This window comes from Pseudorca crassidens, chromosome 16 (assembly GCF_039906515.1).
Source record: "Pseudorca crassidens isolate mPseCra1 chromosome 16, mPseCra1.hap1, whole genome shotgun sequence".
In the NCBI taxonomy this organism is placed as follows: Eukaryota; Metazoa; Chordata; class Mammalia; order Artiodactyla; family Delphinidae; genus Pseudorca; species Pseudorca crassidens.
Window position 1 is genome coordinate 33306944 of NC_090311.1, and position 288358 is coordinate 33595301.

At 43.5% G+C, this 288358-nt stretch overlaps 3 protein-coding genes, 1 long non-coding RNA gene and 1 other non-coding gene across 11 annotated transcripts; 3 read left to right on the plus strand and 2 right to left on the minus strand.

Annotated features, from left to right (window-relative positions):
* Window positions 1-10094: 10094 nt before the first annotated feature.
* On the minus strand, window positions 10095-28641 carry CEP55 (centrosomal protein 55). Of its 4 annotated transcripts, none has more exons than XM_067709975.1 (9): window positions 28571-28641; window positions 26591-26785; window positions 23910-24185; window positions 21656-21724; window positions 17076-17226; window positions 15369-15682; window positions 13437-13508; window positions 12661-12786; window positions 10095-11262 (listed from the first exon to the last, which is right to left on the minus strand). In XM_067709975.1, the coding sequence occupies exons 2-9, from the start codon at window positions 26771-26773 to the stop codon at window positions 11062-11064; spliced, it is 1392 nt and encodes a 463-aa protein (XP_067566076.1). In that variant the 5' UTR covers window positions 26774-26785; window positions 28571-28641; the 3' UTR covers window positions 10095-11061. The 4 variants fall into 4 exon arrangements, with proteins under 4 accessions (XP_067566076.1, XP_067566075.1, XP_067566077.1 ...); XM_067709974.1 differs by lacking the exon at window positions 28571-28641 and adding an exon at window positions 28213-28564; XM_067709976.1 differs by lacking the exon at window positions 28571-28641 and adding an exon at window positions 28201-28564.
* A 14616-nt stretch (window positions 28642-43257) lies between these two features.
* MYOF (myoferlin) lies at window positions 43258-198385 on the plus strand. 4 transcript variants are annotated; one of them, XM_067709978.1, is made up of 55 exons: window positions 43258-43515; window positions 62563-62618; window positions 65183-65274; window positions 81392-81500; window positions 84365-84452; window positions 97747-97913; window positions 98557-98685; window positions 101607-101669; window positions 101755-101805; window positions 103290-103320; window positions 103794-103909; window positions 104560-104686; window positions 106608-106711; window positions 108627-108695; window positions 108797-108840; window positions 111579-111661; window positions 113785-113823; window positions 115890-116014; window positions 117100-117216; window positions 130156-130333; window positions 131542-131666; window positions 133828-133934; window positions 136507-136699; window positions 137868-138023; window positions 141367-141498; window positions 144339-144502; window positions 146854-146968; window positions 148661-148766; window positions 150298-150443; window positions 152371-152544; window positions 153628-153736; window positions 154819-154896; window positions 157184-157365; window positions 157458-157616; window positions 157742-157840; window positions 158778-158939; window positions 161116-161281; window positions 164456-164532; window positions 166429-166485; window positions 167889-167900; window positions 169303-169401; window positions 170820-170945; window positions 172894-173049; window positions 173483-173574; window positions 177301-177471; window positions 178196-178344; window positions 180873-181012; window positions 183062-183150; window positions 183239-183334; window positions 188105-188246; window positions 190558-190657; window positions 194018-194208; window positions 196303-196412; window positions 196779-196926; window positions 197832-198385. In XM_067709978.1, exons 1-55 carry the CDS (start codon window positions 43428-43430, stop codon window positions 197868-197870), a joined length of 6243 nt encoding a protein of 2080 aa, XP_067566079.1. In that variant the 5' UTR covers window positions 43258-43427; the 3' UTR covers window positions 197871-198385. The 4 variants fall into 4 exon arrangements, with proteins under 4 accessions (XP_067566079.1, XP_067566081.1, XP_067566080.1 ...); XM_067709980.1 differs by lacking the exon at window positions 166429-166485; XM_067709979.1 differs by lacking the exon at window positions 113785-113823.
* Window positions 72475-72896, minus strand: LOC137208985 (large ribosomal subunit protein eL42-like). The gene has a single exon (XM_067709982.1). It carries the CDS (start codon window positions 72843-72845, stop codon window positions 72525-72527), a length of 321 nt encoding a protein of 106 aa, XP_067566083.1. The 5' UTR covers window positions 72846-72896; the 3' UTR covers window positions 72475-72524.
* On the plus strand, window positions 135238-135310 carry TRNAW-CCA (transfer RNA tryptophan (anticodon CCA)). Its single transcript has one exon. It is a non-coding gene; the product is annotated as a tRNA-Trp (tRNA).
* A 51207-nt stretch (window positions 198386-249592) lies between the features above and the next one.
* Window positions 249593-266004, plus strand: LOC137208627 (uncharacterized). Its single transcript, XR_010935696.1, has 3 exons — window positions 249593-249695; window positions 252701-252776; window positions 265864-266004. It is a non-coding gene; the product is annotated as an uncharacterized lncRNA (long non-coding RNA).
* The last annotated feature ends 22354 nt before the right edge of the window (window positions 266005-288358 follow it).

Consider the following 288358-nt stretch of genomic DNA (forward strand, 5'->3'; position numbering starts at 1 on the left):
CAAAAGTAATACATACTATAACCTATTTTAAAATATAAGGAAGAAAAAAATAAAATAAAGGAAAAATAACATATAATCCCCCCCATCCTTAAATAACTATTATTAACATTTTGGTATTATTCCTTTCTTGTCTCTTTTTCTGTGTGTATGGATACATGTATGGTTTTCTGTAATATAGATGGCATATATAATACAGTTTTAAAATCTGCTTTTTCCTATAAATCATGTTGTGAACATTTTACATGACATTAAATAGTTTTCTATAACATCAATTTAATGGCAGAATGGTCTTTCATAGTTTAACAAAACACCTCTTGTTAGACATTTGGATTGTCTCCAATCTTTCCCTGTTAGCAAAAATACTACAGGACACACCCTAATAACTATTTCCCCACATTCATGACTATGTCCTTAGGAAATTTTCTAGATATGGAATTTCTGGGTCAAATACTTTGCAAAATTCTAGGGCTTCCCTGGTGGCGCAGTGGTTGAGAGTCCGCCTGCTGATGCAGGGGACACGGGTTCGTGCCCCGGTCCGGGAAGATCCCACATGCTGCGGAGCGGCTGGGCCCGTGAGCCATGGCTGCTGAGCCTGCACGTCCGGAGCCTGTGCTCCGCAACGGGAGAGGCCACAACAGTGAGAGGCCCGCGTACCGCAAAAAAAAAAAAAAAAACTCTAAAGTTTTCGGCATCTATTGCATACCCAGAAATTTTGCACCAAATTATACTCCCATAAGCGGTAGATACATGCCCATTCCTGCATCAGCTATTTCAGTTGGTGTTTTTAAAACTCTAACAGGGACTTTCCTGGTGGTGCAGTGGTTAAGAAGCCGCCTGCCAATGCAGGGGACACGGGTTTGAGCCCTGGTCTGGGAAGAACCCACATGCTGCACAGCAGCTAAGCCCCAGTTCCACAACTACTGAGTCTGCACTCTAGAGCCCACAAGCCACAACTACTGAGCCCGCATGCCGCAACTACTGAGCCCATGTGCCTAGAGCCCGTGCTCCGCAACAAGAGGAGCCATTGCACTAAGAAGCCCACGCACTGCAACAAAGAGTAGCCCCCACTCGCCACAACTAGAGAAAGCCCGCGCGCAGCAACAAAGACCCAATGCAGCCAAAAATAAATTAATTAATTAATTAATTAAAAGACCAAAAAAAAACCTCTAACAACTTTGATATCCTTTTTCCTTTTAAATTTAGACCCATGATTCTTTCCTCCTGATTACTTTCTCCTGGTGGAGCCTCTGTCTTCTCTTTCCTGCCTCGAAGTGCCAAAGAGTTCTGAGCATCAGCAGTTTAGGAAAAATCTATAAAGTGTGCAAGGCTAGGAGTCAGAAGACCGAAGTCCACACTCCACGCCCACATTTAGAAGCTGTGTGACTTTTGGTAAGTCACTTAATTTCACTGAGTGACAGTGTCCATGTCTGTTAAATAGAGATCTAGTCCTGCCCCGGTCTGCCTGCCTGCCAGGCTACGAAAAAGCACATGGAGGTGGATGTGAAAATCCTTTCTAAGAGATTAGCACCCACACACACGCCAGGGATGCTTTGCATTTGCTCACTTAGCTTTGTCCACCGTGATAATCCGTCTCCCAAATGGCCCCAAGGAAGGATGCTTCCTGGTATTCATTCCCTTGCATGAATGCACCTTGCATGCAGTCCCCTCTCCTTGAATCTATGCTGGTCCTGTGTCCCATTTTTAACTAGCAGAATGCAAAGGAAGTGACACTGTGTGACTTCCAAAGCTGGACCATCTGACTGAAGCTGTAGGAGAGACTCCAACAGAGAACAACCTTACCGTCCCATCAATCCACAAAACCATGATAGGTAGTAATATGTTTTTGTTTTAAGGCACTAGGTTTGGGGCTGTATTGTTACACTGTAATGGATGAGCAAACATCTGCCGAATTTTCTTCTAGTACCCTGAATCCGGGAGCAGGTCTGAAGCTTAATGGTTAGGACTTCCCTGGTGGCGCAGTGGTTGAGAGTCCTCCTGCCAATGCAGGGGACACGGGTTTGATCTCTGGTGCTGGAAGATCCCACATGCCGTGGAGCAACTAAGCCCATGTGCCACAACTACTGAGCCTGCGCTCTAGGGCCCAAGAGCCACAACTACTGAGCTTGCGTGCTGCAACTACTGAAGCCCCTGTGCCTAGAGTCCATGCTCCACAACAAGAGAAGCCACCGCAATGAGAAGCATGTGCACCGCCACGAAGGGTAACCCCCGCGTGCCGCAACTAGAGAAAGCAACGAAGACCCAACACAGCCAAAAAATAAATAAAATTTTAAAAAATTAAATTTAAAAAAATAAAGCTTAATGGTTGAAAGTTGTCATCTTGGGAACCATACAATTTTTTGCCACCACCCTCTATGATATTAGGTAAATTATTAAACTCTCTGAGCCTTACTATACCAATCGGTAAAATGGGCATGGTAATAGTACCTGCCTCATGGCACTGCTGAGAGGACCAAATTAGACAATGCACATAAAGCCCTTAGCATGTAGTCCTCAATACATTTCAACTATAATGGTGGTGATAATCCCTGCTGATGAAGTGCCTCATTTATTTGGCTCCTTTAATTAAATTTCTTAAAGAGTGTATATCAAACTACCCTAAATTTTTTACCCCCTGCCTCGGCCACCATCACTGTGACACCTCCTCTGGGCATGCAAGAGACTCTCAACACTTCCAGCCTTGGAGATGGAGTACTGGTTAAAATTCCAAGGCCAGACTTAAGATATGATAAGTGGGTTTTCAAAAGTGCGTTTCCTTAAAGAAATGTTTTACATACGTTGATGCCACTGATCAAATATTTACTTGATTTATGGCCACATTCTTGAAGTTTTCTGTACGGTCTCTCTTGCACCTATGTTTAGTTAAAGGTTGAACCATACTTCTTACTCCTCAATGTCTCTATACTAAAAATTCTGAAGGTAAGAGCCAGGTATTTCTTAAAGACAGTCATATGGCTGAAATCATTGTTTCTAACAGACGCTCATTCACTTGCTCTAAAAACATCTATTGAGCACCTACTATGTAACAGACCCTGGCTAGGCATGAGAGATGGAAAGGGAAGACAACCTCTGGTCTTCAGAATCTTACAGTCTGTTGCAGGTGGCATGGATTGGGGGAAGAGAGTGACAGGCAAGGGAAAAATTATTATCCTACTGAGAGAAAAAGGCTGTGGAAGAGGGAGGTGTAAGAAATCATGGAATCTCACAGAAGAACATTCCCTGCCGTATCTTTAACCAGGCTTCCTGGCCTGGTGAGGGAGCAGATGGGAGTGGTAGACTCCCACCCAGGAGCCATTCCCAAGCCCCTTCTTCTCCGACATCTAGGGGTGGCCATTGAGACAGGAGGGAAAGGGGCAGGGCACAACCTTTAAAAAAAATGACACAGCCAATGAGGACACGAATAAACTGGTTAGAACCGATTAGACCCAAGAGGGTGGAAGACTCGACTTCCAGTAGCCCTTGAGCCTCATTATACGCTCACTGTAATACATTAGCATACTAAATGACACACCCACGGGTGCCTCTACAGGTCCGACAGGTCCCATGCCAACCGGAAAAGGCCAAAAAGTGGGCAGTGGCCCAATTCCTGGAAATTCCTGCCCCTTCTCCAAGACAGTTGGAATAATCCTGCTTCTTGTTAGCCTGTGAAATTACCCAGCCCATAAAAACGAACCAACCCGTGCCCCTGGCTGCTCTCACCTCCCGAGACAGTCCACACTCTCTCTGTGGAGTGTGTTCCTCCCAGGGCCACTCTCCCCTCCTGAGACAGACCGCACTCTGCCTGTGGGAATGTGTATCTCTCTCAATAATCCTGCTTTCCCTTTGCTACGGCTCACTCGTGAATTCTTTCCTGCGTCAAGCCAAGGACCCTCACTCGGTGCCCGTCCCAGGAACTCACCCGAGACCTGAGACATGACCATCCTCTCGCTCCCCATTTTCCTGCAACCTCTTCACAGAGGATATTAATAAATCTACTTCTTACCTATCACTTCGCCTCAGCTGAATTCCTTCTGCGCCGAGACATAAAGAATCTGAGCTTTGGTAAGTCCTGAGACGAGTTGTGCAGTTTCGGTTAGAAGACTGTGGGCTCAGGTCGCATGTGAGGTGTTTGGTTTCACCATGAACGGCACACAATTCTAAGCGTTCTTCACGCTGTTTGTTTTGCTGGGACGATTGCCCTTCCCAGCCGCCTTGCAGGAAGTGCAGCAACGGAACCAAGATCTGACCAATAGGAATGTGAGCAGAATACGTCACTTCCGGTCTGGGCAGCTATTAGATGGTGACGCCGCTTTTCTCTCTTGCCCTGCTGTCTTGACCTTGGAGGCCTCGTGTTCCAGGTGGTGTAACTATAAAATGAAGGAGTGGGAGTTCCCTGGAGGTCCAGTGGTTAGGACTCGGCGCTTTCACTGCCGTGGCCCGGGTTCAATCCTGGTTGGGGAATTAAGATACCACATGCGAAACGGCCAAAAAAGGAGGGCCCCCAGATCCCCAAAATTGTGAGATGAGCAAGAAAGAAACCAATATTGTGTTAAGCCACTGAGATTTCAGGGCTACTTGGTACCAGAGCCTAGCCTGGCTCATTTTAATGCACTGTAATCCAGTTCTAGTCAATGAAATCCAAGGCAAGTATACTGTGGAGTTTCTGAATGGATACTTCCACTTCCAATAAATTTCCTTTTATTGGATACAAGGAGAGAGACATATAAGTAGTGCTCATTCATTACCCTGGCTAGCTGTCGGCTTCTTGGTTTTGAAAAAAAAGTCTCATTAGATTGTGATACTGAGAACCGCAGCAGCCATTATGTGAGCAGGAGTAGGGACCAAGAGAATTATAGAGATAACAGCCCAGAGCCTAAACATTGTGAAATTGCTGATCTAAACTAGGATTGTTTGATTCCAGACTTTTAAAATTTATTTATTTATTTATTTATTTATTTATTTGGCTGTGTTGGGTCTTCGTTGCTGCACACAGGCTTTCTCTAGTTGTGGTGAGCACAAGGGCAGCTACTCTTCGTTGCACTGCACGGGCTTCTCATTGTGGTGGCTTCTTTTGTTGCGGAGCACCGGCTTTAGGCACGTGGGCTTCAGTAGTTGCGGCGCACAGGCTCTAGAGCACAGGGTCAGTAGTTGTGGTACACGGGCTAGTTGCTCCGCGGCATGTGGGATCTTCCCAGACCAGGGGTTGAACCGTGACCCTCCTCATTGGCAGGCAGATTCCCAACCACTGCACCACCAGGAAAGCCCCCTGATTCCAAACTTCTTTTGTAACAAACAATAAATGCCCTGATGGTGTCAGCCTTTTCTATTAATTGCATCTGAATGCACCTGCACTGATACTAGCTGCAAAGAGAATGAGGAGTGTGGTTATAATAGATGAGTAAAATGAACAGCTGTCCTTTGAGGGAGGTGATGTCATTGTCATCTCTTGTCTTCATCCTCATCCACACTATAATCATTGCTGAAAAATAAAAATAACCCTGGGCAGTATTTCCCCGTCTGCAGTGTGCTTTCACGTATATTTTCTGGCTCTAAGGTGATAGGCAAGTGGCAGCATAATGTAGGAGGTATCAGCTCTGTCGCTAGAGGCAGACACACACAGTTTCATACACTAGCTCTGTCACTCTCTTTGCTGTGTGACCTTGGACAAGTGACTTAAACCCTCTAAACCATAGTTTCCTCATCTATATAATGGAACAGTTATAGAAACTCCCATTAGCATCTCTGTGAGGATAAAATGACATGTCACATAGGGAGTTTTTACCCATATTGTGCGGGACACTAAAAACACTTAATATACAGTATTCCCTAAAATAAGTTGGATTTTGATTTTCATGACAGCCTGGGAAAATCGCTGGGGCAGGCATGAACATTCCTATTTTAGAGTGGAGGAAGCTGCGTCTTAGGGAGTTGAGGTGACTTGCTCAAGGTCAGAAACAGATTTTCATCCCAGGTCCAGTGGTTCCCATTTCAAGGCTCTTTCCACAGTAATATGCTTCCTTAAAATTCCCAAAGAAGCGATACAAAATAAAATTTAAGTTCTGAGATGCTTCCTTTTTTTTTTTTTTTTTTTGTGGTACGTGGGCCTCTCACTGTTGTGGCCTCTCCTGTTGCGGAGCACAGGCTCTGGACGCGCAGACTCAGCGGCCATGGCTCACGGGCCCAGCCGCTCCGCAGCATGTGGGATCTTCCCGGACCGGGGCACGAACCCATGTCCCCTGCATCAGCAGGCGGACTCTCAACCACTGCGTCACCAGGGAAGCCCGAGATGCTTCCTTTTTGATCTCCAATAAATAGAATCATTTCCTTTAGAAGGGAATTATTACTGTAGCATATGTGCATATGTGAGAGATTGTTAAATTTGTACTGAAAATAATATACTCTGGAAGTTTTTCTTAATCCTCTAGTATCTGCTCCATCCCATCATCACCACCTCTTACTTCGACCTTATAAAAATCAAGTGAAAATACACGTCTTCCTAATCTATGCAAGGTGGCATAGGTGCCATTCTACAAAATCTATAAATCAAACAGCAAAGCTGACCTTTTTCTCTTTTCTTTTCTCCTTCATATAAAACCTGTATTATCCAGTCTGATATTTAACATTCAAAACAGTTTACTTTCTGTCTTTGTGGCGACATGCATCTCAACATCAAGTTAATAGGATATGACTTGTACCACAATCTGGATCTACACCTCTGCCCTTCCTCTACACCCACATCCTTTGTCATCAGACAGTAACTGATATAACACAGGCCATATTTTTCTTTAAGCAATGTTTAATGATTCACTTGCAGCGTAAGTCCAGGAACAAACACTGATAAAACTTGAATATTTTTTGTTTCCTTAAACTTAGCTTAGTCATCACCTCCTTCATAAAGCCTCCCCGTGGGGTGACCTCTAATGAGGCACTTAACCTCACTGTGTTGTCATTGGTCTGCCTTGATGTCCACCTTGCCTTGGCTCTGCTGAAGGTGGTCTCTGCTGTACCCTCCTCTCCACCACTAGTGCCTTGCACCGCACCTTGCCCGTTGCAGATGGGTTAAATATTTGCTGAATCAAGTGAGGAGATCAGTGCTTGGTGCATCCCCTAAAATGTGTGGGATTCCTTCAGGAGATTTCCCTGTAATACTTGTTGCACCATTGTAGTGGAAGATGTGCTGGTCCTGGGGTTAAATCAATAGAGTGAGTCTGGCAGGCAAGAAGGTGAAGGTTATTATCAGATGCTAACACATTCTCCCACAGGAGCATGCCATTCCTTCTTTCTTTGGTTGCTTGGTTTGGGAGACACAACTTTAATCTGATTCTGAGTTCTCCTCTCTACTCGTGGACCACAAGATGCGCTCCAGGGATCAGCCTTCTCTGCCCCTTTCTCCATTACCTCTCCAGATTCTGGGCAAAACCCTAGCTTGATCTTGCCTTTCTCCTTTGTTTGGGTGTCACTACTAGACTGGACTCTTTGGTATCTTACTCATGTTTCCCACTCAACCATCCAAAGCTAAAAATATCATTAGATTCAAAGCAGAGAGCGCAACACAGACGATAAGGAAAAATAAAGAGAACCAGACCAACAAACACTGGATTTGCCCTAGACGACAGAGCACTGGGGATCTTGGAAAGAGTAATTTTGCAGGAATCATGTCACACAAGCCAAAATGGTAGGGGCTCTAACAACCACTGCCATTGGGAGTCTGGGCCTCCCTCATTTTCCTGCAAACTTGCTAAGTGATCTGGGATAAGTCACGCCTGTCTCTGGGACTGTTTCACCAGGGAGTCAAGTTTGGACTAGCTCAGTCGTTCTGTCTTCAGTGATACACCTGAATGCCCTAGAGAACTCGTTAATAATGCATATTCCATGCTTCCCACCCCCAGACACCCTGATTTAGGAGATTTGGGGAAGGCCAAGGAATCAACATTTTCAACACACTCCAAGGCTGAGGTGATTTCCTGGACCAAAAACAGTGAAGTAGATGACCTCATAGTTCCCTTCCAGCCCTGACATTCCCTCAATTGTCAGATTTGGGGACCAGGGGGTAGTGAGAAAATGTTGGCAGCCAAAAAGTTCTGTTTGGGAAATGTAGCCACAAAAGAATATCACATGGCAGGTGGAAGGGACTGGTCAGGGAGGGCCATGTTCACTGTGCCCCTCAGGGCCTCTTGGATTGAACTGGACTTGGGGACACCTCAGTCCTCACACAGGAGGCCAAACTGAGAGCCTCCCTTAGCTTCCTGCCCATCTCAGGCTGAGCTAGTCACTCTTCCTTTTGCCCCATTCAGATGCTCTAAACAAATGTTACATACTGAAAATACGTCTGACCCAGTGCTAAATTAAAAACATTTCCAACATTTAAAAATTGGAAGATTACACACTTAAAAATACGAGATTTCGGGACTTCCCTGGTGGCACAGTGGTTAAGAATCCGCCTGCCAATGCAGGGGACACGGGTTTGAGCCCTGTTCCGTGAAGTTCCCACATGCCACAGAGCAATTAAACCCGTACGCCACAGCTACTGAGCCTGCGCTCTAGAACCCACGAGCCACAACTACTGAGGCCGCGCGCCGCAACTACTGAAGCCCATGCGCCTAGAGCCCGTGCTCCGTAGCAAGAGAAGCCACCGCAAAGAGAAGCCTGAGCACCGCAACAAAGACCCAGCTCACGGCAACTAGAGAAAGCCCATGCGCAGCAACGAAGACCCAATGCAGCCAAGAATAAACAACTAAAAAAAAATAATAATAAATTTATTTAAAAAAAGAAATAGGAGACTTTTCTTGGTAAATCTGAAAGATCAGCCACACTGGGCTTGCATTCACATACGACGTTGGCTGGAGCTGGGCAGTTGCGCCCCCTTTGGGTGAAGACAGGCATTTTCCAGCCTCCACGGTCCGGCTGGCGGGCTGGCTCATCGGAGTTCCCATCTGGCCCATCAAAGGGGATTTTGAGTTGGCTCCTCTGACTAAAATTTACTCTGGGATAAGCCAGAGCAGCAGAGAGCTACACACTGGGAGAGGATAGTACTGCCTGCCGCTGCTGGTTATGGAATTGCCTCTGGACACAACGTTTTTCACCCCTATCATTAAGAAATCAGCGGAGTGGAATTCACTGCTGTTTAAGGCGAGGGTGTTGAGGCCATGGACCTCTAGTTACATGTTTTCTTCTCTGCAAAGGCACACTGGAGGCATCTCTTTACAATCTCAGTACCAGGATCACTACAGTGGTGTTTCTCTTGAAGATCAGCTGTGAATGGGGTACTGGATTGCTTCTCTGTGCTCAAACGCAGGGCTCACCTCTCAGAAGCGCTCCATGGCCTGCATTGGGGCTACCCTTGTGAGTGGCTCCATTTCACTTCTTAGTCTTGTTTTACTATTGCTTTTTCCTACTTCTTTTAAATTTTATCTTAGTATAAGACATATCTTTGAAGAGTCAGACCTCCAATCTTTATTAGAATAAAGCAGGGTTTAAATAAATGAATTCCTCTACTCAACATATACCTTGATTATAGCACTTCCCACAACATATTATACTTATATGTTTAGCTCTTGGTCTCTTCTACCAGACTGTGAAGATGGAGCTGCATTTTACTATCACTGTGTCACTAACACCTAGCGCAGAGCTTTGCGTGTAGTTGCCATTTAATAAACGTTTGGAGAATGAACGTAAAGATGTTTGCCGAATTGGCACGGCACGGATCCATGGAACAGGTGGAGGGGTTTGACAAGGCAGAACTTCCCAGACCAGAGGGATGAAAGAGACCAGGTGTGTTCTGCCATTTCTGTAACTCAAGGAACATCCCATTACTCCAGTTAAGGATACTGAGTTTGGAGAATTCGTAAGGGTTTTCTGGTGGAGAGAAGACGGGCTTTGGAATCGACCTGGAGTCTGAAATCCAAGAATGTCTTTTTTTTATGATTATGGGCATTTTGCTTAAACTTTCCGAGCTTCATGCAGCTTTTGGTTCCAAGGTGTCCTTAACCACCTTATTTATCATCTTACACTGTATGTTTTATCTGTAACTCGCTGGCACCCCTCTCAGGGCAGAAATCTCACAATACCTGTCTACATACATATACACTCCTCAGAGCAAAACTTATTATATCATTTTATTCTTTTCTCCTCTACATTACTAACAGTAGCCCAGTGTTAAGCATTTTAGAAAACCTGAAGAAATAAAGAATTTCTTGGGTTACACACGCATGTATAAAAATATATATTCAGATAAGCAAATATCTGCTCATTACATCGCCCAGCTTTTAAGAGTGCCAAAAATAAATAAATAAAACACCTGCAAATCAAAAGAGAGGGCTAGGTGGTTTTATCAAAATTCCTTTTAACAATTTTAGCTAACCAACATGTGCTAATGAAATTCAAGTTAAAGTTATAGCCAGTTAACATTACAGAAAACATTGTGTGTGGCTACTAAGGAGTATTCCTTAAACAGAATCTGCTTTGTGCTTAGAACACAGGTAGGTTTACAGTTTCAACAGTAAGCAGCAATAAAGATCAGGAAAATCCCCAACTTTTCTAATAACCGCTCTAACATAGAAAGGGAAAAAAAAAATGGAAAAAGTATCACCATCTTTTCACAATGGACATGAAAATCAGAACTGTAGGCTTAATAAGTGCTTGGATTAAAAAATACTAACACAATAAGATCCCTGGTTAATTACTTCTGATTTTTAAAAATCCACGAAACATAAAATAGTTGCTTGTTGGTGTAACAAATTTGATGCACAAGCAACAACCTGAACTATCTTTTCTCCAGCAAGTACTTTAACAGTGCAAAATGTTAGTCATCTCAGCATTCAATACTCTGCACATTCTGTCACTAAAGCCTCAAGATGAACCACTGCAGGGAGGTATCACTGCCAAGGAAATGCAAATCAGGCAAAAAAAATAATAATAATACAACGATTCACTCCTATACCAGAGTCTGAAAAGTATATAGGCACTTTCTGATCTGAGGTGAAATAAGTAATTCAAAATGTCCATAAGCTAACGTAAAATACAGTACTGAATCTTTTGACACAAAAACAAAGAATAATTATATTGTTACTCAGAACAGTATTCAACATGGACGAGTAGATCTCGATGTTCGGTGGCTGGATACTGGATATTGCACTTGGGACATTCTACCAGGCTTTCATTTAGTGCAGCAGTAGGACTTTTTGGTGAGGCAACTTTTCCTCTGTTTTCAGTCTCTCCTTGCAAAGTGACTAATGGCTCTGTGAAGGCAAACTCTTGAAGCTGCTTCTGAAAAATAAACGTCAAACGAACACGGTTTGTATAGATGGCCTACCATCCAGTAACTGCTCCACAGGTACTCCAGTTGCTTCAGCCCTGTAGACAGATTTTCTTCTGAATCTCTCTGGTCACTGGTATTATGGTGGCAACATACAAGGCGGTTATAAATCACCCAAATTACCCAGGAAGTTCTAGGGTTGGGTGTTTACATAGATAGGTTTTATTAAAATGCTTAGAGCCAAATGTAAAGGTGGGCGGGTGGACAGTGCTGACAAAGTTTGCTAGGTTTGTAAAAGAGGGGTAACTTCAATAATAAAGAACTACATGGAATTAAGAGCAGCAAAGAATTTTAGGTCAAACAGGTTACACACAGAAATGACTAAGATGTTGTATAATTCCTTTGTGACTTCCCTATTTCATGATTTTTTCCCTGAGGAATTTAGAATAGTCAGTAAAGCTTAAAAATGAGTACTTTACAACATAATATGAAGATGATGGATGGTAGGAACACAAAGAAAAATACAGGAAAATTATGGATTCTTTTGTATACCTTTGGCTTCCTATACTTTGAAAAACAGTCATCAACAGGAATGAATTATACATTTCAATTTCAAATATTATAAATGGTCAATATCAATGACATAAATAGAGCCAAAAAGTTATTTTCTGTCTTTTATTCATAAAGAAATTACAAATGATTTTAACAACTGCTATTTTCTCTTTTGAAAACCGAGGAATTCTGTTCGTAACATTTCACCATCTGCAAATATTCTGCAGTACTAGGATGATATATGAAATGTGTGGGGACATAACACACACAGACCCTAACAGATTTGGTCCAAAGCTTATTAATAGGATGAAAATAGGTAGATCAAAAACCATTTCCTCATAGAAGCATGTTATTTAAAAGGTTAATGTTTAAAAAGATTATGTGTTCAGGGTAACCCCCAGAAAGTACTCAACTCAATATGCCTAAAAGAGAGTATTAACAGTAATAGTCCATTAGCCCTAAAACCAGCATTTTTTTCTTTCTTTCTTTTTAAATAGAAAAGAATAATTTCAATTCAGGATCTACAACTGCCCTGCCTTGCCCCCTGTATCCCCCAGGCCAGGCACTGTTTAGTGCCTTTAGAATCACAGAGCCCAGCGTGGGTGGGGAATGATCCCAGGCACCGGTAATGTTATCATTACCAAGAGGCCCATAATGTCCCTCTGTCTAGTCCTCTGAACTGATGCTCAAAGGGCAGTTGCTTCAAAAGAGGCAGGGGATTTGATCTGATTGATTTGAGAAACAGCCATTATTTAAGCTGTATCCTCCTACTTCAGGAAATGGTTTTACATGTAAATAGAAAGATGGCAGAAAGAGAAAGATGAAAACAAGTTTTAGTTTAACCATTCCGATCTCACCAAGGATTCCAACTGTGTTATTTGATTTCTTGCTTTTCGGAGCTCCTTAAGAATTACATGCAATTGATGCTGCATATTTTGACGGTCAAGTTTTTCATTTTCAAAGTCTACAGTACATGCCTGCATCTAGAAAAAATGCCCAAGACAAGACAATGACAGCTAGTATATACTGTCTAGTTTTCTTGACTGGATGCTTGCATTTTTTTTTTATTAGCACAAGAAGCAAACATGTATTGTACCATTAGAGCAAGAATTCCTCTGAACACACTGAGATGTTGATAAATGAAAAAGCTTTGTCCAAGGAGCAAAACCAAAGCTTGAGGTGTAAGTGAGTGGTTAGAATCTGTCCTCCCCATCCTCCTTTTTGTGGGGAAGGGAAAGAGATGGCTGTTCCCTGGTTTGGAATATACTAAAAATCTCTGGTGTCTATTCTGAGAATAACTGGTGTCTCTTTGAGTTCTACTTGAAGTTATCAAGCAGCCCTATTAGGGACATCCGGTCAGACTAGCAGCCATTTAGGGAAGAATAAAATTTGCGAAGACAAACATCTACCTGTCAAGAAAATTGCCATGTCACCTTAGAGAATCTGGTTTAGCCTAAAGATAGTAATGGGAACATATGGCTGGCACAGATAGTCACTTTAAATATTTTGTTAAAGTTTTTAAAAAACATTTTCTACAACTTTCAACTGTTTCTTCACAGAATAGTGTAAACATGAGGAAAAATTCCATTTTCTAAAGGGTTAAATTGAATTTAGAAGCAACCCCAATGAATACCTGTTGTTCCAACAGAGCTACCCTTTTCTGTTCCTCTTTCTGCTTCGACAGAGTCGTGTAAAGAAACTGGACCTGTAGGATGTAAATAGAACCAACACTGTCACATTGACATTTTATGGTTTGACCTTGACCTGGGATGCATGACAGGCTCACATTTCTAAACAGGGCAACACCTGCTCTTCTGGGTGAGTCCTTCCAGTTGTGGTTGGGCAACCTATCTATATAAGCAGCTGAGCAGTACTGCCCAGGCCAAGAGTTCCCTGAGGCACAGACTGAACGTTGATTAAAAAAAAAAAAGCACTAAACCGGGGCTTCCCCGCTGGCACAGTGGTTGGGGGTCCGTCTGCCGATGCAGGGGACGCGGGATCGTGCCCCGGCCTGGGAGGATCCCACAAGCCGCGGAGCGGCTGGGCCCGTGAGCCATGGCCGTGGAGCCTGCGCGTCCAGAGCCTGTGCTCCGCAACGGGAGAGGCCACAACAGTGAGAGGCCCGCGTACAGCAAAAAAAATAAAAAATAAAAGCACTAAACCGCAGTGGACACACCCACTTTCCTTTAGGTCCTGACATCCACTAATATTTCTGAGTAGGATAACAAAGCTGGAAGAGCCTGGCCACCTCAGCCAGAGTAGGAGCAAACTTCTCAGTCACTTCTGCATAATCTTTCATAAATATCACTGCTTGCACCTGCAGGCAGAAGTAAGGGTGGTAAAGACTAAGAAGGCAAATGTTACAGACTATTTTTTTCCCTCTCTCTCAACTTTTGGAGGATTTTAAAAATTACTATTCTTTTTTTTTTCTTAAATTAATTTATTTAATTTTTGATTGCGTTGGGTCTTCATTGCTGCACGTGGGCTTTTTCTAATTGCGGTGAGCGGGGGCTGCTCTTCATTGCGGTGTGCAGGCTTCTCATTGCAGTGGCTTCTCTTATTGCAGAGCACAGGCTCTAGGCACACGGGCTTCAGTAGTTGTGGCTCACAAGCTCAGCTGCTCCACGGCATGTGGGATCTTCCCAGACCAGGGCTTGAACCCGTGTCTCCTTCATTGGCAGACGGATTCTTAACCACTGTGCCACCATGGAAGTCCCCCAAATTACTATTCTAATAGTAGCAATAACTAACATTTACCTAGCCCTTTAATTTACAAAGCACTTTTACATTCTCTCAGTTGACCTTCATAAAAGTCCTCTGAGGCGAGAAGAAGTTGTTAGATTTACTATTATTAATTTGACACAAATAACCTGCAAGTCAGAGAAGTTAGCTGATTTTCCTGAGGCCACACAATTAGAGACCTGGTATGGACCTCAAATTATGTTTTTTCCATTATTTCATGCTGCCAGGCAAAATTTAAATTAATGAGTTTCTGTTGAAGTAGTATTCAATTCTAATAATCCTCAGTAATGCCAACATTACTGAGACGGACATCCTGGATCCGGCTGTGAGCATAGTGAGAACATGGAGGGCATCTGGTAATTAACTTGAGCCAGTGTCATCACAATCTCAGTGCCAGCCTAGCAATCAGCCTTGATCCCCCCTTAACTTCCCCTCTTTCAGCTTCTCACACATACCTAACTCCTCCTCACTCAGCTTTTGTGTCTGTGATTTCCTCCCACTAGGAGGGAATTCCCACAGTCACCCACCTCGCCGGTTCCTTCTCACCATCAGCTTTGTCCAAATACCATCTCCTCAGCGACGCTTCCGCTGGCCCCCGATTTCTCTTGGTCATATTACCCTGTTTTATTTTCTTTAGTTTACTTGTTTATTTAGGTACTTGTTTATGGTCTGTCTCCCTTCTAAGTATGAACTCCTAGGAGGGGGCAGGAACTTGCGTTGCTCCTTGCTGGTTCCCAAGTTGTTAAAATAGTCCCTGACACTTAGTAAGTACCATGAGAATTCTGAATTATAAACTGTGGAAAACCTTGCTAGTTAGACTCACCTGAGATAAGAGCTCTTCAGATCTCTTCTTCTCTTCTTCAAGTTTTTCCCTGGCAAGATCATTCTCTTCCTTGAGCCTTTGTATTTTCTCTGTTTTATGCCTATCGTATTCCAGATGTTGTACATCTGCCTTTCTTTGTGAACACAACAGCTGATTTAAATCTTGCACTTCTTTTTGGGTTTCTTCATATTTTCTTCTAAATTCACTAAGTTCAAAATTCAACTGAGTTATTGTTTGTCGTTCTACCTCAAGATCGTTTTTTGCATTTGCCAAGAGATGGTTGTAATATTTTTGCTTTTCTTCTTGAAGACAACCTAGGACAAACACATCAGGGCACAACTCACTTTATAAAAGAGAGAATTTTCCTGAAGAAATAAATGTAAATATGTTTCTATAAACAAGATCACATTTATTTCCTCACCTTCAAAAACGAAGAGTCAAGAGAGAGGGAACATGGCTGATATTTGACAGAACAAGAAACAGAAGTTCAGGTATACTACTTGAAGTCACAAAATGAATAAATAGAAGAACTAGAAACAGTAATATAATTATTCTGAGGGAGGGAAAGTCACTAATGTCTAAAGAAAACAAATCAACATATAGGGCCATTAAGTCATTATTTATAGATATGGCGGTAATTACCAAAACCAAAACCAGAAATGTTTAAAAGCAGCTGCCCTGATGGGAGGAAGAAATAGGCATTAGGATGGGATGGGAAAGGTAGAACAGGGTCTTCTGTACTATTATTAAATTATTTTAACAAGTGTTTATATTGCTTTGATAAAACACAGAGAGAGAGCGAGGGAGAGAGAAAAGGAAAACTATATTACCCGAGAAAAAGACTAGACTTCACCCATAATTAAAATCCTTTTATGTGTAGTAAACTTATAAAGGCATTACAGTAGTAACTTTGTCCCCTTAGGAATAAAAAGCTTTAAATTATCTCTAGAGACATTCCTTTTATACTTTTTTAGCATTAGTTTCATTTTAAATATTCACATGTGAAGCTCTAAGATTATGAGCCTTGCTGGCCTTTCATTAGCTTTCTCTTTCTATAATTCAAGGCTCCAGTCCCACTAAGGCTGTCAGTCATTCTAAATGAGTGCTTTGCACAGGGGTTTTTCTTTTCCTGGCTCATCACCTGGAACTGCTGAATCTATTTGTAAAATGAGAATAATGATCCTTCCTGCCCCACCTCTTAGGCTTCTTGCGAAACACAATGGAGATCAGTGTCAGAGAAGCTGCAGACCACTTGGCAAAAAAGACAGCATCAATCAGAAGAAACTTCACCTCAATTCTAGGGTGAGATTCAAATGATTGAAGAATAATGTATAAAAATGTAATCTTTCTCCTGGGATTGATATGAATAACTGCTTAAGGGAAGCTGAGTAAAAAGATAAGGTCAGCACTGGGGGAAATAAAGTTGGAGAAGGGCTTTGAAGGAGGGGAAGGATATGTAAGGTGGAGAAAACTTAATGTGCCTTCAGGGCTGCAAGATCCCTTTACCCTGTGACTTATGCCCTTTGGTGTCAGAAAACAATGGGAAATGAAACAGACTGGCTAAAATGGTATTTCTTATTTCAGGGCTTGCAGACCTGCTCTTACTTTACTTTATAACACATGTCTATAAGAATCTAAATTTGATGAATCTCTCCTTTTGAAAAATATCAGGCAGGACAACCCTAAAGAACATTTTTATACCAGTACCTTCTGATTCAGCCTTTTTTGTCTCCTGTGGGAATGCATGAACAGCTGTTTCCAATTTCTGTTCCAACTCAAAGATCTTCGCTAAAAGTCCTTTTACGTAGACCTCTCGCTGCTCATCATACACAAGCCATTGCTGATTTTTCTCCAGAGCCTCAAAGTGAAAATGAAAGCAAATCAATAATAAAAACTCAAACTCTTAAAATGGACAAGGGAGCCCAAGGGATGCAGTCTTTTCCAGCACACAAAAACTCTACAGCTCACATCATAGAATGATTCTAGGCAACCACTGTAAAGCTCCTGACACAGAGACACATTCTAAGGCCACACACCTTTGGAATACCTAATAACATGGCAAAGTCACATCTACATGGGGTTAAGTTCATTTGTCTGCTATTTCCTATACACAATTTGCTTTGTGTCTGTGTCCATGTCATTCTCTGTAAACAGAATGTCTTTGTGGTAGAGGTGGAGAGGCACTGCTCAGATACTCTTTTAAGAAAGAGCTGTTTCAAAAAAAAAAAAAAAAAGAAAGAGCTGTTTCTTGGGGCTTCCCTTTGGCGCAGTGGTTAAGAATCTGCCTGCCAATGCAGGGGACATGGGTTCAAGCCCTGGTCCGGGAAGATCCCACATGCTGCAGAGCAACTAAGCCCGTGAGCCACAACTACTGAGCCCACGTGCCTAGAGTTCATGTTCTGCAACAAGAGAAGCCACCGCAATGAGAAGCCCGGGCACTGCAACAAAGAGTAGGTCCCCCTCGCCACAACTAGAGAAAGCCCGCGTGCAGCAACAAAGACCCAACACAGCCAAAAATAAATTAATTAAATAAATAAATTTTTTAAAAAAGAAAATGAGCTGTTTCCACCCAACACAGGGCTCTGCCTGGGAGCTCTCCACAGGGTGGACGGAGGCTCTGTCAGGTTTGCATCCTGGCCTGACGGTGCCCCTGTCCAGTCCTGCTGCCTTCCTTTTCCTCTCACAGATGTCGCTCCCCAATAAACTGTTTGCACTGCTAACTCCATCTCAAACTTAAATACCACCCTCTCTCCTTATCACTAATTTTCATCTTTTACATCTTTTAGAACTCAAAAATTCCAAAGTGGGATCATTCATCTGGTTTGTATAGGGGCTTATGAACTCAGTTGTTATATATACATATGTCTACATATTTTAAAAAATTATTTTACCAACCATCTTCAGCTTTTTTCTGTGTTTGCTGTTTCTCTCAAATAGATAGTAAGCTCCTTGAAGTGGCAGACCATGCTTTTCCACGAGGATTTACAGCTTTTGCATACAATGTGTAGTCAAGAAATTATTTGAATGATGGGATAATATTAATAAAATAAGCAGTGTCTGTTTAAGTTAGCTGGTAAGAGGGAAAGTGATTCACTTTACTGTTACTGCTAATATTAGTTTTTCATTTCAGTTACATCTTTCCTGCAAGAAACTAGATGATGCCTTACCAGCCACCTAGCACAAGCTGGAAAATTTTATAAAATCACATCTACATTTTCTGTGGATCATACCACCTGATCTGTGGCAAGACATTAGCAAAATATTCACATAAGAAGCTACATTAAGGGCTTCCCTGGTGGTGCAGTGGTTAAGAATCCGCCTGCCAATGCAGGGGACACGGGTTTGAGCCCTGGTCTGGGAAGATTCCACATGCCGTGGAGCAACTAAGCCCATGTGCCACAACTACTGAGCCTGCGCTCTAGAGCCCTCGAACCACAACTACTGAGCCCGCGTGACACAACTACTGAAGCCCATGCGCCTAGAGCCCGTGCTCCACAGCAGGAGAAGCCACCGCAGTGAGAAACCGCGCACCACATCAAAGAGTAGCCCCCACTCTCCACAACTAGAGAAAAGCCCACGCGTAACAACGAGGACCCAATGCAGCCAAATTAAAAAAAAAAAAATTATAACTGTGTGTGTATGGGGGTGGGGATTGAAAGAGAAAGTATCAAATGGGGTAAAATGTTAACAATAGTTCAATTTTTTTAAAAATTGATTTTATATATTTATTTTTGCCTACGTTGGGTCTATGTTGCTGCGCACGGGCTTTTTCCAGTTGCGGCGAGCGGGGGCTACTCTTCACTGCAGTGCGCGGGCCTCTCATTGCAGTGCCTTCTCTTGTTGCCGAGCACGGGCTCTAGGCTCGTGGGCTTCAGTAGTTGCCGCACATAGGCTCAGCAGGTGTGGCTCGCGGGCTCCAGAGAGCAGGCTCAGTACCTGTGGTGCACGGGCTTAGCTGCTCCACGGCATGTGGGATCTTCCCAGACCAGGGAATGAACCCGTGTCCCCTGCATTAGCAGGCAGATTCTTAACCACTTCGCCACCAGGGGAGTCCCTAAAATAGTTCAGTTTTGGTAAAGAGTATGTGGGGTTCTATGTACCATTTTCCATTCTTGTAACTTTTCTGTAAATTTGAATTTTTTCGAAATAAAAAATTTAAAATAATTATTATTTATCTTCCATAATTCTATGTTTAAAAATCAGATTTTCCGGGCTTCCCTGGTGGCGCAGTGGTTGAGAGTCCGCCTGCCGATGCAGGGGACATGGGTTCGTGCCCCGGTCCGGGAAGATCCCACATGCCGCGGAGCAGCTGGGCCCATGAGCCATGGCCGCTGATCCTGCGCGTCTGGAGCCTGTGCTCCACAACAAGAGAGGCCACGACAGTGAAAGGCCCGCGCACCGCGATGAAGAGTGGACCCCACTCGCCGCAACTAGAGAAAGCCCTCGAACAGAAACGAAGACTCAATGCAGCCAAAAATAAATAAATAAAGAAGCTTTCATTAAAAAAAAAAGCAAAAAAAATCAGATTTTCCTTTTTTTTTTGGCCTCACTGCACAGCTTTTGGGATCTTAGCTCTCCAACCAGGGATTGAACCTGTGTCCCCTGCAGTGGAAGCTGACAGTCCTAACCACTGGACCACCAGGGAATTCCCTAAAAATCAGATTTTTAAAATCAAGAGCAAGAAATGCCTATTAAAACTGACTTTTAGCTATTCGGTGTCAAAGTTACTGACACTGGAGAATGTTTACAGCATTAACTCCGTGTAATTATTTCAAAATATCAGCCAGACCTAAATGGTAGATGAGGAATGATACAGCTTGGTCTTAAGATTATTTTAGCATAACAAATACTGATTCTTAAAATAGGTGAGCAAACTTCTAAAGGAAGTTTTATGGGAGCTTTGCAGAGGGTGTAGGATTAACATTGCTGAGCTCCCCAAAGCCAATATTGTGACACTGCAGACTCTGAAGAGTGAGATTTCTCTCTCCCTGCTCCTAAACCCTCCAACTATAATTCTCCTCCTGCTCTAAAAGATCTGCTGAGACTCCAAAGGGGTAACCAGAGCTAAACCACCTCTTGCTCCCCACATGTAATTTAATGGTTCTTAAAGGGTGGTCTTCAGACCACTAACAGTAGCAGCAGCACCTGAAGCTTACTGGAAATGGAGAATCTCAGGTTCTACCCCAGACCAATCGTCATTACATAAAAATAACTTTAGTTGCTCTTTGAAGCAGTTAGCACTGAGAAGCCTAAAAATTACCCGAGTTTAAGAAAATAGCATCTATTTTCAGGTACTTTGCTAAACGAGACACTAGTGAAATTCAAGAAACTTCACAAGATTCCCTTTAGTCATTCTTTCCAATTTTGTAGATGCTGGGGATAGTATATGACATACAAAAAACTTATTTTGATAGTATTTTAAGAATTATGTTTCTTCTGTATTTCTGTTACCTCTAGGTAAATTACTTTGATAAGGGTATGTGGTACCCAGTTATATAGACACTCAACAGATTTAAATTCTTCTTTTGAAGATTAAAAAGACCTCAAGGTACACCTGCTAGATAAGATAAAACAGGAATCTTAAGAGCATACCTAGATCAGGGTAGACATGCTAGTAATATTTCTGGAATCACAATATCTACCTACTGACCCAATAATTAAATCAAGAATTTCATACTTTGCATATCTAATCTTAAAACTTGAAAAAGTACAATGTGAATAGTAGTCCTGTGTCCCCAATTTATTTAATTTCCAATGAAACTCACCAATCCCTTTAAGACATAAGTTTGTAATACAGCTTTACCATATATCTAAAATAACCTCATATCAAATTCTAGGAAAAAGAAACATTGAATACACAAAGAATGTGTTTCCTTTTCAAACTATGAAAGCAAACCCTGGTTCCAAGGGAATAATTTCAAACTAAAGAGTACATCTTGCATGGATAAACAAAAAGAAAAAAAAACTACAAGTTAAATTACATTATAATAATAAAATAGTTGAGCAAATTAGATTTAGGTGAAGAAGGGATACTGTTGAGGTATTTGGTAAAAATGGGTGATTTCTAGGGCTTTCTATCCTAAAGAGTCCATACTTAGAGGAACTGGCCCTCTTGAATGCCTGGAAAGAGACTTAAAGGTAGTAGTAACCTAGAGAGATGATCTCAAACCATTCATTTCTCCATTTCCTCAAAAGATTTTTTTCAAACCACAGCATTACTGCTGTCAATTTCCATGAAATTTGATAATAAATGAAGTCATAACTTAGTAAAAGAAAAATGAACTTACATCTTTCAGCTGTATTTCCATTTCATGAATATTACTCATTGATGAATTGAAGCAACTTGTAGCCACAGTCTACAAGTAAATCAATATTAGTTAACATCATAAATTTAACAACAGAAGTTTCCTCATTATATTTAGTTTCATAATAATACAGTATACTTCACAGGGGCATCCCAAAATCCAGATCTGGTATATGCCAGCTGATGGGTAGCAGAGCAGAATTTAGATGTCCTGGAAGCTTTCTAAGCAGATTGGAAACCCTGAGATTTCATACCTAATTTGACCTCTGAGGTCACCTGGACCCCAGTATAGCCCTCAATGCATATGAACAGCCCACTGATTTTCACCAGAAGGAGACAAAACAGCTGGGCTATTTAGATGAAATCTGGAAAATATTAAATTGGCAAATAAAAGACGAAAGTTGTTTTCTAGAACTATATTTGTATTAGCAATAGTATTAATTAGTATTCATTCATATAGAACTCAAAACATAATTTGTCCCCTCTTTTTTCTTCATTTTCTCATAGAGAAAAAAAAGAGGGGAAGTAGGTGGTAAGGTAGCCAGGCTAGTCAACAAAACTCATAAAAAGCTGTATTTCAGTCTTTTAACAGCTATAAGGAAAGAGATGTATGTGAAGGATGGCAAAGAAGCTCAAAATATTTTTTTCTCCAAAGATGCTCTAGCCACCCTAGTATGTAGCCCTTTCTCCCTCTCAATTTAGTCCTTTAGGTAGAAACTATGATAGAGATAGTTCATCAAATCCCTTTCCTTTCTCCCTGGGCACATTGTGGACTACATTTCCCAGACTTCCCTATGGTTAGTGAGGTCATGAGACTGAATTCTGTCCAATGGAACGTAAGCAAAAGTGAGATATGCCATTCCCAGGCCTAGACCTTACCGGCTCCCCCAATTCTCCACATGCTGTCTAGCCCACAGCTGTGTATAGCGGATCTGGTGGAGGACTGCACCTTGAGGGATGGGGGAGCCACTAGAAGGAAGGAACGTGGATCTCTGAATGCCTATGTGGAGCAAAGCCTCCTCCACTCCAACCTGCACTAGGCTGTGACATGAGGGAAAAATACTCATTTTTCATATAAGACTCTGAGATTTGGAGGTCGGTTGTTAGGCAATTAGACATGCTGACTAATACAGAAATGAGTAGTGGGTATTCAACAATTATTATAAGAATACATTTTTTAAATTATCATTTCTGCCAAGATTTACATTTCCACCTTCAAAAGAAACTAATTCTTGAGCTTTAAGTAAAGGTTTAGTCAACCACGTAGGACCTGACTATAATGTTTCATGAGTTTCAGTTCTATGGAAATTCTCTAGAAAAGCTTAACCTCTTTGAACTCATCTGTAGAAATACTCAATTGCCCATCTATGAGAGTACACATAAATTATAGGTGCTCTAAAGGGGAGATAAAGTAGAAAGACCCTTAACATCGTTGACATATTGTATCTGAAAGCCATAGATTTTCTTCTGTAGGTGGTATTAATAGTTGTAGTATTAGTATTATTCAAATGTCCAAATTTCGAAAAGAATCAAAGGTCTGATCAATAAGAAACCATTTATTTAGCACTTACTACATGCCAGGCACTCTGCTAGGCTATTTATATATATTGTAACATTTAATCTCCAGTATTCTTACCCTGATTTTACTGATGTGGAAATTGAGGTTTAGGAGAGGGGTCTGGTGAATTCTAGCATTGTCTCCAAGGCTAGAGAGGTTAAGGAATTTGTTCAGAGTCACACAGCTAGCAAGTGGAAGAACAAAGATCTGAACTCGGATCTGCCTACCCACAAATCCTTGCTCTTTTTGCTACACTAGTGATGCTAAAACAAAAGAGAGGGAGAAAAAGCATGTACAGTTAGGAAAAAAGCATACTTGATATTTTAACTGGGTATCTCAAATAAGAAAAACAACCAAAAAATGAAGCCTATTGTTTTCACAATACAAACTATATAAAAAAGAACTCAACAAAATCTTCCCGGCTGTTGTAGATACACAGTGGATTCTGTATTCTGAATAATCCCTTGCATAAAACAATGGTGTGGGGAGTGGAGGGAGCCATATTACCTATTTTTGCTTATGGAGAAGTACCAGGCTATAAAAAAAAAAGGAACCTGTTTGTTAGTATACTATACTGTCTCACCATTTGCCAAGCATGTTTTAACAAACTCATTCTCCATAAGAATTACAAACTGTATCAGAAAAGATTTTAAAAATCTGGGTTTAAAGAAATTAGTACCTGTGATAAACGAAGTGTATCAGCTTTGCCTTCAAATTCAGCAAGTCTTGCAGTTGTAGCAGACAAGTGTTTTTTTAATATATCTGTCTCTTCAGACAAGGATTTCAACAGCTGTTCCCTCCTTTCACCTTCCTTTGTTTTCTCTTCCAGCTGTTCAAGCAATGCAGTAGTGCTGTGTTTGGCTTTCAGCTCGTCTCTGAGTTGCTGTATTTCTTTGTCCTTCTCTGTGAGGCGATAAGCATTCTTCTCTCTCTCAGCTTCAAGGACTCGAATTTTCTAGATATAAACCAAGAAGAATCTTAGAAAAAGGCCAGGTCAAACACAAAAATAAACAGTACATTACAACAAGCATTTGTGAAGTGTTTATTATATATCAAGTCAGCATTATACCAGATACAGGGCAAAAAAGAAGATGACGCCTGGGAGGGGAGTCTGGGAGAGAATGGATACAGGTATATGCATGGCTGAGTCGCTTTGCTGTGCACCTGAAACTATCACAGCATTGTTAATCAGCTATACTCCAATATAAAATAAAAAGTTAAAAAAAAAAAAGATGAAGGCAAGGTCTTACGCTCAGAGAAATCAGAGAGGTAAGCCAATATATTAATGCAATATGGTAAGTGCTGTGGTTAAGATATATAGAAAATGAATGGGACATGGACACAGAAAGGAAAGATCAACTCTGTCAACAGTGGTTAGAGAAAGCTGAAGAAAAGCTGGCTCTCACCTGAGCATCTGCTAGTCATTCCCCCACCATGCCAGATCTAATAATCTTAAAGGCTAAAAGTGAGTCACACAAAGAGATACATGCTCACTGATGAACTTGAAGCAACAGAATTTAAAAATAACAAAATGTTCTACCCGGATAAAAGTGCATTCATAAACTTGCTTTTTGTTAATAAATGATTTGGTGTCAAATCTAGAAGGTGATCTTCAAAGGAGTGTTCAACATTTTCAAGGATTTGAAAGATAAAGAAGACGTGTTTGTTAAACTCCTGCTGGCATAAGGGAGAACGCATCAATAGAGAGATGATAGAAAAAGTTAGCAGAGTGGCTTTACATGCTAACAAAGGAAAAACAACATAAAACTAAAAACTTGCATTTGAGGGTGGGGGAGAGAAGCAGTTGTTCAAATAAAGATGGAGAAATTGGGCTTCCCTGGTGGCGCAGTGGTTGAGAGTCCGCCTGCCGATGCAGGGGACACAGGTTCGTGCCCCGGTCCGGGAAGATCCCACATGCTGCGGAGCGGCTGGGCCCGTGAGCCATGGCCGCTGAGCCTGCGCGTCCAGAGCCTGTGCTCCGCAACGGGAGAGGCCACAACAGAGAGAGGCCCGCGTACGGCAAAAAAAAAAAAAAAAAAAAATGGGGAAATTGAGTGGGACAGTTGTATGAAAACGATGAGGGAATTTTCAGTTGCCTACAAGCTTAAGACAAGACAGTAGTATGATACAGTTACCAAAAATTCAATTCAATTTTTTTTTTTTTTGATGGTACGCGGGCCTCTCACTGTTGTGGCCTCTCCCGCTGCGGAGCACAGGCTCCGGACGCGCAGGCTCAGAGGCCATGGCTCACGGGCCCAGCCGCTCCGCGGCATGTGAGATCTTCCCGCACCAGGGCACGAACCCGTGTCCCCTGCATTAGCAGCCGGTCTCTCAACCACTGCGCTACCAGGGAAGCCTAAACCGAATTCAATTTTAAGCTTTCATAGAGTATATCATCCAGATTACGGGAAATAATAGTACTGCTTCAACCTGTGTTTGCCGCTGTATGCAATACTAGGTACATAATTCAAGAGGGACATGAACACACCACAGAGTGTTCAGGAAAGTGACCAGGAGGAGAAAAAGCCAGTAAAGCTGAAGAATATGGGGCTGGTCTACAGAAAAGTAAGAGGAAGCAAGATTTCCTTGGATATCTGAAAAATTGTCAATTGGATAAAAAAAAAATAGACTTGTTCTGTGTAGCTTTAATTGACATAACTAGAACAAACGGGTAGAAGTTACAGGAAGTTAATTTCAATTGATTATAAAGGGGTTTTGATAGCCAGTGCTCGTCAGAAGTGGAATGAACTGGAAAGAGGTCTCCCAGGAAAGCTATTAGATTCCTTCACCAGATTACAAAATAATCTTTATGTCTAAGAATTGGTGATATGTGTTAAAATATGTTAACACATATTATGTATTAAAAAATAATAATAAATATGTGTTAAAAAATAATAAATCAGTTGGTTTTACGATGTGCCTATAAAGTAAAATTTAAAGAAATCCAATGATATTATTTAGTACAGATCATTTATTTTCTATGAACAATAAAAGTACTTTTGCAAAATAAATTACAATCAAGTTAACGATTAAATTTTAAATCCTTCCAGTTCTAGCAAATTCCTAACTGCTTTACAGACTATATCATACCAAATTGTAAATGAGGGATATATAGTTTAACAGAACACAAAATGCTAATATCTGTAATGATTTTACCTTAAAAAAGACTGTAAACAAAGATTACTTGTAAAGCAGCCAATATACATGATTAAATGGGTTTTTAAGCATTCACATTAAAAACTAAATCCCAAAGTTGACATTAGATTTGTTTTTTACATTTAGTGAACATAAAAACTACATTATATCATTATACTTTCTCATCTACTACAGCAAAGCTTACTACAGTTTAAAGGATCTTACCTCCAAAAGTCTGTGTCTGTCTTTATCATTCAGCTTTCCTTTTCCGCTTGCCATTTCATCCACCGATGTTTTTAAGGCTGCAATTTCTCCCCTAAATTTTTCTAATGCAGCTTCTGATTTGGAGTTACTAGGCTTTGGTCCCCATTTACTTTTAATTAAATCTTTGGGACTTCTGGAAGACATCTCTGAAAATGTCTGTAAAAATAAAAATACAGTAATAAGTCTGAGTTTACAAGGTCAAATCTCAGGTTTGAAAAGGTCTAATAACTAATTTGCTAAACAGAAGAACCTTTCTATCTAAATAGAAGTGATATAGCCAAACCAGTAGGGTATGGAACAGGGACTGGGGAAGGCTTCTAGCGTGCTAGTAACACTATATATTTTTAAAGTCTGGGTGGTAGATACATGGGGAGTATTCAATATGTCAACTTGTACTCTTGTGTTTGTGCAGGATTCTGTATGTGTGTCATACTTCAGTAGAAAAATTTCATTTAAAAAAAATGGAGGGATAACCAATGATTAAACCATTAAATGAAGTCTGAAAGAAGTAGATCACAATCAAAGACAAATTTTACCCAAGAATAAAAAGCTAATGATAAATAATGTAATTCTGAATATCTGGACATTGAAACGTCATTACCTGACATAATGGTGCGTACTCTGTTTTATAAGCTAAGCCTAGTTCAGATCTATCTTTTTTTTTTTTTTTTCAGATCTATCTTAATAATAATGGTCAGCTGAGAGAGCACAGTGGGCAGAAGTGAGAAGAAACCAATATGAGGCATTTATAGGAAAAAGAGACAATATTCACAGAATTCAGGAATGACAGGAATTAAGAATAACGCGTAAGGAGAAGTTTAGCGTATTTGCTAATAGTATTAGATGACATTTAAGAAGCAAGGGTATAATATAAACTCTAGGAGCAAAATACATAGCAAAAATTACTGTGTATATAATAAAAGTAGTTTTAATTAGGGAGGTTAAAAAGCATTTTTCCACCTATGGATCCCAAGATAAAATAATGGTAATGTGACTAGGGAATCCAGGGGAATATGATACTATTCATGCATTCAAAAATATTGGAGAATTTAATTTACCAGACAGCATATTAGGTGCTGGGTATACACCGGCAAAAAAAAGAAAAAAGAAAGAAAGAAATGAAAGAGAGACATGTCCCTTACATAACGGAACTTTCGATCTAGCAGACGCGGCAGGCAGTAACAAGGAAACAAATATAGATTCTCAAGTTGTAAAATAAATGTTATCCAGGAAATGAAAAGTACAATGATACCAGTAACAGTTGAGGAGACCTACTTAGACACCTCGGTGGAGAAGGTTTTTCTACGGAAGGGACCTTAAGGGTCATCCTGTGTGGACTCAGAGAGCCTGAAAATACCAGAAGTGGGTAAACTGAGTTGAAGAGACCATCTATCACAAGGATAGCCCTGGAGTTTTGTCCATTCTGAGGTGCAAGACTAAGATAACCAGCAAAGGGCACGACGCCTCTATTACAGACCACGTCGTCTGCAAGTGGAGGCAAATCTTACGAAAACCCTCACAGAAGATCTCACGTGGGAAGACAGGCAAAGAAAAACTGCAAAAACGGGCACCTTTTTTCTCACCCCCACTTTGAAGATGTTTGTAGAACAGACATGAAAGTGCCTGCTAATCCGCAAAAGGCTGTACTAACGAAAGACCTTGGCCAAGTCACTCGAACTCCCAGCGCTCGTCTGAAAGAGGAGGATAATATCCGCCGCAGGGCTGAAAGGAGGGATCGAATCTGCAACCGCCGTGAGGCACCCAGCCAGGGCCAGGAACCATGTGAGAGCCAGGGAAACGCGACGGGCACCCGAGAGGGCAGAGATTGAGCCCCAGCTAACGCGATCTCCCACTGCCCACGCCTCCCTGGCCGTCTCGCCCGGCCCCGGGGCTGCGGGCCCTGGCCGCCCCCGCCACACTCCGCGGTCGGCCCAGTCTCACCCTCCGGCGCGGGAGCCGCTTCCGGGAGTTTGAATCCCGCGGCTGTGGGGTGGGGCACGTCACTGCCGGCAGGGGTGAGGCGCGCGCGACGGTATCGCGGCTCTCCGATTGGCTGCGGCCTCCGAGGGGCGGGGCCTGGAACCCGAGGGCCGACGGAGTGCGGGCTGGAGACCCGCAGAGCCGGGGTCGAAGGGTGGGGCTGAGGCCGAGAGGCGGGGCCGAAGGCGGGAAGGCTTTCGCCGGACCCGCTACCGAGTTCTGGGAGTTTCCTCAACGGTCTTCTGAGGTTTCAGACCTCAAGCTCGGTGTTTCTTTGTAAGGAACTGATTTGTGTTTATCTGCTTTGGGGGCTGAAGCAAATTACTATGCTGAGCGAGATAACTCCAGTGACTGCGAGCGGGGACTAACCAGATCCGCGTCCTTGAGCATGATTCGCCCTTCTGAGTACCAGTTTCGCCCTTTATAAAATGGGAGAATTGGATTCCACAAGGGGGCACAGCCTCCCTGTTTTCCTCTTTGGGTGAGCCTTCCTCCTCCCAAAAATCAGGGTGGAGCAATGGGGAGTGTAGCCTGTGGGAGGATTGATAGGCACGCTCAGATTGAACGCTGAGATTATGAGCCCTAGATGAAGCAAGCTAGGCAGGCGTTTGCTCCAGATTGCCCTCCGGCTCGGTGTCTATTGGTTAGATACGGGTCCTGGCTACCTGCTTTGAGGACTTTCTCTTGCTAAAACCGAGAGGCACAGAAAGCGTTTGGCAGGGCCTGCCCTTCTCGGGCAGAGCATAGACTCACCAGAGGCTTAACACAATAAAAAGGATACAGTAGCAAAACATCCTAGGAAAGCAGCGTCACACAGGGGTTAAACTCTGGATTAGGAATGACTTTAGCTCCTCACTGCCTCTTACTAGCTGTGTGTTCTTGAATAAGTTATTTACCCTCTCTGAGCCTCAATTTCCTGATCTGTAAAATGATACAGGTAATAATATCTACCTCATAGGGTGATTATGAGCATTAAATGAGAGAACCCATGTAAAGTGCATAGTGTTTAGTAAATGCTCAACTGATGTTAGCCCTTATTACATAAAAAGCAACAAAAGCCCTTTGTTTCTAAATGGAATGGATGAGAAACCATGTAGAGAATTTCAAAGAATAAAAGAAAAGGCAAGAAGATAACGTTTGGTCCTTGCTGCCAAGTAACTCACATTTCTGATGGAAAAGTGAGGAGAACTGGGCTGTTTCCTACCTGTTGTATTAACCTATCAGGTGGGATTAGGGTGGGAGGAAGTCGAGGCAAAAGATTAGTGAAGGTGTGAATGCTATTCATTGCCCAGAGTTGAGAGCAAGGGCAAAATTAGTCTCCATAGAAATCTACAGAGATCCTTGGATGAGAGAGAGAAAGAGAGATTTCTCTGCTCAGCTTTGAGCCACATGGGGAGAGAAAAGACAGGAAATGGGAGGAACGGTGTGAAGAGGGACGGCACCTGGTAGACAGAGGACCTGGTACCTAGGCCTGCTGGGCCAGCTGCCCAATTACACATCTGCTCCCCAGGTCCATCTCTTCTGGCAGGAGCTCCCCCTGTGACTGGGGACCCCTGAGGAAAAGGAGTAGGCAGGAGGCTCATTGGCCTGGTGGCTCATTTAATTTTGTAATTTTCATTGTTAGACCCGAAAATCAATGTTTGCTCTTCGCAGGTAGGTGGGGCTAGGTGTGAAGTGTGAGAAGCTAGTAGTTTGCAAAAGGCCTGAAGAAGTGATAGTAATTTGATGCTGACAGTTCACTAGGAGAAATCCTAGGACAGGGATTCAAAATTCATCTTTATTCATTAACAAAGAGAAATATAATGGCCAAGTGGACTGGATATTTATCTCAATAAATATTAGGTTATTTTCTTCCCAGTAGGAAAATCTTGGGAAACCAAAACAGTACCAAAAAGAGGCTGAATGGATTTAGGCTTTATAAAAAGAAATAGTGAGGCTGTTGTAGATGAATGTGCTCTTCACCCATGAAAGGTTATGTCTTCCAAAGGAAAGCTAATGACTACCCAGGCCTTCTCCAGCAGATACATTTGTGCTTTCTTATACAACTTCCTGCAATCATGGAAAGGTTCTTTCTACTCAATCCATTATGGTAGCACTGGCCACATATGGTTGTTGAGCGCTTGAAATGTGGCTACAGTGATTGAGGAACTGAATTTTTAATTTTACTTAATTTAAGTTTAAAAACTGATGGTTGATTCAGTTATCAAAAAAACTTTTATGTTTGGAACAACTTAGGTATGTAAGCCTATTTTTTTTCTTCTTTTTGAAATTTTGGGTTTTTTAATTTTTTGTTTTATATTGGAGTATAATTGATTCACAATGTTGTGCTAGTTTCAGGCGTACAACAAAATGATTTAGCCATACATATTCATACATCCATTCCCTTTCAGATTCTTTTCCTATACAGGTTATTACGGAGTATCGAGCATAGTTCCCTGTGCTACATAGTACATCCCTGGTGATTATCCACTTTACATATAGTAGTGTACATATGACAATCCCAACCTCCCAATTCATCCCTCCCCTCCTCCTTACCCCCTTGGCAACCACAAGCCCGCCCTCCAAGTCTGTGAGTCTGTTTCTGTTCTGTAAACAAGTTCACCTGCATTACTTTTTTAGATTCCACATATAAGTGATATCATATGATATTTATCTTTCTTTGTCTGACTTACTTCACTTAGTATGATAATCTCTAGGTCCATCCATGTTGCTACAAATGGCATAATTTCATTCTTTTTCATGGCTAAGTAATATTCCATTGTATACGTATACCACATCTTCTTTGATGGACGTTTAGGTTGCTTCCATTTCTTGGCTGCTGTAAACAGTGCTGCAGTGAACATCAGGGTGCAAGCCTATTTTATCAACTGTAAATTTTATGAAAGCTAAATACAGATGAAGTATTTCTGATGAATGTTTTGTGTCCCAATTGAGATGTATGAAATACACAGCAGATTTCAATGACTAAGCTTTTTAATATTATTACATGTTAAGACAATAATATTTTAGATATATTAAGTAAAATATATTAAAATCAATCTTACTATTGTTTTTTACTTTCTTTACTGTGACTATTAGAAAATTCAAAATATAAATGCAGCTGCTGTTATGTTTTTATTGAACAGCACTGGTATGCACACAATAAATGTTCTCTAAATGCAGGCTAAGAAGAACCTGGTAAACTCTTGCCTCCTTCCAATCCACTCCGCAGGGATTTTTTGAAATAATGCAGATCTGATCATCTAACCAAATCCCCATTGTGTCCTCTCAGGCCCAGCAGGCCTAGACTGACCTCCCCAACCTGGTGTCAAAGCCCCACATTAGACACCCTTCATTCCTTGACCAGGAAGGTTCCTTCCTGCCTCAGGGCCTTTTCACAGGAGGTCCCCCCTGTCTGGAATGCTCTAGCTGTTTGCCTCCTTTCCTATCTCCCAGACCTCAGCTTCATCCTCCCTGCCTAAGGGAAGGCTTCCCTGCCTCCTGAGTAAAGGATTTCCTCTCTTTACCACAGATTTCTTCAAAGGCTTCATTCCAGCTAAAATTGCACATTGACTCATGAGTGATTCTTTGATGGTGTCCCTTTCCCTCATTCCACTGTAAATTGCTTGAGGAGTCTGTCTGATTTTGCTCACCCCCATATCCACAGTACCTACCATCACAGTGCTTGAACAAATTAGGTAATTAATAAATATTTGTTCAGGGAATTCCCTGGTGGTCCAGTGGTTGGGACTCAGCGCGTACACTGCCGGGGGCACGGGTTCAATCCCTGGTGGGGGAACTAAGATCCCGCAAGCCGTGCAGTGCAGCCAAAAAATAATAATAATTTTTAAAATGATAAATAAATATTTGTTCAATGAATGAATGAATTGATGGGGGTCTCTTCTGCCCTAGACTACTGTGGAGAAACGATTTGTTTACTCTCCTCCTTTCTGTTATCGATATTCCTTAACAGGCACCCAAAGCATCGGTTTACAGCCCAGCTCCTTCTCGGGGTAGACCCACTGCTCTTTCCTGGGTTAGAGTTCCTCTCCAACCAGGAAGGGCTGCGTTTTAAATTGGTAAATAGGGAGACCCCCTCAATATCTAACTGAGATTATAGCAGCCCTATTAGTGACATATTTGAAAGCCATTTCAGGGGCAGGTTGAGCAGATTTTCTCTAACTGGCTAATGTCATATAGGAGAATTCTCATTAGCCAGTCAGTGATGCTTCCTGACTTGGTTCTCCATTCAAGGTATATCCTATTTGGAAAGGGCAGCTCTCCAGACATTGACTGCTCTGCCTGTTTTAGCTTCTTTTAAAATTTAATGTTAAGTCTATGGGGTTATTAAAATGTTTCATTTGTATTCAGAGAATTGGTATGCAATTCAGTCATTTTGCTCCCCTGCTGGAAAATGCATCTCTAATAAGTCCCCACTGCCAGTGAGGCCTGGCTTAAGGAGTTAAGAGCAGAGGTTCTAGGGACTTCCCTGGCAGTGGTCCAGTGTTTAGGACTCCACACTTCCACTGCAGGGGGAGATGAGTTCAATCCCTGGTCGGGAAACTAAGATCCCACAAGCTGTGAGGCCTGGCCAAAAAAAAGAGCATGAACTCTAGAGGAAGACTACCTGTGTTCAGATCCCAGCTCCGCTTGCTGTGAGAACTGGGCAAACTACTTAACCAGATTAGGCCTCAGTTTCCTCATCTGTAAAATGGGGATGGTGAAATAGTGCTTACTTCACAGCACAGGGAAGTGGAAGGATTAAATGAGACAAAATAAAATGCTTAGAATAGCATCTGACGTGTAGTAAGCACGTGGTAGATGTTAGTTGTTATTAACAGAGCAGATGAGGCTCTCTGAGCTGGGGCCTGAGCTGGGGCCTGCCTGCCTGCCTAGGCTCACTGCTTTACTGTTTACCCTCGCACATGATCTCCCACCCACATCAAATGGCTTGAGGTTCCCATTGCTCACCATGATTATTCATCTGTGTTTCAGATCTCTCTCTCTCTCTCTCTCTCTCTCACACACACACACACACACACACACACACACACACACACACACACAGACATCAGTCCAACCACTAATTCTCAGTCCAGCTGTCACCTCCTCCAGGAGCCTACCCTGCTTGCCCACCCTGCCCTGTTAACACCTACTCCTCTAGCATGGTGCTCACTCCATTGTGCTGCGATTTCCTGTGAGCTTCTTGCAGAGAGGAAATGTGTCTTATTCGTCTTTGTAGTTAGCATCATACCTGGCACCACGTAGACTTTCAGTAAGTGTTTGCTGAATAGATGCACGTGAGCCTGAATGAATCAAGATTCTTACAGAAGAATGACGGGGAAACATTTGTTTATCAAACATTTTGATAGGAATTGTTGTTTCCATAAAAGTGAATACCAGGCTTAAGAGGATCCCACTTTTCTCCATTCCATTTTTTCTAGGTTTATTTTAGAAAATATGCTCAAGTAAGTTAACACTTACTTGGAGAAGGTCAGATTCATTCCTGTCTTATATTTAGCTCCTCCAATGGCCTTGAATAATGATAATATAATTATGCCAAATGTTATGAAATATTTTATCCCCTCCTTCCCCCCCTGTAGACTTAGTCACTGTCAGGCACTTTTTAAAAGCATGAAATTTAAATATACTATATATTAAGTTATTTAAAAATAGCATCCACCATTATGCAAAACCCTATAATTAAACTACTAAAAAATAGTATTTTAGCTCTAAAAAGCACTTTAGTTATCAACTGAAATAATTCTTAAAGAAGTGTTTCAGCAAAAAGATCTTAACAATAGACCCTCTGTGTGTGCCAATTTGAAAATTGCTGTTAGGTAATATCTAGGATTCTGTGAAACTGGAATTGGAATAAGATATTATGAATCTGTCTTCATTTCTCTTCCACTAAATCCTCTTGGCCACCCCTCTTACTTTGTTCCTCATGTCTAGATTTTTTGCTAAGTCTCTCCTCTCCCTTAAATATTCCTCTGTCTCTATCCCTTTTGCCTCAGTGTAGGCACAAGGCCACTCACCTAGATCAATGTATGAGTTTACTTGATGAAAAAGGTGAGGATAATGAAAGAGCAGAATGTGTGCTCTCATCTGAGGACCAGTTGGAAAAGGAGTAGGGCTCAGAAGACATTGGGTTTGAATCTTGGCTCAAGTCTTTAACTCTTCTGAGCCTCAATTTCATCAGCTGTAAAATGAGTCCAGGAGTCCTAGCTCCCAGAGTTGTGGAAAGCAGTGGACGATAGACATGTGAGACCCGGCATGTGGTCTCCACCAGCTGGGAGCTCCATCAGGTCTGAACTTTGGCTTATTCTTGGCTGAAGCCCCAACAGCTGATACATGGTACTTGTAGACTCTCAAATATTTGTTGAACAAATGGACATATTATTAATGAATAAATGTTTGATCATCCTGTGTGAATTTACTCTTAACTCTAACTCTTACTCTTCCTTGATTTTTCCAGGAGGAAATATTTTTCCTTAAGTGTTTTTCTTACAGTGTTGATTGGAATCTTACACATTTATATCTAAAAGCTGATTGTATGAGGAAAACAGGCCCTGTTAGCTTTTTATATTTGAACAAAGCTGAAGGGAGATCTCCCATCCTTTTCTTCTCCTTCCCTGTCTTCAACTATAATACTAGTGAGTGTGTATCCAGGAAAAAAATAAGGACTGTCCAAAGAGAGGCCACCAGGGACTTCCCTGGAGGTCCAGTGGTTAAGACCCCACTCTTCCACTGCAGGGGGCACGGGTTTGATCCCTCATTGGGGAACTAAGACCCTGCATGCTGCGCCGGTGCAACCAAAAAAAAAAAGAAAAAGAAAAAGAAACAGAGGCCACTGGCATGGAGAAACTGAGGGGTTAGCCCCTTTCCAGGCTCACAGGGCATAGAGATAACTCCAGTAGCCACCAGAGACTGACACTGTTACATTCTTGGCACAGGAAGCTGGAGAGCTCAAAGTCCTTGAGACAGATAGTAACCAGGGCTCTGGTTATGATGCACCCAGGCTGGTGTTTTTGTCTCCAGGGTGTGTGGAGGCTGCAAAGCATGTTGTAAGGGATACATTCCAATAGAGTGTAGCAGGAAAATTCACAACCAAACTACCTGGTTTGGATCCCAGCTCTTCCATTTATTAGCTATAACCTGAACAATTTACCTAATCTTTTTGTGTCTCAGTTTCCTACGCTCATGAAGTGGAGGTTATTATAGGGCCTATATCATAGGGTTGTTGTTAGGGCCAATGCAGTTGATAAAAATAAAGCCCTTGAGACAGAAGCAGGCTGCTGAACTGGGCTCCAGGGCTCTGTTGTTGCACCAGAGGTGGCAGGAAGAGAGTAAGGCTGGATGGTGCAGGTGCTGGTTGTGATGGTGTGTGAGCATACATGCATTGCCTTTGTGTGCAGCTCTGCAGTCTCTGAAGAACAAGTTCATGTTCCCACCACTGAATCTTCTCCACCCAACTCCCAACACACACACACACACACACACACACACACACACACACACACACACGTGCATGCACACACGCTCTACAGACAGGTTGATGTAAAGTCAGTCTGACTGGCAGCCTCTGAGCACCTCCTCCCTTCTCCAAACACCAGCCACCTTACTTCTGCCACTGTCTCCCACTGGGCTCAGGTCTTAAAGCTCCTCCTTCCCTCTTACTACCCAGTGAAACACAGCTCCTGGCTCTCCCTGGAATCTGAGCCTCAACGCTCATGACCTTGCTCTGCAGCATTTCCTGATGTCAGGAGAGAAGCTCTGAGGCTAAGCCACGCCCCTTGGCCACCAACTTTTCTACCCCTTAACTTTAAGTTACTACTTTCCAAGTATCCTAACCTCCTTCTCCTCAAATATTTATTTCTGAAGATGAGGATAATAGTGTTTCCTTCCAGAGCTTCCCTGGTGGTCCAGAGGCTAAGGCTCCGCGCTCCCAATGCAGGGGGCCCAGGTTCGGTCCCTGGTCAGGGAACTAGATCCCACATGCCCCAACTAAGAGTTCACATGCCGCAACTAAAGATCCCACGTGCCATAACTAAGAAAAGACCCTGCATGCCACAACTAAAGATTCCGCATGCTGCGACTAAAAGGTCCCGCATGCCGCAACTAAGACTCGGTGCAGCCAAATAAATAAATAAATAAATAAAATAGTGTTTCCTTCCACAGCAAAGCCATTGCAAGCTTGTTAAGAGGAGGACTGGTCCTTTTACCAGGTTCTACTTTTACTGGTTAGCTCATTCTCTCCTGCCTGTGTTTATTCAAAGTTATATAAATCAGTGCCAAATAGAAGACTCCAAGAAATGCTAGGAATTGGAAAGTTAATCTGTTTCAGGGCTTACTTAACAATTTAACAGAATCCTGCTTTTGGATATATTACATCAAAATACTCAAAGGTACCTTATGCTGCATTAAAAAAAAAAACTATATATATATATATTGCTGTAAGAACCTTGAAAGGATTTTTCATAATCACATTGTTGAAAATTTGGGGTTATGATTAATGAACTTATGATAGGTTGTGATTTCTTGGTGGTTATTATGCATCCTCAGAAATTCTTTTATAGTGTGAAAATCTAACTACAAGTTCTTTTCAACTGAGATGAAAATTTTATGAATACTAAAAACTTACCAATTAATGAAACAGGCATTTTGTTTTGCCCATACACTTTTTAAAAAATTATTTATTTATTTTTTATTTATTTCTGGCCGCGTTGGGTCTTTGTTGCTGTGCTCAGGCTTTCTCTAGTTGCGGCGAGCGGGGGCTACTCTCTGTTGCGGTGCACGGGCTTCTCACTGTGGTGGCTTCTCTTGTTGTGGAGCACAGGCTCTCAGTGTGCAGGCTTCAGTAGTTGTAGCATGCGAGCTCAGTAGTTGTGGCTCACAGGCTCTAGAGCGCAGGCTTAGTAGTTGTGGCGCATGGGCTTAGTTGCTCTGCGGCATGTGGGATTTTCCCGGACCAGGGCTCAAACCCATGTCCCCTGAATTGGCAGGCAGATTCTTGACCACTGCGCCACCAGGGAAGCCCTGTCCATACACTTTTAATGAAATAATTATTGTTTCAATTTTGAAGTCTTCTTTTTTATACTTCTAAGCCAGTATTTACAAATTTATTTAATTTTATTTCTTAACATTTTATTTTGAAATAATTTTAAATTTACAGAAAAGTTGCAAAGCATACAGAGTTCCCTTGTGCCCTTCATTCAGGTTCCCCTCATATTAACATCTTACATACTCATGGTACATCTATCAAAACTAAGAAATTAATATAGGCACAATATTATTAACTAAAGCGCAGACTTTGGTATTTTTCCACTTTTTCCACTAACGTCCTTTCTTTGTTCCAGCAGCTGATCCAGGATACAATCTTGCATTTAGTTTCCATGTCTCCTTTGTCTCTTTCAATCTGTGACAGTTTCTCAATCTTTCCTTATTTTTTTTTTTTTTAAGGAATTCCTTTATTTTTATTTATTTATTTTTGGCTGTGTTGGGTCTTCGTTTCTGTGCGAGGGCTTTCTCTAGTTGCGGCAAGTGGGGGCCACTCTTCATCGCGGTGCGCGGGCCTCTCACTATCACGGCCTCTCTTGTTGCGGAGCACAGGTTCTAGAGTGCAGGCTCAGTAGTTGTGGCACACAGGCTTAGCCGCTCCACGGCATGTGGGATCTTCCCAGACCAGGGCTCGAACCCGTGTCCCCTGCATTGGCAGGCGGATTCTCAACAACTGCACCACCAGGGAAGCCCAATCTTTCCTTATTTTTATGACCTTGACACTTTTGAAGAGTACTTATCAGGTATTTTGTAGAATGTCTCTCAACCTGGTTTTGTCTACTTTCTCATTTTTTTTTTTCCAGCCACACTGCATGGCTTGTGAGATCTTAGTTCCTCAACCAGGGATCGAACCCAGGCCCCCGAACTGAAAGCACCGAGCCCTAACCACTGGACCACCAGGGAATTCCCTGTTTTTGCATTTGTAGACTGGGGTTATGGATGTTTGGGAAGAATACCATAGAAATGATATGGTATCACTTCTCAGTGCATTAATTTCATTATATTTTGTATCAGTTTATTGTATTTTTGGCTTCCTATATTTTATTGGGCCTCTGAAAACCTGTAGAACCTGGGAACTGTAAGTCAGTTACCTTATTGGTCAGATTTCTCCAGCTAAATGCACAGAGGCAATGCATGAATCTTGATTGGGTCCTAATTTTAAAATATACAAAAAATGAAAAATGATATTTAGTATAATTTGTTATTAACATAATTAGATAATCTGAATACACACAGATGTGGTCATGTGATTGTAATATTGTAGGCGAATGTCACTCTTACAAGGTGCAGTCTTTAGCATTTAAGGGTGAAATTTCATGATGTCTATAATTACTTTAAAATAATTTTATTTTAAAAATCTAGATAGATAGATAACATGATCATGGCAAAATGTTAATAGTTGTCAAATCTAGATAATGGACGTAGAGGTGTTAATTGTACTATTTTTTTCGTTTTTTATATATTTGAAAGCTGAAAGAAATAAGTTCCAACATATCTAAAAAAAATGTTCAAGGCCTTTATAAATTATAAAATTTTAATGAGAGATGTTTAGAAAGTCTAAGTAGATTAAGTGATATAGTCTATTATTGAATTGAAATACTTACAATGACATCAGTTCCCCCCAAAATTGATCTATAAATTTAATGCAATTTAAGACAGAATTCCAACAGATTTTTAAAATATTTGAAACTTGATAAGCTGATCCTAATATGTCTATTAAAATGCAAGAAGAGGGCTTCCCTGGTGGCGCAGTGGTTGAGAGTCCACCTGCCGATGCAGGTGTGCCCGGGTCCGGGAAGATCTCACATGCCGCGGAGCGGCTGGGCCTGTGAGCCATGGCCGCTGACCCTGCGCGTCCGGAGCCTGTTGCTCCGCAACGGGAGAGGCCACCACAGTGAGAGTCCCGCGTACTGAAAAAAAAAAAAAAAAAAAAATGCAAGAAGAGCCAAGACATTTGAAGAAAAAGAACAAGATGGGAGGATAAAATCTTATTATGAAATTTTTATAAGGCTATATTAAGACACAGTGGTCTTGGTGCAGAGACTGGCAAATAGAACAATGAAACAGAAGAGAGAGCACAGAAACAGACCCACACATATCTACAACCCTGATACATGACCTAGGTTTGGGAAAAGGACAAACTTTTCAATAAATGGTACTGGGTCAATTGAATATCCATGTGGGAAAAAATGAAACGTGACCTCTAACCACACATGACACATAATCAATTACAGGTGGAGTATAAATCTTAGTGTGCAAGATGAAACAAAATGCTTCTGGAAGATAATACTGAAGAGTATCTTCACATCTCAGAGTAGAAAGCATTTCTTAATGTGAAAAATGTACTGGGAGTTCCCTGGTTGTCCAGTGATTAGGACTCAGTGCTTTCACTGCCATGGCCCAAGGTTGGTTCAATCCCTAGTTGGGGAACTAAGATCCTGCAAGCCTTGTGGTGCAGCCAAAAAAGAAAGAAAGAAAGAAAAATATACTAACCATAAAGGAAATATTGTTTTTAATTAATTTATTTATTTATTTTTGGCTGCATTGGGTCTTTGTTGCTGCTCGCGGGCTTTCTCTAGTTGCGGTGAGCGGGGGCTACTCTTCGTTGTGATGTGCGGGCTTCTCATTGCAGTGGCTTCTCTTGTTGCGGAGCACAGGCTCTAGGCATGTGGGCTTCAGTAGTTGTGGCTCGTGGGATCAGTAGTTGTGGCTTGCGGGCTCTAGAGCACAGGCTCAGTAGTTGTGGCGCACGGGGTTAGTTGCTTCGCAGCACGTGGAATCTTCCCGGACCAGAGCTCGAACCCATGTCCCCTGCGTTGGCAGGAGAATTCTTAACCACTGCGCCACCAGGGAAGTCCAATAAAGGAAATATTGATAAATTCAATAATATTAAAATTACAAGCCACAAAGCACCAGTATTCAGAACACATAAACAGCTCCTGCAAATGAGTAAGAAAAACACGGAGTACCCAATAGAAAAATCTACAAAATATTTGAATAGGCATGTCATAAATTAGGAAATGTAAATATGAAAAGGTATGAAACCTCATTCGTAATCTGAAAAATGCAAATTAAAGCTCCAATGAAATATTACATACTCACCATATGGGTTGCCAAATGTATGGACGGGAAGTCTCATACACTGTTGGTGGGAGTGTAAACGGTACAATCACCGTGGAAAACAATTTTGAGTTACCTAGTAATTTTGAAAATATGCATATACCCTTTGATCCAGCAATTGCAGTCACAGGTTAGACCCAAAATGCGCTCATGCACATTTGTACCAGGAAACATGTACAAGCATGTTCAGAGTAGCCCTTTTTGTAATAGCCCCAAACTCTGAATAATCCAAATGTGTATCAACAGTGGAGTAATTAGTAAAATGTGGTACACTCATACAACGGAATGCCATAGAGAAATGAGAGGAAACAAAGTTATATGGATGAATCTCACAATATAATGTTGAAAAAAAAAGAAGCCAAACACAAAAGAATTCACACTTATAGTCCATGTCTATAAAGGTCATAATATGACAAAGAATTCATACTATGTGAATATGTGTATACACATAGGTACAAATACATGTAGATAATGTTCATAATGTATAAAATAATTCATATGATCATAATCAAGCAAATCAAACTATTTGGGGGATTAAAAACTATAAAAAAAAGCACAGAAAATATTACTATAAAAATCAGGAAAATGGTTACCTATGGGGGGAAGGAGGTGGCTGTGATGGGACATGTGAGGGACTTCTGGAGTGCTGGCAATGGTCTCTGCCTTGACCTTGATGTTTGCTCATTAAACTGTCACATTTATGTTGTATGCATTTTTCTGTAAATATATTTAACAATGAAAGGGAGAAATAAAAACCAGCTCCAAAATACAAACAAACATAATGTTGTCTATATTCCACTAAAATATATACTGTATTTAGTCTACATGTCCACTAAATACAATAATGTATATGACATTGGGTTTATTGGTTCTTTATATAAGCCATTGAGAAATTCACTGAGACAGAAGAATTCCTGCAGGTGGGTCTTTTTCAGTGCACTTGAAGTGTTTGCTTACAGGTGGGTCTTCTCGGTTGGTTGTGTGTTCAGAAGCAAAAGGAAGTCCTACGTTTTTTCATTCTTAGTTTCAGCCTTTTCTTCTGAAACACAATGAGATCCTAATGTAAACCCAATTTGCATTAACGGAAATGCTATGAAATGCCGTGAATAAGGATGAACTTCTGGTTGTAGATGTGTGGAATTTACTATGTGCTTTTTGCCAGGCCCCTGCACTTAGACCTTGACCTTATGACAATCTTCACCTTCATTTTACGGATGAGATAACTGCAGAAGAGAGGGATTTACCAACTTGTAAGGTGACATAGCTCAAGAGTGACGAATCAGGGACCCACACGCAGGTCTGGCTGACTACTATCCCCAGGCCTCTTCTAGTGATCTTAATCACCAGGCTATACCACCTAACACACCCTCTAGGCCATAAAGACCTTTTCCTTGGCCAAACTTTAGTCAAGCTCCTGAACTTTCTCCTAGGCCCATCTGTGTATTTCCTTGTAAAATTTAGTTTTAGCGAGAACCTTGCTGAGTCAGTTTAACCAGAACTCCCCTCCCTCCATATCTGATCACTCTGTATCTTGTGGGGTGCCTCGTTCTCCACCATCACCCAGGTAATGTCTCGTCACCCTGACCTATGTTCAGTAAGAATCCTGTTAGGTCGGTTGAGCCAGAATCCCCTTTTCCCCCCTGATACTTTCTTCTGGTAATTTCCATTCACTGACCCCCAACCTGCTCCCTGGCTATAAATTCCCCCTTGTCCATGCCCTATTCAGAGTTGAGTCCAAATTCCCTCCTACACTGAAAGATTCCTTCCCCTTGAATAAAGTCTTCCTTACCCACTTCAACAAGTGTCATCGAATACCTTTTTCTTTAACAAAGGAAAGGAAGACACTGCTGGGGTCTAGATCCTGAAAGAGTGGAGAACTCCATTTTCACTAAAGACGGCTAGCAGCGTTTGATGGACCAGGAAAACTTCGGTCACCAGCTCTCACCTCGTAAGGATTTTTAAAGAAGTCCTATGGCGAATCCTTTTGTGACTGAAAACGATCAGCTCCCAGGACACTGATTTTGTAAACCGCGATCACCACCTCCGGATTGGGCTTGCTTGAAATAAACTCAGTTATTTCTCTGCCATACAATAGGGGGCACCCTTTAACTGATTAAAAACAAATTGTTCTCTAACTTGTTGCTGCGTGGGTGAGTTCAACAGCAGGAGAGAAGAAATGGCAAAAGTAAAAAGAAAATTTTAAATGACGCAGTAAAGTTTTAAAACTCCACGAAGCTCAGCAAAGAATGGAAGGGGTAACAGAAATCCAATTAATTGGGCTTCACAAATTTGTTGCTCTTAGCTGCAGCGTCTTAGTGGTCTCTTGACGTGTCCACATTTATTAGCTACAAATCCTTTTCAGTTTCATTTGTTGCCCATAATTATTTTTAGCTGAGGTTTTGTCCTTTTCACTCCCACATTTCCCGAATTCTTAAGTGGGTGCCTGCGGCGCTGCGGAGGCTCGGGCATTTGGGTATCAGTTTACACGTAACCTTCAGTAAATACAGTAATCCGTCAGGGACCCACCCATCGCCTCTCCTCCTTCCCTCTTCGCTGGAGTCTTCCCCCGCCTTCTCTCCCGGGCGGCGCGGCCGCGAGCTCCAGAGCCCGTGTCTTCTTAACTTCGTTGCTGAAATTTGGTTTCTGCCCATTGAGAGCCATGCTTCGAGTGATTGTTGAATCTGCCAGCAATATCCCTAAAACGAAATTTGGGAAACCGGATCCTATTGTTTCTGTTATTTTTAAGGGTAAGGACAAGTTTTCTTCTTTTTCTCCAGTCCTGTTTTGGAATGTTAGTTTCTTGGGTCCCATTCTTTGAAAGTCTGCGAATGATCAAATCCTCTGCGGCTTTAGCTGGAGTTTGTTGCCTGTGCAGGTCAGGGGAGAGGATGGATTTCTGTGGAAGGCATTTTCCCCAGGGCTTTGAGACCCATTGAATGACCTGATGTTTTAACTCTAATAATGTGATTTCTATAGGCCCCTGGAGGGAAAGATGTACCAAATTTCAAGTATCAAACAGGTCTATGTTGGTTCAGATTAAGAGTTTCAGCAGTCTTGTATGCACTTTTTATTTCCTCTGCCTGTGAGAAATGGGTAAAGGAGGAAAAAGCACAATTAAGTTGTTCCAGGTATCATTACTCCGTAAAACAGACCCCTGCTGCTTTTATCGTCACTGGGCTTCTGGGAGGTGGAGTAAAGTTATTAGTTTGGTTTGTTTTCATGTTAATTTGTGCCTTTTTGTAATTGTTCTTCATCTCTCCAAAGTTGGGATGTTTTGTTTTTTTGTTTGTTCGTTGCATGTTTGGCAGCTTTTAAATTGCTTTAAATGAGCTCGGAACAATGCAAGTCTGAAGTTTTGGGCATCTAGTTTGGACTTGCTCAATGACTTTGGGCATGTGACCTCATTTCTCTGGATGTCAGTTTTCTTTTGTGCAAAACAGGTGAGGGCGTTTAGACTAGACCATCTTTACAAGGCGTATTGTAATTCCAACAGGTTATTTTTCGGGACATTTGATTGCAGTGGAGGGAACAGGAGCGGTTGGAGTGATGGCACACTCCCAGCCATTGTAGGTGTTTCTAGTTTTGGCTGGAGTGGTGTGGCTAAAGCTGAATTTAGGAGCGTTATCATTTTCTGTTTGTCCAAGGTCATTGGTAAGATTGCCAGCTCACTCCTTGGCAGGAGGAATGAGAGGGAGTGAGAGGGGAGGGCAGAAAAAGTGGGAGCCTTGATGGGTATGTGGTTCCTGACCACACCTCAGCACACTCTCTCTTCCTCCAGGAACCTGACTACTTCTCCCTTACGGTTTCTGAGTAATCTGTGCCTTTCTCCTTTCTTTTGTCAATTTTATCTGTTTCTTTCCTTAAACCTCTCCCTCTGAGATGAGCAGGAAAATGCCAGAAATGAAACCCAAAGCTACCAAATGATTGTTTAGTTAAAAAAAAAAAAAAAGATCTGGAAGTTGGATTCTTAAAGGACAATGTAGTTTGAGAATCTGGTTAGTGAATATCATGTAGTCATGTTATGTCAGAGTTCATTTGCATGTATTCTTTTAAAAATATTTTTCTCTTTTTAATTTTATTTTTAAATTTATTTTTTTATTGCAGTAACATTGGTTTATAACATTTTATAAGTTGCATGTGTACAACATTATATTTCGACTTCTGTATACACTACAACATGCTCATCACCAAAAACTTAGTTTCCATTCTTCACCACACAGTCGATCCCCTTTACACATTTTGCCTTCCTCCCCATTCTTTCCCATCTGGTTACCACTATCCTGTTCTCTGTACCTGCAGGTTTGTTTTTGTTTCGTTTTGGTTTGTTCATTTGTTTTTTGTTTGTTTGTTCTTTATATTCCACATATGAGAGAAATCATATGGCATTTGTCTTCCTCTATCTGACTTATTTCATTTAGCATAATAACCTCAAGGTCTGTCCATGTTGTTGCAATGGCAAGATTTCCCCTTTTTTTATTTCGGAGTAGTATTTCCATTGCATATATATACCGTATCTTCTTTATCTATTCATCCATTGATGGGCACTTAGGTTATTTCCATACCTTGGCTATTGTAAATAATGCTGCAATGAACATAGGGGTGCACATATCTTTTCAAATTAGTGTTTTTGTGTTCTTTAGATAAATGCCAGAAGTGGGATAGCTGAATCATATGGTAGTTCTATTCTTAATTTTTTGAGGAATCTCTATACTGTTTTTCATAGTGGCTGCATTTATTCACATCCCCACCAACAATGTATGAGGGTTCCCTTTTCTTTACATCCTCACCAACACTTGTTATTTCTTGCCTTTTTGATAATAACCATAGTGACAGGTGTGAGGTGATATCTCACTGTGGTTTTATAATTTTTTTTTCTTGAAGCAGCTACATAATAGAGACATAACATGAAAAGTTTGTTTCCTTCACCATTGACATGTAAAGACACGTTCAATCTGGTGATGTCATGGGGCAAGTCATATAGATTATAATGAAATTAAAATTTAACACTATATTGAAATCTGACTTGTTATTTGTCTGGAGTGTATATGCATTGGTCAGACTTAAATGACTAAAAGTATGTCTGCCTTAGCTATGGACATAAACACTCAACTGAAAGTGAAAAACTTCAGTTAAGGTGGGCAAATATAGGCTATCTAAACCATTACTTTTGCTAGGTTATTTAACTTCAGTCTGTTTTCCAGTCTCCTTTCATAGTATCAGTTGAGCAGTAAAGTCATTCATTCATTCATTCATCTGATAAGCAACCCGATGGAAGAAACAACTCAATTTAAAGTAGGAACATCTGGACTCTGGCTAACGTTGACAAAGTAGCCGATGACCCAGATTTAATCACCCAAGTCTCAAATTTCTCAGCTGTGGAATCATGGGAACTGATCTTGAGGTTTCTTCCAGCTTTAAGGTTTTATAATTTTACAGTTCCATGTACTGAATAACTGCTCTCAGCAAGGTATGGAAGGCATTGCCTTAGGCACTAAAGCAGATATAGTAATGAATATAGCATTTTTCTTGCTTTCAATCTATTCCAATGGTTTAAAACACTGGTGATGGCAAACCCTTTCCGGGAGTGCCTTCCAATTTTGAGCACTGGGTAAGATTAAGTAACATTGTTCTTTTTTCTTTTCTTTTACTGTTTTTTTATTTTTGGCTGCATTGTGTCTTTGTTGTTGCATGTGGGCTTTTCTCTAGTTGTGGTGAGCAGGGGCTACTCTTCATTGCGCGCGGGCTTCTCACTGCAGTGGCTTCTCTTTGTTGCGGAGCATGGGCTCTAGGCGCGCTGGCTTCAGTAGTTGTGGCTCGCGGGCTCAGTAGTTGTGGTGCATGGGCTTAGTTGCTCCACGGCATGTGGGATCTTCCCGGACCAGGGCTCAAACCCCTGCACCCTGCATTGGCAGGCAGATTCTTAACCACTGCTCCACCAGGGAATTCGCTAACATTAAGTTCTGACAGAACTGAGGATACTGATGCCGCCATATATCCATCAGTGGGAATGGAGCAAAGCTGGATGCACTTCACAGGGTGGCGTGGGGGAGAGTGGGGAGAGTAGGATGTAAAAAGCCCTAACAGAGGATCAAGGCAGCACCGAAGAAAGCCCCTGAATTTACTGAAATGTGTACAATTTTGCCTCTTGAGTACATAAAACAGCAAGGTCAGGCAGTAAGCAACACTTCTCAAGCGGTAGGATGGTGGGAAGAATGGCCAAGTGATGGGAGTGTTAATGGTGATACCTGTATAGACAGTGAGGCCCCCTGTTAGACTGTAGTTGGGAATGTGCTGTACTGACAACCAACTGGTTTAGAGTTGACCTCAGTCTCTCGTGTACAGTCCCCTTCTGAGACTGAACTTCTTAGGACCTAGTGTGAACCAGGAGGATTTGGGGGTTACTGGAGGCCCTGTGGTGTGGATGTCATGGATACTTAGCAGTGCAGAAGGAGATTATGGAAACCACAAAACCCACTTGATTTTTCATGTTCTTTGGGTTCACCAGGTTCCGAGAGCCAGCTCTGAATCTTAAGATCAGAGTGCCTGCCAGCCAGAGGTGGCCATTTTCCCTTGAGTTTCACGCAGACAGCCAGGTTGTGAGACTGAATCTAGCTGAGATTAGATTAGACAGACTTCTGAGGCCTCTCTCAACGTGAAGACTTTGTTTTGTTTTGTTTTAATTAATTAATTTATTTATCTTGGGCTGCGTTGGGTCTTCGTTGCTGCGTGCAGGCTTTCTCTAGTTGCGGCGAGCGGGGTCTACTCTTCGTTGTGGTACGTGGGCTTCTCATTGCGGTGGCTTCTCTTCTTGCGGAGCACGGGCTCTAGGCGCGCAGGCTTCAGTAGTTGTGGCACATGGGCTCAGTAGTTGTGGCTCGCGGCCTCTAGAGCACAGGCTCAGTAGTTGTGGCACATGGGCTTAGCAGCTCCGCGGCATGTGGGATCTTCCTGGACCAGGGCTTGAACCTGTGTCCCCTGCATTGGCAGGCGGATTCTTAACCACTGCTCCACCAGGGAAGTCCCACAGTTGCCTTTTAAAAGTCAATCAGTGTGACTTGTTTTCCTCCTCCACGACAGATCTTAACTGCATGCCCTCAAGGCATGTTCAGGGGCTCTGGCCTTTGTCTGGTTTGGGTTTACTGGTGAGTCTCTGGCTCGGCCAAGAAGGCATGGGGTTTTTATATCCTCCGCCGCATCTAACATGTCACTGATGTTGAATATACCTTTTAAAGGTTGACCCTAGAAACAATGCCCTGGCAAGAGATTTGAGACCTCTTAGCGCAATAAAGTCATTGATTCTTGGTCCTGAAAGGGACCATCAGAAGTCCGCCATTCTCCCTTCTTTCAGGAAGAATTACGCTTAATATTCTCTCAGGTGCTTTGTGGATGAGGCTTGGCAAAGGGCCACTTCACACATTTCTAACGCTGAGTGCCTAACACCTGCTACCCAGGGGCAAACCGGTGTCGTGCTACTTTTTGCTTTCTTGATCCTGACAAGAAAGATGTGAAGCTGCCAGTTTTATGTTGAAAATTCATACATGAAACGTGCAGTGGTCTGTAAGGCATAATGCATCTGCTGTGATACGGCAGCCGTGACCTTACCTACTTTGTAATTTCTATTGAACAGCTGTTCTGTTGAATAGGGGTGTGCTTCAAGTGGGTCTGAGCAGAGTTTTCACGCAGAAACAGCTGCTTAGACATCTGACACCTTAAGCCTTATCAGCTAACTTGGCCTTAGGCATTAGGATGCAAAGCCTATCGAGCCCTGGGCTTTGGAGCCAGGGAGCCCTAGGAATGAGGAGCCCTAGGAATGAGGATCCCAGTTCTCACCTCTTAACTTCCTAAGTGCTCATGAGCTAATGAATTAAAACCTTCAGCTTCAGAGTTCTTAATAACACCTCTTACCTCGCAGAGGTGTTTGAGGATTAAATGAATACACATGTGAAATTGCACATGGGAATTCCTAAACTTCCTTCCCTATTCGATAACGTTTCCTTTTATGGAGCCCTAAAATGTGCCAGACAGTATATCAGAAATCAAGTCTAGAAAAATACGTATAACATGGGTTGGTCTTCTAGGGAAGCAACTGGTTGGAACACAAGAATGAGTTACAAACCAGAATAGACATGCAAAAATTATAATGCAAAAGCAGATGGAAGCGTGAAAAGCTCCATGGACAAAGTGTCCTTGAGTTGGTCTTAAAGGATGAGTGGAAATTTGACAGAAGTAATGAAAACAAAGACATTCTAGGTTTGGAACAGCACCAAAAAAGGCCAGGGAGCCACGGGCCTGTGGGGTGAGGTTGACAGAGTAATCTGGTGTGATTGGGATTCCGCTTTACTCACAAATCACTGGGGGGCCACTAGGCTGCATTGTGGACAGATTAGTTCTAGTCAGGTAGACTAATTAGGTGGTTTACTAGTTGAGGCAAATGCTTTCCACAGCAGAGGGAGCTCATTCCAGGGCTAGAATGAGAAGGCAGGAGCTAATGTGAAAGATACTAAGGAAGCAGCCCAATCGAATTAAATGAATAAGAAAACCTTGCTGGGCAGGCCAGTTGGGCCATCCTTCCTCACTCTCGTCTGTAAAATAGGACATGAGGGTTAGGGTTAGGGAGTGTTTAGCTTGTGCATACCTGCAGGGCTGGGTGGGGTGTCTCTGCCAGAGGCCAGCCTGAGGGCATTAGCTACCTGAGACTGGAGAGGGAGGCCCCCGAAGATGTAGAAGAGAGGCACAGAAACAGAAAGTGATACCAAAGACACATTTTGCTATTCTCCCAAAAGTCAAATGGGGAGCATTTCCTCAACCAAGCTGAGCTGTGATCTCACTCACATAAGGTCCTTCTCTCCCAACCCAGTTGTCCCACCTGAGGGATAAAGCGTCATGTCAGCAGTTGTTGAATTGCAAGGAACTCAGGTTTGCTCAAGTTTTTCCCCTAAAGTCAGAGAGAAATTTCCCAGAATACAATCATGGGTCTCACCTGTCGGGCAGGGAAGCCTTTGCTCTGGCTACCCAGGGGACTGTGTGTCTCAGGCCTCCGCCCTTCCCTGCACTGCATCCGTCTCCTCTCTGCATATTGGCTGCCTTAGTGGGGACTCTTAACGCTGCTCCCTTGCAGTTAGCAGCTTGCATGGGGCTCTGGGTTACCACGGAGATGGCTTGGTCCTGACTCCACATCTGCTACAGCATCTGTGTCTCTTAATTGAGATGCTTGAGACCAAGACTCCAATTGGTTCAGTTTTGGTCTCACCCCTGGTCCAATCAGCTGTGACAAGGAATACAGAATCCCGGGACAGACAAGGTGGATCCTACACAAGGTAAGCTTCGGAGGGCCGAGAACATGAACCATCCAGTTTATCTCCCTCCAGTTTGGGGATTAGACCTGCTTCTTCCCATCTTTAAGCTGTAATCTGACCCCACCCCTACCCCTCCTTTAAGGAACCCCCTTTCTTTGTAATCAACACATTACGTGAAAGGGGATGAACTTTGGACTGAGCAGAGTTTCACTTCTGACTTTATCACTAGGAGCTAAATCTTTGGGGCACCTATGTTCCTGAGCTTTTCTTTCCTTGCCTATAAAATGGGGAGAATTACATGTACCTCACAAGGGTACTCTTAAGGATCAACGGTGATAAAACACTATCACAGTGCCTGGCACGTAGGAGTTATGTGGCAAATGCTCAGTTCCTCCCCCTTTTATGCCTGACTCCTTCCCCGCTGCTGGGGGTACATACAGAACCCTGGGGGACCTCTGACGGGTGGCCCAGGCTTACATGAATAAATGGGATGCCCTTCAGCTGTGGCACGCAGGCGGCTTGAAGGCAGAGCCCACGTTTGATTCATCTGTGAGAGCACATGATAGCCTCTCAGCTAGGCCTATAGCAGGGTTTTTTTTTTAATGGTGCTGTAATGTACATAGCATAAAATTTACCTTTTAAATCATTTTTAAATGTACAGTTCTACTTTCTGTCTCTCTGTTTGATGACTCTTAAGTACCTGGTACAAGTGGAATCATGCAATATTGGTTCTTTTGTGACAGGCTTATTTCACTTGGCAGACTGTCTTCAAGTTTTATCCATGTTGTGGCATGTGTCAGAACTCCCTTCCTTTTTTAAGGCTAAATAATGTTCCATAGTATGTCTATACCACATTTTGTTTATACATTCGTCCACTGATGGACCTGAGTTGCTTCCACCTTTTAGCTATTGTGAATCATGCTGTGAACATGGGCGTACAAATATCGTTTGAGTCCCAGCTTTCAGTTCTTTGAGGTTTATACCTAGACGTAGAATTGTTGGATCATTTGGTAAATCTATGTTTAATTTTTTGAGATACCACCATACTGTTTTCCATCGTTGACTGCACTATTTTACATTCCCACCAACAGTGCAAAAGGGTTCCAATTTCTTTACCACCACTTGTTTTTTTCTGTGGTTTTTGTTTGTTTGTTTGGGGATAATAGTCATCCTAAGGGATATAAACGGTAGATTCTTAGCAGCTCTCTGTTGACTTGGATTTTCGGCTCACATTTGCCTCATTAACTCAAAGTGAGAATCCCTGCAGTGTTTCTGCAGCCTCAGTGGCCAGCAATGAAGCAGCCCTCCTGGGACCGGAAGCCTGCCTGTCAGGGGCTCAGCAGCAGGCTTGAGAGCCTGGTGGCCTCTTGACCAGTGGGGCCCTGGCCTTGTGAGGTCTGTGCAGCCAAGGTTGTGCTGAGAGTCATAGCAGAGCAGAAGGCAAGTGGGAAATAGCCTTGGTTCCCTGCAGTACCAGGTCTTCCGGTTGGTCTGGGCTCCCCAGGCCAAGGCTGGAACCAGAGGTCACCCTGCTTCTCCCAGCAGCACATCCTGGGAGATCAGAGTAGCCCTAGATCAGGTGCCCTGTAGTTCTGTCCCCTAACATCCTATACTCCTTTGTGGCGTCTATTGGAACATGTAGTTATGTATTTGCTGGCTTATTTGATTTCTGTGTGCCTCTTCAATCATACTGGAAGCTTCATGAGGGCAGGGACCATGTCTCTTTCTCCAGCACCTAGCTCAGTGCCTGGCAAATAGTAGATGACCAATAAATAATGTTGAATGAATGATTCTGGCTCCTCCCTTCAGTCATTCAGTTTAGGATCTCAGAGGCCAGGGGGACCACGTAGGACCAAATGAGACCAGATCCCTGTGACCACAAACTACAAAACTGATCTTGAGTATTTAGGACTTCAGGGTTTCCACATGCTGTTTGGGATCCATTAAGCTGCATCTCAAAGGAAGCTGGAAGGCAGGGGAGCCCTAGCCTACCTCTGACCTTGACATTAGGGCTTTGGTCTAATTAACGACAAGAAACCTCTCTGAATCTCAGTTTTCCTAGCTGTGAAGTGGGTATAAGGCCTACCCATGAAGATTGTAAAAGTCAAATGAGATGATGTCTTTAAGGTACCTGGACTAAAAATAGATGTTTATTCCCACCTCACCTCTCGAAGTCTGGCTTTACGCATGAGGAAACTGAGACAGAGACAGGTGAGGATTCATCTCTGGACTCTTGATTCCAGAGCCTCCGTGTGTCTTCCTGGAGGTCATCATGGTTACAGAGAAAAAAAAAAATGTGCCTAAAACAACCAAGTCAAATTATGATCCCTTCCTCCCCGCTCTGAACGGATTGAATTGTTCCGTGTGCTAGGGGCATCTGGACCCAGTCTGAAAGAGGAAGACTGTGTACCAAGAACAAAAGAACTTTAAAAAAAGAAGAAGAAAAAACAAAACCCAGCCCTCCTGGGGTGAGTTTCCCCAGGGTATGAAAGCCTTTAGGACGCACTGTGACTCAGAAGCTCAGAGCTGACATAGCTTAGCAGTGAATCAGTTCCTGGAGAGTCAAGTGGGAGCCATTTTATTAGTGGCGACTACAACTCTTTACTTATTACATGTAAAGTATTAACATCCTAATATTTGAATGGCAGGGTGAGTTTCCACTTCCCCTTACCTTAGTTTTCTGGTTTATTACTTTCATCATCTTTTCATCCCAATAGCATAACTTATCAATTATAAAAAAAATCCCTTCCCTTATCCCTCTTTCATTATTTAAAAAAAGACAGGAAAAAAAAAAACCATTCTTTTTGCTTATCTCTCCTCATTGTTGGAATTCACTGCTTGGGCAGTCCCTGTCTCTTTCCATCCTCTTTTTTGCTGCTGTTTCTTCCTACTGCTCCTCTCAGGCATAAACTCATTTAACAAATCTTGGCCGAGAGTGTACTTTGCCAGGCCTTGGGCTCAGCACCGCAAGCTGGATGGGAAACAAGCCAGACGTGGCCGCTGCCTGCACGCAGCTTGTAGTCTAGCTGTAGATCCAGCGAGAGTTCAGTGAATGCAGAGTTCAATGAGTTTAAACTCCTGGAAAGGAGGCATAAATTTTGCAGGTTATATTGATGACGAGCACTTTCTAGCTATGAAGCGTTGCACTAAAGCTTCACATGTATGCATTCATTTATTTCTCACCAAAAAAATGAAGTCCCTCACTTTACAGCTGAAGAGACCACGTCTTGGGGAGAGTGAGTTGCTTTGTTCAAGACCCCACACTAGGTCCCAGGTGGAGCTGGGATACACAGGCCCACCCTGAGGCTGTAACACCCACCCCTGTGTGGCGAGGCTGCATTTGACCCACCCTGGGGTAATTAGTGCACCTGGGCTCGGGGCTTAGCTCCCTAAGCCTGACAATCCAGGCTCTGTTTCCCTGGCCAAATTCAGCCCTGAAGGCATCTGATCAGACCAGTGCCAGGGCCTGGGGCTCTGGTGCCTTGAAGCCAGATACCTCTGGCTTCAGGGGTCTTGTCTGGGGCTCCAAATGCCCTTCAGTTTGTCCCAGTGTGCTGGACACATTACGGTGGCCTCCCATGTGTGACAGACATGGCCTGAGGAAGGAGCTTCTTCCCAGGGCGCTTACAGTGCAGAAAGCCCTTTCCTGGGCTTGGTCATGTTTGTTCTTCAGAACAACTATAGCAGGTGTCCAGGACATGTATTGTTCATACTCATTTCACACATGAGCACCTTGAGTCTCAGAGAGGACAAGAGTGACCAAAGCTGGGTGACCAGGAAGAGGCAAGGACTCGAACCCCAGACCAAGACTCTTTGTCTCATGCACTTTCCCACTGCGTCGTGCGTGTCTGGCTTTCCCAGTGCTTGGCATCTCTCTTGCATTAAGTCTACCCTCCATCCTCTCCCACTAACAAGCCGCCATCCACAGACACTATTTGATCTCCAGTTTTCCCTCATACCTGCAGCAACTGACCAGCCCAGCTCTGCTCAAGAGCCCCAAGGCCAAAGCTCTTCTCAGCATAGGAAGGAGGGCTGAGGGTAGTGGATCAAAACTGCTGGCAAGGGCAAAAATCCCATTAAAAGAGAGGATTAATTATGGGATATCAGGATCTGAGGCTGAGTCGTCACTCAGCTAAGCTTGTTGCCTAGGAGGGTTAGGATGGAGTTATCAAGCTTTTGACTCAGTGCTTTGTGCTTATTTTCAAAGTTCTTTTCTGTGACTGTTTCCTCTTGATACAATCTCTTGGAGTCAGGGAGGGCAGAGGAACTGGATCCTCTTCATGTTGGCTAATGGAGGCCGTTTATGATTCTGATGTGAATCCTGCACAGAGGCATGTCCCTTGTGTCCTGGCACTCTCACGCTCTCTCCTTTGATCCTCAATGCAACCCTACGAGGTGACCTTTTTCATCCCCTTTTCCAGAACACTGAGGCCTTGAGGGGCTCTCTTGAAACAACAGGAAGTCATCTCCTCAAGCAGGGCCCGAAGTGAATCTGCAGAGCACCAGTCTTAATTCAGTCTCTGGCAGATTATGTCTCAGAAACGTGTTAGCCAGAGTCACCAGAGATTAAGTCTTGGGAGCCAGAACACCTGCATCGAGATTATGGCTTTGTTTCTTACCAGCAGGTGAGCCTGGACAAACTACTTAATTTTATTGTGCTATTGGGCTTAAATAAGGATAATAACAGCAACAGGTAACATACAAAGCCCTGTGAAGAGTGCCTGGCATGAGCCCCAAATGTGGTACCTATTACTCCTGGGCATTAGGTTGCCATGTTTATTAATGACGAAATCTAGGTATGGAGAGTTGGAGTCAGTGCCCAAGGCCACCCAGCTGGTAAGTGGTGAAAATGTGGCAGGTTGCCTGGCACCCTCAGCCTGCACAGGTTTGGAAATGAGGCAGGCATGGGGCTGAAGCTCAGCTCTGCCAATTAGTAGCTTTGTGATCTTGGGCAAGTCAGTTAACACCCCTGAACCTCAGTTTCCTCATCTGCAAAATGGGGATATTAGTACCTCCCTGTTGGGCTGCACCCTGCAGGCCTAAAAGGACTCTGCTTGCCCAGCTTCAAGACCAAAGAAGGAGCCCAGGGTCAGCAACAGAGACATCCATGGTTTAATGGAGGGGGGAGCTTACATGTCTGAAGCAAGGTCCTGGAGCGACACCCCACCACGTGTAGTGGACGGTGGGCAGGACATGGTGGCAGTCTTCACTGGGGTGGGGGGCAGGGGGTGGATAGTACCAATTATAGGGGAAATGATGTCAGGTGGGCTTATTAGTCACCAGGCAAACCAGCAGAGGGGCACGCCCCTCACGGACCTTTTGATAAGAACAATCACCAGCTGGGGCCTGGGGCAAGTACTTAGGAAGGTGAGTCAGGTGAGTAAGATATAGGAGAAGCAGGCACTGGTCGGGCAGGGGATGTACAGAGAACAAGAGAACAGCCTTCTTGAGTTACCTGACCGTGTACTTCACCCCTACATACCCTGTATAACCCTTACAATCTTGGTCCCCCTGTCTTCCGAGATATCCCTGGGGTCAGGTACGTAGAGGGGCACTGCAACCAGATACCACAGATACAATACAGACAGGCCACCCCTGGTTTTCGCAAACCCAGAGCCACCCCCAAGTGTGTGGTCAGGCCCCTCAAGATGGCTGTTCTCTTGCTCTCTGTACATCCCCTGCCCGACCAATGCCTGCTTCTCCTGTATCTTACTCACCTGACTCACCTTCCTAGGTACTTGCCCCAGGCCCCAGCTGGTGACTGTTCTCATCAAAGGGGCATGAAGGACGCGCCCCTCTGCTGGTTTCCCTGGTAACTAATGAGCCCACCTGATGTCAATTCCCTATAACTGGTAATCTCTCCTCCACCACACGGGGCCCCCTCCCCGGGAGCGAAGACTGCCGCCGCGTCCTACCCATCGTTCGCTGCACATGGTGGGGTGTCGCTCCAGGATCTTGCTTCAGACGTGTAAGCTCCCCCCTCCATTAAATCATTGATGTCTCTGTTGCTGACCCTGGGCTCTTTCTTTGGTCTTGAAGCTGGGCAAGCACAGGCCTTGGAGGCCTGCGGGGTGCAGCCCAACACTCCCGCATAAGGATTTGACGTGAATGTGTTTAAAGTGTCCGGCACAGAACGGATTCTCGTGTTCAGTTCTCCACCGAGAGAGCCGATCCAGGTGCCTGCCCGACCTGGGCTCCTTTCATCTGCAGCCCAGGCAGTTGGCAGGGCTGGAACGTGACCACACCCCAGGGTCAGCTTTTAGGAAGTAGATGCTGTATGGGTTGTTCAGATTGACTGGGCTTCACCGCAGCTCCCCTGAGGATTTGGTTTTGATTCAAGAGTGTGTGTGCCTGAAGGGGCGGCTCCAGAGGCCACTGGGGCACTGGGAACAGAACGCTGAGCGGTAACCCAGCCTGCCTTTTTGTCTGGGCGTTCCTTTAATCAGCAACGTCAGTGACTGTTGCAGAAATTTACAAAACAGCCTCGCTTTGTGTCCCAGTTGCCATTTGGCCAAAATGCCTTTCTCTTAGAACCGGTTTGGCAACATCTCCTGGAGCATTACTGCAGCCGGTTGGGAAGCAAATAGAGATACTCCTTCAGCCAGGTTGACCTGGATGGGCCACCTGTCTTCATGAGTCCCTCTAAAACCTGAGGGCGGAGTAGTGTCCTGCTGGCCCTTCCTGGAGCCTTTCCTGCTTCCTGGTTCTTGTGGACGTTCTTCTAGATGCTGGTAGCTGCCAGGCTCGCTGCCAGGGAGGAGCAGGCACTACCCACATGCCAGCTGCCTCTGGCGAGCCTCAGAGGCCTGGAATGGAGCCACGTGGCAGAATTGCTCCACCAGGGCTGTGCCCAGGCCCCTGGGCACTTCCTTTAGTCACTGGGGCCCTGCTCTCCAGAGAGGGCTCCACAGCCTGGGAAACCTCCTGGAGTCCACACTGGGTGCTGCTCAGGTGCCGTAAGAAGAAATAATATTGATGTACTAGCTCCTGCTGGTTTAGTGCTTACGACATGCTGGGCCCTATGCTGAGCACTTTGTATTCATTTTCTTAATCATTGAAGCAACTTTAGTCATAATACTTATGAGCTTATCAAGTCCATTTCATTCAAATCATGGAGAAATGACTCTGAGGGGGATAACAATGTTAATAATGCAGTCCCAGCCTTTAAGAAGTCACTCTCTGGTCTTAATCCTCCAATTTTGGAAATTGCTCTGTGTCTGTATCTTCTAGAGTTTCAATCCTTGCTCTACCACTCACTTGCTGTGTGACTCCTGATAAGTTGCTTACCCTCTCTGTGTCTTGGGTTCTTCCTCTGTAACTGGAGATGATCATAATAGAATTTACCTCTTAGGGTTGGTGTGAAGATTAAGTGAGACAGTCATGGGAAGCGCTGGGAACAGTGACTAGGTCAGAGCACTTAATAACTGTTAGCCATGTGTGGAAGGGCTTCAGGGGGCTCTGTGAAATTTTAAGCCAGATAGTGGATGCCTTTGTATATGTCTGTGAATGTTTCTCAAAACAAAGGGGGCATAATCCAGGACCCAGAGAAGATGCAGAAGTATTTCTGAGTGGGAGGTCAAGTTTAGATGCATGGCTGATCTACCTTGCGTACCAAAGAGCTGAGTTACTTAAGAAAGCTTTGTAAGTAGCACCCCCGTTTCTCCTGGGGCCATTTCAGTAAGACGCAGCAATCTAACCGGTCAGGACTTGGGGACACTTCGTATTGGACCTGGAGGAGAACTTAGAGATCATCTAGTCTAAATTCACCAGTTCACACAAGAGGGACTCTGAGCTTGGTGGTTGAGCCTTATGTCTCCCTGAGGTAACAGCTCAGGGAAATGGAGAGTTCCCTGATTTGCAAGTCCAGTGAGAAGAGCTGGACCAATACCTGTCTTCTCCTTGCAGGATTCTTAGGATCAGTGAGATGGTGTGTATGTATTTGGGAGTATGTAAAACGTGTTACCCTCGTAGATGTTCTTACTTCCATGGGCACCTGGTATTACCAGTTGGTTCCGTTTCTCTGGAACCAGTAGTATATATGTACATATAAATGGAGAGAAACAGAGACAGAGAGGGGGAGAGGGCTCATGCAATTGTAGGGGCTGGCAAGACTGAAATTTCTGGGGCAGGTATATGGTCAGGCCACTCAAGATGGCTGTTCTCTTGCTCTCTACATCCCCTGCCCGACCAGTGCCTGCTTTACCTGTATCTTACTCACCTGACTCACCTTCCTACTTACTTGCCCCAAGCCCCAGCTGGTGATTGTTCTTATCAAAGGGGCCGTGAAGGACATGCCCCTCTGCTGGTTTCCCTGGTAACTAATGAGCACATCTGACATCAATTCCTTTATAAGTGGTAACCTCCCCTTCTTCCCGGGACTGAAGACTGCTGCTACGTCCTGCCTGCCGTCTGCAGCACGTGGTGGGGGTGTCGCTCCAGGACCTTGCTTCAGAGGTGTAAGCTCCCCCTCTCTATTAAACCATTGATGTCTCTGTTGCTTACTCCGGGCTCTTTCTTTGGTTTTGAAGCTGGGCAAGTACAGGCCTTGTAGGCCTGCAGGGTGCAGCCCAACAGCAGACAAGTAGGCTGGAAATTCAGGTAAGAGTTGATGTAGTCTTGAGACTGAAATCTAAAGGGCAGGCAAGCAGGCTGGAAACTTGGGCAGGATCTTCTGATACAGTCTTGAGGCAGAATTCTTTCTTCTCTAGGAAACCTGTTATTCCTCTTAAGGCCTTCAGCTGTTTGGATGAGGCCCACCCACCTTATAGAGAGTAATCTGCTTTACTTAAAGACGGTTGATTGCAAATGTTAGTCACATCTATAAAATACCTTCGCAGCAACATCTAGGCTACTGTTGGACCAAACAACTGGCACCATAGACTAGCCAAGTTGACGTAGGATTAACATTCACCCTGGTCCTCTCAGCACAGATGTACCAATCCGGTCTTAGGAGTCATGGTGTTTCTCTCACTATTTCAATAAGAGTTCACACTGTAGGTGAACAGCAAAGGAAATGGTTCTGTGCACGAGGGCATGGTGGCTTGGCGAGGAGTGCTTGTTCAGTTCTTAGGAAATGTTATTGGGAGGTTGGCAAGCGAGTTAATTACTGCCATGGTGACCTTCACAGAACTGAGAGGGAAGCCAGTGTAGCTAATCAAAAAACAGGAAATGTCTCAAAGAATGCCTTGAATCATGGTCCAGAGTGTATTCTGCATTTGAATCAATTGTTATGTTCTGGGTTGAAACTATTTAATTCCTTACTGTAGACAGAAACAGTTCTCTTCATAACTTCAGAGGTGGGAGCTGGGGGAGGTGGAGAAGGGGAAAGAGTTTCCTGTAGTTTAATCTGACGTTTAGTGCCTGCAACTGAGGCCTTTTTTAAAAAAAGATGTGGAATAATTGAATAAATGTGTGACATTGTGGCTGCTGATAAGACAAGAATTTATGTACTTTTTTTTGGCTGACATGTGAGAAAAGGCAATAAAATGTAATGTGTGCACATTTTTAAAAAATTCATTTATTTTTGGCTGCGTTGGGTCTTCCTTGCTGCACGCCGGCTTTCTCTAGTTGCATTGAGTAGGGGCTACTCTTTGTTGCGGTGCTAGGGCTTCTCATTGTGGTGGCTTCTCTTGGGGAACACGGGCTCTAGGCGTGCGGGCTTCAGTAGTTGTGGCACACGGGCTCAGTAGTTGTGGTGCACAGGCTTAGTTGCTCCGCGGCATCTGGGGTCTTCCCGGACCAGGGCTCGAACCCCCATCCCATGCATTGGCAGGTGGATTCTTAACCACTGCACCACCAGGGAAGTCCCTATGCATCTTCTTTATTCAACATTTCTGACAGCTTCTAGTGAGGCATTGGTGTGGTAGCAAACACACACTCAGGTTGTGGAGCCAGGGAGACGTAGGTACAGATTCTGGCTCTGTTTCTTTATTAGCTGTGTGACCTTAGACAAGTTAACCAGCTTTTCTCAGTTAACCACCTTGTCTATAAAATGAGGATGAGAATGTTTACCTTGTGGGTTTATTGTAAGGATTTATAGTCACTGCAGTAGAATGCACAACCTGACACCTGTAGATCATTATTTAGAGGGAGCAGCTACAGCTGTGGATAGAAGCCATTTTGACCAGTTCCATCGATTTCAACATCCTTTGCAGGGCTTCTCTTTTTCTCCCACACTTTCTGGTGCTGTACCAGAGAGGAAGATTGAGAGGTTTCTGTCAGACGAGGGGAAGAGTGAGTGGGGTCAATACGGAAGTGTGAGAGGGGAAATGAGGACCACCTCTAGGTGACATCAGAATCTGATCCAGTGAGGGGCTCTGGAGGCTGCATAGAAAGACTACAGTCAGAGTCAGGATAGGTCCAGGCATGAGCTGATGAGTCAAGTCCTTCCGAAGTTTAAAAAGGGAAGCCAGTTGGGCGATGGGAGCCCACTCAAGTGGAGGAGTTAATGCCTAGCAGAGTGAGGGTGGTGACTCATAGCTTTGCTATGCTGAGGTCGTGGAAGAATGAGGTGGCTAGTCCCACAGCTGGCCGTGTGCTGGGAGCCTTAGCAACGTGACATTCAGCTGAACGAAACCCACTACCTCCTCCGTTCCACAGCAGTAGAGGGGAAGCTGAGGAGTGGTTCAAAGCTTGGCCATCAACGTGAGACTGCCTGGGTCCAAAACCTAGCTCTGCCCCACTTACTAACTCGGTGATGTTGAATTCGTTACTTGACTTCTCAGTTTCCTTAGCTGTGAAAGGGGGATGAAAATGATTATACATACCTCCTAGGGTTTGAAGGAGATTAGGTGATGTGAGATAATAGAAAAAATATATGTTGGTCTGTGTCTTCCCCCCAACCCCACGCCCTCGCTCATTTTTCCTGGCACAGAGCTCCTAAAACCCTTGTAACTTCCTAAGGGATAAGAGTACTAGGAGTATTTTTTGTTCAATGAAGACACTCTGGGTGGGCCCCTGGATGGGGGCTGGTCACCAGAAAGACGAAGCCATGATTAGAAGCTGGGGATTTTCAGCCCCAGCTCCACTTCTCTAGAGTGGGGAGAAGGGCTGGAAATGGAGTTAATAATTAATCATGGCTACGTGATGAAGCCTCCATAAAAATCCCAGAAGTATGGGGTTCAGAGACCTTCCAGGTGGGTGAACACATCCATGTACCAGGAGGGCAACGCACCCCCACCTCCATGGTGACAGAACCATGGTGCTGGGGACCCTCTCAGACCTCACCCCATGTATCTGTTCAGCTGGCTGTTCATCTATATCGTTTATCAGTCCTATAATAAACTGGTAAATGTAAGTAACAGTTTTCCTGAGTTCTGTGAGCTGCTCTAGCAAATTAATTGAACCCAAGGATGGGGTCATAGGAACCTCAGATTTATTGCCAATTGGTTAGAAGCCCAGGTGACAACCTGGACTTGCTGTTGGTGTCTGGGGGTGGGGGCAGTCTTGTGGGACCGAGCCCTTAACCCCTGGGATCTGATGCTAACTCCAGGTAGACAGTGTCAGGATTGAGTTAAATTGTAGAACACCCAGGTGATGTTGCAGAAAATTGCTTGGTTGGGGGAACATGCCCCGCCCAATACATCTGGTGTCAGAGTGTTGTGAGTATTCTGTGTGATAGTAGAAGAGACACACAGGAAGAAAAACTTTTTTTTCCCCCTGAAAACAGGTGAGCTAAGGTTTACAAAGCCTTTTGTACTGAAACTTAGCTTTTATTTTGTTAAGTGTCTGGGGACTCAGGGATTCAGTAGAAGCCCCTGCTCTTTGGACTTTGCTCCAAGGAAGCTTTAAGCACTAGCTAGATAAACATTTACTCATCTGGGTAGGTGTACTGTCCAGTCTCAGATGCAGAGAAAGAAGACCTTGTGTCTTCAGAAACAATGAGCCAGGAGTAAAGGAAATGCCCAATGCTCTGCTGGTCCTAGAAAGTGTTCATCCACGAATTACCTTGTATTAGGGCTGTGAGAGGGAATCCAGCATAATCTTTAAGCTGTGTTGGGGTCTTATCACGTGCAAAGGCAGCATGGGCTTCAGAGCTGAAATTCCAGGTTTATGTCAGGGCACCACTGCTGCATATGAGGTCAGACACATTCCTCAACTCCTTTGAGTCTCAGTATCCTCATTTATAAAATGGGATACCTGTGGGTCAAAGGTTACCTTTGTTGGCTTCTTTCTGCAGCAAGCTGGGGAGATGCACAGGCCCTGGGTGACTTTGGTCTGCAGGATTTGCTGAGGGAGAGACAGGGGATCACAGCATTTCTGTGATTTTGAGTCTCCCATCCCTCAGCTCTTTGTCGGTCTGGGGATGGGGAAAAATGTTTTTAGGCCAAAAATGCTGTTCAGTTTGGAAAACTCGTTCGGGTAGCCCTCACCCTAGTCAGATGAAGGTAAAATGTGGGCACACCGTTTGCCCTCAGGGAAAGGTTCTTTGAATGAACAGATGAATGGTACAGGCTCTGTAGATATTTCTAATTGATATCTCTTATTTTTAATTTGCAGATGAGAAAAAGAAAACAAAGAAAGTCGATAATGAACTCAACCCAGTGTGGAATGAGGTAACTTCGTTATTTTTCAATTTTGTTTCACTGGATAAGCTACCTCTGATTGTCCCATCTTTGGTCAGAGGTTTAACTCTTACATTTGGAAGGAGAATCTCTGCATTGCACCCCTACCCCCTCCACCTCCCTCTGTGGCCACAGAGACAGCAGAGCAGCTTAAGGACACTACTGCACAGTGACATCTCCTGTGCAGTATTGGTGTGGCAAGTGGAGCCTGGATGGGTTAAGGAGGGTGGGGTTCTAGCCTGGTGCAGCCATGCGCTTGTTGTGTAACCTTGTCCAGTTATGCTGCAAATTGGGGCACATCTGTAGAGCGAGGGGTGGGCTTAGATCACCTCTGGAGTCCCAGAGAGCAAGCTCTGTAATTAAAAAACATATCTGCATGTGACTAATCGAAATGGTAAGACATGATACTTTGTGTATCTGGAAGAGTGTCATTTATTGTTTTCTATGTTGATAAAAGTAATATATACTTAATGTAGAAATTTTGAAAACTTCAGATTAGCTTACAAAAATTACTTTTGGTCCTACTATCCAGAAGCAACTACTGTTAACATCTTGGAGGTATCAACAAATATTTATTGAATGAATACATTTAATAAAATAGGATATCTTAGAATTAGCCAGTTAGTATCATACAGTGAATACAGTTTCCTATCCTATTTTTTCCTACTATTATATTCCTGAACATATACCCCTATAATTCCATTAAAAAATATTTTTATTGACTATGTAATATTGTATTGAATTGATATATAGACCTCCCCCTCCACTAATGACTTTGTATCTATTTTATAAATTGTTTCAGTGTTTAATAGATTTACAGATATGTGAAATTTTTAATTCTTTCCACTGAGTAGGATTTTCCTACGCTGACTAATTTTTGAAAAGTTGATCATCTGCCCTATTGTTTTTCTAAAAACCAGGTCAAACCGTTCTGGATAAGTGCAGTGATAAATGTCTTTGTTATTTTGCTAAGTCACCAGGTTGTGACGGCTTACTTCCACCAACTGCAAATCCCTTCTCCCCTTCCCCTCCCAACGAGTTTCAGTATCCCTATAAAATAAAGACTACTCGTTCTCACTGGATGAGGCCAAGACTAAAAGCTTCTTAATGCCTATCTGAAATGCCCTGCTGGTTTCATGCAGGTTGAGAGGGAATTCCACTTCTCTGCAATTTCACTGGAACCCAGAGCACAGCCAGCTGGACTGCCAGCTCCATGAGAGCCAGAGGCTGTCTGGTTGGTCCCTCTGGAAACTGGGTTCCTAGCACCTCACACAGAGCTCCAAGACTAAAATAAATAAAAAGTACATGTATGTGTGCATTTAGTGATAACATGCCTCTTTATTTTTTAAATTAGTTTATTTATTTATTCTTGGCTGTGTTGGGTCTTCGTTGCTGCACGTGGGCTTTCTCTAATTGTGGCGGGGGTGGAGGGCTACTCATCCTTGCGGTGCGCAGCCTTCTCTTGTTGCTGGAGCACGGGCTATAGGCGTGTGGGCTCAGTAGTTGTGGCTCTCGGGCTGTAGAACGCAGGCTCAGTAGTTGAGGCGCATGGGCTTAGTTGCTCCGTGGCATGTGGGATCTTCCCGGACCAGGGCTTGAACCCGTGTCCCCTGCATTGGCAGGCGCATTCTTAACCACTGTGTCACCAGGGAAGTCCCAACACGCTTCTTTATATTTGAGCTCAATCCATGTGGCTGATGGCAGAGAGGTATATGGTCACATGAGTAGGCGTGTTTTCCCGAGGGCGTCATCCATCTTACCCCATTTTGTTTCCAATGCATTTTTTTTCTCATAGTGCATATGTATTTATCAAGTAAACTTCCCAACTGCAGCTTTATAACTGAAACCAAACCTAAATGAAATGCCAACCCAAACCCATGTGGATTTGTGGGTATGTTTTAATATGAGCTGTGAGACTCCTTCTCCATCCATTCCAAACCCATTATAAGGAGCATCAGACCATCATCATGCACTGCTTTATTTAATTAATTTATTACATAATCAAAGACATCAGTGATACTAAGTTAATCTTTTTTTTTTTTTTAACATTTGCCATTAGAAAGCAATTTACTGCCTTAAGATGAGAGACTCAGCTGACTACAGCACTGACCATGGTGGGACTTAAAATAAGGGGCTGATGCATTTCAGAAAATGTTTTCTTAGATTATTTACCACTTTCTTCGAAAATATGATTAAGAAAAGCAAATAATTTAAAAATAACCATTGAAGAAAGCGTTTTCACATGCATATTTTATTCTATTTGTGCTACAGTTGTGGTAGGCATTAAGTCTAGTTCTCTGCCTATGAGACGGATTTGGTGACTTGTCCAAAGCCACAGAGTCTAGAAAACGGGAAGCTAGGAGTCTGGTTTGCTTTCCCAGGAGCCTCAGCAGCCTCCAGGTTCAGAATTTGAGCGCTTTTGTCTAACTATAGAACTGAGTACTTCAAAAGATTGTCATTGGTGGAGATGACCTGCTATTTAGTATCGGTGCATCTTATTATATTCCTGGATCCTTTTAACAGCCTCTTTGTTTTCATAACCTACCTGTGGACAGATTTTGGAGTTCGACTTGAGGGGTATACCACTGGACTTCTCATCGTCCCTTGGGATTGTTGTGAAAGATTTTGAGACAATTGGACAAAATAAGTAAGTTGATTTCAATTGTTTTTCTCATATTACATATTGTCTTACTATTGTCTGTTTTGTTGAAGGAACATATCTTTAATAACATATTATAATATTTCCAATAGAGTTGTGCTTTAATTCTGTGCCCTCCTCCACCCCTTATGAGCCAATATCAGACGTGGCTAGTCAATCACAGTGCACTTTCCCAATGACTGCTGTATTCATAAGAGGTTGCAAATGCTAAGCCACCACTAGTCTAGCCAATTTGGCACTTAACAGTGAAACCTTTTTATGCTCCTGCAGTTTCTTTGTTAACTAGGTACAGGCACTGATGATTTATCCAAACTGTAGCTTTATTGGACACAAACAAAATCATTTCTTCTTCTGATTATGTATAACCCATGTATGTCTCATTCAAGTTCTCTTTCCAGCCCTGCTTCCATTTTAACATCTCGCTGGTTTTTTAGACCCAACAGATCCAAACCAGATTCCTACTCTTACTGCCCCTGCCAGTTTCAGATGGGGAAGAGTCACGGTGGTGCCCAACGGTGGCACACAGAGTTGTCCCCTGGGTAAAGCTGAGGTTCCCATGGGACAGAATGACCTCAGTAAATTCACCCCAGTCTTTGATCTAGACTTTGGCCTTAGACTTGGAACGCAGTCTTAGGTTATCAATTCAAACTAACTAAACTCACAAGAGAACAATTCTCAAAACCATAATACTTCTTATTTTCCAATGGCAATAAATTGTCTGGTTGGGGAGGGCATTCCTACTCTCTGATTAATTCTTTTTAAAATGAATTTAAAAAAATTTTTTATTTTATATTGGAGTATAGTTGATTTACAGTATTGTGTTAGGTTCAGGTGTACAGCAAAATGATTTAGTTATACATATACATGTATCTATTCTTTTTCAGATTCTTTTCACATATAGTTTATTACAGAGTACTGAGTAGAGTTCCCTGTGCTATACAGTAGGTCCTTGTTGATTATTTTATATATAGTAGTGTGTATATGTTAATCCCAACCTCCTAATTTATCCCTCCCCCCCCACCTTTCCCCTTTGGTAACCATAAGTTTTCTATCAAGTCTGTGAGTCTGTTTCTGTTTTGTGAATAAGTTCATTTGTATTATTTTTTTAGATGCCACATAGAAGTGATATCATATGATATTTGTCTTTCTCTGTCCGACTTCATTTAGTATGATAATCTCTAGGTGCGTCCATGTTGCTGCAAATGGCATTATTTCGTTCTTTTTAATGGCTGAGTAATATTCCATTGTGTATATGCACCACATCTCCTTTATCTACTCCTCTGTCGATGGCCGTTTAGGTTGCTTCCATGTCTTGGCTATTGTAAATAGTGCTGCAGTGAACATTGGGGTGTATGTACCTTTTCGAATTATGGTTTTCTCTGGGTATATGCCCAAGAGTGGGATTGCTGGATCATACGGTAGCTCCATTTTTAGTTTTCTGAGGAACCTCCATACTGGTTTCCACAGTGGCTGCACCAATTTATTGTACATTCCCACCAACAGTGTAGGAGGGTTCCCTTTTCTCCACACCCTCTCCAGCATTTATTGTTTGTAGACTCTTTGATGATGGCCATTCAGACTGGTATGAGGTGGTACCTCATTGTAGTTTTGACTTGCATTTGTCTCATAATTAGCGACGTTGAACATCTTTTCATGTGCTTTTTAGCCATCTGTATGTCTTCTTTGGAGAAATGTCTGTTTTCCTTCATGTCATTTCACATGGGAAGCCAAATTACTCTCTATCTTTGATTGTAAGATGTCATTGACTGTAAGATGTACTATTAAATTAGTAACATGTTTGGGGCGGGCGGTGGGGCGGGGGAGAAGCCTGATATTAAATGCCCACATCAATTGTAAGAAGCATCTCAGGTTTTACTAATGTGAATTTATTTTAAAATGTATGTCTTAGTCTCAGGTACATTTGGTGTGATCAGAAGGCTGCAATGAGAGCAGTAAATTAGAATGAATTAGTTGAGATACGGTGGCCATATGCTCTGATTTGCTTTGGGTGGTTCCGGTTTGTTGTCCCAGCACAATGATTTATGATGTCGCTTTTGCTGTCAACAGTGGCTTGATTTGGACAGTAAATTAGATGGTCATCTCGGGCCTTGGGGTCTTCTGCTTAATGGCGTCAGACTAAGAGCCTGCACAGGCTTTGATAGCTGCTGCCCATGTCACCTTTCATGAGATCCTTTCTTCCATGTTTCATTGCTGACCAATGCCCCTTGTGACCGATGCATTTTTTTCCTTAAGCTATATACATACATTCTGGTAGGTTCTGGCCCTACTCTCTTGCATCGAAAAACCATTCTAGCTTTTTAAGGTTATGCTGTACATCTCAGCTTTGAAGCAATTATGATTTTCTATGCCCCACCCCAACTTCCAGAGGGCAGTTTTATTTACCAGATTTCAAAGTTCTGGGGAAGCGGGTGATTAAGCCTCACTGTAGCCTTCTATCTGTTACTAATAATAGTTCTTTCTCTTCTTTCCTCTCCTCTTTCTGCAAGTGGTACCACTGTTTATATTGTAGACTAGCCCTCTCCGAAAGAAATATAGTGCAGGCTGCATATGTAATTAAAAATTTTCTAGTAGCCATGTTATAAAACAAAAAGAAACAGATGAAATGAATTTTAATAATATGTTTTATTTACACATAGAAATGATAATATTATACTATGTTAATCAATATTTTAAGAATCACTGAGAGATTTTACATGCATTTTTTTCTTACACACCGGATTTCAAAGACTTAGTATTTCATATTAACAGCACATCTCTGTCTAGACCAGCCATATTTCAAGTGCTCCCTCACCACGTGTGGCCGGTGGCCATCACAATGGAGAGCACAGCTCCAGACCACTGAGCTCAAAACCTCAGGTCTCTGTGGATCTTCTCCCTTTTACATCCTCTCCAATCTGTTGCCAAATCTTACTTCTCTTTCTTTCCACTGTTTGTGCCATGTGCTTCTTACTTGTGGCCACAGCCAGCAGCCTGGTTCAGGCCTCATCACTTTGTGCCTCATCTATTTGAACATGGCAGTAAAGCCTGGCAGGCTGGCCTGGGAGCTCTCATCTATGTTTCAAACAAAGTTGTTGTTTTCTTGAATGTTACATCCTCGAGAGAGAGTCAAAACAAACAAATACATGAAGAAATATGTAATAGATCAGGTACTCTGAAGTGCTGTAATCTAAGGAGGAAACTGTCATAGCCCATGAAGAAAACTAAAGCAGAGTAAGAGGATGGTTACTGAGGGTGGGGGAACGTTTGAGGTGATGATAAGGTGACAATTGAGCAGAGACCTAAATAAAGTGAAAGAATGAGCCATGCAGCTTTCTGGGGGGAAAGAATATTCTTGGCAGAGAGAACAGCAAGTGCAAAGGCCCTGAAGCAGGAGTACACCTCGGTGTTGGAGAAAGATCGGTATTGGAGGAAGATCGAAGAGGCCAGAGGGCTGGGGTGGGGGATGGAGATGAGACTAGCAAAGCCACAACATGCATGGCTTTGTGAGCCACGATGCAAGCTTTGGATTTCATTCCTAGTAGGATGGAGGTTTGCTGAAGGGTAATGAGTATGATCTTATTTACATTTTCAACGTATCGCTTGGGCTTTCTGTGTGGAGTTTGGATGTAGGAACCAGTTAGGAAGCAGGGGAAACTACTGGGAGAACATTACATATTTATTTTATAACTGTTGAAAACACAGTGGGGCCCTTGGATGACAGCAGGGGAATATTTTAGGTATGTTTGTCCAAAATATTTGTGTATTTTGGTCTCGTATTTTCTTCTTGGCTTTTCTATTAAAGATTTGGCCTTGGGCTTCCCTGGTGGCGCAGTGGTTGAGAGTCCGCCTGCCGATGCAGGGGACACGGGTTCGTGCCCCGGTCCGGGAAGATCCCACATGCTGCGGAGCGGCTGGGCCCGTGAGCCGTGGCCGCTGAGCCTGCGCGTCCGGAGCCTGTGCTCCGCAACGGGAGAGGCCACAACAGTGAGAGGCCTGTGTACTGCCAAAAAAAAAAAAAAAAAAAAAAAAAAATTTGTGCCCGGCTTAAGGAATGTCTTGCCTCTGAACTTTGCTGTTGCCATGGAGACTGGCTGTGTAAATAGGGACCTCACTCCAGAGTCTGCAGCCCCAGGGCATGTAAGCAAACAGTACCAGGCTGCCTGGGTTTGCCTGAGCATGGTGCCCACACCCATAGGGACTGGACCGGGCAGTCTGAGCACGCACAGTGCTAGTGCATCAGCAACGTCCCTCCCTAGGTGCCGCGAGCTGGTGGGGCCGTTCTGCGCAGACTCTGTTCTTCCTCATTTTACAGTCATCCAACCAGCCATGTGCACTGAAAGAGGGAAGAGCTAGAGGAGCCTCTTGGTCACATGATGAACATGAAATGGTATTTTTAGCTGAAATGTCAGAGTGGAAGGATTTTCCCAGTGGCTGAAGAATAAGAGTTCCCTTTCCAGACAGGCAATGTGGCCGTCCCTTAATGAGCCCTTTGAATGCATTATCCCACCTAATCCTCACAGATACCCAGTTTTTTTCTCAGAGAGGTTTAGTCACCTGCTCAGGGTCACACAGCAGGTATGTATCAGAGTCAGCATTTATATTCAGACCTGTGCTCTTGACTTTTCCATTACACTGAAAACCTCTGACCACCTATAGGGACCAAAATGTAGGTGGAATGATTATCTTTTAGCTTAATTTTTTTTTTTTTTTTTTTTTTTTTGCCATGCCGCACTGCTTGTGGGAGGATCTCAGTTCTCCGAGCAGGGATTGAACCCGGGCCACTCCAGTGAAAGCACTGAATCCCAACCACTAGACCACCAGGGAGCTCCCTAGCTTAAAATTTTTTTTCTAATTTTGCCAGAAAACAAACAAACAACCGCCCCCCCCCATTGTCAGAGTATTGGTTCCTCCTTCTTAGGTAAAAGTTTTAAGTAGGCATTTTATGCTATTAAGTAATAAGTCATTTAAGCTCATTCCCTGCAATGAACAAGGTGAGTTCAGAGAATATATCTCATCTCATGTGATCTTCACAATGACCTTGAGAAGTGGAGATGAGACTTGAGGCTCAGAGGGGTTGAGGCTGAGACCCTGATCTCTTGGCATCCTGGCCCTGCTGTCACTCTGCTTGAGTTCCTAAAGAAGAAGCATCTTCAGGAGCCTGGAAATATAGGAATGAAAGATTCTTACAAGTTTTCAGATTTCTGGGTGTGTGTATGTGTTCTGCTCATGCTAAGGTGATGTCACAGGGACCAGATTTACCCTCTCACCTGACACAACCAAAAAAGTAGATGAAATACATGCCCCAGTGGTTTCAGATACTGGGCACTAGCAGCACAGGACACTGATCCCCAGGAGAGGGGGATAAATGAGCTGAGCCCTCTGAGTGCCCAGCTTCACGCCTAGAGAGCATTTCCAGGCTGCATTGCAGGACAGGCAGATCTTGGTTGTCTCCCAGAGTTGGGGAGGTGCAGGTGGGAGCCTAGAGCTAGGCGCGCGCGCGCACACACACACACACACACACACACACACCACCCACGCAGAGTGCTCCAGAGATTTGCAGAGGGTTCCGCTTGACTCCTCGGGTGTGGACTGGTCAGTGAGGAAACTACCTGAGGGCTGAGAATAGTTAATGCTCTCCCCATCCAGAGTGGGAAAACCTTCAAATTCATGAGCATCAGGTAGAGTACTCAGGAGGATTTTACCTCAGTATTGTGAAGAAAAAACTAGATACATCATTATTAAACAGATACACTATTAGGTGATATTATGAGTAGGTATGGACAATGAAACAGGTGTTATAATCGTATTCCACAGGTTAAGGAAGGTAGAGGAGGAAAGCTTGAGCAAGTGAAGTAGAGGCGTGGAAGGTATTTAAAAAGATCCAAATTGAACATGTAGGAATGCACATTACAATGTCTGATATAAAATGACTGTAACTGTCTAAGAGTTCGCCTTCCTAGTACTCTTATTTTTCCCCTCCATGTGTGTGTACTTGTGCATTTGAAACCATCACATATACCCCACACAAATGCACGGCAAAGTTAGAGACATCCTCTGAAGGTGAATTGTCCGCTTGGCTGTAATGTAAGAAGAAGATAACCGAAGACCTCACAATATACCCAGGAGGAAATTTACCCGAGTTCTTGCATAAGGGGTGGTGTGGGCAAGCGGTCAGCTGCATGATCAGGAGATTAGCTTGGGTTTTGGCTCTGCTACTTACTGGTTGGGTGGCTTTTGGCAAGTTTCTTCATCTTCATGGTGGTGGCTGGAATACTTCCTCAGTAAGTGATAGACATAAGGGCAAATTTAATATAATTAAGGAAAAAAATCACTTAAATTTCCTGATGAACAACATAATCGCTAATATCTATTTTGGGCTTACCACGGGCCAGGAATTGTGCTAAAACTGCTCCACACGCAATCGGTTTTCATCTTTATAATGTCTTTGAGTCAGACAGGCTTATTGACGTCTTAGAGAAAAATGTGGCTCAGAGAGGTTCACCAAATTGCTTAAAGTCACCCAGCTCTTTGATTGGAAGCACATGGATTTAACTTCGTAAATCCAGAGTTTAACCTCAGACCTTCCAATGTTTATTTCCTGTGTGTGTGTGTGTTTGTGTGTGAGTGTGTGAGTGTGGGTTGAGGGCCAGAGTGCCAGGATGTGAAAGTGAGAGCACAGCATAACTAACACACACACTTACACACAGGATGGTACTGGGGACTGTAGAATTAGAAAAAGCAGAAGGACAAGCCTGGGTTATGGAATATACTAACTCCCTGGGCAAGGGTTTTTTGTTTTTGTTTTGTTTTTGCTTAGAGAAAACAGAAAGACTGTGGTTTGGAATGAAATTAATTTGATGGGACGGTGTGGTATTGCTTATGAGAAATTTTTGTTTACTGGTGTACAAAAGACCTTGTGTTCAAGCTTTTAATACTTTTATTTCCCCTAGTGGTGAGACTCACCTCTGCCACTGCCATGTGTAAACATAGCAGTGGGATTAATTGAGGCGGTCCCCATGACCTCTCCTTTTCCCCAGTGTGGTTGGTGAGAAGGGTTGAGGCAGGTTTTCTACCTGGAGTAGCTTCTCGGGCTGTGAGAAAATCTAAGCCAGAGGCAGATGGTACTGGGAACAAAACTCCCAGTTCTGATTTCTTTCTTTCTTTCTTTCTTTTTTTTTTTTTTTGAAGTAAACAATCTCAAATGTTTATTATCTTCATAACAAAACAAAATATGAAGCTCAGAACTGGATCACTTGGCCCTTTCTCTTCTTATTTCCTCCCAGCTCAAAAGGCTTGCATCTCTTAATAGCCAGCATTCTCTTAGATCTGCAGTTCGGCTCAACACATCCAAGCCTCAGCACAATCTTCTTTGTAGTTTTAGCCTTTTTCCGGAAAGTCGGCTTGGTCTGCCCACCGTAGCCACTCTGCTTCCTGTCATACCGCCGCTTTCCCTGGGCATACGGAGAATCCTTGTCCTTCTTGTACCGTGTCACTTTGTGGGGTCGGTGCTTGCCACACTTCTTACAGAAAGTCCGGCGGGTTTTAGGAACGTTCACCATGTTTGCGAGAGCGCTATCGGCACGGAAAAGCTGATTTCTTTTTAGTTCCGCTTTTTCAACAGAGCAGCAAAGCTATGCAAAGATCAAAGCTGGTTTGGGCTGGTTGGCTCTGGGTGCTGGAGAGGCTGAACCCCGCTGTTTGAGGAGATCACAGCCCTGGTGAGAAACACCCAGAGAGACTGAAAGAGAAAGACACTTCATAATAAGAGCTGTAATTATCTCCTGATTTTACTTGGAGGAACATCTCTTAGGAGAGGATGCTTCATAACCTATAAGTCATTTGCAAGGTCATTGGACTATCTTCAGTGATGTATCAATTAATTTATTCTTTCAGCAGATATTTGCTTGTGGCTGCTGTGTGTCGGACACTGCTCTAGGCGCTGGGGGTACTCCATGCCTTTCATGGGGCTCACATCTGAGTGGAGGCAGTAGACAATAAACAAGTAAATCCACATATAGTTTATCAGATGGTGATAAATATGAAGAATGAAGCAGGGGAAAAGGGGAGAAAAAGACAGGGTAAAGGGTGTGTGTGTGTGTGTGCGTGCGTGCATGGACGTACACGTGCGCTGGTTTAGAAAGGTTTTTCATATAAGGATTTGCTCTGGGGTCTCTTTTATAATGAAACGTTTTATGAGACCTATGGCTTTAAAAGTGCATTCAGATTCGACTAATTAGATTTTATGAGAATTCAGCTACAGCTGAAGTTTACTTCTGGTCTAATCCTGAAAATAAAAATTGTTTTCCAAACAGAATATTTTATTATTCAACAAAATAAAAATCTGTTTTCCAAACAGATTCTGTTTTCCAAAACAGATTCAATCTCTTTTCCAAACAGATTGATGGTGGGGAGGGAGCTATTTGATGTACATAAGAGAAAGGATTGGTTTTAAGAACTCTGCACAGTGATTGTATAGAAATGGCTGTGGGTAGTTACAAAGGGTTCTTATCTGTTCATTCATGCCCACCTGCCCACACTCCGCATAGATAAACCCACCTTCCTGTGATTTAGGCTGTGCATGAGTTCAGACCAGCTTTCCCTGCAAGTACTGACTTGGAGTCATATTGTTTTTAGGATCCCTTTTTCCAGAATAGTGTCTGAAATAATAATGAAAAGTGATGTTAAGCACTTACCAGATCATCCTTTTAATCCTTACAACAATACTGTTAGGTAGGAGCTGTCATTATCCCCACTTTGCAGATGAGGACACTGAGGCTCAGAGAAGTTACACGATCTGTGGTACAAGGATAAGTCTGAATCAGTCAGCGCTGTCTAGCGCCAAGTTCTTAGCCACTATGTTATGCTGTCCCCCTTACTTTATAAGGTCCAAGTGCTTGATGAATGAATGAGTGAATACTACTGCCTTGAGTCTAAAGGATGAGGGCATTAGACAGAGACGGAGCCTGGGAGTTCTGTTGAACTGTCCAGAACGGGCAAGCGTAGAGCCAGAAGTTTGAGGACTGAATGAACAGGAGAATTGGTCAAGAGCGAATAGAAAAATAGCAGGTTACAGTCATTTATTCAAGAAATTAACTCTTAAGACATCTTCTACGTGCCAGGCATTAGGCTAGTTAACCCACCCCTGGCCTTGTAGCCTTGCTGCCCAGGAGGGCTTTGGGGAAGAGACCTGGGCTTCCATTCATCTCCTTCCCCTGTTAAAGTGATGCCGTCTGCAGCAAAGCCTGGCCCTGAATCCTGCAGATACTGCCACAGCCTCCAGGCTAGTTCAGTGATTCCAAAATCTGGGCATGGCGTTTGTTACACCTCCACCTCAGGGGGCTTGTGCACTGCTAGGTTGGGGAACCACTGTGCGGACTAGGAGTTTCTAGGTTTTCTAAAACCCCTGCTCCCTTGTGATGAAGGGGACAAAGGCCTCAAGGTCCTCTGACAATCCTGGTGTGGAGTAAGGAGGGGAAGCCACGGGAGGGCGCAGGTAACTAGGCCTGCCGAGTAGACTTTGATGGAGTTTTGCTTTCTCCTTTGTTCTATTAAATAATTGATTGCTACGTCCATTTCTCAAATGTGAACCTCTATCATCACATCGAATGTACTTTTAGAAAACTGCACGTGTTCCCTGTTCCCCAGGACTGGCTTTGCCAGCTGCCTTCCCTACCCCCCTTCCTCCATCCACCCCTCCACCTGTTCTAGACCATTGTTTCTCCAACTTCCTGGGTATAAGAATTAACTAAAGAAAAAGTCTGACTCAGGGTCCTGGGAATCTGTACCCGCCCTGCTGATTTTGCTGCAGGGCAGTCTGGGGAACCACATTCTGAGAAACAGTTTTAGCAGCTAATCCAGAGCACAAGGGTGGGCAGGTTGGGAGACTCGGAGGGTTCCCCACAGGTGAGGTGGATGGGAGACCCGGGGAGGTGCTTTCCGGGGTTCCCTGTGATAGGATTCACTGCCATGGCTGCCCCTGCCTCTCCCCCCATCTGGTAGAAAGCAAGGTGCGGGGCTTGGTGCTCCCTCCTTTTGGGGAGGAGCTCCACTGATACTGGCCTGGAGGAGGGAGAAGTCTGCGGAGGGGATGGGACCCAGCCGAGCATCCCCACTGGCCTTCTGGGCCTGGCGCAGACGACAAGGCCCAGCTGGCTGAGAGCCCAGTGCTTCAAAGGGTGGGCGAATCATGGTCCTGCAGGAGACCTGGGAGCCACTCAGAAGAGCATTTGTTCCCCAGCCCTGTTGGGGATTGTTATTGCCCCTCGGAGGATGGGAAGTTGGTAGTTCTGCAGTCCTTGGGAGCAGAAACAGAGCAACGTGTGATTTACTTTCCAGCCTCCAGCTTATTTTTCCTTTCCTTCATGAGGGAATTTCCAGTAAACCCTTCCCCAGTAACCCATGTGGGCTGTGTCCCTGCTGCACAGAAGAACAACTCGCTAGATGTGAGTTCCCCTGATTAAGAACTCAGCCAGCAAAGCCCTTACTCACCACAGTGGCATGCGACTGTTAACATTTGCGTCCAGGCCAACGGGGAAAACATTTTGCATTTCTCTTTTAATCACACTGGACTCTGTTTTAACAAGAAAGAAACAAAAGTTCTTAACCAACACTTGCATGACCGAGTTGACTAGTTTACAGTTAAACTCTTTAGTTCCCCCAAACCTAACATTTAATTTTCAAGTAGTTGCTTCCATTGCTTAGAATTAGTTTGATGTCACAGAGAGAGCCCACAACAAACTATATGGGTGTTCGTGGACTGAAAGGAATAGGAGAAGGACTGGCTCTTTCTTCATTTCAGAATACATCTGCTGTTTATTATTCTTGCACTATAAGTTTCTTTTTGAGGTGTGGTCCATCCATTTTAGTGTTGGGTGGAGCCCATGGGGAGACACTTATTTTTCCATGAAAACACAGGGCAAAACTTTCCCCATTACTTTCATACCATAATATTTTAACATATTTATAGCATTAGTAACATGAAAGAAAAAGGGTCTTGGTTTAGTATCACCTTCTTTAAAGGAAATTGGCTTGTGGTCCGACTGAACTCTTCTTATTCCCTGTGTAGGAGGCCAAGTCATCATTTCCCAGTCTCTCACTGTATTTTGTATCCAAGCAACATCATAGAAAATAGGCCAGGCCAGGCTTGCCTTCAAAGCTGTATAGAGTTCAGACACCCATAGGGGATGTTTTCTTCAACTTACAGTGAAAGATCTTAGAAGCTGTAACTGTTTATATTTTTCTTCAACTCACTGAGCCGTTAAAAATATTTTGTGGATTAAAGTCTTTCTAGGCTTTCATCTAAACAAGCACTAGCTTCAGAAAAAAGAAATTTAAGTTTTCTTTGACGTCTCCCTCCCCTCCCCCACCCCACCCCACCCCCACAAGCATAAGAATTTTATGATGAAAAAGCAAATCTTAAGAAATGGGACTAAAGGTTTCTGAAAGAAGGAATTGAGATCAGACTTCACGATTGGCTTCTTTTATTTCACTCCATTCCTGGTCTGTTATTTGTTACATCCTCTCACACCCTCTCATGGGGAGGGGAAGGCAGCGGATACTGGATGAGTCAGAATGGAGGTTGTAAAACCCATTCAGGGCCATAAAGGGCCAGCAGATGGGTTTTGTGTTTTAGGCAAAGCTGTTCTCCCCAGTTAGCCACAAGTCCCACCACTCCCTATTGTCTCACCTAATACTGTATTCCACATATCTGTTATTGGCCTAAACTTTCCTCCTGACACCCTGTGGGAATTTGTTTGACTCCTGATGTTATAAGAAGCCAATACCTTTGAAGGCAGAAAACTTGCCTAGTATTCTGGATTGTTCATTATGGACATTTTCTAGGATATTTTTTTTCCCCCTAAATCAATGAACAAAGCCTTTAAGAGAAAAGAAATGTATAACATGAGAGAGTTTTCTGAATAGACATACATAGGAACATCACATATATAAGCCAGTAGCAGACTTTCAGGGCTAAAAAGGGTCTGAGGAATTCTTTCAATCTACTCATTTGCAGATAATGAAGGGGCTCAGAGATTAGGGTGACTTAGCCAAGTCCTCAAAGGAAGTTGGGACACAGAGTTAGGGGTAGAACAGGAATTGTCTAACCCAGTGGTTCTCAGCCTGTGCTGATTTTGCCTATGGGGACAACTGGCAATGTGTAGAGATGCTCTAGTGGGTAGAGGCCAGGGAAGCTGCTGAGCATCTGACAAGGCACAGGACAGCCCCCTAAAACAAATAATTACCCAGTTCAAAGTATCAGTAGTGCCGCTGTTGATAGATGCTGGTCCAACGCAGGTCAGCCCTCTTTCCACTTCAGTATCATCCCTGCATGCTGTAGTTTTCATTTTGTTCCAGGGATTATTTATTGTTGATAGAGATTCAGGTCATCTTGGCTTTAGCAAAAGCAAATCAGTACATGTTCAAGTGTACAATGTTATGATTTTAATCATAAAGTTAGGTTATGAATCATGGAACTGTGAAGAGTAAAATCCAGTGTGTTTCCATGTCTTTCCAAGGTGAGTACCAGTCAGATAACTTTTAAACCTTTTCAGATTTTGTTCTTATTGAAAAAACCAAATTAACCAACCCTGTGGCCGGCTGTCTTAAAACATGGAGAGAAGTCCATGGAGAGAAGCTCACACCCTGTGGGGCTGAGAGAGACGTGGAAGAGATTTTGCCAGGGGTTCTCAGCTTGTGTGGGAGGTTTCTCTGTTTCATCAGGTGGAGATGGAGTCATGGGTAGTCTCTTGTCCTCAATATAGCAGGAGAATAAAAACCCAAGTGGGAAGAAAACATACGGATGTTAAAAAAACAAACAAGATACTAACATACGGAGTGAACATACTCATCTGAAAAATTACTCTGTAAAGGTCCCATCAATTCTCAGCATTGACAGAGAGACCTAATTTCTATATTGACCTAAAAGGGCTGAAAAGTGCACTCTTAATCCTCTGGAGGCAAAATTTTTCTTTTCTGACTTGTGATATTAGAAGAGAGCAGAATCCATCATGGTTGTTGAATGTCTTGGGTGTGTTCGTTTCAAGTCAGTGCACTCTTCCAAGAAGCCCTGTGCCAGTGGCTCACATCGTGGGGTGAGTTGTGTGAAACGGGGTGCCATAGCGCTGTTTGGTCGTGTGTGATATAATATATACCTATTCTCAGAAAGTGAAGTCACTTATTCTGAGTCACTGGACGTATGTGGTTGGATGACAGACGCTGAATCTACAATCTGGTCCTATTTCTGAGGTCCGAGTGGGGGATGAGAATACAGATATATGTCAGTTTAAAAATAATGTGTCTATGTTGACATCAACTGTCACTTCCTGATTTTAAAACAAAATGGACAACATTTTTAAATGAAATGAATACTTCTCCACAGGGGGATCTTTCCTGATTATTGTTTTTGCCTGAAAGCCCAGAGCTATTTTTATTCTCAACTACGGTTTCTTCACCGTGGGGTTTTTGGTATAAGGAATCTCTCCTGTCATTTTGAGGACTTGATATTTAGTTTTCTAACTTTATGCTAACGATAATCCAGGCTATCATATCTGCTATTGTTAGTATAAGTCGCTGCAAATATAGACAAGATATAAGTAAATAGCATTTAAAAATTCTTACTATTTCTCTTTTCCTTTTTCAGTATCTATACTGAGAGCACACCCCTGGACTCTCTTTGCTTTTTTATTGCATTTCACAAAGGGAACTCTTTCAGTTCACCCACTCTCATACCATGTTGTGTGTTATAACCCCAATTCACAGACTATATTCCACAGGTTACACTCTTATATTGACCAACTCCCTGGGGATGTGTGTTCTATAAATTTTTTGATCATGTGCCCTAACTACAAAAATCTTTCTTTCCTTCATTCAGTAAATATCTATTAATAAGCAAACTATGTTCCAAGCACTGGGGTTAGAGGAATGAACAGAACAGGAAACAACCTCTGCCTTTCAGGAGCTTTACTTTAGTAAGGAGGGACACAGGTGTACTTCTGTACCAGTATGTTATGTGCACTAAGAGGTAGACGGTCAAAACTACAATAAGATATCACATCACACCTGTCAGCATGGCTGTCATCAAAAAGACCACAAGCAACGAATGTTGGCAAGGATGTGGAGAAAAGGGAACCCTCTTACACTGTTCATGGGAATGTGAATTGGTGCAGCCACTGTAAAAACAAAACAAAACAAAACAGTATGGAGGTTCCTCAAAAAACTAAAAATAGAGTTACCATAGGACCCAGCAATTCCACTTGGGTATATATTCAAAGAAAATGAAAACACGATTTCAAAAAGATATCTGCACCTCAATGTTCATAGCAGCATTATTTACAATAGCCAAGATATGGAAGCAAGCTAAGTGTCCATTGACAGATGAATGGATAAAAAAGATGTGGCACATATACAGAATGGAATATTACTCAGCCATAAAAAAGAATGAAATTTTCTTGTTTGCAACAACGTGGATGGACCTGGAGGGTATTATGCTTAGTGACTGAAGTAAGACAGAGAAAGAAAATTCTGTATGTTATCACTTATATGTGGAATCTAAAAAATAAAGCAAATGAAAGAATATAACAACAACAAAAAAAGAAGTGGATGGGTAAGCGGCAGAGGCTGAATATAATCCCTTGGGGTCCAGGAAGAGGAAGAAGTGCATACATCCAACTTCTGAATGATGCTCCACAGCATGTGAGTTGCCAAGTTACCCCATCAGTAAACTAGCAACCTATTTACACTGCAAGAAGGTTTACTTGGGGGGATGTTTTTACAGTGGACAATGTTGTTTTTTTTTTTTATTGCTCAAATGTTCCCAGGTGGCCTTTATTTCACAAAACTATTTCCATTAAAATTATTTCCTATACCACTTTTACTATATAATACTATTCAAATGAAAAGCAATCGGCAAATTTACAAATTATGCACTTTTAAGTCATTTCTTCTTCGTTGAGGCTGTACACATCAGACAGCATCAGTGGCCAGACCTGAGTCAGTGAATTCCTAACGCTCTTCCATTAACCTGGACTCGGACTTTCACATTCGGTCAGGTATCTGTTACACCAAAGCAGCTTCTGAACCATGTGTTACCTGGCCCAGGTGGAAGCTTAGATTTTCTATGTTCTTGTGTGGTTTCCTCAGGCCATTACTAAATCAATTAGCCAGTCTCTGAAGACCATGGCCTACGTGAGATGAAGTTTACTACTGCTACTACCTACATGAAGGATGATGGAAACAAAACAAAGAAACAAACAAAAATCAAAAAATTTTAGGAAATAAGGTGAAAGTGAGAAAAACTTCTGCATGAGACCTGTATTAATTTTCTGTTGCTGCTTTAAATTACTACAAACTTAGTGGCTTAAAATGTCACAATTTTTCCACCTTACAGCTCTACTGGTCTGAAGTCCAGTGGGCTTACCTACAAAATGAAGGTGTCAGCTGGGCTGTATTCCTTCTGGAGGCTCTAGGGGAGAATCCATTTTCTTGCCTTTTCCAGCTTCTAGAGTCCGCCTGCATTCCTTGGCTTGTGGGCCCTTCAAACTAGTGACAGCTTGTTGAGTGTTTCTTGCAAGTCTCTTGCCTCTTCCGTCACCCTCTTCTACTTTCAATCCTGGATTATCTGGGTAGGCCCAGTCTAATCATATTAAGGTCAGCTGATTAGCAACCTTAATTCCCTCTGCTATCTTAAACTCCCTTTTGTTTTGTATCACAACACATTAACAGGTTACAGTGGACAATGTTTTACGAATCCTTTTAAATGTCCATTACAGAAGAATGCCTAAGCTTTGTCCTACTTTTCTCTCTTCCTGTATTCTTCGAGGTTATATTCAGTCTTTGTCTCTCACCCATCGATCTCATTTGTGATGTGAAATTTCACAGGCACCATAGTTTGACTCTTGAAATGACTGCTTGTTATGGAGACATGGTGGCTGCTGTGTGATGGTTACCGCCAAAATACCCTGCTAGGGAGAGCACAAAATGGCCCACGCTTCATTATGAGTGGTTTTCATGCTCGCAGATGAATAGGAAGAGGATTGGGAGGTCCAGTGTGGAAACGGAAACATGCCTCTTATGTGGGTAACTGTGTGCTTTTTCCTTTCCCCTGCAGGTTAATTGGCACGGCCACCGTAGCCCTGAAAGACCTGATTGGCGACCAGAGCCGATCGCTGCCCTACAAACTGATCTCCCTGCTAAACGAAAGGGGGCAAGAGACTGGGGTGAGCATTTCCCTCTTGTTGAATGGCTTTGAAGGGAGATGGCTTTGCAAAGGTTCATTGAGACAAGAGTGTGAAATTATAAGTAGCTCACTACACACACACACACACTCTCCCTACTGGTTTTGAGGTAAATAGGTGCATTTACAAATGATATGGCCTCATCCTGTACTCATACTGACAGAACTACAAAGTAGATAAACTTGATTTTCTATATCAGAATACTATAGCGTGAGTGGGACCCTCTCTTGGTACAGCTCTAGGCATATTCACTTGGTTGTTAACATTTGTATGGTGAGTGTAGCTCTGTGTATCAGATACTCTTTGAAGCATTCTATAGAAGGTAATTCATTAATATTAGACCAGAATACCAAGATGTTAATATCATGATTTTTAAAAAATTAAATTTATTTATTTATTTATTTATTTTTGGCTGCGTTGGGTCTTCATTGCTGTGCACGGGCCTTCTCTAGTTGCGGAGAGCAGGGGCTACTCTTCGTTGTGGTGCACAGGCTTCTCATTGCAGTGGCTTCTCTTGTTGCGGAGCACAGGCTTTAGGTTCCTGGGCTTCAGTAGTTGCAGCGTGTGGGCTCAGTAGTTGTGTCTCGCGGGCTCTAGAGTGCAGGCTCGGTAGTTGTGGCTCACGGGCTTAGCTGTTCCGCAGCATGTGGGATCTTCCCAGACCAGGGCTCGAACCCGTGTTCCCTGCATTGGCAGGAGGATTCTTAACCACTGAGCCACCAAGGAGGTCCCCATGGTCTTTATTATTCCATTGGCAGCTGAACGTTTTCTGATCACAGCCTGTCTAAACAAGTACACACTGATATTGTCTGATATGAGACCAGAAGAGAGAGACTCTTTTTCAAGTGCACTTTAAAAAAATTGACTCTAGCATCACCGCTCTCAGATTTCTTAAGATTGCTAACAAGCACTCATAAAGCTAATATGCTTGCCCTGTTAACCTCTGACCCCTTCGTTTTCCAAACAATTTGTCAATATTTTGCTTAGGAGCCTGGGCAAAGGGAGAAAATTTAAAAGAGGCCATCCCTGAAGGCAAGAATGCATTAATGCCCATTAGGAATGTCAGTTTTGCTGGTCTAGTCTCCAAAACTTATAGGTTTGCTGTGAATTAGCATTCTGATCATAAAATGTAAATTCAGAATGTCAGCTATCCTCTGTCTACCCAAAACTGGCTGAGAGAAATGATACTAAGGGAAGATGGTACAAGTCAGTGATTTTTCTGGCTGTTTTTTTCCTCTTTAAAGCAGAGAAGAAAGCATATGTAGAACCCTGAAATGGCAGAATTATAGTCATTGAATGGAGTAAGGAAGAGTGAGGGCCTCAGGCCTGGCCCCCTGGTATCCCCTTACCCCTGTTAGAGGGCCTGGAGCACCTCGGAGGATCCTGAAGTTGTTGGGAAGCCATTGATACAGAGGTTGAGCCATTCATGGACTCTTCTGGGTTTGAAAGGTGGATTCTTCAAGTTTGGCAATTGAGCCCCTCATTGCATTCAGTGTTCCTATTGTGGCCTGGTTGTAGCCATGAGACGCTGCTCTTATGATTCTATATTTGCCAAGAAACTGCTGTCAGAGGCATCATTTATTATCCTGTTCAGTGTCTCCCAGGTCATAGTTCTTAAGTTGGCAAAGAATGTGCTGATCCATGAGGGAGTATTTACTAATGAGCAGACAGATGGGAAGAAAACAGGGCAATTGTGTGTGTGTGTGTGTGTGAGTGAGAGACAGAGTTTACCAGGTGTAGCAAAAGTAGCAAATGGAAGTGTGGGATGCCCATTTAAATTTGAATTTCAGATAAACAATGAACAATTTTGTACTATAAATATGTCCCAAATTTTATGTCCTGTATTTTATCTGATAATGTGTGTGCGTGCGCGCGCGCCATTCTTATTTTCAAAGGACTTCTTTTATTTTGAGGTTTATCCTTCCTCACTTTTGCTGTTAAAAGTCCATTATTTTGTGAAATGATTATAGTAGTAGATGGTAGTTGAGGGAACGTGTTTGGCAAAATAAAAATTAGCGACCCTATGTTGAGTCCCCTCGCAAACTTTTTTGAAATTTTATCGGTTCACAAAATATGAAAGTATAGGAAACTCTGCCCTAAAATAATGCCCCACATGAGAAATTTAACTCAGATTTTTAAAATAGGAATAATTTTATCTCCTGTAACGAGTTAGTATGTTTCTTCCTTTCTGATGATGAAAGGTTATGTATAACATTTTATGTTCTCCTTCTTGCCTTGGCTTCTAGCCAACTTGGGGTCATATTTAATGCAAGAGGGATGGCACTTATCTTCATCTTCACGTTTTGCATCTTTGTTTCCTCTTTAATCAGACTTGTTTCCCTTTTTCTTGAACCTCATTTTATGAATCACATCGCTTTATAACTTTTTGTTAGTCACTTAAAATTCTTTTTGGAGAGAAGTGTGAAAATAAATTTCAGCAATTAACAAAGACGTCAATGAGCAAACAAAAAAACTTAAACACTTAGAATGATCCTCTGTGACTGTAATTCTGTGATTGGAGGCCATCTCCACCCTAGGAAGGAGGTTTGTTACGAGTTCAAGCTTCCTTGTCGCAAAACTTTCCTCCAGTTATGAGGCTGCCCCTTAGCAATGATACACTTGGCAACCTGTACCAGGTAACTGCTTTCCCAGGTGCGCCCACTCCACCTGGGCCCACACGGTGGGAAGATATGAACAGTGGAGGGTATGTCGTCCTTCCCTCTTTCTCTTCTCACTTTCCCATCCCCCTGCTAGAACTTTTACTCCTGCTGAATTGCTTTGTGTTGAGTCTATAGCATTCTGATGCCCTGCACTGATTCTGTCTGCCACGAATTTTTTCTACCCAGGCCACCATTGACCTGGTGATCGGCTATGATCCACCTTCAGCTCCACATCCGGATGACCCCAGTGGGACCAGCGTGCCAGGCTTGGGAGGTAAGCTGACCCTCCTGAAGGCCCAGCCTACACCAGGGGGGATCTACTAATGGCATACAAGGACTCTCCAAGGAAGCTCTCCTTGTCACTATACTCTCTGTAGCTCCCTGCCCACCTAGACAGGGCCCCATGAGGCAGGTGGAGCTGCCCTGAACTGGACATTACAAGAGTTTACCAAATGCCCTTCAAAGGAGAGGGGAGAGCAAGGCAGTCCTTTACTGTTGCCAAAATTCGGTGACAGAATACCGGTGCCAGATTAAATCTTGGAGACAGAGTTTTGGGTGAAGTAGAAAGAAATAGCTTTATTGCTTTGCCAGGTAAACGGGGCCACAGGGGGCTGATGCACTCAAGATTGTGTGTCCCACCCTGGAGGGGGTAGTGAGGAATCTTATAATGTTCAAGGAGCAGGGCGTGATCAGCTCGTGGGCGTTCTTCTGATGGGTTGATGGTGAGGTAATTGGGAGTCAGCATCATCAACCTCCTGTTTCCAACGGGTCTGGGGTCTGCATGCTTGTGGACAGCATACAGTTAACTTCTTCCACCTGGTGGGGGGTTTCAGTATCTGCAAAGCAGCTCAAAGGACACGGCTCAGAATAGTATCTGTAGTCCTTGAGGAAGAACTAAAGGTCCCTGACTTTGTTTAACAGCTGAAGTATTATTATTTTGTCTTGCTTGACTGTTGTTCTTTCTTTCTGCATTTTCTCACTTCTCTGATTAAATTTGTTCTGTGACTAAAGTTTTTCTACAGACAAAAGGCAGGCGGAAGACATGGGCGGGGTCTGTTCTGGGAAGGCCTCATAGGGTCCTGCTTGGTTACATGACTGAGCAGCCTCACGTGAGCCCATCCAGCAGAAGGTCCCAGGCAGGGCTTTGCTTTGGGTTTGTAGCTTGCACCCCATGCACTGTTGCCTGGTTGTGAGTCTCAGGAGTGGCCTGTGTGTCTTCACAGTGTCTTCACGTGTCACTGTGGCCCTTCACGTGTCTTCACCTCCTAAATGTGCCATCGCCAGGCTGCGCTCTCAGCCGCCAGTCTCGTGGTCGGAGCCCCTGGATTGGAGCCTCTCTCTCCCTTGGCCCTGACCCCCTCCCGCCTCCGAACAGCCCCTCGGTCCTTTAACCAACCAAGTGCTTCCTGCCGCACAACCCACCTCGTGCTCCTTGTTCACGGACGTGGGTTGTGGGTCATTCAGGGCCACCAGATGCTGCCTTGGATGGGGTTGGAGCGTGGGACTCGGGGTGGGTTTTGGGCCGCAGGTGGAGGGCAGTCTACAAGACAGTCAGGCCTTTCACGCAGCTGAGTCCGACCTCCTCTTAGCGTCTTCCCAGGGTGACGGGATGCTAGACGTGTCTCTGTAGCTTCCTCTGCGCAGAGGGGTCTCACCAGACGCCCCCGTCTTCCCAGCCTTGGCGTGCACCCCAGGGAGGGAGGGCCCACTCGCCCCGCCTTGAAATCCCTCATCCTGGGTGGGCACCCTGGCCCTGGTTCCTGCCAGGCCTGGTTCTTCCGTTCCTGGCTTCTCTGAGTTTTTCTTGGTTCTGAACTCAGCTCTCTGGTCACCTGAGGGGTCTCCTTGGCACCTGTGGCAGCACCTCCCTTTCTGCCCTGTGATGTCTCTGCCCCCTTCCTGTGTGACGTCTTGTCTGCCTCAGCCCCATCCCAGCCATTGCCCCTGCTCGCCCAGCCCACAGATGGCCCGATATTAAGGTTTGGGCCCATTAATTGACCACGTAGTTGTGTGTCCAGCATGGGTCACCTGGCCCCTTCTTCCCTGGGGACATTTGGGCCTGACGTAGCCCCTTACCTCTCATAAGGGTACCAGCACATCAGCAATGCGCTCTGCCTCCACCCTCTGCCCACCGGCGCCACGGGCACGCTGCTCTGTCCTTGGACACTCTCGGCCCTGCAAGGGCCCTGTGGTGGCTTAAGAACATCTGTGGCTCCCTTTGCTGCCAGAGCAATGATGACAGATACACCACAGAGGAAACAGCGCGGTCCTGAGCGGCACGCCAGCAGGGGCTGAACCAGGTGGTCCGACCAATTTCTTTCTCCTCCGCCGATGCCCGCCGTCACCAGCGTTTGCTTCGGCCTCGGAAGGACAGTAGGAACTTACAGGCCCAAAGAGGCAGCCCCAGCTGGTGGGCTCTCTGGTGTAGCCGCTGAATTGGGAGGACCAGGGTGCCTTTTCTCACACTGATATTTTTCCTAAGCCAGATCCTATTTATTAGTTTCCTAAGGCTGCTGTAATAAAGGACCACAAACTGGGTGGCTCAAACTATAGAAATGTATCTCTCGCAGGTCTGGGTTCTAGAGGTCTGAAATCAAGGACTCTAAGGGAAATTCTGTTCCATGCCTGTGTCCCAGCTTCTGGTGGTTGCTGCCAATCCTTGGTGTCCCTCGGCTTGTAGACCCATCACTCCAGTCCCTGCCTCTGTCATCACACCGTGTTCTCCCTGTGTGTCTCTGTCTTCACATGGTGCTCTGTGTGTCCATGTCCAAATTTCTCATGTCTTATAGGGATACCAGTCATTGGATTCGGCCCACCCTAATCCAGTGTCCTCTCAGGTTAACTTGATTACATCTACAAAGACCCTATTTCCAAGTAAGATCACATTCTGAGGTTACAGATGGGCAAGACTTTTGGGAGGACACTATTCAGCCCTGTATACTGGTAGATAAAAGACAGTTCCATTATGTTTATTCCATTTCAAGAGCCAAAATGTTAAATGGGCCCTTTTGAGGTACCCCTTGAGCCGGGCCTTTAGGAAAAAAATAGCACTGAGGTTCATTCAAGTAGAAAGAGTAAACTTATAGTTCACAGTGAACTGGCATCACACAACTTCTTAGTATTTATGGGGTACAGAAATTGGTTGCTGGGTTTCCTTACCCATTGCTCAGTGCTGCAGTGAGGGTGGTAATTCTTTAAAATACAGCTCCTCCCCTCCAGGAACTTGCAGTCCAGGTTTGGAGACAAGACTTTTTTTTTTTCTGAAGGTGTAACGTTATGGATAAGAGCAAGGGCTTTGGGGTCACACTAGCCTAGGTTAGATGCTATGTCTATTGTTAATTAGCTGTGTGACCTTGGGTAAGTCACTAAACTTGTCTGAATCTCAGTTACTCTACTGTAAGGTGGGGGAGAACAGTAGCACATCATGAAGTGGTTGCAAGGATTAAATGAGATAATGCATAGAAAGCACTTAGCCCAGTGCCTGGCATAGAGTACGTTCTACCTTAATGTGGTCTTTATTATTATTATTATCACAAAAACAATTCTGGGTAGCTGTAGTTATGAGCTCAGTTGAGTGCCACAGTCTGTATGAACATTCAGATTGTTTCCTCTAAAAAGCAGAGTTATTAGAAAAGAATGGTCTGCTTTGGCTCAGAGTCATGTTGAGATGACTAAATGCTTTTTTGTTAAATATCTTAAAAAAGGGGGGTGGGTTGTGTCCTAATGGACCAGGAAGACTTTGAGAATAAGCAGTTTATCAAGCTGTTGGGAGTATAGGGGGAGGTCCCATCTCCTGAGAAGGACCCTTGTAAGCCCAAGCTCAGAAAACACGCCATTTCCCCAGAGCAACGACTGCTTCCTTAGAAATGAGAAAAGCACTAACTCTTGAAATTTTAAACCCACTGGGGAGAAAACCCTTGCCATCCAGGCTCCCTTTGCCCAAGGCTCCTCTCCTCACCTCTTGGGTTGTCTGGGCAGCACAAGTCAAGCTCCAGCAGTGCTTGTGGACTGAGTCCCCCATCCTCTTAGGAAGCTAGCTGGTTTCCAGCGGGTTCCAATGGCAGGTGGCCAAGGTCTGCCTCAGAAGTTCTTTTTAATACCTGATACTGCTGGACGGAGATAGGAAATGAGCCAGAACTTGGGTTCCTTTTATTTGGATTTCAAAGAACATTAGCAAGTGCTGGCCTGCAAATGAGCTGTGTCCGCAGGGCAATTTTATGTTTAAGTGTGAAATGACAGAGTGAAATTTATTTATTTGAAAAAGGAACAGGTTTCTTTGATCTGGAGGTGCCATCTTTGTTCTATGAGATTAACATTCACCACAGCTGGTGGTGAATAATTTCATAATCTGGCTAAAAGAAACTTAAAAAAATCTTTTAATGTCGTAGATTATCTGGATTTTTTTTTTAACTTTTTTTTATTTGGCCGCGTAGGGTCTTAGTTACAGCACGTGAGATCTTTCGTTGCAGTGCGTGGGCTCCAGAGCTCACGGGCTGAGTAGTTGTGGCATGCGGACTCTCTAGCTGTCCTGCAGCAAGTGGGATCTTAGTTCCCCGACCAGGGATCTAACCTGCGTCCCCTGCATTGGAAGGTGGATTCTTAACCACTGGACCACCAGGGAAGTCCCTATCTGGATGTTTTAAGATAAAACTTTTTTTGTCTTAATGTGAAATTCAACTAAGCAAAGCTATCTTTGAGTACTTAGTACAACTCCATGTTAGGGAAGACACTAAGGAAAACAACCCAACAGCTTACAGTCTTGGGGGAAATAAGAGCAATAAACATGAGACAGAAATAACAACAAGGCAGCCACACCTCCTGCTATCACAGACCTTAACATGAACGGAACATCTGGCCAAGAAACTGGTTTTTTTCACTTTCCTTAAATTGACTCTTTAAAAATCTTTACCATTTTGTATAAAAGTAACGAGTCCACTCCCTCTAATTTAAATATCAATAGATCTTTTCAAATTTTAAAACATGAACTCATTGGGGGTGTTTTTTGAGTTCAAAAGCATATCTGCTTATAAAAATATAAACATCACAGGGGATATAAGACACAGGAACATACAAATCTCTCGTAGTCCCAACCTACGATAACCGCTATTCACCACGACTGATATTGATTTTAAAGGTTACCATCCACATAGTGGGATCTGCAAAGAAGAAATTTGAAATGTTAATGATAGAACACAAAAGTGAAGATTTTCAGGAAAATTCACCTCTGCAAGTTGAAGAAACTAATTATGACCATAGACCACGGGAATTGAATACTTCAGAGGTTCGTGGGTTTTTGCTTTTTGGTTTTTTAAGACTCTTTTTTAAGAGAAGTTTTAGATTTACCACAGAATTGAGAAGAATATACAGAGATTTCCCGAATGCCCTCTGCCCCCACGTATGCATAGCCTTCCCCATTATCAATGTCTCTCACCAGAATGGTGCATTTTTTTTTTTTTTTTTTTAACAAAGGATGAACCTGAATGGACGCATCGTAATCACCCAAAGTCCATCGTTTACCTTAGAGTTCACGTTTGGTGTTTTACGTTCTACAGGTGTGGACAAATGTATAATGGTCTATATCTATCATCATAATATCATACAGAATATTTTAACTGCCCTAAAAATCATCTGTGCTCTGCATATTCATCGTCTTCCCGCACACACCCCCAACCTTTGGTAACCACTGATCTTTTTATTGTCTCCATAGTTTTGCCTTTTCCAGAGTATCACAGAATTGGAATTATACAGCATGCAGTCTTTTCAGATTGGCTTCTTTCACTTAGTAATGTGCATTTAAGTTTCCTCCATGTCTTTTCATGACTTGATAGCTCTTTTTCAGTGCTGTATAATACTCCATTGTCTGGATGTACCGCAGTTTAGTTATCCATTCACCTACTGAAGGATATCTTGGTTGCTTCCAAGTTTGGCAATTATGAGTAAAGCTGCTATAAGTTTCCATGTGCAGGTTATCCATGTGCAGGTTTTTGTATGGACCTAAGTTTTCAACTCCTTTGGATAAATGCCAGGGAGCATGATTGCTGGGTGATAGGGTAAGAGTATGTGTAGTTTGTAAGAAACCACCAAACTGCCTTCTGAAGTGGCTGTACCAGTTTACATTCCCACCAGCCATGGATGAGAGTTCCTGTTGCACCAGCATTTGGTGTTGACCGTTCTAATAGCTGTGTAGTGGTATCTCATTGTTTTAATTTGCATTTTCATGATGACATATGATGTGGAACATCTTTTCCTATGCTTATTTGCTAACTGCATATCTTTGGTGAGGTTTCTGTTAAGGTCTTTGGCCCATTTTTTACAGGTTGTTTGTTTTCTTATTGTTGATTTTTTTAAAAATTAACTTATTTTTTGGCTACGTTGGGTCTTGGTTGCTGCGTGCGGGCTTTCTCTAGTTGTGGCGAGCGGGGGCTACTCTTCATTGCGGTGTGCAGGCTTCTCATTTGCGGTGGCTTCTCTTGTTGCGGAGCATGGGCTCTAGGCGCATGGGCTTCAGTAGTTGTGGTACGCAGGCTCAGTAGTTGTGGCTCATGGGCTCTAGAGTGCAGGCTCGGTAGTTGTGGCACATGGGCTTAGTTGCTCTGCGGCATGTGGGATCTTCCCAGACCAGGGCTCGAACCTGTATCCCCTGCATTGGAAGGTGGATTCCTAACCACTGCACCTCCAGGGAAGTCCCTATTGCTGAGTTTTAAGATTAAGAGTTGTTTGTATATTTTGGATAACAGTCCTTTATCACATGTGTCTTTTGCAAATGTTTCCTCCACTTCTTGGCTCGTTTTCTAATTCTCTTGATATTGTATTTCACAGAGCAGAAGTTTTTAGTTTTAATGAAGGCCAGCTTATCAATGATTGCTTTCATGGATCAGGTCTTTGGTTTGTATCTAAAGGGTTCCCTTTTAAGGAATGCTTTCCTGAAGCTCTTATTTCGAAATGACAAAGGTTGAAGAGCCTGGGGCATAGGTGGCTTAACTGAAAGTGTGTGGTGTCAGAAGGTCTGCTTTTCATTGCCTGCCTCTGAGACTTTCCCCATGACAGAGGGGTGGACTGACTCAGGCCACTGGCTTGACCTTCTGAAAACCTGTTACTTTGCCAACTTGATTTGCCAGATGTCATTTAACTTGACTGGAGCCTACATCCCCATGACCAGAATAAACTACTTTTAAAATCTCACATCTATTTTTGAAGAACAATCTGTTAAAAGTATACATTGTTCAATGCTAGAAGTGCAAAAAAAAAAAAAAAAAAAAACGAAAAACATTCATAGCCAGAGTTGGCCACTTCAAATTCATTTCATTCCATGAACACCAGAGTCACTTTGCTTGAAGTTAAATTCAATCTGGTTCAGAAAACATTTACTGATACCTGTCTGTAGAGCATACAGAGGTGAGAAAGGTATTGTTTGCCACCAGGAGCTTGTGTTTCAGTAGAAAGGTAAGATATAAACATGAATAACTATAGGTCAGAGCTGAATCTAATAAATTCCTCAAGGGAAGACTAAGCTAATTATTATGTGGGAAACAATTTCTTAGAGAAAGTGCTTTTTCAGCTGTGTATTTCAGCTGTGTATCCTTACTGCCTAGTACAGCACTTGGAAAACCACAATGTCCAATAAATGCATGGTTGATTGAATGATGGATGAGCAATAGATACGGTTTAAATTTTTGTTCAAGAGGGGCATTTTGGTGAACACTAGTGTATAGGCCAAAGTGACTGATTCATTCAGACGAGTAATAAAAGGGAAGCATGTTCCTGAGGGCCGGAAGTGCCAGACTGAGACATTTGTCCTTGATGAGCAGACCTTGAGGATCCATGGGAAGTTTTCTGAACAAGGCACTGTCTTGTTCAGAGCTGCCCTGGAATGTGATCAGTGTGTTAGAACATCATTGCAGGCACTGTTTCCACGATTAGGTCTCTAATTGGCTTTGTCCAGCAAACTGATTGTATTAGGCCATTCCCCCCCCCCGACCCCAGGATATTTAGGAAAGTCAAAGTGATGATAATAAACAAATGGTTCTTAAATTTTAGAGACATAGTAAAATCATCGGGGGAAATCTTTAAATGTGCAGATTTCCAGCACCTATCTCCAGAGGGTCTAATTTAGCTGATCTGAAGGGGAACCCCCCAATCTGTATGGTTAACAGGAGCTTCCAGGAGATCCTGATGAAGGCTGATTATGGAGCTCACTTTGAGAAGCCATGGAGCTGAGCATTTTACCTGGTTAACATTATCTTGTCCTGATCCAGGCAGAGCTCTTTGGGCAGCATTTCCTAGCTTGGCTCACAGCCTCCATCAGTCAAAGGTAGATGCTGCCAGAATTTCCCTGCCAGCCTGTGTTTGCATCACTGTTTGGTTACAGGCACTTTTACGGTACCTTTGCTTTGGTCAATGTATTGGAACTGTTCCAGAAGATTCTCAGGGCCCATATAGTGCCATTTACCCAAAAATCAGAGTGAAAGGTCATGAATTGCTTATGGTTGAATGCAGACACTTATTTATATAACTTTTAGCATGTTAGAAACCCAGCAAAGTTATTATTCAACATTCCAGCTAAATCAGCATATTATCTCCAAAATGTCTTCATGCTTAGAAACTTACTCTCTCGTGTTCTGCTTTGTACTTTTTAACTTCCACTGATGATACCATACCAGCCTTCTCCTGACTTTGCAATGACCTTTGGCCCAAGGTAATTAAATTCTGCCTTAACCAGTACGACCATTTAACAAGACCTCGTCATGAGAAGCAAAATTAATATCACAGGCAGAGACTGGCATTCTAGGACTCTGGAAAAACAGAGTTGCTGTGGGGAAATAGTAAATATTGACCAAAAAAAAGCAAAAATATTCATAAAGAAAGGGGTCTCCATGGAAGAGGATTAGGTGGGATCGTGGCCCAGTTAGTGTTTAGGTGGAAAAGACGAGAGGCTTGGGAAGTGTTTGGATACAGAAGCCTGCTGGCTAGGGTAGTCCTGGCCACCCTGATTGCCTATTTTCTCTGTGAAATAAGAAGGAAGGTCGGTAGCTGATGGTGAGAAGGATAGAGAGAATGTTGGAAGCTTTCAAGGTGCAAAACAGGTGGGAGTTCAGAAAGGTGAAGGGATTTGACCTTGTTGGCTAATCAATGGCCATTTCAAACCAGGATTTAGGAGAACTTGGACATAGGTACTTTGGAAACATGGTAGGATAGCTGGGCAATCCTGTTGGTCCACTGAAGGTTTGAGATCATGAAATTAAAGTGACACTAGTCAGTAAGGTGTGTGTTCAAGTTCAGTTACCTTTGTGAATGAGTGTAGTAAGTGGAGAGTCAAATGAACCAGGTGAGTATGATGAAGTGAGGGGAAGGGAGGGATTGAGGGGCACTTAGAGGAGCGATTGCAGTGTTAGATCCCAGAATCTAACCGCTTAGGAGAAAAGGACATGAAGTGGGGGGCAGGGGATGTGATGTGGTCCATAGATTGGGGCAGCCTATGTGACTGCACACTGTGGACTGGAGTCATAGAAAGAACAAACTGGAAAGATACAAAAGATGGCCACTGGAGTCCTGTCTACACAGAAACTTGGAATGTGAACTTTTTTGAGAATAGGGTCTTTGCAGATGTAATCTGTTAAATGAGGTCATACTGGATTAGGGCAGGCCCTAAATCCAATGACCGGTGTCCTTATGAGAATAGGTGAGAACCCACAGACACACAGGGGAGGAGGCCATGTGACAACAGAGACAGAGGTTAGAGTGATGCAGCCATGAGCCAAGGCACACCAAGGATTGCCAGGAGCCACCAGCTACTAAGAGGCAAGGAAGTCATTTTCTCTAGAGGCTTCCAAGGGAGCATGGCCCTGCCAACATCTTGATTTTGGAATTCTGGGTTTTGGAACTGTCAGAGAAGAAATTTTTTTTTTTTTTTTTTGGTGGTACGCGGGCCTCTCACTGCTGTGGCCTCTCCTGTTGCGGAGCACAGGCTCCGGACGCGCAGGCTCAGCGGCCACGACTCACGGGCCCAGCCGCTCCATGGCATGTGGGATCCTCCCGGACCGGAGTTCGAACCCGCGTCCCCTGCATCGGCAGGCGGACTCTCAACCACTGCGCCACCAGGGAAGCCCAAATTTTGGTTGTTTTAAGTCACCCAGCTTGTGCTACTTTGTTACAACAGCCCTAGGAAGCAAATACAACCCGCAACTTCCCATTCAGTCAGCAGTTCCTAACTTACTGTTGCCTTTTGTGGTCATGAAACACTCATACTTTGTAGATCCTCTTGGCTGTGTTCCAGGGCATGCCTGGGTCTCAATATGGGGCGGGGCACGCCAGTTCAGTGGCTAATGTTGGGTAATTTCACAACTTGTGCAGTAGGGTGTGTTCGGCAGTGCCCTGAGGGCCCTGGTCATTCTTTGTGGAACACTTAGGGTGTTAGCATTGTTTAATTCTGTGTGGCTTCCTGCCACACAAAGGGGCGATTTCCTGCTCAGACAGCCTTTTGCTGCTACGTAGAGATGCAGGTGGTAGACAGGACTTGGTGTGGTTTCCCTCTGATCCATCCCTTCAGCCTGAAGTCTGACAGTAGAAGGTTTCCAGAAGAAATTGGCTCTTTGTTACCTGCAGTCTGTTTCTGGAACATCCATCAGGAGCTTAAAGAGGATTTGTTCAGAGTCCAGCACCACAAAGGGCTACGATTTACCCCTTCTTTTGCCATAAACAACCACCAACCCCAAGTGGAACAGTCCACAGCAGGGAGGAAATCTCACTTGGGCCCAAGGTGGTCCAAGAAAGTTCATGTTAGTTGTTGGAAGAGCCTTAAAGTCATGTGGCCCAGCCATTGCCCAGTCTGGAACAGGTTTGCACAGGGGAGCCTGACTGTCCGTGCTTCCCTGAGGCTGGTGCCAGGGTTGGGAAGAGTGCCCCCGCCCCCCGGCATCTGGGTGCCCTCTCCCGCGAGCCTTGCGGGAGCTTTGCCAAACTGCTGGAGAACTCTAGAAGGCTCAGGCAGGGGTCAGGATGTCCTCGTTCGTTTGTTTCCTCGATCCACATTCATCAAGCCCCTGCTATGTACTAGAAGGGTGCGTGTCAGGCACAGGGCAGGTACAAAGAAGAAAAGGGCAAGCCCCCAGCTTCTGAAGAGTAGATGGTAGTGGGGAGGCGCACAGGTTAATAACAGGTACAAGACTGGTGAGGACTGGACAGAACAATGTGTGGTAGACACGAGAGGCGGGACTCACTCTATCCGGTGGGGGTGGTGGGGACAGACCAAGACAGTATTTCATCTGGAACTTGAGGGAGGTGAGGAAGCTGCCTGGTAGAGAAGAGGAAGGACATTCTGAGAGCTTGGATCCGGGCCCCAGGCAAACGCTTCTTTTGAAGCCTCTTAAAGAATAGGGAAGAGGAGGCCCGGGTTATCACGCAGAGGTAGCTATTCTCCGCTTGTGGCTTCTGTGGGGTTTCCTGGTGTCATGACAAAGATGTTGAGGAACTAGGAGCACAGCATCACCTTCACCTGCAGCCTGGTTCTAGATCCAGTCTTAAACCAGTGAGGGAGGGCAGGGATGTGGTCTTGGTTTTAGCTCAGCTCCTAATAACCTAACAAGTTGCTTCAGCTTTCTGGACCTCAGTTTTCCTACCTATAAAATGGGGTGAGGGGCAGGCTAGATGAGGATCTTTAAGGTCCCTTCTAGTCTAAATTCTGTAGGTCTGTGACTCCTTGAAAGACTGAAGTGTGGCTCCAGAGAATGTTGGGTCAAGAGAACCAGAGGGCTGAGGAACAGAGCGGGAACGCACACTTGATGAATTGGAGACAAAGGGGGGGGCCTCGAAACACCCTGAAAGTATTTAGTCAGAGCGCCAGCAGGAGAGCTGCACAGTTCAGAGAAGTATGCGTGGACCCTAGTGTCCAATGCCGTGGAAGGTGAAGCATGAGGATTCAGAAAAGGGCCCTGAGCTTGGCAAGAAGAGGTTCGCGGTTGCCCTTTGCAGAACAAGTGCCGGGCTTAGATGGGATGAGAATGAATGGAGGGGTGGTGAGGGGGAAGTTTCCTCCTGGACTAAACTCTGAGGCAGTACACTGGGGGGACCTTTTACTTCCTTGTGGTTGCCCCTTTCTTACTCTAGGCCCTGTCCCCCGTGCTGCTCACTTGCTGCCCCCCACCCCCTCCCCTTAACTGCTCGCTAGGAAGTGAAACTTCCTGACTTCTCAACAAAACAAAAAAAAAAAGAAAAAGGAAGAAAAGATTAATTTGCTGGGTTGTGCTGTGCCAGGCACAGTATTAAAGGCCTTGCATATAGATTAATTTTATTTTTACAATAATCTAGTGGTAAATACTATTATTTCCCCCTTTTTACAAATGAGGAAACTGAAACAGAAATTAAGAGACTTACTCAGACTCACATAGCTCAAAACTGGGATTCCAACCCCAACAGCACGACTCCAAAGCCCAAGCTTTAAGAGCCGAGCTACACGGCGATTTGATGGAACTAATTCATACTGTGATGTGAGTGACTGGCCGATGCCTCCATATTGAAATTGTCTCCTACGTGATTTTGTGTTGTAAAGGAGGAGATTCAAGATCCAAAGGTAGGGAGTGCAAATGCTGGTATTTTTTAGACAAGGTAGTTAGTTGGTCTTTTAGTCTCTCTTAAATTATATTGTACAGATTACCAGGAGTTCAAACTTTTTGTCTATTAAGAAAAAAATAACTGAAGTTTGTCATTGAGTTTTAAAGAGTTTGTGAATAATAAAAAGGGGAGATATAGAAGGCAGAGTTGATTTTTGTTATTTTAGGAGAGAAAGATCTGTGTATATCTGAAGGCAGAGGGGTGGTCCCTATGGGGAAGGAGCCACTGGAGGTACTTGAAAGGGGGGACATTTAAGGGGTCCCCAAAGAATCAGCAGGGAGTGGGATCTCAGGCATGGGGAGGGGGTTCACTTGAAACACATTTTCCCCCTGAGGGTGAAGAGAAGCTAGGGGACAGATGTGTATGGAAGTGACAGACCAGGAGGGTGAAGAGAGTGCGTGATGACCAGCTTGGTCTCCATGGCAAGAAGCTGGGGGTGAGTTTCTCATCTGCCATGAGGGTGGAGAGGGCATTTGCGAATCAGGAGGCTCAGGCAGAAAGGAGACCGTACAAAACCTCATGAGTAAAGATCTAGAGGAAAGATCTGTAGCGGGAAGGGTGGAGTTGAAGTATTCCCTGCAAGGCTTCAATGTTCCCCGGCATTTGCCCACCTTGCCGTCCTACTGCAGGAAGGCCCCTGACCTCAGGCAGGGTTCCCAGGTTAGAAGTGAGTGATTCCTGGCTGGGTCCATTCGCACCATCTCCTCGCTCTCCCCATGGCCTCTGACGTTCCCCTGTCACCTTGAAGACAGCCTGAATGAGTGCTCTGATGCACGTGGACACATTTTCCTAAAGAAGCAGTATCTGAGTCACAACTCCTCCCAAGTCAGTGTCACCAAGAGGTGTCTCCTTCACCTGCTGCCTCAGGAACACGGAAAACCCTCTTGGGTCCAGGAAGCCAGAGTGTTCACATGCATGCAGGGTGAGGGCCATCTCTGACTGATCCCTTTTTGGTGTTTTAGGAGAAGAAGAGGAGGGTGGCGGTGATGAGGACGGGTTGGACAGTACGGTCAGGGGCCCAGGGCCCAGGGGGCCGGGACGGATGGTGTCGGAAGCTCACCTTGCCCGGAGGCTCACGAAAGGGAAGAACAGCCGGTGGATGCTGTCCAACAAGCCACAGGACTTCCAGGTAGGAACAGCCCAAGGGGCCGTATTCCTGTTGTACCAACACTGTTGTCCAGCTTCTGGCAATTGTGGTGTTGCCGGAAGAGCTTCTGCCTGTGGGCAGTGGCTCAACTAATAAAAAGAGATGTCAGGGCACAAACCCAATAAGAAGAGCTCCCCGTCTTGCTTCTGCAAGCAGCAGTAGATGTAGTCGATCCACATGAGGCTCTTCAGAGAAATAAAATCCCCTTCGGTGGTAGGAAAGAGCTAATCAAAGAATAGAGTCACAGGTATTGTGTTTTTCACAGCTCTGGCGACTTCCTTGGGAGACAGCCATGGATTGAGTTGGTACCTCTCAGGGCTCAGGAAGACCAAGTAGGAGGCTGGGGTCTGAGCAGCAGCCTCCGTCGTGTCCTGTGCTTTCCTGGGCCAGCTCTGGACTATTGCGACCCCACTACTGATCTTGGTTTTTGCAGCCCAACCCCAGTTCCCATCATGAGAATGAGCGCAGGTGGCTGCCCCCAGTCTGCAAGCACAGGACATTGCAAGGCTGCGCTGGCCTGGTTTCAGCGGTCCTGACAGTTGAATGAGCTGAGGCCACACCTGAGGATTCTCTTACATGCCGTGCTGGGAAAGGCTCAGTGACGACTCCTCTCCTGTGCTTGTAGATCCGTGTCTGGGTGATCGAGGGCCGGCAGTTAAGTGGCAACAACATCAAGCCTGTGGTCAAAGTCCACATCTGTGGCCAGACCCACCGAACAAGAATCAAGAGAGGGAACAATCCGTTTTTTGATGAGGTAAACAGGTGAATGCATGTCCTGCTCTGTGAGTCTGTTTTATTTATATGCACCTTCCCGGCTTCCACCCACCTCTCCCCAGTTCCCTGTGGGAGGGGAACACCTGTGCACGCACAGTACAAAGTTCCGGTGTTAAACGTTCTGCTCTAAGAACCACTGGGTCTTGAAATCAAGTGGCCTGCTTTGCCGCTGGTTCTCAGAGCTGCCAGTGTCTTTCCGCTGGTTTTGCAACAACTTCTGGAGGGAGACCTTTCTAATGGGTCCTCGCAACCCTTACGATGGAGCACACAAAGCACTTACACCTGCCTTTGCTCTTTTTAATTAGCAGATGTCTCTGAGGGGTGACTCCATGTAACTAAGTAACCCGATTTTCAAAGGTGTCAAAACCTACTTGACTATAAAAATAATATAGGTTAAAAAAAGCAATTATGAGCAAAAAGGGTTTTTTCCTCCATACTGAGGTTGTAGCCTGTTCTGTTGACCTCTTCTGCAACACTCCTCAAAAATACTGAATACCTTGACAGTTGTCTTCAATGCCACAAAACTCCACGTTTAGGACTCTGAAGAGAAATGATAAGTTTGGGGAATTTTTTGGAGTCCAGCCTTACTCTGCTGAGGAGATGCATTTCTGAGGTTCCTTGGGTCTCATGCTCTGGTCTCTGAGGTCAGGCCCTTGGTACCACAGGTCCTCTTAGTTCCCTACAGCTTGTAATCCCAGCTCTGGCTCTGGTGTTGGTTTTTTTCTGACCTCTATTCACAAAAGGAACCGGTTTCTTCCATGTGGTGCTCCTGTTTCTTTCTCTTTGTTCAACCTGGACCCCAGCTTTTCAAAGGCCCGTCTTATTCTCACCTCTAACTTCTTAGATGAATTGCAGGCAACAGCAGGCAGCTAGGTAGTGTCAAAGCTAACACAGAGGTGGGTGCATATGGAGATGGGGCACTGGAAGTGGACTTCGGGAAAGGCTGGGAGAGAGTCACGTTGGAGGACAAGACAAGATTGCAGGGAGGATGAGATATGGGACGACTTGATGCCTAGAGCGTAGGACCCATCCAAGTGTTTATAATGCAGGACAAATATTTACTCAACCTCATTCTGCAGGAATCTCCAGCTCAGAATTTTCCATTTTAATGAATTCTTTTGAGAGTAGATCTCTTGGTAAAAGGGAAGAATCAAATAACTGATTCTCAGACCAACTCATAAATCAATAAAAGAATTTTACTAAAAAATCCCTAGTTTACACACATATTCTTAACCAAGTGATTAAACTTGGTATCACCAATAATGGGACAAATGGACATGTGTGTCCTGATGTGATATAATGTAAGTAATCAGCGTCATCTGTGTCATTTCTTGTCCAATGGTCAACTTGAACCTAACAATGAGGAAAAATTGACAGAAATCCAGATTGTGAGATATTCTGCAAAGCAACTGGTCTTGATAGAAATAAACAACAAAAATAAGCCAGGAGTATTGTTCTAGATAAAAGGAAACTAAAAAGATACAACAACCACATACAATGTAAGACCCTTGAGTGAATCCTAGATTTATTTATTTACTTATTTATTTTATTCTAGATTTTAAAAAAGCTAAAAAGAACTTTTTTCAGGAAAATTGTAGAAATTTGAAAATTGACCATGTTACATGTTAAATTTCTTGGGTGTGATAATTATATTATGGTTTTATGAAAAGATATCCTTGCTCTTAGGAGATGTATGCAAATGTATTTTTAAGGAGTGAAGTGTTATGTTATCTAGAACCTCCTTCCAGATAGTTCAGTTAATAAAAAAAAGTGACAAAGCCAAAAGCTAGTGTCCCGAAACGATGACAATTGGTGAACATAGGTGAAAGATGGTGTTTATTTACAATTTTCATTTTTTTCTGTGAATTTGAAATATTTCTGAGTAAAAAGTAGAAACAAGTCTCAGTTTAAGTAAATGCTCAGTCTTTCTCTCTTAGGACGAAAGTTTATTGGCACATAAACTTTGGCTTTATGGTACAACTTTTTTATACCCAATTTTCATTTCCCAGGAATCAACCTTAAACTTAACTGTAACAATGAGTTAAAATGTGGTCTCTACCGACTCTACTGAGGCCCTAACATTATCTAATGGGCAGAGTTGGCTTTAAAGGTGTTCTGTTAGAAAGAACAAAATTAGAGTCACTGGATAGAAACAATAGCGCTAAAAATGGAAGAGAATTAACCTCAACTTTCCAGACATGCAAGCCTTAAGCACATGAAATAACCTTAGATCTCTTTTTTTTTCCCCTTAATTAATTAATTTTTTGGCTGCGTTGGGTCTTTGTTGCTGCTCAGGCTTTCTCTAGTTGCAGCGAGCGGGGGCTACTCTTCATTGCAGTGGCTTCTCGTTGTGGGACACAGGCTCGCGGGGCACGGACTCTAGGCACGTGGGCTTCAATAGTTGTGGCACGTGGGCTTCAATAGTTGTGGCACGTGGGCTCAGTAGTTGTGGCTCGTGGGCTATACAGCACAGGTTCAGTAGTTGTGGCGCTCGGGCTTAGCTGCTCCATGGCATGTGGGATCTTCCTGGACCAGGGCTCGAACCCGTGTCCCCTACATTGGCAGGCGGATTCTTAACCACTGTGCCACCAGGAAGTCCCTGCCTTAGATCTTTAGTTACCTACTAGATATCTGGTCCCAAATGAACAATTTTATTTAGTTAAAAAAAACTACAGTTGTTACTTAACTTTTTTTCCTTTTTCTGACATGCAGAGTTTAAGGTGAAGCTCATGACACTTAACCTGAGGGCCTTTTCCAAGGTCCTTCAGTGGGTTCACGTGGTTTGGGGTTGTGTCTTGTAGTTTTTTAGGAAGGCCTCCCCTTCCAAATTGTAGCATCAGATCCCACTAAACCTTAGACTACCCCTGCTGACATTCAAACATTTTTCTCTCGTTTCGACAGTTATTTTTCTACAATGTCCACCTGACTCCTTCTGAATTGATGGATGAGGTCATCAGCATTCGGGTAAGGGGGCCACGGAGTAGGAGGGTAGTGCTCACTAACTGCTGGATGAAGCCGATAATCTTTCCACTGGTCTCCTTTCTTCCAGGTTTATAATTCCCATTCTCTGCGGGCAGATTGTCTGATGGGGGAATTTAAGGTGGGTGTCAACTGTCTGTTTCATTCAACTTACATCAGAGATGGGCACTTTCATAATGAGGAATCTGATTCCCGGCCAGGTCTCAGGATGCCCATCTTGGTGACATCTTAAGGTTATGTGTAAGGCATTGATGCTATGATTGTTGTTGAAGGCTGGACATGAATGCCTTGGGCGCTAGAAGCCAGTTGAGTGTCCCCTGACCTGGGTCTAGTCAACTTCCAAAGTACAGCACTTACCAGTGTCCTAAAGCAAGATGCCCAGAAACTGGCACACCAGGGCCCTTCACAGAGTTCCTGCTGTGGATGGAAGCCAGTGAACCTGCTACAAAGGGAAGGGTGCTTGACTGTGGCAAGAAGCCCATTACCCAGCTCCAGTTGCCAGTGGCCCAGAGCTCTATCTACAAAGCCAGTTACTGTAAACCTGGAGTATGAAAGGCAAGCCAAACCAGGGAGGAGAATCAAGATGCTTTTCCAAGTAACTCACACTGCAGTTAACGACAAAGACTTGGTTGGTGCCTTCTCAGCAATTCTACGTGGAATGGGCTGCTTTTTTAAAAAAATTTATTTAATTAATTTATTTTTGGCTGCATTGGGTCTTCGTTGCTGTGCGCAGGCTTTCTCTAGTTGTGACAAGCGGGGGCTACTCTTCATTGCGGTACACGGTCTTATTGTGACCTCTCTTGTTGCAGAGGACAGGCTCTAAGTGCATGGGCTCAGTAGTTGTGGCGCACAGGCTTAGTTGCTCCGCAGCATGTAGGATCTTCCTGGACCAGGGCTTGAACCCGTGTCCCCTGCATTGGCAGGCGGATTCTTAACCACTGTGCCACCAGGGAAGCCCTGGGCTGCTTCTTGAAGGAAGGAGCTCCCGGTCATTAGAAGTCCTAGAAGATGATCTGGGTCTGGCAGACCTGTGTTCATACACTGTCTGCCACCAACTAGCCACATGTCAACCTGTGTGATCCTTAGTTTCTTCATCTGTAAAATGGGATCATTGTGAAGACTATGTGAGATAGGATATATAAAGCACCTAGCACAGCACTTGGCATACTGAAGTGCCCAATCAGTGGGTATATTAGTATTAGCAATAGCATTAATCATTGGAGAAAAAGGAGGAGGAATACTGGATAGGTGACTTCCCATAGGGTCACCAAAGTCCAGGTTTGCCTGAGACTGAGAGGTTCCACAGAATGTGAGACTTTCTGTGCTACTGGAAAAGTCTCAAGCAAACCAGGACACGTTGGCCACCATGTCTGTTCCAGCTGTAAGACTAGCTCATTCATTCAAAATGATGGATTGAGAGCCTTCTGTGTGTCACACATCAGGCCAGGCATTGGGTATACAGAGAGGGTAAGATGGAAATGTTGGATCTCAAAGAAGTTTGTCTAGTCAAAAGCCTTATTTTTAAGTGTAATAACGATGGTTTCTAGAAGTGACAAAACTGATTTTAAAATCTGTTTGAACTACTTTACATTATTTTTTCCCCAGATTGATGTCGGATTCATTTATGATGAACCTGGTAAGTAATGTTCTCCCATGAACTTGAAGACTCTGAGAATCTAGAAAATTTGAGGGATCAAGGAGAATCAAAAAAATGTTTTTCTTGATTGAGAAGAGGAAAGGATACTTAGTGGGAATTATGGTAGTAGCAGTTTAGCACGGATGGCTTTTGTTTATTTTTAGTGGTAATCATCCAAATAGTAACGAATAGATAATTTCTCTCTTTTGTTGAGGGTATTTTAACCTTTTCAAAATCAACTTATAAAACCAGTGAATAGAGCTTAGAGTCTTGTTTAAGTCACACCAGGGCAGGACGTGGGTGGGGAGTTAGGGCAAAGCAGAGGACATTAATACAGAGTCTCAGCTGGGGAATTTGGCATATAATGAAGACACATTGGAGGACATGCTTGTTTATCTTACCACAGATGAAATCACAGACCTGTCAGCTTCTCTTTAGAGTATCCCAGTCCTTTTACGCCTTCTTTATTTTAGGTCATGCTGTCATGAGAAAATGGCTTCTCCTCAGTGACCCTGAAGATACCAGCTCGGGTGCTAAAGGCTACATGAAAGTCAGCATGTTGGTCCTGGGAACCGGAGATGAGCCTCCTGTGAGCCCCAAATTCTCTACCCTCTACATTTTTTTCACTAAAAAAGAGGGCTAGGAGTTAAGCCAGTGGGCACCAGTAGTTGTGAAATGGAGCCCAGCTTTCAATCAGTAACTCCAACCCTCCAGTTCCTACAATTTTCCAGTAGTTGTTCTTTTCTTCATGACAGAATTGTTATTCCAGCTCACTTAGGCTCCTTCCTGGTGTCTGAGTGGGTTTTTCATTCAGTAAAGATACGTGTGTTTTTAAGACTTCCCCGAAGCACTGCATCTACAGAGCATGGCTCCCTTGCACAATCAGGCATCGCTACCTAAGGGGACAGTTGTTATTCTAGAAAATTGGGCAGCAAGCCAGTGGCCAGAAAGAAATGAGAAGAACTTCAGGAGCTATATCTCTTTCTCTCTTTCTCTACTATTTAGTGCTCAGAAGATTACAAAAGGACATTATTTCCTTGTAGTGTATTGATCAAAGAAACATGAGCATTGATTTTGTAGAGCAGTTTTGAGGTTGAATTGGTGCTGAACTCTTAAGCCCAAAACACAGGAAATCCTAACGAAAACAGTTCTGATTGGTTTTATTTTATAAGCACCAATTTGGCTTCTTCAAGTTCTGCTTTCCTCTGTCTATAATTTGTCATCTTGTGTCCCCAATAGCCTGAGATACAAGATCGTGGTAATGACAGTGACGACGTGGAGAGTAACTTGTTACTCCCTGCTGGCATCGCCCTCCGATGGGTGACCTTCCTGCTGAAGATCTACAGAGCAGAGGACATCCCCCAGAGTACGTATCGATTTAATTCTGCCCCAGGATTGTCAGTTATCTGCGTGATTAGATGTGTTAAAATCATACTTTGAATAGTGATCGGTGTTCCCGCTGTATGGCTTTCTTCTTCTTCTTATATTTTTAAAGATTTTTTTGAAGGAGACATTAACTGAAGCATATGCTAATTGCCTTTCTTAGCGGTAGTTTAGGGTAATAAATTCCTGACTACAGTAGGCCTCCGTTCTTTTTTTTTTTTTTTAATTTTATATATTTTTGGCTGTGTTGGGTCTTCGTTGCTGCGCGTGGGCTTTCTCCAGTTGTGGCGAGCGGGGGCTACTCTTCGTTGTGGTGCGCAGGCTTCTCATTGTGGTGGCTTCTTTTGTCGCGGAGCACGGGCTCTAGGTGCGTGGGCTCCGTAGTTGCAGTGCGTGGGCTCAGTAGTTGTGGCTCACGGGCTCTAGAGTGCAGGCTCAGTAGTTGTGGTGCACGGGCTTAGTTGCTCCGCAGCATGTGGGATCTTCCTGGACCAGGGCTCAAACCTGTGTCTCCTGCATTAGCAGGTGGATTCTTTTTTTTTTTTTTTTAACATCTTTATTGGAGTATAATTGCTTTACAATGGTGTGTTAGTTTCTGCTTTATAACAAAGTGAATCAGCTATACATATACATATATCCCCATATCTCCTCCCTCTTGCGTCTCCCTCCCTATCCCACCCCTCTAAGTGGTCACAAAGCACCTGAGCAGGCGGATTCTTAACCACTGTGCCACCAGGGAAGTCCCTGTCTTTCTTTTAAAAGGCCTTCATGGAGTTGTTTTCGTTCATTTTGGTCCCACTGAAAGCTACCCAAACAGGTTCATGGGGCAGCCTGTTGGTCATGACCCATGGTCATTCTGGAGCTTCTAGCCCGTTCATCTCCATCCCTTTTCAGCGTTCCCCATCTTCCCCTTATTCTAGAGAATTCCAAACAGAGGTCAGTAGTCAGCACTGCCAACTCCTTTCATCCCAAGTGAAACTGAAATTTTATAAACAAATAAATGTGTTTGCTATCTGATTATTAAAAATGGCTGAGCAAAAGGTGGTTAAGTGCCAATAATTAGAAGTCTGTCACTATTATATTAAGAGATTGGATGCATTTAAGAGAATTGCTTAGAGTGATTCTATTCACAGAGGCTAGTCCGATTACTCCTTTGTCCTTGCTGAGGACCAAGCATCCTCTCTGCCTAACCTGGCCTGTCTGCTTCCTGCTGGGCCCTGGGACGTAGGACCCCTCTCCCAGTCCCCAGGAGGCAGCACCCACTGTACAGGCCATGGAGCGCTTCAGGTTTTGCTACTTTCCTGGGGAACCCACCCCACCTTGTTTAACACCCTGTACTGCCTCCCTAGACCATCTTTCCCTCAGAAATATCTTAAATGAAGTGACTAAATTAAACCTCACATTATATGGCCTACTTGGACCTATTCAGCTGGACTCTGTTCACTTTTAAGTTTGTTAAAACAGAGGCCTGCTGTTTGTAGTTGATTAAACATAATATTTATGATTATGCCAAATTTCCTTGAATTTCTCAGAAAAAGTCAGATGAGGCCTATATGCTGACCTAAGGAACCTTTTCCAAATTGAACCTAGGCCTGAGTTTTTGAATTGCCTCTTATCCCACTTGGATGGACTTTCTTTATTTTACTGTTTTCCTCAGTAAATGATTGATTCTCAACATAATAATTTATTGATTTCTTTTTCAAGGTGCTCCTGTTGAGTTTCTCTTTCAGCTAAGACAAAAAGGATTTCTGCAATCCAGTAACACTGGTACTTGCTACTTTTGAGAATGATTCTTGTTGCAACTGTTTTTCTGTACAGGAGAAAATTTTTAATTTTGCTGAGTGATTTCTGTTCTTTTAAGAGAATCACATTTAATTTCTGCTGTGTGACATGTTGCTTTCCAGTGGATGACGCCTTCTCACAGACAGTAAAGGAAATATTTGGAGGCAGTGCAGATAAGAAGAACCTAGTGGATCCTTTTGTAGAAGTTTCTTTTGCTGGAAAAAAGGTTTGTATGTGATCTAAATACAGATGCCTCTAGAAACACATTTTTAAAATGCCGTGCTTTCCTTGGAGTGATTTCTTGCTTATTCTTTGTTAAATTAGCCCCCTGATGAGCTGGGCACTGTGCAGAAACACAGATTATCTGAGTCTGAACATGCCAGACTTCTCCAGAGGTTTATTTTGGAGTGGGAAGTATACAGGACTCCAAGTATTCAGTCTTGTAAGGTTAGAATAGTGGAAGTGATTTCCCAGGTCTAAGCATTATCTTACCACTAGGCAAAGTCCCTAGCCAACCATAATGATCCCTGGTAAGTGTGGTAGAGGACAGCCCCCAGTACCCAGCTGCCCACTCCTGTCATGTTTCTCACCACCCGTGTTCCACTGAGCTGCAGAAACTAGACAGGCAGGGGAACCCCATCCTAGTCCTCTGAAAAAACTGGGGGACTCTTGGTGTAGGAACACCTGTAACTACACTTTTACCTACAGAGATGGTCTAAGATTGGAGAGTGGGATTCCATAGTATTTAGAATAATGACGTACCGTGGATAGTTCTGGGCATGAGGAAGTAGCATCTTCTAATTTGAGCCATGTGAAAGTGAGATTTGGCAAACTACACACACAGACTGGCTTATGTCCTAGGAGAGTCGGTGGGAGATGGCAGAAACGTTCTCAGTTCTGGAGCTAAATGAGGCCAGATTTAAATTCAGCCTTGACCCCTGTCCATAGGGAGTGAAGGCAAATTCCTTAACCTCTGAGTCTCAGTTTCCTGAGCTATATGTGAGGATGATGATCATCTCATAGGATCATTGAGTTAATTAATTCGGGAATTAAACAGTGTAAGCCTACTAAGTATCAGATGCTGTCCCACGAGCTGGGGAGAAAGAAGTGAGCGAGACAGTGGAGCGAGACAGTCTTTGCACTCCTGGAGCTTACGTTGTAACAGAAGGGACAACAGTAAACAAGCAAATAAGAAGTTGCGTAATTTCAGTTAGTGCTAAGTACTCCGCAGAAAATAAAGCAGCGGACAAGAAGTGATGGGTGGGGTGTTGGAGGCGCATCCAGCTAGGTTATCAAGTGGGACACCTTGGAGGAAGTGACATTTGAGCAGAGGCCTGGATAATGCAGACATATGGGGGGGGGGGGCTTCCAGGCAGAAGGAAGAGCAGATGTAAAGGCCCCAAGGAGGATACACATTTGCAGCAAAAGAATGCCAACATGACTGGAGTGGAGCGAGCAAGGGACGAAACTGAGATGAGCTCAAAGAGGTGGGGTGAGGGGGGCAGGCAGAATATGGATCAGGACTGCAAGTATACCTGGGGAGCTGATGGAAGATGCTACAGAGGAGTGACGTGAAAGTGAGGAGGCAGGAGAGGAAGTGCGGATCCAGATGGGGACCAGCCGCAGGCATCCAGGGGAAGATGGGATGACAATAGGCGTGTCAGCATTTACTAATGGATTGGATGAGGCACGTGAAGGGAAGAGAGGGGTTGTGGCTGACTCTGGTTCAAGCCTGAACACCCTTGTGAACAGCAGTGGAAAGAGCAGCCAGTTTGGGGAGCAGGGAGAAGGGCTGGTGGGCAGGATCAGAAGATCTGTTCGGACGTGTTAGTGTAGAGATGCTTATTAGACAGCATGTAACAAGTGCTCACTAAATGTTAACTCTTGCATCATTACACGAATCCAATGTTAGTAATCTGGCAATTGAAAATTAGCTTTTTGTGCATAAAAGAAGCAAAGATCAATGTTAAACCCGTGTCATAATTTACCAAATTTTTATCAAGAAAAATAAACTTTAACGAGGATACCAAGTCTATAACTTATAAGTAAACTGCTAGAGTCATAATCCAGTATGCATATATTGTAAACTTTTCGAAATTAGAAACTTGAATACCTACTGTTTTGTTTTGATAATTTTACAGGTTTGCACAAATATAATTGAGAAAAATGCAAACCCTGAGTGGAATCAAGTCGTCAATCTTCAGATCAAGGTTTGACTTTCTTTTCTTTTAGAAAAAAGTAAGAATACTTTAATTGTTACTGAATAAGTTGAGAAATAACTACTTTTTTTTTTTCTGTTTCTCTTTAACAGTTTCCTTCAGTGTGTGAAAAAATAAAACTAACAATATATGACTGGTGAGTTAAAAAGGACTTGTTGTCTAATTCAAAATTAAAGAATTAAATATTTGGATATTGAGAAATTTACTTCAGATGGTCTAACTCTTATTTTTAGGGACATTTGCTTTTTCTTTCAGAGGGAAGGGGTACACTGCTCCTGGAATTGGGTGTTTTCTTTAAAAATAATAATAGTGGCTGTTACAGAAAAGCTTTGGATATCTTGGTTCAACTGCTCACAAACAAAAGGAAGGAAAAATGATCTGAATATAAGACAAGAAATCGAGATAAGAAATGAAGGCTTTACATACCATTAGGCTGTCCAAAATAGACTTCAGAAATGGAGTAAACTATTTCTTGGGAAGAATCACCAAAACATTCTGAGAGCTATTCTTTGTTATTGTTAGAAAGGAAAGTAGACAGAGCTCCCTGTTTGAATGCAAAGAAAATTCATTGAACTTTTTTGATGGACTTTGTACTAGACCAGCATCCTAGCAATTATTGGCCATAATGAGGCCATTCTTGGGTATGTTCTAGTTGGATGAGGCATTCAATCGACAGCCCTTAGCTCCCTGAGAGTAGAAATGGTAAATAGCATCATCATTGGCACCGGCATCATTATCACCACCACCACCACCACCACCATCATCATCATCATTATCATCATCATCATCATCATCATCATCATCATCAATGTTTATTATGATGTTAGCTGCTGTGTTTTGAGCACCGCTAAGTGCCAGGTGCTGTGCCTCTTGCCTTCCCTACATTATTCCATTTAGTCTTTAGAGTAACCCTATGGAATAGAGACTATGATTAATTCATTTTACAGACAAAGACTCTGAGGCTCAGAGAAGTCAGGTGACTTACCCACAGTCACACAGATAGTTAGAGACCCAGTTGGGTCCCTATCCTGTCTGGCCCTAGTTTTTCCTTTGGCTAAATGTATTTGACTTTCATGTTCGTACCCTCTTGGCACTATGGCAACAAGGCACTTTGGGAAGAGGGGAGAAGGCTTTCTTTATTCAGTAACTACATCACAGTTCGTTGAGGGTTGTGAAGAGGCCTGAGGCCAAAATGCCCCTTCCGATGAGCGTGAGCTCATTTTAAGTTACTTGGGACCCCTAGTCGACACTCTGAAGGTGCTCCAGGGGCCTCAGGAACTGTCAGGAGTGTGGGCTTGGACCCTACATAGATCAGGTAACCACTCTGGCCTATAGACTCTGCAGTGGGCTGATTGCTAGCTGAGCCATCCCAGAGTGGCCCATGGTCACAACAAATGGTGGGGTTTTTCCCTGACCTAGTCTGCCCTCTCCAAAGCAATCGTAGACTAGGGTGTGCAGAGAGACCCTGTTTATCTGGGGGAATCCTTGGATCCAGACCTTCGGTTACATACCCTGTAGGGTATTTGCACAACTGAGGGAAAGCTAAGGATTCTTTAAATGTAGTCCAGACTCTTCTGGACAGACAGACAGGATGCAAGGCCCACGCAGGTGGCTTACTACCTAAAAATAATTTTTTCTCCTGTATACTGTGTTTAATTAGTCGCTTTCTATAACCTAATATTATACTCTATAATGTATAATATTTTATATAACATATAATATACATAATAATATAGTATAAGCTTTCCTCAAAATACTGAATGCAACTTTCTTCCCCCCCATGGGGTCCTAAACTTTAGAGTGGGTGTGACACTAGATGGAATAAAGAAGAGAAGGAATTAAACAGAGGATGTTATCAATATAAACCTTGTGTGTTACATGTACTGTGTGCCCAGCTATAGACCATTTCATGTTAGGCTCACAGGCTCTCTAAGATACTCACAGAAATATACACAGTTGTAGGTACTTGTAGTGGGCAAACTTATCCCAACCATATAGATAAGATTTAGGTTATAGGCAAGCAAATAAAGTTAGAAAAATAGCATCTATCACACAGTAGATGTTCAAGAAATGTTTGAATTGAAAGGGAATTTTTTTCCCTATGAAGCACCCTTAGAAATAGCCCACTGTCGTTGTTCAACCGTCATAGTAGCCAGTATGAACATGATAAAATAAGGTACATGCACTTATTCTATGTAATGAGATTTTTTTTGGGGGGGGGGGTTGGTTCGCCGGCCTCTCACTGTTGCGGCCTCTCCCGCTGCGGAGCACAGGCTCCGGACGCGCAGGCCCAGCGGCCATGGCTCACGGGCCCAGCCGCTCCGCGGCACGTGGGATCCTCCCAGACCGGGGCACAAACCCGTGTCCCCTGCATCGGCAGGCGGACCCCCAGCCACTGCACCACCAGGGAAGCCCCTGTAATGAGATTTTTATTACCCTCATCATGTTACGTGCCTGCAGCTGATCCATTCACTTTATGACGATGGTACTGAGTGTGGCCATAGGCAAATCCCTTGACCTCTGTACAAATCTCAGTTTCCATAACTGAAATGAGTTGTCCGACTAGATCAATCTTTCTCAGAGGGTGCTTGGGGGACCATTTGCATCAGAATGGTCTCAAAAGTAAGAATCAATAAAGCCTCACTTTACTGAGTAAAGTGAGAGAATTTGAGACAAGGAGATGAGAGGTGGTATGGGATGCAGGGGTGGGGAGTGGTGGTGGTTTCCAAGTGGTTTTAAAGTACGGTAAAGCTTGAGGCCCACTGGACAGGAAGATTTCTGAGGTCTAGCGTCTTTTCCAGCTCTCTCTCATTATTGTTGAAACGAAGATACGTCTTCATAGGTGGAGGTCTTAACCTGTTCTTTTATACACAGGGACCGTATTACCAAAAATGATGTCATTGGGACAACATATCTGCACCTCTCTAAAATTGCTGCCTCTGGTGGGGAAGTGGAAGGTGAGTCACACAGCAGAGCAGGAACGAGACAGGGCGGAGAACTTCTGGAGAAGGAATGAACTGGGGTAGCCACCTGGCAATGGACTTGGTTTCTGAGAAGCCAAATGTGATGAGCCTAGTGAACCATTTCAGTGATGTTTTGATGGTGGCCAGCAAAACAATTGATTAGTAATTAATAATTGAGGTAACTCTCAATTATCTGAGTTAAAAAAATTTTTGCTTTCATGCTTCAATCCAAAAACTCTTTCCCAGTACCTGCTTTACAAATTTTTGAGCGTCAATACGGAGGGTACCTTTTGTTTTTAAGAGTGGCATTGACACCAGTCCACCCAAATATAAAATAATGTTCCCTTCTTTACTGACTTCCTTGGCAGGAACAAGGTCAAATGGCACTGAACCATGTACTGTCCACTCCGGATAATGTGCATTTTGTTTTTATGCCTTTTATGCTAACAAGCATTGATAACCAATATACCTTTTGTTGTTTTTCATACTGAGAACTAATTGCCTATACTTGGCATTATGGTCTGAAATTGTAATAGGGAATGAAGGAGATAAATTAAGACGGTAAGAAAAAATTTAGTGTTAACACATTAATAATACGAGCAGCTTATTGTCTGTTACCAAAATAAAATTCTTGTAAATACCAGTAGATTAAACACATTGAGTAAAGTGAGAGAATTTGAGACAGAATTTTGTTTTAGGAAACCTAAGGGTCCTCTCATCCTTATCTTGTTTAAGAGAGGACTTTATATGTTTTTAAAAAGATTCTGTAAGCCAAGCAATAGATAGTATGACCAAGAATCTGGAACATCATAGAGATTTGATGAAGAAGATATAGATTTCCTCTCTCAAGAAGAAGGAAAAAAAAAAGGCATTAGAAATTCCAAGAAAAATAAAGAGCTGAACCAAGAAGATAATAGTCCAAATATAAAGTCAGGTGTAGCATTATTTTAAGCAAATGATAGAAGGTGAGAAAGAGATTCCATCTAAACATTCTCTGCTAAGTGGCATAGGGGACCATGCTGCTGGACCTGTACAAAGGAATGGAATTACAACTCTCCTTTTCTCTGCAGAGAACAATACTTAATATAATGTGTTGTTATAATGTGAACACTATTAATTGTTTAAAAAATTTTTTGTTAAACCTGTAGTCAAGGCTCTAAACAGAACGTGAATGTCATCACCTCTTACAATGTAAAAGTACAGAAGATAGAGCTTAGAAGTGAAAAAAGGAAGGGGAGAGGTAGGGAAGGGTAGGCATGCTATTAGCCTCTTTTTATCAAGTGAGGGATGCAGATATAAAGGTTAGATTAAATCATTGGTTAGATAAAAAATTGGTTAAAGACTAGATTAAATTTATTGGTTAAAGGCAACCAATGGAGTAATTAAAATCATGCTATAACTATATGGGAGGGAGGGTAAAAATTACTTAAATTCATTTAATTTAGCAGAAAGTCATTAAATAATTACCTAAAAATAATTATTCAAGAAATAGTGGAATAAGCATTTTTCTTAGTGACATGGTGGTTAACATCCAGCACAAGTGAAGATGAATAGTTACGAAGAGTGTCAGCCCCTGTCTCTGATGCCTTCTCTCATGCAGGCCCTGCGGACAGTCCGTAACAGGGTCTCAAAATAACAATGGGCAGCCGCCAACCTCCCCACCCTGGAAGAAACAGAGAATGTACCTTAAACTATAAACCTTTGCTCACACAGCCTTAGGCTAAATTAACTTGGATTATCTGGTCTTAGTCCCAACTAAATTAGACACAGGACAAGTAAGTGTTTTATTAAAATCATGAAATGTTGGTAAGTTCCCCAGGCGTCCTTTGATGGTGGGAAGCTACTTCTCTGATGCTTCACTGCCTTGGGGCTGACGAGATTGGGTTATTTCATGCGTGATGGTGCTGCCAGGTGCCACAGAAGTCTTGAGCCATTTTGTTTTTAACCAGTGACATTTGTGTACGTTACAAAAGGGTGATGTGATTTGAGTCTGGATTTGGGATTTTTCTGGTGTTGCTAAACCACTTACCTAGCATTGGATTTGATTAACTTTTTCACTGTCTCTTTTATAAAGTCCGTGTTTCTCTTGTTTAACGAACCATATTTTTACTACGTAGATTTCTCATCTTCGGGATCTGGGGCTGCATCATATACAGGTTTATGCTTTGTAATTTTGCTATCTTCTAGATCTTTCTGTTTACTATTATCTTATTAAGAACTTATCAATTGATTGCCTTTAGCTTTTAGCTTTTTTTTTTTTTTTTTTTTTTACGTTTTGCTGTCTTAAAAGTAGTTTTGCTACAGTAACAATTTTTGTATTAGTATTGTATGGTTGTCCTGCAAAGCTAAGTTTAAACAAATGTGCTAACCAGGCTTTGCTACATGCCTGTGTTTTCACCTAGATGCATACCATCCTGGCTTCATTGTAAATAATTGTATAACACTTTTTTGTTATTGTTGTTTACGGTCTTCATCTTCCAACTATTCAGGATCATAACATGTCCTTGGGTTTGCACAGCACTCGCCATTCTTTGCAAGTTTGCTCAGTGCTCTCACACTTGACCTTACAACCCTGTCAGGGCAGATGTTGTTACCCTAATAGATGAAGACTTTGTGATTTAGAGACATTTGTTTTCTTTCAAATAAACATGATAATCCCTGCCATGCTAACCGCCCAAGGTTGTAGTGAGAGGGAAAAGAGATACTGCATGTAAGAAAGTTTGCAAACTGTGCAAAATTAAGGTTTTATCATGTGCCTTTATGTTATTGGCACAATGACTCATTTGTTTTTAAAAATCAATCTCATTATCTTATAATCAGACTTTATGTGAATACTAAGTAGTCCTTAGGTTTGTAACAAACTTGGCAGATTTGGTCACACTTCACTCCTTCATTCATTTGTTTAACCAATCAAAAAATGTTTATGTTGTAGTACTCCAAGACAGAACAAGGACTGGGTGCTTAGGGAGTCAGAATAAAACATGCTTGAATCTTACCCCACCTACCAAAGGAATTTATAGTGTAGTCACAGAGATGAGCAGCTATTTAAGGGTCAAAAATTAAAATATAAAATGATAATAGAAGTTCAAAATGCAAAGGAGCCTCAGAAAGGTGGAAAAGATTGCAAACTACACGTGTATATGGTTTGCTCAACTGTTTATTAATCGGCATTCTGCTCACCTGCTACTTCACATTTATCTTTCCTCCTTAGTTTTAAGCACAGAGCTGGAAAAGGGCCATAGACGTCATCTGGTCAACTTCTCATCCATAAAGGAATCGTTTTGACCATATCCTGAAAGATAGGCTGAAGTCTTGGCCTTAACATTTCCTCTGTCCCCAGTGCAGTCTGTCCCATTGTTTGACACCACTAATTCATAGAAAGATCTTCCTTACTTTGAGTGAACCAAAGCTGGCTTCCTTGTAGCTCCCAACAGCGGTCCTTCCCCTGCTTTTGGAAGCAAGTCCATCCCTCCTCCATATGGGAGCCACTCAGATGGCTGGTGGCAGCTCCTATTATACATCCCCATCTTCACCTGCAGTCTCCCTTTGACAACGCTATTTGCTTACATTGCCTGCAGTGCCCCTTCTTGGGTTGGGGAGTAGCTCTTGCTAAGACCAGGTAGCAGAAATACGGAGCATATTGGACCCTCATCAGAGATAGAATGTCATGAATGGAGACTTCACATTGCTTATGAATATCATACGGTCATAACCGTAGGCAGACAGTTCATTGTTATATGTAAAAATTTTAAATGTCTTGTATTTTAAAAATCATCTGCCAGATTTATACTAACTACTTGAGACTAAATGATGTTTTTGGAGAACAAATAAAATTAATCTGATATACATCATTTAAATGACTTCCCAAAACAATTATAATCGTTACCCCAGTTGCCAATGACATGTTTACTACAGTGCCAATTATAAACTTGCAAAAAATGTGAAGATCAACTTCTTATTCTTTCATTTGAATAGCATCATCTTTTTGTAAGAATAACATAAGTTTACCTGAACTCCCCCCGAAAATGTTTTTTATTTAATGTTTTATAGCAATAAGATAAGGGAAATATGGCAGTTCTCACAAGTGTTTACAATTTGCACTAATACAACTAACTCACAAAATGGAGGAAAACAGTCTCACCCAGCTAACTAATAACTAATATTTATTTCAACCGATTGAGTGTTAAAAGCCTAAAATACTAATGATGATGTTATCTCTCAGCAAATACAGGAGAAACAGAGGTGGGCTTTGTTCCAACGTTTGGACCTTGTTATCTGAACCTTTATGGAAGCCCCAGAGAGTACACGGGATTCCCAGATCCCTATGATGAGCTAAATACTGGAAAGGTTAGTTCTTCAATTAAGGTTTGTTATTAATGAGCACCGATTAATGCGATTCCTTCTTCTAATGGTTATTAATCAAGTCTCATTTAGGGGACACCCCCCCACCCCCAGAGACCCACCAGATGACTGATCAAGTGTTGAAGGATGGAAGTCTCATGCCCCTCAAGTCCTAGAATGCAAGAATAGGAAAGGATCCTGGAGATCATCTAATGTGGCAATTGCAGATGCATAGCATGGCCATTCCCCCAGCCTAGACTTAAGGCAGATGTCGGTAATCAATGTTGGCTCTTTCCAAAAAGCAAATGTGCTACCTCAGAATTCCATTCAATGCCATATTCTAGGAATTTGCCAAAAGACTGGAGGTGACATGCTTGACATTGCTATCCCTGATCCGATCCAACCTCTTCATTTTATAGACAAGGACATGGAGGCCCAGGGATGGGAAGTGGTCGTTCCACCACATTAGAAGCCCAAGTACTGTCAGTTAGTTAGCTCCCAAAGCCCACGAAAAGAGTGAGGGTAGAGAGAAAGCCCTGGGGGTGGGGGTGGGGGTGGAGGTGGAGGTGGAAGCTTTCACTTCCTCTCCAGAGTGTTCTGTTGCCAACACTGCTTGGTATATTGGGAGGAGTAGCCACAATTAATGCACTCAGCCGCACCCAGAACATCTTCCTCTTTTATTTCCTGGCTACTCTGAGACTTGCCCTGGTTGCCAATGGCAACCTCCCTTTTCTGAGGAAAGGAGCAAAGTTAATGCAGATAAATGCAGAGCTGAAGTTGGGTGAGGGAGACTTCGAGCCCCTTCCACTCCCACCCCAGCATCTGGGAACCCTTTGTGGATCCGAGCATGACTCGAAAGCCCCTGACACCAGCCGTGACTAAGATCCCTTTCGGCCCCGGCTCTCTTTGGGATCCTTCCTGAAGTCGTTGGCTCTTCTTTCAGATACCAAAGACCAGCTGAGAGAGTCGCTGACTGATTCATTTTGGGAAGGAGAAACTTAAAGTTGTAGCTGGATGAGCCCAAATAGAGGGACAGATCTTTTCACTGTTGTTCGTGCCTAGAAGAATAATCCTGTGCTGTTGCCTTTCAGGGGGAAGGAGTAGCCTACAGAGGCAGAATCTTGGTTGAATTAAGCACTTTACTTGAAAAGACACCCCCAGATAAAAAACTTGAGCCCATTTCAAATGATGACCTGCTGGTTGTTGAGGTAAATGTTGGAGTGTGGACTGTGTGTGGTATGGAAAGGGTGTTACAGAGGGTTGGAGGTGGGATGGTTAGTGCTGGCCTGCCTGAGCCAGCAGGCCTGAAGGGGGCATCGAAGGACTGAAGGGTCGGCTGTGGCAGAGGTGGAGAGACGGGAGTCATAGCAAGTGCCACTCCACACCCTCTTGGTCTATCTACCACAGGCCTATGGGGGTGATGAGACTTGCTTTATCTTTGAGATGTTACTACCCTACTGAAAACCAGCAAGAGCAGTGATACCCCCAAATTGAATGGCCTGTTTGCTAACTGGGCTTGGGTGTGTCGTGGGGAGGAGGCCACAAGAGCCGTTCCAAATGATATAGCAGCCACCACTAGTCACTTCCATTTTCAGAAGTAATTGCCTTGTCTCAGGCTTCCCAGCATGTGAGGACGTGTTTATATTAATGCCCACGTTACAGCAGCTCTGAGACGCCACTCCTCCTCGAAGACAGGAAGTCTTCCGAGTTCACCTTACCAACTATTTCTTGTTCTTTATTTATTTTTTTAAATTTTTATTGAAGTATGGTTGATTTACAATGTCATGCTAGTTTTCAGGTGTACAGCACAGTTATTCAGTTATATATATATACATACACATATATATATATTCTTTTTTGGATTCTTTTCCCTCATAGGTTATTACAAAATACTGAGTATAGTTCCCTGTGCTATACAGTGGGTCCTTGTTTCTTTTTCTTTTTTTAAAATCAGCTCTTTCCCCACTATGGAGACAACTTATGCATAACATCCATGATTCTTATGGCAAAGAGCCACAGATGTAGTGTTTTCCTAGTAAATTCAAATGTCAGTATAATTAATTCAAGGCAATAAATACAAAAAAAAGAATATTCTTATCATGAAACAGTTAAGTGCTTAATTTTTTCCCTTGTCAGTTAATTGACATCTGCAGTAGATTCGTTAGCGTGTGTTGTGTGTGATGGATAGCCCGACATTAAATTAACCTCGTCTCTGCTGCTCACTGAATTGTTTCTGGCACATCCTATACCATTATTATGACTGTTGTTTTTTCTTTTTGATAAATCATGCTAGTTTACTTTTGAACTTTAAAAAAATTGACATGTGACATATAACATTGTGTAAATTTAAGGTGTACAGTGTGTGGATCTGGTGCATTTATATATTGCAGTATGAGTACCACCCTACTGTTAGCTAACACTTCTGTCATGTCACAGAACTATCACGTTGCGTGGTGAGAACTTTTAAGATCTAGTCTCTTAGCAACTTTAAAGTATTGATATATGATACAGTATTATGGACTGTGACCACAGTGATGTGCATTAGATTTCCAGAACTTACTCATCTTCTAACTGCAAGTCTGTACCCTTTGACCAGCATCTCCTCAATTCCCCCAACCCCTAGTAATGACCATTCTACTTTCTGCTTCTATGAATTCAGCTTTTTTAGATTCCACATGTATGTGATATAACACAGTATTTATCTTTCTCAGTCTGACTTATCTCACTTAGCATAATGCCCTTCAGGTCCATCCGTGTTGTCGGGCAAATAGAGGATTTCCTTCTTTCTTGTGGCTGAATAATACTCCCTTATTTTATATATAGACACATACATACCACCTCTTCTCCAGCTATTTCTAAGAATCCTGGGTTGGTCCTTACATGTTCCAGAAATCTGAATTGTTTGCCAGCTAACTGATGCCCCCCTGCCTATGGCCTCTCCTTGCAGGTTCCCCCACCCCATCCTACCCCTCTCCCCTGCCCAAAAGGCTTCCTCAGGCTGCTGCCCTCCCCTTACTTACCCTGCATTCCAAGAAGGGTTCATGTTGTGGGATCATGTAGTGTAAATGAATATTGGTTTGTTTTTTACTTGTTAAAGAGACACTGAGTCAAAAGCAACAGGTTCGTCCAGTCAGCAGGGTCCTGGCCTGAGTCTATCCACTCCACAGCACCATCACCTCTGAAGTCCAGGAATCATAATAGATCTTAAGGACAAGTTAAGAAAAAGGGAAAAGAGGAGCAGGTAGGGGGAGAGGTGGAGTAGCTTATGTACTATTTACTGCCAGGATCATGCCAGAGAAGGGCTAGAAACCACCCAAAGGCCTCCATGGAAACGCATGGGTCGTTCTGGCCTTGAGTAGTTACTGATGGCTCTTGAAGATTCAGTTGGAATTGCGGTTAGGCAGAAATGTTGTGGTTTCTCAGCAATCGCATTGCCTCCTTGTTCCATCACCAGAACACAATTTAAGTCCACGACCCTTCTCTTTGCTCTAAACATTAATAATAGAGTGGAGAAGGGGAAGGGAAAGGAAGAAGCCCAGCAAAGTGTAAAGGAAAAGCTCTTTAGCTACTAGAATGCAAAACCAAATTAGTTTTCTTTACTCCAAATAATTAAACACATACAGGTAAAGAAGCTTATGTCGTAAAGTTAATTAAAATAAAAGCAAGATACAGAAACAAAGAACCAATGATATTTACTGCCCACGGTATATGTCAACAATATGAAAGAATAGCTTTTTAAAACTGAAATACAAAACTGAATTAGTTTTCTTTGCTCCAAATAATTAAACCCAGAATGGTTTGTGTCACAAATGTAATAAAAACAGAAATGAATTATATAAACCAAAACCCCAACAAAATTAAAAAGCAGGAAAGGAGCTGAGATGCCGAGGGTAAACCCACAGTTCAAGCAACCAGGAGTCCAGGAAGAGAGTGAGATGAGCGGATTTGTGCAGCTGCTGAGAGGATTTCGTGAGAGTGGCCAGTCTAGAAGGTGATCATGACCCTTGCCCAACTTAAAAAGATCCCGTGACCCGGTCATATGCAAGTAATGAAACTTTCTGGTAAAGTTGAAGAGGCTTCGACAAAAGGGCAACTTGGTCCTTGTGAAATAATAAAATATATATTTCTGTCTCTGGTTCCTGGCACAGAGCTCCTAAAACCCCTGTAATTTCCTAAGTGATAAGAGCACTTATGAGCGTCTTTTGTTCTAATATTTGGTCTTTGACCCTGGTTCCTGACACAGAGCTCCTAAGTCCCTTAGCTTTCCTGGGTGATAAGAAAGTCTTTTGTTCTAATGAGGTAACTTGGTGGACTCCGGGATGGGGGCAGGTCACCAAGCCATGGTTAGAAGCTAGAACTTTCAGCCCAAACCCCCATTGTTCTTCAGAGAGGGGCTGGAAATTGGGTTAATGGTTGATCATGCCTACATGATAAAAGCCTCATAGAATCCCCAAGGTATGGGTTTCAGGGAGCTTCCGGGTTGGTGAACTCATGGAAGTACTGGGAGAGTGGTGTGTGTGGAGAGAGCGTGGAAGCTCTGCGCCTCTTCCCACAAACCTTGCCCTATGCATCTCTTCCATCTGGATGTTCATCTGCATCCTTTATCATATCCTTTTATATTAACCCATAAACAGTAAGTAAACTGTTTTCCTGAGTTTTATGAGCTGCTCTAGCAAATTAATCTAACCTGAAGAGGGGATTGTGGGAACCTCCAATTTATGGCTAATGGGTCAAAAGGGCAGGTGAAGTGGGTAGGGCAGTTTTGTGGGACTGAGCCCTTAACCTGTGGGATCTGATATTATCTCCAGGTGGACAGTGTCAACATTGAGTTAAATTGTAGGATACCTAGCTGGTGTGGCAGAATTGCTCAGTGTGGGAATATCCTCCCCACATCTGGCGTCAGAAGTATTGACAGTGTGATCGTAGTGTGAGAGTAAAGGAGACACACAGGAGGAAGAGTGAGTTTTTCCTACTCAGTTGCCAAAGAGCCCAAAGCTCCCCCATGTCCCTAGAGCAGAAGTCAACCTGGTGCTCCAGATGGGCTTGGTTAAGAGACCCCCGTGAGAGATACAGCAGGGTTCAGCCTGGGTGCTTTGCTAAGGAATCAGGCAGGTAGAAGAAGATCAGCTGTTGCAACCCCAGGCTTAGAGCTCCCATTGGTCTGGCCCACGTTAAGTGTCAATAAATATTGCTTGAAACAACACATTGAGCTTCATCCATCAGCTCCTTTAGACCAAAGGTGGCAAGTTGGGCAGTTTTCCTTGGCACAGTTTCCTTGTCATTGACCCTTAATGTCCCTGCCTCCTGGGCCCACGGCCACTTTTATAAGCTTTTACTTGCTACCTCTTATCAGTATTCTGCTTGACAAAACTCACCCCTTCCCCAAATTTATCGATACTTCTGAAACTCTCCCTTATACCACCTACACCTACACCTTGCACTGGTCACTGAGGATCAGAAAGAGAGCCCCAAGGCCCTGCAAAGTTAAAGAAACATCCATCAGTGGATGGGTTGAATTATAGTTCAGTAGACTATAATTTATATTCTTCAACTTTCCCTGTTGTAGGCGGTTTTGCCCCAAGGCTACTAAGTTGGGGGTGGGGGGTGGGAGCTGAGGCTGCAGAGTGCTCTAAACAGTGTTGCTAAGTTACTTCTCGCCACCTCTTTGTGCTTGAGGGCACAGGGGAAGTAGGAAAGGGCTGGGGAAGGGCAGAATTCTCAGCTTCACTGTTACGCCAGGCTCATGGGGCTCTGGGGCAGGTGAGCAGATGGTAGGGGCGCCCCATGGATTTTGACCTACAAAGTGGTCCAGGGAGCTGCTCCATCTTGGGTGGCTTGCCCACAGTGTGAGCCCACTCTGTTAGGAGTTGTGCTGGCCAGAAACACCACTTATTATCTTAGAGCTCAGACCCTCCAGGGTGAGGGTCCTGTCAGGGCTTCTGCGGGTGACTGTGAGTTCTGCGTGGGGAAATCCAGGGAGATCTAATGGAACCCTGGCCGTGTGGAGGTGTGCAGGGCAGAGCCAGCCCGGCCAGAGGCAGTATCCCCGCCTTTCTGCAGCACCTCTTGACGTGCCTTCGTTCTTTTCTGCAGTAACAGGCAGCTCTGGCTTAAATACTGTTCGTATTTTCTGGGCCCTGACTTAGGCCCCAAATTACGTTTCATATTTTTGCTCCTTCCCTTCTCTGATATCATCCTAGATGGTTTACAAAGAAGTTACGCTGTATATATAAGGTCTGATTAATACAAATAACTTCCTACTTTGTAATTTTCATGCAGTAATTTAAACCAAACCTCAAATTTCCACAGCATTTCTGAACCATGGATAGTTCAGGGGGCTTAGTTGTGGGTAGTTAAGGGGACTCCTGACAAGTGACAAAAGTCACTCAAGCCCCTCTCTACCAAAGTGACAGCAGACTAAGGTAGGGAAGTTTTTCAAATTGAAATGCCCAGGCAGAATCTCCGGAAGATGGGGCCCAGATATAAATATAAATATATATAAATATATATATATATATAAAAGCTCTTTGGGTGATCCAATTTGCAGCTAAGGTTGCAAATCAGTATTTTAGAAAGTCTTTCAAAAAAAGATTGACACTTAGGTGTTTCTAATGAAATCCTATGGGAGGTTTCAATTGTACTATGTCAAAAATTTCTTTAACTAAAATGGAGATTTTGTAATAGTGGGATATCCCAAGGTATTTTTTTTTATTGAAGTATAGTTGATTTACAGTGTTGTGTTAATTTTTGCTGTACAGCAAAGTGATTCAGTTATGTATATATATATTCATTTTAATATTCTTTTCCATTATGGTTTATCATAGGATACTGAATATAGTTCTCTGTGCTATACAGTAGGACATATATTTATGTCATTTATCCATTCCATACATAATAGTTTATATCTGCTAAACCCAATCTCCCACTCCTTCATCTCCCAACCCCCTACCCCTTGGCAACCACGTCTGTTCTCTATGTCCATGAGTCTGTTTCTGTTTCGTAGATAGGTTCATTTGTGTCATATTTTACATTCCGCATATAAGTGATATCATATCGTATTTGTCTTTCTTTTTCTGACTTCACTTAGTATGATAATCTCTAGTTGCATCCATGTTGTTGCAAATGGCATTATTTCGTTCTTTTTTATGGCTGAGTAGTATTCCTTTGTATATACGTACCACATCTTCTTTATCCATTCATTTGTTGATGGACATTTAGGTTGTTTCCATGTCTTGGCTATTGTGATTAGTGCTGCTATGAACATAGGGGAGCATGTATCTTTTTGGATTAGAGTTTTGTCTGAATATATGCCCAGCAGTGGGATTGCTGGATCATATGGCAATTCTATTTTTAGTTTTCTGAGGAACCTCTATACTGTTTTCCATAGTGCCTCTACCAACTTACTTTCTCACCAACAGTGTAGGAGGGTTCCCTTTTCTCCACATCCTCTCCAGCATTTATTATTTGTAGAGTTTTTTTTTTTTTTTTTTTTGCGGTACGCGGGCCTCTCACTGCTTTGGCCTCTCCTGTTGTGGAGCACAGGCTCCGGACGCGCAGGCTCAGTGGCCATGGCTCACGGGCCTATCCGCTCCGCGGCATGTGGGATCTTCCCGGACCGGGGCACGAACCCGTGTCCCCTGCATCGGCAGGCGGATTCTCAACCACTGTGCCACCAGGGAAGCCCTATTTGTAGAGTTTTTAATGATGGCCATTCTGACCAGTGTGAGGTGGTACTTCATTGTAGTTTTGATTTGCATTTCTCTGATAATTAGCAAATTTGAGCATCTTTTCATGTGCCTATTGGCCATTTGTATTTCTTCTTTGGAAATGTCTATTTGGGTCTTCTGCCCATTTTTTGATTGGGTTGTTTGCTTTTTTGTTGAGTTGTATGAGCTGTTTGTATATTTTGTAAATTAGGCCCTTGTCAATTGCATCATTTACAGATATTTTTCTCCCATTCTGTAGGTTGTCTTTTCTTTTTTCTTTCTTTCTTTTTTTCTTTTTTTTTTATGGTTTCCTTTGGTGTGCAAAAGCTAGTAAAGCTTTGATTAGGTCCCATTTGTTTATTTTCATTTTTATTTCTATTGCCTTGGGAGACTGACCTAAGAAAACATTGGTATGATTTATGTCAGAGAATGTTTTGTCTAGGATCTGCTCTTTTTCTTTTGCCCATGCTGTGTGGCTTGCAGGATCTTAGTTCCCTGACCAGGGATCAAACCCATGCCCCTTGCAATGGAAGCGTGCAGTACTAACCACGCTTCTGGGCTCTCTATTCTGTTCCATTGATCCATGTCTGTTTTTGTGCCAATACCATGCTGTTTTGATTACTGTAGCTTTGTAGTATTGTCTGAAGTCTGGGAGGGTTATGCCTCCTGCTTTGTTCTTTTTCTTCAGGATTGCTTTGGCAATTCTGAGTCTTCTATGGTTCCATATAAATTTTATGATTATTCTAGTTCTGTGAAAAGTGTCCTGGGTAATTTGATAGGGATTGCGTTAAATCTGTAGGTTGCTTTGCATAGTATGGACACTTTAACAATATTAATTCTTCCAACCCAACAGCATGGGATATCTTTCCATTTCTTTGCATCATCTTCAATTTCCTTTATTAATGTTGGGTTTTTTTAAATAAATTATTTTTTATTTATTTTTGGCTGTGTTGGGTCTTCGTTGATGCATGCGGGCTTTCTCTAGTTGCAACAAGCAGGGGCTACTCTTCGTGTGGTGCACGAGCTTCTCATTGCGGTGGCTTCTCTTGTTGTGGAGCACAGGCTCTAGGAGTGTGGGCTTCAGTAGTTGTGGCATGTGTGCTCAGTAGCTGTGGCTCACAGGCTCTAGAGTGCAGGCTCAGTAGTTGTGGCACACGGGCTTAATTGTTCCGCGGCATGTGAGATCTTCCTGGACCCGGGCTTGAACCCATGTCCCCTGAGTTGGCAGGTGGATTCTTAACCACTGCACCACCAGGGAAGTCCCTATTAATGTTTAATAGTTCTCAGCATATAAGTCTTTCATCTCCTTGGTCAGGTTTATTCTTAAGCATTTTATTTTGGGGGGTGCGATTTTGAAAAGTATTGTTTTTTACATTCCCTTTCTGAGATGTCATTATCAGTGTAAAAAAATGCAACCGATTTCTGTATGTTAATCTTATATCCTGCTACCTTGCTGAATTTGTTTGTCAGTTCTGTTAGTTTTTGTGTGGAGTCCTTAGGGTTGTCTATATATAGAATAATGTCATCTGCATATAATAACAATTTTACCTCTTCCCTTCCAATTTGGATACCTTTTATTTCTTTTTCTTATCTGATTGCTATGGCTAGGACTTCAAATACTATGTTGAATAGAAGAGGTGAGAGTGGGCATCCTTGTCTTGTTCCAGATTTTAGTGGGAAGGCTTTCAGCATTTCACTGTTGAGTATTATATTGGCTGTGGGTTTGTCATAAATAGCTTTTATTATGGTGAGAGATGTTCCCTCTATACCCACTTTGGCAAGAGTTTTTTTTGTCGTGAATGGATGTTGAATTTTGTCAAATGCTTTTTCTGCATCTATTGAGATGATCATGTGGTTTTCGTCTTTTCTTTTGTTTATGTGGTATATCACATTGATTGATTTGCATATGTTGAACCATCCATGTGAACTTGGGATGAATCCCACTTGGTTGTGGTGTTTGATCTTTTTTATGTGTTGTTGGATTTGGTTTGCTAATACATTGTTGAGAATTTTTGCATCTATATGCATCAAAGATATTGGCCTGTAATTTTCTTTTTTGGTGGTATCTTTGTCTGGTTTTGGTGTCAGGGTGGTGTTGGCTTCATAGAATGTCTTTGGGGGTATCCTCTCCTCTTCAGTTTTTTGGAAGAGTTTGAGAAGGATTGGTATAAGTTCTTCTTTGTATGTTTGGTAGAATTCACCTGTGAAGCCCTCTTGGACTTCACAGGGACTTCACACTTTGTAGGGAGTTATTTTTAAATTACAGATTCTATTTCACCTCTAGTGATCTGTTCAAATTATCTATTTCTTCTTGATACAGTTTTGGTGGGCTGTATGTTTCTAGAAACTTGTCCATTTCTTCTGGGTTGTTGAATTTGTTGGCATATAATTGTTCATAGTATTCCCTTACGGTTTTTTGTATTTCTGCAGTATTGGTTGTTATGTCTCCTTTTCCATTTCTTATTTTGAGTTCTCTCTCTTTTCTTCTTGGTGAGCCTGGCCGGAGGTGTATCAATCTTGTTTACCCTTTCAAAGAATCAGCTCTTGGTTTTATTGATTTTTTTCTATTGTTATTTTAATCTCTGTTTTAGGGATCTTAGGCTAGGGAGTGCAGAGTGATGGCACTGACCGCCTGTGCAGGTCTCTCTCCATTCTAGCTGCTGCAAACCAGTTGCTGCATTCCCCTCTGAGGCTCCAAAGCTCCTCCTCTGTCCCAGCTGATCTCTTCACTGGTGAGGGGACTTCCCAGGGTGCAGGAACATTGCCTCTTTCACAGCTCCCTGCCAAGGGTGCAGGTCCCATCCCAATTCCTTTCTCACTTTCATTTTTTTTCTTTTTTTTTTTGGTCCTACCTGGTTACATGGAGATTTTCTTGCCCTTTCAGAGGTCTAAGGTCTTCTGCCAGCATTCAGTAGATATTCTGTTAAAATTGTTCCATATGTAGATGTATTTCTGATGCATTTGTGGGAGGCAGTGAGCTTCATGTCCTACTCCTCCACCATCTTGATCTCTCTCCCCAAGGTTCTTTGAGACAGGGGTCCCCAACCCCCGGGCCACGGACCAGTACCGGGCCGCACAGCAGGAGGTGAGCAGCAGGTGAGCAAAGCTTCATCTGCTGCTCCCCATTGCTCACATTACCACCTGAACCATCCGTGTCCCCCTCCCGCCCCGTCCATGGAAAAATTGTCTTCCACAAAACCGATCCCTGGTACCAAAAAGGTTGGGGACCGCTGCTTTAAGACAGCAAACTGCAGTCACTGTCAGATGTTCTTAAAATGGTCCTCAGGAAGTTTAAAATAGAACTACCATATGATCCAGCAATTCACTGCTGGGTATATACCCAAAAGAATTTAAAGCAGGGACTCAAATGGATATCTGTACAGTCACGATCATAGCAGCACCATTCACAGTAGCCAAAATGTGGAAGCAACCATGAATCCACTGATTTTTTGAATGGATGAACAAAAATGTAGTGTATACACACTGTTAATTAAACAAGGAGACCATTAGATGGTGGTGGCTCTAAAGTCTTGGCAGCCTACGTAAGCAACCAAAACCTAGGCCTGGCAATATCTCAAGATTAAGAAATCAAAAGCAAAGGACAACAAATCACAAATAGCCAAGTGAACTTTCCCAAATAATGCCACCACTTAAGCTGCAGCCAGTCAAATAATCTCCTTGTCTTCCTTCTGGCTGTACTCTATAAAAAGAGCACTTCCACTTACATGTAGAATCTAAAAAACAAAACAAGTGAACAAACATAACAAAACAGAAACAGACTCACAGATACAGAGAACAAACTGGTGGTTGCCAGAGGGGAGGGGTGTGGGGGGATGGGTGAAAAGGTGAAGGAGATTAAGAGCTACAAATTTCCAGTTATAAAATAAATGTCACAGGGATGTAATGGACAGCATAGGGAATACAGTCAATAATATTGTAATAACTTTATGGTAATTAGATCATTTTGTAAGGTATAAAAATATCAAATCACTAGGTTGTACACTGGAAACTACTAAAATATTGTAAGTTAATTATACGTCAATAAAAAACTTTAAAAATACAAAATAAATTTTAAAAAGAAAGGAACAATGTTTGATCTCTATTTCAGAAAAATAAGTGTACCTAATTTCATTTATTTTTAAATCTGACAGTAAAAGTCTTTTTTTTCTTTTTCCAATTGAAATATAGTTCATTTACAGTGTTGTGTTAGTTTCTGGTGAACAGCAAAGTGATTCAGTTATACATACACATATTTTTTTCTTATTCTTTTCCATTATGGTTTATTATAGGATATTGAATATAGTTCCCTGTGCTATACAGTAGGACCTTGTTGTTTATCTATTTTGTATATAGTAGTTTGTATATGCTTATCTTAAACTCCTAACTTATCCCCCCTCCCCTTTCCCCTTTGGTAACCATAAGTTTGTTTTCTATGTCTGTGAGTCTGTTTCTGCTTTGTAAATAAGTTCATTTGTATCATATTTTAGATGCCACATATAAGTGTTATATGATATTTGTCTTTCTCTTTTTGACTTGCTTCACTTAGTATGCTAATCTCTAGTTGCATCCATGTTGCTGCAAATGGCGTTATTTCATTCTTTTTTATGGCTGAGTAGTAGTATTTTATGGCTATGGTGTATATATGTACCACATCTTTATCCATTCATCCGTTGATGGACACTTAGGTTGCTCACGTCTTGGCTGTTGTAAACGGTGCTGCTGTGAACATTGGTGTGCGTGTATCGTTTTGAATTAGAGTTTTCTCCGGATATATGACAGAGTGGGATTGCTGGATCATATGGCAACTCTTTTTTTTAGTTTTTTGAGGAATCTCCATACTGTTTTCCATAATGGGCGTACCAATTTACATTCCCTCCAACAGTGTAGGAGGGTTCCCTTTTCTCTATACCCTCTTTGGCATTTACTATTTGTAGAGTTTTTAATGATAGCCATTTTGACCAGTGTGAGGTGATATGTCATGGTAGTTTTGATTTGCATTTCTCTGATAATTAGCAATTTGAGCATCTTTTCATGTGCCTATTGGCCATCTGTATGTCTTCTTTGGAGAAATGTCTATTTAGGTCTTCTGCCCATTTTTTGATTGGGTTGTTCGCTTTTTTTTTGTTATTGAGTTGTATGAACTGTTTGTATAGTTTGGAAATTAAGCCCTTGTCAGTTGCATTACTTGCAGATATTTTCTCCCAGTCTATAGGTTGTCTTTTTGTTTTGTTTATGGTTTCCTTTGCTGTAAGCTTGTAAGTTTAATTAGTTCTCATTTGTTTATTTTTGCTTTTATTTCTATTGCCTTGGGAGACTGACCTAAGAAAATGTTGCTAGGATTTATGTCAGAGGATGTTTTGCATATGTTCTTTTCTAGAAGTGTTATGGTGTCATTTCTTATATTTAAGTCTTTAAGCCATTTTGAGTTTATTTTTGTGTATGGTGTGAGGATGTGTTCTAACTTCATTGATTTACATGTGGCTGTCCAGCTTTCCCAACACCACTTGCTGAAGAGACTCCGACAGTAAAAGTCATTTTTTTCCTTAATAAATTTATTTATTTTTGGCTGCGTTGGGTCTTCGTTGCTGCGCGTGGGCTCTTCGCTAGTTGTGGCAAGCAGGGGCTACTCTTCGTTGCGGTGCACGGGCTTCTCTTTGTGGTGGCTTCTCTTGTTGCGGAGCACGGGCTCTAGGCGCATGGGCTTCAGTAGTTGTGGCGCGTGGGCTCGGTAGTTGTGGCTCACAGGCTCTAGAGTGCAGGCTCAGTAGTTGTGGCACTCAGGCTTAGTTGCTCCACGGCATATGGGATCTTCTCTGACCAGGGCTCGAACCCGTGTCCCCTACACTGGCAGGCGGGTTCTTAACCACTGCACCACCAGGGAAGTCCTAAAAGTCTTAATTGTTTCTGATTAGAAAATTAATACTTAAAACAATTCAAACTGCTAGAAATGTATAAGTTAGACAGTAAAGTTAGCCATAATCTCTCTACCTTCCCCAACATAACTTCTGTTAACAATTTGATTTATATTCTTCCAGACTTTCTTTGTGCATATGCCAGTATTAAAATATATATTTAATGGGTTCAGTTACAAATATACCTTTTTTCCATGTTTGTACATATGAATCTACCTAAGCCTTTTTATGAACTTTCATTCCGTTTTATGGATGTAAAATAATTTGCTTAACCAGTGGCCTGTTGTTAAACATTTGTATTGTTTTCATTTTTTTCTCTATTTCAATCAACTCTGCAATGAACATCCTGGTACTTCTGTCTTTGCCCACTTGTTTGAGTACAGGGGGAACTGCTAGATCCAAGAACATTCTCCACTGGCATTTAACTCAACACTAATTATTACGGTTAGAATTACAACTACTAGAATTCCACATGTAAACAAGAGCAAAAGGAGTTTCTCTGAGCCTTATGTCTGCTCATACTTTGTAGAAATATCAGCGAAGGCGGAAGTACAGCCTGTCTGCTGTGTTCCATTCGGCCACCATGTTGCAAGACGTTGGCGAGGCCATTCAGTTTGAAGTCAGCATTGGGAACTATGGCAACAAGTTTGACACGACCTGTAAGCCTTTGGCATCAAGCACTCAATACAGCCGTGCCGTGTTTGATGGTAAGACTGACACTGGCCGTTCTCTCCTGTACACATTTACAGCGGGTACACCACAGGACGAGAAGCATGCAGTGTATTCTCCCTCTGGCAGCCATTATCCCCAGCATATGCTTAGTGGAACGGGAAAGGCTGAATGGGGAGGAGAGGTGGCTGGAGTTCAGGCACCTTCAAGAATGGTCAGACCCTAGAAGCTGCAGACCCTTGGCTGTACTCCAATGCCCCCTCCCATGCCCAACTTTAACACTTGCTGTGTTTGTAAAGTCACAAGAGGGCAACTAGCTGAACACTGAGCCTTCCCCCAAGCAGCTTCTGCCCTGCCAGGCCCCAAATCACTTAGATTGAGTAGTTGGAGTGGATGGAAAATCAAGCTTCTGGTCTTGGCTCAGTTACTTCCCAGCACTATGACCGTAGCCATATCACTTCATTCTAACCCTCAGTTTCTTCATCTTCTCCAGAGTTGCCATGAGGATTAAATAGCTGTATTTGAACAAAGATAAATGAGAAACAGTCCCTGCTTTTAAGGAGCTTACATTGTAGTGTATAAAATAAATCATAATAGAAGGCAGAGTATGAGAGTGCCCTTATAAAGGTATCGACAGATGGTTGGAGAGTATAGAGAAGAGAGAGAGAAATTCTGATCAAATGCCCCAACGGTTGTCACCATAGTTTTTACCTAATTTTTGTACAAGTAGTGTTAAAATATAAAATGTGCTAGAAAATGTTGGCTAATAATTCTTAATTACTGTAAGGCTCTTAGTAATATCAAATTCCATGTATCTAGCTAAGGCTTTTAAAAAACTAGAAAATTCTTTTTTCTTGTCCCACTTCCAACAACAACATTTATTTAGAATAACAGTTTTCAGGGACAACACGTATAGTCTAATCTCCTATGCTCTATTTTCTTCTGCTGTGTTATGTAATTATCAGTGATGCTCAGACACATGGTCCTGAATTACCAAAAGATCCTGAGATCATTGTGCTAGGTTCACTAGGGTCTTGTAGAGATTTTCAAAGCAGGCTAAATGAATAAGAACTTCCTATTTATTCCTCAGTTGCTTAATTAAATAAAATGAAAGAACCAGACCACCCCAAACCACACACCCCCAGGCCTATGATTACCCAAGCAGTCCAGTTTGCACATCTTTTCAGTAAACGTGTTGTTGATTTTAAGTGTCCAGTGTTCACTGACCCTCAATGTTCTACACCAGGGAACTACTATTATTACTTGCCTTGGGCCCACACAAAGCCAGTTGTCACACTGACTTCATACTGGGAGGATATTAGTCATCGCCTGGATGCAGTGAACATGCTACTAGTCATGGCAGAACGGCTGGTGAGTTTATCTTTTCTGCCTTTCCTTTTCATCGAACAGAGTGAATTATGTGTTACTTAGAATGCAGGTTAGGCCACTGTACCACAAGACCTCAATAATGGTAAGGAAGATGAAAGCTATTTCTTTAGTAACAGTTGAGGTAGGTAATCCAAGGCTGGTATGGAAGTTCAGTGGTGTTAGGCACCCAGGCTTTTTCCCCCTTGTTGCTCTGCTATCGCTAAGGAGTTGTCATAGTCTGCATGGGAGAGGCAGCTCACCACTACCCCGACCCTTCAGCCTGAAGGAAGGGGAAAAGAGGGGGAGAAGATGACACAGGCCTTTTCCTTCAAGGGAAACACTCAGAAGTCACAGGCTTGATTTCTACTCATTTTCCACTGGCCAGAATCCAGTCATACAACCGCCTCTTACTACAAGGGAGTTGGGAAATACAGTCTTATGCCTGGGCAGGCATATGTCCAGGTGCAAGTTGTCTCACTGTGGAAAAGAGAGGATGGATGTTGAAGTAGGGGGACAACTCACAGTTTCTGCCACAATTTGTATGTGAAGTATGGTGTGGAGAGTGGTTCATTACAGTAGAAACATGCAACCCTTAGAGCTTTGCTATCAAAGCAGTAAGAATCTCTACTGTGGGAAGAAGTGGGCTCAGTGGACTTCCTTGTTTGGAGGTTGGGGGGGTTCCCTCTGGTGGGAACTTGCATAGATGTGATATCTTTGATTATCCTTCTAGTTGACATTGATGAGAAGAAGAACGTGGTTGGGATATTTCTAATTAAGTCAAAGATACTAAGTTATTTCTATCAGGTACTGATAAAATCCATCTGGTATTAGTGTTTTGATTTCCACATTACATGAATATTAATTTTTCTGAGATCCAACCTGTCAGGGTTGGACCGTGACATTTGGGGTTCCTGGAATATACTTGTTCTAAGACCCCATGGCAAAATCTGAAAATATTGTTTTATGTTTTAAAGACAATATTGAAGGAGAGTTATACATTTAACTTAAGCACAATTGTTTACATAACAGAGCTACAATTGATATGCATTGTGGTTGTGGCATTAATTTCCAATCTCCATCTCAAGGGACTTGGTAGAGAATTGGTCACACCTCTATTCTAATTATGTTTTGGGTATTCTTCAGCATTTTTCATCTTTGTTCTTCTCATTAGCTCTCTTCATTGACCAAGCTGTCCTAATTCCATACTAATCTGGATAGGACAGTGGATTTCCATGATCAGACTTTTGGGGATCATGGTGGGCTCTCCGTCAGCCTCTCTGAATAATCTGTCCTGAGCTTATCTTGTACTTTCTGTATCCCAACCCTGGAATCACCATTTCTCCAAGGAGCCCTGGTTCCTTTTAGTAGGAATGGAATGTGAAGAACAAAGTCTGGGTATTGGAGTGCTCACCACTACTGAGATGTCGTTGCTTCTAGGCCTTCTCAGCAGACAAACTTGCATGAGAACACACATGTATATACATATGTATGTTTATTTCTATATCTCTCAACATACTGAATGCAATGAGTTTATAAGGATAACCCCAATTCCATTCTAACATCATGGGGTTTATTCTGGTCTTCACTCTTTCTGTATTTACAACTCCCTTCTCCAACAGTGAGAAACCTGGCTTCCTTTTTCCTCGATATATTTACTCATTAATTTAATCCTAAAATCCATAGGTGAAGTACCGCAAAAAACAAAGCTATTTAGAGTTTGATATGTTTATGGTTCTTTCCTTCAAACTAAGGGAATATAGTAAAAACATTGTGCTCAAAAGTTACTTGGGTTACTCAGTGTAGTTATGTTATTCATGTGAAATATAGTTAGGTTCACTTTTTTCTGTTTTACATTCCATTTTAGAGTTCCTTCCCCCATCCTTGTTGGTTTTTCTTTTATTTGCTTTTTGAATACTTAAAATTTCCATGGTTTCAAAGGTCAAAGCTATATGAAAATCTTTCTTATTACTTAAATATATGTATCAGTGTTGATTGCATTTTGAAGAAAAATAGTGTTGAGCTATGGTGAGCGTTATTAAATGTAAAAAAAAAAAGCTTTTCATTTTTCTGTTAAGTCCTCTTGTGTATTTTTTCTTGAAAATGAAAGTTTTACCAGGTATAATGCACAATTACCAATTATTTCCTCCCTTTCCAAATTCTTTAGCAATCAAAAATAGAGGCTCTAAAATCAGGGATACAAGGTAAAATTCCCGCAAACCAGTTGGCAGAAATGTGGTTGAAGCTGATCGATGAAGTAATAGAAGACACAAGGTATAGTGATCTTGTTCGTACTTTAGAATTCCCAGCCGTGCTCACCTCCCTTAAACTATAAGGCCTGAAGAGTCTCTAGAATTTTCTAGTGTTTGCCTGAAAAATGAATTTGAATCAGTCAAGCTTCTCAAAAGGCTGTCACTGGAAGAGTCTCTGAATCACCAGCAGGAAAAGCTCCACTTTCCGATCTGGTGCCAGTTCTAAAGCAGCTGAGGGAGGCTGAGGTCCCACTCCAGGAAATAGTCCCAGTGCAGCCTCCTGCAGGGGGTGGGGAAGCGGGGAGGGAGCTGATCTGCCTCCCAGCGGTCCTTGTGTGCCCACCGCCCCAAGAAAGGTGACTCCTGGCTCCCATAGAAAATGGGATCTGGGGGTGGGGCATTGATATTACCATTTAGAACAGTGTTGCGAATTCATAAACACAATTTTAGCAACAGCCTTTTTACTCGCTCTTTTACTGGATGCCTAATGAGTACTCTGGCCAAGCCTCCCTTAGGTGAAGCCAAAAACTTCGACCCAAGCCAGAGAACCTTTCCTAACTGTGACTTAGGGTAACTGCTCAGATCTCAGGGTATTTGTAAATCAAAGGGGGAAGCGATAATTCTAAACTCATTTTAAATGTTGGCCAATAGAGCAGTGGTCAGGGAAGTTCCAAAAGAAAACCATATTCAATACTTCTAACCAGCAGCAGGAACCAGGGCTGTCCAGCACCCCGTACCCCCCACCCCAAGCTCCTAACCCAAAGTCTCCCAGTCTTCTTGTGCCCTCTAGTGGTTTAGCTAGGTAACTGTCATGCAGCTGAGATCAAAGTATTGCTGGGTGCTTGTTTAAATTCAGAGAATTTATATCTGGGTCCCAAGAGGTCATCTCTTCCAGTCCCCTTATTTTATAGATGAGAAAACAGAGGCCCAAGGAGGTGAAATGACCCATCTGAGGCCCAAAGTTGGGTTTATTAGCATAACTTCTTTTCCCGCTACATGTTTCCCACCATCAGCATCTATTTGTTGAAGGTCTTATGTGTGACCTCTGAGCTAGCAGCTTCTGTCTATATTTTTGCCTCAAAGAATCATTTCAGGGACTTAACCCTTCCAATGCATTGCCATAATTACCAATGCAACCAAACAAAGACATTTGGTAATACTTTTCATGTAGAAAATGCCTGTTAATTTTAAGAGATATCTATTTATACTGTTTTTGAATAATCGGTTTTTGAAGAATCCAATTGGGCACTTTTTAATTTTAGGAAATTTGTGTTTAAGGGAAGTCATTTAGGATTTCCTTCATTTAAGAAGCTGGGTAAGGTTCTTCCCTGGTGGTCCAGTGGGTAAGACTCCTTGCTCCCAATGCAAGGGGCCCAGGTTCGATCCCTGGTCAGGGAACTAGATCCCACATGCATGCCGCAACTGAGAAGTCCACATGCTGCAACTAAAAAGATACTGCATGCTGCAGCGAAGATCCCAAGTGCCACAACTATGACCTGGTGTGGCCAAATAAGTTAATAAATAAATATTAAAAAAAAAAAAAAAGCCGGGTAAAATTCTAACCAATGAAAATTCTAGGTAGAAACAATGTGAGCAGAATTTGCTGGAATAGGTGACATCCTCACCGTGTGACCCCATCAGCAGCCCTTGTGAGAGGGGGGCCCTGGCAGAAAAAGTCTAATCCTGGCTCCAGCTCAGCTGTTCTAGTGGGAGCTTGACCTACACAAGTGGTTCTTAACGTTTTGGGGAGGTAGTGGACCCCTCTGAGTACCTGATCAGATGATGACAATGATGATGGCAACATCATTGAGACTTTACTATGCGATAGGCATTGCTCTAAAGGCTCCCCATATATTAATTCATTTACTTCTCACCACACCCCTAAAAGGTAGTTATTATTTTCCCACATTTGAAGATAGGAAAACAAGAGATTAAGTAATTGGTCAAGATCACAGAACTAGTAAATGGTGGAGCCAGGATTTTTACCCAGATAGTCAGCTCCAAAGCCTGTGTTCTTCATCATGATGTCATCTTCATCATGATGTCACACTGCATGTCAACACAGACCCTTTTCTTTATAAGTTCCAGGGATTCACAGACCTCCAGAGGCCCACCTGCAGACTGCCTAGGGGTGCATGGGCCCTAGGTTAAGAAGCCTTCCGCTAAATGATCTCTAAGCACCCTAGGTTAAGAAGCCTTCCGCTAAATGATCTCTAATGTCCATTCTTCTCCTTCATTTTGTGGGTCTGTACAGTGATCATAGGAAGCAAAAGAAGGGAAGGCCAGTTCCTCCCAACTGCTGCTACTGTTTCCATCTTCTTCCCAGTGACTCCATGGGCCTTGGGTCCAACCCAAGGAATTGCTTTGGAATTTCCATCCCCCTGCATTCCCCATGAGAGTTAGGAGAGTCTGTCTGGCAGGTCTGCTCTTAAAGCTACATACACTCACCCTCAGCTTAAACCTGGTCACACTTTGTGAAGTCTATTAGGAAATGGATGTGGTTTGTGCGATGGAAACCAACCGTAAATGAACTTGACCGTCCTGAAGCCTAGCAAGCTCTTCTGCATATTCTCTGGTTCTTTTTCCTTTTTTAGATACACGTTGCCTCTCATGGAAGGAAAACCTAATGTCACAGTTCTTGATAATCACATCCAAAAGCTGCGATCCAGAGCTCTCTCCCAGATACATGAGGCGGCTGTGAGGATGAGGTCTGAGGCCACAGAGGTGAAGCCCACATTGGCAGAAATCGAGGACTGGCTCGATAAATTAATGCAGCTGACTGAAGAGGTAAGGCTTTTAAGCTACACTTGACATGGAGGAGGGATTCTGTAGAAGGGCACCAGGGATAGAGATGGTAGTAGGAAAATCTAGCGCGTTATCTTGCATATTGAGCAGATCTAAAGCATGGTGAACTCAAGGCATTACTGGGCTGAGGTGCTAATGGATGCATCATTGAGGTCAGGGCAGAAGAATTTTGAGTTGGTTGTCCTAGAAAAGTCTTCATAGTGGACAAATCATTACCAGTGTCATGGTACAATCAGAATATTTCAGTGAGAGTGATATAGTAGCAGATCTGTGTAGTACTTTTGTTTGGGATTGGGAAGACCTGGCTTTGATTCCCAGATCTACCATGTTTAACCTTGGGCAAGGTACTCAACCTTTCTAAGCCCCAGTTCCCCATATATTAAATGGAGATAAAACACAGCATTGCTTTATGAAGATTAAAGAAGGTGAAGAGTGTAAAGGCCTTAGCACAGCGTGGGGCACACAGCGAGGGGCTCACAGTGAGTGCTGGATAAATGTTGGCTGCCATTGACCTCTGTGGGTTGGAAGAACAAGGGAGTAGAAGACCCTTCCTACTGACCTTCAAAGGTGGGGGGTGGAGGGTGGGTAGTAATATATTTGTGGATAGCAATACATTTGAAAAACACACATGTGATTACAGGAAATTTTTATTTTTTACTTTCTGCTTTGGTACTTTCGAAGTTTTTTTTATAGTAAAATTATATCACCTTTATAATCAGAATAAAAGAGGTTTAGAAACACTAAGTTAATATTTCATATTTGGAAAATATCAAATTGTGAGGTAGAGATGCTCTATGTCCTATGAAATACATGAAGCCTGTAACCCCTTGACTGCTGTCTATGGCTTTCTTCAAATGATGGGAGAGATAAAAGGGGGTATTTTCCAAAATTCCTCTCAGAGCTCTGTAGATAGGGCCTTTGGCAGGTGAAGCTCCCCTTCCTCTTTTCCCTTTGGCCAGCCACGGGCTGCCTCCCAGCCCTGCAAGCTGTGGTCCTGGAAGGTGTGAGAGTCAGGAATTTGGGCAGAGCCCCAACCACAGTGTTTCTTTGCTAAATGGAGCCCTGAGGGTCCAGCCTGCAGGGTCTGTGGTGTCTCTGCATTTAGACTAACTATAGCTTTGCTTCCTTTTCCATCCACTCACATGAGCAGCCTCAGAACAGCATGCCTGACATCATCATCTGGATGATCCGGGGGGAGAAAAGACTGGCCTACGCACGCATTCCCGCGCATCAGGTGTTATACTCCACCAGTGGTGACAACGCATCTGGGAAATACTGTGGGAAAACCCAAACCATCTTTCTGAAGGTATGGCTTCGTCACTGTGTAACGTGAAATACTTAAGTGCAAAACCCATATTCCCAAGAAGGGCTGATTTATATTATTTGCCAGTCATCGAATGGCTATAGGGCAGTTGTGATCCATTTCAGCCTTTTCTGGCCCTTCCTCTAGGGTGGTCATTCCCAAAGTAGCCTAAGGTCTGCTGGCTTCAAACAAGGACACTTCCATAGAAGTCTCTGTGACACTAATATTAATATGGCATTGTGAACGCTTTGCTTTCTGGAATGATTTTCCACTTCTAATGTCTAATGTGAAGCAATGCCTCTCTTCCTTTCTAGTGAGTGTTTGGGAAGCAGAAAAAAAAGGGAAGGTAATATAGATAGTCTGTGGAATCTATTCCCTAACCAAATGGGTCCTCAAATTGAAAAAATTTGAGAATTACTATCTTAGGGCCGGGGTTCTGGACATTTTATGGAGTCCTAGACTCCTTTAAGAGCCTGATGAAAGCTACTGGCCCTCTCTTCCAAAAGAATGCACATCTCCGATGCATCCAGTATTTTGCATCCAATTCAGGGCCTTTGTAGAATCCATAAATCCATCCCAGGACCCTGGATTAAGAACTTCTCTTATGCGCCTAAGGAGAACCAGAGGAGGGCCTGGGGATGGAAACAAAGAGATCCAAATAGTTGCCAGATGCAGGTTTTTCATCCCTCTCCCTGCCAGACTCCAGCCGAGTTCCTTGGAATTTCAGGGAGAGGAAAAAAATTCAAAAGGAGAAAAAGCAGTCAGGGGAGAGTGTTCTCTTAAAACAGGGAGATATTTTGCTCTTTAATCAAGAGGGTGAAAATAGAACCAGAATGATTATCTTCTTTCAAGTGTCTCTTGGTGGAATAAATTTTACTTAAGATAGAACCACAATTATAATTGACCTCAGCAGTGCGTGGAAGCAAACTGATTAATAAATAAAACTTCACAGGGGGTGGGAGAGCTCTGTAGAGAGGGCCTTTGGCAGGTGAAGCTCCCCTTCTGCTTCCCTCTTTTCCCTTTGGCCAGTCACAGGCTGCCTCCCAGCCCTGCAAGCTGTGGTCCTAGAAGATGTGAGTGTCAGGAATTTGGGTGGAGCCCTAACCACAGTGTTTCTTTGCTAAATGCAGCTCTGAGGGTCCAGCCTGCAGTGGTATTCTCTGCATTAGGTTTCCGAACTCAGTGGATAAAACAGCAAAATGCTTTTAAGAGAATGTTGTATGTATTTATTGATTTTGTTAATACTCATTATCCAGTTTAGGGAGTTATTTAATTCAGTGGGTTTTTTGTTGGTCTTAGGGCCCCTTTCACTCTTAAAAAAGCCATTGGAGACCCCAGAAAGCATTTGTGTATGTGGGTTACATCTATCAATATTTACTGTAATAGAAATTAAAACTGACATTAAAAAGTATTTATTAATATATTTTAAAATAAACAATAAATCCATTATAGGTTAACATAAACTATATATTTTTATAAAATATAACGATTTCCTTTTAAAAATCAGAGAGCAGAGTGATACTGTTTTGCATTTTTGCAAACGGCTTCACAGAAATATAACTGGATTCTCAAAACTGCTTCTACATTTCGTCCGATGGACTAGGTTGCTTGGTTGAAGTACATGAAGAGAATCTGGCCTCACACAGATATGTATTTGGAAAAGGGAGGAGTATTTTAATAACGTTTTCAGATAATTATGGGTACTCATCTTTGATACAATACCAAACTCAAGTGGTAGCTTTTAAAAGGTTAATTGCAGTGTGGAATCTGACGTGTATCAGTGAACTTTTCATTCTCTGCTACCTTAAAATCCATTGGTCTATCTTGTACTTTGAATGGCTCTTTTAGCCATGCATGATTTTGTAACATTAAGCATTCATTTGGAAAATATTGATTCACTGAGTTATGCAAATCTTCCTAATGTTGACACATTTCATCATACAATATTTTCAAAAATCACATTCATTGGGACTTCCTTGGTGGCACAGTGGTTAAGAATCCGCCTGCCAATGCAGGGGACATGGGTTCAAGCCCTGGTCCGGGAAGATCCCACATACCACAGAGCAACTAAGCCCTTGAGCCACAACTACTGAGCCTGCATGCCACAACTACTGAAGCCCGCACGCCTAGAGCCTGTGCTCTGCAACAAGAGAAGCCACCGCAATGAGAAGCCCACGCACCACGACAGAGTAGCCCCCACTCACTGCAACTAGAGAAAAACCCGTGCACAGCAATGAAGACCCGAAGCAGCCAAAAATAAATAAATAAATAAAAATCACATTCACTGATATCACTTATAAGAAAAGCCCTTATGTATTGGGATGTTATCAAGCTCACCCACCGAGACAGAAACAAATTTTCCAAAATTCTAATTTTAACTTGAAACCTTGAATTTTATCATTGCAACAAAATACAGTCACCTATTATCCTTGAAATGACAGGCTCACTTTGTTTATTTTCAAGAAAATGTCTGCCTCATATATCCAAGTATGAATAACCATATTTGTCAGCCAATCACTGTTTCAGGAAGAAAAGGTATTCTATTAAAAAAAAAGGGCTTCCCTGGTGGCGCAGTGGTTGAGAGTCCACCTGCCGATGCAGGGGACACAGGTTCGTGCCATGGTCCGGGAGGATCCCACATGCCGCGGAGCGGCTGGGCCCGTGAGCCATGGCCGCGGGGCCTGCGCGTCCGGAGCCTGTGCTCCGCAACGGGAGAGGCCACAACAGTGAGACGCCCGCGTACCGCAAAAAAAAAAAAAAAAAAAAAAAATGCTAGTTGAGTTCACAGCTCAATTGCATAAGTTTTTTTCTCAGAATACACACTAATATGCAGCAGAATTTCATCACACAAAATATTAAAAAGACATGTGTTCAGGGATCACGATTTAGGATTAGCCGTTTTTACTGCTTTATCAAAGTAATTAATAAGTAAAACTGGCATTTTGTTTTCTTCACTGAGAGTGATGAAGAAAACTGTTACTACCAGTGCAGTTCGGTGTTACTGTCTTGATTCCTGCTACAGTGCTTGGAGTTTTATCCACCATTGCTTTTGCACCATCAGTGCAAATGTCAATACAGTGAAAAAAGCAAGTAACATCCTAGTATGATTAGGAAAATAGTTTGACCTTGTGAGCCTCCTGAAAAGGTCTCAGGGACACCCAGGGGTTCCTGCTTTACTTGTTATTTTAATCTTTGCAGAAGGGTCATTTGGAAATATTTTAACTGCACAAACAAAGTCAGACTGCTGAAAACAATGATTAGATGTTCGGTCTACTTTTGTTTTGAGCTTAATGCACAGCCTGTACTGTGCCCAGCATAACGGGTCATGTTATTGTGCATCTCACAGTACCCACAGGAAAAAAACAATGGACCAAAGGTGCCTGTGGAGTTGCGTGTGAACATCTGGCTGGGCTTAAGTGCTGTTGAGAAGAAGTTCAATAGCTTCGCAGAAGGAACATTCACCGTCTTTGCTGAAATGGTAACATTTAATGACATCACTCTTTTCCTCTTTGTGTGGGAGTACTTTACTTTTCATCCTAAGGGAAAATATTCAGATGTCAAACCAGCCACCACCATAATCGCTACCTAAAACCCCACATTCAAGGGCCCTTAACGAAGTGGGTAGGGAAAGATTGACTGGAGGTCTACATTGGGACACCCCAGAGTGGTTCACACACAAGCAACCCAGGAGTGAGGATGCTTGAGAGGTGCCGACCTTGAGAAGCGTGCTTGGGGTCTGGAGTATTTTTTTTTTTTAATTGAAAATATAGTTGATTTACAATATTGTGTTAATTTCTACTCTACAGCAAAGTGTCTGGAGTCTTTAAACCACAGAAGACTCAATCCTCAGTTGGGGAAGCCTCAGAAGGGTTTGCCCAAGGGCAAAGAAAATGCTGCCTGGATACTTGAAAAACAATAGAGATAATTTGTAAATCCTTCACTGAGTTAAAAATCCATTTGGCTAATTAGAAATCTCATTAGAGTTAAACCAATGAAAATAATTTTCACAAACTTTTACAGCTAAAAGTGGCGTTAGTTGGATTTTTTTCACTGAAAGTACTTATTGTTGTAAATTTATTAGATATATTCAGTGGGTCTCTTCTGACAATTTTCAGATGAGCTCCATTCTTTTACAGATAGGCCTTCATGCTCAAATAATTGCGGAGAAGACTGTCTTCATTCTAGCTAATTTGTAATTGTGTTTCTGCTGCCCACCACGATGCCTGACCACTGGTTTAGGACTGTGGTTCTGATGTGCTTACTGGGCAAGAAAACCCATGGCCATCTTTTAGTTTTGCTTTTTTTAATTTAACAGTGCCTGGCACATAGTAGGCTCCTATAAATATTTGTTAAATAAATAAATGGTGACAGAATTCATCCATCCACCCATCCACCCATCCAAGCTTTTAGGGAGCGATGGCTTTATGGCGGGCACAGAGGCAGAGGCTGAAGATGATGAAGCAGCCAAGCCTGGTCCTCAAGGATCTCAAAATCTATCACAATAATAAAACTGGGTGTCTTGTTAAAAAGAATCCCACCCGGAGGACTGTGATTCTGTAGCTGAGTTAGGGATTAGCACCTGCAATGTGGGTGGGTACGGGGCATTGCGGTCCACTTTGAGAAGCAGTGAAACCCATGGGAAACACACACAAAGTCCTTAGGATGCAAGCTTTGAAGTGCAACTGGAGAGAAATAGAGGGTGGGCTGGAGGCCTCAGGGGAGGCCCTGAGTCACAGATGTTGATGGTCAGTCATCTGGGTGCTGTGGAGGGGGCATCAGAGCACATGTGGGAGGGGCTTGCTCCTGCCCTCCTGTGGGATTTCTTGGCATCCACCTGCCCTACAGCTCTGTGGCTGGGGCCCAGAGAAGCTAGCACTGAGCAAGGAACAACCCTTCCTCTGTTTCCCACTTCCAGATCCTTCCTTGCACAGAGTAAACTCTAGTTTCAACAGGTGTAGAAATGATCCACCCATTTTAGTTGTTTTGCGTGACTCTAGTTTCTCCAAATTCTAACAGCCTCTGAGTACCAGAAGGGGCACGTTAATGACAGTAATGGAAATTTCACTGGTTCTTGCCTTCCTGGGCTAATACCAGACCTCAGTTCTCTGCAAAAATTCCCCCCCCCCACCAAATTTCTGGAGGTCTCACTAGTGCTGTCTTAGATATTGCTCTGAGCTTTAGGCACAAGGGGCTGTGAGACTTGGGGGCACATGCATGGCTTCTTTGGTTTCCAAGTGACAAGGACACAGAGTGGAGGAGCAGTTCCTGCCACTTCTACTCGGAAGCCAGCATGGCCGTAGTATTATCCAGGTGAGGACCTTGGCATGGACAAGAGGGCAGCAGCAGCAGTGGAGATGGGAGCCTCGTGTGGCTTTGAGGCCTTTAACTAGCAGCTGTGGGGCGGGACCATTAGCACACGTGAAGCACCTCAGACACCTCCAGTTTCCTCATCAGGCCCCTGCCCAAACTTCTTCCATCATCCTTCAGCCAAAAACTCCCCTGCTGCTTATGCAAATCGTCTTCTCAGTGAGCTCATCAGCAGACAAACAAAGATATCAGCTTGGACCCAAACAGAGACTGTCACCACTGGCAAACCTCAACCCTCTTTATGGTTGACATAGTGAAAAACAGACCATTGTAGATTTTATAAATTCTGTCTTAGAAAGGAATGCCCTGTAAACCTGGGTCTGCCATTGCCACAAAACCTGCTTCCAGAAAGGTCTTGGTCTACTCACCATACTCCAGAGGGGATGAAGGTTCAGAATTTTTAGGCCACATAAAAGCTGGGTGCTAAAGGACCTTCATGTTTCAGATGGGTCCTTTGTGCTGCCCAGGAAATGTACCATTAATTATAATATTGTTTCTGTGGGGAAATGTGCCCAAGTTCTCGGCAGCAGACTTATAAATAAAGTTTTAGAAGACTACATGTTCATAAATTGAGGACTTTTGTAGGTATCTAAAAGATTAGGTTCGGAGCACTATTTGGAGCCATTGAAAAAAATGGTAGAAACAACTAGCATGATATATCAGTGTTGACAAAGCACTTTCACAATCATTTGTACATTTGAACTTCAGAACAACCCTATGAGAAAGGTAGTATTATCCTCAGTTTACAGATGAGAACACTGAGTCTCAGAAAGGTGAATGATTTACTGAAGTTGCATAATCAGCAACAGGGCAACTTAGGCCCATACCTTCTGAATATAAAGCTTTTCCATTTCCTCATTGTTTAGCCTAGGTCCTAGATGGACTTGAAAATTTATGTGTTGGCTTTATTTCTTGCTCCCTGATGATGTTTCTCCAATTTCTTTTTCATAGTATGAAAATCAAGCTCTTATGTTTGGAAAATGGGGCACTTCTGGATTAGTGGGTCGTCATAAATTTTCTGATGTCACGGGAAAAATAAAACTCAAGAGGGAATTCTTTTTGCCTCCAAAAGGCTGGGAATGGGAAGGAGACTGGATAGTTGATCCTGAAAAAAGGTAAGTTTTTCGTTTTCTGAGAAAAAAGGATGGTAATGAAGTCTTTCCTTAGCAATTGCTAAGTGAATCTTCTCCATCCTCATTCTTGATCATGTTTACGTCACACCCACTGAGCAGAAGTGAGTCCACAGAAACTCACAGAAACTTGAGACATGTCGTCAATGTCCCATAATAAAACAAAAAAGTATAAAAAGCACCTGGTACTAACACTATTGAGAACTCATTACATGGGAATGTGTGAAGCAGTGGGCTAAACATATGCATTATCTTACTGAATCTGGATTGCAGTCCTGCAAGATAGGTAGTGTCAAAAATCATGAAGAGTCTGAGATTTTCATCCTACTTGCAAGCTAGCAAGGTCACCTGCCACAGTTTCGTGGATGTTGGCAGGAGACACAAGACTCCTAAAGCAGAGACAAAGGACTCTACTGCCCACAGCAAATAGTAGTACCAGAGTATCAACATTTGCTCCTGTTCTCCAAGCCCCAGTTCCCACAGGGCGACACAAAGAGGGCCAGGTGACACTTGCACGTGAAGTGGATTGTATAATAGGAAAGGAACCCTGAGCTTGGGGCTCCTGAATCCTTTATAATGGGTAGGTAGTGAGCATGCTGGCCCTTTGCTCTGGAGAGAAACACTATGTCTTCTATGTTGTTCCTCATATAAACATCCTTGAGAAGATAGTCTGTAACAAAGGTCATGGAGCCTGTGTTTAGACTCACAAAGAATTATCTCCCAACAAAAAACAGTATCTCCACCTTACAGATGAAACTGAGACCTTAGAGGGATTAAGTCACTTGTCCAAAGGCACACAGACTGTGGGTGAGTGGTGTAGACAGGGCTAGAACCCAAATCTAGCCTGGGCACCAAAACCAGCTCTCAACTGTTAGGCTGCAATGTCTGCAGGAAACAGTAGAGGGCATAATTTAAGTGGATGAATTGTATGGTATGTGAATTATATGTCAAAGGCTATTATTAAACAGGAAGAAAGAAACAGTACAGGGGGCAAGCACGTGTCCCCTGGAGTCTGGAGGAAACCAAAGCCTGGTTTCTATGTGTTGCCAAAAGCACTAGAACCAGAATGCCTTCTTTTCTCCAGCTCGGGACAGTGTACTTGTGTTTGGAGGAAACAAGCTTGTGAAATTGGATTTTAAGACCTTAAACTGGAGTTTGCTCTCTCTGTCCACATTTGTTTCCCATAATGACACAGGATTAGGGAAGGAGGGAAAGAAGTGTGCTGGGTCTGGTCTGTTAAGACCCAGTGTCTGAACATGATTGCTTTTAACCCATGACAGCTTGCTTTGGTTGGAGTTGGGGTTGCTGGTGAGGGGAAGGGAAATGGGATTTGAATTGGAAAGAAGGAAGGAAGGTTAGTGAGGACAGGGAAAGGCCAGGGGAATTGGCACTGGAAAAGCAGGTCAAGCCTGTCTGAGCTGGATGGGACCCCAGAGGTGGCAGCCAGTTCTGTTCTCCTTCTCTGGGGCCCAGAGAAGTGATGGACAAGCCCAATTGATACAAAGGGTGGGAACTTTCTGTTTTTTGATTTCTTTCCAGTGCTTGATTCTAGGGGAGGATACAGCAGGGGAAAGATGTAGAGACAGTAAAAGGAAAAAAGAAACCTCACTTGAGTGGATACCTGGCAGAAGACTTAAGTCAAAGTTGGACCCTCTGTACTTTCTTCTCTGGGTTGTCAAAATAGTTCCAAATCCAAGAGGAAAATTGGCATGGCAGGGAGTCAGTATGGATTTCTCAAGTGCCCAAATGGACTTTGGAGTCTTAAATGACCTGGTTTGGCTGTCATCCCTACCTAGGAACTACCCAGAAAATGTAAACTCCTCCCTTCAGTTTGTGTTACGTAGACCAAGCAAGCCATGAGTAAAAGTTTCCACACTAGGCCCCAGGAGACCGTCTCCATTCCATTTTTTAAAATAGGTGGAAAGAGGGAAGATGACTCTTTATCCTTTTGAACTGTTAGCCAAGAGTCTTGCTGAGAAAATGCTGAATGGCCCTGACCTGACACAGAAACAGAAGCGTGGTCCCTAGAAGAAGCTGCCCACAATGCTGTTTACCCAGTCCCCACCCTAATTACTGGGCAGGAGCAACTCTGCTGATTTGAGAAGTTCTCTGTAATTTAGGGCTCATTGTTTCAGCGGCCCCTCTTCAAAGGAATGTCAAAAGCTGTTAGTGCAAAGAAGAGTTTGGAGTGGAGAACCCAAAGGGGTAGGGTGAGGAGGGAACCGGGGCCACCCCCAGGGTATAGATGTCTCCCCACCATTGGAAATAGATGGGGTGGTCGGTGACCACCTTTGGTAATGTTTCTCCTTTGGTAACGTGAGCCTCCTGTCCCTCAGCTTGCTGACCGAGGCGGATGCGGGTCACACAGAGTTCACAGATGAATTGTATCAGAACGAGAGTCGCTACCCCCGGGGCGAGTGGAAGCCAGCAGAGGACACCTACACAGATGCGGTGAGTGCAGCTCCAGCTCCGGGGGATAAGCCCTCCTGCGTGAGCTCGGAGAAACCATCGCTGGATCACCAACCACAAGACGGGGCTGCCCGGTCTCTTCTGCTCCATCTCATGTCCTAAAGCCTTCCCTTTATAACTGGAGCCTCCAAAGCGCATCTGTAATTAATTCCTATAGGAAAGACATGGGGCCTATTTAACTAGATGTTGGTACATGGTAAAGTCTGGGTTGTGAAATTTTTTTTACTATATTATGGAACTAGTTTTTAAAATCATAACAAATTGAAAGCTCATGTCTTTAGAATAGTCAAACAGCATAAAAGGAAATTAAAAGTAATTCTTCTCCCTGATCCATGTCCCACCCCCACTCCCAGAGATAACCACTGAACCACTGATAGCAGTTTTCTGTTCCTATACAAATATATAGCTTCTTTTTTCCCCCACCTGAATAGAATTGTGTTGTATGAACAGTTCTGTATTTTTCACGTAATATATCTTGGACATCTTTTGATATCAATACATATAGATCTATGAGCCATTTAAAAAATTCCTCAGAGTGTTTTATTATATGTACCCCTCTATAATTTATTTAACTAATCCTCTCCTTTTGGATATTTAGGGGTTTTCCCCCCAGTCTTTGTTTTTTATAAACAATGTGACAATGAACATCCTTATACATACATTCTTTTTTTTTTTTTTTTTGCGGTACCCGGGCCTCTCACTGTTGTGGCCTCTCCCGTTGCGGAGCACAGGCTCCGGACACGCAGGCTCAGCGGCCATGGCTCATGGGCCCAGCCGCTCCGCGGCATGTGGGATCTTCCCGGACCGGGGCACGAACCCGTGTCCCCTGCATCGGCAGGCGGACTCTCAACCACTGCGCCACCAGGGAAGCCCTATACATACATTCTTATTCACTTATGAAACTTTGTAGGAGAGGCATCTGTTGGCTTGGTCAAGGTTTCAATGCATATGAAATTTTGACAAATATTGGCAAACTACTTTCAAAGAGGTTGTACAAATTTATATTTCTAGCAATAGCATAGGGGGCTGTTTTTCTAGACACTCACCCTCCCACTTGTTAATCTTTGTCAGTACATGAATAGATGGTATCCTGTTGTTATTTCAGTTTTCACACTCTTAAAGTGAAGCTGACTATTTTTCTATGTTTACGGACCTCGTTTATTTCCTTTACTATGAACTTTTTTCATAACTCTATCAGTTTTAATGCAGAACTTAAGTCAATATTTCAAGTAAACTTTGCTTAGTCTTACATGATTAGCATCTACAACCTCCTATAGCATTACCCCATTCTTGAAGACATGTGTTTTTCATGCTTTATCCATCTCTGATGGGTTCTCTGCAGTGTAACCCCTCATAAAGAGTTGCGTCATTTCATAATATTAAGTTGAACCATATGAAATAGCTTACATTTGATCATTTTTGACCTACAAAAACAATTTCCCGTGGTTTAACATAACATATTCCCTAATAGTGGAAGCAGAAAGTATTCTTTAAAAATCTAGTTATTGTTTAGCAATTGTGTATAAATAAAGATTACGGCTTTTTCTGAGAAAGATTGATGTGTATGATGGTATTGAAATGAGTGAGTCTATAGTTAAGTGTGAGGAATTCTATCTCACCTTTGCATCTTATTTAACACACTATGGCTTCTTTCTCTTCTTTTTTTTTTTTAAGAACGGTGATAAAACAGCATCACCCAGCGAGCTCACTTGCCCTCCAGGTTGGGAATGGGAAGATGATGCATGGGTCTATGACATTAATCGTGCAGTGGATGAGAGAGGTAACATTTCAGACCTATTACCTGACCAGGGGCTCTCCAGCAATGCCTTGATTAAAGTCAAGTTTCCTTGGGAGGGAGGAGTCTCACGCCCCTTCGCCTAAGATGACCAGGTCAGGTGGTGTTTCCTGTGACTATTCAGACGCAAAATCTGAAGGACAAGCAAGTACTTGGACAGGTGCAGGGTGGGGGGCTGTCAAGAATGAAAGATACAAAGTAACGGGATGCCAGGTGGCTGGACTTTGAGATGTCGGGGATCCAATGAGAATTTGGGAGGGGACTGGAGTTTGGAGCTTCTCTAGTCTAACCATGACATACCCTCCCTGGGAACATCACACTCAGGGGCCCCCTAGCTCAGAAAGAAGAACTGCAAAATGCCTTAAAAGTCACCCTACTCAGCAGTAATGCAGATTATTGACATAGCTTCTGGTAATGATATTTATCCTTTTCTTTTTAAACTTTATTTATTTATTTTGGCTGTGTTGGGTCTTCATTGCTGCGCGTGGGCTTTCTCTAGTTGCTGTGAGCGGGGGCTACTCTTTGTTGCCGTGCGCGGGCTTCTCATTGCCATGGCTTCTCTTGTTGTGGAGCACGGGCTCCAGGCTCACGAGCTTCAGTAGTTGTGGCATGCGGGCTCAGTAGTTGTGGCTCGCAGGCTCTAGAGCACAGGCTCAGTCAGTAGTTGTGGCGCACGGACTTAGTTGCTCTGCAGCATGTGGGATCTTCCCAGACCGGGGCTCGAACCCGTGTCCCCTGCATTGGCAGGCAGATTCTTAACCACTGCGCCACCAGGGAAGTCCGATATTTATCCTTTTCTACAAATAGTAATCTGAAGTTAAACGAACTAGAACATTTAGAATTATCAAGAGAGAAAATTTGACTTTTAAATTTCTTACAAGAGGGAATAGTACACACGAAAGAGCTAACATTGATAAGGAAGGTTTCAAATAGATTATAAGTTTCTTGATGATCTTGATGCACACACCAGGCCTTTTAATAATAGTTAATGTTTTTTGAGTGCAAACTATATGCTAATCATGGTCCTAGTGCTTTGCATGCATTATTTTGATTAATTCTTTTGAAAAAGGTATATTTTACCTTTCTGCTGGGGAAACTGGACCATCAGCAGGTTTACTAACTTGCAAGAAACTTTAAAAGTAAACGGCCCCCATGTGGTGATGCAGGGATTTGAAGCCAGGCTGTTGACTACACAGGCCACGCCCTTCATCACTGTCCCCAAATGCCTCTTGCATTGTGCTTTACTCTTAGATGCACTCAATTACCGTGAGTGACTGGAAGTAGAAACATGGAGGAGAACCCCAGGGCCACAAAGGAAGCTTCTCGAAGAGGGATCCAGGGGAATAGGGCTGTATTCAGTTTGGCTGATGGCAGCAAAGTGATAGGAGCAGTGGCGTTCAGTCATGACAGTGGAGAATGTTGGGGAGCAGACAGTGACCGAATGACTCCTGGAACTTTATTTGGCAATCTGGCAAGTGCATCTCTTTTGGATAACCATTCACAAACTCTGTTCCAGGCTGGGAGTATGGAATCATCATTCCTCCTGATAATAAGCCCAAATCCTGGGTTGCAGCAGAAAAAATGTATCATACTCATAGACGCCGAAGGCTGGTCCGAAAACGCAAGAGAGATTTAACACAAACCACTTCAAGTACTGCAAAGGTAAGAGGAGCAATGGGAGGGAGCTGGGGGCTCCGCCTTCCAGACCACGCAGAACCACGGTTAACTCTGCGACTTCTACAGGAACCATTTGCCTGTCAAGGGCCTGATGCCCTGCTCAAGGGTTATAAAAGTGTATCCCCGCCCCAGACCTGCTGATTTAGGAACTCTGGGGGTGGAGCCCAGCATTCCGTGTTTCAGTAAGTCTTCCAGGTGATTCTGAAGCAGGCTAAATAACGAGAACCACTCGAGAGGTAGTAGTAGAAACGAATTATTTTGGTAGCATAATGTAGTAGTGGCAATAGCTCAGGACTTGGAACAAGACACCTGAGGCTTCAAATCCTGGCTTCATTTCCTTTCTCATCTGCAAAATGGATATAATATGCATCTAATTAGGGTATTATAGGCTTAAATGGAATAATAATAAATTGAGCAGAAAAAGTACACTCATAACAACCATAAGTGGTATGTTCTGTGTGCTTTTTGTGATGGTAGGTCCTGAATATACATCATCTCCAATCCACAAAATCTGCATTTTTATCGTCATCTTACAGATAATGTTCACAGAGGTTAAATGGATTTGCTTTAGGCCATGTGTCTAGTAAGTGATAGAGTGTTTGAACCCAGGCTGAGGTCATTCCAAATACGACCTCTTTCTATTCCAAAAAGTGCCTGACTCGTAGTAGATGTCATGAAGTGTCTTTTTATTAGATAGTGAGCTTTTTGGTACTTCTAAGGTTCCAAAGCTCCGGACCTTGTTCCTAATAAATAATGGAGTAGAATGAATGAGCTAATGAATATTTGTTTTGGAATCATCCTTATCCGGATAGGGTGAGAAGTTGCTAGAGGCACTTGACTCCCTCCTTCCCCATGAGAGCACCGAGGTGAAGTGGAAAGAACACTGAGCCACCAGTCAGAAGACCAGAAACATGGCCCAGTTCTATTCTACCAAAGAGTATTGTTGAGACTTAGATCATGCTCCCTAACCTGCCTCACTCCTGGCTGCATAAAATACTTTGGTCACTAGTAATACTGCCAGAAGGTCAATTATAAGATTGTCCTTGACCTGGGTTTTCTGTTTATTTAAAGTTGAAAAAAATAACCCCTACGTGGAACTCTTATTTCTGAGATCATAAATATTATTCAGTATTATTTTACATCTACTAAATCTAGTCATACTTTTAAGATATTTACGTAAAATTTCCACCACTGAAATGTCAGCTACAGGAGGGCAAGGACTCTGTCTTTTTCTTCACTGCTTCCTCAGCTCTTAACCCAATACCACACTTAAGAGTTCCTGAATGAATTGAAAAGAAACACTGAAAACTGAGATAATTATATATAGTTTTTAAGATTAAAAGTGCTATCGTCGTTAGATAGTAGTTATTACAGAAGTAATATACCCTGATTTACTTATTAGCTATAGAAGCTATTACCTTAGACAAGACATTTAGACCCTGGGGAGGGTGGTATCGTTTTTTTTCCCTCTCTATATAAAATGGACATCATAATATTTTCCAAACTATATCATAATGGCAATGTTCTTATGAGCTAATGAAGTGAGAAAATAGAAAGCAATTTGGAAAAGAATCCATTTGCTTTTACCCATTCCCTCATGCCGCCCCCAACCCCTGCTACCAAGTCTGAATAAGGTGCCCCTCCTGATGGTACAGCCACCACTCATTTCATTTCATCTCATTTCACTTTACTTGCCTGCTTATCTCTCTCTACCCCCCCAGTCCATCAGCTCTGCAACGGCAGAGAGCCTGTCTGTTTTGTTCTTTGTTGTATCCCTGGCTCCTAGCCCAGTACTTTGGCACAGAGTAGATTTTCAGTACGTATTTGTTGATGGACCACATAATCTGCTTTATCAATATAAGGAATATTGTTATTATGATTATTATCATTAAATGTTTTACTTCTATTTTAGGCCATGGAAGAATTTAAAGACCAGGAGGGCTGGGAATACGCTTCTTTAATTGGCTGGAAATTTCACTGGAAACAGCGTAGTTCAGATACCTTTCGCCGCAGATGCTGGAGGAGAAAAATGGCTCCTTCGGAGACGCATGGCGCAGCTGCCATCTTTAAACTTGAAGGTGCCCTTGTAAGTAATAAATAGCCAAAATTCAAATCATATTCGCAGAGGGAAAATACATGAGTGTTGGATATAATACCATCGACGCCAATACTGTAAGACTGCACATAATTTGGGAGAAAGCTGCACATCCTAGGTGCTCAATAATTTTTGTAGAATGAATTAGACCATTTACATATGAAAGGTTCTAAGAAGCATGTTTAATATTGTTTCATCTAGCCTTTTCCGAGTATATCTGTTCCAAAACCTTTGCTTCAGGTGACATCTGTTAACATCCCTTTGGATCATACTTTGGAAACTACAACTGTTCAACAAACAAAGAAAGTTAAATAGGCAGATGTGAGGGGAAGGAAAACAGAAGGATGCTTACAAAATTGGAGAACAGTTCATGTGGAAGCACAATAAAAAGGCAGAGAAGAAAAAAGCACAAAGGTGGAAGGAATGAATAAGAAAGTGGTCATGGTTGATTTAAAACAATGTGGTAGTCAGGGACCATTTTTAGAAATTTGTGTTTGGACACAAGCTACTTTTATATTTCTACACAGTGACCCTTCTCTGTTCTTCTTCCACTGCTCTTTTTCCTCCTCCCTTCCTCTTAATCCACTTATGTATCCTTTATGCTCCTCCTTTTTTTTTTTTTTTTTTTTCTTTCACGGGCAGGGTTTGGTAAACCTGGCCTTGGTGGGTAGAAAGGCTGGCTTCGACTTCCTGCTCTGTCGCTGTCCTGGGCTTTATTCATCGTTTAAAAATGGAGTGATTGGGGCTTCCCTGGTGGTGCAGTGGTTGAGAGTCTGCCTGCCGATGCAGGGGACACGGGTTCGTGCCCTGGTCCGGGAAGATCCCACATACCGCGGAGCGGCTGGGCCCGTGAGCCATGGCCGCTGAGCCTGCGCGTCCGGAGCCTGTGCTCCGCAACAGGAGAGGCCACAACAGTGAGAGGCCCACGTACCGCAAAAAAAAAAAAAAAAAAAAAAATGGAGTGATTGGATGAAGAAAATCTCTTTTAAAAGCGACCATTCCATTTGTTTGTAGTTCTTACCTCTTCATTTGTTTTTAGGCATTGTTAATTGGTTTTCCTGACTCTTATTTTAGGGTGCAGATACTACCGAGGATGGAGATGAAAAGAGTGTAGAAAAACAGAAACACAGCGCCACTGCTGTGTTTGGAGCAAACACTCCCATTGTTTCCTGTAATTTTGACAGTAAGTTTTAAACATGTATTTGTGTTTTTCACTTCTATGACGTTCATCTCAAGGAAACTCTTTGAATTCACCAAATGTGATAGATAAAAATCCCTTTATGCAAATGTGACTTTTATTTACATCATTTGATGGAGATGATTTTTTAAAATATAGTTTTCAAAATTATATTTGGGGTAGAGGGTGGTCAAATCATTGATTTCAACATAATCTGTCTGATATGTACTCATGCTACCTATTAAGCTCCCGCAAAAGATTATTCTAATTGGAAAAAATGTTCAAAAAGTTAAGGTTGGTTTCAATGATAACCTTCAGGAATTTTGGAAGCAGGCCTACTCTGTAATAATAATAGCAAATACTCATGTAAGTCTTAGCATGTGCCAGGCACTCTACATATATTAACTCATTTAATTCTTATAGCTACCCTAGAAGGTAAGTACTATTACTGGCCCCAGTTTTACAGGAGGAAACCAAGTGCAGAAAGATTAAATAACTTGACCAAGATCTTATAGCTTGTAAGCACTACAGACAAGATTTGAACTCAAGTAGTCTGGTTCCCAGAATCTGTATAATGAATCAAAATGCTCCCCTGCCTCTCAAATTATGTGTGTTTGCAGGGGCAGGGAGGGGTGGCAGCATAGTGGGGAGGGTCGTATATGCATTAATATAATAATGATAAGGAGTATAAAGTCTTTGAAATATCAAAGAAACGTTTAGCAGATAACCGTTTCCTAGATCTGGTGCTGAACTGGTCTGGAAAGCCCTATTTCTATAACTCCTAGAGACCAAGTGTCATTTTAAAGGTCGGCGATGCCAAGCAGTACCCTAAATCCAGGTAGTTTGCACCAGGAGTATGTTCTCGTGATTGACACACTTGCATTGAGCTTCCTGTAGTACTTTTTAAATAAGTTTCATTTTGCAGGAGACAGAATTAATTTGGGAAGACATGTCATCACCACTGTATATGTGTTCTTTACCGTGGGGAAATAGATTTGGGTAACCCATTTATCTGAAACATATATTATCTCCCAATAGAAATACAGTGTTCTGTTTCTTGTAAGTAACCTCCGTCCTGTTGTTTTTAGGAGTCTACATTTACCATCTGCGTTGCTATATCTATCAAGCCAGAAACCTCATGGCTCTAGACAAGGATAGCTTTTCAGGTAAAGGGAAAACGTCTCCGTCTCACATGTTATTACACAGCAGGCTAGCTTGATTCTACTTTTCATCAAGTGGATGCTTTGAGTTATTTCTCACAACAACAAAAAGCCTTTCTGTATTGAGGGTAGTTTGATATGCATGAAGTCAGTTGCTCAGTCATTAGATACTCGCTGAGTATGCCAAGCATGGTTGCTGAGTGCTGGAGAAGATTCATGGTCTTTTAATACTACTAATCATTAATTGATTAAGTGATTAAAAAACACCTTAAGAAAAGCAGTTTCTGCTTTCTGTTTATAGCTGTGTTTTTACCCCTGGGCTCTTGGGTTAATTGGTAAGTCCTCACCTTTTTATATATATATATATATATATATATATATTTTTTTTTTTAGATGTTGCGGGTAGGAGTTTATTAATTAATTAATTAATTTTTGCTATGTTGCGTCTTCGTTTCTGTGCGAGGGCTTTCTCTAGTTGTGGCAAGCGGGGGCCACTCTTCATCGCAATGCGCGGGCCTCTCACTGTGGCAACCTCTCTTGTTGTGGAGCACAGGCTCCAGACGCACAGGCTCAGTAGTTGTGGCACACGGGCCCAGTTGCTCCGCGGCATGTGGGATCCTCCCAGACCAGGGCTCGAACCCGTGTCCCCTGCATTAGCAGGCAGATTCTCAACCACTGCGCCACCAGGGAAGCCCAATATATATATATTTTTTGTAGCTCTCTTAAGTTGACAAAAAGATCACCAGATCACCCATTCCCCTACTTTGGAGTCTATCTTGACCTCCTCTGCTGCCTGCTCCCCAATTCCCAGCACCATCAAACCATGAGGCTTCATCACCCCTCACACTGACACCCCAGCTGCTTTTGTTGCCTTTGGACTGGTTCTAAGAGGAAGGTTCTGGGCCCCTGCTGCTGGGGGATTTGTGCTGTTGCTAGTGGGACCATGAACAGTTCCTGGGCTATAGGGGGAGCATTCTACTTCAGGACCTGAAGGCCATCAGAGCTTCCCTGGGGCTTCTATGGAAACAGCTCTAAGAGCAGTTACCTGATACTCCAGCATGCTTACATCAATTGTGAGGTATGTTCCGAGCACTAATATTAACCAACATATGTGAATGGTTTCCTTTTCTCACAAATTAAAGCAGATTCAAGGTTATCTCTGTAATACACATCTCCAAAATGGTTTTTGAAGACATTTTTGAATATTCACCACCAGGGGGCACTCAATCATTGAAAGTCAAAGTTAATTTCTCGACCAAAGTTGCATAAAACTCTAAGCACATTCCTTGCAGTTTGAGATAAAAGATACATCATCAGGACAAAAGCAAGGAATCCCATTCATAAGATGCTGCAATGCTAAAAGCCAAGCACCCTTTTAGCTTATGCAAAAGCTTCAAGTTAGACAGCAGGGTATTGCTCAGACAGGACAGCTCCCAAGCAATTGCAAAAAGGTTTGGTGAAATTATTTAGCACGGAGGAGAAATGGATTACTTCTTTTTTTTTTCTTATCTTTTTTCAGCTTTATTGAGATACAGTTGACAATATAGTTGTAATATATTTAAAGTGTACAACGTGGTGATTTGATACATGTACACATTGTCGAAGGATTTCCACAACATTCATCGTCTCTCATACTTACCTGTTTTGTGAGTGTGTGAGAACACTTAAGTTCTACTTTCTTAGCAAATTTCAATTATACAATACAGTGTTAGCTGCAGTCACCATGTTATACATTAGATCCTCAGACCATCTTGTAGGTGAAATTTACACCCTTTCACTAACTTCTCTCCATTTCCCCTGCCCCCAGGCACCCTGAGGGCACCATTCTACTGCCTGTTTCTATGAGTTCCACTTTTTTTGTTTGTTTCACATATAAGTGATACCATATAGTATTTGTGTTTCTCTGTCTGGCTTATTTCACTTAGCATAATGCCCTCTAGGTTCATCCATGTTGTCACAAATGGCAACATTTCCTTCTTTTTTAAAGCTGAATTATATTTCATAGTGTGTATCTATATTTTTTTCTTTATTCATCTATAGGTTGGCTTTCATTTCTTCGGTGGTTTACCTTGCTGCACAGAACCTTTTTTAGTTTGATGTTGTCCCCCTTGTTTATTTTTGCTTTTGCTGCCTTTGCTTTTGGTGTCAAATTCAAAAAACCGTAGCCAAGCCAGCGTCAAGGAGCCTACCCCTATATTTTCTTCCAGGAGTTTTACCATTTCAGAATTCAGCCATGGCCATGGTTTTACCGTGTCAGACTTCAGCCGTGGTTATTCTTTTTTTTCTGTTTTAGATCCATATGCTCATGTCTCCTTCCTTCATCGAAGTAAAACCACCGAGATCATCCACTCAACCCTGAATCCTACCTGGGACCAAACGATTATATTTGATGAAATTGAAATCTATGGGGAACCCCAAACAGTCCTACAGAACCCACCCAAGGTTGTCATTGAACTTTTTGACAATGACCAAGTGGTAGGTAATGGAGAATTTCTGAGATGGCTGGGGAATGATGGAGGTTTATAGGGATGTTTGTCGGGGAATTTAAGGATTGCTTGTTTCTCTAGGGCAAAGATGAGTTTTTAGGACGAAGCATGTGCTCTCCTCTGGTGAAACTAAACTCAGAAATGGACATCACACCCAAACTTCTCTGGTACCCAGTAATGAATGGAGACAAAACCTGTGGGGATGTCCTTGTCACTGCAGAGCTGATCCTGAGGCACAAGGTACTTACTGAGTTCTCACTCATCTGTTTTTTTCAGAGTAGCCAATCAAAACACTTGTTAACAACTCCAGGCACTAGTTACTTGAACTAAAGGGAGGCATTGACATTTCCATGTTTGTTTCACAGGATGGCTCCAACCTTCCCATTCTTCCCTCGCAAAGGGCACCAAGTCTGTACATGGTCCCCCAGGGCATCAGGCCTGTGGTTCAGCTCACTGCTGTTGAGGTATGCTGCTCACTTTGTTTTACTGATCGACTCAAATGGATGTGGCTATAGAAATGGAATCTTTCGTCTAGGAATGGAATCTTGCTGCATCTTCTCTTGCTGTCTCCAATTTCCTATAGAATTTGTCTAAAAAATTGAAATATTCTTGGAAATAGAATGCTTGTCAAAGCAATAAAAACAAGTCAATCCCAACATTCCTGAGGGAATCTAGAATTCCCATTTACTGGGAGCCAGTGGATTTCTAAGTTTCCTGTGTCAACTGGAGAACTGGGAGAGAGGAGACGGACTCAGAGCAGTGTGTCTTTATGTGCAGAGAAAAGGGCACCTCAGAGGGAGGTATAGGGAGGGAAGGGAGGAATGAGAAATGCTGACATGTCAGACAGAGCAGATATAGACGGAAGGAGCCTGATGGACAGCGTCCTGCTTACTATTGAGGACTCTCCCTCTGTCCAGTCAAGCACCTGTTACCTGGAGATTTCTGTTCTTGGGGTCTTGCTAAGACTGAGGCAGATGACTTTAAACAACAGCTCTTATTTTTTTACTTAGTGCCTGCATGTCAGTCACTGTGTTAAGAAGTTTACACTTGATCCTCAGAATAGCCCATGATAGGTAATGCTCTCAGCCCCGTCTGCAGATGAGACAGAGAGGTTACTAACTGGCCAGAGTCCTCAGAGCTGTGATACGGCGCAGCCGGGATTGGATCCCTGCACTCTTATCCCTCTGCTTTTCAGCAGCTCAGGTAGGAGAGGTAAATGGGCAAAATCGCTTTCTCTGTATGACCTCCAGGTTTTCTAGAGTGACATTCTCAGAGATTTGAGGCAAATCTGTACAAGTCAATCTTAAAGAATTTACCAGTTATTAAGACAGGATTTTTCCTTTTGAATATTATTTTTGATATGTTGGGTTTCTTTCCCTTCTCTTTACATTGTTTTCTTAGATTCTAGCTTGGGGCTTAAGAAATATGAAAAACTACCAGATGGCTTCTGTCACCTCCCCCAGTCTCATTGTGGAGTGCGGAGGGGAAAGGGTAGAATCAGTGGTGATCAAAAACCTGAAGAAGACGCCCAACTTCCCAAGTTCTGTTCTCTTCATGAAAGTGGTACTGTATCGAGGCTCCGTAATAGTTCATGTCTGTTGAATAGCTGATTTGTACTTGAAAATGAATATATACAAATCACACACATATTTTATATATATATATTTCCAAAGTCTGTAGTTTATATATTTCCAGTCTGACAACAAATAGAAAAACCCTGCCTTGCAGACAGCATGTCAGTGACTTTTCCCTCTTAGATTCTCACACTGTAGTGATGGTTTCTTAAAGCTTCAAACAACCCCAGTGACACAGAAGTACCTACGAGCAATACTAATATATTTCTCCAGTAAACTTTCCATCTAGTCAGCTCTCTGTAACAGGCTCTTGGTCAATCCCCCAAGAGCGGAATATTAACCCCCAGGCCCTGCGGGTGTACGTGGACCAGAACCCTCTGGATAGCGACTGGCTGGCTGGGGAAGGGCAGCTGCGGGGTGATGGGGCCATGTCCTAAGAGCCCATGACTGTGCCCTGCCTCCACGTGTCCCTGGGTTGGTGCCACTTTGTTCCATCAAAGTTACCCTCTGGTTATTAGAAAGGCAGCAGCCTCAGATCTGGTTCACAGGCCTCCATCATAGACCCTATAATACTTTGGAGCAAGAAGAGGTTACTCCGTCTTTCCGTTTTTTTTTTTGTGGTTTTTTTTTTGCGGTACGCGGTCCTCTCACCGCCGGGGCCCCTCCCGTTGCGGAGCACAGGCTCCGGACGCGCAGGCTCAGCGGCCATGGCTCATGGACCCAGCCGCTCCGTGGCATGTGGGATCTTCCCGGACCGGGGCACGAACCCGTGTCCCCTGCATCAGCAGGCGGACTCTCAACCACTGTGCCACCAGGGAAGCCCTGTCTTTCCGTTTTGAAAGCAGTTAAATCCTTAGCTTTTTAAAAAGAAAAATCTTTATTTTTTACTCTACTATACAAAGCATTAAGAAACAAAGGCATTTCTTCAGTTTAACGGGATGGAAGGTCCAGAACCTTCCCATTTCTTTCCCTACCCCAGTCATTTTTCTGCCCTTGGGGTCTCCAGCACACCACTCTTGAACTGTAGGGTCTTGGAGCTTAACTTCTCCAATTACAGATGAGGCAGCTGAGGCCTGGAGCGGGGAGCCACCTTATGCAAGTTCTGTCGTGAGTGCCAGGCCCCGTGTGCTGTGCTGCAGTGACTGTCAAGATTGCAGCAGTAGCTACACAGAGCTCGGTGCTGGCTGCATTCACACTCCCTGCATTAAGTCTTCAACCCTGCAGGGCAGGCGTTTTCACCCCTCTTATGTGTGCTTTGGAGGAAACTGAGATGTTAAGTGATTTACACAAGGGGACACAGCTAGCAAGTGGGTGGCCAGAGTTTGGACTTAAGGTCCCTCCAACTTCAAAGCCAGTACTTTTCCCCTCGCGCTGCTACAGATGAGCGCCACCTGGAAGCTCCGAGCCAGAATCCCAGAGTGATCCCCTGGGTCACTCTACCCATCGTTGTTCCGTCCCCAGCCCCTTCCCCACCTCCCAGGCTCTAGCCTGGAATCTAGCCTCAGTCAGCAGAGGTGAGGAAAACCACTCAGTTGATCCCAGCTTCTATTCCTGTGTGAAGACGAAGGTGGAAATCAGCTGAACCACGCACCAGGCAGACCCGAGACCAGCCCGTGATTCCCCAATCAGACAATGTCACCAAGGCTACCAAATTCCATATAGGGGAACCAGGAGGCATGGAGGAAAAATGAGCATCCCATTTTGGCATTGAACTTCCAGGGCTGAAAGACTCTCAAGCCACAGTTATCTCCCGTGAAGGTTCAGTTTTATCTCGATCTAAATTTTAACTAATTCTAGCTAAATGCTGATTTCACATCCTGTTACAGAGCAGAGCCAGGTGCTAAGGTACAGTGCCAAGCACTTCACCTATATTAATCCAGCACCCCTACTCTTATTAAGGAGATCACTGGGACAACGAAGAGTTCCCTAAGATCCTGCAGCTGTCAGTGGCAGAGCCAGGGTTTGATCCTGGCTCGGAGCTCAGGCCCTTCAGCTCCAGGCTGCTTGCTTGGCATGTACATTACTGAACTGCTTGCTGTGGGTCCCAGGGGCTACACCAAATGGGCAGAAAGAGCCTGGGTTGGTCCCTTTGGGGGAGTTAATTGGCAAAGCTGCCCTTGTCAGGTCTTAAACAGAAAAGTGACACCTACCTCTGTGACCCCCAGTTTTTGCCTAAGGAGGAACTGTACATGCCTCCGCTGGTGATCAAGGTCATCGACCACCGGCAGTTTGGGCGCAAGCCCGTTGTGGGCCAGTGCACCATTGACCGCCTGGACCGCTTTCGCTGCGACCCTTATGCAGGAAAGGAGGACATCGTGCCACAGCTTAAAGGTAAATGCAAGTCTCTAAATAGCATCTTGGGACTTTTCATGTTGAGTTGATTTAATCTTTACAAACTCTCAAAGTAACTACTCATTGTCCAGATTTTGCAGATGAGGAAACACTTTGATTTACAGCACGCTATGTAACTTTCCCAAGGTAATATAGTTAGTAAGTGGCAGAGCTACCCTTGAATCCTGGCCTTGTTTGAGGGGACCCAATGCTCAAGCTATTACTTTCTGAATTATCCTGCTCCTGGATGAACATGATTTTTTGTATCATCCAGCAGAGAAGGCAAGACAATGGGTGATTGCAGTTTGCTGTGATAAGTTTTTTTAAAAATAAATTTATTTATTTTTGGCTGCGTTGGGCCTTCATTGCTGCGCGCGGGCTTTCTGTAGTTGCAGCGAGTGGGGGCTACTCTTCGTTGCGGTGCGCGGGCTTCTCATTGCAGTGGCTTCTCTTGTTGCAGAGCACGGGCTCTAGGCGTGTGCAGGCTTCAGTAGTTGTGGCACGCAGGCTCAGTAGTTGTGGCTTGCGGGCTCTAGAGTGCAGGCTCAATAGTTGTGCACCCGGGCTTAGTTGCTCTGCGGCATGTGGGATCTTCCCGGACCAGGGATCGAACTCGTGTCCCCTGCATTGGCAGGCTGATCCTTAACCACTGCGCCACTAGGGAAGTCCTGTGATAAATATTTTGATGGGGAAATACAGCGGCCCCTCCGTAAGCACTGAAGGAGTGGGGGATTTTTATTTTAAATTGCTTTCCATCTATTGTCCTGCCTCATTAATGCATCACAACATTGTTGTGATATAATTTGAAAAATATGATTTCATTGTTATCTATCGACGACAAAATGACACCTGCTGGAGTTTAAATTGCTGGCCTTGGGTCACATAATTAATAAGTGATAGAGCAGAGTATAATACTTTTGGGTTCTATACTAAATAATAACTAATGAATAGTATTTTGCTCTTGTTTATTCAAGAATTACTTGTTTTTTAATTTACCCTGTGGCAGAGACTGTTAGGGGCTGGGGACTGGGTCCCATCCGTGAACAAGATCCCAGAGCCCCTAGGCTCATACGATTAAGCCCAGTGGAGAATTGACACCCATTCATCTGATCGTTGTAGCCTCCAAACCGAAACAGATGTCTTCTATTTGAGAGCCGTTCTGCTAACCAGTTCTATTTAATCTTCCATACGGTTTGGTATTGATTTTACAGAGCCTCTGAAGCTCATCTGCTATGTGGGTTTGAGCATCCTGTATCCCTGATTCAGAGAAGAGAGAAAAAAATTCACAGTCACACTTGAGCAAAACCCTACATGTGTTTATCCATACATTTCCCATGGAAAGCATTTTTGTGCTGAGTTGATGGTGCCTAAAACAGCAACATTTTTATAACATCAAGGATTAATGTAACTGCAGGCATTCTTTTAGCTGGGCTTACTTAATGGAGAGAAACTGTTTTCCTCGTGTTTTTCCTATTGCTTTCATGAGAGAAAGTTCTTGGACGCAAATATGTGAAATCATGAGGAAGGTACAAATGCTGCAGATTTTCTCTGGCCCCAGAATCGCTTGTGTAGACCTACTCGTGTCTATGGGTCAGGGTTAGGCAGAGGTCTCCTGGTTCATGATTCTTTGTAGTTAGTGTGAAGTGAGGTCAAGGCTTCAGAAAGCCCCTGAAGAGGAAACTCCTTAAGGTGTATGGGGAGCACAGTGTTCCCAAGGCCAGAACCTGTTATTTTAGATCAATCTGATAGTTTCTTAAAACCCAACTGAGGTAAGAGTTGAGGAATGGACTTGGTTGGCCTAATGTTGGAAGCGCACAGAATAACTTTCCTCCTGTCCCCGAGGCTTTGTGTACGTGAGGATTGTAAAGTGGAGAAATGATAATATAGGAAGGAACTTGCATGCAGTTGTGTTCCAGCATGCCTTCCCACCTGGCTGTCCTGTTCTGTGTTGCTGCAGTTGTTGGGAGTTGGAGGGGAGCTATCTTGGAAGCCTAGAGACTTCTGATAGATCTGGGGGTGCCACCTAGCAACAGCATAGCAACTGGCGTATCATAGATGCTCAATAAATGTCAGTCTCCTCTGCTTCCCCGGTGTTCCGCTGATCATTTCTCTGACATTTACTAAGGGCCTGCTTTGCTCTGGGCTCTGGTATGATGGTTAAAACACAAGCTTTGGGGTCAGACAGACCTAGATTACTTACTTTCACTTGTGATTGTTTAACCGGAAGCAAGTGACTTGCTTTCTCTTAGCCTCAGTTTGTTTGTTTTTTAACCTCTATAATGGGTATAATGCCACACATATCTACAGGATTTTTGAGGGGTTAAATGAGATCATGTATGTAAACAGGTTAGCCCACTGCCTGGCACATGGTAGGCACCTAAAAAATGTGTTTTCCCTCCTTTATGTCCTATACAGCAAATGCTGGGTTAAACACAAAGTTCTTTTGGCTTGGCAGAGTTTGTTCTGTCTGAGTTCTGCCCTCCTGTTGAATGTCTGGCTGCCTGATGCCTTCTTCCATAAAGGGTAGCCGTACCTCTCATCCCACCCAGCCCCAGGCTGAGGCTTCAGCACCCCCTTCAGCTGAACTGAACCTGGTGAGCCCAGGGGCTGCTCCTGAGCCCTTGCTCTAACCTCACCATCCAGAGCCACAAATATTCGGGGAATTATTTAAAGCCAGGATGTGTGCCTTTTCCCTCTGTGTACACTGTGAGAGCCACGCCGAATGAGCCACTGCAACTTCAGCCCTGAAACGTGCAACTCTTCACCCTGATTTGCTTTTCTGTGTCTTAGAACAGATTCCATGAAAAGGAAGCTCCTTTGGTGTAGCTCCCTCCAGCCCCCATTGCCCGACCTCACTCCTACATCCTCTAAAGACATGTGTTGACACAATTTTTTTTCAGCATTTCCTGTGTACAGGATTGGGCTAATTGTCTAAGATAAAAGAAAAAAATGGGCCATAAAGTCCCCTTTAAAATGTCTAAAACTGTATCATATTTTGGGAAAAGCAATGAATTGGGTTATTTTTCTACATTCAGACGTGGTCTTCTCCATTTAGTAAGTCTCATCCAGGAGCAAACTCTGCCTTCCACTGTGTGGCTGTTGAACTTGAACTTGGAGTAGAATGTTCACCACTATATTTTTGTAAGCATCTTAGATTATGAAATTGTCTTGCAGCCTCCTTTTTGTCTACCCCACCCTGCCGGGACGTCGTTATTGAAATAGAAGACACCAAACCATTACTGGCATCAAAGGTAGGCTTCAGAACTGATCATTGGATGATGTCAGTTTTATCTTCCAGGCATCTAAGCATTAGGTGAATTCAGTCAAACAACCATTCAGTGCAACTAAAATAAAATAACAAACCAGCTTATCACGGTAAAAAACCTGAATCTTACACTGTGTGGACTCATGTCCTCTACGGTGACATTGTGTGGACTCATGTCCTCTACCCTCAGTCACCCAGGATACTTAAAATATACTCAGACCTGTGCTCCACTCTCCACGAGGGAGAGGGATCTAGACAACAGTAAATTTTAAAATCTCCCCAAGTGATTCTAATGTGCAGGCAGGTCTGAGGACCTTTAGTGTGGACAGTCTGAATGATATCATTTGCAAGAAAGAGAAATTTCCGGAGCAAATACACAGCACCACAACGTTCAGAAGACGGATACATGTAGCACACTAGCTTTTTCCCCCACATGAAACAGAAGTGTCATGGGTTTTTAATGACCCTATTTGTCAGTGTATGGGATATCCCCAACTTTTATATTCACTGTGGTTTTCCAAATCAAGAAATTGGTGGAAATGCTCATTCAGGACCCTATGTTAAAACCATTCTGGCCAGCTCGACAAGAAGGAGAGGGAAAAAAAAAGTTCCCAGCCCAGAAAAAAGAAAACATCAGATATCTCCCCGTTTCTGTTGGCATTCACGATGGACTTTCACAGCATGTTTTAATGTGCAAACTGGCCGAAAAGTGCACATGATTGCACTTTAATGTGTTATGTCCATAAACAGTGCCTTTAAAGAATCCACTTTCTTCCCACTGCATTAAACTCACTAACAATTGGACCATACTAAATGTGGGCTCTGCAGCCAGCACTGCATAGCAGTGTTTGATTCTATTCCCTGAGAATCCTCCACAGTCAGAAATGACAATAGCAAATATGCAAAACCACTGTGTTCACTTTATAAACAACGCCAAATAGTCCCCATAAAGCAGTAGTAGCCTAGGACGAAGCTAAGTGTAATATACGTAAGATCTTTTACGTATATTTTCACAACAACTCTGGAAAAAGCCAGTTTAAGATCCTGCTCTGTAATCAGCCTCCAGCTTTCCTGCCTCCCGTTGTGAATCAGCTCTTCTTTGGGCTTTCTGTATACTCAGTAGCCCCAGGTATGGAGGCTCAAGAAGAAGAATAAAGCCAGTCCATGCCCCAATCTCATTCATTTCTTAACAGTAGTTAACAGATGAGGCTACTGTAGCGACACGTTGTGAAAGTTGAGTTTACATCATATTTTAAGTTGCAGCTTAGCAGGGCTGAGGAAGGTAGTATCGGTCATTCTCATGTACTATAAATAACTTTCACTCAGCTGCTCTCCTAACAGCTACTGGAGGTGTACTGTGTTGATAAGAAAGGCTATTTGGAATTGCCTCTAAAAATCTGATACCACCTCTTCATTGGGGAATATAGCACTCATCTGTGCAAAGTCAAATGAGCAAAGTTGAGCTGTGGAAGAGCCAATGACAAGCTTGCTGATGTCCCAGATTACACATACATGTAATACACGTGCATGCATGTAATATATATGCATGCAGGTGATATGCATGTGTTACGTGTACGTGTGATGTGTGTGTAATGAATACCTATTACCACTAACTCAAGTCAAGCCTTCTATTGGTAAATTGAGGGAATGGGTCAACACCGTGCTGTTGATGGGAGCTGTAGAATATGGCTCCAGGTGACAGTTTTGGGCTCACAGAAACTCACACCACTACCCTGTGGTGACCCTGGGAGCTCTTAACAGATGGGCTCAGCACCGCCACAAGTAAAGCAGGAAATAAGCACTGGGGACAAATTGCTAAGTGCCAGCCAGATAACACAGACATTCCTACGTGGCCATTTCAACAATTACCTTCCAATTCCAGTGCTTAAGCAGTATGTCAACAGCACTCAGCAAAATGGCTTCTCCAACGACAGTGCATGTATGTATGATAAGAAAATGCATGATGCTGCCTGGGGCTGCGGGGACCTCGGTCTAAAGACTTGAACTCTCCTTTCACATTCTTTCTAGATTTTGGAGTGAAAGATGATCTTTAAACAAATGTGATTATTTTAAGCTTCAGGGGAGAATCTTCTGTGCCATTTGGATATAATGAAGCAAGTTACTCTAGCTGCTTCAGCTACTTTGCCACGTGAACTAATGAGCAAGCGGACATGAATAAATTCTCCCATATTAATCCTAGATCTTAACATCAGCCATCTGTTCTGAATAACGCTTTTTAAATCATGAACTATTCATTTCTTTGAAATGATTTCCAATAGCTGAGAGTAGATGTGAATAAACAGACTCTAAAACTATGAATTCAGGAACGATTCAGAATGTGAAAACACTTTTGGCATAAAGTCCCTCTCTCCAAAATCTCAATTCAGCTGTGATGATTTAACTTTTAATCTCGCTTTGACATGAATCTAATAGAAAGAATTGTTATATCTATCTGTCTCGCTGCCTCTCTTGGCATTTCCGTGTGCTGAACAAAAGTCGATGTGGAAAATGCCGAGGGGCACTTGCAGAAGAAGCCCCGTGGCCGCCCAGCACTCCCTGCAGGAAGTGCCTGTAGTGACGAGTCGCTGTCCCCTCACAGTGGAAATGAACTTGAAGTTAGGAGGTAGCAGTTCTTCAAACTGCCCCTAAGGGTGAGCTTGGCTTATGTTCCAGCAGGTACCAAGAGAAAAGTCAAGCCCCAGCATCCTAGCTGTCCATTCTCTCATCTCCTGGTGGATTCTCCACGCAGAAACGCAAATGGGAGGATTTGGCCAATGAGAGACTTGACATCCATTTATGGGTGGATATGTATATAGGTGCTTTATCGTCGGCATGGGGAAAAATCAAGAAAAGATACTTACATGATGGTGCTGCAGTCATGTTGGACATAAACATCTTGGGACAGGAGTTTTTGAAGGAATGAGAATTAGGCCAAGTTGGGGATATACTTTAGAAGCTAAATGGAATAAGAGGTTTGGGGCAGGAAGATGAGTAACTGTATTCATCCCCACCTCCACCCCACCTTCTCTGTGATCACTATGCTGGTGGACAGATTGTCCAACTCTATTAAGACATGGGACATGGGTGGCTACCTCCAAGCCTTTTATTTTAATACTGTTTGTAACTCTTTTGCACATTTCAGAGAAGAAGCCAATAAGGTGTGTTCAATTATGAGATCATCTTGAATAAATAATCCATCAAAATGTTGATAACATAAGGCATGGATGAACAGTAACATCTCCTTTTCTCTTTCTCATTGAATCTAATGCTCATGGGGTCTCCATCTCTGTGTGACCTGTACGTGGTTCGTCCTCTTCCTGCCCATATATATGCGATGGGCAGCTAACAGAAAAGGTAACTATTATACACATTTTGCTAGACTTAAGATTCATGTATTTTCTGCCTGTAGCTGATACATAAATAAATAAATAAATCTTTAAATCCAGGGTTGGGTTACTGATCTATAAAGGGGAAATAACTGTAGGTGTGTGTATAAACATATATATATACAAATATACAAATAAGAAATAGCTTTTCTTGAGTGTTCCTTCTTCCTTCCCCCCAGATGGAAGAAGAGGCTGTGTTGCTGGTGACACACTCTTTTGGGCAAGCTCACTCTTCCTAGGTAGATTAAGCCACGGGTGGGTCTGATGGGATCTATTCTTATTATAAATCTGAGTGGAATTTATAGTAGCCTTCGATAAACTACAGCCTTCTACAGTTTGAGAATGTTGCACGAGGGATTCTAAATGCTGTCCCTCCTGCCCAATCAAAGAACCACCGGATTCTGAACTCTGGCTGCACGTTACCTGGGGAACTTTTGAAAGCATCCTGTATGCCAGGTCTCACCCCAGGCTGATTGAATTAGAATCTCCAAGAATAGGTTGGGAGCCACTGGTCTAAACAAACCATGATGCCTCCCTGCTCTTGCTTCACGTTTTATAATTTTCAAAGCTCCTTCTCCTAATGATGTTATTTGATGTCCAAAACAACTCTATGAGAGACTTCCCTGGTGGTCCACTGGTAAGACTCTGTGCTCCCAGTGCAGGGGGCATGGGTTCAATCCCTGGTCGGGGATCTTAGATCATCCCACGTGCCACACAGCGTGGTCAAAGAACAAAACAAAACAATCCTGTGAGATGGATGGGGACAGGTAGTGTTATTATCCTATTCGGTGGATGAAGAAAATGATGCTCAGAGATGTTAAACAACGTACCTGATGTGGTATGGCTTGTAACATAAGGGTATGGCTTGTAACGTAAAGGATGGAACTTGAATTAGAACCAGTGTTACCCACTCTTAGCTTAGTGAGCTCTGTTTTGCAACGCATTGCTGGCTAAAAGGGCTAAGGAAATGAAACAGTGGAAAACACATACTGGAGGATGAAATAGTAAACACATACTGAAGGTTTTCTTTTAATTTATCTGCATATGTAAATATCAAGTCAACAGGGTAAAGGAGTAAAAACAGACAAATGAATAGATGGTATCCATAGAATGTAAGAAAGTCATCTAGTGTAGCTGTGGCCATTAAAGCCAAACACATTTCATTGGCCAAGGATCATCATTTCACCTCCAGCTTCTGGGTAGAAGAATCCTGAATGCTTTGGTGCATGTAAACAAGAGTCATATAATCTCGCCTCTTTTAGGTTCAGAAGTACCTGTTTCTCTTGTCTATTACCTATGAGTTTTCTTGCAATGATTGGAAATCCAGGGCATCACTAAAGATTTTTCCATTTTCATGTGTCTTTCTTTAGGAGGAAGAAATTATTGACTGGTGGAGTAAATATTATGCTTCCACAGGGGAACATGAAAAATGTGGACAATATATTCAGAAAGGCTATCCCAAACTCCAGGTACCTGGGCCTATGCTACTGTGGGTGGGGGATTGACATGCGATAAAACTGGCCACAGGCAGAGCTGAGTGAAAGACTGAAAGGTCCAACGGTGGGTGCTGAGGCTGAGGGGCCAGGAGCACCTCTGGCCTCCTGGGGAGCCCCCTTGTGATGGATTTTGCCTTTGCCAAGATTCCCGGGGCTTGAGGACAGCTGTTGATTTATGGTTGTGTGACTGCCACTTTAGGGCTTGGGGACATCTGGCCGAGGGTTGGGAATGGGTTGGCACTGCACTAATTAGGCCAACAATTGTCCAGTTTGACCAAGGGAGACCTTCAAAGTCATGGTGCTCTTGCAAAAAAGCATGAAATGTCAACATGCTTTATTCTGTCCTCTAAACGAGCATCAGTTTCACTAGCTGAGAAGTTGATTCTTTTACATGCATGCAGTGTACAGTCACAACTGTGTGTCCAGGAGGAAGACAAGCTATTGGACTAGGCCAGTCTGGCTATGAACGATCTTCCTGTTAATGGTTTGGGTTTTCCAGTTCTTTATTCATTTTTTCAGAATGTGGAAAAATCTACTTTCTTTCATGTGATTGTCATAACATCTCAGTGCAGCTTGAGAAACACCAGTGTGTAAAGAACTGCTTATTTAGAGAAATAAACTAGGCTGGCAGATCAGCCCCGCTGTTCATCCTCCATCCCTCCCTCTTTCCTTCCTTTTTTCCTCCTTCTCCTCTTCTAGCTTTTTTTCGAGGTATAATTTACGTACAATAAAGTAATCCATTCAGTGAGTTGTGATAATTGTATATACACCTACATAAACCACTACCAAAACAAGGCAAGGAACATTTCCATCACCCCAGAAAACTCCTCTGTACCCCTTGCCCTTCAATTTCTCACAACCTTCCAACCCTCTTAGAGACAACTGATCTGATTTCATCATCGTAGATCGGTTTTGCCTTTTTTTATACTTCAAATAAGTGGACTCATACACTACGTATTTGTGTGTGTGTGGCTTCTTTAGCCCAACACAGTAGTTTTGAGAGCCGTCATATTGTCTTGTGCATCAGTAGTTTGCCCCTTTTAATTGCTGAGTCATATTCCATTGTATGGATATACCACAACTTGTTTATCCATTCTCCCGATGATGAAGCTGCTATGGACATTCTAATACCATGTGGACATGTTTTCATGTCTCTCGGATGAATACCTAGGAATAAAACTTCTGCATCATAGAGTAGCTGGATGTTTGACTTCATAAGAAATTGCCAGACACTTTTCCAAAGTGGTCGTATCATCCTGCACTGCAGCCAGCAACGTGAGAGTTCTGGGGCTCCGTCCACATCTCGTGCCCATTTGGTATCGTCAGTCTTTTTGATTTTAGATTCCACCTGTATTTTAATGAGAAATTAAGAATCTGTTGATGGTTTGCAGATATATGACTGTGAACTGGAGGATGTAATGGAATTCGAGGGCCTGACAGACTTCTCAGATACTTTCAAGCTGTATCGAGGCAAATCAGATGAGAATGAAGATCCTTCTGTGGTAGGAGAGTTTAAGGTGAGTAAAATGTGTGTGTGTGTCCTGTTTAAGATCCATCTTTATTTTCTTTATAGACCTAGGATAAAGGACAACCAAGCTCTGGGTCAGGGACATATCCCCTGACATCTGAAGGATGCTAGAAAATGCTAACAAGGACGAGGACAGTGGGGTTGGGGGCAGAACACTCAAAGCCATCCTCCGTTATCTTTCTCCCTGCTGATGCCAGCCAGCCTCGAATCCTGTAGAGTCATCCTCTCTAAGCTCTAGTGCGTGTGTGCACATGCACACACACACGCACGCACACACACACACGCACGCACGCGCACACACACACACACACACACACACACACACACACACACCCCGCCCCCTCCCAGGCTTTCAGCAGGACCAGTGCAGCACTTTCCCAATCCATTGTCCTTGCCACCCTTCTCATCCACACTCTAGTCCATCTTCCACGCAAACAAATCTGATCGTGTTTCTCAACCGCTTAAAGACATCGCTTGAGTTTCCACCGGCTCAAGTCTCAACTCCTTCCAAGGGTTGGGCTGGCCTTTCACAAGCTTCTTGTCTCACCTGCCACTGCATCCTCTCCAAGCCCCCAAACACACCCTGTCCTCTCACAACTTGGAGCTTTGGGACAACTTCTTCTTCATTCCCTCTCTGTGGTCTGACAAACTCCTACTCATTCTTTTAAGCGCCAGCTCCGATGTCACATTCTTTGTGAAGTGTTCCCTGGTTGCTCGTGGCAGGGTGACTCACTCCTACCCCAGGCTCCCTGGGTCCCTGCTGCTACTAAAGTACCATTCACACTGTAAGTGTCTGCTTTCACAACTGCCCCTCCCTCCAACCACAGTTGGCAAATCCGTGGCAGATGTGCTGTTACTTCGTAATCCTTTCGAGTAGCAGACATTGCTCATCTATCAGACCCTTTTACCCTACACGTGGTTTCAAAATCCTTCTCATTATAGCTTTCCACCAAGCCATCAAAGATAGCATGAGAGTCAAACCTACTTAGCACCCCTGTGCCAGACTGGATTCCTAGAGTTCGTTTTTTGGCCTCCAGTACCTGGCACATGGTAGGTGCTTACATCATGCTGCTTTACTGAGTGAAAGTAGCTGGAACTAAGACCTACGTGTTCCGAATCCAACTTCAGTGCTTTCTCTTGTACGTAAGCTGGTTTCAAGAGAAAATGTAAGGCCTCTCAAGCTGGCCTGATGGCTCACTCATTCAGAAACTGCTTACTGTGTCCCTGTTCATGCCCAGCCCGGTGTTAGGTCCTGGAGATAGAGTGATAAACAAGAAATATTTCCCTCCCTCAGGAAGCTCCCAGTCTAGGGAAGAATATAGACAATAAATAGACAGTGACGACGCAGAGGTCAGTGCTGCAATAGGGGTGAGTGTGGGGTTAGAAGAGAGTGTTAGGAAACCTATCCAACCCAGGGGCAATCAGGGAGGTTTTCCTGGAAGAAGTGACACTTTTCAGCTGAGACCTGAGGGATGAATGGGAGTTTGCCTGGGAGTGGATGGAAGGGGGTTTATAGGGGTGATGCAGAAAAAAAGGGAAATCACCCTTTATACTTTATTGGGTTTAAAAAATAATCATTTTTATTCCTATCTTCAAAAAATGTGCAGAATTTCACTTCTAATCACCTCCTTTGCCATCATACTGGTCCAGGCCACCTCCATGTCTTGCCTAGGTTTTTGCCGGGCCTCCCTACCTCTGCCCTGCCCTTTCTTCTCCCCTGTGATCTATTATGTAATTACTTTATCATTACTCACTTTCCCCACTGGAAACATGCAAAGCACACCATAGCTATTTCTTTCACAAAAGGCAGCCCTTCATCCCCCAATCCCACAGCCCCTGTGGCTGCCCCCAGTGTCCTGGGGGAAAGGACACTGCCCCAAGCCCTCTGCCCTGATCGCCCAAGGTCCTGCGAGTACATCTGTGTGTCTCTCTCCTAGGGTTCCTTCAGAATCTACCCACTGTCGGATGACCCCAGCGTGCCGGCCCCTCCCCGGCAGTTTCGGGAACTACCTGACAGTGTCCCACAGGAATGCACGGTTAGGATTTACATTGTTCGAGGCTTAGAGCTCCAGCCCCAGGACAACAATGGCCTGGTAAGAGTTTGGGTGTGGAGCCTTCTCCTATAGCAACGTAATTACAGTCATCCGCCACAGTAATTGTCATGTTCTTTCTTTCTGGGCTCTGTTATCTCACAAGGGGAAAGATACTCTATCAAAACAATCTGTTCAGGAGGATTGTCCCAGTGGGGATTTATCTCAGAGCTTGAAGGGGCTTTGGAGCCTCTGGTTCACCCTTCTCGTTTTACAGACGTGACCTCAGAGGAGAATTGCTTTGTCACTGCTCCCCGCCACTGCCTCTCCTCCAAAGGTGCGCTGGCTGCGTGGCGCCAAGAGGAAGCATTGCCCAGACCCGGTCTGAGGCTACCCCTTCTCATCAGGGTGGGAGCGGGTGTGGAGTCTGTCCCAGAAACTGCCTTGAACTGGCACCCCGTGGTGACATAACCTGCTGTCTGTTTTGTCCCCACAGTGTGACCCTTATATAAAAATAACGCTGGGCAAAAAAGTAATGGAAGACCGAGACCACTACATCCCCAACACTCTCAACCCGGTGTTCGGCAGGTAACGGGCATTTCCTAGCGCTTTTCTGTGGGTCTTTTCTTCTTGGCCTCTGTGCTAAGGATGCAATGGGTGCTAGGCTCTGCTCTAGGCTCGGAAGCTGTGAAACTATGTCTGTGAACTATTCAAATATCCAAGTCGGTGGGGCAGGTAATAAATACGTAAATGCACAAATACAAGAAATTTGTGGAAGTGAAAAGTACCATGAAGGAAACTAAACCAAGTCTGAGAGATCTGCTGTGAGACCTGGAGGGGCGGGGGGCGGGTAATGAGGCCCAGGAGTCCGGAGGGTTTGTGGCTTCTAGACAAGAAGGATAGGCAGTGACTTACATGTAGTGAAAGGTGGTTCTCACTCCCCGATCCTGCTGAGCTCTCTTTTCTGGGATGCTTTGACTCCACCACTTTGAGCCAGTATATGTGTTATTGACTCTGTTACCAAAACTGAGAAGGCAGCAGAAAGTGATGGGGTCAGATGTCCTGCTCCCTGTCTTCTGTTCCCGAAGATTTTATTTATTGCTGTGTTGGGTCTTCGTTGCTATGCGTGGCTTTCTCTAGTTGCGGCGAGTGGGGGCTACTCTTCCTTGTGGTGGGTGGGCTTCTCATTGCAGTGGCTTCTCATTGCGAAGCACAGGCTCTAGGCACGCAGGCTTCAGTAGTTGTGGCTCATGGGCTCTAGAGTGCAGGCTCAGTAGTTGTGGCTCGCGGGCTCTAGAGTGCAGGCTCCATAGTTGCGGTGCGTGCGCTTCAGTAGTTGTGGCTTGTGGGCTCAGTAGTTGTAGCTCGCGGGCTCTAGGGCGCAGGCTCAGTAGTTGTGGCGCACGGGCTTAGTTGCTCCATGGCATGTGGGATCTTCCTGGACCAAGGCTCGAACCCGTGTCCCCTGCATTGGCAGGCGGATTCTTAACCACTGTGCCACCAGGGAAGTACCCCAAAGGTTCCTGAAATAGCATTACCGTCTTCATCATTGCCATTTTACATCTGTTCTGGACTGTTACACTGAGCTCATCAGAACCTTCTGAAGGGTAAGGCGCCCCCAAGTGACCTCTAAGAGGACCGGCTTTTTTCAGCTATAAACTGCTTCCACATTTAATAATAGCTACTATTTGCTGAGCTCTTACTGTGGATGTGCACTATACTGAGCCCTTCATAGAAAACATCTCAAAAATCTCACAACTCTGAGGGGCTACCCTCACCTGACAACACAAGAAACGGAGGCGCGGAGGGAGTCAGCGCCACCTCACTCCACTGCTGAGCGGCAGAGCCGGGACTCACGCCCAGGCCACCTGAATGCAGCGTCTGCAAGGCCACCACCATCTGATTTTCACCTCAGTGTCAAACCCGGCAGCTGACAGGGCAGGCAGAAACGGCCCCGCTTTACAGGTGACAGAAACAGGGCACCAGAGCTGTGTCCACAGAGCTGGTGCACCGGGCAGCCAAGACTTAGGTAGAAATTCCTGACCAAGCCCCAGGCTTTTCCAACACCCTTGGTAATGTTTCATATTCCGGGCCAAGCCATCACCTGTAGAAAAATGTTCTTTGCACAAAACATTTGTAAAAACAATGCTATTTTTCCCCAGAACCCTGCTGAGAAGGAGAACACTTGTTCTTTTGACGTGTGACTGTATTTTAATTTCCGGCTCTATTATCCTGCCCATCCGCTTCTTCTCTACTCGCGTTTGTTGTTGGGTGCCCTTATGCAATCCTTCCCTCTCGTGTGTGTACATGCGTGTGCACGCGCGCACATGCACACCCTCTGTGCTGTACACCCCGGGGCTGCATGCTAGAGCCAGGCAGTGGAAGTAATCCTCTGGCAGTGCAATATGATTGTTTTCCTTTTCTTCCCCTGATCCAGCCCTGAGGTCTAGACAGGAAAAGGCACACAGGGCAGGAAGGAGGGCTCCATGCGAGGGACACAGGGAAGCAGGGAAAGCCAGCTTTTACGGGAGAAAGGCGGCCCTGTCTGAATCGCTCATCTCGGAGCCAAGCACAAGCTTAATTAAGTGGCAGGAAAAGTCTAGCTTGGAGCCACCCCGGAAGGAAGTGATGCCGTCAGGCTCCGCACGGCCAATCGCCATCTGGTGAACGTGCAGACATCACCCCGCCCAGCAGGGTGGAGCAAGGGAGACGCGGTTCTGCAACCCCGCCCACGGCTGCGGTCCCTGGCCTCACTCTTCTCCAGGGCGACGTTCTTCTCAGCGGAGACCCTCAGGGATTCCATGAAAGGAATTCGCGAAGGAGCAGCCTTTCCTACGTGCTCGGCCACTGTTCAGAAGATGTTAATTGTGTTCTGAAGAACGACGTATTCCTTCATCAGACCAAGATGCTTGGGTTAAAAAGATAACTGCAGGACTTCTCAGAACCTTCAGTTTGCCCAGAGGAACAGAAGTGGTTCTCAAACTTATTTGAGCAAAGAATTCTTTTTCTCAAGGGACACATGTTACCTGTCCCTTGGAATCCAGTAATGGAATTTGGGGGCTCGTGTGGATATGGTGCTTCAGGTGTGGCCATGACTCCAGCACCTTCTATCCTGGGCCGCCTTCCTCCTGCAGGCCCCCACCTGGCTGCAGCAGTCTGGAGAAGTCACTGAGATGTATCTAGGAGGCACCCGAGAAGCTTGTCTCCAGAGCCCCACTGACACATACCCTTCTGCTCAAGAGATTAATACTCCTGGCTCTTTGGGCAAGAACCAGTCCACACACCAGAGTGACAGGAGAAGTGGAGGCACAGTGAGAGAGGAGAGATGCAAGAGGCCTCTCACGGTTTTCTGTCCACAAAGTTTATTGAGCACCTACTATGGGACTCAGCCCTCTGTGTGCAGATACAGAACCGAACCCCACCCATCTGGAGCTTATGCTGTACAGCTATCACCATCTCAGAACTGGCACCATATTGCTCACCTACCACAGAAATTACTGTTTGATCGTTTATCGTTCTCTCAGAAGTGTTTGCATTTTAATACAGATACTATAGAAAAGCCTTCACAAATCAGTGGCAGAGCCAGAGAGCCTGGGAGGAGGGAGGAAGCCTTCTTGGCAGCCTTCTACTTCCCCCCTCCAGACCCTCATGCTCCTGTGGGGTGAGTCCAGGGTGTTCCATGGGGTGGTGGTCTCTGTTGAGGCAGAGAAGGTAACATAGTAGGGGCACAGATATGGGGGCTATAAATCAGGGTGCTTGTGCCTTACTAATCTCCCAGCTGGGTAGAGATGACTGGGTGCCCAGATAATAGGCATATATGCTAATAATATTATAATTATTAATAATTATTATATAACTTATAATAATTTATTGCTATTACTATTATAGCTATTGGGTTTTGAGTAATGCACTCATACCAAGTGCTTTCTAAACATTTCTTCCCTTGACCCTTGTAACGACATGGGATGGTAGGGAATATTATCATCGTTTTACAGATGAGAAAACTGAGCACAGAGAGGTTGAGTAGCTGGCCTAGGGTCCCGCAGCTAGTAAGCAGCAAAGCTGGGGTTCTCGTTAGGCATTTAAAGCCCCGGATCTTCTCCTGAGCAAGTGTACAATCTGTTGCTCTCATTACTAACGGGCACTACTTAATCAAGCATCCCTGCCCGCCGCCACCCACCTGGTTATCCCGGCCATCATGTCCTCCTCCTGCAGCCCCGGCCCCGGCCCGGGGAGTCTTTGTGCAGAACCCTGGTTTGTGTGAGACGCCCGGGTGGGATCATGGAGATTCTAACCTTGCATTTGTTTATTCAGAATGTATGAACTGAGCTGCTACTTACCTCAAGAAAAAGACCTGAAAATTTCTGTCTATGATTACGACACCTTTACCCGTGATGAAAAAGTAGGAGAAACGATTATTGACCTGGAAAACCGATTCCTTTCCCGGTTTGGGTCCCACTGCGGCATTCCTGAGCAGTACTGTGTGTAAGTGTTTGTTGACAGTTTGCTCCATCTAACGTTAATACCTGGGGAAGCTCAGGTGCTCCACTTCAGGGCCTGTCTTAACTGAGCCCCTGCTCGTTTGAGTCAGGTAGATACTGTTGTTGATAATAGAATCATCTTAGAGAGAATCAGGACCATAGCATTGCCCATTCACATTGGCGTCTGTGTACAACGCTGGCCTCTGGAGCAGTGCAGTGCTCTGTGGGGATGGTGCAGGTAGCAGCCCCTGGAGAACCAGTCTCCACTCTCCCATTCTTTGAGTCCCCTCCCTCCTTGATGCCCAGGACCAAGAGCTGGCAATGTTTGATGGCAGGAATTCCCTGCCCCTCCCTCCAAACTGATCAATTCTGTGATGTCCCTCTTTCCCTGAGTGCTAAACAGTGCCCTTCTGTAGTATTGAATGAGATGCAGCTTGTGATTTCTAATTTATAAGTTTCCCGATTGTGATTACAGGGATCTCAGTCAAACTCATTTTTTACAGAGGAGGAAACTGAGGGGCGGGGGGGAGTACCAATTGGCTGAGGCCAAAATTATTGTGGATTTTAGGTCTCTAAATCCTAAATAGATTTCTGGGCAAAAGCCAACGTGTAGAGCACATTCCCTGCTCCCCCGTTAACATGAGAGCACCTATAAGTATGTGTGTGTATGAATCCAAGAAGAACTTGTGTGCCCTGCGGTAACTCGGGGTGTGGGATATTATTCACAGTTCTGGAGTCAACACCTGGCGAGATCAACTGAAACCAACACAGTTGCTTCAAAATGTAGCCAGATTCAAAGGCTTCCCGCCACCTGTCCTTTCTGAAGACGGAAGTAGAATCAGATATGGAGGACAAGACTACAGCCTAGATGAATTTGGTAAGCACATTGCCATGGATGGCAAGCTGGTTACAAGTTTGCGTTGGGGGGGGGGTGGACAGAGCAGTGCCCTAATACCATAGGGAATTCCGTACACATGACTGTCTAACAAAAGCCCCATCATAGTAGAGTTTTGCTGTCATGTCAGGTGTCAAAGTGGACACGTTTTCTTGTCTGTCTTATGTTTCATTTGACCTTTTTAGGTCATAGCCATTTGAGCTTTGAACACGAAGTTCTAATAATTAACTTATTTCCATGTAATGCATAATTAGCTCAAAAGTGCTCAGATGGTAGTGGAAGAATTTCTCCTCCAGTTTTATTCCATCATTCTCCCAGTCCTTCTCTGAGAAGGCTCAGGGATGCTGGGGGCTGGTTTGAAGACTCTGCTGAGTTCACATCTGGCTCACATCCGAGCTTGGGGTCTTGCTCTTTCCTCAGCGGTAATTTATAATGCAACCTGTCCTGACACGTAAACAGCTAACTGCATCATGACAGAGACTGAAATAAGCTTAATAGAGCATAAGAGCTGTGGCATGATTCAGTGTTTCGTAGGGAGGAGGGCTTCCTGGAGGGGCTGGCAGTGGGCTGTGGCTTTGAGGGCACATGGGAGAGCCAGAGAAAGCTGAGCCCAGGGCACACGGGAGTGAACGTGCTTCCTGATCATCAGCTGTTTTTTCTTGACATTGTAAGAAACTATATTTGCCTGGCTCTCTTAAGAGGACTTGGTTGATATCAGGGATGATAAGATGTTTAACAAATGTTGATGCTGCTGTTAACAGGAGAACTTGCAAAAGGGACTGGGAATAAACTGGCAAGCAGCATGGCCCCATGGAGAAGATTACCCCCAACAATTAAGCAGTACCCCCAGAAAGCTGTATCAGTCAGGATTGTTCCAGTTACTTTTGTCACGTAACAAATCACCCCAAAAGTTAGCCGCTGAAAACAACCATATTGTTTTACTTTTTAAAATTTTTATTGGAGTATAGTTGATTTACAGTGTTGTGTTAGTTTCTGCTGTACAGCAAAGTGAATCAGTGATACATATATCTACTCTTTTTTAGATTCTTTTCCCATATGACAACCATTTTGTTTTGCTTATAGTTTTGCGGGTTAGCTGTTCAGGAAGGGCTCACCTGGGCAGTTCTCACTTGAGTTGCTCACGCAGTCGACTGCTGTCAGATGTTGGCCAGGGCTGCAGCCATCCGAAGGCTCAGCTGAGCTGGGTGTCCAGGGTGGCTCACGCACATGGCTGGCATCTGCTGCTGGCTCTTGGATGGGGGCTTACGTGGAACTGATGACCAGAGCACCTACCCAGGCCTTTCCCCTATGGTGATCTCTGGGCACCCAGACTCCCTACACGGCTGGCAGCTTCCGCCAGAGCGAGCACCCCAAGAAGACCAGCCTGGCCTTTCATGGTTAGCCTCGGAAGTCACACAGCATCCTTTCTTTAGTGGTCAAATATGTCTGCAGATTCAAAGGGAGGGGACATAGACCCCACCTCCCCATGGGAGGAGTGACAGAGAATTCGGGGACTATGTTTTTTAAATGCCACAGTGATGCTACCTAGCTACTGTAATAGTTAAACTTACAAATTTCAGTGGCTTAACACAATAGAAGTTTATTTCTCATAAATTCACAACAGGTACTCCTACAGGTGGGTGGCCCTCTTCCAAACAATGCTTCATGGACTAGGCTCTTCCATCTTATAGCTCTGCCCTTCTTCAGCTCAGGTGTCTAAGGTCACTGTTTTCTTCTGCGTCCAGAAGAGAAAGTACACACAGAGGATCCTACCTGAGAGGGTTTTATGGGCTAGGTCTTGAAGTGACACACATGTCACTTCCACCTACGTTATATTCTAGCCTACCTTGTTTGCACAGCCACACCTAACTGTAAGGGAGTCTGGGAGACGGAGTGAGGCCCTGACACCAACGTAAATAGGGGCTGCTCTCACTTACACATTCTGGAGCGTTCTGGTCTCTTCACTATTGGCAGCCCACAAGTCAGAAATGAGCCTGGTTGGGGCAGGGCTCTTGGTCAGGAGCTTTTTTTTTTAATTAATTAATTAATTAATTTTTGGCCCTGTTGGGTCTTCGATGCTGTGTGCAGGCTTTCTCTAGTTGTTGCGAGCAGGGACTGCTCTTCCTTGTGGTGCACGGGCTTCTCATTGTGGTGGCTTCTCTTGTTGCGGAGCACGGGCTTTATGCGCCCAGGCTTCAGTAGTTGTGGCACGTGGGCTCAGTAGTTGTGGCGCACGGGCTTAGTTGCTCCACGGCACGTGGGATCTTCCCGGACCAGGGCTTGAACCCATGTCCCCTGCATTGGCAGGTGGATTCTTAACCACTGCGCCACCAGGGAAGCCCAGTCAGGAGCTATTTCTATCAACAACTCTTTCACAAGCTGGTTTGCACACTGGCACTGCCTGACCATTTTTGCAGAGTCTGGGGTGAAGTACTGCAAATCCCTCAAGGCGATCTGGCTGAACTGTTCCCAGATGCCCATCCCTGTTTCACTGTCCTTCTTTATTGCAGAAGCCAACAAAACCCTGCACCAACACCTCGGGGCCCCTGAGGAGCGCCTTGCCCTTCACATCCTTAGGACTCAGGGGCTGGTCCCTGAACACGTGGAAACAAGGACTTTGCATAGCACCTTTCAGCCTAACATCTCCCAGGTAAAGGGCTCTCTGAACCCCTCATCCACACTCCAAAGGCACTGGTGATAGCTGACACAGACTCGCCTCTTTTATCTTTTTTGGATACTTTTAGATATACACGAAATAGAAATGAAACTCAGGTTAGCTTCATCCCCAAGGGGAATTTATTGTAAGAATTTTCAGGTAACTCACTAAATCCAGACAGGAGAGTGACACTGACTCAGAACAACCTTGGACCAGAATTCCTCCCTGTCTCTTGTCTGTTTCTCTCAGAGTCTCCTTTACCCTGCACTTTTCCTTCCTGTGATCACCTTCCCACGTGTCAGAATATTGTGGACGGTTTCTGAGTTTATGTTATAATGTAGCCCCATCTACTTCCACACGTGGAAAGGATTGGTTGCCCCAGCTTGGCCCATTTGTCCACCACTGGACCACTCAGCTCTAGCCAGGAGGACAGGGATACAGTACACAGGGTGGCTCATCACAGGGACCATGTTGATAGTGATGGGGGAAGGTCAGTTCCCAGAGAAGCAAGGAGAGACATGGAAAATGACAAAATAGTCCATGTAGAAGCTTGTCAGAATGAAGATTTCCAGGCCATGCCTGCAGAGATTCAGATTCAATAAGTCTGGGGTGGGGCAGGGAATCTGAATTTGTAACAAGTATCTGGAGAGGTTCTGATGCAGATGGTTAGGAAGTCGCGCCTTAAGAAATATTTATCTAATGGATGCAAATATCGTTGACACTGATAGCCGAACCGTGGTCTCTTAAAAAGTGACCACAAGGAGCCTGGGCTTACTAGCTGATTTTGTCACTCACTCTTATTTTGTTCCATATTTTGATTTCTTCCTTCTCTAATTCTTCTTCTTTCCCCACAAAGAACCCATTTCTCCTCTCTCCACTCCTACTCCTCAATTGAATAAAGTCTTAAGACATTACAAAGCGAGGAAGATTGCTCCCTGGGCTACCAATACTTCCATCACCTCTGCCTACTGCATTGGACAGACTCCGGGTAGGTCTTAGGAGACACCTGGATGCCTAATTTCTGCAGTGTGCTTGATGTATAATAGACCCTTGAGCCCTGGAGATTAGTGGGAAGAGAGTCAGGATCACAGTAACATATATCCCTTTTCAAGAGCTTCAGCTAATTCATTTTGATCACAGTGCATTAGGAAACCAGCCTAGTGGTTTCCTTGGCAACCTTCTTAAAGACCAGTCTGTTTTAGTCATGAACGCAGTCTACAGAACATCCAAACACAGTTTGGGGGATTTACATTGGTTTGTATCGTTGATACAGTGTGTGAGTGGCATTCCTAGCCTGTCTGGAAGAATACTCCAGTCAGATATATGGGCCTGGTCTGTAGCCGTCGAAGACTTGAGTGGGGCCTCACCAAGATGGCGCCACAGGTGTCAGTCCAGGCTCTCACTCTCCCCCTTCCTGCAGGCTCCCTCTCAGGCGGTAGACACTAGCAAGCCAACGCAGGGGGTCCTCAATTTGGGGGGAACAGTCATGTTCTTGTCATTGTTTGAGTCTCTCCTTCGAAAGTGCCATGCTGTAAGTTTTTCTTTTACAAAATTAAATACAGTTTTAAATTATTTTTATTTTCTCTCTTAAGGTAAGTGGAGAAACCCTTGGGTGTCACAAAACTGGGACTGATATCAAGTAGGCAATGTGAAGATGGATAGAGTGACAGCGGGAAATCTGTTCTGAGTGTGAAGGGCCCAGCTTTTAGTCATTGTAAGAGGGGGTGTGTGTGTGTTGGGGGTTGTGTTAGCATTGGGAAGCCCCTCATTTTATTAACCAGGGAAGACTCAGACTGATACAGGTAGGTACATGCAGCCATCAGAGACTCCTGGGAGAGAATGGGGGGCGGATGGCCTAAGTGACACTGAAGGTATAGGATTCATCTTGGTTTGTTCTTTTACTCCATTTTTGTTTGCCTTCCATATGGACTAATAAATTAGGAGGCCTGAAGAACTAGTTTCACCTAAGACGTATGAAAGAAATTGTAGTCTCTGCCACCCATAATATAATTTCATTTCTCTTTTCATTTTTGAATGGCTTAGGGAAAACTTCAGATGTGGGTGGATGTTTTCCCCAGGAGTTTGGGGCCACCAGGCCCTCCTTTCAATATCACACCCCGGAAGGCCAAGAAGTAAGTAATCTTGAGACCCTGCTGTATCTTACTGGGGTCTTGGTTCAGGACCAGAAAAAAAAGCACGTTCAAAATGTGCTCCTTTCAGATACTACCTGCGTGTGATCATCTGGAACACCAAGGACGTTATCCTGGATGAGAAAAGCATCACAGGAGAGGAAATGAGCGACATCTACGTTAAAGGGTAAGAAAGACTGGCATGGAAGAGCATGCCAAACTCGGTGAACAAAGCAGACTCTCTCCTTCATGAGTGTTCAGTATTGAAAGTGTCCACTAGAGGATCCTTGATTATTTGAAGCTATTATATTTCATTAATGCAATCTGCTTAGGAAGCTCTAGGGAGACAAAGGGAGAGAGAACAGAAAGAAGAGAGAAACCTGTGTGCATGTTGTTTATGAACAGAGGCATCTGATGCCTGTAAGAACTGATAAGTGTTTCTTTTCTAAGAAAGTGGGTTTTGTTCAGTTTATTAAGCAGATTTGTTATGAGACTTTTTAGTCATGCAGTTCATTTTTACTCATTTTTAATACCTTGAGTAACTAGCCTTAGAAACAGAAGTAGAGCTTCCAAAGTTTCTTTTTTAATATATTTTATTACCAGAAGTTAATTTTATTACCAGAAGTTAACGTCCATGGAAGAGAGGAAACATTAGCATAACTTTTTTTTAACCACAAAACCTTACTATGCTTTATTTCTTGTATTAACCCTTGATCAAAACCAAGAGCATAATATTGAAACAGAACTTGGTAAAGATATGCCTTTGGCACCAAAACGTTAAATTATTATAAAATCCTGAAAAAGTATTTGTTTCCTATCTTGATCAGTCTGCAGATAAAATTATACTTGTCATTTATTGCTTTTTTTTCTAAAAAGAATGAACTTTCCAAAAATTGAGCCAGTAAATTAGCTGTGCTTCTGTATCTCTGACGCTTTTTTTTTTTTTTGCGGTACGCGGGCCTCTCACTGTTGTGGCCTCTCCCGTTGAGGAGCACAGGCTCCGGACGCACAGGCTCAGCCGCTGTGGCTCACGGGCCCAGCCGCTCCACGGCATGTGGGATCTTCCCGAACCGGGGCACGAACCTGTGTCCCCTGCATCGGCAGGCGGACTCTCAACCACTGCGCCACCAGGGAAGCCCTCTGACGCTTTCTTTTCCTCCTCCTCCTCCTTTTTATTCCACAGTTTTAATTAAATTCATACACATCTGGTTGTTTGCTCTTCCAATTTCTTTATTAAAGGTTACCATTAGTCAAGATAACCTTTAGTAATTAGCTGCTACAATTGTTAGATTTATTTCTCCCCATTAAACTGTTGGATTCATATAGAAGATTTTATAGATCTTCTCCCAAACTGTTGTTTAGGTTTTCAATCTGTTTCCTTGTCCTTGATTTACTTTACATTTTTTAATACAGCAGGCTCTTATATACACTAATATGTATAAAATAGATAACTAACATGTCAATCCCAATCTCCCAATTCATCCCACCACCATCACTCCCATTAGCATAATTTTAAAAAAATCATTCATTCCACCAACATTTACTGAGTGCCTGCATCCAATGTGCAAAGCGTCATCATAGGTGTTCATTATTCTGTTACTTGCATAGTTCAATTCCAAATAATTCATGTTGATGTCAGTTTTGTGTTTTATATATATATATATATTTTTTTTTTTTTTTTAATATTTATTTTGTTGTTGTGCTGGATCTTAGTTGTGGCAGCCAGGCTCCTTAGTTGCACATGTTGTGTTATACGTTGATAGTGAGTACAGAACCCAGTGATTAAGAAGCCAGACTCTGGAATCAAACTACCTGGGTTGAAATCCGGTACTTTCCCTACTAGCTGGACAAGTTAGTAAGCTTACTGATCCTCATCTGTAAATTGGAGATAATGATAGTATCCACCACTCTGGAATATTCAGAAGACTGAGTTACTCAAAGCACTTAAGATAGCACCTGGCAGATAGTAAACACTATGTGCATTAGTCAGGGTTCTCCAGGAAACAGAACAGGTAGGATGTGCATATGTGTAGAAAGAGAGAGATTATGAGGAATTGGCTCACATGATAACGGAGGCTAAGAAGTCCCACGATTGGCCATCTGCAGGCTGGAGACCCAGGAGAGCTGGGGGTATCATTCAGCCTGAGTTCGAAGTGGTGTAAATGCCAGTCTGAGGTCAGGAGAAGATGACATGAGATGTCCTGGTTCAATCAATGAGGCAGAAAAAGGGGGTGAATTCCTCCTTCCTCTGCCTTTTGTTCTGTTCCAGGCCTTCAATAGACTAGCTAATGCCACCCACGTTGGGGAGGTCCATCTGCTGAGTCCATCAGTTCAAATTCTAGTCTCATCCGGAAACATTCTCATAGACACACCCAGAAATAATGTTTAATCTGGGCACCCCACGGCCAGTCACGTTGACACATAAAATTAACCATCATACTATTATTATTACTAGTCCACAGGGATTGAGTTTGGTTCCTTGATATGTAAAAGATAAGACTTGTTGAAATTTAATATATTCATAAAGTGAGAACAAAGTTTCACTTATGATCCCAAGTGGCCTTCAATCAAACCTTTGTTAAAGACGTAATTACTGTCATTTAGGTTCACTATAAACAGGGAAGGTTTCATCGAGTTCTTCATTATTCTTTCTCATTTCAGGATCTTATTACCATTCCCCAAGGAAAACTAATTCCAGCTAATTATATATATGCAAATTTATTTGACTATCATAGGCATTTTTTTCCCAATCAGGGAAACAAACTCAATACTGGACTGAGAGATAACTCCAGTAATCCAAGAATAAAGCAAGATCTAAAGTACCACGTCATATTTGGAATGGAAATCTAATTACTCTATGTGAAAAGATGGATAACGTACAAATAACATCCTTAGCACTACAAGCATATGGGTATTACATACAAAGTTATACGTACAAGTACACAAATGCATACACTTAGAGTAGTTGTTTAACTTGTTTTCAAATTAAAATGTGAAAGATTCATGAAAAAGAGGGAAAAGCTACAGTGGGTGAGCAGTCTAGGGGAGGATGATGGTGCTGTTTAGGGATGGGTTAGAAGCTGAAGCTACCAAGGTCACAGCCAGAGTGTGGACTCTCTTCAGTGAGTTAGTTCAAAAGCTTAAAAGTTAACTGTCAAAAGGAATCTTTCAACTCAGCTTACCTGGTTAGTCAATTGACTAGAAAAAGTAAAACTAGTATAGTTGATTGCTATCAATACCACTATTAGAGGCTTCCCTGGTGGCGCAGTGGTGGAGAGTCCGCCTGCCGATGCAAGGGACACGGGTTCGTGCCCTGGTCCTGGAGGATCCCACATGCTGTGGAGCGGCTGGGCCCACGAGCCATGGCCGCTGAGCCTGCGCGTCTGGAGGCCTGTGCTCCGCGATGGGAGAGGCCACGACAGTGAGAGGCCCGCATACCCAAAAAAATAAAAAAATACTACTACTAATAATAGGACCTAATATTAGCTTGTGAATTTCTAGTCTCCATGGTCCTTTGAAGCAGAGTAATAGTCCTGGACTTTGGAGTCAGACAGGCCTGGGAGTTATACTTATTTCTGTCCATTACTGGATGTATGAGATGTACATCCCCTCTGAACCTCAGCTTCCTCACCTGTGAGATGGAGCTTGTTATACAGTTGGAAAGAATAAAATAAGGCATCTACATACCTGGTTCATAGTAGTTGATCCTTAACATGAGTTAAGGATTTCCCCTTCCCACTCTGGCTCTTCTCATTCTGTCCTCAGGTTGACCATGTGAAGGGAGCACATATCATTAACCTCATTTTACAGATGGGAGATGAAGCTCAGAGGGTTAATGGCAGAGCAAGTTCACAGCCAGGCCTGTCTCCTACTGACAGTCTTTATTTGGAGGAGGCTGCATTGGGTCTTCATTGCTGCGTGCGGCCTTCTCATTGTGGTGGCTTCTCTCGTCGCAGAGCACAGGCTCTAGGCACATGGGCTTCGGTAGCTGTGGCACATGGGCTTAGTTGCTCTGTGGCATGTGGCATCTTCCCGGACCAGAGCTCGAACCCGTGTCCCCTGCATTGGCGGGCGGATTCTTAACCATTAGCACCACCACGGAAGCCCTGGCATCAGTATTTTTAAAAGCTCCCCAGTTGATTCCAATGGGTAGTGGGTGTTGAGATCCATGCATTCCACTCCTTTTTCAGTCTAAAATCTCATGTTCCTCTGGTTCCAAACCAGGAGTCTTCCCCCATAGCTGGCAGAGGTGATAACACTTCCTCCCAGACATGTTCATTCATTCCTCCCTCCAACTGGTCTGCTGGTGTGTCAGGCACAGGCCAAAGGGAACTTTCCAAATGTCAAAAGTTAAGATGTCCAGTTGTTGATGGAAATGAATTTTCATAGATAGGAGTATGGATATAGCAGCCTACATCTCCCTTGCTAGTCTCATTAATGTGATCATAGTAAATTTAAGAATAATTTACAAATGAAGTGGTAAGATTACTTGAGTCGTGCCTGTTTTGTTTGCTTAAGTAAAATATGGAAAAGAAGATGCTAAAATTTTGAACTGACCCATATTCATTGAGCCTATCAGCAGTGATGACAGACACTGATGAGTTATAGTTATAGGGAGACTAAAAACATAGCCAGCAAGCTTCACCAGTCTCAAAATAGAAGCTAAATTGTTGATATTTTCCAGAAAATTTCACCTTATCCCTGTTAACTGAAGTCTAAAGGGTTTCCTGCTTTGGTTTGAGAGGAATTATATTTTATTTGGCTACCACGTGTGTTGGATGCAACAGAGTGCCTCCCCTTCATAAATCACCCCCCCAGCTCCATAGATAACTGGAACCTGCCCAAGGAAAGTGCATTAATTCTCCTGCCCTTCACTCTCTCCTAATCACTGCGCAATTTTGCGGCTAGATTACTTGTCAATCACATGTAGCTAAGTCTGTTTGCTTCTGCTTTTCAGTTGGATTCCTGGCAGTGAAGAAAACAAACAGAAAACAGATGTCCACTACAGGTCCTTGGATGGTGAAGGGAATTTTAACTGGAGATTTGTCTTCCCTTTTGACTACCTTCCAGCTGAACAGCTCTGTCTCGTTGCTAAAAAAGTGAGTTCTGAAATAGGCCATGGGGAGTGGATGTCGTGGGTCTTCCTTAATGCAGATGCTCAGAAAAGGCTGGGGCTGTTCAGAGTCCGGGAGGTCATGGGTCCGGCTCCTCTTTACAGATGGGGACTTTGAGACCCCAGTGGGGTAGATACTTGCCCAGGGTCACACAGCTGTGGCGGTTATTTGTGTAGTTATAACAGAAGTATAAGGAGCACAACTCTGCTTCCCCTAACATGTTGGCAGCAGGGGGAAGGATCTGGTAAGTGGGGGTCTTATGTCAATACATACAACAACCTAAGTATATGTTTATGTCACAGGGAGACTGATTTCTTCCCCTGATAAGCAGAACTGTTGCACTAATTAACCAGAGGCAAAATATTAATGTAGGTGAAATATCGCTCTTACCTTCCTTATTAAACTAAAGCGTCTGCCTGCCCTCCTTCGGGAGCACTTCCGTGAGGGTTCAGGGCCCTCCTGGTGGTAATTTATAAGACTCTCAGAGAACTCAACTCAGACTGGCTTAAACCAAGAAAAGTGATTTACTGGTTCACATTACTAAAAAGTCCAGGGTTGGCTGGCTTAAGGAACGCCTGGAGCCTGGGTTGAGCTGATGTCTTTAGAAACTGCTCTCACCTTCTCCACCCCTCTGCCCTGCCTTCTTCCATGGGCCTCACTCCCTGGTGAGCGCAAGGTGGCTGCCAGCAGCCCCAGCTTGTATCTTGCCCTCTCGGCAACCTCAGCAGAGAGAGGGGAATGAATCCCCAAAGGCACCAACCAGAGTTCTGGAATTGGGCCCCAGCATCTGCCTGTTTGAGGCCACGTGTCCATCTCTGAACCAGGGTTGCCGCGCTCTGATTGGCGAGACTGTGGAGTTAGGGATAAAGTCACTTCTCCCCACATTGCATGGACTAGGGGAAGGAACCTCTAAGGAAAATCTGGTGCTTTCATCCAAAAAGGGGGGGCCTAAAACCTGGGTAGGTAATAACAACAGATGTCTATTACAGGCCCTTGTCCCATTTCTCCCTTCCCCACCCCCTCCTGCCATATTCTATAAACTTTTCCTGGCTCTGCCTGGTCACCTCCTCACCCTACACCTGATCAGAATATACCTGCCTCATGTCCCATCTGGCCAGGCCCCACCCCCTGCTGGCCCTACTCAGTGCTGATGCTCTAGTGAGCACTCTCCCTGTCCAGGTGAGATGAATGCCTTCAGAGGGCACTTTCTAGAGACATACAGGCTCATCCTGATGTTGAACCGTGCACACTTTCAGATAATGAGACAGACCGGGGGGAAAGCGAGGGATTTGGGGTCGGGTAGGCCTTTAGGTAATAAAGTTACCTTTCCTATTTACTCACATCGAGGGCTGGACCTCTCAGCATCCTGAGTAGTCCTTGGAGCATGACCCCACACAGGACAGCCGAGTAGGGCCAGACAGCAGCAGAGTGGGCTTCTCAGAGCCAGGCCCTCTGAGCCCTGCAAAAGGGACCATTCCTGGAATGTCATCTGAAAAACAATCCAACAACCTTCCTTCAAATTCATGAAGCACTGGGGGATGTCCCTTTCTTTTGGGGCCAGAGGAACTTAGGTGTAATCAGGCTGTGGGGACGTCATTATTATCCTGGGCTAATACTGTCTGGGCAGAAGCAGCAACACCAGGTGAGAACCTAGAGGACACTTATCCCATCCTCTCCCCACCTGAGTCTAGGCTGAGGGATCTGAGGGTCTTAGATGACCACGGTATATAAAACCCAGCAATATTTTTCAAAAGCCAGAAATGCCAGGACATTTTAAATCTGCACGAACAAAAGAGTGAAACCTGGGCCCCGTCTCCTCACCCCCGTGTGAAATGAGTGTGCTCGGACATCCTTGGGGGGTCGGGGAGGTCGCTGAGCAGAAGTAACTCCTCCGCCAGGGATATTTCGGTCTGGCCTGGGATGGCTTGGCTTTGGGAGGATCAACTAGGCAGGCTACAGTCTTTAGGGCACGAGACATCGTCACTCTCCAAACCGCAGGAGTGGCAGCAGGAAGTCACACTGATAGGAACATGGCAGGGAACGTTCTGTTTGGGAATTGCCTGGGACAACCTTTTTGTCACCCAGCTGGTAGTCCTGAGATTTCCTGGGGAGCCCGATTGCCTTATGTCCACCTGGGGTAGAGGGGTAGGCCAAAGGGCGGGGTTTCGGGTGGGGATGCAAAGGAGAGAAGAGGCCCCATGCCTTGATGCTGGGTTTTCAAGAGGCCCAAGGGGAGGGTGTTAAGAATCCAGTAATCAGTGTCATTTTGGTTTGTCTGTTCCTGTTGGCATTTTAGGAGCATTTCTGGAGTAAGGACCAAACTGAATTTCGGGTCCCACCCAAACTGATCATTCAGATATGGGATAATGACAAGTTTTCTCTGGATGACTACCTGGGTAAGGCTTAACCTTTGGATACTTTTTTCTAAGAAATTGTGCTTGAAATTAGTAAAAGCAATTAAAACTTGGGATCAATTATTTAACTCTCCAATACTGTGGGGTGGGGTCCCACCCCCCCTGCCTGGATGTCCTCGGAGCGGGGTGGCCTGCCCATCCGCTGCCCCAGGTCCTCTGAGAAGTGGGCACAGTGACTGGGCGCTGCGGGCCCCAGCCACTCCCAGGGCCTTTGCACCAGCTCCTATCTTGCTAGGAAGACACAGATTTTGTTTTCAGGGATGCCACAGCCTTACCTCCACTTCCAAACCTCTCCCCCTGCTCTCAGCACCTCAGAATTGGCTCCCTCCTCCTCCACGCTGCTCTCAGCGGTCACTACAGTTCCCTGATGCCCCACCCTTCTCTGGGGTAAAAGGCCCTTGTTAAAACACCCCGGCCCAGCCCCTCCATTTCCTGGCATACACCCGGGTCCCCCCAAAGCACAGTCTTCTTATTTTCTCTCTCCCAGGCCTTGGGTGTCTCATTGGCCTGCTCTGTTTCTTCCTCTTTCTCTTTTTTTTTTTTAAATTTATTTATTTATTTTACTTATTTATTTTTGGCTGCGTTGGGTCTTTGTTGCTGCACGCGGGCTTTCTCTAGTTGCAGTGAGTGGGGGCTACTCTTCATTGCGGTGTGTGAGCTCTACTACAGCACAGGCTCAGTAGCTGTGGCGCACGGGCTTAGTTGCTCTGCAATAGGTGGGATCTTCCCGGACCAGGGCTCGAACCCAAGTTCCCTGCATTGGCAGGCGGATTCTAAACCACTACACCACCAGGGAAGTCCCCCTCTTCCTCTTTAAATACAGGCCTTTGCCCTCCCTGGGGTTTTGCGGCTCTGCCCCATGCTCCCTCAGTGACTTACCAGCCCTCACCTCTGTTGAAGGTAAAGCTTCAACTCTCACTTTCAACGAGGTAAAACTCCTAGACCTAGAGGTGTAGCCTGACTGCCCACCGTGCCTGCCACATAGTAACAAGAAAGATGATGACTCATACTGCAACATGCAATGTATCAAACCAACACATTGTACACCTTAAACGTACACAATGCTCTATGTCACTTATATCTCAGTTTGAACAAAACAAGCTGTCACGATGATTATTCCCCATTTCCCACCAGAAACTTTACCTTTGTGTTTGGCTGGCACCTCAAATTTATCGTGACTAAGACCAAACTCAGCCTTTCTTCCCTGACCTCATACCTGCTCAACCTCATGAACCGCTTTTGCTGTTCACAGCCTCTCCCAGCCACCTAGGCGGAAGCACCCAGAGTCCTCTGTGGGTCCTCCTCTCCTTTCCTACCGCTTTCCTAAACCATGTAACCTGCTTTATCATGCACGTTTATTTTCTTATTTTTATGATCTCTGCCACTTGCCAGTTCAGACCTCACTTTCTCGTAGCCAGCTGTTACAGAAGCCCCTAGCTCACCTCCCTGCTTCCAGAGCATCTTTCCTGGCAGAGGAAAAGCCCACAGCGGCCAATGGCTGTGTCTTGTTCATCCCTTTACCCTTTACAACACTGAGTACGGTGCCTTTGACTTAGCTGGTTCTTAATAAGAGTTGAACAAACAAATGAGTGTGAAAGTGTTGACTGAAGAAAAACGTACAACCTAAAAGTTGTGAGTTTGGGGATCTTACTGAGGACTACAGCGCAGGAGACAGCCTCTCAGATAGCTCTGAGGAACTACTCCCAAGAGGTAAGGGGGGAGCCAGGACACAAGAGGTTTTTGCTGGAAAAACAAAAAAGTTAGTCAAACATCAAAAGATTACTGCTAATCACAAAGAGCAGACATCTCAAGTTAATGATTTTAGTGCATTTCTGTGTTTGCGGAGATACAAGATCCTGGGCCCATGGAAATTATTCCTTAGGTATGCATCTGAACTATCTAGAGGCAGATCCAAAGGTCAGAATGCGTCCTGTCTTTCTCCATCCTGAACTCCCCTCAGGGCACAGCCTCAGTCTTTTTTTTTTCCCTATTTATTTATTTTTGGCTGTGTTGGGTAGCCCCGCAGCAAGCGGGGGCTACTCTTTGCTGCAGTGCGCGGCCTTCTCATTGCGGTGGCTTCTCTTGTTGCAGAGCACGGGCTCTAGGTGCGTGGGCTTCAGTAGTTGTGGCTCGCAGGCTCTAGAGCACAGGCTCAGTAGTTGGGGTGCACGGGCTGAGCTGCTCCGCGGCATGTGGGATCTTCCTGGACCAGGGCTCTAACCCATGTCCCCTGCATTGGCAGGTGGGTTCTTATCACTGCACCACCACGGAACCCCACAGCCTCAGTCTTGATCCTGTAGAACTGGGATGATGGGCAACATTCTTTGTTTACTGGCATGGCAGGCAACATTCCCCGTCCACAGTAGTGTGCTAACTTAGAAAGCATAAAGAATAGTAGAGGGTTTTCCCTTAGAGTTTAAATGAAATAGTCTGATAACAAATAAAGAGAATGACTTTATTTCTAAATGGCTAGTGGGCAAGTGGTTGCAGTTATCACCAAAAGGAGAGACAAAATAAAAGCAGGTGTAAGTTCCAGAAAGGCTTGTGGGCTATGGATGCATTGTAAGATGAAGGGCAGTGTCTGAGCCTAAAAGTTTATAGAGAATCTGCCACAACCTCCCTGTTACTCTCTGCTGCCACTGTTGAAGACCACCTCTTGTCCCTGTAGTCCACAGACTTGACCCAACACACACATACCTTTTTCTGAAGGAGAGGTTTCCTGGGAGTTCCCAAGCCCCAAAGACAGTCAGTTAAAGACAGTTAGTAACGACAAAAGAGTTAACGCCTCACATCATGGAAGAAAAATTGTGCTTCTCCAGGCACCCTGAGCTGGGCTTCCTAGTTCCTGGGGAGAACTTTCTGTTGAGCATTCAGTGTTCCTTCTCAAGCGCTTGTTTTTGAGGTTACACTGGAGAACCTTGAACTTGACTGTTCGATGGAGCTTCCCATGTTCCAAGTACCAGTTTTCTTTACCCAAAGTCAAATGACTATGTTAGGGGAAGTTTAGAACCAATAAGAGCAAATTCCAAGTTCAGTGGAAATTTTGGCCGGAGATGTTTAATTCTTTTGTGTTTGCAGGAGAACTCTGTTTATGCTCCTATCTCTGAGAAATTAAATGGGTTGTTCTCTGTGAGATGCAGAGCAGTGGACAGATACTACTTCTGCCACTTTTCATTCTATCTGGAAAAAATTTTAACTGCCTACCAGGGTCTGTTTCTCTAACTCACCTGTCACCTGTTCAGAGTCCTGGTCTACCTCTCTCCTGACAGGTACATTCTGTTCACTTGTGAACAACGTCTGATCCACTTGAAATTTATTTGGGTTTAATGTTTCCTTGGCTAGGTTTCCTGGAACTCGATTTGCATCGCAGCATCATTCCAGCAAAATCGCCAGAGAAATGCAGTTTGGACATGATTCCTGACCTCAAAGCCGTGAACCCCCTTAAAGTGAAAACCGCCTCTCTCTTTGAACAGAAGTCCATGAAAGGATGGTGGCCGTGCTACGCAGATAAAGATGGCTCCCGTGTGATGGCTGTATGTATGAGTATTTACTGGTTGAGGCTCGTTTATTCCTTTTCTCCTTGAGGTTTTGCCCTTTATGAGTAGATTTGCTCTGGATAAGATAAGGGAGGTTAAATTGGTGGTAGTTTAAGTTTTGGGAAAGGTTTGTATCTGGGATTATAGGAGAAGGTGGCGGATGCTGTTAGCACATGTTTGGGGTTGAGTGGAAGATAGAGGGATTGGAATTGTCAGAAAACTGGGAACGCAAGTGGTTGCGCTGTATTTCTTTAGGACTCTCCTCACCAGGAATGCTAATTTATGCTGAGCTTCCAGTACACTTCGGTACAGAAAAAGAAACTTCAAATTTGAGCTGTCCTCATCTTTAAAAAAAAATTTTTTTTTTTAAAGATGGAGGAAACAGGGAGTGTTGACATCCAATGAACATGAAGGCCATAAGTTACAAGCACATTTGGAAAACTGAAGATAATTTTATCGTAGAAGCAAAAGTGCGAGTTACCATGCCCTGTCACAAAAAGACTACCTAATTCATTACGTATTATTAATAATCATATTTTACACCACTTATTATAAACCGGACAATATACTAAATGCCTTATATTCATAATCTTGTTTTTTAAAACAACTTTGAGGTATAATTTACATAAACTGCACCCACTTAAAGTACAATTAAGGTGCACACTTTGATGAGTTTTGACAGATGTATATGCTCATGAAACCACCACCATAATCAAGATCCAGAACATTCCCATTACCCCAAAAGTTCTGTTGTGCCCTTTGCAGTCCATCACTTCCTCTACCCCTGGCACAGGAAACCACTTATAAGCTTCCTGCCACTAGAGGGTAGTTTGTACATAACCTCATTTAGTTCTGCGGATAACCCCATGAAGCAGCCATTACCTACATTTTATAGATTCGAGGAACAGGCTTAGAAAGAAGGACCACCTTGCCATAGTCAGACACCCACCTTTGACTCGTCGACAGAGGAGGCATCTGCGCTCCATCGCCTAAATGAGCATCAGGGTCGGAAGCTCTCCACTTGTTGGTGACCTTGTGGGCGCCAGGGTTCTTGAAAGGCTGTTACAACCTTAGTTAAGCCTGGCTCTAAGAGTGGACAAGTTTCTAGACCTCTCGCAGCCTCAGTGTACTCATGTGCACACGAGGATCATAGCAGTACCTGATTTATGGGGCTGCCCTGAGCATTACACAGGATTATCCATATAGAAGGCTTACGCAGTGCCCAGTGCACCAGTCAGGAGCCTGTGAACAGGGAGGCAGCATTCATTCACTCACTCACTCACGCATTTCTTCAGCTAGTGTACATCGAGTGCCCACTAAGTGCCAACACTGCTCCATGCAGTGGGGGTACCAAAGGGAGCACGATGGCTCTCTTGGAGCCCACACTTAATGCTCAGTCAGTGTTAGCTATTGTGGGACTTGCCTGGGGGCGCAGTGGTTGAGAATCCACCTGCAAATACAGGGGACGCGGGTTCGAGCCCTGGCCCAGGAAGATCCCCCAGGCTGCAGAGCAGCTAAGCCCGTGAGCCACAACAACTGAGCCCACGTACCACAACTACTGAAGCCCGTGCGCCTAGAGTCCGAGCCCTGCAACAAGAGAAGCCACCGCAATGAGATGCCACACACCACAACGAAGAGTAGCCCCCGCTCGCCTCAACTAGAGAAAGCCTGCGCACAGCAACGAAGAACCAACAATGAAGGCCCAATGCAGCCAAAAATAAATAAATTTAAAAAAAAAAGTTAGCTATTGTTATCAGCCATCTTCAGGTTATTCTGGGTCCAAGTAAAGTTACAAAGGGAGGTATGTGAGCAGGCAAGGAGACAGATGTGGGAGAGTTAGAATGATGGGGATCCAGAGACTGAAAAGCAGGGAGGAGGGAAAGCAATTTGTCCTCTCAGTTTCCCACAAGGAGTCGGTTCAGAAACACATGGAAGAGGAAATGTGATGAAATCTCTTGAGGAACATTTAAGGCAATCTAAGGATTGTTTTACAAGAGTAAAAATCATTGCTCAGGGAATACTCCTTGGGTCGAAGTGAAAATATTTGTGAAACGTGATGTCATGTGTTTAACCTGTTCTGCTTTACTGAAGGGGAAAGTGGAGATGACGTTGGAAGTCCTCAATGAGAAGGAGGCCGACGAGAGGCCAGCCGGGAAGGGACGGGATGAACCCAACATGAACCCCAAGCTGGACCCACCAAAGTGAGAGACCTTCTTTGTTCTGATCCCCAAACACCTGCAGTCTGAAAGCCCCCCTTCCAATTGCCTTAATGCAATGGATTAGCTGTTGTCTGAATTTTGTACTGAACAGGGGAGATGGGGGAGGGAGAGGCTGGTGATCTGGCTTCATTTTAACCGTTCTCCTTCCCATGAAACCAAAGTCCAGTGTGTCTTTGGCATCTTAGAAAGCCATAAAAGGTTAAAGGCTCTCTCAGCCAACGAAGGGGAATAATATCTTTTCTTGACTTTATAAAATGTTGTTAATCATTCTTTAAACTATTATGCTCGGAGGTATAAAATATCTGTCCCTCCTGAGTTGGTAGGTAAAACCATTTCTTTGCAATGCAGCCGGCCGGAAACTTCCTTCCTCTGGTTCAGCAACCCATGCAAGACCATGAGGTTCATCGTGTGGCGGCGGTTTAAGTGGGTCATCATCGGCCTGCTGGTCCTGCTGATCGTGCTGCTTTTCGTGGCCGTGCTCCTCTACTCCTTACCGGTATGAGTCCCTGGCCTCTTGTCTTGGCTCTTTGGGTGTGAATTATGGTTGGTCATCTCACTTGGTACTTGCCTTCTTTGCCATCGGGTAAAATGACCTATGTAACACCAGTTGTGGTGTTACAACCCGTCAACCTTTGGAAAATTTAGAGTACTGTGTCCTGTGATAAGGATTACATTCTCACAGTTTCATGAATTACAGGCAGAACTGCATGGTCTGAAAAAAAAAACTTTGGTCTCAGGAATTCTAGGAGCAATCCCTTAGGCCTTTATGAATGTGTGTCTAAACCACAACCAGCATTTCTGACGGATCTTCCTGCCTCCAGACTCTCTTGTTCCAAACCATCCTGCATCCTAACTCCTGCCATTTCACAGATCCTGGGCTCATTATGGGCCTACACAAACCTTGAACTCCACCCAAACTAGAGAGCTGGCCTCCCCAGACAAGTATTGGCCTTACCTGCCAAGATGCCTTTGCCAGGGCTGTTCCTTTGCCCATGTTTTGTCTATTAAAACCTCCCTCATTCTTTAAGGGCCACATTACATAACCTCCCCCTCAAATCTCCCTTAATCTCCACGGTCATAAATGGGAGTCCAAACGGGAGGTTTGTCAGTGTGCCCAGAAGTGCCTGCATTGCTGAAATCGAATTTGAAAATTTCTGCATTTCGACTTCATATACTTCTATCTCAACAAGTTCCTCGAATGGAGGAAACCTCCCATTTGACTCCCATTTATGACTGGTGGGGCTACTGGGATCTAGTGGGTAGAGGCCAAGGATGCTAAACACCCTGCAATGCACAGGACAGCCTCCAACAGGAATCATCTGGTCCTAAATGTCAATAGTACCGAGACTGAGAATCCCTCACTTATATCCATACATGGCCCTCTTTCTGTTTCCTTTTCAGAACTATCTGTCAATGAAGATTGTGAGGCCAAATGCATAATGGAAGCAAGGGCTTCTTTTCCAGAGTCATCCAGCCATGAGGGCATCCTGTCTCTGTTTACAGATCAAAACCGAGAGGGATTTTGTTTGGGTCTGAGACTATTCCAGGGGCACGTTACACTACTTCACCGAGGCCCACCACTTCCCAGAGGCTCTAAGTCCACGTCAGGCCAACAAGCAACATGTTTATCTTTTGAAGTATTAAAAGTTTTAACCATGTTTTTTCAGCATATTTTTCAAGGTGGCTGGTTCCATTTAAAAATCATCTTTTTTTTTTCTGTGTCCTAGTTCTGTAATTCAATTTTTGGAAAAATCAGATTTGAAAATTTCTACATCTCGACTTCATATACTTCTTTGTCTGTAGTCAACAAAAAAGGACTGTGCATTACCAGGTAGTTAGAATAGGTGGAGGAATTTTTATTTATGCCTGCAACCATTGTTATATTTTGTATGGATAAATGTCATGAGACTATTCATCCTCTGTGATGAACCCAAATAAAAACATTCTGCCTCTGACACATACCTGTTTGTTGTAGCTGTGGGCCAAGCTGGGAAGGAGGCAATTTCTAGTCTGGGTCTCAGTGGATGGCATGCCAGGGCATACCACTTGGCTGTAAACCCCTTATCAGTGTGCTGCCAAAGCTTGGCCAATGGGCCAAACTGAGGCTAATATAAGAAACTGACACTTATTTAAAGTACTTACTCCATGCACACCATTGTTTTAAATGCTTTATACATATTAACTAATGTAGTCCTCAAGGTAATCCTATAAAGGTAGTAGGTAACGTTAATCCCATTTTGCCCTTGAAGAAATTGAGGCATACTGCATGTAAATCAATGAAGTTAGAACACACCCTCTCACCATACACAAAAACAAACTCAAAATGGCTTAAAGACTAAAACATAAGTCACGACACTGTAAAACTTCTAGAAGAGAACACAGGCAAAACATTCTCTGACTTAAATCGTACCAATGTTTTCTTAGGTCAGTCTCCCAAGGCAATAGAAATAAAAACAAAAATAAGCAAATGGGACCTAATCAAATTTAAAAGCTTTTGCACAGCAAAGGAAACCATAAACAAAACGGAAAGACAGGCCACACAATGGGAGAAAATATTCGCAAATGATGCGATCGACAAGGGCTTAATTTCCAAAATATACAAACAGCTCATACAACTCAACAACAGCAACAAAAAATCCAACCCAATCCAAAAATGGGCAGAAGACCTAATTAGACATTTCTCCAAAGAAGAAATACAAATGGCCAGTAGGCACATGAAAAGATGCTCAACTTCGCTAATTATTTGAGAAAAGCAAATCAAAACTACAATGAGCTACCAACTCACACCATTCAGAATGGCCATCATTAAAAAGTCTACAAATAACAAACGCTGGAGAGGGTGTGGGGAAAAGGGAACCCTCCTGCACTGTTGGTGGGAATGTAAGTTGGTGCAGCCACTGTGGAAAACAGTATGGAGGTTCCTCAGAAAACTAGAAATAGAATTACCATACGATCCAGCAATCCCACTCCTGGGCATATATTCAGACAAAACTCTAATTGAAAAAGATACATGCACCCCTATGTTCATAACAGCACTATTCACAATAGCCAAGACATGGAAACAACCTAAATGTCCATCGACAGATGAACGGATAAAGGAGATGTGGTACATATTTACAACGGAATACTACTCAGCCATAAAAAAGAATGAAATAATGCAACATGGATGCAACTAGAGATTATCATACTAAGTGAAGTCAGTCAGAAAGAGAAAGACAGATACCATATGATATCACTTATATGTGGAATCTAAAATATGACACAAATGAACCTATCTATGAAACAGAAACAGAATCATGGACATGGAGAACAGACTGGTGGTTGCCAAGGGGAAGGAGGTTGGGGGAGGGATGAAGTGGGAGATTGGGGTTAGCAGATGTAAGCTTTTGTATGTAGAATGGGTAAACAAGGCCCTACTGTATAGCACAGAGAACTATATTCAGTATCCTATGATAAACCATAATGGAAAAGAATATTTTAAACAAGAATGTATATAAATATTATATATACACAATATATACTTAACTGAATCACTTTGGTGTACAGCAGTAATTAACACAATGTTGTAAATCAACTATACGTCAACTATACGTCAATAAGAAAAAAATATTTTTTTTAAGAAATTGAGGTATAAAGACGTTAAGTAACTTGTCCAAGGTCACACAGCTAATAAATGGTATAGCTGGAATTTGAACCCGGGCAGTATGGGTTCTTTTCCTCTTAACTTTTTTTGGGGGGTCTGGAAATTTCACCCCAATATTTGTATTTATTTGCTTTTTTTTTTAAATTGGGAAATAATTGACATTATATTAGTTTCAGGTATAGAACACAATGATTCAAATTTGTATATATTGCAAAATGATTACCATAGTGAGTCTAGTTAACATCTGACACCATCCATAGTTACACAATTATTTTTCTTGTGATGAGAACTTTAAAGATCTATTCTCTTAGCAACTTTCAAATACGCAATACTGTATTATTAACTGTATTCACCATGCTGTACGTTACATCCCCATGACATTTATTTTATAACTGGAAGTTCATACTGTTTGATTCCCTTCACCCATTTTACCCACTCCCACCCCTCCACCCACTTCTGGCAGCTACTAACCTATTCTCCGTACTTATGAGCTTGTGTTTTGTTTTGTTTTTCCTTCAGATTCCACATATAAGTGAGATCTTACAGTATCTGTCCTTCCCTGACTTCACTTGGCATAATACCCTCAAGGTCCCTCCATGTTGTTACGAATGGCAAGATTCCACTCTTATGGCTGAATAATATTCTATTGTGTATATATACCACATTTTCTTTATTCATTCATCAATGGACATTTAGATTGTTTCAATATCTTGGCTATTGTGAAAAATGCTGCTATGAACATGGAGTGTATATATCTTCTTCGATTAATGTTTTTGTTTTCTTCAGATAAATACCCAGAAGTGGAATTGTTGGTTCATAGGTTAGCTCTATTTTTAATTTTTTGAAGAAGCTCCATACTTTTTTTCCATAGTGTCTACAGCAATTTACAGTCTCACCAACAGTGCACAACTCAGCAATAATGGCAAGACAGTCCCACTGCAGTATAACGTTGTCTAAATGTCCAAAAGCATTGCCATTATCGAACCATTTCTTGCTCCCCTCGATTCTGTGCTGCTTAGAATAGAACTGTTGGCTGATCTCACCATGGTTTCATATATTAACAGGACAACGTTCTCACATGTTCTAGAAGATACACACTGTCCTTGGTATCAGCATAGAGCCACACTGGGTTGCTACGGTCACTCATTACCTGACCATCTGAGCTCCATGCTCCTCTTGACAGCCCTCCCACTGGTGGTATAGCACTGCGGTTAAAAGAAGCTAAAAAGTGCACAGCGAGGCAAACCATCAACAAAATGAAAAAGGGCTCCAGACAAGATTGTTATTTGGAATATTTAACCATCATTACGGCACTGGCACCGACCAATCCAAACAGATGCTTCACCCCATCAAAATGGAGAACAGCTGTAAAAATCTAGAACAGCCATATACCAAAATGTGCAGGCTGAATATATCAGCCTTCCTTGCAGGTACCCCCGGCAACACGTTCTCCCACAGCGCCTCACTCAGGTAGTTGCTGAGCAGATACATGAATGGCTTTGAGGAAAGTCTTTTCCTCCTTTGCCTTCAGCACACCTAACTGGTATTCACCAGTGCAGCTCCTTTGAGTAAGTGGTGGCGAAGCCCTATTAGGCATGAGTAATTCCCAGAGAGAATATTGAACAGGGCTTTCTGGGTAGCACCCCTCCCCCTCCTCCCATCCCCCCCAGAAAACACTTCATCTTGTCAAAAGATAATGGTCCCTCATTTGAGGTTGTTAGCCGCCTGGTGACCTATAAATGATAGCTAAAAGCTGGAACTAATCACAGCCCAGTCAGATTGTCGCTTCATTGTGAATTAAATAACACTTAGTCCTAACTGATTCTAGCAGGTGCCACCACTAACGCTGGAGCCTTCATTAGGAAAATAAATCTCCATCAATGTCCTGAGAGTGACAGGGCACTGAAAATCTTGACAGGCTAACGCCTGATTTTGTTTTGTTCTTCCTTTCTCATTTTCAGGCTAGGGGGAAAAAAAAGTCACAATTAGCCATGCATGTTACTTTAAGGAGCTATTTATGGGCAGAGTTCTGAAACCCATTTTGGAAAGGAAGCTGAGGGGAGTGGAGTGGTCTGGTTTTCCAGGTGCTGGCCGAGTGGCAGCTCCTTGCCCCTCGGAGTTCACCCGGGCTCAGAGGATTGTTTGTCCAAAGACTGGAACTGACTTGTCTCACCACCGTTGAGCAGATGTTATTACAAACACAGCTAGAAAGTGAGGGTGCTTTCCAGAAATGGCTGTTCAGTTCAGAGAAAGTACAACTTGACTACCAGATGGGGAACCAACGTTGACAATGATTTCAAGGTTTCAAAACCCTCTACAGTGTAAATATTTCATGCTAAACAGATTTCTTTGTGAGGTCAGTACCTTCACTACTCTGGACCATATGCATGTAGCCTCCCAGGGCAGATGGGAATTCCATTCCAAAGAATGCCTTTCAAAGTCAGCTTGATGTGAAATTAGTTCATGATGGAGTCGATGTTGTAAATAGATTAAGCACCCGCCATCTTGGCAGCCGAGTTTTGTGTGTGTTCGGCGTTGAATGGCAACTCCCTAATCTTTCTCAGGTTAAACATAATGGGGTCCCAAGGAAGATCAAAGGAAGGCTGCTTTTCCCTTAGATATACATCCCCGAAATGAAATGCCAGAGTTCATGGAGTTCAAGAAAAACACCAGAGAAACGTGTCACTCGGACTAACTGCAAAGCCTAACAAGTAAGGAAACATAATGAAAAACACAGGCCCGCCATATGCATGGTCAAGCTCGGAACCTCAGGGGTGCAACTCTGCAGAAGATGCAGACTCTAGATTTTTACTATTTAAATAAACTTAACAAGAAAGAAAAATTGTAATTTTTTTGAGTGACTCCCTCACAGTAAATTGAATGCTTCTCGGGGCAACCTGATTTTGCCAAAATTTATCTCAACTTCTTAAAAAGGCCCATTCAGTCCCTGACTAATATTAATGTGCTACTTCCATGTGTTTTCACAAAATCCTAGAGCCAAACCCGTAATCCTCCCCCCGACATATTTCAGTGAAGTCCTGCCCCAGCAATTATCAAGAGGAGGACCAGGAATATCCAGCTGGATTCCAGTGCAGCACGGCAGCCGCTCAGATGAGGTTTCACCTGGGTCAACGGGATAAACAAAATGAATAGATGGAATCCTGTCTTAGAGGCGGCAAGAGCCTGGGGCCAGGGGCTTCCAGACGTCTGGAAGCCTGTGAGCTCACCTAGCTCGGTCACGATGTAACACTGTGACTCTAGGTATCTCCTCTCCAGTCTCCTTTCCCTCATTTGTGAAAGTAAGTGCTGAATTAAATGACCTTGTCTATCCCTGCATGGTATTATGGTTCTGCTTATCCGTGGCTCAGTTTCCTCATCTATAAAGTTGAGACAATGATCTCCATAGAATGCTTGCAAAGATAAAATGATTTAAAAGATGCAAAAGTGTTTAGAACAGAACTTGGCACAAAATAAGCACTTAATATATTCTAGTTATCATCATCATCATCGTAGGACAGGAACAGCCAAACACACATGGGCCAGAAGGTGACAGACGTGTTCTGCTTTTGAAATGTCACCTTTGAAAGGATGTGAATCACCACTGTCCAAAATGATACTGATTTTCCCCTTCAAGTTCTAACTGCATATTCCTAATGAGAGAAAGCAGATAAAAATGCTAAGGTAGTTCCTCAAAAAAATGAACACAGAATTACCATATAATCTATCAATTCCACTTCTGGGTATATACCCCAAAGAATTAAAAGCAGGGACCCAAACAGATATTAGTACACCCCGATTTGCAGCAGCATTATTTATAGTAGCCAAAAGGTGTAAGCAACTCAAGTGTCCATCAACAGATGAATGGATAAACAAAATGCGGTCTATACATACAATGGAATATTAGTCAGCCTTAAAAAAGGAAGGACATTCCGACACATACTACAACGTGGATGAACCTTGAAGACATCCTGCCAAGTGAAATAAGCCAGACACAAAAGAACCAATACTATATGGTTCCACTTATATGAGGTTCCCGGAGTAGCCAGAATCATAGAGGCAGAGGTACAGAATGGTGGTTGCAGGGACCGGGGGATGGGGGGGCAGGTTGTTTTTAACGGGTACGGAGTTTCAGTTTTACAAGATGAAGAGAGTTCTGTGGGAAGGGTTAGGGTAACACAATAATGTGAAAGTACTTAATGCCACTGAGCTGTACACCTAAAAACGGTCAGTTCTATGTTACGTATTTTTTACCACAAACACACAGAAAAAGTCTGAGAGAATGAAAGGTCCCTTCAGACAGCCCCCTCCAGGAAGTCAGTTTTTGCCTGTTCCCTGTAGATTCCCGTCCCAGGCAACAGGTAATACTGCTGACTGACCAAGACATGAATCCTGTCTTGTGACCAAAACACAGGTCACAAAGGGGCCTTTTGACAACTAAATCCAGCGCCGACAGACAGTTTGTTTGGCCCAAACTGGCTTTTTATAATGAGCTGCCAGTGTTTAAAAATTGGAAAAATTCACATGAAAAAGTCATATTTTGAGCTTTTCTCAACCGATTGTAAGGTCTCTCAATACTTCACAGTGCAAAAACTGGCTGGAGTCACATGCCTGCGGGTTCACCACAGACCCCCTTACCAAGCCCCCCTCGCTTCTCGGACGTTTCCTGCCCAGCTCGGAAATGCCGAATGTGGGACTCAGATACATTTTGTTGTCAGAGTAGCTACAGGAGGGGGTCCTTAAGCAAGGCATGGAATAAACTGCAAGGCCCCAGGCTGGGTAGGTAGCTCTTTCAGCCTGTCCCTACCACTCCAGCCAAGCCCCTGCCCTGCTCCACCCTGGACTTCAGGACTCCCTCCCTCCTGGGCCCTCCTTACTCTCCCCAGCTGCTCCAAGTCAGCCACGACCCCAAGGTTCAGGGAAATACGATCAGCTGTCCTCAAACAGCCTTCTCTCAGAAAGAAAATCTGAATGACCAATATGCAAAGAAACTCATCCCATTAATAGGGAGGAAGATAAAAATTAAAGCCACAAGGAGATATCCTCTCCCACCTCCAGATTGGCAAAAAGATTTAAAAGTCTGACATCAAGGACCCTTGAGGGATGTGAACAGCGTATAGTTTTTACACAGCTGGTGGGAGTACAACTGGTAAAACCACTGTGGAAAACAATGTGGCATCTGCTAAGGGTGACTGTCCTGCTCTGTGACCCGGCACTCCGCTCCTCAGTTTGAATCCTAGAGAAACATCCACACACGTGTGCCTAGAGATGGACTTAAGAATGTTTGAAATACCAAAACACTGGAGGAATCCCTGTGGCCACGAACACCAATTGGACAGCACATTGAGGTGCGGTTCTAGAATAAATAGCCATAAAGCATTCTGAATCGCAGCTACACGGGACAACACGGATAAACCCTAGAACAGTGCTGAGTGGAAGAACAAGTCGAGAGAGATTAGCTGCAGCATTGTTTCTCTTATATACAACTTAAAAACATGTTAAACTAAATATATTATTTAGGGAGTAGAGACATGGTAAATCCACAAAGAACAGCAAAGGGATGACAGACTCAGGAGAGTGGAGATCTTAGGGATGAGTAGGGGGTGATGGAATCAGGAAAACGTCCCCAGAAGGGTCCAAAGATAATGGTGATGTTTTTCTTAAACTGGGTGCTGGATACAGGAGTGTCTGTTCATTGTATCATTATTCTTTATATCGCATATATCCTATAGAGATATTCTTTTATATCCAATATATAATTTGTTTAAAACATTTGTCTCCTCTCCCAAAATGACTGGGTCATTGGACAGTATGCTGGGGTTAAACACAGAGATCTTCTTTTTGATGTAATCAAACTCATTGCAAAGGTGATCAGTGAACAAAGTTGTATAAAAGTTGTTTATCACGGCCATTCAAAACCTCAGGTCCAGCAAAGGTTGGAAGAGTGTCGGTGTCTAATCAGGAAACTGAGTCCACATCAGGGATTTCAGTAGAGGGAACTATAATTACAAAGGGTCCCTCCCTGAAGCAGAGAGGAGGCGGGGTGCCCTGTGGGAACAGGGACCTCCCGTGAAATCGCAGGACAGCCAGCAACATTGCCCAAAGCAGAGCAAGAGAGGGAGAGTGCCCAGTCTTTTCCCTCCTCCTGCCTCCAGTCTCCTGGCCCAAGGAACGGAGCTCGCACAGGTGACCCCTTGCAGTACAGAAGAGCACAGGGAAGGGTGGAGAAGGGACCTGAGCCCAACGCAGACAGGCTGCAGCACCCGCTCCTGGGTCCAGGCTCTCTTATTGAATCTTTGCACCAACTCAGTTGGGTGGCTTATGTGTTTTTCCTCTTCTACATATGAGGAAGGCTCAGAGAGGTTAAGTAACTGGCAAGTTAGTGGTGCAGCCAGGATTTAGACCTGGACAGTCTGACTCCAGAGCCATTCTCTCTGCTGTCCCACTCCTTGAGATCCTACTAATGATTCAGGTCAGATGAAATAGTAACAAAATCAAACTAGGGGACCAAAACCTTAAGGATTAAATTAAATTATTTAGTGACTGTCTCTTTCTCCCCAAAGGGCTATATTTTTACTGTAATTTTCATTCCATTACCTATATCAATCTTACACCACATTTGTCCCAGTGAATGAGAGGGGGGCTTCCAGAGTAAAAGCAATTGGCCTTCCCAGTCACACCAGTTCCACATATGTCCTTGAAGAGTTTCCACTCCAGGCTCCCACCGGCTCATGCAGTGAGTGTAGTGAAGAATTCTGATAAGGGCTCATGTCAGCCCTGGAGGGAGATCCTGGCATGAATGTTGCAGATAGAAGAATCTGGGAGATAATTCTCTCCTTATACCTACAGCATAGAAGGCCTGAACACATCTCCTAGTAATTTTCTTTTTCTCTTTATTGCTTTTAAGATTTCTAAATTAATTTATATTCATTGTAGAAACTTTGGAAAATGCAGAAGAAGCATAAAAATATCTGAAATCTCACAATCATGAGATAACTACTGTTAACATTTTGCAATACTTCCTTCTAGTCTTTTTAATAAATTTATTTCTTTATTTCTTTATTATTTTTAGCTGTGTTGGGTCTTCGTTTCTGTGTGAGGGCTTTCTCTAGTTGCGGCGAGCAGGGGCCACTCTTCATCACAGTGCACGGGCCTCTCACCGTCGTGGCCTCTCTTGTTGCGGAGCACAGGCTCCAGACGTGCAGGCTCAGTAGTTGTGGCTCACGGGCCTAGTTGCTCCGCGGCATGTGGGATCTTCCCAGACCAGGGCTCGAACCCGTGTCCCCTGCATTGGCAGGCAGATTCTCAACCACTGTGCCACAAGGGAAGCCCAGTCTTTTTTTTTTTAAAGATATAAAATTGGGATCCCATCCCCAGAACTACCCTGGCCTTGCCTTCACGGCAACCCCAGTTTTATAGCTTGTTTTCTTCTCCCTCTTAAAACTGTATTTCATAAAACTTTTTCCACATCATGGAAAAAACTGATTTATAATAGCCATTTAAAATTCCATCATATGTACCTCCTATACTTGAACTAATCCCCTATCATTGGACATATACTGTTTCTAATTCTTTGCTATTTTAAGTAATGGTGCTTTAAACAACCCTGGACAAAGATGTTTGCCTGCATTTCACAGCCTCTAGATCTACTAAGCTGTTAACATTATAAAGGCAGGACTGTTTTTTATTCAGCCAACCTAGTATATGACACAGAGCAGCCACTGTTGAATGAATGAATGAATGAATGCACTTTCATTAGTTTTTTTAAGTTAAATCTCTAGAGAGGAAATCCTTGAGTAAAAAGGCAGGAACGGGCTTCCCTGGTGGCGCAGTGGTTGAGAGTCTGCCTGCCGATGCAGGGGACACGGGTTCGTGCCCCGGTCCGGGAAGATCCCACATGGCGCGGAGCGGCTGGGCCCGTGAGCCATGGCTGCTGAGCCTGCGCATCCGGAGCCTGTGCTCCACAACGGGAGAGGCCACAACAGTGAGAGGCCTGCGTACCACAGAAAAAAAAAAAAAGGCAGGAGCATATTTAAGACCCTTGAGACAAATGCCAACTGCTTTCCTGAAATGTAGTACCAATTTACCCCCCCACCCCACCCCCAGCAGAGTCTGAGAGGGTTCAAGCCAGACCTGACAGACATTCCTTAGCTACTCTCCATCTCTATGGGGTGCCTTTCCCAAGCCCTGATTGCTGGACACCCCCCAGAGCAGTGCGAGAAGAAGGGATTGCTGTCGGGGCTTAATAATAAGGCTTCCATAAGTCTTCTCTGAGTACCTCCTGTGAGGACAGACTCTCCCCTCTGTGTCTGGAGAGGCAGAAAAATCCTCCAACATCCTTCAGAAAAAGCACGTACTTGGAAACTTTTCACTTAGAAAATGTAAATTCTGCTAAAGAACTCTCAATGTGCTTAAAATAACCTGAGCAAGAGTCCCCAACCAGTAAACTGAGATCTAAGTCCATCTTTAAACCTCACCAAGTGTTAAATTAAACTTCTTCATGTTCTTTTTAGAAAGAGGAAGAAGGGGCTTTAAGTTAACTCACAAAAAACAGAAAAGCAGAAGAATCAAACAAAATTTTCAGGAGGTTAAAACAAGGGTAAGAGAAGAAAAACAAATACATCAATTCTAAGAGTCAGCATAGTTGCTCTTATTTAGGTTTAAAAAGTGGCTTGGAGGAGATTGGTTCAAGATGGCGGAGTAGAAGGACGTGCTCTCACTCCCTCTTGCGAGAGCACGGGAATCACAACTGCTGAACAATCAATGACAGGAAGACGCTGAAACTCACTAAAAAAGATACTCCACATCCAAAGACAAAGGAGAAGCCACAATGAGATGGTAGGAGGGGCGCAATCACCATAAAATCAAATCCCATAACTCTGGGTGGGTGACTCACAAACTGGAGAACACTTACACCACAGAAGTCCACTCACTGGAGTGAAGGTTCTGAGCCCCAGGTCAGGCTTCCCAACCTGGGGGTCTGGCAACGGGAGGAAGAATTCCTAGAGAATCAGACTTCAAAGGCTAGTGGGTTTTGATTACAGGACTTCGACAGGACTGGGGGAAACAAAGACTCCACTCTTGGAGGGCACACACAAAGTAGTGTGTGCATCAGGACCCAGGGAAAGGAGCAGTGACCCCATAGGAGACTGAACCAGACCTACCTGCCAGTACTGGAGGGTCTCCTGCAGAGGCGGGGGGTGGCTATGGCTCACTGTGGGGACAAGGACACTGGCAGCAGAAGTTCTGGGAAGTACTCCTTGGCATGAGCCCTCCCAGAGTCCACCATTAGTCTCACCAAAGAGCCCAGGTAGGCTCCAGTATTGTGTTGCCTCAGGCCAAATAACCAACAGGGAGGGAACACAACCCCACCCATCAGCAGACAAGTGGATTAAAGTTTTACTGAGCTCTGCCCACCAGAGCAACACCCAGCTCTACTCACCACCAGTCCCTCCCATTAGGTAGTTTGCACAAGCCTCTTAGATAGCCTTATCCACCAGAGGGTAGACAGCAGAAGCAAGAAGAGCTACAATCCTGCAGCCTGTGGAATGAAAACCGTGTTCAGAGAAAGACAGACAAAATAAAAAGGCAGAGGACCATGTACCAGATGAAGGAACAAGATAAAACCCCAGAAAAACAACTAAATGAAGTGGAGATAGGCAACCTTCCAGAAAAAGAATTCAGAATAATGATAGTGAAGATGATCCAAGACCTCGGAAAAAGAATGGAGGCAAAGATCGAGAAGATGCAAGAAATGTTTAACAAAGATCTAGAAGAATTAAAGAACAAACAAACAGAGATGAAAAATACAATAACTGAAATGAAAACTACACTAGAAGGAATCAATAGCAGTATAACTGAGGCAGAAGAACGGATAAGTGATCTGGAAGACAGAATGGTGGAATTCACTGCTGTGGAACAGAATAAAGAAAAATGAATGAAAAGAAATGAAGACAGCCTAAGAGACCTCTGGGACAATATTAAATGCAACAACATTCACATTATAGGGGTCCCAGAAGGAGAAGAGAGAGAGAAAGGACCCGAGAAAATATTTGAAGAGATTATAGTCAAAAACTTCCCTAACATGGGAAAGGAAATAGCCACCCAAGTCCAGGAAGCGCAGACAGTCCCATGCAGGATAAACCCAAGGAGAAACATGCCGAGACACACAGTAATCAAATTGGCAAAAATTAAAGACAAAGAAAAATTATTGAAAGCAGCAAGGGAAAAACGACAACATACAAGGGAACTCCCATAAGGTTAACAGCTGATTTCTCAGCAGAAACTCTACAAGCCAGAAGGGACTGGCACGATATAGTTAAAGCGATGAAAGGGAAGAGGCTACAACCAAGATTACTCTACCTGGCAAGGATCTCATTCAGATTCGATGGAGAAATCAAAAGCTTTACAGACAAGCAAAAGCTAAGAGAATTCAGCACCACCAAACCAGCTCTACAATAAATGCTAAAGGAACTTCTCTAAGTGGGAAACATAAGAGAAGAAAATGACCTACAAAAACAAACCCAAAACAATTAAGAAAATGGCAATAGGAAGATACATATCGATAATTACCTTAAATGTGAATGGATTAAACGCTCCAACCAAAAGAAAAAGGCTCACTGAATGGATACAAAAACAAGACCCATATATAGGCTGTCTACAAGAGACCCATTTCAGACCTAGGGACACATACAGACTGAAAGTGAGGGGATGGAAAAAGATATTCCATGCAAATGGAAATCAAAAGAAAGCTGGAATAGCAATACTCAGATAAAATAGACTTTAAAATAAAGAATGTTACAAGAGACAAGGAAGGACAGTACATAATGATCAAGGGATCAATCCAAGAAGAAGATATAACAATTATAAATATATATGCACCCAACACAGGAGCACCTCAATACAAAAGGCAACTGCTAACAGCTATAAAACAGGAAATCGACAGTAACACAATAATAGTGGGAGACTGTAACACCTCACTTACACCAATGGACAGATCATCCAAAATGAAAATAAATAAGGAAACAGAAGCTTTAAATGACACAACAGACCAGATAGATTTAATTGATATTTATAGGACATTCCATCCCAAAACTCCAGATTACACTTTCTTCTCAAGTGTGCATGGAACATTCTCCAGGATAGATCACATCTTGGGTCACAAATCAAGCCTCAGTAAATTTAAGAAAATTGAAATCACATCAAGCATCTTTTCTGACCACAACGCTACGAGATTAGAAATGAATTACAGGGGAAAAAAATGTAAAAAACACAAACACATGGAGGCTAAACAATACGTTACTAAATAGCCAAGAGATCACTGAAGAAATCAAAGAGGAAATCAAAAAACACCTAGAGACAAATGACAATGAAAACATGACAATCCAAAACCTATGGGATGCAGGAAAAGCAGTCCTAAGAGGGAAGTTTATAGCAATACAAGCCTACCTCAAGAAACAAGAAACATCTCAAATAAACAATCTAACCTTACACCTAAAGGAACTAGAGAAAGAAGAACAAGGAAAGCCCAAAGTTAGCAGAAGGAAAGAAATCATAAAGATCAGAGCAGAAACAAATGCAATAGAAACAAAGAAAACAATTGCAAAGATCAATAAAACCAAAAGCTGGCTCTTTGAGAAGATAAACAAAATTGATAAACCATTAGCCAAACTCATCAAGAAAAAGAGGGAGAGGATTCAAATCACTAAAATTAGAAATGAAAAAGGAGAAGTTACAACAGACACTGCAGAAATACAAAGCAACCTAAGAGACTACTACAAGCAACTCTATGCCAATAAAATGGACAACCTGGAAGAAATGGACAAATTCTTAGAAAGGTATAACCTTCCAAGACTGAACCAGGAAGAAATAGAAAATATGAACAGACCAATCACAAGTAATGAAATTGAAACTGTGATGAAAAATCTTCCAGCAAACAAAAGTCCAGGACCAGATGGCTTCACAGGTGAATTCTATCAAACATTTAGAGAAGAGCTAACACCCATCCTTCTCAAACTCTTCCAAAAAATTGCAGAGGAAGGAACACTCCCAAACTCATTCTATGAGGCCCCCATCACCGTGATTACAAAACCACACAAAGATACTACAAAAAAAGAAGATTACAGATGAATAACACTGATGAATATACATGCCAAAATCTTCAACAAAATACTAGCAAACAGAATCCAACAACACATTAAAAGGATCATATACCATGATCAAGTGGGATTTATCCCAGGGATGCAAGGATTCTTCAATATACGCAAATCAATCAACGTGATACATCATATTAACAAATTGAAGAGTAAAAGCCATATGATCTCAATAGATGCAGAGAAAGCTTTTGACAAAATTTAACACCCATTTATGATAAAAACTCTCCAGAAAGTGGGCTTAGAGGGAATGTACCTCAACATAATAAAGGTCATATATGACAAACCCACAGCAAACATCATTCTCAATGGTGAAAAACTGAAAGCATTTCCTCTAAGATCAGTAACAAGACAAGGATGTCCACTCTCACCACTATTATTCAACATAGTTTTGGAAGTCCTAGCCACAGCAATCAGAAAAGAAAAATAAATAAAAGGAATACAAATTGGAAAAGAAGAAGTAAAAGTATCACTGTTTTCAGATGACATGATACTGTACATAGAGAGTCCTAAAGATGCCACCAGAAAACTACTAGAGCTAATCAATGAATTTGGTAAAGTTGCAGGATACAAAATGACTGCACAGAAATCCCTGCATTCCTATACACTAATGATGAAAAATCTGAAAGAGAAATTAAGGAAACACTCCCATTTACCACTGCAACAAAAAGAATAAAATACCTAGGAATAAACTTACCTAGGGAGACAAAAGACCTGTATGCAGAAAACTATAAGACACGGATGAAAGAAATTAAAGATGCCTCAAACAAGATGGAGAGATATACCATGTTCTTGGACTGGAAGAATCAATACTGTGAAAATGACTATACTACCCAAAGCAGTTTACAGATGCAATGCAATCCTTATCAAATAACCAATGGCATTTTTTTTTTTACAGAACTAGAACAAAAAATCTTAAAATTTGTATGGAGACACAAAAGACCCTGAATAGCCAAAGCAGTCTTCAGGGAAAAAGAAGGAGCTGGAGGAATCAGGCTCCCTGACTTCAGACTATACTACAAAGCTACAATAATCAAGACAATATGGTACTGGCACAAAAACAGAAATATAGATCAATGGAACAGGATAGAAAGCCCAGAGATAAACGCATGCACATATGGTCGCCTTATTTTTGATAAAGGAGGCAAGAATATACAATGGAGAAAAGGCAGCCTCTTCAATAAGTGGTGCTGGGAAAACTGGAAAACTACATGTAAAAGCATGAAATTAGAACACTCCCTAACACCATACACAAAAAGAAACTCAAAATGGATTAGAGACCTAAATGTAAGACCGGACACTATAAAACTCTTAGAGGAACACATAGGCAAAACACTCTATGACACAAATCACAGCAAGATCTTTTTTGATCCACCTCCTACAGTAATGGAAATAAAAACAAAAATAAACAAATGGGACCTAATGAAACGTAAAAGCTTTTGCAAAGCAAAGGAAACTACAAACAAAATGAAAAGACAACCCTCAGAATGGGAGAAAATATTTGCAAATGAATCAATGGACAAAGGGTTAATCTCCAAAATATATAAACAGCTCATGCAGGTCAATATTAAAAAACCAAATAACCCAATCCAAAAATGGGCAGAAGACCTAAATAGACATTTCTCCAAAGAAGACATACAGATGGCCAAGAAGCACATGAAAAGCTGCTCAACATCACTAATTATTAGAGAAATGCAAATCAAAACTACAATGAGGTTATCACCTCACACCAGTTAGAATGGGCATCATCAGAAAATCTACTAACAACAAATGCTGGAGAGGGTGTGGAGAAAAGGGAACCTTCTTGCACTGTTGGTGGGAATGTAAATTGATACAGCCACTATGGAGAACAGTATGGAGGTTCCTTAAAAAACTAAAAATAGAATTACCATATGACCCAGCATGCCACTACTGGGCATATACCCAGAGAAAACCATAATCCAAAGAGACACATGCATCCCAGTGTTCATTGCAGCACTATTTACAATAGCCAGGACATGGAAGCTACCTAAATGCCCATTGGCAGATGAATGGATAAAGAAGATGTGGTACGTATATACAATGGAATATTACTCAGCCATAAAAGAGAACGAAATTGGGTCATTTGTAGAGACGTGGATGGATCTAGACACTGTCATACAGAGTGAAGTAAGTCAGAAAGAGAAAAACAAATATTGTATATTAATGCATATATGTGGAACCTAGAAAAATGGTACAGATGAACCAGTTTGCAGGGTAGAAATTAAGACACAGATGTAGAGAACAAACGTATGGACACCAAGGGGGGAAAGTGCCAGGAGTGGGGTGGGGGGGTGAATTGGGAGATTGGGATTGACACATATACACTGATATGTATAAAATGGATAACTAATAAGAACCTGCTGTATAAAAAAAAAATTAAATAAAATACAAAAACAAAAAAAATACCAAAAGTAAATAAATTTATTTTTTAAAAAGAAGGGCAGAAGACCTAAATAGACATTTCACCAAGGAAGGTATACAGATGGCCAAGAGGCACATGAAAAGATGCTCAACATCACTAATTATTAGAGAAATGCAAATCAAAACTACAATGAGGTATCACCTCACACCAGTCAGAATGGCCATCATGAAAAAATCTAGAAACAGTAAATGCTGGAAAGGGTGCGGTAGAAAGGGAACCCTCCTGCACTGTTGGTGGGAATGTAAATTGATACAACCGCTATGGAAAACAGTATGGAGGTTCCTTAAAAAACTAAAAATAGAACTACCATATGACCCAGCAATCCCACTACTGGGCTATACCCTGAGAAAACCATGATTCAAAAAGAGTCATGTACCACAACATTCATTGCAGCTCTATTTACAATAGCCAGGACATGGAAGCAACCTAAGTGTCCACTGACAGATGAATGGATAAAGAAGATGTGGCACATATATACAATGGAATATTACTCAGCCATTAAAAGGAATGAAATTGGGTCATTTGTAGAGACGTGGATGGATCTAGAGACTGTCATGCAGAATGAAGTAAGTCAGAAAGAGGAAAAGTCAGAAAAATGAAGTAAGTCAAAAAGAGAAAAAAAAAAAGTATCATATATTAACGCATATATGTGGAACCTAGAAAAATGGTACAGATGAACCAGTTTTCAGGGCAGAAATTGAGACACAGATGTAGAGAACAAACGTATGGACACCAAGGGGGGAAAGCGGTGGGGAGGTGGGGGGTGGTGTGATGAATTGGGATTGACATGTATACACTGATGTGTATAAAATGGATGACTAATAAGAACCTGCTGAATAAAATAAAGTTAAATAAAATTCAAAAAAAAAAAAAAAAGTGGCTTGGAATCTCCAGGATGCTAAGGTGAGGAAAAGAATATCACATGGCTGTTTTTACAGTTTTTACATAAAAACATACCAGGTCCAAAGAAGAAAACAAGTATCTCTTATACCAAAAGGTGATAAAAACATCTCCCCAGGATGTAAATTGATGCAGCCCCTATGGAGGTTCCTTAAAAAACGAAAAATAGTGTTATCATATGATCCAGCAATCCCCCTCCCGGGCATATATCCAGAGAAAGCCATAATTTGAAAAGATACATATGCACTCAAATGTTCATTGCAGCACTATTTACAATAGCCAAGACCTGGAAGCAACCTAAATGTCCATCAACAGATGAATGGATAAAGAAGATGTGGTACATATATACAATGGAATACTACTCAGCCATAAAAAAGAATGAAATAATGCCATTTGCAGCAGCATGGATGGACCTAGAGATTATCATACTAAGTGAAATAAGTCAGACAAAAACAAATATCATATGATATCACTTATACGTGGAATCTTAAAAAAATGATACAAATGAACTTATTTACAAAACAGAAACAGACACAGAAAACATACTTATAGTTACCAGTGAGGAAGTGGGGGAAAGGGATAAATTAGCAATTGGGGATTAAGAGATACACACTACTATATAAAGTAGAGAGAAAACAAGGACCTACTGTATAGCACAGGGAACTATATTCAATATCTTGTAATAGCCTATAATGGAAAAGAATCTCAAAAAGAATATATATATATATACACACACACACACACACATATATATCAGCAAAGAGATATATACGTCTATATATAACTGAATCACTTTGCTGTACACCTGAATCATTGTAAATCAACTATACATCAATAAAAAATAAAATATTTTTAAAAAGTCTCCCTAGGATCTTAGTACAATCTGTAACATTTGCTATGTCCATAATGTATGGTAGCTGACGTTGTTACTGTTTGTCAAGTGCAGAAATACCTCTTGTAATGACTTTTGATACGAGTCAGAGTGTGATAGGAAAGCACAGTCCTTTGAAGGACTCTTCTTATGGCTGACATATATAACTATTATGAAGAGTACAGCTTTTCAATTCTTGCCCAAGTATTTTTCCTTTCCACCAACTTTTGATACTGAACTAGATTATGAACATGGCAAAAAGATCAAAGCCGTGCTCTCTGGGGAGGCCCCGTTGCTGCTGCCTGGGGATGTGACGTCCCTGTGTGTCCCGCGTGCAGATGGGGTGACATTCAGGAGGCTCCCCTGGACGGAAGCCACACCGCCTCTGCAGAAGTGGGTCTAAGCCGGTGCCCTGGCCACATGCTCTGCCAGTCTCTCACCGCCTTACTTGTTTTGGAGGCTTTCTCTGACTTGGAGCTGCCACCGTGAGCTTATCACTCCAGACCTGGTTGCACACCAGCTCCTGCTACCCAAGAAGGCTGGCACGTTCAGAGAGCAGGATGGTATAAAAGTACTAATAATGGTGATACACTTCCTTCACAAGACCCTTGACCTCAGAACAAAAATACCAGTGCTGGGGACACCCAGGAAGCTTGTAAGATGTTTCTGCAGCAGCCGTAGGAAGAGGGTTGCCCAGGCATTTTGGAAGGGCCCAAAGAGGGCACTTGTTTGTTTGAGCTCAGTCCAGGCCCCTGGGGTGGACATTTCAGGGGGTCTCCGAGGCTCTGGGGGTCATCCCCATCACCTCCTCTAGAGTCTGTCTCTTCTCTTTGCTTCTCCCCTCTCCCTTTTCTACTTCTTTCTTATGCTCTCCTTTCCTCTCCACTGTCTCTCCAAGTATGTCTCTAGCCCGTACAGGTGTTACCTCACAGGACATTGGTACTTAGGGCTGAGAAATCTGCCAGCTCCCAACAGGAGCAGAGACCCTGCCTTACTATCTCCGTGACCCTGAAGCAACTGGCCTTGTGCCTGGCCATCGATGAGTGATCCTGCCTCGGACCTTGAATAAAGCAGAAAAGACAGCTGTCCTGAGTTTAGTCACTATGTGATACCGCCTCCCTATAAAGGATTACCACACGGGCACTTTGTGAACTTTTACCCCCAAACACCCTTATACACAGAGAAATGGACTTCAAGCCTGTAGGGTTTACCTGCAGGTTCAAAGTCTTGCTTTCATTTATAAATCTATTCTAATTTTTGCTTTTCATTTCACAATCTTTTTATTTTAATCAGATTTTGATTCTGTCTAGTACTGCAGCAAATGAAAAATGCCTACAAATTTTCACTAAACACAGAGAACATGTTTGGAGTACTCCAACTCCAAATACAGGCTCTATGGAATACGTGATCTTCCCTTTGGGTCCCCTTCCATCCCACAAAACCTCAAAGAGAGAGGTTGTCACTCTTCCTCCCCTCCCGCCAGCTGCAGAGAACTGCTTCTCACCAGGGCAACTCTGTCAAGTGCTACAGCATAAGGAACAAAGAAATGCGTGTATGGATGGATTTCATAACAGTTAAGATTCACCTGAGCAGTGCTGGGGGGGGGAGGGGCGGGCAGTTCATATAAAAATAAGGTTGTAAAGAACTAGTTAAATGACTAATCTCCCTGCTCACCACCTTTGTCATCTCCATTACAAATTATATCCCGGGAACATACTTCACATCTTTCCCACGGCTTAGCGACACCCTGGCAGGCATACACGAGGAAGGCCTTTGCCCCAGTTTAACAGATCTTTATATTCTCTTCATCTAGCACAGTCCCGGTGCATAGCTGGTGCTCAGAGATACATAAAACCCTTTCTCAACAGCGCTCACCAACTCCCGTGGGGCTCATTGTCTTGTTGGGGAATCAAACACATAAACGAATTATTAAGACCTGATATGATGGCAGGTACGATGCACCGTCAAAATAGAGGGTTGGAAAGGGAAGAAGAACTTAAAAAAAAAAAAAAAAAAAGGTAGGAAAGAGTTTGGTATAATGGCCAAGAGTTGGGCTCAGAGCCTGTCAGGCTGAGGTCAAATCCTCGTTCTCGCTTCTCACTTACTAGCCACGTACAAGGTGTGCAGCTTCAACTTCCTTTCTCTACAGTAGAGATGGTAATAATAGCATAGGCATTAAAGGGTTTTTGTTGTTGTTGTTTTTTAATATAAAGCACTTAGCACAGTGCCTAGAACTCAATAAATGTGAGTTATTATTGTTGCTATAATAATGATGATTTCAACAGAGGAATATAAGTAGGTTAAGCATGGATCTGGAAATATGGCCTAATGTATTGCAAAGGAGACTTTTCCATCAAAGAATCAGCCAAGATTTCTTTTGGAGAAACAGAAAGGGTATAAGGGCTACTGCTGTCACTTTGCCTATGTTTTAAATTCTGTCCACAAGATGGCAGCAGCAGCCTCAGGTTCCTCCTGGGTCTACAAGGCATTCCGTTCAGTCTGCATTCCAGGAACCCCGCCCAAGACAGGCATCTCTGGGACATATTTTAAGTGGAAGGCAACCAGCACCGCGTCTAAAGGATGCCCTTCCTCTGGAATGCTATAGAAGTCTATGGCTAGTGGGGAGGGGGAAGGGTAAGCTGTGACAAAGCGAGAGAGTGGCATGTACATATATACACTACCAAACGTAAAACAGATAGCTAGTGGGAAGCAGCCGCATGGCACAGGGAGATCAGCTCGGTGCTCTGTGACCACCTAGAGGGGTGGGATAGGGAGGGTGGGAGGGAGGGAGACGCAAGAGGGAAGAGATATGGGAACATATGTATATGTATAACTGATTCACTTTGTTATAAAGCAGAAACTAACACACCATTGTAAAGTAATTATACTCCGATAAAGATGTAAAAAAAGAAGTCTATGGCTAGACAGACAAAGACGTTCTGGCCTTGGGAAAAATTGGAAACCACCCATTCATTCATTCACTCATTCATTCCTTCATCAAATATGTACGGAGACCTTACTGCATCCCAGGCATCATGCAATGGAACAAAGCAGAGAAGGCCCTTCTCTCATGACCCTACACACAAATCAAACACAGGTAGATCACAGGAAGGAGTCTCCCACCCAACTAATAGTTACGAGCCTGTGGACTGTGGAAATACACAATTGAAGGTTAAGCAAAGAAAAACACGTACATGATCGGAAGTCACATTGACTCTGCTTTGTATGTTGCCAGCAGCGGGAGGGAATTCGAAGGGACAGAAGTTAGTAGAATGTGATCATGATTGCGGGTTTTGCCCCCTGTAAAATTACTTACGTTCTTCCCCCCCCCCCCCCTTTAAGCTAGAAATCTGGGCCGGGCCGGGCTAATGGAAGCCATCACCTGGAATGTCTAGGGCAGCCGTGCAAGGTTACATTCCAGGCTCCAAGCAAAAAAATGCCAGCAATTTGCCTTTTGTCAACTGCAAATTAAAGTAATTTCCACGCAGAGGGTTTCTCCTGCTGGCGGTGAGCACCCCAAAAAAAGGCCAGGGCTATTAGTGGCAAGCCTTTACCTGGCCGCCCCATCAGGGCAAACACACCTGAGGTTGAAGGTGCCTCGGGGTTGTAATCAGGGGATCCAGAGGGTCGTTTGCTTGGCTCTTCTTTCACTGAAGCACCAAACCCAGTGGGCATAAAGTGGGGGCTGGAGATGGGAAACAGGGATAGTCCCTCATAGCACTTTCTAGAATGTGGGACAGGAGAGGCAATCAGCTTTACAAAATGAAGAGAAGGTAAATTTGTGTGTCTGCCACACCTAGCGCTATGATGACAATAAAAAAACAGCCACCGTTATTGAGAGTGCCAGGCAGACACGATGCTGAGGTCACAGCTACGTGTCACCCAATCAATCGTCGCAAGAGGTAAAAGAGGTATTATTGTTTTCACTTTAAAGATGAGGAAGTTGAGGATCTGTGAAGTTATTTAAGTGGTTTAGAGAAAATCGCCAGTATTAAATGAAGACGGATTTAAACTCTCATTTGTCAGACTCCTGAACCTGGATCCTTCACCTCCACACAGCCAACCGACTGCAGAGATGGACAGAGGGCTGTGTCATCACCAAAGACAAAGAAGAAGTTATGCATTCCCTGATTCACTCCCATCAGACACTGGGCATACAAAGACGAGTGCTGTCAAATGCAAGCTAAAGTAACCTTCACGCAAAGAACTTGCTGCCGTGACAGGTCCAAGCTCAGGGACCAGAGGTGTAAACAAATCTGGAATATCCCTTCAACCAAAGAGGGAGGTCAATGCCCAGAGTTTAGATTAAGAGCAAATGGACAAGGCCCCTTCCCTTGTAGACAACATGCTTAGTTGGCTGATTAGAAGACACTGTCACAAACACTTAGAAGGCAAGCTTTACGTCCCGGTGTGCACTCCTCACCCTGGAAAGAGCTGCGACCTGTCCCCCAACCCCCAACACACACACAACCTGGCCTGTACCCAAAGCGAGCACCTGGCTGGGGATTTTGCAGATTCCAGAATCTCTCCGGTCCTGCACCCCCTCCCTCATGTGGTTTCCACCAGAGCCCTGCACTCCGTGACCTCACGGGAACGCCATCATCTTCCCTAATCTGTGGACTTTCTGGGCCTCCTTTTCCTCACGTGGTGGCCCAAATAACTGGATGTCTTCCAGCTCAGACATTTCCGAATGCTGCCATTTACTGAGCACCGGCTGTGTGCCAGGCGCTGTTCCAGGTTATGATCAAGACCTTGCTTAATCCTCACACACACACACCCCCAAGTGGGTGTGGCACCTGCATTCCGTAGATGAGTTTTAATACTCAGAAATATCCTGGGTGATGTCTCCAAGGTCACACAGCTAGTAAGTTGAAAGCCAGGATTAGAAGCCAGGTTGGTCTTGAGCCCCAAAGCCTCAATATTTCTCACCACCTCTAAAAGGAACAGGCAAAGGTTTACTCTTTGTCAACCAGGTTATTAAGCCACCACCACTGCCCCAACTCTTCCTACCAGAAGCCCTCACAACCACCTACACAGTTTTCACCTCATCTTTGTCACCATCCTCTTCTACCTTCCTTGGCATTGTTCCTGGAGGATTTTGGTACCTGACACACCCTTGCCTGTCATCACTCATTCAATATTCATGGAGAGACCCATGACCCCCCTGACCTTTGGCCTCCTAAGATCCTTTCAGTCTTGCCCCCACTCTAGACACCTCCGATCCCCCACCACGTAGACCTATGGAAATGCTCTGCATCCAAGATCTTGAGCCCCAAGCTCCTGTCTCCAGCCACAACCTCCACCCATCACCACTCTCACCAGTCCCACTGGTTCTTGGCCTAACTTGACTCCCTCCACAGACAGTACCCACGTCAGCCACTTCCTCTCCACCTAAGTCCTCTCTGCTCTCCTCCCCTGTCCCCAAAAGCACCTCTGAATCAACTCTCTTCTTTCTAACCTTAAATACCACAAGAACTTTACACAATCTCTCTTTCATGTTCTCCCCTTTCTCAGGAAGAGTCAACCCTCCTCTCCCCATCACTCCATCCCCACCACCACAAGGTACCTCCTCTCTAAGCTGCATGTCACTCTCTGGGCCATGTCCTCCAGACGAACCAATCTCTCTCAAATATTCCCTCCTTTTCTGGCATCTTCAAACTCCCCCTCTCTTGGAGCATCTCCCCGTGGCTTGGGAAACCTCCCTAGCTGGACCAATAGTGGTGTTTCTGCCCCTGGCTGTTTTGGAAGACTCATTCTTCACACCATGCTCTCACCACATCTGACTTCCCTTTTCGCTCCAGTGAAACGCCTCTCTCCTGCCACCACCAACTCCTAGCTTCTAAATCTACTGATCGTTTCTCAGCTCTTATTTCTTTTGACCTATAAAAGTAGAATCTGCTGTCAAACTGAGGCAGGAGATAGATGGGCCCCAGGCTGAGCAGCTGGAGTTTGTCCTCTGTGGACAGATACTCCAAGATGAAGATAGCAGGGGAATAATAGGAGAGGCTGAGCTCTGCCCAGATAAAAGACAGAGACCACATATTTCTCTTTCTCCAGGTCAAGGAGACCTTCCTGACTATACATGCGCAGAAGGGCTCCTCGGAGGTCAAAAGGGGAGTTATGCCAACCTACCCATAGGCCTCTTCGCTGGAAGCCATCTTGGCTAAGAGATGCACACGCACACATGGGAGGATCCTGAGATATACCACATACAGACTCAGAACCAGGCAAAACAAGATGACTGGGCAAAGGAAACCCAGAGGAAATGCCCCATATAAGTGATTTAAACTACCACGAGCACGCGACTCTCTCTCTGAGTCCGCCCGTGTGTGCCTATTCACACGTACTCTTTCTCCTCCTAAGAAACACTTTGTTTCAATACTTTCCGTCTTTGTGGGAACTCATTTCTGCAAAGCTGAAGGGCCAACGGGCTTGTCACTGGCCACTGGTCTAGAGGCTAGGATTCAGCGCTCTCACTGCCGCAGCCTGACCTCAATCTCTGGCTGGGAACTGAAATCCTGCTTCAAGTGGCTGCAGGCCGAGGCCACCCAAGCTCAAAACCAGATCATTATGACTCCATTGCTCGTAACCTTTCCTTTCTATTGCCTCTGAGATCTAAGTCACCCAACTTCCGTGAGCCTAGGTTTCCCCATCGAGGGAAGGATGTTTCTGCCCTTGGAGGAAGGAGGAAAACAAATGCCAATATCATAGGGTTGTCGCCGGTGTTGAATAAGGTACCATGTGCATGATATATTGAAGGGGCCCCTAAGTAGTTGTTACGATTAGTGTCCCTACAACAGCAAACACGGAACACCTCTTAAGGATAGACATCCTTATGGCCCTAAGAAAACCCAGGAATTTGCCCTGCACGCAGTAGGTACAGAATCAGTTCACTGTTGACAGTGATGACTGGTTGATAATCTCCAGCTATTTCCCCAGTCTTTTAATTTCAATAAACCACAAATGCTTTTTCCACCATGGACTTGGCTGTTTAATGGTCTCAATCCTTTGAAAAGGAAAATGACTCCCTTATTTTTCACTTACTTGCTGTGTGTTAAGAGCCCTTTGATGTTCCAAAGGCCTTTCAAGAAAGCCTCCTTAGAAATAGGAGCTTGGCTTTTGCCACAGGGAAGTGAACTTGAACCCCAAAGGTTGAGCTGGGACCCTGGAGTCCCAGGCAGGCGTTTTCCTTGCAGGCTCCAGGCCTGACCCCAGCCCCAAGCTTGGAGAAAATGCTATTTGCAAGCTCTTCATCCTTCTCAAAGCTGTCATTTTCGTCAGCCCCATTGGGCATTTTGACAAATGCCTTTGCTAATTACTTAATTATTCTGGCCTGCACAAGCACGGGGGCTGTTTCCTTAAAGAAAAGAGGGCTTAAGCCCATCCATTCTTACCCAGGCAGGGCCTGAAAGTAGCCCACCTCAACCCCGCTTCAATCCTATTAAAGTGTTTGGCTAACTAAGCTCCCCCACCAGTCAAATTAACTCGTGTATATTATGATGCAAGAACCAGAGGCACAAAGCCCTCCTTCCCCGGAGCCAGGCTAAAGCCGGCATTTGTTTTTTTATGCCCTTGGCTTGTTTCTTCTAGTTCAAACCTCTTTTGCATGGGAAAGAAACCTGTGCTTATCTGCTGACTTTCAATTAAAGAAACAATTAGGTTAAATGGTAAATGCATCCGTGGGTCCCTCCTGGAATTAGCGGGGAGTGTGAGCCTGTCACCCAGTCGTCAGCACAGTGGGGTGCACGGCAGCTGGAAGGTGTGGAAGAGATTCCGCAGGATGGGAGGCTGAGCTGGCCTTCCCCAGGCGGCCAGCCCGACTTCCTCAGTCTCTCTAGGAAATGCTCTCTCTCTGAGCATCCTCTCCCTCCAGCGCCACGCCTGCCCGCTGGGTCTTCTTCACACCCTGGAGAAAAGGCCCTTGACTAGTCCATTGGCTCCGGGTGCAAGGAAGCCAGAACAGACTCAGAATCTACCCTGAAACGCAAGTTGTGTTTGGAGGTGTGAACTCTTCAAAGCGGTCGCCCACCCTGATCAGATAAACAGCCAGGGGCCCCATCCAGAGGCCAGCACTGTGCCTGGCACACGGCAGACGCCAAAGAGTGGCTGGTGTGGAATAAAGCCACTGCCCATCCTGCGGGGTGTCCGGCCTGCAGGTGGAGTCAGGCGCAGTTGAGTCTTGGTGAATCACTGGAGGGGGCAGGAGACTCACAGAGGCTTCAGTTAGGGTTGACCCAGGTATTTGTTTGCACAGCTGGGACCTGAGAAACTGAGCTGACCCTGGGTCTTTCTCATGAAAATGCAATGAGGGCAAAGCTGCCCCTGAAAATACCAGCATCCTGCACATCGTCCTTGACTGCTTAACAAACTCCTTGGCTAGCTTGAGATGCAGGGATCTCATACTCCCTTCTCTATGGACAAAGGAATGGGGGCTTAGAGAGGGTGAGTGATTTGCCTAAAGTCACTGCAGTTAGAAAATATAAGAAGCACATATTTCATTTGCTAGAATGACTGAAAAGATAACATTCATAAGGATAAATTTAACCAAGATTCTGTAGGATCCATAAGAAAAAAATTGTCAAGTTCTAATAGGGTTCACAAAAGAAAACTGAAGTAAATGGGAAGACGTCCTTCTTTTGGATGTCATTCTCCCTAAAGTAATGTATATACTCCATGCATTTCCAAATAAAATATCAGGAGGATGGAAGAGGGCTGTAAAATGATATTAAAATCTATCTGGAAAAATAAACATGTGAAAACAGATGGGGAAAAATCCAAAGAAAAATAATGACTTAGCACAGCTCCTACTAGATTTTAAAATGCATCATGAATTAACAGTAATTAAAACAGTTTATAGTGGAGAAAAAAAATAGTGCAACAGAATAGGAGGGGACCATAAATAGACTGAAATACACGTGGACATTTAGTTTGTGATAAAAGTGGCATTTCAGTTTAGTGAGGAAAGAGAGATGATTCAGTAAATGATTTGGGGGGACCACTGATAATCAGTTGGGAAAAATCATGACGTTAGACCCCTACCTCAGTCCTTAAAACCAACAAAGTTCTAGACGGAGCAAAAATTTTAAAAATGAAACCATAAAATGTCAGAAAGAAAAGTACGAAATGTATAATCTAAGAGTAGAGAGGAACTTTCCAAGCAGACCATGAAACCCTGAATCTAAAAGAAATGACTGATGCATCTGACTACATAAAAAGGTACCATTTCTGCATGGCAAAAATAAATGCCATGAACAAAATAAGACAGACAACACTAGGAAAATTTGTTTGCAACCTGTGACCACTGCTAAAACGTTAGTTTTCTAGTTTACAAAGAGTTCACTCCAATCAGCAAGATCTGCAAGTGCAGCTCAATAAAAGAACAGTCACAGGAGGCGAACAGGCAGTTCAGAGAACAGAAGACCCAAGGTTACTGGGCAGAACTTCCAATGGTACCACTTCAGCTCACTGAACAATCTTTCCCGTGACTTACTTTCATCAGAAACTCCATCAGTGGCATTTTCAGCTGCATATCTGTTTAGGATTATCATTGTTATTCATGTTCTTCCTGAGCCAGCTGTTCAAGGGGAGGAGTCCCAGCACAGCCTGTGAAGCCAGGACAACACAGTGGGCCGCCTCCCTGCCCCTGCCAGTCCCTGAGACCCCTGCCAACCCTCCCGCAGGTACCAGGGCTCCATGCCGGGGTGGGGAAGGAGGTGACCACTGCACTTGAGGAAAGGGACAAAACCCACATCATTTAAATGTCACCAAACGTTCACTGGTGTTGCTTTCTGCTAAATTCCGGCCTCACTGTTCCTGGCTCCCATCAGAGCCAGAAACGTGGTATCGACTGTTATCACTCATCATGGGTTTAGGCTTCTGTAACTCCAACCAACTATTGATAGAATGCAGAGAACCCAGAAGGTCGGCATAAAATCTCTGATAAACAGTTACCACTCTTTACCTCTTAGGACTGACTCTCCCTTGGTCCTTGTCAGTCCTGGCTTTCTGCACAACCCCATCAAGACTGGTCGTCTGCTGCTTTCTCAGAGGGCAGAATGTTGAAGACCAGACCAGGGCTCGGCCACAGAAAACCGACTGGTGGCAGAAAAAGGCTGGTCAAAGGCACAGGAAGCGGAGGGCAACACCCAGGTGATGCCTCAGGGATAAATGGAAAGAAAGGCCAAATGCAGTTTCCCAGGCATGTTTAAGGAGAAAAATAAGAAGATGTTTTACCCTGGAAAAGATCAGCTTCAATGACTGCCTTAAGTCACGTACCACAGAGTATCAGTGAACGAGGTACTGATGAGGCTCAAGGTCAGGAATCTACCTACTAATTTATTGGGTTTAAGCAAAGACCACGTCACAGGAGCCACGAAGAGAACAGTGTGGAATCAAATAAAACTTCCAGCGCTGATCTGCACATGAACGCGCGACAACTATTGTATTATGTGGTCGGCATAAACAGGAAACTCAAAGGACCAAGTTTACATGACTTTGTTTTCCTATTACAAATTAACCGAAGTCTCAGTGTCCCCATCTGTACATTGGAAATGATAATACCCGCCCCCAAGGCTGTTGCAGGCCTTAAATAAGGTATGTCAAGGGCCTGGATAGCATCTGGCACATGGTAGACAGGTAATGAATAGAAGCTTTCGTTGTTATTGTTGTTGCACTTTCTTCACGTTAATTTCTCAGTTTCCAGAATCAGAATCTCAGAATCAATCACTATTTTTTTCCTGTAATATATTAAATCATTATTCTCTCTCTCTCTCTCTCTCTCTCTCTCTCTCTCTCACACACACACACACACACACACACACACACACACCCCTTACATACCTTAAAAGACAAAGATTCAAGTTCTTGGGGTGATCATAAGCTAAAATTTTGCTTTCAGTGCCCATGATAATAGTAACAGCTAACAGTGCTCTGTGTGCCGGCACTGGTCTAATGACTTTACATGAATTCACGCATTTATTTCTCACCACAGCCCCATGAGGTCAGTAATCTTATTATCACTCATTTTACAGAGGAGGAGATTGAGCACAAGGGAATTAATGACATTAACAGGTCTCACGGCAAGTAGAAGGCCTGGAAAGCATTGTTTCGTGAAAAAAAGATGAACGAGAGTGTATTCTGTAGCGAGTCATTAATGTAAACACACACACACACATACATACAGATATATACTCAGAGAGAGAGAGAGAGAGAGAGAGCAAGAGAGAGAGAGAGAGAGAGCGCGCGAGCGAGCACAACTTGAGAGCTAGCGGTAAGAGGGACACTTGCTTTTACTCCTCTGAACCTTTTAAATGTTTTACCCATGCACAAAATTAATCAATCCTTGAAAAGTTCTCCCAGCTCATGCCGTCACTCCTTTCTGGAGTCCCCTACCCCTTTAAGCACGTTCAGACCTATTTCTGCGCCCTCAGCTGCCAGCACACACAGGCCATCTGTCCTGAGGGCTGGGATGCCAGGGCAGGGCCTCGCCTGCTTGAGGGAGGAGATGGCTGGGCCCCAGGTCCCAGACAGGCGACAGACCCCGGATGGGGCTACAGAGCTCACTTCCAGACACCTTTGAGGGTGGAGGTGGGGACCAACCGCTTTGGTGACACGCCCCCAGCTCGGGTTTTGCATCCGCACCAGGCTTGGAGGTAGAATGTTTGGGGGGCCCCCTGCCCTCTTCACCTGATCTCCATTGGCCTGCCTTCCTTTCAGAGGAGACAAAGCTTGCATTCCACAATTAGCGACAGAAGGTTTAAAATGCAGGTCATGGAGGAGTTCACAATCCCTCCTAAAAGAGTTTCCACTTAGGTGTTAATTATTTCAGCCTCCTTCCTGGGCTGAGCAGGGTGAGAGGAAGAAAGAGGCTGGGGGTCCCAGAGGCTGTCAGCCCCAGTTGGGTGCCAAGGGGGGAGGTGGGGGACACCTCCCTAATCCTCCTTCTTTCTCCCTCCCCTCCTCACGGGTCAGGACACCCACCCCACTGGGTGTTCGAGGTCCACTCCCCTGCCACCATCCCCCATCTCTTCAGGCCAAGGGGTCCAGAGAGGAGGCAGAAAAATCACTCCCATCAGTTTCCTGCTCCACAAAGCCCGACCACACCTGCAGAAGGTGCAGACCCACGTCCCTGGAGGGCAGATCCAAGGAGCCCAAGATGCTGAGTGGGGTGGGCACAGACTTGAGCGAGTTGAAAGATCCTCTTCCCTGGTGCCCAGAGAACAGGACAACTGAGTAGAAGCCACCAGGAGTGAGCAGGAATATGCTAGCACAGTACCCAGAGCGATAAACACAATAAATGACACCTCACAGCTATGTATTTTAGGGCTTTAAAATGGCCGGAGTTAACGCATGCTTACTGCAAACATTCAAACATCACAGAAGAATGTGAAAGTAAAACTCCCCGCCTCTGCCGCTGGAATTTAGTATAGGTTCTTCCAGAACTCTCTGTGTGTGTGTGTGTGTATTATATGCATATGTAATCAAATACATAGGTAGGTTTTTTTTTTTTTTTACAATAATGAGATCATTTTAGATGTTTTGTCCTGTGGCTGCCTCCTTGCTCTTTTTCTTCACTCAGTAATATACTGTGGATTTTTTTCCATATCAGTATATTTGATACGTATGGTTAATATCAGTAGTTTAAATACTTTATTAAAGGTATAGAGTATATTGTTTTAATTTTGTTTCCAATTCTCAAAGTAGTGCATATTTAAGATAGAAAGTTTGAAAAGTATACAAAGGGATAAAGAAGAAGACAGACGCACCCAAGATCGCCGTACCTGGAAACACCCACTGTTCACAGTTTGGTTTGCTTCCTCAAGGAATAGCTTGGTACAACCAGAGCCCTGAGTGGCAGGGGATTCTGGCAGTAACAGTAATGACGGCAGCTACCGAGTCGTTTGTCTTCTGGTTTCTTCCTTTTCCCCAGAAATGTATCAAAAATCCTTCCACAGTTGACATTCGAACTCCTGCTGGCTGTCCCATCTCCCTCCTTCCCTCCCCAGCTCGCTGGACCATAAAGTCCATGAGAACAGGGACCATGTCCAGTTGGCCTGTGCTGAACACAACATATGACCAGCTCCCAGCAAATGCTTTTTGAATAAATGCATCAACCAAGCCAACCTGCATGCACCCCTACCTCCAGGCCTTTGCTTATGTCCTTTCCCTACCTAAAGCACCTTTTCCTTCCTCACATAGTGTCTTCAGTCCTGGCACAACCTGCTAGGGGCTGCTGTAGGGTCTGCTTCCAAGCTCATCTCCTCCAAGCCTTTCCTGGCCGGCTCCCCTTCCTGGGCTCAACCAGCCTCATCTCTCTACATTCTGACTTGGCCAACCGTTCACCAGATGACCTGGGATTCACAACCCCATCTTCAATAATTTTTTCTTCTGGAAAGCTGAGCCAAGGAAGACCGCTTTGGTAGGTGGTGTTGCTTTTGTTTCAAAGTGGAGATTAGGAGGTTAACTGCGTGATCTGTGTCTGCCACTCTCTCTCTCTAAGGCTTAGTTCCCTCTTCTGTGAATGAAGGGATTGCCCACTGTAATTCTGTGGTTTCTTCTGAGTGCCAAGTTTTATGATTCTGGGCTTTGATGTATATTTCATTTCTTATGCCCTTTCGCTTTGATAAGAAGTCTCACCTCCTGGAAAGATTTCTTGAACCTGGATTCCAGGCTTCAATTCTAAGACTATGCAGTTGGAAAACACCAACGGCCTTTATTTAATTAGAGCTGATGTTCAAGAATAATCCCAGAGTTTGCTAATTATGCTTTCTTGTTCTGGATCATAGTTAGAATTTATGATAGACAGACATCGCCTACTTCTGAACTTGGTAAGAGCTGGTGATGCCTCCCTCTCCCATCCCTTTTCCATTTTTCCCAAAGAAGTACTGGCTGCTGCCCCTGAGGATCTGGCCCTGATGCTGATGCTACTATTGTTGTCAAGGGATGAGACAACATCCGCTGAGATCCCTGTAGCTATGAGAAGTATAGTTTCCAGAGGTCTTGTATATTTCCCTTCCCCCACCACGCACAGCTCCACTTACACCAAGCCCACTGTTCCTTTCCATGGGAGGCCTTGACTCTTATCTCTTCCCAGCTAGAACAGTCCCCAAATTGGTTTATGAAGTTGGTGCACTTAATTTCAGTTCCTATAGGTTCTACTTCTGGAAGTTCTATTTGGCTCTTTTTTATATCTGCTAGATTTTTTTTTAGAGTTTATGTTCCAATTTATAATTTATATAATAAATAAATTTGTTTGATACTCTAACTTCACTACTGAAATGAGGTGCAGGTTTGTTTCTGCTCTATGTCTTTTCTCTCGATTTTTACTCCTGTTGCATTCCTTGCACTACCCAAAATCTTAAGGGATAAGGGTAATCTTAAAAGATACACCAAAACAAAATTCCTCATTCAGAAAATCCAGTAATTCACGATCATTTTGAAGTGGCGAAAAGGGATATGTGTTTGGCTATATATGTGTAAACTCTAGATCATCTCTCAAGTTCTATTGGAGTCAGTCTACTGAACTTTTGATCTCATCTCTTTGTAGAGCTGACTTCCTGTGACCTTCCTTCCTCATCCTTGGCAATAGCTCACCCACTGTGAGGTTTACATGATAATTGCATGTGATGTTTGCAAAGGTTGTCACATTCATTACTACTGTGATTCTCTTCACAGTCCTTTGAGATCGGCAGAACTGGATCATTTTATCCCCATTTTCAAGATAAGAAAACAGTAAAGTCAAGTGTCTTGCCCAAGGTCAGAGGGGTAAAGAACAGGGAGGGAGATAACAGACCCTGGTGCTTTCTGTCTCCCTGTAGCATCTCTTCTTTGGTGGAGAGTGAATCCACCAGTGCCCACGATTATAGACAGACTTCACAAGGCTCTGTATTTATCACCCAGATACATTTCCTTCTAGCAACTGGGTTGAAAAACATGACATTATGGGAAAGAGCCACATCTTCCCTGGTCACTTGAACTGGCTGGAAGATGACAGGCCCTCAAGTCACCTTCAGTGAGGTCAGGGTTCCCAGGCACAGCCCCCCCCCAGAAGCTCCTGTGATTACTCTTGCGTCCCCTGAGTGAGAGGAGGAGTAATCATCCAGGAGAGATGGAAGGAAGGAGGAGGGACAGACCTCATTAGCAGGAGCTGGAGAACTGGGCCTGCTGAGCTCAGACTTATTGGGGCTGCAAGTCCCTAGAGAAATGTTGCACCTACTTGCAGAAATCTTTACAGCAGGAAGAGCGAGAGACAGACCACTGCGGCCCGGAAAATGAGATCCTAGAAAAGACCTACAATAGTCTGAAAGTGGACAGTTTGGAATGGCTGGAAGCCTCCCCTGGGGTGTGGGAGATAGGGAACAGTAAACACCATTCTCAAAGCGCCCCTGGCCTCTCCCGTCAAGCCAAGCCGATGATTGCTGGAATGCGAGGAACGAGAGAGAAAATGGGCCAGGCATTATTTTTTTTAGTGAAGCAATCTGATAGGGATATAAGAGAGAGGGACTCCTTTTACAGTTACGAGGACCCTTGAACCCCATGAAAGGGTGTGTGATGCCAAAGTCAGACAGACCTGGTTCACAAGTCAGCTCTCCAGGGACTGGCTGGGTGACCTTGGGCAAGTTATTTAAGTTCTTTGAACTTAAATACCTTCATCAGCAGAATGGGGATACTAATAACAACACCTGTGTTATAGGACAAGAGATCTAAAGTCTATTAAGTGTATGGCATATAGCTAGCAGTACTACCCTTCATTTTACAAACAGACACTGAGGTCCAGAGAAGTGACTTGCCCCAGGCCATCCTGGAAGGACAGTCTGATGGATGGTCACTACAGTTAAGCACTTATTTGGATTTTTTAAAAAATTTCTCAAGGATCCAGTTTCTTCATCTGTAAAATGGGAATAATACATATCCTCGATACCTTATCTGAACCAGGTATTCAGACCTTAGAAAGTTAGTATGGTGTGAATACCATCCCCACAGTAGGGTCTGGGGCAGTACCTAGTAATGAAACACATTAGTATTTCTGCAGCAACATGTGAGGTACTTAAGCGGGAGAAATAAAGACTACATAGCTTTATGTTGGTTCAGGTTAGATTTTGTCATAAGAAGAATTTTGATTTCTAGAGCTCTGAAATTTTCAATTGTGGGCCTGTGATACCTACTTCAAATGGTCTGGAAGATTCTGCAAGTTAACCCACATCAAGTGGCTGGCATAGGTGGGAGCTCTGTATCAAGGTTAACTATTACTATCAGCTAGTCTGGTGCTCAGCCAGTGCTACCAGTCGTGGAGAATATCTAGCAGGATGTGACAGTCTCAGAGACCCTCAAGAAGACGTCCTACCCATGCACTCAGCCTGAGTGCACCATGCCCTTCCCGCAGGGCTGGGGAAGAGAGGAAAAGAAGCAATGCTCTGTGAAGACCTCCTGTGCAATTGGGGAATGAGGAGATGATGCTCTAAACCAGAGACTGAAGCCTCAAGGGCCAGGGAGGGAATGTAAAGGAACAAAGAGGCCTGGGTGTGGCCTGTGGGACAATACCTGCCCATCCCAAAGGGAAGATGACACCCACTTAGAGCTGTTGGCTGCCTTGGGCTACCAGACCTTGTGATTTTCTAAGAGAAGTCAAAATCTGAATGTATATGTGTATATATGTAATGTCCTGATTTTTACCTATTGGTCACCAATATTTTTAAACACTGTACAGCTGTGGACCTCTGATCTAAATAATCATAGTGAGTATAATTTAGAGTTTGCTATGTGTTAGGCAGCGCCTTACAAGTGCTATACGCATTATATTTAATCCTACAGGAGAAATATTAATGCCATTTTACAGAGCAAGAAAACGAAAGCTCAGATCACATTAGATAAAAATGGTTAATGCCCTACAAGTCAATAAAACCGTAACCTTCAGGGCTCTTATTTCTACAAACAGAAACCATTGACATGCCTAGTGGGAAGACAACTCGTCAATCTTCTACAAGTTATTATGCAAAGTTACAGACTCTGGACTTGAAGCAGTAATTGGGGCTTCAACACATAGATTTGGGGGCACACAAACATTTAGCCTATAACAGATAGTAAATAGTAAGTCAAACAAATTGATAATTTCCCAGAGCCTCAGATGATCCTTAAGTGAGTGTTTCAGACAATTCTCTAGTATGACATTGAAACAAAAGTATGCAATAAATTCTCTGCCTTATTTCCAAACTTTGGATAATTTTTTCTTAGCAAGAACTTCGAAAGCAAGTTTTAGTGAGCCATCACTAGATAACCCAGGAAAGCAGTTTTGTTCATATGAAAATAAAGTTAGCGCTGAAAACTGCGAAAGAAACACTAGCAAAATTTTATCGATTGATTCCCTTCTTAAAATATTCTTTGTATCTATCACCAAATGTTTCTGTCATTATAGCACTTCCTTAGGACAGGCTGGAAATTTCATGATTTTGGCTTCTCTTTCATTTCATTACATTTTATTTATTTTTGCGGTACGCGGGCCTCTCACTGCTGTGGCCTCTTCCGTTGCGGAGCACAGGCTCTGGACGCGCAGGCTCAGCGGCCAGGGCTCACGGGCCCAGCCGCTCCGCGGCATGTGGGATCCTCCCGGACCGGGGCACGAACCCGCGTCCCCCGCATCGGCCGGCGGACTCTCAACCACTGCGCCCCCAGGGAAGCCCCACTGGTTACATTTTAAATTGGTGCTTCCTTTTTAGAGTCGCTGTAGTCCTCTTGCTAAAGTGGATGCAGTCCTCTAATTTTGTTTAAGACTCCACATTTATTAAGCACATATCACCGTGTCAGGTATTGTGCTCAAGCCTTTTAAATACGCTATTCCACTTAATCCTACCAGTAGTTTTGTGAGCTACATGCTATTGACCCCATTTAAAGATGTGAAAACGGATGCGCACAGCTAGTTACTAGAAATGCCAGAAATCAGACTTGGGCTTTCTCACTTCAAATCTCATATACTTTGTATTGCTTAGCGGTTTAAATGCTGCAACATTTCCTGGAAAGACTGCAACCATGATATTAATGAAACAAATATTTATTGAGTATTGAATATCATATTGCCAGACACCAGAGATAAAACAATGAATATGATCAATAGAGTCTCCTTCCTCACAGAGCTCACAGTCAAGGAGGTACCTTATCTTATCCATTTCGCGTCACTTTCCTCTCTTTCAGTCTCAGGTAGTCACATTTTATGAACTTATCCCAGGATCTTAGGCAAGGACTCTGTTTGGGTTCCTCAGTCCCCTAAAACCTGAAACATGGCAGTTTTGCCAAGGAAAGGAACAAGCACAGTGTCATGGCCAGAGCCCCCTAGATACCTCGAGGATGCAATTTCCCAGTGGCACTGGTGTCAAAAGCTCTAATGCTGAATTAAGCCAGTAGCATCTATACATGTGAAAGGGACCTCCAAGAGTATTTCAAGCACTCCTCCAGGAGTGTTTCGTAAACAGTGGCTATCTTCCCTGGGTCCACTGGAATTCTTTCTGCCTCTTTGAAGGGCTCACTGGCAATATTTTTCCTTGGATTTCCAAAAGAATGGCTTTTTTCAAGATGGAGTCCAAGAAAAACAGGATTCCTTTTTACATCTAATTATATGTCTTGCTTCATTTCTCTAGCTCTACTATTTAGGATGACAAAGAGAAGAGCAACCACATCCATGTAAATTCCATTGATGGACAGAAACCTCAGAAAATTGTCTGTCCCTCTCCATAAACAAGGAAAAAACACCCAGGGATATTGTAGAGCCAAAGGTCGAGACTTGGCTATTATTTCCAATCAGGAAGCTATTTCGAAATTCCTCATTGAACTCCAACATGGTGTGAGTTCAACAAATGTCGACAGTCAGATGGAAGGATGGAGGGATGGATGGAGGGAAGGAAAGGTGGATAGGTGGATGTGTAATTAATTGAACTTATGTTTAGGATAGCTCTATGACTCAGTTTTCCTCTGCTACAGGGGCAAAGTGGGAAGACTTTCTGGTCTAGCTAAGCATCACTTGGGCAGTTTGGGGGATTTGGTTCTATACCAGGGAAATACCTAGGGGCTTTCTGGTCCCCTCTACGTGGCGGAAGGAAATTGAGCTTGTTGGTGTTGGTCACATCACTGGGCTGAACACACATGAGTGTGCCCTGACTCGTACCCATGAATTCAGTGTCCTTTGAGCTATTTTTATCCATAGCATAATTTCCCCAACCCTGAATAACTGGGCTTACTTGATTATACTTAATATTTACCTTCTCTGGAGGTTTTCTTGCCACGTTATTGTTCTCATTGGCCTGTTTATGCCATAGAATGAAAACACTGCATTCTGAAAAGGACAGTGTGTTTTTTTGCATGAGGGAAAGAAAGAGTCATAATTGGTTTTGATTGTTAAACATTAAGAATAGGCCCTGTCATCTCTATTTAAACTCAGTGAAATGAGAAAATGATGTTCCAGCTCCGAATGAATTATCCATATTGCCTAAGTAATTATAAAGGGATAAGTGGAGAAAAATGGAAGGAAAAATCAAGGCCATGATGCAGCATGACTATGAAGCAAGGGCTCTGGTCCTTGCAATGCTACTAAGTAGCGAGCAAGTCAGTTCACCCCTCTGCCCTTGTTTCTTCATCTATAAAATAGGAGGATGAATCTTGAGGATTTCCTACCAGAGTCTTGCTATTTACTAGCATTATGGGTTTTTCAAAGGAAAACTTGCATAAGATCCTTTTTCAGGTAGGGACTAACTTTATTTTCCTTCTTTCTTTGACTTTATTGTACTTTCGGCTCCAAGCCATCTTTTCTATTTCAGTTTCTTCCATGTTGTTTTTCTTGCTTCCCTTGACTTTGTCTTCCCTTTCTCTTGACATGTTCTCCTGGGCATTCCTGCTGCTTACTGCAATGTCAATCTCAGAGAAAACCCTGTTACAAGAGTTGTGAACCCTGATGTTGAGTCAGAACAGATAAATAATACGCCATGGGAAAGGTCCTTGAGGTATTTGCCTCTGAGGTAACTGCCATTAGCCAAGAGTCACATGAACACTTTCTCATATTTGAGTCTTAAAGATGCAACCTTTATGGGATTGCTTTTGACCCTGCAATTCCCCTCTAGGAATGCACTTGCACAAGAGCACAAGGCGATAGGTTCAGAAATGACCTTTGCAGCATTGCTTGAAAGAGTCAAAATGGAAACAACCTAAGTGATTCTGCAATGGTGAGAAAAATCATGGTCCATCCCGGCAACAGGCAGCCCATCTGGGCTCTGTGACATGTGAAAACAGATGCTTTGAGGGACAGTTCCAGGTTAGTAGGAAAAGGCCATGATGCTCCACTCCCTAAATAAGTGCTATCACCTATAAACTTCTCCTTGAGGTGAAAGATCTGATGCTTACTCTCTTCCTGGTCATAAATGCAGTCTCCTGTCTGGATGAACTGACGTTACTGAGCTCTAACCAGGAATGCTGGGGGCTGGGACTAGAGTGATTAGGTTCCCGGCCTTGAAAGGCACATAGAGACCCAAACAGACAATCATAGTGCAATGTGGTGTCTTCTCTTAAAGAGATAACCTTAAAGAGCTGTGGGAATGTGGGGTTTGGAGGGTGAGAGGGGACAACCTAATCCAGGCTAGCAGGGGACAGAGGGGGCGCATAGTGGGGCAGTGAGGAAAGATTTCCCAGAGGCAATGACCCAGAGCTCAGGACCATGAGAGAGTCTGGCCTTTCTGGGATCACTCATACGCGGCAGTAGGTGCCAAAACTGCCTCACCCGACATCCTAAAAGTCTGCATAAGGCTCCTATCTGTGCCTGTGACTTCCTTTCTCCTCTTTTCTCTTCCAAGTCAGCAGGTGACATCCAGCCTGTTCCACCTGGTCCCTCCCTACTTCCCATTCTGATACTCCAAGGGCAGTGTTGCTCGGTGTTCACTGTTGTGAGACATGAGCCTCAGTTTCCCACATGTGAAGTGGCATTAATCACAGTATCTAAGCAACAAAAGCAAATATACACAAGTGAGACTACATAAAACCGAAAAGCTTCTGCACAGCAAAGGAAACCATCAACAAAATGAAAAGGCAACCTACTGAATGGGAGAAAATGTTTGCAAATCATATATCTGACACAGGGTTAATATCCAAAACAAAGAAAGAACTCATACAACTTGATAGCAAAAAAAAAGAAAAATCCGATTAAAAAGTGGGCAGAAGGTCTGAATACACGTTTTTCCAAAGAAGACATACAGGTGGTCAACAGGTACATGAAAAGATGCTCAACATCACTAACCATCAGGGAAATGCAAATCAAAACAACAATGAGATATCACCTCACACCTGTCAGAATGGCTATTAACAAAAAGACTAGAAATAACAAGCGTTGGTGAGGGTGTGGAGAAAAGGCAACCCTCACGCACTGTTGGTGGGAAGGTAAATTGGTGCAGCCACTGTGGAAAACAGTATGGAGGTGCTTCAAAAAACTTAAAAACAGAACTACCATATGATCCAGCAATCCCACTTCTGGGTATTTACTCAAACAAAACAAAAACACTAACTCAAAAAGACATATATGCACTCATGTTTTTATTATCATTATCAGATGTTATTACTAAGTCTTTCTGCCAATAGGAGTTGGTATAGCCAGTGATATGCTGGTAACTATTTAACAGGTTCTCCAAAAAAGAAGGGAAAGAAAAAGCCCTGGTTCAGAGCATTTGCTAATTTTCATGGTGTAAATACTCCCACCATGGTTGATTTTAAGCTCCTGAAATGAATGTCTTCGAATGTGGAGTTTGGAAGGTGATGCTAACAACGAGCTTTGAGCTGGTTCCAGTGATCGGGATGTCATCTCATCCAAGGATACTCACTTTAAAAAGTGTTGATTACACCCCTCAGTTCTGCTTGACTTATTCCTTCCTATCATATGAAGAATGAGATATATTATACGCAGGAGGCTGTGTGAAGACTGAGCCAGCCTGCCGGGTCACATCCTGGCTCCATCATGTACTGGCTCTGGGACCCCGGATAAGTTATTTACCAGCCCTCTCTGTCAGTTTCTTCATTGGTTACCTGGCACTAAAACAGAACTTACCTCTATATGTACACGGACATTGTGTGAAGTACTAACCTCGTGCCTGGCACATACGTGTGGTATGTGTTAGCTATTATTATTAGAAGTGAGGGACTTTTTGCTGCCAACACAATAATCAGTACCTTGCATGTGTATAGCATCTCATCATTCATAAAAGTCTTTTTCACACATAATCATATTTGACTTTCATAATAGCCCTGTGCTGAGACGACCTTGTCCCATAGTTGAAAAACTCCATATTGGAGATGCTGTGGCTGTTAGGTGGAACCCTTGTGTTTCAACACTTGGTCCTGGGTTCAGAATTGTGTCCTAATCAAGCACATTGGAGGACACGAACTTATATCACTAAATTGAGCCTGTTCCTGAAATTCCTTTAAAATCTTTGACATTCTCAGAAATGAATCAAGGAATACATAATTTGCTATGTAACAAGGCAGACAGCAAATCAAGAGGCCCAAAACTGTGTTGCAAAGACCCGGAATGGGATTGTCCTTGTCTTGATAGCCCAGGGAATCACTATGATCCAGGAATGTCCTAGGTCATAATACCAAGATGGACTTAGCTCACAGACTCCCCCTTCAGGCCTTCCTCTCACACTGAAGGAGGTCCTTAGAGCTCTTTGACTCCTGATTCTTAACTGGGCTCTGCTGAGGTGAGGTTGCCTAAGGAGTTCCAAGATGGGCAAGATATTAACTGTACTAAGAACTGAGTCATTACTGCACTATTTACAACAGCCAGGACATGGAAGCAACCTAAGTGTCCATCGATGGAGGAATGGATAAAGAAGATGTGGTACATGTATACAATGGAATATTACTCAGCTATAAAGAGAATGAAATAATGCCATTTGCAGCAGCACGGATGGATCTAGTGATTGTCATACTGCGTGAAGTAAGTCAGAGAAAGACAAATATCATATGATTTCGCTTATATGTGGAATCTAAAAAATGGTACAAATGAACCTATTCACAAGACAGAAATAGAATCACAGATACAGAAAACAAACTATGGTTACCAAGGGGGGAAGTGGGGGAGGGATAAATTGGGAGATTGGGATTGACATATACACACTACTATATAAAACAGATAACTAATAAGAACCTACTGTATAGCACAGGGAACTCTACTCAATACTCTGTAATGACCTATTGGGAATAGAATCTAAAAAAGAGTGGATATATGTGTATGTATAACTGATTCACTTTGCTGTACACCTGACACTAACACAACATTGTAAATCAACTATACTCCAATAAAAATTAATTAAAAAAAATAAAAATTGAAAAAAGAGGTTGCTGAGAAAGAATGCACCTGAGATGTGTTTAACGTGTTCTATTTAAATATTTGCTCCTTGCTGTTTTCTTTTTATGTTAATTGTGGTAAAATAAACATAATGTAAAATTCACCGCTTTAACCATTTTAAAGCGTACAATTTCATGGCATTTTGTACGTACACGATGTTGTGCAACCATCACAGCATCTAATTCTAAAACATTTTTATCATCCCCCAAAGAAACCCTATCCCCATTAACAGTCACTTCCATTTCCCCCACCGCCTACCTGCTGGCAACCACTAATCTGCTTTTTGTCTCTGTGGATTTGCCTATTCTGGACATAACATATATTTAGAATCATATCATGTGTGTTCTTTCGTGACTGGCTTCTTTAATTTACCGTAATGTTTTCGTGGTTCATCCATGTTGTAGCGTGTTTCAGAACTTCATTCTTTTCCATGACTGAATAAAGTTCCATCTTATGTGTATACCGCCTTTTGTTGACCCATTCGTCAGTTTGTGGATATTCGGGTTGTTTCTGTGTTTTGGCTGTTGTGAACAGGGATGCTATGAACATGCACGTACAAGTTTTTTTTTTGATCATCTGCCTTTGATTCTTTTGGGTATATGCCTGGGAGTGGAACTGCTGGGGCAGATGGTAGTTCTGTTTAATTTACTGAAGACAGATGTTTTCTCTTTATCAAAGTTACCTTTGATAAAAAGAAAAAGTTATCTTAGGGCTTCCCTGGTGGCACAGTGGTTGAGAGTCCGCCTGCCGATGCAGGAGACATGGGTTCGTGCCCCGGTCTGGGAAGATCCCACATGCCGGGGAGCGGCTGGGCCCGTGAGCCATGGCCGCTGAGCCTGCGCGTCCGGAGGCTGTGCTCCACAACGGGAGAGGCCACAGCAGTGAGAGGCCCGCATACCGCAGAAAAAAAAAAAAAGTTATCTTAGAATTAAGAGTATAAGCTTTGGGACCAGAGAAACCTGACTGAATCCCAACTCTTCAGCAAGCAGCTGGTTGACCTGTTAACCTTTCTCCTACGTAGTTGATGGAAAAGCAATACCTTAACAGCCATGGCGTTACTAGTAAGCAATTATGTGCGTGATACTTTCCTATGTCCCAGACTCATAAAAAGAAGAGGAATTTCTCATTTTTTTATGAGGACAAGGCCTTACTTATTATGTCCCAGGCTCAAAATAGAAGTGGTAAAAATGTAGTAAACAGTTGACCCTTGCTAGCTCCCAGCCCCAGCAGCTTATCAAATTAGGCCTTGTTTAACATCTCCTCTCTCTCCCAACACTTGTCTTCCAGAATTCTCAGGGGAGCCAAGTCTGCATGGACACAGCAAGGAGTCCGCTCATGGTCTTCTGTCCCGTCCTCACCAAGCCACTGCCCTCCACAGGGACTCTGCTGGTGGCCCCCTGGGGTCTGCAGTGCTGCCCTGCAGTCTGGGCACAAAGGAAAGGGTACAGGGGGAGACTAGCCCTCTCTCCTCACTCGGTGTGACATTCTGTCCCTTAGGCTCTGACCCAACAGTGCTTGGGCACAGTCTCCACAAGTCCATAAATACAGCTCCTTCCCCACTGCAGAGGGTCAGCATCCGCGACAGGGGGACAGAAAGAGTGGTCACTTCCTCCGTTCATCCTCCCTCCCCAGACACTCCTGAGGGGAAGATAAAACATAACAACCACAGAAAACCTCCACCCTCCTCCGTTGACCAAGAACTGAACTTCTGTGCACAGCAACTCATACAAACAGGTCTTCCAGTGAGGGGTCACCCTCCCAGCTGTGTCTCAGCTCCAGCTCAGCCTGGGCTGCCGCTTCCATACACATTATCTCAATCTGTCCACAGTCTTGGGAACTAGCTAACATTATCCCATTTCATGGATTACAGTAGGAGATACTCAGTATTAGAACAGACTAAGCCTATACAGCAAGCAGCAAATGTAGCAAATCCCCATCTGTCATCCCTGGCCAGGGACTTGGTTATCTTAAGGCACATTGCTGGAATGCCTGGACACCTGCATATAAACTTCCCTTTGTGGCTTCCTTTTTTTTTAGCTAATTGTTTAAGAATATCCCTTCTGATCCCCTATCTTTGCTGGCTATCATCTTTTATGACCCCTGATAGGATCCCAGACCACCCCCGGTTTGTAAAAGTTTTAGACAACTTAGAGTCTATAAAAACAGATGCCAATCTTGGCTCCCAAAAGGCTAGGATGCTAGCAGAAGTCAGGGTCTGGCTTAGCTGTGTTGTTTACCCAGGACAGCAGGAAGAAAACAAGGTTCTGGAAAACATGGATGTAACAAGCCTGCTATCCTGCCATCCATTATGGATGGAGAAGGGAATTTTGAGATTTAGATAAACCTGGGCCAAAATGCTCGCCTGGTTTTATCTATCTTTTAAGAGGAAACTCAGGAGCCATAGGAAACTGCAAACTCTGAAGGATGTGTACTGGTATCCAACCACAGGTGGGGAAACTGAGGCTCAAAGAGGCTAAATAACCTGTCCAAGTTCACACAGCTGGACCGAGCCAGAAAAAGGTCACCCAAACGAAAAAGTTAGAAGTTGGAGCTGTCACTTCAGGCCAGAATGGTTGAGGAACTTTTCTCCAAGCTCCAAAGCTGAACTCTCATCACGGCCCCTGTAGGCTGTAATTTCCTAGGACCAGCAGAGTGAATTCCAGGGGGTCCCAGACTTGTATGGAAAATAATTACATCTTTCTTTATTGAATCTCTGACTGAAATTCAGCATTTCCTTCAATTATCAACGTAGACCACCAACTACAGGAATGTTGGCAGAACCTGGGATTTTGTCACCAAAATCATAGATATTTTACGTCATATTCTAGTTACTGCACGTATCTCAAGAATATCATTTACACTCCTCACTGTTTCAAAATTAAGACAGTTATTAGGCCTGCTCCTAGATCTTATTTACTGCATTAGTGGAGAAGCTGATATATTTCTATGACACAATTTGTTTTTAAAATATACATAGATAACTGTCTATCAATAATTGTTTTTGTAATCATGTTATATCTAATTTATATATGGACACACACACTTAGAAGCATCATGCATACTCACACACACATAATTTTATGCATTTTAAAACATTCTTTGGCACATATTTGCAATAGTCCAAAGACAGAAGCAACCTGTGTGTCCACTGATGAATAAAATGTGGTACAGACATACAACAGAGTATTATTCAACTTTAAAAAGGAAAGAAATTCTGACAGATACTATAACATGGATAAACCTTGAGGACATTATGCTAAGTGAAATAAGCTAGCCATAAGATGACAAATAATGTATGATTCCACTTATATGAGGTACCCAGAGCAGTCAAATTCATGGAGACAGAAAGTAGAATGGTAGTTGCCCAGGGCTGGGGGAAGGAGGGTATGGGGAATTAGTGTTTAATGGGTACAGAGTTTCAGTTTTACAGATAAAAAGAGTTCTGTGGATGGTAGCACAACAAACTGAATGTACTTAATGCCGCTGTACTGTACACTTAAAAGTGGCTGATGGTAAATTTTATGTTCTATGTGTTTACCATAATTAAAATTAAAAAGACATTATTTGGCAAAGGGACTTCATAGACTTCATCAGACTGCCAAAGTGGTCCGTGACACAAAGAATCATGAAGAAGGGCTTCCCTGGTGGCTCAGTGGTTGAGAGTCGGCCTGCCGATGCAGGGGACGCAGGTTCGTGCCCCGGTACGGGAAGATCCCACATGCCGCGGAGTGGCTGGGCCCGTGAGCCATGGCCGCTGAGCCTGCGCATCCGGAGCCTGTGCTCCGCAATGGGAGAGGCCACAACAGTGAGAGCTCCGCGTACCGAAAAAAAAAAAAATCATGAAGAAGGTTGCTGTAATCCAAATAATGAAAATTCCACCCTTAGTGATACAAGAAGGTCTGTGCCCCATCTCCATACTCTACCTACAAAATTTCCATGGGTCCCTGCTCCTTGTAAAATGGAAGGCGTCCAGGAGCCTGAGGACCTATTTCTATCACTTAGTAGCTGGGTGACCTTGGGCAAGTCACATAATCTCTTCCAACTTCCACTGTTTCCGAATGGAAGGGTCACCCCCGTCCCTCATGGACTGTGGGGGAGATCCGGGGAGATGATGGCATCTGTGATCATCCTCACTGTCCTCTTTGTCCTTGCGCTTCCTCACTGACCCTTACCCTCAGCCTGCAGAATCCTCCTGCATCCCAGCCCGCCGCGAAGCCTCCTTTGATCACTCTGACTCAGTGGCTTCAAAATCCACCTTCAATTAGTGGGTGATCTTTCACAGGTAAATATACTCCCCCCTTGACTAGCAATTAACACCAAGGACTTTGGGGTTAGACAGAGTCTGGATCTGAACCTTGGCCTTGGCATTGACACACATGCAGCTGTATGTTCTTGATGGAGAGCAAGCTACAATACTTAAGGTCCCTGAGCCTCAGTTTCTCTACCTATAAAACAGGCTGACAACAGCCACTCCATGACAACTGTTGTCACAGCTCAGTGAAGTTATGAACATAAAACGCCTGATACGTACTAGATATTAACTAAGTGGTAGGTAGTAGTCTTATTCTTATGATATCAATAGTTATTACTCTTGGACAATAAATATCTTCAGGACGTGGATGGAAAATGTGTGTCCCCCACAGAACCATGGACACAATAATCATCTACTGGGCTTATGGGCTCATAATAAATACTGGAGACACGGATGAGGACAGAGAAATAGTTATCACAGTGGTGGACTAAGCAGGTATTAGGATTCCCCCCTCTTGGAGGCAGGGCCTTTCTTCTAAGTGCCCTCAACCTCTCTGTGTTCACACCTGGATAAGTGACAATCTTCTAATCCTTGACTTACCACCTGGAGATTGAGGACCAGCCATGGGTCCCTCTCACAGGCAGAACCTCCATCTTCCGGACCTGGTCTAATCGACCCCTCAGGATCTCTCTCCACCATCCAGTCCCAGATTTCCTCCCCCGGGGTGCCCAGGCCAGGGTGCACGCTCCGGCCTCAGGGCTGGGACCCCCAAAGCTGATCAAGGACCTGACCGGCTAGGCAGGGTTGGAAACGCCTGCTCTTTAATCTCTCAGAAACACCCCACCTCCACCCACCCAGCAGCACAGCTGGGAAGTAATTAGCGGCCACCATAATTGTGCTACCCTGGATCACCTGCCCAGGCCACTTGGGGGAGGGGAGTTCCTCAGGAGGCCGGCCACAAAATGGGTCAGCAGGTCAGTGAGGGCCGAGGCATAGCTGCATCTTAGTCATCTGATGCCCCATCCCTCCCTCTCACCATCCAGCCTTCTCCCTCTTTTGTTCACACAAACATCCTTCATGAATTCACCCAGCCACCACTTGGCTATTTTTCTATCTTACATTTATATCCCATATGCATTTATAAGGCAACCTGCAAAGATGATGATGATGGTGGTGGTGATGATAGTAATTAGCCATTAGTTGAGGCACTGGCACTGTACCAGGCCCTGTGCTAAGTATGGTATTGCTTCTTTTTATTTTCAAAACTCTAAGAGGTATTTTTTTAAAATAAATTTATCTATTTTATTTTTGGCTGCATTGGGTCTTTGCTGCATGCAAGCTTTCTTTAGTTGCAGCGAGCGGGGGCTACTCTTCGTTGCGGTACGTGGGCTTCTCACTGTGGTGGCTTCTCTTGTTGCGGAGCACGGGCTCTGGGCACGTGGGCTTCAGTAGTTGTGGCTCGTGGTCTCTAGAACGCAGGCTCAGTAGTTGTGACACACGGGCTTAGTTGCTCTGCAGCATGTGGGATCTTCCCGGATCAGGGCTGGAACCTGTGTCCCCTGTCTTGGCAGGTGGATTCTTAACCACTGAGCCGCCAGGGAAGCCCGAGGTAAGTATTATATTATCATTATTCTTGTTCTCCCAAGAGAAATGAGGGATAGAACACAGCTCACGAGTGGCAGAGCCCTCAGCAGTCTGTCTGCAGAGCCCAATTGCTAACCTCTCTGCGTACTGCCTCCTAGGTGGGCATAAAATGCAGCTACGGTAAATGCATCAGCGCTAGACAAATCATTAAGGCAACAGGAAACAGAAAGCATAGAGCCCTCTCTATACCTCACACACTCTAGCCCTATGTGTACAATCTTGGACAAGCCACAGAATCCTCAGCCTCAGTTTCCCGACCTGCAACAAGATAACGCTGCTCAGCCTGCAGGGTTATTGTGAGGAGAAAATGTAATAAAGGTGCAAAGCACTTGGCATGCAGTAGGTACCTAATAAATGGTAGTCGCCTCTCTCAGTCCTGTATTGGAATCCCTTGCTTTGGCTATCTTGGGAAGGAACTTTGTTTCCGAATGAACATCACTGATTCCTATGTGATGGAACCCCCGCATCACCAGCAGGAAGCTGGAGGCAGGAGGGAGAAAGGCAACAGTCTACGCTTGCCCCAGTCCAGTGGCTCTTTTCAAGACACTGCGGAATTGGACCCAGTGGAAGGCAAAGTCCAGGCCTCCTGACACCCCATTTGGGATTTCCAGTTCACGTTCACATGCACAGAGCAGAGGCTGAGAAGCTGAAGTAGTGACAGATGTGTGTTCTCTTGGCCCAGGGATGGGAGCATAGGAGAGCAGCGGGCGGGGAGGGAGTGGGCACTGGGAAACCAGAGCAGAGCCAAGTCTCATTTTGCAGCCTAAGTGGAATTCGTGTAGCTCCACGACTCCTCCAAACAAACAGCCTGGCTCTTTATATCGGTCCTCATGTCTGCACTGTGTGCACTGAACTGCCAGGTCCACAGGCAAGTTCAGGGTTTCTCCTTACCCCACCGTGCCCAGGTCAGCCTCCTCCACGCCAGGGATATCTACTCCCCATCAGTGGATTGTTTAGCCTGTGATCTCTCTTTTTTTCTCTCTTCTTTTTTTTCATGACTCTGTAAAGAATTATAATTGGGCTTCCCTGGTGGCGCAGTGGTTGAGAGTCCGCCTGCCGATGCAGGGGACGCGGGTTCATGCCCCGGTCCGGGAAGATCCCACATGCCGCGGAGCGGCTGGGCCTGTGAGCCATGGCCACTGGGCCTGCACGTCCGGAGCCTGTGCTCCGCAACGGGAGAGGCCACAACAGTGACAGGCCCGCGTACCGCAAAAAAAAAAAAAAAGAATTATAATTGACTTCAAGAGGTCAAAGCATTCTTCAAAGACAGCCTCAGCCGAGAGCAGCCTTGCACACGGCCTGCCATACATCAGTTTTGGAGCCAACGTGATAGCACATGATGCCGTGTGCCACGGAGAAGACCTGAGAGGGAGATGGTAAGTTGGGTTCCAGCAGGTTGTGTAGACGTACGGCTGACGGTCCTTTGAGGGACAGGCTGGGAAAAACTAACCTTCAAATCAGTTTTCCTCTCAAAGTGTGGCCTCAAGCCACCTGCATCTGAATCACTAGTAGTTTTGGTTAACATTCAGATCGGACACACTGAATCAAATTCTCTGGGAGGGAGGTACCCCATGACGGTCACTGTGAAAGCAGCCCTTCTCCAAGATTCTGATGAACTGCAGTGTTTGAGAACCACTACTTTCGACCTTAACCAAACTGATCTCAAATTGGCTTCCACTGGCACCTTAGCAAACTGAACGCCTACCTTTCCAAAACAGGTCATTTCTGCACTCCAGACGCCCATACCTCCCACACTTCAGTGTGTCCCCTCCCTCATCACACCCACTTTATCCATTTCATTTCCCTGCCATCCTCTCATATCTAACTTGATGAGCATAAAGCCTCAAACCAAAATTAGTCTTTTAAGAATAAGACCGAGAAATAAGAATTCCAAGGAGTGAGAGGGGGGAAAAATACTGTAATCACAGTTTCATGCAAGGGGGAGTATAAAAATGGATATAAAAGGACCCTTTCATCTCAACTTTCTATAAATGTTTAAAATAGGGTTGGTGATAATTAATGTTTCTATAAGTATATGCTTAAGAAGTCGTTACAATCGGCCTTTGTCTGCTGAGAGCTGGCAGCTTGGACCCACTGCATTTCAGAAGGGAATGTTTGAGGGTCATTTCACATTGCCTCACTCCTGGCAATTCGAGAGCTGCTATAATTCTGCCAAAGAACATAGAGGGTTTCCCAGTCAAGTTCCATCCTGATTTTGATTATTGTTTATCTCCAGTCCCTGTCTGAATAGTTGTAGTAAAATAGAGGAAGTTTTACTCCTGAATCCAAGGTCAGCTTGTAATGAACCATGGTTTCAATTGCATGAACAGCTGCTTCTTTTATAAGCAAGAAGGGTTCACTTACAGTTCAGGGTAACACAGAAATAATTTAAAGAACAAGGACGCTTCTATTCATTTATTTTTTTATGTTTTTGAAACATTTTGACGTTTGAGTGGCTGGAGAATGTGGATTATTGACTAGACTCAACAGGGCAAAAAAAAAAAAAAAGCCAATAAAGTTTTTTAAAAAAGAAATACAATATTTCTTGACCTACCCCCAACCTAATCATTACATAAGAATTTAATTTGTGTAGGGAGAGTTCAAATACTAGACCATACATTTTTTAAAAGGTACACTGGACGTTTTAAATTTTTTTACACCAAATACCTTCAGAAGGGTCCAAAAAATAAAGCAAATCCCTCTTCCCCCAAAAAAACAAATACTACAATGTGAATAGAAAATTGGCTCAGTTTAAAAATAAGAGAGTATTTTTCCCCATTACCACCAATTAGACATAAAATGGAACATTTTAGGTTTGCATTTTTGTGTTGCAAATACGTCTGGCACTTAGCCAGTAATCGTAGGGGACGCACTATTATGTTCCAGGTCTGCAGGGGACCTTGCAGGCCACACAGCCCAGCCTCCCATCTGCAGAAGGAGTTGTTGCCACCACAGCCCTGAGAGCTGGTCACACAGCCTAGTGACTGAATAAGCACGTCTAGTGAAGGAGGAGCATCCTCCAGCACGGCTCAGTCGTGCTCGTCATTACTGGTCTCTTCACGTCGGCTTTCTCTCTCAGAATCAAAAATGCATGTACTCTTGGACCCCGAAACCCCACTTCTAGAAATTCATCCAACCACTAGGCTTGCCCATATGCAAAATGGCATCATGTACAAAGTTCTGCATTACAACTCTGCTTGGAAACCACCTCAGTAGAAGACCAGTTAAATAAATTATGGTACCTCCCTACGTTGGGATACTCTAATAGGAAGAGCCAACGTAAAACGAATGTTACAAGTGCCAGGCTCTGTTCTAAGTGTTTTGTTTTGTTTTTAAAATTTATTTTATTTATTTATTTTTGGCTGTGTTGGGTCTTCGTTGCTGTGCGCGAGCTTTCTCTAGTTGCAGCGAGCAGGGGCTACTCTTTGCTGCGGCTTGCAGGCTTCTCATTGCTGTGGCTTCTCGTTGCAGAGCATGGGCTCTAGGCACACGGGCTTCAGTAGTTGTGGCTTGCGGGCTCTAGAGCGCAGGCTCAGGAGTTGTGGCGCCCGGGTTTAGTTGCTCTGCGGCATGTGGGATCTTCCCGGACCAGGGCTCGAACCCGTGTGCCCTGTACCGGCAGGCGGATTCTTAACTACCGCACCACCAGGGAAGCCCCTGTTCTAAGTGTTTTGAAGGTATACATTTATTTCATCTTCATGGCTATTATTATACTATTGTGCCCGTGAGGAACCTGAAGCAAAGAGATTTAGTAAGTTGCCTGAGATTTTACAGCTAGTACAGGACGGAGCTGGAATTTCAAACCAGGCATTCATTCACGTGTTTATTAGTTTGACTGTTCAATAAATATTCATTGTGTGCCTACTGCAATACACCCTATGTGGCAATGGGACAGAGTCCTTGCTATCACAGAGTCTGCTTTCTAGTGGGGGAGATGAACAGGAAACAACTACACAAATGCATACAAGTTGTGCTGAGAAGAAAACTAATGCAAGGTAGGTGATAGAGGATGGCAGAGGGCTGCCATTTCAGATAAGCTGGCCTTATTGTTTCACAGGTCTGAATGCAGCAAAGGAGCAGGCAGCAAAGGCTAACCAAGGGCAGTCTGACTCCAGAACTCGCTTCTTCCCAAATAGGACTCAAAGCCTCTCTGTCAGTGATACGACCATGGCCACTCTGCGTACAGGTTAGGAAGGTTCTCCAAGTTGCTCTCTGAACCAATGTGTGAGACAGTGTGAAGAGCGTGCAGTAACTTCTGGTTATGTACATGAGTGTGTGTAATGTTTGTAAACGCACAGATTCTCTGGAAGGACACAGAAAAAGCAGAGAATAGTGGCTGCCTTCAAACCAGGGCAAAAGGAGTGATACCTACTTTTACTATATGCCTTTTTGTGCATTTTGTATTAAAATTTTACTACGGATTATTTGACATCTACAAAAGAATATGTGCAACACATATGCAAGTTACACAGTATAATTTTTAAAAATCAAAAAATATCAGTGAATGCCCCCAGAGAGTGCACTTCTACATTAGAATATTTTCAGCTCCATCAAGGCTACCTGTGGGTTCTTCATCTACCCAATTCATTTTTTTCTTATTTATTTTATTTAATTTATTTATTATTTCTGGCTGCGTTGGGTCTCCGTTGCTGCACGCGGTCTTTCTCTAGTTGCGGCGAGCGGAGGCTACTCTTCGTTGCGGTGCGCAGGCTTCTCATTGCAGTGGCTTCTCTTGCTGTGGAGCACGGGCTCTAGGCGTGCAGGCTTCAGTAGTTGTGGCACGCCGGCTCAGTAGTTGTGACTTGCGGTCTCTAGAGCGCAGGCTTAGTAGTTGTGGTGCACGGGCTTAGTTGCTCCGCGGCATGTGGGATCTTCCTGGACAAGGGCTCGAACCCATGTCCCCTGCATTGGCAGGCAGATTCCCAACCACTGAGCCACCAGGGAAGCCCCATCTACCCAATTCTTACACACACACCACCCCCCACCCAAGTATCACTTTCCTGAATTTCATGTCTATTATTTTCTTGCTATTTTTTTTTTTTCGCGGTACGCGGGCCTCTCACTATTGTGGCCTCTGCCGCTGCGGAGCACAGGCTCCAGATGTGCAGGCTCAGCGGCCATGGCTCACAGGCCCAGCCGCTCCACGGCATGTGGGATCTTCCCGGACCGGGGCACGAACCCGTGTCCCCTGCATCGGCAGGCGGACTCTCAACCACTGCGCCACCAGGGAAGTCCTTCTTGCTATTTTTTATAACAACTTTATTGAGATATAATTCACACACCACAGAACTTACCCACTTAAGGTATACAATTCTTATGGTTTTTGCTGTTTGTAGAATTGTACAACTATCACAACAATCAATTTTAGAACATTTTCATTACCCCCAAGAGAAGCTGTATACCTATTAGTAGTCACCATTTCCTCTAAGTACCCTCCACCCCAGTCTTAGGCAACCAGCAATCTACTCTCTGTCTCTATGGATTTATTTATTCTGGAATTTCACATAAATTGTGACTGGCTTCTTTAACTTAGCATAATGTTTTCAAAATTTATCCATGTTACTGCCTGTATCAGGACTTTGTTTTTTTCTAATTACCAAAAAGTATTTCATTGTATGGATATACTATATTTTATTTACCAGTTGAAAGACAGGTTGTTTCCACCTTCTGGCTATTAAAAATAATACTGTTTCTTACTATCTTTTAAAAAACATTTTGTTATATAGATATATCTTTAAGCAATATATTGTTCCATCTGGCTTGATTTTGAGTTTATAAAAACTGTATCATGCTGTATGTAGTCTTCCACAACTTTTTCATATCAACATTAAGTTTCTAAGGTTTTCCCATATCATTGCATGTATCTGTAGTTTTTTCACTTCCATCACTATATACTATTCCACTGTATGAAAATACTATAATTTATTTACCCATTCTCCTGTTAGTGGACATTTGGTCATTGAGGCTCTTACAATCTTTCCCAGAACATTCTTGTACGTATATTCTGTCTCACGTGTGCAAGAATTTCTCTGGGGGCATATCCTACATGGTAGATGGCTGGGTCATGGAAGGTGTAAATGGTCACTTTCTCTAAGTTATTATACCACCAGCAATGTGTAAGGATTTCTATTGACCCACATCCTTACTCGGTATTAACACCTTTTGAATTTTGTACCATGTGTTTATAATGCCTTTTCAAAAATAAGGGAATTAAAAAAAATTCTCCCTCATTCAGAAGTGAAGTCCACTTTCCTGGAATCCAACCATCGACCCTCACTCTGTTATTTGGAGCTATACAGAGCAAATCTAATTCCTCTGGGGACTTGCCTGGTGGTCCAGAGGTTAAGACGCCGTGCTCCCATCGCAGGGGGGCACAGGTTCCGTCCCTGGTCAGGGGACTAAGATCCCATGTGCCGCACCGCCAAAATAAACATAAAAATAATCCCTCTGCCTGAAGTGTCAACCCTTCACACGTTTGAAGACAATTATTTTATTTGTCTAATCCTGTCTTCTCTAATGTGCCTAGAAGTCAAGGTGAGAAAACAGAGAAGTTAGGATGGGATGTACCCTTCCGTGATTAGATGTGCAGCAGAATTTCCTGGCCCCTCAGGAGGCTGATGGGATTTAGGTCTGAAAAGGAGTGCCATGGGCAGTAAGTTTGGAAATGCTGGACTCAATGAAGTTAGGGCATTTTCTTGGCTACAGGACTTCTCAGAACTAGTTCACATTACGAATGTCTGAGAGAGGCCGTAGACTTTATAGAACACCTTTTGAGAAGTACTTAGGCCACACTGTTCTTAAGAAAAAGTGAGGACTTGATCTTTGGTTCCCAACTTAAGCTCTTTTCATTCACTTTTGTTTCCTTTAAGCACCAATATGCCTATGTCTTCCTGCTCCCCATTCCTGCCCTGCCCACCAAAAACATTTCTTGTAAGAAAAATTTTCTATCAGTCATTTAGAACACTGATATGAATTTTTATTCAAGTCATGTCTTTCCCAGAGATTCCAGCCCTCACTAGAATAGAAGCTTTGAGCCTAGATTAAAGACAATTCCAGAAAGAAGAGGCAACTTCAAAGTAAGTACTGAAAGCCTTTTCCTTCTTTCCTAATTTCTGCTCATGGCTGAGGTCAGGAAATGCAGTTCCGAATGGCAAAAGCCAAGTAAAACATTGCATGGTAATGTGTTTTGTCAGTGGTCATGGACAAATATTCTGATGATAAGGATTGGAGATCGTTGAATAATAGCTAACATTTCCACCTCACTGATAACATGATATTTAACCCTCCGAAAAACCCTGAGAGATAGATATTATCTGCACCTTACAGGTGAGGAAACTGAGGCTTACCCAAATCATGCAGCTCTGGAAGTTTCTGTCTGACCCCAAAGTCAGCTCTCTCAACTCCTTGCTCACCCACCTTATGGTCAGAACAGGCCTTGTCAATTACCGGCTTTACAAAACCTGCCATATGTAACCCCACCTGATCAAAAGCACAGTAGCCTTCTAATTGGTCCTCCTATTTTCCCTGGAATTCTAAGTATTCCATCTCCTTATACTTCCATTTGGGCTTCCAGGACGTAACTCTCAGCTAACTTCTCTCTGACAAGAACACTCCGGGCTTAATTTTTGGTCTCTTATACTTTTCTATGGGCCCCAGCCATCTTCTCCAGATGGATTAAACCAAATCTCTCTATGTGTTCTTAGCAGATCCCATTCTTGATCTCATTCTAAGCAGAAATCTGCCAAAGACTTCCCTGACTGATGTTCCACCATGAGCTCAGCCTGAAAATTAGCCACATGGATAGTCATTCCTTTTAACCACGACCAAGGGTTCACCCTGGCCCAAGTTTACCCTGAACCCAGATATTTGGGATTAGATAGGGATTCAAGAGCAGTCAAGGATGCCAAGGAACCCAAACGAGGCAGCTCTCCCTTCCCCATTTTTCTTTTAATTGTATTCACAGACACCTCAGGGAGGAGGGCGGAGAGTTAAAAAAAAAAAGACTGAGTTCCTGGGTCCAGTTCTGGCTGCTTGAACCCCCAATCCCTGACTTTGCCCAGAACACAACACCATGGGGTTCAGGAGCAACCGCGGGTATTCCCAAAGGTTCTGATCCGAGAGGAAATACCACCACAACATGAAACGAGTTCTAGAGTGCTTGTCCCCAAACACTGCCTTCTGGAGGAATTTGCTTCATTTTACATGTGCTGCTGCCCTCAACAGTCATTTCTGTATCATCTGACTCTGGCCATGACTAGTTAGACCGGGAGTGACATCTGACCCAATGAGGGGACCATCCATAATCTAGCCAGCAACGTATACTTACATGGCCTGGCTTAAGAAAATGAGTCAGACCAGTCAGCTTCCTCTCTTGAGAATTTAACCTAAACGCCTCCAGGGGAAATTGCCAGGTGGCAGTGGTGGTACCACCTTGAAAAGCCCAGCAAAACTGAGATGGGAGTGGCCGTTACGGCCCATGTGCGAGGTGGGATTTGGAGGAAAGGAGAAATTGGAACCACAAAGGAAAGCCAAGGAGGGAAAGGGGGGAGAGTAGATGCATTGAGAAAAGCCAGGAAACCATTAGAGAGAAGAGAGAGGAGAGAGAAAAGAGAGAGAAGAGAGAGAGAGAAGAGAGAGAAGAGAGAGAAGAGAGAGCACGCGCCAGCCTTGCAGAGACAAGCCTCTGTTCCCGATGGCTCTAGGGCTTTCCACTCTAGTCCCAGTGAGGTGCCCTGTGTTGGGCTCTGGTCCACAGATTTTGCTGTGTTTTCTTTTGGGTTCTCGTAACTAAAGCCCTTTTTCTTAATGATACTCAAGTGGGTCACTGTTCTTTGAAACCAAAAGGAATCTGAGTAGAATCCCCCAAGTTCTACTATCTACTTACCCCATCAGTTTGGCCCAAAGCAAACACTGCTAATCCTTTAAATCCTAGAAGCCCCATTAAGAGAAGTAAAATCTCTAGAAAACTTAAGATTCAAACAGGTCAATTTTTTGGTTTATTTTAGTTCTTAAAAAGCAACAGAAACGTGCAAATGTATATAACAATTTTATCTCAAATCTTATATATCTTAAATATAGTCTTGTTTAAGAACAAGAAAATATATTATCTGTAACACTGCTTTCACATGACATTACTGCGTTGCACAGTTAACATTTAAAGTTATATTTATTTAGACAATCACTACAAACTGCCTATTGGATTCACCTCTAATATTTTACCCACTAAATTATAATTTCCAAGAGGGAAGAGCTTTTAGGTTTTTTTTGTCCATTATTATATATTCATTATTATCATATTCATTTTTTCTTTTATTTTTTTTGCATATACATATTTTATTTATTTATTTTTATATAGCAGGTTCTTATTAGTTACCTATTTTATATATATTAGTGTATACATGTCAGTCCCAATCTCCCAATTCATCCCACCACCATCCCCACCACTCCCCCCGACCAGGCTTTTAGGTTCTTTGTATGTTTGTTCAATGCTATGTTCTCACATAAATATTTGATTAACAAATTTTAAATATCCATTTTTAAATGGAGCTACGAACTAATAATTTTAAAGGATTTTCCATATAGTTAAAAAAAATTCTTTTTAGTTTACCCAAATCAGGTAAAACCTGACAGCAAAAGAAATCACCCCCATTATCACAAAGTCCTGAACAATGCTGTCTTTTAAGGACAAGCAGACACTGAAAGCATTAATTTGGGAAGAAAGATCCAAGGAAGAAATAAAGGGCAGAAAAATCCCACAACTTATTAAGCATATTTCTTGCCATAGAGAACCTGGCCTAAATTTTCTGAGTTAGCTCGCTCTGTAGTCCCCACTTCACCCAATGCTTGACGTTTATTATCTTCACATATGCCTAAAAATGGGGGAAGCGTGTTTGGACCAAACAGAGATAAGCTTCAGAGACGGTGGGGTGCACTGCAGCATCCCCCATGCCCCACTGCCACTCTTGAGTCATTGGCAGAGACCCATCTCTGACACTTCCCAGCCATGACAGAGCCTGGATCTCAGCTCCCTGACCCCTAAAATGGTCCAAGAGAACAGGACAATACTTAACTTCTTCTGAGTGTTAACTGTCCCTGATTCCAAACTCCCAGCTTTCACAGATATATTCAGGACTTTGCTGTACTTCTAGACCTAGACAGCTTCCTTCCCACATGGCACAGTCAAAGCTGTCAGAAGCCAGGGGAGACAGCGGCTGAGCCCTGCTGAGAACCCGCCAGCCTGGCACAGGCAGGCCCTGCCTGGAAGCCACCCAGACCACATTCCTGATCCAAACACCCGGTGTCTGCGCCATTTGAAAGTACCTTTCTAACTTCAAGCCCAGGCTGTGGCTTGATTATTTAATCTACTCCAGTGCAGTAAGTACTACTTACAGGGCAGACTTTGAACCAGACAGAAGAGATTTACCATCGGATGACTGGAATGATCAAGGAGAAGTTTCTTAAGTGTGTCTTTATTTTTATTCTCTATTTTTAAGTAGAGATACATCGAGAAGTGGGAAAGTTCCTTAAAGGCCACCTCTGCCCTGGGGTTTCAATCCTCATTTCCAAATGAGCTATGCCTGGGCATTTCTCTAAAACTATGGATTCTGGAGTCTCCTTGAGAGAAACTGAGTCAGACACTTGGGGGGGTAGCGTCCAGCATCTGTGACTTAATGAGCCCTGTAGGTGACTGTGATGAGCTACTGGGTTTAAGATACACTGCCATGGACCTGGTCCTAGAATTTGGAATATTCCTGCGGGCATGCAGCGCTCTGTGTCATAGAGATCTGATTCATAGGACCTCGTTCTATGCAGGCTCCTGGGATTTCATCAGAAATACCTGTTCCAGGGAGGGGCTGGGGCTCAGTGCCTCAGGGTGAGTTTCCTCACCCCACCAGGTCCCAGCGGGGTGAGGGGAGTCAACAAGAGGCAACTGGTGTTCAGGAACTGATCTTCTGAAAGGTTCGAATCCTTTTCCTTGATCTGTTCCAGCACTGACCAAGCCTCAAACACGGGCTCAATGGGAAAAGTGGACTGTGTCGAACGAGCCTCCAGACTCCAGCCACAGGCTGGCTTTTCCCCAAACTTTTGATTTTGACGTTTCTCAAGTCTACAGTAAAGGGAAAGAAAATAATGCCCTACGCCTCTATATGCTCTTTATCTGGAAAATTCAGTTAACGCTTTATCATATTTGTGCCGGGCTGTTTCCTTTCTTCCTCCACTCTCTTCACATACATACTTTTTTCCCTCCCAAATCATCCAGGAGTAAGTTGCAGAGATCATAACACTTCGTAGCTAAGGACTTCTGCATTTATTCCCAAAGACACTACATAAGCGCAGTATCACCGTCGCATGCAGGAATTTTTAATATCAATATGGTACTACTGCCTAATATAGGGCCCATATCCAAATTTCGAAAATTTTTGCCAAGATGCCCTTTGTAGCTTTAAATATATATATTAATGATCCGATCTAGGATCACACATTGCATTTAGTTGTCGTAACAGCTTTTTTCTTCTGTCTTCCACGATAGCGACATTTTTTAAGTATAAAGATAAGTTACACTGTAGAATGGTCCCAGTTTTTAGCTTCTTCCCAAACTTGATTGCTTCTTCGTGATTAGGTTAAAGTGAAATGTTTGGCAGGAATATTAAGAGGTGACCTTGTACCTTTCCCAGTGTCTCACATCACAGGGCACCTGTGCTCAGTTTGTCTCACTGTAGATGATGTAAGTTTGATCACTGGACACAGAAGCACTTTGCTCTTCTAATGCGTCCCTCTTCTAATGCACCCTACGTCTGTAGGGTGATATTTTAAGACTGTGTGAATATCTCATGCCCTAAAGGTTTTATCCAGTGGTTAAACATCCATTTATGAACTTTTACTTGCCTCAGTTATCAAATGGTGCTTAGAGAATAATGATTTCCTAATTCTGTCACTCCTTATACATTTATTTGGTAGCATTATTCTATAAAGAAGAGCTTTCCCATCTCACCCCCATATAGAGATATATTTTAGTATCTCAGTGGATTCATTCATCTTTTATTTGATGTGTTACTATTTATCACTTTCACTATTCTGTTTGATGCTCCAATTGACCCAAATTTAACCAATGTGAGCTCCTTCAAGATGGTTCCTACGTCTTTTTGACATCTCCTCAAGTTTTGAACACTTCCTTACTTTGAGTACTTTCTGGTATAACAAGACATTCCAGACCCACCTAGTACTTTCCCTTCCATGGCCCTGGAATTAACCACTTCTCCAAGGAGCTCTGGTGCCATTCAGAGCTCATTACCAATGATGTGTCCTTGCTTCCAGACCTTTGGAGGGAGCAGAACTAGAAATACATATCTATTTTAACAGTGTGTTTGTACTGATACTCCAATTTCAACCCAGCACCAAAAGTTCCTCGTCTCCTTCCCCCATGCCATATTCATATCTCTCTTCTTCCACCATAAAATCCTACTTCCCTCATATACCAATCTATTCACTCATTTATTGCAATATACTCAAAATGGTTCAGGAACTACTTCACCACAACCACCAACAACCACAAACCACCTAAGTGAAGGGGGAGAGCTTTGTAGTTCAATAATCCTTGGCCTATATCCCACAAGGGTGTGCAGTAAGAACTGTGTTCACAACGTCCTTGGATGGGCTCTTTGCTTTCCTCTGTATGGTTATATTATCAACTTGATCTACAGTTAGATTCAACTAAGCTTTTAATAAATATTGAGAACACACTCAAGATTTAAGTCACGGACAGAACCTGGAGGGCAAAGACCCATGTTGATAATTCAGGGCCCACTCATTCTTCCAGTCACTGAGGGGGTAGGAGCATCCACATCCTGCTAGGAAAATAGACCAGGACACTTCTTCCTCCACATGACACAAAACTATCAGCGAACACACACACACTCATCTGCAGAGCTAAGGCCAAATGAAGTACCAGCTCAGACCTTTCAGTGCCCATGTGTGTCTCATTGTTTTAATGCTTCTTTATTATTATTGTTATTTATTTATTTTGCGGTACGTGGGCCTCTCACTGTTGTGGCCTCTCCTGTTGCGGAGCACAGGCTCCGGACGCGCAGGCTCAGCGGCCAGGCTCACGGGCCCAGCCGCTCCACGGCATGTGGGATCTTCCCGGACCGGGGCACGAACCCGTGTCTCCCGCATCGGCAGGCGGACTCTCAACCACTGCGCCACCAGGGAAGCCCCTTAATGCTTCTTTGATTTGGGAAAGGAAAGCTGTGTTTAGAGAACATGAGAGACAGACAAAGGGAAACAAGGAAGGGACTGAGAGAGAAAGAGGGAGAGAAAGCCAGAGAGGGAAAAAAGAAAGATGGAGAGAGCGGCGTCCACACAGAACCAGGGCTGTGTAGTGCCCTACAGAGCCCAAACTGCATCAGTCTGCCGTAAACCTTCCCTGAAGCCTCCTCTTTACAAAGGGGGTGAGTTTGAATTGGAGGGTTGACCCTGCTGTCTGGGCTAATTAGATATTTGGGAGAACCTAGCAGCAAGCACTGGTGCTCCACAGTTGCAGACATTGGCTAAGCCTCTGGTCCAGCCATGGCCTAAGAACCCTGAGCAGCAGCTGTGGGCGTCAGGGCAGACGCCTGTGTTATCTGGGTGCCACAGGGTGGTGCTGGCGACCTTGTAAGACTTCCTCCCTGGTTTTCTGGGTGTGAGTCAGCTCAAGCTAGGGATCTTCACGTTCATGGGCCATGCCATGGGCAGGGAAGAAGGAGCAGAGCCGCAGCCCATCCTTTCTGATGTCTACTTGATGCTGTCATGGCACAAAAGGAAGCCAGAAAATTCACATCTGACTTGGAAGTGAGAACTTTGGGTGAGGGGTTAATAAGATAAAGAGGAGCTAAGGGTCTGCAGTTCCTACAGATGTGCCTGCCTCCACCCTCCTCGGTACTGCTCTCCCCAGACAAACCCACTAATGGAGGGCCCATCGTCAATGCTGCAGGGTGTGGTGGGCTGCAGCCCTGCGGAAGAGCTCTCTTTGCTGCCCCTCTACCCAACCTACTCTCCGGAAAGCAGCTTATGTGTATTCCCCCTAAAGTAAAACCCGGATGTAGTTTAAAGTGTGATCCTCCGAGAGAATTTCAGCAACACATCCGTAGGCGGTAGAGGTTAGAGCACTAATGGTAGCAATTCAGGAAGGCTTTTCCAAGCAGAGTTGATATTCAGGGGCAGGGATTCTGCAGGACTCCCTTCACATCATGGCACTGACCACTATAAGGCTGGCTCTGAGTAGAATAACAAGATTTGAGGGACGCTTGGAGGAGTCTGTTTCCTTCTAATTGATTTAATCTTTTGAGTTACCATAAAACTTGAGGGCTTGAGTAAATTCAGGGGGCACCACAAAGTTTACTTTAGCAAACAACCAGGCCAAAATCTCACACAGATCTGCCTCAGACATTCCAATCACAGGGTGAAATCAAAGCATTGGTAGGACCCAGGTAAAGTGTAACATCATGCCTCTTCCCTTCACCCTACGCTGGATTTTTTTTTTTTTTTTTTTTTTTTTTTGCGGTACGCGGGCCTCTCACCGTTGTGGCCTCTCCCGTTGCGGAGCGCAGGCTCCGGATGCGCAGGCTCAGCGGCCATGGCTCACAGGCCCAGCCGCTCCACGGCATGTGGGATCTTCCCGGACCGGGGCACGAACCCGTGTCCCCTGCATGGGCAGGCAGACTCTCAACCACTGCGCCACCAGGGAAGCCCTACGCTGGATTTTTGATATGCAGTGAGATGCTGACAACATTCTTTTAAGCAGACAGGTAAGAGAAAGTGGCTGAACACGGCTATGGAACCAAAGACCCAAGGGAGAGTGGAGATGTGGCTGTCACTATCTCCTAAGCTCTCCTGGTTCCCTTAACCGTGGCCAGGAGGCCTAGAGCACCACAGGTCCTAGAGAAGAGAGGAAAGAAGGCTCCAGAAGCACCATCTCTGCGAAAATATGAGACCAGCTGACAGACCAGCTGACAAACAACCAATGGGAAAAACTGTACTGAGAAACATTTTTGGTGGATTAGAAGATGTGGGAAGACTTAGCCAAAGGTTCAAAGAAATCTAAACAATGAAAAAACTGAACGGTAATTAGCCCCAGGAAACTAAAAATGTTATACAAGGAAACAAATGTCATAATAGTACACCACCTGGCTCAGCATTAAACAAGATTAACTGTATTTTTTTTAAGTTATAAGCTTGTTAGTATTTGACTCTATAAACTCTGTTCACTTACTTTTTTGATAAAATTTAATTTGAAAAGCTTTTAGTGACTTTAGGATGTTCTTAAATCTGTTAGGGTAAGTAGGTCGGACCTGAGTTCAGTGTGGCAAGAGGTTAGATGTTCATGTCCAGTGATTTCGTTCTCCTTCTTTTCTCTAAAAGGTTCACATTCAGAGGGAAGTCAGGGGCTTGGAATGTGACATCAGATCACGTCCCTTGGGGTAATGGGAACCTCCAAAAGTCACCCACAGCTCAGGTTACCCTGAGAGCATCAGGCATCCTTGGGAGTCAGAAATTTCCCTGGCAGGGCAGCCCCGGGCTGAGAGACAGTGGACTGGGTTCTAGTCCTGGCTCTGCTACCAGTAGGCTAACAGTGTGGGGTGAACTCAGACAGTTTACTTCACACACCCCACCTTTCACCCTGGGCTTCAGTTTGCTCAGCTCTGAAGCTTATGAAGTAGGGAAAGGGAACAAGACAATTATATATCTAATGTTTCATTTGATCAGGAAAAGCTTATCCAGCACCTCCCATGTCTCTGCTGGACACAGGAGTTAAGCCATGAACCAGACTCACAAAGGCTCTGCCCTCACGTAGCTTTTACGGTCTAGCAGGGGAGACAGATAAGAAACCAGGGAGCAGGTAAATACATAATTGAAACCACTGAGATAAAAAATAATGGAGGGCAGGGTATTGGGTGCTTATCAGATGGGGTGGTCAGGGAAAGCCTCTCTGAGGAGGTGAGTTTTGAGCTGAGGTTTGAGTGATGATGAAAAGCCATTTGAGTTTTATCCAAAGCGCCAGGAGGGGAGGGGATTTGGAGGAGCAGGGGAGGGAATTAAGTGGGAGCAGCGTGATATGGGCTGAGTTGTGGGTTTAAAAGCCTCCCCTGGCTGCTGTGGTAGGAGAATGGGGTGAAGCGGCAAAACCCCAGGAAGCCTGCTCCTGTGGTCTGGGCAAGTATGAGGGTGGCTAGAGAGGAGTGAATAGATTCGCAATGTAATTGAGGTCTTGGACGATATCTGTGGTTCCTTCCAGATGGAGTGAGTCTGTCAGCTTGCCTTGAAAGTACCAGGGTCATCAAGCCATAAGCAGTGACTTAATGGCGACTCCTAAGCAAACTACGGGACAGAGATTTCCTTCTTAAAAAGGCACCACCAGGGCTGGTGGTTTAGTCAGTGAAGATGATCTGAATTTAAGCACTGGCTCCCCCTGGGCTGGTAACTTTTTGCAGTGCACAGCCTGCCAGCGCCCCATACCTGCCATCTGCCCCACCCGGTCCACCATCCTCTGCTCCCCTTCCCGGGACCTGGAATTCCCAGGGGGACCCTGGATCTCATTGGCAGCCCAAAGAGGCCCGGAGAGGGAGGAGGGGAACCCAGGAATCAATAGCAACAGACAGAAGGAAGAGAGAGTGGGGGTGGGAGAGAGAGGGGAAAGATGGAGGAGGAATCAGGAAGAGACATAAAGGGGAAAAAGAGGAGAAGAGCAAGAATGAGCTCACCAGGCTTCCCTGGTGGCGCAGTGGTTGAGAGTCCACCTGCCGATGCAGGGGACATGGGTTCGTGCCCCGGTCCGGGAAGATCCCACATGCTGCGGAGCGGCTGGGTCCGTGAGCCATGGCCGCTGAGCCTGCGCATGTGGAGCCTGTGCTCCACAACGGGAGGGGCCACAACAGTGAGAGGCCCACGTACCGCAAAAAAAAAAAAAAAAGTAAAAAAAAAAAAAAAAAAAGAATGAGCTAACCTTCATGAATTTTAAGACACTGTCTGGGATCTAGACTCCTCCGCCCCTCTTCCATGTTTCTGGTCTGTCCCTGTCTGGCCCCATCTATGTTTCTATGTTCCTCCCTCCCTCCCTCCCCTCCATCCTTTCCTTCCCTCCCTTCCATCAATGTTGAGTGCCAGGTTCTGGGGCACAGACAGGAGCTGAGCAGGCCAGTGCCTGCCCTTGTGGAGCTCAGACCGACAGAGGTCAAATAAACAAAATACAAATACAAAATGAGAAATCATGGTAAGTCCTAAGACAGAATAGAATGACCACCCTCTGAATACATGACAGGGAAAACTGGCATCATATCTGGGGGGTCTGGGGCCTTGACGATGAAATAAGGTTCCTTCCTCCCAAGTTTTTGTTTCAAAATTTTCAGCCCTATAGAAAAGTTGCAAGAGTACTACAAGGAATACCATATATCCTTCATTCAGATTGACCAATTATTAATATTTTGTCACATGTCCTCTCTCTCTAAATAAACCTTTTTTTTTTTGCTGCACCATTTGAAAGAAAGTTGCAGATATCGTGCCCCTTCACCCCTAAACATTTCAGCATTTGTATCTTTACTGGATGGTTAGGGTACCCCCTTTGGAACGGCTGAGATCAAGCCCACGGAGGAAGAAAGATAAGCCACAGAGTTTGATTTGAGCAAAGGAGTTTGGTGGAGGTCAGGGAAGCTTAGTCTCCAGAGCCCAGCTCCAGACTGAGATGCAGTCTATGAAGTTCCTGGTATGCAATAAGCACTAAATAACCACTTTTCTCCTCCTTCTGTTTTGTTCTTTTGCAAACTACTTTCACATTGCCTAGCTCGTTTCACCTACATACTGACCCTGTACAGTGATCAAGAAGATGTTTTCATTTGACAGATCTGAAAACTGGAGGCTCAGACAGGTTCAGAAACGGTCATGAAGGAGTTCGTGCTGGGGTCCGGGTAGCACTGCAGATGCCCCAAGGCCCTCCAAGGCAGACACCCCTGTGTCTCTGGACATTGCAAATGCCGTGATGTTCCCTTATCTCTCTCCAATTTGCTGTGTGAAAACAGAGTTGAGAAAAAAGGTGAAGCAAAGGGGCCACACTCCAGGTTTGAGAAAGGATTTTTTTGAGGACAGCAGTTCCTCCCGCTTTGCAAACCCATTTGTGAGCACAGAGGCATCTGTGCCAAAGAGGTCCCGAATACGGACGATGAGCCTGGCTGGGCACAGACGCGGAGGGCAGTGTACCACATGGCGTCATCACTAAGTTCTGAGACCCATGGGCACCTGGAAGTCCTTCCCAGGGAGCCAGGACCAGCGTGACATCGTGCTCAACCACAGCCAGAAGACTGAGGGAGGAGAAATGACCCCATGGCTGGTGGCCCTAAGGGAGGACCAGGGGGGCCTCTGCTAGGTCCTGCGATCCCCTCTGGGGCCAGGCCCAGTCGATAGTCCTGAGACCCGAGTGAGAGCCTGCAGGCAGCCAGGCTGCCCAGGCCTGTGCCAGAGGGAGAGGCTGCCGGTGGACACAACCAGGCTGTGCCCTGACGTCTCAGGGCCGGCCCAGGCCACACATGGCACTGACCATGACGCTGCAGACCTGGCTAGGCACCTCTAGGGTCTGTGATGGGCCTGCAGGAGAATAAACGGCAGGGACATAGGCCATCAGGCTCAAATCGCCAAAGTGGCTGCCAGAGAGAAGCCATTCAGTCATAGCCCCCAGCACTTTCCCACATTCCCCCTCTTGGAAAGGAGGTGCCCACAGCCTATCATTGTCGACAGGGACTTATTGAAGGGGACAAAGTGCCAGGCGCCGTGAGTTACAGAGCAGAGCAAGACCTAATCCCTGCCGTGAAGATGCTTTCATAATGAACACTGAAGAGGACGTCAGTCACCGTGCACTTTGAGGGGCTGGTTAATGGAGAGAAAAGACAAGTGACAAATAAATCCAATACAGTGCCTGTCACAAAGCAAGAGCTCTGTAAGCTTGAAATGAAATACAGAGAAGAAAAGAAGGGAAGGATGGAAGGAGGGAGAGGGAGGGAGGGAAGGTATGGAGAGAGGGTAGAAGATACTAGATAATAATCTTACTGCAACGTTTTGTGAGAGAAGGTGAGCTCGGGGTCTTTCTGCTCTGTCATCTAAAATTGCATCTTACTGCAATTTCTTGTAATGCTTTGGTGTCAGCAGGAAATGCTCTGACTTCTAATACAGAAAGGCCACAGAACACATACTCTAGGGGCCCATTCAACCTTCAGACACAGAGCCACACCCACCTGGGCAGACATTCAACCTTATACTATCAGGCTCAATGCCCTTAATTCCCCTTAGGTCTACAAAGACTCCTTCAAAATCGCTTCTCCACTCCTGTTTACTCTCCACTCAGCCAGGCACTGGGATGGACCACCTCCACTTTTCAGCCCCTACCACTTCCACAACACACTCAGCTCACGCCCTCAGACACACAACCATACCCCCAAGGCTGCAGCCATGCACACAGTCCAATGTACAAGCAAAGCCAAACGTGCAAGGACCCTCAGACCAGACGATCAATGCCCCCATCCCTCTCTGTATTTACGTTTAGAGTTACCTCCTCTTCCCACCTGGAATCACACTGACAGTCTCTGCTTTGGTCAAATTCACACCTGAATGCAGTGGTCAGGGTTAGACTGGCTGGTAGGGGTCACATCCCTGTCACCCGCTCCAGCGTGTCAGAGTGTCAGCATGTCACACAGAGCTAGGGGATATGTGAAAGGGGTCTTTGCCTTCCAAAAACAATGGGGTCTTTGCCTTCCAAAAACAATGTCTTTGTCAAGGAAAGCAGAGGAGATACTCAGCCCAAAGCAGCAGGATGGCTTCTCTGACCTGAACCTGCTTCCTACATCGTCCCAAGGAGAGAACATTTCTTACAGGATCAGGCATCTAGCCCCAGGAAGGAACCTTAGATGTCTGAGTTCCAGAATGAGGCAGACATCTTGGGTGGGGGGATGGCATGGGGGAATCTGTCCCTCTGAGTAATCTCTATGGATACTTCCCAATCCAGTTATGCTCCTCAGAAAAGGGCAAAAATAATAGCAAATACCATTTGAAACACTTTATGATACTATTGCCATGTTATTATCATTGTGTACTTTCAATCCCTCATCTCACTTTATGCAATCTGGCCTCTTTGTAATGTCCCAGCTTCCGTGTAACCGTGGCCAGGAGAAGAGAGGTCCGGGTTCTTGGGAAGGCCATTGAAGCTCCTTGTGTGTCAGATTCCTCACCTCGAAAATGCGAGAATGCTCCAGATGATGCCTGAGGCTCCTCCCAGTGTTAACGTTCTACACCTTCTACACATCTACAGAGCAGCGCTGTCCAACAGAAACTCAACGCAAGCTATGTACACAACTTAAAATGTTCTAGTCACATTAAAAAAGTCAAAAAAGTAGGTAAATCATTTAGATAATATATTTAGCCCAACATATCCAAAATATTAGCATCTCATCAAGGAATCAATGTTTAAAAAATTATAATGATTTATTTTACATTCTTCTCTCAAACTAAGTCTTCAAAAATCTGGTGTGCATTTTCTACTTACTGGCACATCTCCATTTGGATGCTAAATTTTCATCGGAAATACTGAATCTGTTTTTAGATTTCATAAGAATTTATAGCTGTAAAAGGAAAAGGTATGATCCACATACCTGAGCTGCTCCAAACAAATTTTAAAAATTCTTCCAATAACTGAATCGAGCATCTGTTTTTCAATTAAAATTAAATAAAATGTAAGGTCTCGGTCTTCAGTGGCACTAGGCACATCTCAGTGTCCCATAGCGGCATGCAGCTGGTAGCTACCGTATTGGACATCTGGACAGAGGGGACTGGAGCGTGTAAGGGGGACTCCTAGGGGGCCATCCTCCCCTCTGTTCACACTTGCCCCCAGAGCACTGGACAAACTGCCAGTTGAGAGTGAGATGGGGAGTGAAAAGATTTAACAGCCAATGTCACCCCATCAACACCTGCCCCCACCGCCTCGCTGTCTGCGAGCCAAGAAGCCAGAGAAGGTGCCAACCCCACCTTGCCCACAGAAGAGTCTCCAGCTCATTTCCACAGAGCTGCTGCCAACGTTTCCGCAGGCGGTGGCCACATTTCCAGCTCAGACGCAAAGGCACGGGCGGGCGTCTGAGCTTCCTTTCCTTATTCAAAGGAATGCCTGTCAGGCAGCCGGCCAGGGCTACAGCCCAGACTCTACGTGTCATGTTGGGGATTTGGGCTTTATTAGCACAAGTCAGATGCAGGGTGATGGGAGGTGGGGAGACGAGCTACCAGAGGGACAGCAGGTGAAACATGAGCATCAGAAAGCAAGGTCAAGAGGACATGTCACTCCAGGCTCCGCATTCTAACACGGGCTCAGGGAGAGTCTCTGGGTTTCAGAAATACCACCCGGAACCTCATCCCTGAGTGAGGGGACGCTTTGAAAGACACCTCCAGGACTTTTATGCTTCCCCGAGCAGCGGAGAGAAGTTAAAACTAGCAGGGGCTTCACACATAGTGTTATTATCTTCATGGAAAAATTGAAACGCAAATAAGTAACTTGCTCAAGGTCATGTAGCGACAAAGCTGAAATTTAAACTCAAGTCTGTGTGAATCCAAAGCCTGTACTCTTTCTACTAATAATACCTAATGATAATAGATGATGTTTATAGCACAGTGCCATGTGCCTGGCACCATGGTGTATGCCTTATAAAAGTGAACTCAGAGATACAACATTTCTGTAAAGTATGATCTCATGCCCATTTCATAAAGAAAGCTGAGTCTCAGAGAGGTTATGTAACTTGCCCAAGGTCTTGAAACTTGTAAGTGATAGAGGTTTGAACCTGACTTCTAAGCTCGTGCGCTTAGCTATGACATAAGGCCTCTTAATAAGTGAGAATCCTTACATAGCAGACACTGCCGATCCTGCCCACGTTCAACCCTGAGCTCACTACAGCCGGGATGGTTTCGGCCCATCGACAGCATCCCACCTCGAATGCTGGCATCTCTCTTCCTCTGGCTCAAGGCTTTCTTGGGCACCTGGGGAGCTTCGGGGGAGCTCTGTACCTTCTGGGGTGTATCAGTTGGGGCTGCCCTAAGGAAGGCTTACAATAACAAAAATGAGTCTCTCACAGTTCTGGAGGCAATAAAGTCCAAACTCCAGGTGTCAGCAAAGCCACGCTCCCTCTGGAGGCTCTAGGGGAGGATCCCTCCTTGCCCGCTCCTAGCTTCCTGTGGTGGTCAGCAATCGATGTACCGTGGTTTGTGGCAGCATCACTCCAATGTCTGCCCCAGTCTTCATGTGTCCACCTTCCCTCTGTGTCTCTGTCTTTGCGTCTCTTCTCCTCTTCTTATAAGGACACCAGTCACACTGGATTAAGGGTCCACCTACTGCAGTATGACCTCATCTTAACTAATTACACCTGCAACAACCTTATTTCGAAATAAGGTCACATTCTGAAGTTCCACAAAGAACATGAATTTTAGGGAGACACTTCAATCCAGTCCAGGGGCCAACCCTCAACCAATGGGGGAAGTGAGCGGGTAGGTGAATGCTCCAGCCACTCATCCTCACGTGGCACAACTCCAAGGTGTGATCCTCATGGTTTCCCAGAGGTGCCCCAGTCTGACTGAGCCTCAGTTTCCCACAAGAACCCACTCATTAATGTACCCATCATTGGTTTTTCTAATTTCTCTGTCTCAATTTCCCCACTTCTTCATTTGGGCTTCCTGGGATCACCTGCCAAAGAAATTCCCTGTCTCCAAGTTTGTTTTGTGGGGAATCCAAACAAATGACCTATTTTAGATTAATGTGAAAAGAAAATGAACTTTGGGCCCTAAATCTGTTCGGTATGCTCTGCCTCATCCCAGGAAGCTGGTAGACATTTCAAGGGTCATAATGATGACGACTTTCTATTCCATGTTGGCTTAAGCAGGCTGCTGGGGGCCCACAAAGGAGTGTGTGTGTGTGTTTGTGTGTGTGTGCGTGCACGTGTGTGTGCGTACACGCACACGTGGTGGGGGACTGAGTTGGAAGAAATACGATATATGTTGAAAGTTGGTCCTAGGCCTGTGGCATCATGTAAAATAATTTTGCTAACAGTTGTACAATTACCGTTGAGGATTTTATCAGTCATTCCCAAGAAAATCCAATATACTAGCAACAGAGGAAAGCACTAGGAAGAGAGGACTATAGAATGGTAATAACATAAATTAGGAATTTTCCAAGACTATTATGGACTGCATTCACCAATTCTGTGGTTTTCTTCACTACGGGCTCGTCCATTTCCTAGTTGAACATTTCTCAAAATGCATCCTGCAAGGTGCTCCTGGGAATACAGTTTCTGCGGCCCAATCGAGCTGTGAATGCTGATTACTATTTACTCCTCCTGAAGAGGCACAGTCCATATTAGTATATTAAAATTTCTAATATCTCGACGCTGAAAATAAAATTCAGTTTAGTATTGTTTCCCAAACTTATTTTGCCACAGAACCCTTCCTTCATGTAATATCTACTTAATATCCCACAGAACTGATATTCCACAGGATCCACTTTGGGAAACCCCAATCTATTTGACCAGTGTGTGTGCAAAAATGTCTGCTCCAGCCCACAAGCCTCCTACTGCAGAGTGTTCCAGGGCACAACTGTCCTCCTGGGTCCACATCTCATCCCACCCCAATCTCCAATCTCCCAACTTTCCAAATATGAGCTCTGTCATAGGTTACATTGTGTCCCCCAAAATTCACATGTTGAAGTCCTAACCCCCAGTACCTCAGAATGTGAACTTATTTGGAAATAGGGTCATTGCAGGTGGAAGTAGTTAAGATGAGGCCATTGGAATAGGGTGGGTCTCTAATCCAATATAACTGGTGACCTTATAAAAAGGGGAAATTTGGAGACAGGATGACACACAGGGAAAATGTCACATGAAGACTGGAGTAATGGTAACAAAAGCCAAGGAGCTACAGAAGCCAGGAGAGAGGCTTGGGACAGATCTTTCTTTAGCACCTTCAGAGGGACGGTGGCCTGCTGACACCTTGATTTCAGACTTCTAGCCTCCAGAATGTGAGACAATACATTTCTGTTATCTAAGCCACTCCATCTGTGGTGCACTGTTATGGCAGCCCCAGAAAACTAATACATGGGGGTGAACTCTGCCTGTTCTCCCATTCAGTATCTACCTGCAGTGTGTTCCTGACCCAACTCCCTCCGGATGGAAGGAGATAAAAGATAGCCCTGATGGCCATGTGGATAGACTCAGGACCCCTCTGCTGGCTGGGGTGTTTATGTCTTCCTCTTGATGTCCACTGTGTCTGTGACCTCTGACCCATCACATCCCAGGCCCTCATAATTAGTGGGAGTGGTACTCCTAGCTTCCCTCCCAGTCCTCTGGGTTTACTACAGACCCCTGACAAAGCGGCTGTGAAAGTGGTGGCAATGTAGCCTGGCTGGGAAAGCATCTTTGAGAGGGATGCTGAAGTTCAGCCCCAGGAGCATAGATCCTGGACCCCTCAGAAATTCAGCCAAAGCTACTGGCCTTCCCCTACCACTTAATCAGGCTGGACCCTCTGTGTTGTGGTTTGTTGCCATGGAGATGAGCAAGATACAGCTGCCTGTTTCCAACACTGACAAAGCCACCGTGTTTGGAGGCATTAGATAGACCAGGGTTCCCAATCTCTGCACTACTGACATTTGAGGGGGATAATCTGTGTCTCAGGGACTGTCCTGTGCGTTGCAGGACATTCAGCAGCATCCCTGGCCTCTAACCACTAGATGCCAGGAGCCCTCCTTCCCACGTTGTGACAACCAAAAATGTCTCCAGCTATCTTAGTCTGTTCGGGCTGCTATAACAAAATACCACAAACTAGGTACCTTATACGCAACAGAAATTTATTCCTCACAGTTCTGGAGGCTGGGAAGTCCAAGATTAAGGTACCAGCATGGTTATGTTCTGATAAGGGCCCTCTTCCTGGCTTATAGCCAGTGCCTTGTCCCTGTGTCCTCACACGGTAGAAGGCACCAGAAAGCTCTCTGGGGCCTCTTTTATAAGGGCACTAATCCCATTCATGAGGGCTCTACCCTCAGGACTTAAGCACTTCCCAAAGGCCCTACCTTCCAATACCATCACATTGGGTACTGGGATTTCAACATATGAATTTAGGGGGAACACAAATACTCATACCATAGCACCAGACATTGCCAAATGTCCCCTGGGGGGCAAAATCACCCACAACTGAGACCCCCTGAGACAGACCAACTTCAGTACTCTCTAATCTGAGGTCTTTATAAGCTGAGGTCATCTTATTTTATTATTTCAATGATTTTAAGTTTTAAAAACCTATTACCATTGCCTGGTATCAGTTATGTAAGAAAAACTTACAAAGAGGAAAAAAAAGACTAGAAAAAATGCTAGTCGTAGTCGTTTCTGTATGCTGGGTAGTATATTTGCAGGTGGATTGTCTATTTTTGTAGATTTTTCTTGTATTTTCTATATTGAGCATGTATTTGTTTTATAATTGAAAAATATCTATTTAATTGGTGACTTAGGCATTTCGTGTTAAATACAACAGTAAGACTCTACTGCACACCTGATTTAAAAATCTAATTAAGCATAACCAGAGCAAGGTGATAAAGGAGAAAGAGCACAGTTTTTAATCCTGGCAACTCTACTCACTACTAGCCATGGGGATGCTGTTAACATCTGCCCTGCTAGGAGGAGTCAAGGCTGAATGTGGTAGTATTTGTAAAGTATCTAGGGAATAGTAGGGGTTTAATAAATGGCAGCTCAAACAATTATTAGGCTCCCTTTTTAGCTCAAGGTTCTAGGCCCCTCTTTATCCCCTGCCTGTGCTAGTGTGGAATCCTCGCCACAGTCACCAGAAAGCCCTTGCAAGGCCCAGTAGGATATCCCTTGGCAAGCGAGTCCTTCTTCCCAACCCCTCCAGACTCAGGAACCCTTAGGAAGAGACAATGGCAGTCATCACTTATCATTATCATGCCAGGCACTGTGCCCCACACTTTTCACACTTGGTCTCTCTTCTTCTCAACCACCCTACAAGGCAGAAATAATGACCCTCTTCTCAGAGATGAGAATCTAGCTCAGAGAGGTTATGTTACTTTCGCAAGGCTACATAGCTGGTAAGCAACAAGTCAGCATCAAACAGTCCAACCTCTTCATTTTACAGGTGATAAAATTGAAGCTCAGCGAATGAAGAGACTTGGTGCCCAAGGTCACCCACAATGATGCAAACAAGAGCCAGACTCTTTGTGCCACTGTAATAATGTTCAAGCACACACATGAGCTGCTCCAGTGGGAGGGGAGGAGAGGGAGATGTCGACATTTCACCAAACAATTACTGAAGTCAGGAGGCAAGGATAACATGGTTTGAGGAGTAAGATCTGGAGCCAGAAAGGCTGAGTTCCAAGCCTGGCTCTATCTCTTACCAGCTATATTATCTTGAGCAAGTTACTTAAAGTCTCTGGGCTTCCATTTCTCATCCTAAAAGGAATATAACAATATATTTAAGAATAAATAAGTTAACAATGAGGTACCACCTCATACAGTCAGAATGGCCACCATCATAAACACTACAAATAACAAATGCTGGTGAGGGTGTGGAGAAAAGGGAACCCTCCTATACTGTTGGTGGGAATATAAGTTGGTGCAGCCACTATGGAAAACAGTATGGAGGTTCCTCAGAAAACTAAAAAATAGAATTACCATATGATCCACTCCTGGGCATATATTCAGACAAAACTATAATTCAAAATGATACATGCACCCCTATGTTCATAGCAGCACTATTCACAATAGCCAAGACATGGAAACAACCTAAATGTCCACTGACAGATGAATGGATAAAGAAGATGTGATACATATATACAATGGACTACTACTCAGCCATAAAAAAGAACGAAATAATGCCATTTGCAGCAACATGGATAAAACTAGAAATTATCATACTAAGTGAATTAGGTCAGAAAGAGAAAGACAAATATTATATGATATCATTTATATGTGGAATCTAAAATATGACACAAATGAACCTATCTATTAGACTCACAGACATAGAGAATAGAATTGTCATTGCCGAGGGGGAGGGGGTTGGGGGGTGGAAGGATGGAGTGGGAGATTGGGGTTAGCAGATGTAAGCTATTATATATGGAATGGATAAAAAAACAAGGTCCTACTGTACAGCACAGAGAGCTGTATTCCGTACCCTATGATAATGGAAAAGAATATTTTAAAAAATGTATATATGTATAACTGAATCACTTTGCTGTACAGCAGAAATTAACACATTTTAAATCAACAATACTTTAATACTAATAAAAAAGAATAAATAAGTTAGTCCACATATGCATTTGGAATATATCCGCCACACAGTAAACACTCAGTAAACATTTAGGTGTTATCAAACTTTGCACAGTGAGCTAAGAAATTAGGGAGTGACTTAATTTTTTGCCACAAAGCATTTTATTTCTTGCCACAAAGCATTCTTCCCATTATTTAAAGTAAATCACCATCATTGTGAAAAACTTGGAAAAGACATAAAAGTATAAGGGGAAAATAACAATCACCCAGAACGGTAGCTAATTAAAAACAACAACAACAAAATTTTTACTTTGGGAAATTTCTAATATAGTGAACCTCCATGTCCCATTACCCAGTTTCCTTAAACACCAACTCCTGGGACTTCCCTGGTGGCCCAGTGGTAAAGAATACGCCTTCCAGTGCAGGGGATACGGGTTCAATCCCTGGCTGGGGAACTAAGATCTCACATGCTGCAGGGCAACTAAGCCAGCGCACCACAACTACAGAGCTCACGTGCCACAACTAGAGAGAGAAAACCCACATGCCACAACTAGAGAGAAGCCTGTACCACAGCGAAAGATCCCACATGCTTCAACGAAGATCCTGCATGCCGCAACTAAGACCCAAAGCAGCCAAAAAAAATTAAGAAAATAAATAAATAAAAATAAATAAATAGATATAAGAAGATACTAACTCCTGGCGATCTTATTTTATTTATAGCCTCATTGACTTTTCTTTCCTCCTGCTTCCAATCTCTTGGAGCAAATTCCAGACATCATATAATTTCACCTTTAACTATTTCAGAATGTATCTCTGAAATATATGAATTCTCTCTCTCTTTTTAAAAAAGTTACAATACTCTTCAGAAATTGGGTATAGAGGGAACATACCTCAACATAATAAAGACCATATATGACAAACCCACAGCTAACATCATATTCAACACTGAAAAGCTGAAAGCATTTCCTCTAAGATCAGGAACAAGACAAAGATGTCCACTCTCACCACTTTTATTCAATATAGCTTTGGAAGTCCTAGCCATGGCAATCAGAGAAGAAAAAGAAATAAAAGGAATCCAAAGTGGAAAAGAAGAAGTAAAACTGTCACTATTTGCAGATGACATGATACTGTACATAGAAAATCCTAAAGATGCTACCAGAAAACTACTAGAGCTCATCAATGAATTCGGTAAAGTTGCAGGATATAAAATTAATACACAGAAATCTGTTGCATTTCTATACACTAACAATGAAAGATCAGAAAGAGAAATTAAGGAAACAATCCTATTTACCATCACATCAAAAAGAATAAAATACCTAGGAATAAACCTACCTGAGGAAGCAAAAGCCCTGCTCTCCAAAAACTATAAGATGCTGATGAAAGAAATTAAAGATGACACAAACAGATAGAAAGATATACCATGTTCCTGGATTGGAAGAATCAGTATTGTCAAAATGACTATACTGGGGCTTCCCTGGTGGCACAGTGGTTAAGAATCCACCTACCAATGCAGGGGGCATGGGTTCGAGCCCTGGTCTGGGAAGATCCCACATGCCATGGAGCAACTAAGCCCGTGTGCCACAACTACTGAGACTGCACGCCTAGAGCCTATATTCTGCAACAAAAGAAGCCACCGCAGTGAGAAGCCTGCACACCACAACAAAGAGTAGCCCCTGCTTGCTGCAACTAGAGAAAGCCTGCGTGCAGCAATGAAGACCCAATGCAGCCAAAAATAATAAATTAAATAAATAAATAAAAGTGATTCTACTATCCAGTGTAATCTACAGATTCAATGTAATCCACAGATTCAATGTAATCCCTATCAAATTACCAATGGCATTTTTCACAGAACTAGAACAAAAACCTTAAAATTTGTATGGAAACACAAAAGACCCCAAATAGCCAAAGCAATCTTGAGAAAGAAAAACAGAGCTGGAGTAATCAGGCTCCCTGACTTCAGACTATACTATAAAGCTACAGTCATCAAAACAGTATGGTACTGGCACAAAGACAGACTTACAGATCAATGGAACTGGATAGAAAGCCCAGAAATAAACCCATGCACTTATGGTCAATTAATCTATGACAAAGGAGACAAGAATATACAATGGAGAAAAGACAGTCTCTTCAATTGACGGTACTGGGAAAACTGGAGAGCCACATGTAAAAGAATGAAATTACAACATCCTCTAACACCATACACAAAAATAAACTCAAAATGGATTAAAGATCTAAATGTAATACCAGATACTATAAAACTCTTAGAGGAAAATGTAGGCAGAACACACTTTGGCATAAATTGCAGCAATGTCTTTTCGGATCCACCTCCTACTGTAATGAAAATAAAAACAAAAATGAACAAATGGGACCTAACTAAACTTGAAAGCTCTTGCAGAGCAAAGGAAACCATAAACAAACAAAAAAAGAGAACCCACAGAATGGGAGAAGATATATGCAGACAGTGCAACCAACAAGTGATTAGTCTCCAAAATGTACAAACAGCTCATGCAGCTCAATTTCAAAACAACAAACAAACCAATCAAAAAATGGGCAGAAGATCTAAATAGACATTTCTCCAAAGAAGAAATACAAATGGCCATCAGGCACATGAAAAGATGCTCAACTTTGCTAATTATTAGAGAAATGCAAATCAAAACTACAATGAGGTATCACCTCATACTGGTCAGAATGGCCATCCATCATCAAAAAGTCTACAAACAATAAATGCTGGAGAGGGTGTGGAGAAAAGGGAACCCTCCTGCACTGTCGGTGGGAATGTAAATTGGTACAGCCACTATGGAGAACAGTATGGAGGTTCCTTAAAAAACTAAAAATAGAGCTACCATATGATCCAGCAATCCCACTCCTGGGCATATATCTGGAGAAAACTATACTTTGAAAGGATACATACACCCCAATATTCATTGCAACACTATTTACAATAGCCAAGACATGGAAACAACCTAAATGTCCATTGACAGATGAATGGGCAAAGAAGATGTGGTACATATATACAATGGAATATTAATCAGCCATAAAAAAGAATGAAATATGGGCTTCCCTGGTGGCACAGTGGTTGAGAGTCCGCCTGCCCATGCAGGGGACACGGGTTCGTGCCCCGGTCCGGGAAGATGCCACATGCCGCGGAGCAGCTGGGCCCGTGAGCCATGGCCGCTGAGCCTGCGCGTCCGGAGCCTGTGCTCCACAATGGGAGAGGCCACAGCAGTGAGAGGCCCGCGTACCACAAAAAAAAAAAAAAAAAAAAAAAGAATGAAATAATGCCATTTGCAGCAACATAGATGGACCTAGAGATTATCATAAGTGAAGTCAGTCAGATAGAGGAAGACAAATATCATGTGATATCACTTATATGTGGAATCTAAAAAATGATACAAATGAACTTATTCACAAAACAGAAACAAACTCACAGACTTAGAAAACAAACTTATGGTTACCAAAGGGGAAAGGTGGGAGAGTGAAGGATAAATTAGGAGGTTGGGATTAACATATATACACTACTATATAAAAAATAATCAACAAGGACCTACTGTATAGCACAGGGAAGTCTACTCAATACTCTGTAATAACCTATATGGAAAAGAATCTGAAAAAGAATAGATATATGTATAGGTATAACTAAATCACTTTGCTGTATACCTGAAACTAATACAACATTGTAAATCAACTACATGCCAATATAAAGTAAAAAAAATTTTTAAAGTTATAATACCACTATCACACCTAAACAAACTAACAATAAATGTTTAATATCATCATATTACCAGTGTCCAAATTTCTCCCAACTGTCATATAAATGTTACATCATTTGTTTGACTTAGGATCCAAATTGCATCCTCATGTTGGATTGTTTAATGATGCTTCAATTTCTTTTAATCAACAGATTCGCCCACCATCTCTTCCTCCTTTGAAATGTATTTGTTTAGGAAATTGAATCATTTCTCCTGTAGAATCTCCACTGTTTGGGTTTTGCTGATTCTATCCCTGGATTATTACTTCACAAGCTCCTCTGGATCATGTGTTTCTTGTAAATTAGTAGTTCTAGAGGCTTGGTCAGATTCAGGTTTGATTTTGTGCCTAGAATACATTATGGGTGGTGCAGTGGGCTTCCATTAAAAACACGTAATGTCTCTTGATCTGTCCCTTTGAGAAGTGAGCACCCTTTAATAATCATAGCCCAGGTCCACAGATTTTGTTAAAGGTTACAAAATAGTGATATTCTAAACCTATCAGTACTTTTCATTTTTTAACTGGAATGTTTCTATAAAGAGAAACTTACCTTCATCATGATATACAGTCTATATAAGAAAAGAAATAACTGCTTGATTCTTTTCCTTTAATAGCCAGCTTTCAAAATAAAGACTCTAATATCCACCAAAGGTGACAATCAGGTTTTGTTTTTGTTGTTTTGTTTTAGTATCATTACCAGTTGGTATGTATATTATCAGCTCATGGAAATGAACACATTTTACATGTTTCAGTCCATTGCTGTTATTATTCTTATAATGCTCAAATTATTTGAAGTTTTCTTTTTCCTTTTTTTTAGAGGTTTGGTAGAGTTCCCCTGTGAAACCAACTGGGCCTGGTGCTCTTTTGTTGGGAAGCTCTTTAATCATTTTCTCTATTTCTTCTATGGTAATTGGTCTGTTAAGACTGTCTCTATTGGGATTAATTTAAGTAAACTGTATTTTTCTAGAAAATTATCCATTTCATCTAGGTTTTCAAATAATTTTGCATAGAACTGGGAAAAAAACAATCTCTTATGTTTTTATTTTAGATTTCTCTGCTTTGGTGATTTTCCCTACCCACCTGCTGCTACTGTTTCTTATGTAGTCTGTGCTTTCTACCATTTATTTTCTTAATTAGTTTAGCTGATGGTTTGTATATTTTGTTGAATGTTTCAGCTCTGAGTTTACTTATTAATTCTACTCTTCTTCTATTTTCTAATTCATTAGTTTTTTTCTTTATTGATTCCTTTTATCTAGATTCTTTTGGCTTACTTTCTTCTTTCCTAGCTTTCTGAGTGGGGTGCTTGATTCATTGTTTCTTTTATGTTGATACATGTAATTAATGCTAAACTTTTCCCTCTATTAACTGCTTTAGCTGAATACCATAGACTTGATTATTTGTATCCATTATTATTATTTTAAAGAAATTCTGTAATTGCATGCTGTACTTCTACCTCTGACCAACAGCTGCTTATTAACATGATTTTTGTTTTTTTAAATTTTCAGATGGTATGGTCTTTTTGGTTATTTGTTAATAATTATTAGCTTTATTATACTGTGATCAGAGAGTACTCTTTCTGTTCTTTGGAGTTTATTGAGGTTTTCTTTGTGTCTCAAGGTATAGTCATAGAGAAGATGGTATTTTCTCTACTATCAGGGTTCAGATTTCTACATAGATTTATAAGACCTACCTTATTATGTGTTTCATTCTCCTTTATCCTCACTGTTTACTTGATTTGTGCTGGATACGAGAGATGTAGTTAAATCACCTATTAGTAGTGGGTTTCTATTTCTCCTGCATCTCCAATTGTTAGGTGCATAAATATTAACAACTTATACACCTTCATTGTGAATTATTGCCTTTAGCATCTTATAATCTCCTTCTTCGTCTCCTGTAATGCTTTTTGGTTCAAATTTCATCTTGTTAGATATCAAGATTGCAACTCTACTTTTAAGTTTTAACTTGCATTTGTCTTAATATTTTATCTATCCTTTTATTTTTAACCTTTTGGGATCTCTTGTTTTAAGTGTGTCTCTTGCGCAGAGCAGAATGTGGGATTTTTCTCTGTTAGCCAAATTGAAAATCTTTTTTTAATAGGCAAATTAAGCCCATTTACATTGATTGATATGTTTGACCTCAACTCTGTTATCTTATTTTGTCTTGTGACTAACTTTTAGTGTAATTTTTCCATCCCTGTAGCTTTATTCTCGCCTTGTAATCCCTTTGCTGAGCAAAGTACCACACGATTTGCTTTTGTTTCCACCATCCCTCGTGCTGTTTTTGATGCTATTTTGTAGTTCACACCGATCATATATCCATCTTGTGATCCTAAAGCTTGGAAACCTCCTCAGCCTGTTAAAACACTTAGAGTGAAAGCATTAGTTTGCTGCAATGTGTTCCATCACGAATGAAGGAGTTGTTTAGAGAGACACCCAGGCTTGCTTGACATAGGAATGAACCTGGAGTTCGGAAATTAAAAGACAAAGGGTGTTAGGAGAGGAGAGCAATGTTTCTGGGAGCGCTTCTCTTACTTAATGAATTACTAGGAGATTTGTGGCTGTGCAGCCCATCCGGGTAAGTCTTTCAGCATGCGGACCCAGAAGTGTCATAGGCTGGCTCTACTATATCCTCGCTGCCCTTTCTGTGAACTGTGACACTTCCTGTCACCAGTTTATTTTCACTTCTCTCCTGGCAGCTGTCCACTGTGGTCGGCATGCATTTGAAATCATTTGCTACTTACTTGAGAATTCATGCTAGGGAGAAAGGGAAGAAAATAACCATTCCTGGGGACACCGCACTGTCATGAATTTGAAAGAAAAGTCAACACTGAAGAAAGCTCATTTCCACTTTTTTTTTTTTAACCACCCAAATGACTGTTGATTAAGGACCCAGAAAATGCCAAATAAACTGTAGGCAAAGGGAAAGAAAAGTTCAAGTCAGTTGTGGGGTCTGCCTAAATGAGACCTCAATCCCTTTGCTAGCCTGCTCAGGCCCGGTAGTTCCATGGTCCTTCACGCTCCTTCTCACAGCTGCTCTTGGGTTCAGCACCCATTCATCCACCATGCGCGGCAGCCGCGCGTGCTCAGGATTATCTTGGGATTTTCTGGAGAGCTTTGGTTTGGTCTTGGACGTGTGGGTTTTGTCATTTGTAAACTAGAAACATAGGAAGTCGAAGTGGCCTGGAACCTCAGAAGGCAGTATGTTCAACGGTCATAGCAATAACTTTGGTTCAAATAGTCTTGGGTTCAAATCATAGCTCTGACTCTATATGATCTCTCAAATATCAGTGTCCCCATCTAAACAACTGGGAATATAATATCATACAGGGTATTCGTAAGTCTTAAATGAATTAACGTAGGTCAGTGGTCCTCAAAGTGTGGCCCCCAGATCAAGTAGCATCAGCATCACCTGGCAACTTCTTAGAAATGCAAATTATCAGGCTCAGCCCAGGCCCACTGGATCAGAAACTCTAGGGGTGGGCCCAGAGACCTGGGTTCTAAATCACCTCCAGGTGATTCTCATGCCCACTGAAGTTTGAGAACGACTGGTGTAAATAAATCATTTAGCAAGGGGTCAGCAATATAAGTCCTAGATAATGGTAGCTCTGAGCACTGCTATTCTTCAGAGTTCAGTTCAATCCTTGCTTTTATAGCTGCATCAACAGGGGCCCAGGGAGGGGGCCGTTTGCTCAAGATCACAGAGAATTAGTGGTGCAGCTGGGGATGAACCCAGATCTCTCACTTCTCAGAAAGGTGCCCTTTCCTGTCTTTTCTTTCTCTCCCTCTTAAAAAACTTATGACAATAAACCAATGTGTCTTCCTTACAGTTAGTTTGGGAAACAGAGATAATAGCCAAAACTAAGGCTAAAACTTACCTACGACCCTAATATTCCCCCTCCTAAGAGACAACATAGTTGACTTTTGTTTGTTTTCTTATATATATATAAAATTATTTTTTATTACTATTATTATTATTTTTTGTGGTACACGGGCCTCTCACTGTTGTGGCCTCTCCCACTGCGGAGCACAGGCTCCGGACGCGCAGGCCCAGCGGCCACGGCTCATGGGCCCAGCCGCTCCGTGGCATGTGGGACCTTCCCGGACCAGGGCACGAACCCGTGTCCCCTGCATCGGCAGGTGGACTCTCAACCACCGCGCCACCAGGGAAGCCCCTGTTTTCTTCTGTATTTTTTAATGTGCATAGATGCAGGTAAACAATGTAATCTTTATATAATATATATTGTTATACATATAATTCATGTAATGTGTGTGCATATATACATAGGTATACACATACATCTATATATACTTGTATATATATAGGTATATACAAACAAAATTGGGATCACACTGATTTAAAGTCAAATACTCCTACTAGGTTTATAATAAAAAACGGCTCCATCTCTCTCCACTCCCAATTCTTGCTCCCAGAGGCAACTACTTTCTATCTTTATTTCAGTTATTTCTCATATTTTACTGTTATTTTAAAAATAGCATGCTCATAGTACTCCTTCTTGACTCTCTCAGTTTTAGAGATTATCTATTGGCTCTCTACTACGGAGGAAGAGGACTAAGCGGCCCCCTCCAGCTCCCCAACACACACACACTTTTCTTTCCAGCATAATCCCATTATTGTCACTTCCATTTTTAAAAATGAAATCAGCATTAATTGTATGACTATGTAAATTATGTGCACATTTAAACCTTGCACTAGGGCACAGAGTTGGTGGTAAACTGGGTTTATCTCCATTCACCCAGGTGGAGTCTAAGGGATGATTTGACTGGAAACCAGGACTGTGCAGAAGGGAGAGGAGGGAAACATTTTGCAGCAGCACCGTGTGGATGGATGGGATCTTCGGACAGCATCAGGGGGACCACAGACCTAAGGAGCACTTAAGGGTGACTGTGATAAGGCCATATGGGGATGGGGGATATGAGTATGATTTGGGAGGTATCAGAGTCTCCTTATGGATCAAACTGAGGAATTTCAAGCTACTGCAGCTCCTGTGATCTAGCTGGTTGGGAAAACCACAGAGTAACTGTCATTTTCTATTTCTTGTGAGCCTATTCATTCTTCCTTAAGCGTCGTCAGCTTTGTGAAACCTCATAAAGATGAGCCCCTTCCTGATTTAGTCCAAGCAGGGAGTTGCTGTTACTGAAACAACAGTCCAACAACCAAAAAATAATTATAAAATCTTCGTCCCTCTGCTCCCCCTATTCATACCTTCAGACACTACAGACAGTTTAAACAACTCCTGGCATTTAGCCACTTGTCCTCGTCCAGTGCACCCTGAAGGTGAGCTCCTACCCTTGTTGGATGACCCTAATGCCTCCTGCCTTCCAACCCAGAAATAGATGTCTTGCTCCATCTTCCTGCCTTGGCTTCCATCAAACACCAGCAACTGGGTCCTCCACCAACTCCCTCCTCCATCCCTGCCATAATCTCATTTTCAAGCCCAGTCCCTCTTAGTCCTAGCTTTCCTGACATTGCACAAGTTCCCATTCTGAGAAGGCAATTATTTTATTCATTCATTCTTCATTTATCTATTAGTCTATATTATTTGTTGCACAACATCACCCCAAAACTTAGTGCCTAAAAACAATAACCGTTTATTATCTCTTATAGTTTCTGTAGGTCAGAAATTTGGGAGTGGCTCAGTTGGGCCAATCTGGCTTGGGGGTCTCTCATGAGGTTGCAGTCAGATAATGGCTGAGGCTGCATCATCTGAAGGCTTGACTGAGACTGAAGGATCCCATTTCAAGGTGGCTCCCTCACATGGCTGGCAAACTGATAATGGTTGTTGGCTAGAGGTCTCAGTTCCTCTCTACCTGGAACTCTCCACAGAGCTGCTTGAGTGTCCTTGTGACATGGGAGCTGGCTTTCCCCAGAGTGAGAAGTTCAAAGATGAGAGGGTACCAGTGGAAGCTGTATCCTTCTTATGATAGTCTCACAAACCACACAGCATTCCTTCTGCCCCATCCTATTTGTTAGAAGTAAGTCACCAATGGCCCATATTTAAGGAGAGGGGAATTAAACTCTACCTTTCAAAGGAAGGCATGTCAAAGAATTTGCAGACATACTTTAAAAACACCACAGCAACTAACATATCTGTTTCCAAGGAATAAGGGGAAAACTAGTATGGTTCTTCCTTCCCTTTATTCAATATTGAATACCTACAATCAGGAATGACTAGTAGGATTCAAATCCTGTGCCTATCCCCAATGATTGCTAGTGGCTTCCAGAGGAACTGTGTAGCAAAGGATTCTGAGGGCATATTCAGGTTTAGCAGCAAAGAGTTCCATGGTTGATTAGTGATGTCTGCCATTGGCATCAGAGTAGGGAGAGCTGGCACATGAGTCGAGTGTTTGTTACCAATATTTCTGCAGCAGGTATTTTATCCTGTCATTGGGACAAATGTGAATAAGACAGAGGCCTAGCTCTCCAGCTGCTCACAAACTGTTTACTGAAGTCTGTGATGGACATAGTGAGCTACTTACCAAATTTTATGCATCCCTTTTTCATAGTGATAGAACTATAGCCAAACACTTGTCTGTCCAGCAGATACCTTTCCCAGCCTCATTTGAAGTCAGATGTGACTTGTGTGTGACTGAGTTTTCTCCAAAGTAAGTAGAAATAATATATGTCACTACTGGTCTGATATCTTAACACTAGGCCATACCTTGGAGATGATGGAGAAAAAATACAGAAGGAGCCAAGGCCCCTAAAGGGCCATGTGGAGTGTAGCCACCAGCCAACCTGAAACCTGCCTCCTGGTCTTTTACATGAGAGAGAGATAAATGTTTTTGTTGTTTATGCAACTGGTCTTGGGGACCTTTTTCTTACAGCAACTAATATAACAAACACAGGTGAGATACATAATAAACACTACAACGTCTTCACATAGTACAAGATAAACACACAAGACATCATCAACTCATGTAAGGACCAAATGAGTCATTCTGAATATTGGTGGCACACATTCAACAACAACAGTGCCTAATCGTAAATAGTAATGACTCCTAGAAATGTTCTCAGGGCTAAATGAGGTAATAGCTGTGGAGTGCTTTGCATAGTACATGGAGTAATATACATGCTCGATAAATAACAGCTATTTTGTCCTTATAAGTTCACTTCTAAACTTGGCATCGTGCTTTGGCAAAAAGTATATTTGCCAAGAATTGGACTGTTTTTTTAAAATACTTAAGCATGATCCTGGTCCACCATCTCATTTGTTTTCGTGGCCACATCCCTTTCTTGCCCATTAATCCATTACTTGGTTTGCTACCAGGATGATGTTTGAGGCAAGAAAGCTAACACACAGCACAGATGTGGTGCTGGTCTCTGAGGAATTCACTGTAGTCATGAAATGGAAACACTAAAACCATAAAAGGAATTTAAAGCATTAGAAGTAAAATCAGTAATTCTAGGTCTGGGCCAAGGCAGTCTAAGTATTGGACATACATTCACCTTCATGAGCAGAGCTGCTGCATAAGCAGTAATTTTTTCACGAAGAGATGCACGTAGTAGAGAAATCCACACTGCACAAATACATGATGGCAGAGAATGCCCCTTCCCTGCTTCCCAAAGATCCCCCAGGAAGAAGAATACAATGCAATTATCAGCAATTATAGGCTTCGTTCTGCCTCAGCATTAGGAAGAAACACACCTTTTACCTTTGTTCCTTCTGTATGTTCTTTGAGGCCGGGGACTCTGACAGTCACTGGGCTCATGAGTGAATGCTTGGGAGGGAGGTTGAAGGTCACAGCTGTGGGAAATGAGACAAAATACATGATCAGTTCCTGCTCTCACTGAGCTTACAATCTTATGGGAAAGATGGATGCTCACACAGGGAAAAACAGAAGGTGAGAGTTGTAAACCCACAGCTAATGGATGGTTAGACCACACAGCACAGGCCGAATGCCAGTGGAGGCTCAGAAAGACTGCTCCTTGTGAACTGGGTTAGACCCATAAAACATTAGAGCTGGAAGGGACCACTGGCCTGCTACTGGTTTCCTTCTTGTGGTTGGTAATTGCTTATTAGTCTGATTCCTGCTCACATTGTGTAACGACACCCATTCCAGAGCCAGGTAGGGAAGAAAACCCACCATGGGTTGTTTTCTGTCTGGACAATGTTTGTGGGGGAGGAGTTTTGTTTTTGGAATGGGAGGAGGTGGTAAGAAGAGGAAGACATGGGGACTTCCCTGGCGGTCCAGTGGTTATGACTTCACCTTTCAGTGCAGGGGTGCAGGTTCGATCCCTGGTCAGGGAGCTACGATCCCACATGCCTCGTGGCCGAAAAACCAAAACTTAAAACAGAAGCAATACTGTAACGAATTCAATACTTAAAAAATGGTCCACATCAAAAAAAAAAAAAAAAAAGAGGAAGACGGGATAAAAGAAAGAAGAGAACTTTCGTGTCCCTCCTGCTGGCACCAACTCTGAGAACACTCCCAACCCAACCCATATCTCCTCTTTGGCCTTGAGTTGATTCTATTCCCACCTGTATTCAAGAGGAGTCAAATGAACATACTTAAAGTGTCATAGGGCCTTCCAATATATTTGTTTTTACTTGTACATAAACGATCACAGGATTTCTCACTGGGATTTGAAGCTTTAAGGGCTCCCTTCCATTCCAAAGATGGCTTTGTCTTTTGAAAGTCTGAGAAATATCCCTTCAACTGTATTTGAGATGTGAGGAGTCAAGTTAGGGTAAAACAAAAAATTTTTTTTTAGCTTAAAAAAATTCTCAGACATGTTTTGCTGAGCCGTAAATCAACAGTGGTTGAATTAAAACAGATCAAGCTTGGCTTAAGTTTAGACCTCCATGAGGTCTCTGGCTAAGCTTGAAGGGAAAAAAAAATAAGTTAATACTTTCTTAAAAAACCAACTTCTGTGCATGTCCAGTTGGAAGAGAGCAGATCATATTTAATAGAGAGTCGGCTCTTCTAATCAACCCCGTGTCTGAATCTACCTAGCCATTTCTTCACGCTGGCCCCAAACCTGGTTTTCTGTCCCTTCCCCTCCCTATACATGCACCAAGACCGTGGGTAGGGAAGAAAACGGAACCTATTGGAGAATCCAGAGCCCACCTTTCAGATAGTGTGTCTTGCCCAGGGAATGGGTACCTAACCCTTAATATTAACTTCGGTGAGAACATAATATTGGTTCCTTGGTCTCTGGTTTCTAATCAGCAGCTTATAGAGAGAACCGTTGTGGTCCATCCCCCAAGACAGAAAGTCTGGGCTGGACACTGGAAGGATGCTATCTATACAGGATGCTGACCATCTCTCCTTCTCCTCAGTGGGTCAGATCTAATGGAAACATCTTTGTTTTCAAAGCCAAAAACCAAGCAGAAAGTCATTATGAGTGATTTTCAGAGGCAGTGTCTGCACAGAACCATGGCCTTGACCCTTTTGATCACAAATCTTTCGGCCATCTCTCTGAGTAGCAACATAAAAGGAGTTTCCAGAGCCATTAGATTTTTGAGAATACATATTACTTCCCAGGCCACTTCAAGCATTTGATTCTGTGGATCCACAACTCTGGAACTTGTATTATCAACGTAATGTAAGCATTTTGTAATTATATGTGATTTTTTTCTTGTCTTTGTTTTTGTAATTTTACTATCCATGTTTAATTTGGGGGCACATATGTCAAAAGGAGCCCTACCCTAACCCTCATCTCAAGTTATAACTATCGACTGATCTGCCTTGCTTTCTTTTTGGCTAATGTAATGAGCAAAACAGTTATTTCATGGGCAATTTAAGTCCTGGAAAGCTAAAACCCAGAGAGATACTTCACCAATGTTTATATAGGACAGACAAGTATCCATTGGGCTTAAAAATGTCTAGTTAATTCACTTAAACATAACCGTAACAATATCACATAAAGAAAATGAAAAAGTCTAAGTACCGAAAAGGTGTATTTGATCTCTGAGCTTGACTATAAACTTGTTGCTTTGGTTCTTTTAAGCAAAGTTTCAAAGGAGAAGGTTTTTACAATGCATGTTAACACTATTGTAGCCTATATTAACATTATTTTAGCCTATAAGATGTTAACATTGTTTAGCCTATAAATTGGCTAAAAGTCGCAATATCCTTAATGTACGTGCCGACCCTTTCTTGCTTCTCAAACTATCAAGTCTGTTACTACATCTTTCTTTCTGAAAGTCTCACTCAACACCAGTCTTTCCCAGAAAGTCCTGAAGCAGCCCTCTTCCCCCTTTTTCTGTACCTACTCTTTTATAGTAGAAGCCTGTGATGTTGCTTTATTTCCATAGTTCCCCAATTCTGTCTCCAGCTATGTAAATGCATAATGCATTATCATTTGGGGGTGGAGAAAGCAACCAGACAAGGAATCATACTTTGCATACATTAAATGCACCAGTTCACAAATTAAATGTATTTCAAAAGTATGTTATTTGGAACTGGACGTGCTTTTTAAAAAATTTTCAGAGAGACCGTGCTATGAATGATAAAGACAGTCTAAATGACTCTTAGAAGTGTGTTGATTTTATTATCAAGCTGAACGATTATATTAGTTGCCCTCTAGTTTCCAATTGTTTGTGTTACACCTGGAATTCTAAATTTTAACCAAGAAATCCAGACACAGGGATGGCATCTTTGCCAAGGCAACCCCAGAAACTGGAAGTGAACCTCTACCCCCAAACCCCACATCTAATGCCCCAGTAGCCAAAAGGATTTTTTTCTCCCCTGCTCCTCTTTCCAGATCAGAGACAAAAGAAGTATTATAGTATTGCAGGTAAGAGATTAAATTGATTTCCAGCTCTGCTACACACTACCTGTAGGAACTTCAGGAAGTTATGAAACCTCTCTGAACTTGTTTCCTCCTATCTAAATGGCAATAGTACTTCCCTCCACCCTAAAATGAAGGAAATAATACCTACTCACTGGATTGTTATACTAACTGAGGTAACGTACAGAATGCCCTTAACACATGGTAAGTGCCTGATGAACAGCAGTAATGATTTTCACCCCCCCCCGGCCCCCTCCCCCATAGTCTCGGTGGTGGGTGAGGACTCCATTCCTATGTAAATCCCCCCATTCCCTTGGCAATGAGTCAGGTGCCCACCCACCTGTACTGTCTTTGCAATGAAACGTTTTACCCCCAAACTGCAAGTCAAACAGATTTCTTCAGGTTAAAATAAACAAGCAAAAAACACGGGTTGTGTTTACGAAGATGATTTGGTAAGCCACAGCTGCTCATCCCTGTTGCTAATCACTTCCAACCACAAGCCAAACTGGCAGTAAACGCAGGACTCTCCAGCAGATAGGGGAGAGCTGCTGCTCTGACCAGCTTGCAGTTCTTAAAATCAAAGAAAAATGGTGAGATTGGCACATTTGATGATGGCTGAAACATAAACATTTAGGACATCTTAACTACCCTTGAAATATAAATTCCAGTGCCGGGTCTATTTTATAAAGAGTTCCAAGGTATTATGTAGGCCACCGTTTTCCAAACTGCCGAGTGTAACCCACTAATACACTATAAAATCAATTTAGTGGGTTACTGTCAGCATTTTTTTTAAAGCTTTTTAAAAAATTTTATTTATTTTATTTTATTTATTTTTGGCTGTGTTG

What these genes read in the sequence shown, in the direction of transcription:
- MYOF (XM_067709978.1), top strand. Translation starts at nt 43,428, where the DNA reads ATGCTTCGAGTGATTGTTGAATCTGCCAGCAATATCCCTAAAACGAAA. An exon ending in TTCAGCTCACTGCTGTTGAG is followed by an intron (nt 157,841 to 158,777) that starts GTATGCTGCTCA and finishes TTGTTTTCTTAG; the next exon opens with ATTCTAGCTTGGGGCTTAAG. An exon ending in CTCAACCCGGTGTTCGGCAG is followed by an intron (nt 173,575 to 177,300) that starts GTAACGGGCATT and finishes TTGTTTATTCAG; the next exon opens with AATGTATGAACTGAGCTGCT.
- CEP55 (XM_067709975.1), bottom strand. Translation starts at nt 26,773, where the DNA reads ATGTCTTCCAGAAGTCCCAAAGATTTAATTAAAAGTAAATGGGGACCA. An exon ending in ATACACTTCGTTTATCACAG is followed by an intron (nt 21,725 to 23,909) that starts GTACTAATTTCT and finishes ATTTACTTGTAG; the next exon opens with ACTGTGGCTACAAGTTGCTT. An exon ending in CTGAAGAGCTCTTATCTCAG is followed by an intron (nt 13,509 to 15,368) that starts GTGAGTCTAACT and finishes TACATCCTACAG; the next exon opens with GTCCAGTTTCTTTACACGAC.
- LOC137208985 (XM_067709982.1), bottom strand. Translation starts at nt 72,845, where the DNA reads ATGGTGAACGTTCCTAAAACCCGCCGGACTTTCTGTAAGAAGTGTGGC.